The sequence below is a fragment of the Hippocampus zosterae genome, chromosome 7 (assembly GCF_025434085.1).
Source record: "Hippocampus zosterae strain Florida chromosome 7, ASM2543408v3, whole genome shotgun sequence".
Classification (NCBI taxonomy): Eukaryota; Metazoa; Chordata; class Actinopteri; order Syngnathiformes; family Syngnathidae; genus Hippocampus; species Hippocampus zosterae.
In genome coordinates, this window is record NC_067457.1 from 15,912,167 (window position 1) to 16,146,042 (window position 233,876).

General features: G+C 43.5%; 4 protein-coding genes and 2 long non-coding RNA genes across 8 annotated transcripts; 3 read left to right on the forward strand and 3 right to left on the reverse strand.

Annotated features, from left to right (window-relative positions):
* Positions 1–30,534: 30,534 nt before the first annotated feature.
* Positions 30,535–148,351, reverse strand: LOC127604300 (thrombospondin type-1 domain-containing protein 7A-like). The gene is made up of 28 exons (XM_052071347.1): positions 147,798–148,351; positions 112,233–113,346; positions 108,137–108,385; positions 98,200–98,381; positions 83,774–83,929; positions 81,916–82,119; positions 67,231–67,425; positions 62,329–62,569; positions 61,113–61,228; positions 60,508–60,640; positions 60,245–60,348; positions 58,442–58,636; positions 57,392–57,658; positions 52,085–52,263; positions 51,917–51,922; positions 51,658–51,791; positions 50,854–51,007; positions 48,814–48,955; positions 48,552–48,667; positions 48,362–48,479; positions 39,794–39,939; positions 39,516–39,687; positions 39,203–39,376; positions 38,945–39,040; positions 38,596–38,678; positions 37,815–38,028; positions 35,689–35,776; positions 30,535–32,165 (listed from the first exon to the last, which is right to left on the reverse strand). The coding sequence occupies exons 1-28, from the start codon at positions 147,943–147,945 to the stop codon at positions 32,078–32,080; spliced, it is 5,214 nt and encodes a 1,737-aa protein (XP_051927307.1). The 5' UTR covers positions 147,946–148,351; the 3' UTR covers positions 30,535–32,077.
* Positions 68,531–71,006, forward strand: LOC127604317 (uncharacterized). The gene is made up of 2 exons (XR_007963246.1): positions 68,531–69,905; positions 70,020–71,006. It is a non-coding gene; the product is annotated as an uncharacterized LOC127604317 (long non-coding RNA).
* A 4,532-nt stretch (positions 148,352–152,883) lies between the features above and the next one.
* LOC127604228 (uncharacterized) lies at positions 152,884–211,432 on the reverse strand. Its single transcript, XM_052071255.1, has 2 exons — positions 211,306–211,432; positions 152,884–154,061 (listed from the first exon to the last, which is right to left on the reverse strand). The coding sequence occupies exon 2, from the start codon at positions 153,913–153,915 to the stop codon at positions 152,932–152,934; it is 984 nt and encodes a 327-aa protein (XP_051927215.1). The 5' UTR covers positions 153,916–154,061; positions 211,306–211,432; the 3' UTR covers positions 152,884–152,931.
* Positions 183,638–192,825, forward strand: LOC127604250 (transmembrane protein 106B-like). Of its 3 annotated transcripts, XM_052071285.1 has the most exons (10): positions 183,638–183,722; positions 183,982–184,036; positions 184,143–184,208; positions 185,006–185,209; positions 186,313–186,376; positions 186,731–186,890; positions 188,302–188,442; positions 188,523–188,572; positions 189,684–189,737; positions 189,831–192,825. In XM_052071285.1, exons 4-10 carry the CDS (start codon positions 185,014–185,016, stop codon positions 189,964–189,966), a joined length of 801 nt encoding a protein of 266 aa, XP_051927245.1. In that variant the 5' UTR covers positions 183,638–183,722; positions 183,982–184,036; positions 184,143–184,208; positions 185,006–185,013; the 3' UTR covers positions 189,967–192,825. The 3 variants fall into 3 exon arrangements, with proteins under 3 accessions (XP_051927245.1, XP_051927244.1, XP_051927246.1); XM_052071284.1 differs by lacking the exon at positions 184,143–184,208; XM_052071286.1 differs by lacking the exons at positions 183,982–184,036; positions 184,143–184,208 and having other exon boundaries at positions 183,643–183,722.
* On the forward strand, positions 198,821–201,927 carry arl4ab (ADP-ribosylation factor-like 4ab). Its single transcript, XM_052071305.1, has 2 exons — positions 198,821–199,025; positions 199,834–201,927. The coding sequence occupies exon 2, from the start codon at positions 200,053–200,055 to the stop codon at positions 200,653–200,655; it is 603 nt and encodes a 200-aa protein (XP_051927265.1). The 5' UTR covers positions 198,821–199,025; positions 199,834–200,052; the 3' UTR covers positions 200,656–201,927.
* A 2,698-nt stretch (positions 211,433–214,130) lies between the features above and the next one.
* On the reverse strand, positions 214,131–221,390 carry LOC127604346 (uncharacterized). Its single transcript, XR_007963280.1, has 2 exons — positions 221,220–221,390; positions 214,131–216,064 (listed from the first exon to the last, which is right to left on the reverse strand). It is a non-coding gene; the product is annotated as an uncharacterized LOC127604346 (long non-coding RNA).
* Positions 221,391–233,876: the final 12,486 nt, after the last annotated feature.

Below are 233,876 nucleotides of genomic sequence, written 5' to 3' on the forward strand. Positions count from 1 at the left end.
CTGGTAAGATCATTTTGAGGCTTACCAGTGAACATGTAAGGCCATAAATGTGCCCACTAGTTCACTAGTAAGATCATTTTGAGGCTTACTAGTTGACATGTAAGCCGCAAAACGCCCACTAGTTCACTGGTAAGATCATTTTGAGGCTTACTAGTTGACATGCAAGCTGCAAAACGCCCACTAGTTCACTAGTAAGATCATTTTGACGCTTACTAGTGAACATGTAAGGCCATAAATGTGCCCACTAGTTTACTAGTAAGATCATTTTGAGGCTTACTAGTTGACATGTAAGCCACAAAACGCTCACTAATTCACTAGTAAGGTCATTTTGACGCTTACTAGTGAACATGTCAGCCACAAAACGCCCACTAGTTCATTAATAAGATCATTTTGAGGCTTACGTGTTGACATGTAAGCCGCAAAACGCCCACTAGTTCACTAGTAAGATCATTTTGACGCTTACTCGTGAACATGTAAGCCACAAAACGCCCACTAGTTCACTGGTAAGATCATTTTGAGGCTTACTAGTGAACATATAAGGCCATAAATGTGCCCACTAGTTCACTAGTAAGATCATTTTGAGGCTTACTAGTTGACATGTAAGCCACAAAATCCCCACTAGTTCACTAGTAAGATCATTTTGAGGCTTACTAGTTGACATGTAAGCCGCAAAACGCCCACTAGTTCACTGGCAAGATCATTTTGAGGCTTACTAGTGAACATGTAAGGCCATAAATGTGCCCACTAGTTCACTAGTAAGATCATTTTGACGCTTACTAGTGAACATGTAAGGCCATAAATGTGCCCACTAAATCACTAGTAAGATCATTTTTAGGCTTAGTAGTTGACATGTAAGCCACAAAACGCCCACTAGTTCACTAGTAAGATCATTTTGAGGCTTACGAGTGAAGATGTAAGCCACAAAACGCCCACTAGTTTACTAGTAAGATCATTTTGACACTTACTAGTGAACATGTAAGGCCATAAATGTGCCCACTAGTTTACTAGTAAGATCATTTTGACGCTTACTAGTGAACATGTAAGGCCATAAATGTGCCCACTAATTCACTAGTAAGATCATTTTGAGGCTTAGTAGTTGACATGTAAGCCGCAAAACGCCCACTAGTTCACTGGTAAGATCATTTTGAGGCTTACTAGTTGACATGTAAGCCACAAAACGCCCACTAGTTCACTAGTAAGATCATTTTGAGGCTTACGAGTGAAGATGTAAGCCACAAAACGCCCACTAGTTTACTAGTAAGATCATTTTGACACTTACTAGTGAACATGTAAGCCACAAAACGCTCACTAGTTCACTAGTAAGATCATTTTGAGGCTTACTAGTGAACATGTAAGTCCATAAATGTGCCCACTAGTTCACTAGTAAGATCATTTTGACGCTTACTAGTGAACATGTAAGCCACAAAATGCCCACTAATTCACTAGTAAGATCATTTTGAGGCTTACTGGTTGACATGTAAGCCCCAAAATCCCCATTAGTTCACTAGTAAGACCATTTTGAGGCTTACTAGTTGACATGTAAGCCCCAAAATGCTCACTAGTTCTCTAGTAAGATCATTTTGAGGCTTACTAGTGAAGATGTAAGCCACAAAACGCCCACTTGTTCACTAGTAAGATCATTTTGACGCTTACTAGTGAACATGTAAGGCCATAAATGTGCCCACTAGTTCACTCGTAAGATCATTTTGACTCTTAATAGTGAACATGTAAGGCCATAAATGTGCCCACTAGTTCACTAGTAAGATCATTTTGAGGCTTACTTGTTGACATGTAAGCAGCAAAACGTCCCTTAGCTCACTCGTAAGATCATTTTGAGGCTTGCTAGTTGACATGTAAGCCGCAAAACGCTCACTAGTTCACTAGTAAGGTCATTTTGACGCTTACTAGTTAACATGTAAGCCACAAAACACCCACTAGTTCACTAGTAAGATCATTTTGAGGCTTACTTGTTGACATGTAAGCCGCAAAACACCCACTAGTTCACTCGCAAGATCATTTTGAGGCTTACTAGTTGACATGCAAGCCGCAAAACCCCCACTAGTTCACTAGTAAGTTCATTTTGAGGCTTACTAGTGAAGATGTAAGCCACAAAACGCCCACTAGTTCACTAGTAAGATCATTTTGAGGCTTACTAGTTGACATGTAAGCCACAAAACGCCCCTTAGCTCACTCGTAAGATCATTTTGAGGCTTACTAGTGAACATGTAAGCCACAAAACGCTCACTAGTTCACTAGTAAGGTCATTTTGACGCCTACTCGTGAACATATAAGCCACAAATTGTCACTAGTTCACTAGTAAGGTCATTTTGACGCTTACTAGTTAACATGTAAGCCGCAAAACGCCCACTAGTTCACTAGTAAGATCATTTTGAGGCTTACTAGTTGACATGCAAGCCGCAAAACGCCCACTAGTTCACTAGTAAGTTCATTTTGAGGCTTACTAGTGAAGATGTAAGCCACAAAACGCCCACTAGTTCACTAGTAAGATCATTTTGAGGCTTACTAGTTGACATGTAAGCCACAAAACGCCCCTTAGCTCACTCGTAAGATCATTTTGAGGCTTACTAGTGAACATGTAAGCCACAAAACGCTCACTAGTTCACTAGTAAGGTCATTTTGACGCTTACTCGTGAACATATAAGCCACAAATTGTCACTAGTTCACTAGTAAGGTCATTTTGACGCTTACTAGTTAACATGTAAGCCACAAAACGCCCACTAGTTCACTAGTAAGATCATTTTGATGCTTAATTGTTGACATGTAAGCCGCAAAACGCCCACTAGTTCACTAGTAAGATCATTTTGACGCTTACTAGTGAACATGTAAGGCCATAAATGTGCCCACTAGTTTACTAGTAAGATCATTTTGAGGCTTACTAGTTGACATGTAAGCCACAAAACGCTCACTAATTCACTAGTAAGGTCATTTTGACGCTTACTAGTGAACATGTAAGCCACAAAACGCCCACTAGTTCATTAGTAAGATCATTTTGAGGCTTACTTGTTGACATGTAAGCCGCAAAACGCCCACTATTTCACTAGTAAGATCATTTTGACGCTTACTCGTGAACATGTAAGCCACAAAACGCCCACTAGTTCACTGGTAAGATCATTTTGAGGCTTACTAGTGAACATGTAAGGCCATAAATGTGCCCACTAGTTCACTAGTAAGATCATTTTGAGGCTTACCAGTTGACATGTAAGCCACAAAATCCCCACTAGTTCACTAGTAAGATCATTTTGAGGCTTACTAGTTGACATGTAAGCCACAAAACGCCCACTAGTTCACTAGTAAGATCATTTTGAGGCTTACTAGTTGACATGTAAGCCGCAAAACGCCCACTAGTTCACTCGTAAGATCATTTTGACGCTTACTAGTGAACACGTAAGGCCATAAATGTGCCCACTAGTTCACTAGTAAGATCATTTTGAGGCTTACTATTTGACATGTAAGTCAAGTCAAGTCAAGTCAACAGTATTTATAGAGCACTTTCAAACAGCCATCGCTGCATACAAAGTGCTGTACATGGAGCGATTTAACATATACAATAAACAGTAAGACGAATCAGTAATAAGTAATAAGTAATAAGGCGGTAGAAAGCACCAAGCAGTAAAACCAATAGCAAATCTAAGTCATGCTGAGTCAAACGCCAAAGAATACAAGTGAGTTTTGAGGAGGGCTTTAAAGATGGGCAGCGAGGAGGCTTGCCGAATGTTCAGTGGGAGGTCATTCCAGAGAGATGGACCAGCAACAGAAAAGGCTCGATCCCCTCTGAGCCTCAGTTTAGTTCTTGGTACGTCTAGCAAAGACTGGTCCACAGACTTGAGGCGCCGGGCAGGGGTGTAGGGGCGTATGAGCTCAGAGAGGTAAGGTGGCGCGAGATTATTCAGAGATTTGAAAACAAAGAGGAGGATCTTAAAAATAATTCTAAAATGAATGGGGAGCCAGTGAAGGGATGCCAAAGTAGGAGTTATATGCTCCCTCTTACGAGTACCAGTCAAGAGGCGAGCAGCGGCATTCTGTACCAGCTGAAGGCGCTTGATGGAGGACTGGCTGACTCCAAAGTACAGGGCGTTGCAGTAATCGAGCCGGGATGTGACAAAGGCATGAATTACTGTCTCAAAGTGTTCATGTGAGAGGAAAGGTTTTATTTTGGCCAGCTGTCTAAGGTGAAAGAAGCTGGATTTAACAACGGCACCAATTTGCCGATCGAGTTTGAAATCACTGTCCAGTTTAAGTCCCAAGTTTGAGACCGTTGATTTCAGATAAGGAGATAGGGGGCCCAAATCTACAGGATGGAATGTACAAGGTCCACTGGGGCCAAACAATATCACTTCTGTCTTCTTTTCGTTGAACTTCAAGAAATTTTGTGCCATCCAGGTTTTGATTTCTTCCAGACAGGATAGGAGTGGCCTTAATGAGAAGGTGTCTTTCTTGCTCAGTGGGACATAGATCTGGCAGTCATCTGCATAGCAGTGGAAAGGAATACCATGTTTCCTTAAGATGGAACCCAATGGGAGCAGATACAGCGAGAACAGCAGAGGCCCCAGAATTGAGCCCAGTGGAACACCACATGACAGGGGAGCAGTGCGTGATTCAGAGCAGCCAAGGCTGACACAAAAGGTCCTGTCAGCTAGATAGGACCTAAACCAATCAAGAGCACTCCCGCCAATGCCCACCAAGTGCTGCAAACGAGTCAGCAGAATACTGTGATCCACTGTATCAAATGCTGCAGTTAAGTCCAATAAAACCAGACACACGTGGTCTCCAGAGTCATTTGCCAGGAGGATGTCATTAGAAACGCGTAACAGGGCTGACTCCGTGCTATGCATCGTCTTGAAACCTGACTGGAAGACCTCCAAGATGTTATGTTCATCCAAGAAAAGTTTCAACTGCATGTGCACCACTTTTTCCAGAATTTTGGAAATGAAAGGCAGTTTGGAAATGGGTCTGTAACTTGACAGCTCATCTGGATCAAGACCAGGTTTCTTGATCAAGGGTTGGACCACAGCATGTTTAAACTGTTGGCGAACTACACCAGAGGAAAGGCTGCTGTTGATGATATCCAAGACCGATGCACCAAACACTCGGGAGAACCTCCTGAAAGAAGCGTGGGGGAAGAGAGTCGCAAGGGGAGCCAGATGGCTTCGTCTGGCGAACTACATCCTCCAAAAGCGCCAAGGACACAGTATCAAAAGAATTTAGGACAGCTGAACATGGAACATGGACAGAGGGGTCAGATGCGGTATTTGGGACCGGAATCCTAGCCACAAAACGCCCACTAGTTCACTAGTAAGATCATTTTGAGGCTTAATAGTGAACATGTAAGCCACAAAACGCCCACTAGTTCACAAGTAAGGTCATTGTGACGCTTACTAGTGAACATGTAAGCCACAAAAGAACCCACTAGTTCACTATTAAGATCATTTTGAGGCTTACTAGTTGACATGTAAGCCGCAAAACGCCCACTGGCTCACTCGTAAGATCATTTTGAGGCTTACTAGTTGACATGTAAGCCGCAAAACGCCCATTAGTTCACTAGTAAGATCATTTTGAGGCTTACTAGTTGACATGTAAGCCACAAAACGCCCACTAGTTCACTAGTAAGATCATTTTGAGGCTTACTAGTTGACATGTAAGCCACAAAACGCTCACTAATTCACTAGTAAGGTCATTTTGACGCTTACTAGTGAACATGTAAGCCACAAAACCCCCACTAGTTCATTAGTAAGATCATTTTGAGGCTTACTAGTTGACATGTAAGCCACAAAACGCTCACTAATTCACTAGTAAGGTCATTTTGACGCTTACTAGTGAACATGTAAGCCACAAAACGCCCACTAGTTCATTAGTAAGATCATTTTGAGGCTTACTTGTTGACATGTAAGCCGCAAAACGCCCACTAGTTCACTAGTAAGATCATTTTGACGCTTACTCGTGAACATGTAAGCCACAAAACGCCCACTAGTTCACTTGTAAGATCATTTTGAGGCTTACTAGTGAACATGTAAGCCACAAAACGCTCACTAGTTCACAAGTAAGGTCATTGTGACGCTTACTAGTGAACATGTAAGCCACAAAAGAACCCACTAGTTCACTATTAAGATCATTTTGAGGCTTACTAGTTGACATGTAAGCCGCAAAACGCCCACTGGCTCACTCGTAAGATCATTTTGAGGCTTACTAGTTGACATGTAAGCCGCAAAACGCCCACAAGTTCACGAGTAAGATCATTTTCATGCTTACTAGTGAACATGTGGGGCCATAAACGTGCCCACTAGTTCACAAGTAAGATCATTTTGACGCTTACTAGTGAACATGTAAGGCCATAAATGTGCCCATTAGTTCACTAGTAAGATCATTTTGAGGCTTACTAGTTGACATGTAAGCCGCAAAACGCCCACTAGTTCACTAGTAAGTTCATTTTGAGGCTTACTAGTGAAGATGTAAGCCACAAAACGCCCACTAGTTCACTAGTAAGATCATTTTGAGGCTTACTAGTTCACATGTAAGCCACAAAACGCCCCTTAGCTCACTCATAAGATCATTTTGAGGCTTACTAGTGAACATGTAAGCCATAAAACGCTCACTAGTTCAAGAGTAAGGTCATTTTGACGCTTACTCGTGAACATGTAAGCCACAAATTGTCACTAGTTCACTAGTAAGGTAATTTTGACGCTTACTAGTTAACATGTAAGCCACAAAACGCCCACTAGTTCACTAGTAAGATCATTTTGACGCTTAATTGTTGACATGTAAGCCGCAAAACGCCCACTAGTTCACTCGTAAGATCATTTTGAGGCTTACTAGTTGACATGCAAGCCGCAAAACGCCCACTAGTTCACTAGTAAGATCATTTTGACGCTTACTAGTGAACATGTAAGGCCATAAATGTGCCCACTAGTTTACTAGTAAGATCATTTTGAGGCTTACTAGTTGACATGTAAGCCACAAAACGCTCACTAATTCACTAGTAAGGTCATTTTGACGCTTACTAGTGAACATGTAAGCCACAAAACGCCCACTAGTTCATTAGTAAGATCATTTTGAGGCTTACTTGTTGACATGTAAGCCGCAAAACGCCCACTAGTTCACTAGTAAGATCATTTTGACGCTTACTCGTGAACATGTAAGCCACAAAACGCCCACTAGTTCACTGGTAAGATCATTTTGAGGCTTACTAGTGAACATGTAAGGCCATAGATGTGCCCACTAGTTCACTAGTAAGATCATTTTGAGGCTTACTAGTTGACATGTAAGCCACAAAATCCCCACTAGTTCACTAGTAAGATCATTTTGAGGCTTACTAGTTGACATGTAAGCCGCAAAACGCCCACTAGTTCACTGGTAAGATCATTTTGAGGCTTACTAGTGAACATGTAAGGCCATAAATGTGCCCACTAGTTCACTAGTAAGATCATTTTGAGGCTTACGAGTTGACATGTAAGCCACAAAACGCCCACTAGTTCACTAGTAAGATTATTTTGAGGCTTACTAGTGAACATGTAAGCCACAAAACCCCCACTAGTTCATTAGTAAGATCATTTTGAGGCTTACTAGTTGACATGTAAGCCACAAAACGCTCACTAATTCACTAGTAAGGTCATTTTGACGCTTACTAGTGAACATGTAAGCCACAAAACGCCCACTAGTTCATTAGTAAGATCATTTTGACGCTTACTCGTGAACATGTAAGCCACAAAACGCCCACTAGTTCACTAGTAAGATCATTTTGAGGCTTACTAGTGAACATGTAAGCCACAAAACGCTCACTAGTTCACAAGTAAGGTCATTGTGACGCTTACTAGTGAACATGTAAGCCACAAAAGAACCCACTAGTTCACTATTAAGATCATTTTGAGGCTTACTAGTTGACATGTAAGCCGCAAAACGCCCACTGGCTCACTCGTAAGATCATTTTGAGGCTTACTAGTTGACATGTAAGCCGCAAAACGCCCACAAGTTCACGAGTAAGATCATTTTCATGCTTACTAGTGAACATGTGGGGCCATAAACGTGCCCACTAGTTCACAAGTAAGATCATTTTGACGCTTACTAGTGAACATGTAAGGCCATAAATGTGCCCATTAGTTCACTAGTAAGATCATTTGGAGGCTTGCTAGTTGACATGTAAGCCGCAAAACGCCCACTAGTTCACTAGTAAGTTCATTTTGAGGCTTACTAGTGAAGATGTAAGCCACAAAACGCCCACTAGTTCACTAGTAAGATCATTTTGAGGCTTACTAGTTCACATGTAAGCCACAAAACGCCCCTTAGCTCACTCATAAGATCATTTTGAGGCTTACTAGTGAACATGTAAGCCATAAAACGCTCACTAGTTCACTAGTAAGGTCATTTTGACGCTTACTCGTGAACATGTAAGCCACAAATTGTCACTAGTTCACTAGTAAGGTAATTTTGACGCTTACTAGTTAACATGTAAGCCACAAAACGCCCACTAGTTCACTAGTAAGATCATTTTGACGCTTAATTGTTGACATGTAAGCCGCAAAACGCCCACTAGTTCACTCGTAAGATCATTTTGAGGCTTACTAGTTGACATGCAAGCCGCAAAACGCCCACTAGTTCACTAGTAAGATCATTTTGACGCTTACTAGTGAACATGTAAGGCCATAAATGTGCCCACTAGTTTACTAGTAAGATCATTTTGAGGCTTACTAGTTGACATGTAAGCCACAAAACGCTCACTAATTCACTAGTCAGGTCATTTTGACGCTTACTAGTGAACATGTAAGCCACAAAACGCCCACTAGTTCATTAGTAAGATCATTTTGAGGCTTACTTGTTGACATGTAAGCCGCAAAACGCCCACTAGTTCACTAGTAAGATCATTTTGACGCTTACTCGTGAACATGTAAGCCACAAAACGCCCACTAGTTCACTGGTAAGATCATTTTGAGGCTTACTAGTGAACATGTAAGGCCATAGATGTGCCCACTAGTTCACTAGTAAGATCATTTTGAGGCTTACTAGTTGACATGTAAGCCACAAAATCCCCACTAGTTCACTAGTAAGATCATTTTGAGGCTTACTAGTTGACATGTAAGCCGCAAAACGCCCACTAGTTCACTGGTAAGATCATTTTGAGGCTTACTAGTGAACATGTAAGGCCATAAATGTGCCCACTAGTTCACTAGTAAGATCATTTTGAGGCTTACGAGTTGACATGTAAGCCACAAAACGCCCACTAGTTCACTAGTAAGATTATTTTGAGGCTTACGAGTGAAGATGTAAGCCACAAAACGCCCACTAGTTTACTAGTAAGATCATTTTGACGCTTACTAGTGAACACGTAAGGCCATAAATGTGCCCACTACTTCACTAGTAAGATCATTTTGAGGCTTACTATTTGACATGTAAGCCACAAAACGCCCACTAGTTCACTAGTAAGATCATTTTGACGCTTACTAGTGCACATGTAAGGCCATAAATGTGCCCACTAGTTGACTAGTAATATCATTTTCAGGCTTACTAGTTGACATGTAAGCCACAAAACGCTCACTAATTCACTAGTAAGGTCATTTTGACGCTTACTAGTTGACATGTAAGCCACAAAACGCCCACTAGTTCACTAGTAAGATCATTTTGAGGCTTACGAGTGAAGATGTAAGCCACAAAACGCCCACAACTTTACTAGTAAGATCATTTTGACGCTTACTAGTGAACACGTAAGGCCATAAATGTGCCCACTAGTTCACTAGTAAGATCATTTTGAGGCTTACTAGTGAACATGTAAGCCACAAAACGCCCACTAGTTCACTAGTAAGGTCATTGTGACGCTTACTAGTGAACATGTAAGCCACAAAAGAACCCACTAGTTCACTATTAAGATCATTTTGAGGCTTACTAGTTGACATGTAAGCCGCGAAACGCCCACTACCTCACTCGTAAGATCATTTTGAGGCTTACTAGTGAAGATGTAAGCCACAAAACGCCCACTTGTTCACTAGTAAGATCATTTTGAGGCTTACTAGTTCACATGTAAGCCACAAAACGCCCACTAGTTCACTCGTAAGATCATTTTGAGGCTTACTAGTGAACATGTAAGGCGAAAAATGTGCCCACTAGTTTACTAGTAAGATCATTTTGACGCTTACTAGTGAACACGTAAGGCCATAAATGTGCCCATTAGTTCACTAGTAAGATCATTTTGAAGCTTGCTATTTGACATGTAAGCCACAAAACGCCCACTGGTTCACTAGTAAGATCATTTTGAGGCTTACTAGTGAACATGTAAGCCACAAAACGCCCACTAGTTCACTAGTAAGATCATTTTGACGCTTACTAGTGAACATGTAAGCCACAAAACGCTCACTAGTTCACAAGTAAGGTCATTGTGACGCTTACTAGTGAACATGTAAGCCACAAAAGAAGCCAGTAGTTCACTAGTAAGATCGTTTTGAGGCTTACTAGTTGACATGTAAGCCGCAAAACGCCCACTAGCTCACTCGTAAGATCATTTTCACGCTTACTAGTGAACATGTAAGGCCATAAATGTGCCCACTAGTTCACTAGTAAGATCATTTCGAGGCTTACTAGTTGACATGTAAGGCACAAAATGCCCACTAGGTCTCTAGTAAGATCATTTTGAGGCTTACTAGTGAAGATGTCAGCCACAAAACGCCCACTAGTTCACTAGTAAGATCATTTTGACGCTTACTAGTGAACATGTAAGGCCATAAATGTGCCCACTAGTTCACTAGTAAGGTCATTTTGACGCTTACTCGTGAACATGTAAGCCACAAATTGTCACTAGTTCACTAGTAAGGTCATTTTGACGCTTACTAGTTAACATGTAAGCCACAAAACGCCCACTAGTTCACTAGTAAGATCATTTTGAGGCTTACTAGTGAACATGTAAGCTACAAAACGCCGACTAGTTCACTAGTAAGGTCATTTTGACACTTACTAGTGAACATCTAAGCCACAAAACGCTCACTAGTTCACTAGTAAGATCATTTTGAGGCTTACTAGTGAACATGTAAGGCCAGAAATGTGCCCACTAGTTCACTAGTAAGATCATTTTGAGGCTTACTAGTTGACATGTAATCCACAAAACGCCCACTAGTTCACTAGTAAGATCATTTTGAGGCTTACGAGTGAAGATGTAAGCCACAAAACGCCCACTAGTTTACTAGTAAGATCATTTTGACGCTTACTAGTGAACATGTAAGGCCATAAATGTGCCCACTAATTCACTAGTAAGATCATTTTGAGGCTTGCTATTTGACATGTAAGCCACAAAACGCCCACTAGTTCACAAGTAAGGTCATTGTGACGCTTACTAGTGAACATGTAAGCCACAAAAGAACCCACTAGTTCACTAGTAAGATCATTTTGAGGCTTACTAGTTGACATGTAAGCCGCAAAACGCCCACTAGCTCACTCGTAAGATCATTTTGAGGCTTACTAGTTGACATGTAAGCCACAAAACGCTCACTAGTTCACTAGTAAGATCATTTTGACGCCTACTAGTGAACATGTAAGCCACAAAACACTCACTAGTTAACTAGTAAGGTCATTTTGACACTTACTAGTGAACATGTAAGCCACAAAACGCCCACTAGTTCACTAATAAGATCATTTTGAGGCTTACTTGTTGACATGTAAGCCGCAAAACGCCCACTAGTTCACTCGTAAGATCATTTTGAGGCTTACTAGTTGACACGCAAGCCGCAAAACGCCCACTAGTTCACTAGTAAGATCATTTTGAGGCTTACTAGTGAACATGTAAGCTACAAAACGCCGACTAGTTCACTAGTAAGGTCATTTTGACACTTACTAGTGAACATCTAAGCCACAAAACGCTCACTAGTTCACTAGTAAGATTATTTTGAGGCTTACGAGTGAAGATGTAAGCCACAAAACGCCCACTAGTTTACTAGTAAGATCATTTTGACGCTTACTAGTGAACACGTAAGGCCATAAATGTGCCCACTACTTCACTAGTAAGATCATTTTGAGGCTTACTATTTGACATGTAAGCCACAAAACGCCCACTAGTTCACTAGTAAGATCATTTTGACGCTTACTAGTGCACATGTAAGGCCATAAATGTGCCCACTAGTTGACTAGTAATATCATTTTCAGGCTTACTAGTTGACATGTAAGCCACAAAACGCTCACTAATTCACTAGTAAGGTCATTTTGACGCTTACTAGTTGACATGTAAGCCACAAAACGCCCACTAGTTCACTAGTAAGATCATTTTGAGGCTTACGAGTGAAGATGTAAGCCACAAAACGCCCACAACTTTACTAGTAAGATCATTTTGACGCTTACTAGTGAACACGTAAGGCCATAAATGTGCCCACTAGTTCACTAGTAAGATCATTTTGAGGCTTACTAGTGAACATGTAAGCCACAAAACGCCCACTAGTTCACTAGTAAGGTCATTGTGACGCTTACTAGTGAACATGTAAGCCACAAAAGAACCCACTAGTTCACTATTAAGATCATTTTGAGGCTTACTAGTTGACATGTAAGCCGCGAAACGCCCACTACCTCACTCGTAAGATCATTTTGAGGCTTACTAGTGAAGATGTAAGCCACAAAACGCCCACTTGTTCACTAGTAAGATCATTTTGAGGCTTACTAGTTCACATGTAAGCCACAAAACGCCCACTAGTTCACTCGTAAGATCATTTTGAGGCTTACTAGTGAACATGTAAGGCGAAAAATGTGCCCACTAGTTTACTAGTAAGATCATTTTGACGCTTACTAGTGAACACGTAAGGCCATAAATGTGCCCATTAGTTCACTAGTAAGATCATTTTGAAGCTTGCTATTTGACATGTAAGCCACAAAACGCCCACTGGTTCACTAGTAAGATCATTTTGAGGCTTACTAGTGAACATGTAAGCCACAAAACGCCCACTAGTTCACTAGTAAGATCATTTTGACGCTTACTAGTGAACATGTAAGCCACAAAACGCTCACTAGTTCACAAGTAAGGTCATTGTGACGCTTACTAGTGAACATGTAAGCCACAAAAGAAGCCAGTAGTTCACTAGTAAGATCGTTTTGAGGCTTACTAGTTGACATGTAAGCCGCAAAACGCCCACTAGCTCACTCGTAAGATCATTTTCACGCTTACTAGTGAACATGTAAGGCCATAAATGTGCCCACTAGTTCACTAGTAAGATCATTTCGAGGCTTACTAGTTGACATGTAAGGCACAAAATGCCCACTAGGTCTCTAGTAAGATCATTTTGAGGCTTACTAGTGAAGATGTCAGCCACAAAACGCCCACTAGTTCACTAGTAAGATCATTTTGACGCTTACTAGTGAACATGTAAGGCCATAAATGTGCCCACTAGTTCACTAGTAAGGTCATTTTGACGCTTACTCGTGAACATGTAAGCCACAAATTGTCACTAGTTCACTAGTAAGGTCATTTTGACGCTTACTCGTGAACATGTAAGCCACAAAACGCCCACTAGTTCACTAGTAAGATCATTTTGAGGCTTACTAGTGAACATGTAAGCTACAAAACGCCGACTAGTTCACTAGTAAGGTCATTTTGACACTTACTAGTGAACATCTAAGCCACAAAACGCTCACTAGTTCACTAGTAAGATCATTTTGAGGCTTACTAGTGAACATGTAAGGCCAGAAATGTGCCCACTAGTTCACTAGTAAGATCATTTTGAGGCTTACTAGTTGACATGTAATCCACAAAACGCCCACTAGTTCACTAGTAAGATCATTTTGAGGCTTACGAGTGAAGATGTAAGCCACAAAACGCCCACTAGTTTACTAGTAAGATCATTTTGACGCTTACTAGTGAACATGTAAGGCCATAAATGTGCCCACTAATTCACTAGTAAGATCATTTTGAGGCTTGCTATTTGACATGTAAGCCACAAAACGCCCACTAGTTCACAAGTAAGGTCATTGTGACGCTTACTAGTGAACATGTAAGCCACAAAAGAACCCACTAGTTCACTAGTAAGATCATTTTGAGGCTTACTAGTTGACATGTAAGCCGCAAAACGCCCACTAGCTCACTCGTAAGATCATTTTGAGGCTTACTAGTTGACATGTAAGCCACAAAACGCTCACTAGTTCACTAGTAAGATCATTTTGACGCCTACTAGTGAACATGTAAGCCACAAAACACTCACTAGTTAACTAGTAAGGTCATTTTGACACTTACTAGTGAACATGTAAGCCACAAAACGCCCACTAGTTCACTAATAAGATCATTTTGAGGCTTACTTGTTGACATGTAAGCCGCAAAACGCCCACTAGTTCACTCGTAAGATCATTTTGAGGCTTACTAGTTGACACGCAAGCCGCAAAACGCCCACTAGTTCACTAGTAAGATCATTTTGAGGCTTACTAGTGAACATGTAAGCTACAAAACGCCGACTAGTTCACTAGTAAGGTCATTTTGACACTTACTAGTGAACATCTAAGCCACAAAACGCTCACTAGTTCACTAGTAAGATCATTTTGAGGCTTACTAGTGAACATGTAAGGCCAGAAATGTGCCCACTAGTTCACTAGTAAGATCATTTTGAGGCTTACTAGTTGACATGTAATCCACAAAACGCCCACTAGTTCACTAGTAAGATCATTTTGAGGCTTACGAGTGAAGATGTAAGCCACAAAACGCCCACTAGTTTACTAGTAAGATCATTTTGACGCTTACTAGTGAACATGTAAGGCCATAAATGTGCCCACTAATTCACTAGTAAGATCATTTTGAGGCTTGCTATTTGACATGTAAGCCACAAAACGCCCACTAGTTCACAAGTAAGGTCATTGTGACGCTTACTAGTGAACATGTAAGCCACAAAAGAACCCACTAGTTCACTAGTAAGATCATTTTGAGGCTTACTAGTTGACATGTAAGCCGCAAAACGCCCACTAGCTCACTCGTAAGATCATTTTGAGGCTTACTAGTTGACATGTAAGCCACAAAACGCTCACTAGTTCACTAGTAAGATCATTTTGACGCCTACTAGTGAACATGTAAGCCACAAAACACTCACTAGTTAACTAGTAAGGTCATTTTGACACTTACTAGTGAACATGTAAGCCACAAAACGCCCACTAGTTCACTAATAAGATCATTTTGAGGCTTACTTGTTGACATGTAAGCCGCAAAACGCCCACTAGTTCACTCGTAAGATCATTTTGAGGCTTACTAGTTGACACGCAAGCCGCAAAACGCCCACTAGTTCACTCGTAAGATCATTTTGACGCGTACTAGTGAACATGTAAGGCCATAAATGTGCCCACTAGTTCACTAGTAAGATCATTTTGAGGCTTACTAGTGAACATGTAAGCCACAAAACGCCCACTAGTTCACTAGTAAGATCATTTTGAGGCTTACTAGTTGACATGTAAGCCACAAAACGCTCACTAATTCACTAGTAAGGTCATTTTGACGCTTACTAGTGAACATGTAAGCCACAAAACGCCCACTAGTTCATTAGTAAGATCATTTTGAGGCTTACTTGTTGACATGTAAGCCGCAAAACGCCCACTAGTTCACTAGTAAGATCATTTTGAGGCTTACTAGATGACATGTAAGCCACAAAATGCCCACTAGTTCACTAGTAAGATCATTTTGAGGCTTACTAGTTGACATGTAAGCCGCAAAACGCCCACTAGTTCACTGGTAAGATCATTTTGAGGCTTACTAGTGAACATGTAAGGCCATAAATGTGCCCACTAGTTCACTAGTAAGATCATTTTGAGGCTTAGTAGTTGACATGCAAGCCGCAAAACGCCCACTAGTTCACTAGTAAGATAATTTTGAGGCTTACTAGTGAACATGTAAGGCCATAAATGTGCCCACTAGTTTACTAGTAAGATCATTTTGACGCTTACTAGTGAACACGTAAGGCCATAAATGTGCCCATTAGTTCACTATTAAGATCATTTTGAGGCTTGCTATTTGACATGTAAGCCACAAAACGCCCACTAGTTCACTAATAAGATCATTTTGAGGCTTACAAGTGAACATGTAAGCCACAAAACGCCCACTAGTTCACTAGTAAGATCATTTTGAGGCTTACTTGTTGACATGTAAGCCGCAAAACGCCCACTAGTTCACTCGTAAGATCATTTTGAGGCTTACTAGTTGACATGCAAGCCGCAAAACGCCCACTAGTTCACTAGTAACATCATTTTGACGCGTACTAGTGAACATGTAAGGCCATAAATGTGCCCACTAGTTCACTAGTAAGATCATTTTGAGGCTTACTAGTGAACATGTAAGCCACAAAACGCCCACTAGTTCACTAGTAAGATCATTTTGAGGCTTACTAGTTAACATGTAAGCCACAAAATGCCCACTAGTTCACTGTTAAGATAATTTTGAGGCTTACTATTGAACATGTAAGGCCATAAATGTGCCCACTAGTTCACTAGTAAGATCATTTTGAGGCTTACTAGTTGACATGTAAGCCACAAAACGCCCACTAGTTCACTAGTAAGATCATTTTGAGGCTTACGAGTGAAGATGTAAGCCACAAAACGCCCACTAGTTTACTAGTAAGTTCATTTTGACGCTTACTAGTGAACACGTAAGGCCATAAATGTGCCCACTAGTTCACTAGTAAGATCATTTTGAGGCTTACTAGTTGACATGTAAGCCACAAAACGCCCACTAGTTCACTAGTAAGATCATTTTGACGCTTACTAGTGAACATGTAAGCCACAAAACGCTCACTAGTTCACAAGTAAGGTCATTGTGACGCTTACTAGTGAACATGTAAGCCACAAAAGAAGCCACTATTTCACTAGTAAGATCATTTTGAGGCTTACTAGTTGACATGTAAGCCGCAAAACGCCCACTAGTTCACTGGTAAGATCATTTTGAGGCTTACTAGTGAACATGTAAGGCCATAAATGTGCCCACTAGTTCACTAGTAAGATCATTTTGAGGCTTAGTAGTTGACATGCAAGCCGCAAAACGCCCACTAGTTCACTAGTAAGATAATTTTGAGGCTTACTAGTGAACATGTAAGGCCATAAATGTGCCCACTAGTTTACTAGTAAGATCATTTTGACGCTTACTAGTGAACACGTAAGGCCATAAATGTGCCCATTAGTTCACTATTAAGATCATTTTGAGGCTTGCTATTTGACATGTAAGCCACAAAACGCCCACTAGTTCACTAATAAGATCATTTTGAGGCTTACAAGTGAACATGTAAGCCACAAAACGCCCACTAGTTCACTAGTAAGATCATTTTGAGGCTTACTTGTTGACATGTAAGCCGCAAAACGCCCACTAGTTCACTCGTAAGATCATTTTGAGGCTTACTAGTTGACATGCAAGCCGCAAAACGCCCACTAGTTCACTAGTAACATCATTTTGACGCGTACTAGTGAACATGTAAGGCCATAAATGTGCCCACTAGTTCACTAGTAAGATCATTTTGAGGCTTACTAGTGAACATGTAAGCCACAAAACGCCCACTAGTTCACTAGTAAGATCATTTTGAGGCTTACTAGTTAACATGTAAGCCACAAAATGCCCACTAGTTCACTGTTAAGATAATTTTGAGGCTTACTATTGAACATGTAAGGCCATAAATGTGCCCACTAGTTCACTAGTAAGATCATTTTGAGGCTTACTAGTTGACATGTAAGCCACAAAACGCCCACTAGTTCACTAGTAAGATCATTTTGAGGCTTACGAGTGAAGATGTAAGCCACAAAACGCCCACTAGTTTACTAGTAAGTTCATTTTGACGCTTACTAGTGAACACGTAAGGCCATAAATGTGCCCACTAGTTCACTAGTAAGATCATTTTGAGGCTTACTAGTTGACATGTAAGCCACAAAACGCCCACTAGTTCACTAGTAAGATCATTTTGACGCTTACTAGTGAACATGTAAGCCACAAAACGCTCACTAGTTCACAAGTAAGGTCATTGTGACGCTTACTAGTGAACATGTAAGCCACAAAAGAAGCCACTATTTCACTAGTAAGATCATTTTGAGGCTTACTAGTTGACATGTAAGCCGCAAAACGCCCACTAGCTCACTCGTAAGATCATTTTGAGGCTTACTAGTTGACATGTAAGCCGCAAAACGCCCACTAGTTCACTAGTAAGATAATTGTCACGCTTACTAGTGAACATGTGAGGCCATAAACGTGCCCACTAGTTCACTAGTAAGATCATTTTGACGCTTACTAGTGAACATGTAAGGCCATAAATGTGCCCACTAGTTCACTCGGAAGATAATTTTGAGGCTTATTAGTTGACATGTAAGCCACAAAATGCCCACTAGTTCTCTAGTAAGATCATTTTGAGGCTTACTCGTGAAGATGTAAGCCACAAAACGCCCACTAGTTCACTAGTAAGATCATTTTGACGCTTACTAGTGAACATGTAAGGCCATAAATGTGCCCACTAGTTCACTAGTAAGATCATTTTGACTCTTAATAGTGAACATGTAAGGCCATAAATGTGCCCACTAGTTCACTAGTAAGGTCATTTTGACGCTTACTCGTGAACATGTAAGCCACAAATTGTCACTAGTTCACTAGTAAGGTCATTTTGATGCTTACGAGTTAACATGTAAGCCACAAAACGCCCACTAGTTCACTAGTAAGATCATTTTGAGGCTTACTAGTGAACATGTAAGCCACAAAACGCCCACTAGTTCACTCGTAAGATCATTTTGAGGGTTACTAGTTAACATGCAAGCCGCAAAACGCCCACTAGTTCACTAGTAAGATCATTTTGACTCTTAATAGTGAACATGTAAGGCCATAAATGTGCCCACTAGTTCACTAGTAAGGTCATTTTGACGCTTACTCGTGAACATGTAAGCCACAAATTGTCACTAGTTCACTAGTAAGGTCATTTTGACGCTTACCCGTGAAAATGTAAGCCACAAAACGCCCACTAGTTCACTAGTAAGATCATTTTGAGGCTTACTAGTGAACATGTAAGGCCATAAATGTGCCCACTAGTTCACTAGTAAGATCATTTTGAGGCTTACTAGTTGACATGTAAGCCACAAAACGCCCACTAGTTCACTAGTAAGATCATTTTGAGGCTTACGAGTGAAGATGTAAGCCACAAAACGCCCACTAGTTTACTAGTAAGTTCATTTTGACGCTTACTAGTGAACACGTAAGGCCATAAATGTGCCCATTAGTTCACTAGTAAGATCATTTTGAGGCTTGCTATTTGACATGTAAGCCACAAAACGCCCACTAGTTCACTAGTAAGATCACTTTGAGGCTTACTAGTGAACATGTAAGCCACAAAACGCCCACTAGTTCACTAGTAAGATCATTTTGACGCTTACTAGTGAACATGTAAGCCACAAAACGCTCACTAGTTCACAAGTAAGGTCATTGTGACGCTTACTAGTGAACGTGTAAGCCACAAAAGAAGCCACTAGTTCACTAGTAAGATCATTTTGCGGCTTACTAGTTGACATGTAAGCCGCAAAACGCCCACTAGCTCACTCGTAAGATCATTTTGAGGCTTACTAGTTGACATGTAAGCCGCAAAACTTCCACTAGTTCACTAGTAAGATAATTGTCACGCTTACTAGTGAACATGTAAGGCCATAAACGTGCCCACTAGTTCACTAGTAAGATCACTTTGACGCTTACTAGTGAACATGGTAGGCCATAAATGTGCCCACTAGTTCACTAGTAAGATAATTTTGAGGCTTATTAGTTGACATGTAAGCCACAAAATGCCCACTAGTTCTCTAGTAAGATCATTTTGAGGCTTACTAGTGAAGATGTAAGCCACAAAACGCCCACTAGTTCACTAGTAAGATCATTTTGACGCTTACTAGTGAACATGTAAGGCCATAAATGTGCCCACTAGTTCACTAGTAAGATCATTTTGACTCTTAATAGTGAACATGTAAGGCCATAAATGTGCCCACTAGTTCACTCGTAAGATCATTTTGAGGCTTAGTAGTTGACATGCAAGCCGCAAAACGCCCACTAGTTCACTAGTAAGATCATTTTGAGGCTTACTAGTGAACATGTAAGGCCATAAATGTGCCCACTAGTTTACTAGTAAGATCATTTTGACGCTTACTAGTGAACACGTAAGGCCATAAATGTGCCCATTTGTTCACTAGTAAGATCATTTTGAGGCTTGCTATTTGACATGTAAGCCACAAAACGCCCACTAGTTCACTAGTAAGATCATTTTGACGCTTACTAGTGAACATATAAGCCACAAAACGCTCACTAGTTCACAAGTAAGGTCATTGTGACGCTTACTAGTGAACATGTAAGCCACAAAAGAAGCCACTAGTTCACTAGTAAGATCGTTTTGAGGCTTACTAGTTGACATGTAAGCCGCAAAACGCCCACTAGCTCACTCGTAAGATCATTTTGAGGCTTACTAGTTGACATGTAAGCCGCAAAACGCCCACTAGTTCACTAGTAAGATCATTTTCACGCTTACTAGTGAACATGTAAGGCCATAAATGTGCCCATTAGTTCACTAGTAAGATCATTTTGAGGCTTACTAGTTGACATGTAAGCCACAAAATGCCCACTAGTTCTCTAGTAAGATCATTTTGAGGCTTACTAGTGAAGATGTAAGCCACAAAACGCCCACTAGTTCACTAGTAAGGTCATTTTGACACTTACTAGTGAACATGTAAGCCACAAAACGCTCACTAGTTCACTAGTAAGATCATTTTGAGGCTTACTAGTGAACATGTAAGGCCATAAATGTGCCCACTAGTTCACTAGTAAGATCATTTTGAGGCTTACTAGTTGACATGTAAGCCACAAAACGCCCACTAGTTCACTAGTAAGATCATTTTGAGGCTTACGAGTGAAGATGTAAGCCACAAAACGCCCACTAGTTTACTAGTAAGTTCATTTTGACGCTTACTAGTGAACACGTAAGGCCATAAATGTGCCCATTAGTTCACTAGTAAGATCATTTTGAGGCTTGCTATTTGACATGTAAGCCACAAAACGCCCACTAGTTCACTAGTAAGATCACTTTGAGGCTTACTAGTGAACATGTAAGCCACAAAACGCCCACTAGTTCACTAGTAAGATCATTTTGACGCTTACTAGTGAACATGTAAGCCACAAAACGCTCACTAGTTCACAAGTAAGGTCATTGTGACGCTTACTAGTGAACGTGTAAGCCACAAAAGAAGCCACTAGTTCACTAGTAAGATCATTTTGCGGCTTACTAGTTGACATGTAAGCCGCAAAACGCCCACTAGCTCACTCGTAAGATCATTTTGAGGCTTACTAGTTGACATGTAAGCCGCAAAACTTCCACTAGTTCACTAGTAAGATAATTGTCACGCTTACTAGTGAACATGTAAGGCCATAAACGTGCCCACTAGTTCACTAGTAAGATCATTTTGACGCTTACTAGTGAACATGGTAGGCCATAAATGTGCCCACTAGTTCACTAGTAAGATAATTTTGAGGCTTATTAGTTGACATGTAAGCCACAAAATGCCCACTAGTTCTCTAGTAAGATCATTTTGAGGCTTACTAGTGAAGATGTAAGCCACAAAACGCCCACTAGTTCACTAGTAAGATCATTTTGACGCTTACTAGTGAACATGTAAGGCCATAAATGTGCCCACTAGTTCACTAGTAAGATCATTTTGACTCTTAATAGTGAACATGTAAGGCCATAAATGTGCCCACTAGTTCACTCGTAAGATCATTTTGAGGCTTAGTAGTTGACATGCAAGCCGCAAAACGCCCACTAGTTCACTAGTAAGATCATTTTGAGGCTTACTAGTGAACATGTAAGGCCATAAATGTGCCCACTAGTTTACTAGTAAGATCATTTTGACGCTTACTAGTGAACACGTAAGGCCATAAATGTGCCCATTAGTTCACTAGTAAGATCATTTTGAGGCTTGCTATTTGACATGTAAGCCACAAAACGCCCACTAGTTCACTAGTAAGATCATTTTGACGCTTACTAGTGAACATATAAGCCACAAAACGCTCACTAGTTCACAAGTAAGGTCATTGTGACGCTTACTAGTGAACATGTAAGCCACAAAAGAAGCCACTAGTTCACTAGTAAGATCGTTTTGAGGCTTACTAGTTGACATGTAAGCCGCAAAACGCCCACTAGCTCACTCGTAAGATCATTTTGAGGCTTACTAGTTGACATGTAAGCCGCAAAACGCCCACTAGTTCACTAGTAAGATCATTTTCACGCTTACTAGTGAACATGTAAGGCCATAAATGTGCCCATTAGTTCACTAGTAAGATCATTTTGAGGCTTACTAGTTGACATGTAAGCCACAAAATGCCCACTAGTTCTCTAGTAAGATCATTTTGAGGCTTACGAGTGAAGATGTAAGCCACAAAACGCCCACTAGTTCACTAGTAAGGTCATTTTGACACTTACTAGTGAACATGTAAGCCACAAAACGCTCACTAGTTCACTAGTAAGATCATTTTGAGGCTTACTAGTGAACATGTAAGGCCAGAAATGTGCCCACTAGTTCACTAGTAAGATCATTTTGACACTTACATGTACTTACATTACATGTACATGACATGTACAGCACTTTGTATGCAGCGATGGCTGTTTGAAAGTGCTCTATAAATACTGTTGACTTGACTTGACTTGACTTGACTTGACTTACTAGTGAACATGTAAGGCCATAAATGTGCCCACTAATTCACTAGTAAGATCATTTTGAGGCTTAGTAGTTGACATGTAAGCCACAAAATGCCCACTAGTTCACTAGTAAGATCATTGTGAGGCTTACTAGTTGACATGTAAGCCGCAAAACGCCCACTAGTTCACTTGTAAGATCATTTTGAGGCTTACTAGTGAACATGTAAGCCACAAAAGGCTCACTAGTTCACTCGTAAAATCATTTTGAGGCTTACGAGTTGACATGTAAGCCACAAAACGCCCACTAGTTCACTAGTAAGATCATTTTGACGCTTACTCGTGAACATGAAAGGCCATAAATGTGCCCACTAGTTCACTAGTAAGATCATTTTGACGCTTACTAGTGAACATGTAAGGCCATAAATGTGCCCACTAATTCACTAGTAAGATCATTTTGAGGCTTACTGGTTGACATGTAAGCCACAAAATGCCCACTAGTTCACTAGTAAGATCATTTTGAGGCTTACTAGTTGATATGTAAGCCGCAAAACGCCCACTAGTTCACTGGTAAGATCATTTTGACGCTTACTAGTGAACATGTAAGCCACAAAACACTCACTAGTTCACTAGTAAGGTCATTTTGACGCTTACTAGTGAACATGTAGTCCACAAAACGCTCACTAGTTCACTAGTAAGATCATTTTGACGCCTACTAGTGAACATGTAAGCCACAAAACACTCACTAGTTAACTAGTAAGGTCATTTTGACACTTACTAGTGAACATGTAAGCCACAAAACGCCCACTGGTTCACTAGTAATATCATTTTGAGGCTTACTTGTTGACATGCAAGCCGCAAAACGCCCACTAGTTCACTAGAAAGATCATTTTGACGCTTACTAGTGAACATGTAAGGCCATAAATGTGCCCACTAGTTCACTAGTAACATCATTTTGAGGCTTACTAGTGAACATGTAAGCCACAAAACGCCCACTAGTTCACTAGTAAGATCATTTTGAGGCTTACTAGTTGACATGTAAGCCACAGAACGCTCACAAATTCACTAGTAAGGTCATTTTGACGCTTACTAGTGAACATGTAAGCCACAAAACACCCACTAGTTCATTAGTAAGATCATTTTGACGCTTACTAGTGAACATGTAATCCACAAAACGCTCACTAGTTCACTAGTAAGATCATTTTGACGCTTACTAGTGAACATGTGAGGCCATAAATGTGCCCACTAGTTCACTAGTAAGATCATTTTGAGGCTTACTAGTGAACATGTAAGCCACAAATTGCTCACTAGTTCACTAGTAGGATCATTTTGACGCCTACTATTGAACATGTAAGCCACAAAACACTCACTAGTTAACTAGTAAGGTCATTTTGACACTTTCTAGTGAATATGTAAGCCACAAAACGCCCCTTAGCTCACTCGTAAGATCATTTTGAGGCTTACGAGTGAACATGTAAGGCCATAAATGTGCCCACTAGTTCACTCGTAAGATCATTTTGAGGCTTAGTAGTTGACATGTAAGCCACAAAATGCCCACTAGTTCACTAGTAAGATCATTGTGAGGCTTACTAGTTGACATGTAAGCCGCAAAACGCCCACTAGTTCACTTGTAAGATCATTTTGAGGCTTACTAGTGAACATGTAAGCCACAAAAGGCTCACTAGTTCACTCGTAAAATCATTTTGAGGCTTACGAGTTGACATGTAAGCCACAAAACGCCCACTAGTTCACTAGTAAGATCATTTTGACGCTTACTCGTGAACATGAAAGGCCATAAATGTGCCCACTAGTTCACTAGTAAGATCATTTTGACGCTTACTAGTGAACATGTAAGGCCATAAATGTGCCCACTAATTCACTAGTAAGATCATTTTGAGGCTTACTGGTTGACATGTAAGCCACAAAATGCCCACTAGTTCACTAGTAAGATCATTTTGAGGCTTACTAGTTGATATGTAAGCCGCAAAACGCCCACTAGTTCACTGGTAAGATCATTTTGACGCTTACTAGTGAACATGTAAGCCACAAAACACTCACTAGTTCACTAGTAAGGTCATTTTGACGCTTACTAGTGAACATGTAGTCCACAAAACGCTCACTAGTTCACTAGTAAGATCATTTTGACGCCTACTAGTGAACATGTAAGCCACAAAACACTCACTAGTTAACTAGTAAGGTCATTTTGACACTTACTAGTGAACATGTAAGCCACAAAACGCCCACTGGTTCACTAGTAATATCATTTTGAGGCTTACTTGTTGACATGCAAGCCGCAAAACGCCCACTAGTTCACTAGAAAGATCATTTTGACGCTTACTAGTGAACATGTAAGGCCATAAATGTGCCCACTAGTTCACTAGTAACATCATTTTGAGGCTTACTAGTGAACATGTAAGCCACAAAACGCCCACTAGTTCACTAGTAAGATCATTTTGAGGCTTACTAGTTGACATGTAAGCCACAAAACGCTCACAAATTCACTAGTAAGGTCATTTTGACGCTTACTAGTGAACATGTAAGCCACAAAACACCCACTAGTTCATTAGTAAGATCATTTTGACGCTTACTAGTGAACATGTAATCCACAAAACGCTCACTAGTTCACTAGTAAGATCATTTTGACGCCTACTAGTGAACATGTGAGGCCATAAATGTGCCCACTAGTTCACTAGTAAGATCATTTTGAGGCTTACTAGTTGACATGTAAGCCGCAAAACGCCCACTAGTTCACTGGTAAGATCATTTTGAGGCTTACTAGTGAACATGTAAGGCCATAAATGTGCCCACTAGTTCACTAGTAAGATCATTTTGAGGCTTACTAGTGAACATGTAAGCCACAAATTGCTCACTAGTTCACTAGTAGGATCATTTTGACGCCTACTATTGAACATGTAAGCCACAAAACACTCACTAGTTAACTAGTAAGGTCATTTTGACACTTTCTAGTGAATATGTAAGCCACAAAACGCCCCTTAGCTCACTCGTAAGATCATTTTGAGGCTTACGAGTGAACATGTAAGGCCATAAATGTGCCCACTAGTTCACTAGTAAGATCATTTTGACGCTTACTAGTGAACATGTAAGGCCATAAATGTGCCCACTAAATCACTAGTAAGATCATTTTGAGGCTTAGTAGTTGACATGTAAGCCACAAAACGCCCACTAGTTCACTAGTAAGATCATTTTGACGCCTACTAGTGAACATGTAAGCCACAAAACACTCACTAGTTAACTAGTAAGGTCATTTTGACACTTACTAGTGAACATGTAAGCCACAAAACGCCCACTAGTTCACTAGTAAGATCATTTTGAGGCTTACTAGGTGACATGTAAGCCACAAAACGCCCACTAGCTCACTCGTAAGATCATTTTGAGGCTTACTAGTGAACATGTAAGCCACAAAACGCTCACTAGTTCACGAGTAAGGTCATTGTGACGCTTACTAGTGAACATGTAAGCCACAAAAGAACCCACTAGTTCACTAGTAAGATCATTTTGAGGCTTACTAGGTGACATGTAAGCCGCAAAACGCCCACTAGCTCACTCGTAAGATCATTTTGAGGCTTACTAGTTGACATGCAAGCCGCAAAACGCCCACTAGTTCACTAGTAAGATCATTTTGACGCGTACTAGTGAACATGTAAGCCTCAAAACGCCCACTAGTTCACTAGTAAGATCATTTTGAGGCTTACTACTTGACATGTAAGCCACAAAACGCTCACTAATTCACTAGTAAGTTCATTTTGACGCTTACTAGTGAACATGTAAGCCACAAAACGCCCACTAGTTCATTAGTAAGATCATTTTGAGGCTTACTTGTTGACATGTAAGCCGCAAAACGCCCACTAGTTCACTCGTAAGATCATTTTGAGGCTTACTAGTTGACATGCAAGCCGCAAAACGCCCACGAGTTCACGAGTAAGATCATTTTGACGCTTACTCGTGAACATGTAAGGCCATAAATGTGCCCACTAGTTCACTAGTAAGATCATTTTGAGGCTTACTAGTTGACATGTAAGCCACAAAATGCCCACTAGTTTACTAGTAAGATCATTTTGAGGCTTACTAGTTGACATGTAAGCCACAAAACGCCCACTAGTTCACTAGTAAGATCATTTTGAGGCTTACGAGTGAAGATGTAAGCCACAAAACGCCCACTAGTTTACTAGTAAGATCATTTTGACGCTTACTCGTGAACATGTAAGGCCATAAATGTGCCCACTAGTTCACTAGTAAGATCATTTTGACGCGTACTAGTGAACATGTAAGGCCATAAATGTGCCCACTAGTTCACTAGTAAGATCATTTTGAGGCTTACTAGTGAACATGTAAGCCTCAAAACGCCCACTAGTTCACTAGTAAGATCATTTTGAGGCTTACTACTTGACATGTAAGCCACAAAACGCTCACTAATTCACTAGTAAGGTCATTTTGACGCTTACTAGTGAACATGTAAGCCACAAAACGCCCACTAGTTCATTAGTAAGATCATTTTGAGGCTTACTTGTTGACATGTAAGCCGCAAAACGCCCACTAGTTCACTCGTAAGATCATTTTGAGGCTTACTAGTTGACATGCAAGCCGCAAAACGCCCACGAGTTCACTAGTAAGATCATTTTGACGCTTACTCGTGAACATGTAAGCCACAAAACGCCCACTAGTTCACTCGTAAGATCATTTTGACGCTTACAAGTGAACATGTAAGGCCATAAATGTGCCCACTAGTTCACTAGTAAGATCATTTTGAGGCTTACTAGTTGACATGTAATCCGCAAAATGCCCACTAGTTCACTGGTAAGATCATTTTGAGGCTTACTAGTGAACATGTAAGGCCATAAATGTGCCCACTAGTTCACTAGTAAGATCATTTTGAGGCTTACTAGTTGACATGTAAGCCACAAAACGCCCACTAGTTCACTAGTAAGATCATTTTGAGGCTTACGAGTGAAGATGTAAGCCACAAAACGCCCACTAGTTTACTAGTAAGATCAGTTTGACGCTTACTAGTGAACATGTAAGGCCATAAATGTGCCCACTAGTTCACTAGTAAGATCATTTTGAGGCTTGCTATTTGACATGTAAGCCACAAAACGCCCACTAGTTCACTTGTAAGATCATTTTGACGCTTACTAGTGAACATGTAAGCCACAAAACGCTCACTAGTTCACAGGTAAGGTCATTGTGACGCTTACTAGTGAACATGTAAGCCACAAAAGAACCCACTAGTTCACTAGTAAGATCATTTTGAGGCTTACTAGTTGACATGTAAGCCGCAAAACTCCCACTTGCTCACTCGTAAGATCATTTTGAGGCTTACTAGTTGACATGTAAGCCACAAAACGCTCACTAGTTCACTAGTAAGATCATTTTGACGCCTACTAGTGAACATGTAAGCCACAAAATGCCCACTAGTTCACTAGTAAGATCATTTTGAGGCTTACTAGTTGACATGTAAGCCGCAAAATGCCCACTAGTTCACTGGTAAGATCATTTTGAGGCTTACTAGATGACATGTAAGCCACAAAATGCCCACTAGTTCACTAGTAAGATCATTTTGAGGCTTACTAGTTGACATGTAAGCCGCAAAACGCCCACTACTTCACTGGTAAGATCATTTTGAGGCTTACTAGTGAACATGTAAGGCCATAAATGTGCCCACTAGTTCACTAGTAAGATCATTTTGAGGCTTACTAGTGAACATGTAAGCCACAAATTGCTCACTAGTTCACTAGTAGGATCATTTTGACGCCTACTAGTGAACATGTAAGCCACAAAACACTCACTAGTTAACTAGTAAGGTCATTTTGACACTTTCTAGTGAATATGTAAGCCACAAAACGCCCCTTAGCTCACTCGTAAGATCATTTTGAGGCTTACGAGTGAACATGTAAGGCCATAAATGTGCCCACTAGTTCACTAGTAAGATCATTTTGAGGCTTACTAGTGAACATGTAAGCCACAAAACGCTCACTAGTTCACTAGTAAGATCATTTTGACGCCTACTAGTGAACATGTAAGCCACAAAACACTCACTAGTTAACTAGTAAGGTCATTTTGACACTTACTAGTGAACATGTAAGCCACAAAAGAACCCACTAGTTCACTAGTAAGATCATTTTGAGGCTTACTAGGTGACATGTAAGCCGCAAAACGCCCACTAGCTCACTCGTAAGATCATTTTGTGAAAAGTGAGTTTTTGTCCGGTTGTTTAGTCCGTACCAGAATTCATTTATGTGTATTCACACCTGATTAAAATGTCCATACCGGCGTGGGGAAATGAACCTTGGTCCGTTTAAAGCAAAACAGACAACGTAGGTGTGAATACAACATAAGTTGCGGACCCGTTTTACACTGAAGGGGCACACGCATTTGACGCTTTGACACAAATGACTTGGGAGTGTGTGTGTGTGTGTGTGTGTGTGTGTGTTTGGGGGTTGAGGGGATTGAAAAAACATCTAATAAAAATAATATACTGAAACAGGGTTACTGTAACAATTGTAAATGTAACTGTTTACAATTTCTATATACTTAGCCTATAATTTCTTTCAAATATTGGAAATACAAGAAAATCCTGTCAAAAAATGTTACACATTTGGATTCTGGGGTGTTGTTGGTGTACACGTGGGTGGGCGTGGATGTGCTCCAATAGGAATGGGAGGGGTGGATTTCTGTTGATTGTTTTTGGTCTCCGTACAGCACTCCATGTTGCATTTATAATGTATAAAAAGTGCAATATAAATAAAATATGATTTGATTTGAGTATTGGCTAGACTCAATGCCGCTTTGCAAGCCAACTAACTGCTAATGGAGCAGCTCGTCGCAATATCGAGCCATCCAGACGCCCATCACATCAAACCAGAATTCATCATATTTCTCTTTATTATCAGCAATTAGTCAAATAAATACAAACAGTAGGAAAGGACAAAGTTCATCTGCAGCGTAGTTTTTCCAACTTATCAGTTGTATACGCACATTCACTCAGCTTTTTTTTTAACTTTTCAGTACAAAAGTGAAAGATAAATATGGTACATGGATAATTAAAAAGTATTTTTCAATTTATTTACAACTCATATTAAACGAAATATAAATTAAAACATTCCATTAACTTACTGGCAAATAACTTCACGTAATATTGGACAGTCAGGCAATGATAAAATGTCTCGCCATAATGCCGACGCTCTCTGTATGTGCATTAATTTCATATCCTTTCATAAATGAATGTCACTTGCTCTGAGCCGTGACTTGTGGGATTTCCTATGTACTGCAGCACGTCTGCAACTCCATCTTGAAGCTTATCTTCAAGAAAGCGGTTTGAAATGAGGCTATGTGGACACATTTACTGATGAATGAATCTTCCCAGATGTGTATTGTATCATGACTTTGCGAGAAGTGGAACCTCCAGAGCGAATTTATCTGTCCCCCTCGCATTTAGTGAAGGTCCTCATCTTTTTAAGATTTCGGTCCCCCTTTCAACTTCCCATTTCATAAGCAGTACTGTTCAAGATGTGTCTCTATCCAGCGGCTTGAATCAGAGACTGATATTGGATCAATACCACAAAGTTAAACTCAGCACTATAAGCCAGCAGTCCCCAAAATTTTTGCCCCACGAACCGGTTTAATGTCAGACAATATTTTCAAGGACCGGCCTTTAATGTGTCACGGATAAAAACAACAAAATAATGTGATATGACCCGCATGAAAACTGTAGTATTTTCAAAACATAATGCGAAACACGAATCATGACATGAGGAAAGTCCTATCTGGCCGCAACACTCTCTGGGCGCTATGGTAACAATTTAATGTAATAAGGATGTACAGTCAAACCTCGGTTTTCGTCCATAATCCATTCTAGAAGGCTGTTCGAAAACCGAAACCACGCTCTTTTTCATAAAAAAAATCTTTATTGAACACGCCTGCTCATAATGGAACGCGACACGAGGAAGCGTCACTTCCTCGTCTACCCGAGGAAGCGTCACTTCCTCGTGTAAGGAAGGCAAGAGGAGTCACGTGACGCATTCAAGTGCACTCACTTTGTTCAAGAACCGAAATTTGTTCGTCATCCGAGGCATAAAAAAAACTTAAAATTTTTGGTTGAAAAACCGAATTGGTTGAGAACTGAGACGTTCGAAAACCGAGGTTTGACTGTACCGCAAATACTAAGTGCATGAAAAATATGACTCACCATCGCTGCATATTATGCAGCTCCTGGCTTTCATTTTAGGGGTAACCTATCATGTGACCGAGAAGCGTGCCTTGACCTGCGTCAAGAGTGACATACTGTAGACCAGGGGTCACCAACGTGGTGCCCGCGAGCACCAGGTAGCCCGTGAGGACCACACCAGTAGCCCGCCAGTGCTAGGATTGTGATTTGCTCGTAGAAATTATGATTTAAAAATGCAAACATGGGCAGTATTATAGATTCTATAGCTACCTATTTAGCTATCTAACTAGCTAGCTACAGTATACGTCTAGCTAGCTAATGTTCTAATATTATTAAATTTAATTTGTACAAATGTTATTTCAGACGCGTATCAATTTGGTAGCCCTTCACACAATCAGGACACATGAAGTAGCTCTCACTCTCAAAAAGTTTGGTGACCCCTGCTGTAGACGGATGTCACAAAGAATCCGGTAATTTTTCAAAATAAACCATATTTCGGATCACGAAATGACGAAAACGGATTCCGAATTGAACGAAATGGAAGTAATGTAAGTTATTTATCCTTTCTGTGCGGCCCGGTACCAAATGACCCACGGACCGAAACCGGTCCGCGACCCGGGGGTTGGAGACCACTGCTATAAGCCACAAGTCCAAACCATTTGTAATTCATTTCGCAGACAGAGCATGGGAAGAATACCTGTACATGTGAGAAAGGTATGTTCAGAGAGAAAAAAAAAACAATTATTTACAGAATCCCATCATTTGCAGTCAAAACAAAAAACTATTTTTAGCCCTCCCCCCCAAAAAAATAAAATAAAATAAAAACCACACACACCAGCTTGTATTGAAATAGATGAGTATAACTTGCTGCACTAATATAGTGCAAAAATGATGCCCGGAAATATTTTTTTTTTAAAAACATCCAGAGTCCCGTCAGCTGTTACAAAATGAACCAAAGTTTAACCAAAAATTTGTGCTCACCAGAAAAAAAAAGTTGTCTGCGGTCAACTTGAAATGAAAATACAGCAGAGAAAGGCAAACATCCCGACGTAGGAAGTGAAATCAAGTCATAAAAGGCTTTTGTGAAATATAAAAACAAGAACACCATGGAGGAAGAGAAAAAGCTGCTCGCTTGGATTTTCAAGATTTGCGATATTTTGGGAGTTTTTTTTTTCAAAGCTTTCCCTGCGGGAAGGGGAGGTGGTCGTAGGTTTGGGGGGGGGGGGGGGGGGGGCAAATGTCCTGTATCTCAGCACGGTCAACGTAAAGACTCCTTCCCCTACATGTCAGCGTCTCCGTCATAGGCCAGCGTCAGCGGCTTCAGTCTGTTGTTCATCTGTCGTCGCTGTGGTTTCTTTGGCTTCTTGCTGCAAGAAAACAAAAAATAATAATGTGACTCGACGAGCGCTAACCAGCTCGAAAATCATTTTGATGGGGACACCAGCTTTAAGAGTGAATCTTTGGATTTAGGGATGTAAAATATTCAATGGAGTGATTCGCTGACTGTTTTGTTTTTTTTGGGGGGGGGGGTTACCACATCTTTCCTGATTTTCAACACTTTTCAGGAAAAAAAATCCTCCAGGATTATAATTTCGCGAAATATTTCTAATCACTTTCGGTGTTTTAAATTATGGTTGCTATGTTTTTTAAAATAAAGCCATCAAATGAATACGAAAAATGCAACCACCAGCATCAGGCCCAATCATTATGGCATTTTGTGTACTTTTACGAAACGGAAACAAAATTAGATTTTTTTTGTTGTTGTTTGTTTTTAAGAAGCCAAGCATTCAATCCCAGTTGCACCTTCATGTATTTTTTTCTTTTTTTACAATTTCATTTTCACATGGTTTCCTCCTCCCAAAGTTCTCGCTCGACTTGGGACCGGTCCGCTGGCTACGGGTCGATCGCGATTGACATATTGGACACCACTGCCTTAAAATCGGAGGTACTGTAATTACTGTAATTCGCTGACTAGTTTAGCTTAGCTTAGCGTTTAGCGCTGAGCACCGTTGTTTGCGCATGAGCGGTGATTCGGTTGTCATCTGATTGGTTGCCCTGTATGTCAGTCAAGTAACGGGATTGAAGATAGGCTGACGTATTAAGTTCTGTGTATTTAACGCCGTTGTTTGAATGGCAGCGCCACTGCCGAGGCATTTTCGATGCTTGTCATTTGAAAGCCCAGGAGCCGCGTTGAGCCGGCCAAAGAGCCGCAGGTTGGCCACCGCTGGGCTGGACTGAATGCCGCTTTGCGAGCCAACTAACTGCTAATAGAGCAGCTTGTCGCATCATTGACCCATTCAGATGCCTACATTTTGTGTTACATTACATTTTGTGTACTGTAGTGTAATTTGGAATTCCCTCTCTATTCCTGTAGATGGCCTTAGAATGTCCACCTGGCGTCAGTGACACGATTCTATTCTATGTTTGCGGGTCAGGGAGAGTTCAGTTTCAGCAATGTGTGCAATCCTATAGTAAGGTATTGTGGCTGTTGCCGTCCATCACTGTTAAGGAATTATTCCGCTAGAAGTAGTAGTAGAACATTGTTGATGAATTTCATCTTGCTGTGAGAACCATTGACACTAGTCTCTGTCCTGAACATCTGCTTGTACTTGGAACAAAGAGTGTGTTGTGATGTCTGGGCCCTAATTCCCCTTGAGTGATTAACAGTCCCCTGGCTAACCTCTTTACCTCAAGATTTGTGAACCAGAGGATAGGGTCTGCACTTTGTCAAAATGCCAACATTGAACTTTGCTTGACTTTCTTTGTTTCAGGTTTTTACATACGGGGAAGGACTGCCCGCCCCTACTTAACATAATTAACATACTATGCCTATATGTACGTGTGACTGTAGCGACTCGGGGCGGCCTGATAATATCTGAGACTCACAGGAGCCAGAATCGATTCCACTCTGACATCGGTAGAATAAAATCTTTTCCCAATCAGCCGTGGTCCCTGAAGTGCTCATTCGTCGGGAAACAGCCACCGATCACCGAGTGTTTTTGAAGACCAGCGAAGCAGCAAACACCATATACCACAGTACTTTTATGAAACAGGAACAACATTTGATTTTTTTGTTGTTTGTTTTTAAAAATCCAAGCATTCAATCCCAGTTCCGCCTTTATGTATTTTTTTTTTCTTTTTTACAATTTTTTCTCATGGTTGAGTCAGAAAATGGCAGGCACTGAGTGAATTGGCTCAGAAGCTAACTTTTTATTCAAAATAAATCCAACATTCACTGCTCTTTCCATTCCAATCAGGAAAAGACTGAATGAGCGATTTCTTATGTTAAATCTGCAACTAACATGAGTCAAAATAAAGTCGATGCTAGTCGCTCACCTCCAGGACGTGATGAGTATGAAATGATGAAAGATGCGCCACGGGGAATGAGGGCACGAATGAAAGTCGGCCAGGTGAATAAACAAGAGATGGCCCCCTGATTTAAGTGATTAGAGTTTCAAAGTGAGGTGCGGAACGTTGGCGTGAACGCCGCTGTGGCGGTTGTGATGGTTGAGGAGGGTGGTGGACTGCATATTGCTGCTGTATCTGGAGTTGGCAGAGCTCTTGCTGTTCTAGGTTCTGGCAGGTAGGGCAGATGTAAGGCATTGTGTAGCCGTTTGGGTCCATCCAGTACGCCCCATCTGCAGGGGACTTGGAGTTTGGATCATGGCAAAGGCAAAACCCATAACGACTAAATGGAGAATGCGAAGGAGGAGGGGAAAAAAACAAAACAAAATGAAAGATGAAATGATCATGGAAACATGAAGAACATAAAATCAAAAGAACTGAGATCAATATGGACAGTGAGGTAATGGAGATCGATTCCGATGAAGTCCACTACGTGCCAAACATTTTCAAATGTCTGACATGTCTGGACTGCTGGCAGGCCGGTGTATTGCTCACACATTTTTACTATGAAGCCACGCTGTTGTTAAACATGCAGAATGTGGCTTGGCACTGACTTGCTGAAATAAGCAGGGACATCCGTTTTGTAAGGTACTTTCCTGCTTTGTACCTTTTCCACATTTCTGGAGCATTCCTTCAACTTAGTCTTTTATTGCTCCTGCCCCAGTTTCTTTTGGAACATATTGCAGGAATCAAATTCAAAATGAGAGAATATTAAAGAAAAAACAAAAACAAACAAACAAAGCAAAACCGTGCCATGAATCAGTTTGAACATTTCCTGCCTTGAATTGAACATAGTGATGAAACGGATTTACATTTTCCACAACGTCCCAACTTCAATCTAATTGTGGCTTGTAAATTGTTTTCATAAATGTTGCCAGTACACAGAGTTGTGTAACCACCAATAATTAGGAATGACAGTGAGAATGAAATAAATATTCTGGTGGGTAAAATAAAAAAAATAAAAAACTAGAACTCTATATTCTCTAGTTTGATAATGAAAGTGAAATGATGGCACTTTGAGTAGCACCTTTTTTTGTGTGCTGCTTATTTTCATCGTTAGAACGTCGGTTACATCCACCAACTGAAAGTGAGAGGATTCATTTTAATCCCCATTTTTTGGGTTGATTTCCTTAACAGGATCTTGCAAAAACGACACAGCCAATTTCCAGAACTTTGAATCAAATTTGGACAAAACATGTGGAAAGAAGAAACTTTCTCCTTTTGCTGAGAATATTATTCTCACCACCCTAAAAGCATCATGTTGAGTCGGACTACAAGTATTCCTAAAATCCATGAAGCAGTCGGTTGCCTCCTGGTATACTGTATATGTTCCAATTTTACAAAGCTCCAACATATGCTCAGTTGCAATGACACTGTTTTCTCTGCGGGGGCATTTTAATTCTGATCTCCATTAAATCACCGGTGATGATGTGAATGAAAATGTGACTGAAGGAACATTTAGCAGACAAGTGTTTGGTACCTTACCATGCTAAATAAGTCATTGAAATTATAAAGACGAGAAGAACAAACGCTCCGGCTCCTACTCCGTACACCCACGTCTTCATCTTTCCATCTGGAACGAAACATAGTGAGTGAGAATATGTTGTTTTACGGTAGGTAAGTTTATTGGGGGTTTACAAGACTTCCTTCTTTGATCACAAGGGGGCAGGAGAGCTCTCCACAATGGCTCGTCGGCCTGTCTGCTGCGTTCACGCTGTCGTGACAGTAGTATAGAGTTGTTTCCGACTGCTATGTAATATAAACAATTATATTCAGCCTGAAGTGGATCTGTATTTCCTCGTTTTGATCCCCTGTGAGTGCTTTTGGGCTGCTTTGTAATTAGGTGCCAGGAGCAGACTTCTGTAGCAGCCTCTGTCAGATTCAAGGTGGTGAAAGGCAGATTCAACTTGTGAAATATTGATTTTTCTTTTTCAAATTCGATGTTAGAAAAAAGGAATATTGCTCTTCTCTTACTATATAACAGACAACAAGGGGACGACCAATCGCCAGAAGTTAAACAATGACAAAAACATATTGCATTGCGCCACCGGATTAACAAGCAAAGGATTGTTTTTATATCCTTAAAAAGATTAACAAGCAAAAGCCACCTTTTGGGGACAATTACTGTATTTTCTGCATGATAAGGCGCTTCGGAGTATAATGTGCACCTTCGATGAATGGCCTATTTTCAAACAGTTTTCATATACAGTATTGGGCGCACAGAATAGAAGCTACTATAGTGGCTGCAGTTGTGCTATGCATCCACTAGAAGGAGCTACGCTAAAGGGAATACAATACAATGCAGCTTTATTTATATTGAGCTTTCTGTAACAAAGTGCTTTACAGAACATTTAAAATACTACGTCCAATAAATCAGAATATTGACTCATATATATACTGTATATATAAAGTTGCATTGTATTATCAGATGCGTCGCTGGCTTTTGAGAAAATTGAATGCTTGTAGGTGCGCTTATAGTGTGGAAAATACGGTACTCCATACAGGAAGGCCGGAGCCGGAATCGAACCCTGGTCTTCTGCACTGTGAGGTTGATGGGCTAACCCGTCGGCCGCCATGACCAAATTACGAAATAAAAATTTCCACCACGTCTTTTTCCGAATCAGTTCAACTGTTGAACTTAAAATTATGGGCGGCTTTATGTGCATCTTTCAAGCAATTTGCCTCACATATCTTTTGTCCAACTGATACTTAATATATTTGAATGACGGTAGAGAAGACCATGTTTTCGAAATCGCTCTGCCCTGATCAAATGACATGTATGGATTTGTAGTTGTCGTGCCATCGTAGAAAGCTGTACCTTTTGCCACTCCAAAATACATGGGACATCATTTTGAACAGGTCTCAACTTCTTTTGAATACAATAAAACAAAAGAATATTCCTCATTCAATCTATCATTAATACAATATTGGCCCGAATATAAGACGGCCCTGATTATAAGACGATCCCCTCTTTTTCAAGACTCAAATTTGAAAAAATACTTTTTGAACACCAAATAATTTTTTATACAGAAAATAATTACAGTACATCTGAAACAAATGATTGTAACAATATATTTGAGAGAAAAAAGCATGTTATTGTGCCTCATTCAAATCTTAATATCTGAACATTTAAATATGTCAACTAAAGTACAATCACATTTGTGTAAATAAATGGCTTTGGGTTTTTGAAATCTAAATTACATCATAACTTTTCCTCAGCTGCCGGTTAACCTGGCCGATCTTCGACCCACTTTTCTCCAGATTGTCGCTACGTTTCTCCATTTTCTGTTATTGCTTCTATGATTTTCTTCTCTTTTCCTTCTTACCGCTATTTTTTATTATTTCTTCTTCGTGCTACCGCTATTTTTATTTTTATTCTTCGTGGCAGGGGTTCATTTTGGCCTGGGGAGTTAAGTTCAGCATTTGCTTCAATGATATCCGGTGCCATCTAGCGTTGTGAATGGGTATAATGTCTAGACCCCAAATATAAGACGACGCCCACTTTTTCAGTCTTATTTCAATGCAAAAAACACCAACTTATATTCGGGCCAATACGGTAGTACATTTCATAAAGTTCACATTTCAAGAAAGATCTGCGCAAGGGTGTCTACCTGGACCAAATGGCTGCAGAAACCAAGTGCGTCCCACCCTGCCAGGGGGGCTGACTGCCGGCTGGGTGGGGTTGAAGGCTCGGATGGTCTTGACATCTGCCTTGTTGTCACCGGCAGTGGGGATCTCCAGCACCGGGATAACAGTACACTGGTCTAGTAGGCCGTCAGAGGTCATCACTTCTGTGTAGCCCTCCTCACATCCACAAACACCCGACTGACGAAAAGAGAAGGTGCAGTTGTCGCATTTTCCGGATTATAAATCGCTCCCGAGTATAAATTGCACCAGCCATAAAATGCACAATGAAGAAGAAGAAAAAAAAAAAAACATAAGTCACCCTGGAGTATAAGTCGCATTTTTGGGGGGGCATTTATTGCATAAAATCTAACGCCAAGAACAGACATGTCATCTTGAAAGGCTATTAAAAATAAAATGGAGAACAACGGGCTGAATAACTGTACAATATGACGTTACATGACAGCACAGCCCTAGAGCGCCGTCTTGCCGTTCAATGTGAAGATAACGTGAATCATTTCACAGATAAGTTGCTCCAGAGAATGTCGCGCCCCAGGCCAAACTGTGAAAAAAACTGACTGATCGTTGGGAAAATACAAAACACATGACAATATAAATATCCATAGCAGTTTTCTATCAAACTCAGAATAAACAGGTTGGGTGAACAAAAATAAATACAAAAATATAATTTAGCATTTGCTACATTTCAATGAATTCTACATCACTTCAGTATCATGTCACTTCTTTCTCATTTGTAGTTAAACTCACCTCTGTACAAAAGGATCGTGGCTTGGTGCACGGCGGGTCACAGGATCGGTCAGCCATTGGCTTCGCTGTTGTTGGGCAGCCGCCTGTAATTAACATGATTTTGTCAAAGGCTTCAGCGCAACTCCGTGCGCCGGAATGGGAGGTGTAACACGACCTCAAACCCCCTGCATTTAAAAGTCTTTTAATCATATGTTTCAAGAACGTAAGATGGGTAAACCTTTTTTAAAATTACATTGTCTCTCTACAGTATATCGCAGATTTTAACCTATGGCAGGTGGGTCCAGAATGTTTCTGCCGTCCCCATTGCGGTTCACTGTTTATTGTAGTGTGTGTAGTGTGGAGAAGTCACCTGTAACATTCAGTCCATCTGAACGCTGGCACCAGACATGCCGCGATGAGCTTCGCCATGGTCCAGTTCGCCAGGTGTATTCAAAACACTGCCCCTCTGAAGGTAGAATGTTCTGTTTATTTACTTTGAAAAAAATGAGTCGGTTGTTTCTCATGATATGACTGAAAACACATAAAGGATGGTCAGCAGCAGAATTATTTATTCAACACTAATCACTGAAATCAAATTTTAGCAGTCATAGTGTATGTCAATTTGGACCTGTACATGGACGGGCCTCCAACTCCTGTTCTGGACACTGAAGCAGATTCTCAGGGTCTTGGGCCACAACAGCTCGAGAGCGGACTTGCACTGAGCCGAAACCCAGATCATCTCCACTAACACAGCTTAACTGACACAGACTCCAAATTGTCCAGTCTGTCAGGTAGCATTCTCCTAAAAAACATTATAATTAAAAACATGCTCATTTTTTCCCCAAAATGTATTCATTTTATTTATTTTAGTATTGTTACATTTACAATTAAAATTGCAGCTATTGCTGTTCACGCACCTGTTGCTCATAATTCATTTTTACCTGGACATGGTACCGTACAAGACTCCTGTAGTAAGATCTCCGTATCTCCGTCCACCACAGGTTCTTGTTCACCACACAGTTCATCGTCTACCAGACTTCCCTGTAGATCAGATCCATCTGACACGAAGCAGGAAATGTTCCGTAACCGCAAGCCTTCACCACATCTTGCGCCCTGGAATCCAAGAAAATGTGTTAAAACGTGCGTGTTTTGCTGAAAGGAAGTCAAAACAAAGGGCCCTATTTTCATTTCAGGTGCAAGTGTAAAGTATTAAGCTGACCTCAGACTTGCATTCAGACCACAAACTGTATCTCCAGCTGTAGCAGGGCTTCACAAGGCATGGCTTCCACTGCTGCATCTGTGTTGGGCATGGCCTCCCATCACCCTGGGGAGCCTGGATGACTGCCCGTGTTCTCCACAGCTTTCCTGAGCACAGGAGAAAAGAAGCATAAAAGACAATTGTTGTCACCTTAGGATGTTGATGGTGAAATTTAACACACTGTGGTACCTCTACTTACAAAATAAATTGCTTCTGGAAGAATTTTCGGAACTAGAAAATGTTGTAAGTAGAGACGCGTTTTTGCGTTAAGTAGAGACGCGTTTTCAATGTAAATTCAGACATAAATGTTTTCTAAAGCATAAATTCATCAAGGAGGAGACTGTGTGCTTGGCGGTTGCGCCTTTTCGGCAGCATGGGTATACCAGCACTGTTTTTGACTGGGAGGAATGTCTGCGCCATTTGATGGTCGTTGCTGGACAGTCCCGGGGCGCTTGTGTCTTGCACCTGTAATGGGCAGTATTTTTCACAGCCCCGCTTTGTTCAGCGGAGAGATCGGTGCTGTTGGACGGTCTGTGGCTAGAAGTCTTGAGGAGCCGACGATGAGAAGAAAGGAGCGTTAGCGCGGATTTGGAACTGGGAGTCGCGGCTTGGAGTTTGAAGCGGATTACGTGGGACAGGAGAAGTGAACTCATCTCTTTTCGTCAATGGACGCTACAGCTTCGTGTTTGCTTTGAAAACTTAGCTTGTAGCAGACGTGTGCACATTTTCAGCATGACGTCCCTGATCCACTGGTGAAAGGACACTTTGATCCTCTCCTCTTTCATCTATAACCGCTTCAGGCAACAAAGTGTATGTAGAAAATTGGTGAAGATTGCACGACTGTCTGTGTCCTATGTGTTGTGTTGTGTTGTGTTATTTTGACTTCAAAATGGCAGCGCGAGAGTGGCTGCCTTTCCAGCAGCTCCTATATTTTGTTGTTCTACTTCTTCCTTTCATAACTTTGCTGCTGTGAATTGGGAATTTCTCGATTGCGAGACTAATAAAGGTTTTCTTATCTTAAAAATGCAACAAAATATATAAAAAATACATGTTACAATTAGATTATTGCACAATAAACGAGAGTAACCTAAAAAAAACAAAGAATAGAGTAAAGAATAAAAATGATGGTCCTTTAACTGTGAACTGCATCCTCACCGTTTTTTGCCCTCTTTAGTCCTCTCTTAGAAGTGTTCTTTGCCTGGCATTTTCAAAAGAACTGATCCAATGACCAATCAGATGGAAAAGGCACCAGGTGGATGATAATTTTCCAGGATTTCTAGAATTATTTTTTATCATTATTATTTAACAGATCACTGCATGATGGGAATGTGAAGTCCATCCATCCATTATCTGAACCAATACACCCTGACAAGGGTCTCGGGTGCACTGGACCCTATCCCAGCCATCTTTGAGCAGTAGGCAGGGTACAACCATTCACTCTCACAATCACACTTCGGAACAATTTAGAGTGCCCAATCTCTCATATACATAACCATGTTATCCAGACCTGGTGTTCTTCCTTCCACACAAAGAAAATAAACCAATTTGCCTGGGGTCAGATTAGGTTAGCACAGCAGCTAAAGGCGGCTGCAGTATCATATCGTCTATCTTCTGTATTTGTTTCAGGGTGCTGGCTCTTCTCGCAATCTGCTGGAGTGCAAAGTGCTCCCTGAGCCCCACAGCACTCGCAATTGACCGTCGTTCAGTGATCCGATCCTATATCTTAAGTATCTGCGAGTATGCTTATCCCCCCCCCCCCCTCTCAGTTGGTTGAGAGATGTGAGAATTGTTTCTCATACCATGAAACACTTCTGATCATAACCATTATCATGAGAAAACCGATCCAATGGCAGGGGCAGCTCATCACAGTCAACAAAGTATACCGCTGTATGAAAAAGCACTGTTAAAATTCCATTCAGCGCGGATGTCATCAATTACAATGTAATTACACACCCAAATGAATGTTTTCAAAATTACCAAGGTGTAAGGAGCGCCCGGCGAAGTGAAGTACTCGAAGAGCGGTGGTACACTGCTTTATTTTAGCAAACATATGATCATTTATATACCAGCAAAGCGGACGTTAGTGTAAACAAACGTCCAGCCCACCCGGGGGCTGTGATTGGTTGGTAGCAAGCGGCAGCGGGGGCCGCCGATTGGCTGATCAGTCTCATGGCGCGAAATTCAAATGTCGGAGTTCTCAGAGGGCATTTGTGGTTGCTACAAATACTCCCCTGTTAGAAAGTCCTTGGCAGGCTGAGTCCGAGAGTCCGTATTAGGATGGTAATGAAAGTTCATGGTTGGGCGTGCAGGCGGTCGGGCGGGCGGACGGCGCGTCCGGCTCGAGTGATGGTCAGCGGCGCGGGTTCGTCGTCGTCGTGGTAGGCCGGTTTCAGGCGGACGATTGAGACCCAATCCTGTCGACCATGGATGTTGAGGCGGTAGGCCTTGTCGTTACGTTGCTCCACGGCGTACGGGCCGCGGTATGGTCGAGTTAGAGGCGGGCGGTGGGCGTCGTTCCTTACGAAAACGTGAGTACAGGTTAACAGCGACTTCGGTACTCGTCTGCTGCGCCGGTCTTGGTAGGTCTGGAGTACGGGTCGGTACTTTCCGACGGTGCGTCGGAGATCGGCGAGATAGGCCGTGGAGTCTGCGGCGTCTTGGCTGGACTGGAAGAACTCCCCGGGAACGGCGATGGTTTCACCGAATACCATCTCGGCTGAGGAGACACCGAGACCTTCTTTCGGAGTCGTCCGCATTCCGAGAAGTACCCAGGGCAATTGGGCACTCCAGTCTGGTCCGGTGCAGCGGGCCATGAGCGCTGCCTTCAACGTGCGGTGAGTGCGCTCGGCCATTCCGTTGGCGGCGGGGTTGAAAGCAGTCGTATGATGCACAGTCGTTCCCATGAGCTGACCAAGGGCGGTCCAGAGCTGTGACGTGAATGAAGAACCTCGGTCGGAGGTGATATCGTCAGGAACTCCGAATCTGCTGACCCAGCCTTGGAGAAGGGCGGCGGCGCAGTTTTGTGCAGTGGCTCCTTTCATTGGGATCGCCTCAGGCCATCGAGTCGACCGCTCGGTGGACGTGAAGAGATACTGGTAGCCGTCTGAAGGTGGCAGCGGTCCAACTATGTCGACGTGAAGATGCCCGAAGCGACGTCGGGGTTGTGGAAACTGGCCGATACCGGATTCTGTATGTTGGCCGATCTTACTGGCTTGGCATTGGAGGCAGTTGCGAGCCCAGGCTCGTACGTCTTTGTTGATTCCATGCCATACAAACTTCTCGGTCATCAGTTTGGCGGTTGATCTTCCAGACGGGTGTGATAAACCATGGATGATATCGAACATTTGACGTTGGAGCGTTTTCGGGATGAGTGGCAGAGGGCGTTGCCTGCTCACATCGCAGACTAAGGTGCGTCCGTCGTCGCCAAACGGTACGTCTTCCCATCTCAGGCCTGTGACGGACTGACGATAGTCAGCGGTGCCTTTCTGATCAGCCACTTGGGCGTCGGCGATGGCTCCGTAGTCGACGCCAAGATGGACGGCGTCGATTTCCACTCGTGACAGGGCGTCGGCTACTGGATTCTTTTCACCAGGGACGTACTCTATCTCACATCCGAATTCTGCGATGGCGGAGAGATGACGCTGCTGACGGGCGGACCACGGGTCCCCAGCTTTGGTGAAGGCGTGTACGAGGGGGCGGTGGTCGGTATGGATCTTGAACGGCGTTCCTTCCAGCAGGTGGCGGAAATGTCGCACAGCCAGGTATACGGCGAGAAGTTCGCGGTCGAACGTATTCTATCGGGTTTCAGGTTGGCGTAACTTCTGACTGAAGAATCCCAGAGGCTGCGGGATACCGTTGATGACCTGCTCCACCACACCTCCTACAGCAACGTTACTTGCGTCGGTCGTCAGTTGAAGCGGAGCCGCCGGCTTCGGGAATGTCAATGTCGCGGCCTTGGCGAGGGCGGCTTTTGTAGCTTCGAACGATTTGCTCTGGGCGGGGATCCATTTCAGGTGTTTCGGGTTGCCGCTGAGCGCATCGTATAGCGGGGCCATGACGTGGGCGAGGCGAGGCAGGAAACGATGGTAATAGTTCACCATCCCAGTGAACTCTTGGAGAGTCTTGATCGTTTTCGGCGTAGGGAACTTGTGGATGGCGTCGACTTTAGCGGCCAGGGGGCGGACTCCGGAAACGTCGATTTTGTAACCGAGGAATTCTACTTTTGACGCGCCGAAAACGCACTTGTCTCATCGTACTACCAAGCCGTTGTCGCGGAGCAGTTGGAGGACGTTTCGGACGTGGTCGTGATGTTCTGCCTTCGTCTTCGAATGGATGAGTATGTCGTCGACGTAACATACACAGTACGACAGTTCGCCGAGGATGCTGTCCATGAGGCGTTGAAAGGTGGCGCCGGAGTTGCGAAGACCGAACGTTGAGTAGTAGAAGACGTAGGAGCCGAACGGCGTGATGATCGCCGTTTTGGGGACGTCGGGCTCGTGGACGGGAACTTGAAAATAACATTTCAAGAGGTCCAGTTTCGTGAAGTATCTGGCGCCGTCCAACTCGTTGGTGATGTCCACGATGTTTGGTAGGGGATAGTGATCCGGTTCCGTCTTCACATTCAGCAGGCGGTAGTCTCCACACGGCCGCCATGAACCGTCAGTCTTTTTTACCATGAGCAGCGGTGATGCCCATGGACTGGATGCTTTCTTGCAGAGTCCCATCCTTTCCATTTCAGCGAAAGTCTGTTTGGCGGCCTTGAGTTTGTCGGGCGAGAGGCGTCGGAACTTGGAATAGACGGGTGGTCCTTTTGTCTCGATATGGTGGAAGATTCCGTGTTTCGCTGCTTTCCCCGGCGTCTGGTGAAGTTCGGGTTTGAAGACGTCGGCGTACTCGGTTAGTAGGTGCTCGTATGGGTCGTTGGTTGTGATTGCACAGGCGTTGAGGTTTTCTTGGACCCGGGCGACGAGGTCGGTGGACTGGAACGATTGGAGATTCAGCATTCTTCGGTTGCCGACATCGACCAGTAGGTTATGGTGCCCGAGGAAATCGGCTCTGAGCAGTGGTGTCCTCATGTCAGCGATAATGAAGTCCCAGGCGTATCGGCGGTTGGCGATCTTGATGTGGATGCGGCGGCATCCATACGTGGCGATGGGCGTACCATTGGTGGCCACGAGTTTGACTTGGCATGGCTGGTTGTGACGTCGGTTTTTGTCTGTGGCGGGGTAGATGGAGCGGCATGCTCCGGTGTCGACCAGGAATTCGCGATTGGAGATGGCATCGGTGACGCAGAACCCCTGGTTCGGGTTGGCGATCGTGCAAACGTAACTGTGATAAGGGCGCCACGCCGCCGGCGTTACTGTCGGCGGGTGGCCGTCGCGTTTTTTGAGAACTTGCAGTTCGGGAGGCAGTTTCTCGCGTCTCTGCCGAACTTGTTATGGTAGCTGCAAATACCAGACGGTAGCATGTAGCCGCGGAACCACTGGTTCTGGGGCGGAGCTTGACGGCGATCATGCGGTGGGCCTGAACGGTGGCGTACGGCATTGATGTCTGCGTCCACATTGGGCGGGGCTAGTGCGCTGCAGGCGGCAGCGACCGGCGTCGATTTCTCGGCGGCTGTGGTCGCGGTAATCAGGTCATCGGCTTTGGCGACTAGTGCGGACATTGACAGTGTATTGGCGTCGTGGAGGGCGGCGCGAACTGAGGACGGGATGGACTGTAGCCATAGTGCGCGCATGAGGTCGACTTTGCGAGGCTGGCCAGTAGACGGATCGGCGCCGGGTAGTCGGGCGAGTGACTGCATCTCGTTCCACAAACAAACTGAGAGCTGTGCGGTCGCCTAGCTCCTGACTGGGCATGGCGAGCAGTCGTTTGGCGCGGGCGCTGACGGTAAGAGTATACTCTTTCAGCAGGTGATCTTTCAACGAGTCGTACGTGATTTCGTCGTCTTGCTGGTCCAACCATGCCGAAACGTGCTGGAAAACGCCGTCGGGGATGGCTTCTAAGACTTAGTCCGCTTTTGTTCTCGGATCTGTGGCGGAATTGTACTTCGGCCCGGCGAAACCAGGAAACGGGTTCCTGAGTGCTGAAAGGCGGCAGTTTCACCGAGACGGCGTGGATTGTGAGGTTGTTGTCGGACTGCGTCTGCGGTTCCGACCGGGTCGGGAGCAGGCCGTTGGAAAGCGGTGGAGTTGTCGACATCTTGAGTCTCGAAGGTTGCGTGTTGAGAACGGCGAAGGGTCACCAGTTGTAAGGAGCGACGGCCCGGCGAAGTGAAGTACTCGAAGAGCGGTGGTACACTGCTTTATTTTAGCAAACATACGATCATTTATATACCAGCAAAGCGGACGTTAGTTTAAACAAACGTCCAGCCCACCCGGGGGCTGTGATTGGTTGGTAGCGAGTGGCAGCGGGGGCCGCCGATTGGCTGATCAGTCTCACGGCGCGAAATTCAAATGTCGGAGTTCTCAGAGGGCATTTGTGGTTGCTACAAAGGTTTCTGTTTGCTGCTTAAATAACTCTCTTGCCCTCACTCTCACTCTGTGTGTGCGTATGTGTGTGTGTACACGCACACACAGAATAGTCATGAGTTGTGTTTTTTCAGCCGGTGGTATTGGAAGGATCCTCTTCCAGCGTGCACACCTGCTGCCAATTTGATCATCATGATGAATCCATGTATTTAAAGACTGTCAAGATCCCATGTCATTTGTCGGATTATTGACCTTGTAACTGCTCCTGCTCAAGGGTTGTTTTCTCGAACTCTTGTTCTCCTCATTGTCACTTTTGCCTCAAGTTCCCAGCTCGTTAAGTATTTTTATTATTTTGTTTTTGATTTTGCTCTTTTTGTTTCATCCATTTAGACTTGAGTCATTTTGTTTGTTTTCTCGGATGAACTATTTCCTTGCATTTTGCAAGCGCGTGGTGACAATGCATTGTTTTTCGTGGTTCTTGTTGACCAGCCATTTCTGTTTGTCAGTGCTCTTTTCTTATTCAATAAATATTTTCTTGTACGGATTTTGTTTATGTCGACATTTGTGTGATCCGATAGCCATTCAGTTCGTCCCCGAATTGTGACAGGTACAGATGTACCGGTATCTATATTTATATATATACTGTATATTCTGTTTTTATTTATGCTTAACACATTTTTCCATTGGAATTGGGTTTGTATGCATTTTGTTTCAAATACCTTCATAAAAAAGTAAATCGTGAAACACATATGCTGGATCAAGATTAATGAATTAATTTGACATTCAGTAAACACCCCTGCAGATACAATTTAAATGTTTGCGGGAATTTAGTCACATTATTATAGTGGAGACTATAATAATAGATTGAATGATAACCTTATTTTTTGTCACCATATGCAAAACAGCAAATTAAATTAAATTAAATTAAAGTCCAAGATGGCCCCCGAGTAGGCAGACATCGGCAAGTGGTCTCAAGAGCCTTGCTTTTTTTTTGGTTATTTTTGTGTTTTGTTTTGTCACATTGTGTTTTTTGTTACGTCATGTGGACCTGATGTGGATTGTTTTTCATTATTTTTTTGGCCATGACATTCATTAAAGGAGAAGAATCTGTGCTTGGAGGTTGCACCTTCTCGGCAGCACGCGTATACCCAGCACTGATTTTGAGTGGGAGGAATGTCGGTGCCATTTGACTGTCATTGCTGGACAGCGCTTGTGTTTTTTCGCGCCTGAAATTGGCAGACTTTTTCACAGCCCCGCTTTTTTCAGCGGAAAGGTCGGTGCTGATGGACACATCTGCGGCTGGGTGGATGGATGGCTTGGGGAGCCGACGATGAGAAGAAAGGAGCATCAATGCAGAGCGCAGATGCGTATTGGAATTGAAGCGGATTTATATGAGACAGGAGATGTGAGCGAATCTCTTTTTTCGTCAATGGATGCTACAGCTTCTTGTTTGCTTTCAAAACTTAGCTTGTTGCAGACATGTGTACATTTATAGCATGATGTCCCTGATCCACTGGTGAAAGGGCACTTTGATTCTCTCCTCTTTCATCTATAACTGCTTCAAACAACAAAACGTTTGCAGAAAAATGGTTCAGATCGAATGACTGAATGTTGCGTTGTATTATTTTGTTATGTTATTTTGACTTCAAGATGGCGCTGCGAGAGTAGCTGCCTTTACAGCAGCTCCTATGCTTTTTCTTCTTCTACTTTCTTCCTTTAATAACTTTGCTGCTGTAAATTAGGAATTTCTCCATTGTGAGACGAATAAACATTTTCCTATTCTTCTTAAATTTAGAAATGTAAGGAAAAAGTTTGCTTTCTGATAATGTCAAAGAAAGCATTTTAATACTCAAATGTACAGAAGGAAGCATTATTTGTATTAAAGAGAGCTGAGTGGCATGTGTCCAGTTGGGGGTGAAGTGCCTTCCTCAAGCACTTCTGAGCAATGCTAAGGACATGCAGTCCCAATGTGGAGATTTTCAAGTTTGACCAGCAACCTTTTGGTTCAAATACAAGTCCGCAACATTAAAAACGATGCCAAGAGCTCAATTGCACCTACCTTGGAGTCCGCATTTATGTGAACAATCGGACCATGCCGACCACTCTGACAGCTGGCAGTTGACGGGGCATTCCACAACGCAGGAAGCATTCGTCTGCCACTTCCTCTCAAGGCCAAGCTGAAAGACAATTATTTGAATGAACTCTGACTTTATTGAAGAGTTCAAACAAAAAAAACAACTCAAACCCACCTCTTTACAGAATCTCAGGTCAACAGATTTGCCGTCGCTCCGCACACAGTCCAGCATGCGGGTTTTGATACCATTTCCACAGACCGCTCGATCACTCAGTTGACAAGTACTCCAATCTGCACCAACCAGACATCAAGAAAGAAACAAGGTTTCCTGATGTTCAGGCACACCCACTGAGATTCTTCTTTTTGTAAAGATGTCAATCTTAATCCGGAGTTTCCATAGAAAGACTACATGATTGACCAAGCTGTTCGCGTCTCACCGGTGATGTTGTAGGAATGGTGAAAGCAATTGTCGTTGAGTTTGCAAAGCTGCGCTTCAGTGGTTGGAGGACACTCCTTCCCCTCTCCAGGCTGCCTGATGGGTGAAGCCTTTCTCTCTCGTGTACTGTTCCCATTACATGGCTAAGTAACAAAGAAATAGCAGATACTGTATCGATAGATATATTGGTTGATAGGTTGATACAGTTCAAACTCAGTATTTTCATCACAGTGCGCGCTTTCGGGATTTTTTTTAAAAGAAAAGTATTTTTTTTGGAAAGCAGATCGACATTATCCGATACAGAGGTAAAAATGAACATCGTTGACCCAGTTTTGAAAAATGCCTCTTATGTAAGCGCATTTTTTAAAACTCGCCACGAGAGTCACAGTGGCCGCAGCAGTGATAAGCCCCACCCAACCCGTGACAGCCGATTCTGATCCCTTCAAATTTTTCTTCTCTTCATCGCCCTTTCATTATTCTCGCCATGTCGTGAGCCCAATCATGGCCGAGAACGAGACCCTGTAAGTGGGTGAGCCCTAGTCAAAACAAACAAATGATTTCTATGAAGGCGGGCCCAGTGGGCGAGTGGTTAGCGCATCGACTTCACAGTGCAGAGGTATTGGGTTCGATTCCAACTCCAGCCTTCCTGTGTGGAGTTTGCATGTTCTTCTTGTGCCTGTGTGGGTTTTCTCCGGGTACTCCAGTTTCCTCCCACATTCCAACAACATGCGTGGCAGGCTGATTTAACACTCAGTGTGGCTAAAGCGGTTCAGAAAAAGGATGAATGGAAGGATTTCTAGGAATTGCATTACTTCTCAAAATTAAGCTTATACATTAAATATCATCATAGGATGTGATGAATTTTCATTGCAACATAATATACCCTTTTGATTTTGGATGATTTATTTATTTTTTTTAATCCATCGGCACTGAAAACACCCCCTCCACCTCCAACCTCAGCGTCCATTGATGGATTTCAAAGTATCATCTAGACATTTTTTTCCCCAATCAATCAAAGCAAAAAAGCAAATATTCAATTGAAGCTCAAATGAAGTGTTCCATGAAGAGGCTGAACTTCTCTCTTGCCCTTTCTGTCACACACACACACACATGTGCGCGCACACACACACACACACACACACGCACATTCAACTGTAAGCGTTGGAAACAAAAACAAATTAAACACGTGGCTTGCTTTGAAATAGTTGGAGTGTGAGATGCATATACAGTGATCCCTCGCTATTTCGCGGTTCGTTTATCGCGGCTTCAGTTCATCGCGGATTTTTTCAAACATCATCTTTTTTTTTTTTAAGTCCACAAAAGGTCCACGAGAAGCAGCGAAAGTCAGCAAAACAACAGCAAGTCACGTAGGCAACATATACAGGACTACATGTAAATGTTTACTGTATTTACCTCAACTCAACTGTATTTATACAGCACGTTCAAACAGCCATCGCTGCATACAAAGTGCTGAACACGGAGCAAATAACATAAACAACAGTAAAGCAACCTAACTTATACATGTTTAAATCAATTAGTATACAGCATTAAGTCATTAACTACTTCAAAATTTACTTCTACATGCATGTATACCATTAAATTTGGCCTTATAAATATAATGTACATGTACCTATATGGGGGGGGGGGGTAGTTGCTTCAAAAGTCGATCTCTGGTCAAATATGTAGCAAGCTGATCCAAGTAGTAACTACTGCAACTCGTGTGTGTGTGTGTGTGTGTGTGTGTACAGACACAGTGTGCGTGATGTGGCTCTTTGCAGTTACACAGTAAAAAAAAAAAGCTCTTAGTCTCTGACTGGTTGACCACCCCTGATATAAATGCTTCAATACAGAACACCTCCAAATTATGATACTCTCTATTACATTTTGTCAAGAATACTCGCCTTGTTTTACTACGGCCAGACTAGGTTTTTCATCCTCACCGTGACTGCCATGGTGTAAACATCTCACCGGGCATCCACGGCAATCGCAGTCTGGCATATTGGCCCATCCCGTAATGAGTGTCGTTTAATATCTTTCTCACCAGTGGACATGGACTCCAGGCTCCCCAGTCTGATAACACACAGTCTTCTGGACAGGGCAGCCGGCTGTTGCGAGCCCCCAGAGGCATCTCCTCCGGGTCACACAGGTAGTCATCCACCTGCTCCGAGGGGCCGTCTATCGTGTTCAGCATACACCTGGTATGCAAAATACTATCGTTATTTTAAGCGACAAAAAAAAAAACTATTTACCTTCATCACTATAAAGAATCTAACGTGCTTGATTATCAGGACAAAATACAGATGTCAATGAAAGTGCTGAAAGCAGCTGCTGCCAGAAATTTTCAGTCATGGGGATTTTTAAAAAATGTATTTTTACATGAAAATAAAGGATAGAACAATGTAATTTATATGAATTGGAAATGATATTAAAAATGCAAGCCATCTTGAAATTGTTTTGAATATTCCATTTAGTATTGGGCTGGACAGTTACTTTTTTTTGTAGCGCAGCATCTATGTCATCACCCCCCGCTTTCAGCTCGTGGGTTCTACCCGGGCCTCCGTGGGTTTTCTCCGGGTACTCCGATTTCCTCCCACATTCCAAAACATACATGGCAGGCTGATTGAAGACTCTAAAATTGTCCCTCGGTGTGAGTGTGAGTGTGGATAGTTGTTCGTCTCTGTGTGCCCTGCGATTGGCTGGCAACCCGTTTAGGGTATCCCCCTGCCTGCTGCCTGAAGACAGCTGAGATAGGCTCCAGCACCCCCCGCGACCCTTGTGAGGATAAAGCGGTTCGGAAAATGGATGGATGGACAGATAATCTGATGTTGTTTCGCAAAATCTTTACCTGACTTTTCTGGTTTGAACGCCTTCGCCACAGTTATTCTTTGGGTCCACACTGCTAACTTTCCAGACACTCCATGGTTCTACCACCCAAATATATTGCCCACAGTCACTGAGACAAGGCACCACTTCATATACCTGTTTCAAGTAAATGTCAAAATTACCTGATTGGACTTGTTAGGAACATTTATACAGTACAGTATACAAGGGGGCGGGGCTGGGGGGCAGCAAACTCAAATTAAGACAAACATTAAAGTACTTACTTGTGCCTGAGATTGAATTGCATTCAATAAAGAAAAGAGAAGAAAAACAGTAGTCATTGATATTAGTCTAGCATATTTAAAACGTGTACAGTAAACTGTATACAGTAGTTGTAAAAGCGAACTTTACATAACTGAACATTCTGAAAGTACAATCTAACAATAAATCACCTGGTTGACGTGGTCAAGTTTGGGGCAAGGCCTTCCCCCGTTGTATGGTTTTTCTCTGAGCCATTTCGAGCGAACTTTGACACCACTGCCGCACGACTTGCTACATCGGGACCAATTGGACCATTCGCTGAGTTTACAGTCAGACGGACAAGGAATGATGCAAGCCTCCTCAATGTACCCTGTCAACAATATGACAATAAATGTTTAAATGCGGTACATACTGTATATAAAAGCTGCAGGACTTGAATCACATGACATGACTTGGGTCAGCATTTGTAGGGTTTGGGACAAAAAAATTTGAAAGACTCAACTTGGCTTTGACATGGTATTATAGATTTGACTGACATGAACTAAATGATGTGAAAAGTGAATTTGTTCATAAGTGAAAAGCTGTACTTAAAGATTTTTTTTTTTTTAAAGAAAATGATCTTTTGTGGCAGGACGCAGTATGCGAGAGGGAACCGGTCCACTCTTCCCTCCACATAAAAAACTACACCCAGCCATCAACGTCATCATCGACAGTGATTAGTCTGCATACCGACCGCGAGTGGAGTGAGTTAGTTCAACTCAAACGGTTTGATCGAACGAACTTAAAACAATTATTTGGGTTTAAAACAGTCAACTTGGGGTTCAGTATGTTGCTTAAGGACACTTGAATATGGGTACAGGGGGCGAGGGTTGAAGCCACAAGAAAAGACGACCACTCTACCACCTGAGGGATGACGAACTGCCGGATTGATTAGTCGTGAGATGACACGTGTGCATTGGTGGTTTCTGCTTGGCTCTTGACGAAGGCACAGCTCCTGCCCTCACCCCTACCCTCTCCTTGCTCACCACTTAGTCTTTGTGCTGTCTTTGTCTAACTTTTCCTAGCCTCCTACCGTATTTTCATCCGAAGAAATAACCATGGAATTAGTTGGCTGGTCTCTCGATGCAATCGACAAAATTTTTTCGATGAAAAGAGCAGGCAGTGGGGAGCGTGCTTGCCCTCCGGGGACATTTGCTGCCGGATACGCCCTGGATCCATGGAGAAAGTGGAGACCGGTGTGCCTGGCAATACTGTCCGTGGAGGATGTGGAAGACATCTACATTATTGGCCTTTTCATAACAGGTATGCTGCTGTTTGGTGTTGGCAGCTTTCTGTTCTATCGCAAAATTCAGCCGACAGGAGCGGCTTTATTGGAAGTGAAGAAGGTGCCGGTCATTCTGGATGGTTTGGCGCCAATGTCAAAATGCAATATTGATGCGGTTTTGGAGCGACTTCGCGCGATCGACAACATCATGGAGAAGTTGGAATCCGCGCTGCGGAAAGAGTTTTCGGATTCGGCTGATCGGCGCCAGTGAAGAGATGCAGGCCACGGACTCAAGGCTGTCTGAAATTGTTTTCGGCCGTCCTTCCAAATCAAACAACGCTATCTGGCCCTTTCGCCTGGATGGTAGTAGGCATGGAATCTAGGGCCCCCACCAGCACCCCCCTCCTTCTCGGCCATGGACTGTCTTCATGATGAGCAGACCTCGACGAAGCAGCTACGACGTGTACACGCATACACATACACAACTTGAAAATCACACGCGTATACATATCCTTGTTATCACCGTCTTCATCGCTCCGATTCTTTTCCCCTGTGACGTAGTATTATCTGCAGAGCGCATCGGGGACCGTGCAGCTGGTCAGTTAAGCTGCGTCATGGTCGCCCCCCCCCCCCCTCCCTCCCACTTCACATCCATCCGCCTTCTCATTACATGTTATGTCTTGTGACTTGTTGTAACTGTCATATGTTTATTTATGTGCTTGGGGCTTTTTTTATCCTGGATGAATGAGGTGAGGAAGGGAGCGGAGGAATCTGGGAAATGAGCTGCACACAGTAGGTGTGCTCAAGTCTCTCCAGTTGTGTGTGGGAGGGAGCGGAGTGAATAGGAATCCAGCGAAGACTGACATTTCGTCTGCAGCTGCAAGGCCAAGACCTTATCATTCACTGAGGGTTATGGAGAGGAGGAGATAGGAATACTCGCATGCGTGTTTTTCCATCCAGGGGAAAGTCCAGATAACAATTGTTTTGGGAACAGGCCGTCTACAATTTCAGACAGCCTTGAATGTCTTTTAGCATGTGATTTTTTTAGCAAGGATCTAACGTGTACCCAGCAGCAAATGTCCCAGAGGGGCAAGAAGGCTCCCAACCGCCTGTTCTTTTCATAAAAAAGAAATGATCCATAGTGCTGAGAGTCCAGCTGCGTAATTCCATGATTTGTCTTTTCAGAAAAAAAAACACGTAGGCTATATCAAGACAGAAGACAGCACATTAGACAAAATCAGCACAGCAGAGGAGTAAAGGGGGCATGGGGGTGGGGGAGAAGCGAAACAAAATGTGTCTGCCTTCACAGAGAGCCAGTGCAGAAAATGTCTGTATTTATTTTTAACTATATTATCCATTCGGCCTGTTGGCTGTTACTGAAAAAACTCCAAAAGACTTGTAACAACTACCTGTATGTTACTACAAAAAGTAATTTTGGGGTCAGGTTAATTTTTGGGCAGAGTAAGTGATTCTTTTAACCTAATGAAGATATCATTTTGATTCATATTCTTGAGCAAGGCATCGATACCCCCGTTATCTCGAACACCACTTTTGTAACACAGTATTGGCCGTGATTATAAGATGACCCCCCTCTTTTTCAAGACTCAAGTTTCAAAAAAGACTTTGAACACCAAATTAATTTTAATACAGAAAATAATTACAGTACATCTGAAACAAATGATTCGAACATTATATTTGAGAGAAAAAGCATGTTATTTTGTCTCATTCAAATCTTAATATCTGAACATTTAAATATGCAAACTAAAGTGTAATCACATTGAGAAATGAATGTCTTCTGGTTTTTGAAATGTAAATTACATGATAACTTCTCCTCAGCTGCCGGTTAACCTGGCCGATCTTCGACCAACTTTTCTCCAGATTGTCGCTACTTTTCTCCATTTTCTGTTATCTCTTCTATTATTTCTTCTCTTTTCTTTCTTACTGCTATTTTTAATTTGTCTTCTTCGTGCTACCACTATTTTTATTTTTATTCTTTGTGACAGGGGTTCACTTTGGCCTGGGGAGTCAAGTTCAGCATTTGGGTCAATGATATCTGGCGCCATCTCGCGTCGTGAATGGGTATAATGTCTAGACCCCGAATATAAGACGACCCCCACTTTTTCAGTCTTATTTCAATCCAAAAACCACCGTCTTATATTCGGGCCAATACGGTACATTCTAGTATACTACATATTCTTTCAACCATTATCCCCAAGTTGTTCCTCGAATATTGTGATCTTGACCTATTATTCTATGCACTGCATTGGTTTACAGCTGCAGCCTGAGGGAATAATATGGCTGGAAAGACCAGACGGGATGATGATTCATCCACACATTTGTGGCGAAAAAGCAACAATCAAAGGATGCTGAAATCAGACTGAAAGCTGACAGCAGTCATCATTTGAGTTGCAATCAGTCACTGTAAAAAAAAAAAAAAAAAAAAAAAAAAGAGGAAAGCTCTCAGACTGACAACTAAATAGCTTTTTCATTGAACAAGCACAGATGTGCCCATTCCCCAGAGTGCTTTTGATGTCTTCGATATTTTCCCGCAAGGGTATGACTTCTCTGTAATTCGTAATGCCCTTTTGTCCTCTTGATGGCAAATGCCAAGCTGTGTTCATACAGATCCAGGCGGCCGGACAGATTTGGGGTTTTGACTCATACAACCCTAAAACGCCACCCCGCGACTGTTTTTAACATTCAGACTAACTCAAAAGATTGCCTCTGAGCTAGGCCAACTAATATGATTTTGACATGTATTAATAGTTTCGGTGTATTGTAGAGTAGTTTACTTATTAAGGTCAGTTTAACGATTGAATGCTGCAAGCATGTACCCGCAAGACTCAAAGTGACTTATCAAGACATAATGAGGGATCTCCAGCTGTGTCCCACTTCAGTCTTTGAAATCAGCTCCGTTAAATATGCACTCCAAAGTGAGAAAGAGGTCATTTGTCATATCAGTCATCAGTTCCAACACTCTGAACGGACTACTTCACTTCATGAGTCTTTTAAAAAAAATTGAATGCAAAAAATGTAGCTTCACAACAGGACGCTTGAAAATAATTGTACACTGCGAGTCAGTGTTCAACTTTTTTTTTTTTCAGATCACCAGAATTGTTATTTAAAAATAGTCTTGAAAAAGAAACAAAAATAATAATCAAGATAATAATAATAAAACTCATAAGGGCTGCCCAATAGTTGACTGGTTAGCACGTCGGCCTCACAGTGTAGAGGTTCATGGTTCGATTCTGGCTCCAGCCTGCCTGTGTGGAGTTTGCGTGTTCTCCCCCGTGGGTTTTCTCCGGGTATTAAATTGTACCGAGGTGTTAGTGTACGCGCGGATGATTTTTCGTCTGTATGTTACACATACAGTACATTTGACAATAAAGTTTATCCAATCCAATCCAATATGTGTGCCCTGCGATTGGCTGGCAACCAGTTCAGAGTGTGCCCCGCCTACTGCCTGAAGACAGTTTGGATAGGCTCCAGCATGCCCCCTGACTCTTGTGAGGATAAGATGATCAGAAAATGGATCGGTTATTTTCTCCACCTTGCCAATATTTTTGGAAGTTCAACCTTCTCATTCAAAAATGCAAGGGCACTTAATGCGGCCTTTGTTTACATTTCAAGTTTCTGCACTCCGTACCGTGGCTTGCAGAGAAGCCTTAGCTAATTGTGAACTTTTTATTGAAATTGCCAATAATATTTTTGTTATTTTCTGTCTTGATTGTGTTCCAGCTCCAGCTGGAGTTTATGGGTGTTTCCCTCCAGCAGGTGCACCTGTGCCTCGTTACTGCATCTCGCTTGGTTATGTATTTAAGGCCCCCCGACTTCTGCTACGCCTTGTTGGATTATTGACCTTTCTCACTGTTGCACTTCAAGTGTTATTTTGTAGACCCCTCGATACAGTTCATAGTTGCTCTTGTTAATTAATAAATTGTTTGTAAGTATTTTGCTATTGCTATTGATTGTTTTCGTGTTATTGGATTTTTGATACATATATCGTTTTACATCTACTATGTGGACTACTTTACCTTGCCTTAGCAAGCACGTTTGGTTTCAAACATTGTTTATTCCTGGCTGCTTGCAACCAGCAATTTCAGTTTATACTTTGTCGGTGTGATTTTCTTTAATTAACATTTTTGTGATCACAATTTGTCAGCATATTTGGAATCCTAAAACATTATTCGGTTTGGTGTGAACCAAACAATTTACTTTTACATCTTCAACTCACCATGACTGTTGCAGCGTGAAGTCTCTACGATGCGGTTATCCTGGTCATAGCAAACCATAGATTGGTATCGATACCCCTGACCACATTCCTTGATGTCGCCCTGGACCTTCATCCCCAGTTGACCTTCCATGCGGCTGGTCTCGAAAAGTATACAGTCGGACCAGTTGCCCACAGGCTGGGCGTTGTATTTGTTGCACGGGCAGTACTGAGTCTCACTCAGTGGATACAACTGGTGGTTCTTACACTGGTCTCGCTTCTTGCTCTTACCTGAAGAAAAAAAGACCTGTAGATCATCGCCTGCTACAGAATGTCCATACAGTATTTGGAAAAAAAAATCTTCCTGGACATGAATTCGTAAGAAAATAACGGTGGTCATCACATTTTCTCAAATAAGGTACCATATTTTCCGCAATATAAGGCGCACCAAAAAGCATTCAATTTTCTCAAAAGCCGACAGTGGACTTTATAATACGATGCACCTCATATATGGATCAATATTCAGATTTCTTGGACGTAGTATTTTAAGTGTTCCATAAAGAGTTATGTTGTGAAAGCTCTCCATAAATACAGCTGTATTGTATTGTATTGTATTCCCTTTAGCGTACCTCCATCTATTGGCTGCCTAACGTGGCCGCAGCCACTATTGTCATTTCTATTCTATGCGCCTTATAATGCGGTGCGTCCTATATATGAGATCCATTTTTAAATTGACCATTAATTGCAGGTACACCTTATACGCCGAAGCACCTTATAGTACAGAAAAGGCGGTATTTGTGAAGGGGAAACATTACCATTCATCGTTTTCCCCACATAACATGTCTCGAATATGCCCAGAACTCACTCTGTTTTTGCTCATCACCACTAGAAAACAAACACATTTCTATGCTTGTGTTCAGGTCTTGAAGGACTTTGTTTTGAGCAAGGGGTCCCAAGTCCAACTTGTCGAAGCTGTTTTTCAAGACATCAGTATGGACTGTACAGCTACATTGACCGATAGTGCCTACTGTAAATGCATTCTATTCTCATTTTCATCACCTCCTTGCGACTTACCCACAAGCATCCGTTTGCGAACCCTCACACCCACGCAATCAGCTGTACAAGGCGAAAATTTGGACCAGCTGCTCAGTTGGCAGTCCTCTTGGCAGGGCAGCTGGCAGAGCTGGGTGAGAGACGGCATGGAGCTGGAGAACTTCAGACAAGCTTCAACATCAGCCTGTCCCCCATCCTGCCTCCGACACGAGACAGCTATGGGAATGAAAGAGATTATGCCACTTTTCAATTAAGCTTCACTCCTCATTATAAATGTTAAACTATTGGGACAATGAAGTCATAGAGATCAGTAAGTTGCACAAACTCTGAATGGAAAAAAAAAAAGATTCATAACATTGTCGCACCATACAATAACATCTGGTGCACTATTTCTTTTTTAAAAGTGGCAGACCCTGGAAGACTGGAGTTCATTGCATTCTGTTTCATCAATGAATATTAAGACCAGACCTTGCCATGCTTTAGTGGTTTTATACACTGTGCTGAATGTAGTTGTAGTTTGGTCTATGATATCAGATATGCCAAGGAATATCAGACAAAATGGCTAAAAAAAATAAAAAAAAGATTCATCAGTATTGAGTAAAACGGTGAATAGGAAGAGGCTTATATTGAATTGCCTGTTTCGACTCTGGGTGTAATATGACAGGTGATTGTCAATCATGATATCAGGCGTCAAAGTGGTGGAGCAGGAAGCTTATCATTGAATTAAATAATGGATTTGATATGTCTGAGTCAATGAGACGAATATGAGAACCTAACGTTTTGCATGTGAACTGTCTTCCAGGATTCTCACGGCCATTCATGTTATCCTCAGCAAGTCATCCCAAAGGAGCAGTTGGTTGATGTATACTCATAAAACTACAGTATAATCATTGCCCTTATTGTGTGGTGGGCGTGCGGGAATGTGCGTACCAAGGTTGTTCTAATTCACAGGTGTCAAAGTCGAGGCCCGGGGGCCAGACCAGGACAGCCACACCATTTTATGTGGCCCCCGAAATCAAATGAAACACAACAAATTCCATAATGCTTGCTAAAATATGGACCAACATGTCATATATATATAATAATAGAGATATTGTAAACATTTTCTTGTTGCCAAACACCCCATGACAGTAAATTAAACAGGAGTTGAATAAACCGTTATTCTTGACTTCTTTATATGATTTCAGTCATAACGGCCCTCCAAGGGCAACGGTAACTAAAATGTGGCCTGTGACAAAAATGTGTTTGAAACGCTGTTCTAGTTAATGAAAATTAGAAACTTAAATTGAAAAGAAGAATCTTTGTTAACCTAATAAAATCAGACCAGAAATATTTTTTAAAAAATATTAACAAATTACATCCGATACAACTAACTACAATTATAGTGAAAACATCCTTTGTTTTTATCTCTTTTCTAACTTTTGGGGGTCATTGTATTTTGGTGTTGCTGTACGTCCATACAGAAAAACATTTGAGAATTGTAGTTTACTTAATTACGCAATGCTAAGTGACTCTGTTTCTTTCAACCCAACACTTGACAAATACTCTAAATCGTATATACCAAAACAAAACACATGAATAAATATAATATATTTTATTTAATAATGTATTTAGAATTTAAAAAATAAATAATAAAAACTAAACTAAAATTAAGCATTTTCCCAAACAATAAAACCAACAACCTTGATCTAAAAGCTAATCAGAACGAACCAAATCAACAAAACACAAGTCAAAACAAAACAGAACGTAACCCTAATGAAAAATACCAAGCTATGATCACCCTGGTGCGTACGCACGTGAGCGTGTCCAATCAGGCGTCCTCACCTCGAACCTGTAGGCCTGCTCCACAGGTTTCCTGAGCTCCGGGGCTGTCCTGACGAACTGACCATGGAACCATTTGGCATCTTCGCCATTTATGTGTTTTCCATCTAAAGAAAGAGGTGGATACAAGCACTGTCTGGCTAGTACAGCATCAGAGACAGACTACACCTTGACATCATTTTTATACTACATGTTTCATTTTGGGTGTGCAAAAATTTCCACAAAACAGTCTGATTGCTGATGTAGCTGCGAAAACTGACATTTACCTGTATCCTGGACACACAGAAGGAGCATCACTTTCTCTCTCTTGGGTCAGCACTGCTGGACACTCTTGCCCTCCATTGGCTGGTAACTGGATGATGATGCGTTTTCGGTATTGCTTCTTCTTGGTTTTACCACCTGTGGGCAACCAAATGACAAGATTTCGATTTTCTTTTATGAGTTATGATATTTTTATGTTAAATTTCTCCTCATATTGTTTTGTACAGGTAAGTCACAGTCTGACGTCTTATTGTTACACAGTGGCATGAATTGAGTCCGAGTTTCTCTTCGGCATGAGCAACATCTCATTTGCATTTGCGTAATTGGTTAAGTACTCTGCACGATTGCAAAATTGAAATTATTTTGTGGCCCATGAGCCGGCACTCGCTAGTGAAGAATCATTGTCTTTGACGACTCCGCTTAGTGAACGACCTCTGGGCATCACGACCAGTATGCCTTGACCAAAAGAATGTATCTATTTATTTCTCATAGAGAGTTTTCACTTCGCACGATAGCATGCTACTCCACAAAAAAAAACAAAAAAAACAAATCAAACGTGTGTTTCACATACGCCAGGCACATTGCATAATGTCAAAAGAGAGAAGCTAACCTTTCTGACATGTTGATGGGTACGAGCTCCAGTCACTGTATGGGGTGACCAAACAGTCTCTTTTGCAAGGTAATAAGCAGGGCCTGACCGTATCTGGACGCAAGCTCTCTGGACACCTGAAAGAACGGCAACAACAACATTGACGTGTCACTCACCAAATCGACTGTCGTGTCCTCAGTAGTCTATTTGATGGAACGCAACCATTGTTGGTTAAAACTAAATTCCATAGTCTGCTAAAAAGTCTCCAGGGGCATATTTCAATGAAAAAAAACCCAACCATAACTGGGCCTCTGTCTCAGCTAAGGGGTTTTAGAATCCCTCTCTTTTAAGAGATGTGGCCCACATATCAGATTTGAACCAATGACATGCTTATTATAATATATATAATTCCATGTTCTTTGGTGAAAGTCTTCCGATTGCGGTCACAGCTGGTTAACCCCCGGCACCCTTGTCGACACTGACATCCTATGATACAAATTCACCGTGCAGCATGTCACTGTAATCTGGAAAATTGTGCCAGAGTAACAAGATCGAGTCCTTTCCATACACCGCACGGGGACTGGTGGGATTGCTCGAGCGGAACTGCTCTCCTGCCAAAATAGTACTTTCTGATGAATAAATAAATACATCATCCATGGTCCCAAGAGGGAGTTTCATGGAAGAACTAGCAGCGGATGTTTAAACACAGTTGGCAAGGAGCTAATTATCTCTGCCACAACAATGTGACAGTGACTAACCAGAGAGGGAAAATGATTGTGTGACATAAAAATAAGAATGAGCATTAAGAGCGACTGTGTTTCACTGACACAAACAACTCAATAATCCATGTGCATTGTACCGTATTTTCCATGCTATAAGGCGCACCTAAGGCGCACCTAAAAGCATTCAATTTTCTCAAAAGCCGGCACTGTGCCTTATAATCCGATGCACCTTCAATAATGCACGTAGTATTTTAAATGTTCTATAATGCGGTGCACCCTGTATATGAAAACAGTTTTAAAATCGGTCATTCATTGAAGGTGCGCCTTATATCCCCGAAGCTGCCTTATAGTGCGGAAAATATGGTACCTACATTTGTATGAGCATCACAAATCAAGTCCCTTCAACACGCTATGACATCACGTGAATAACCATTGTGCAGAACACAAAACAACATCCATACACAAAATGGAAAAACAAACACAAAAAATGTACTGCATATTTGGTGGTATCTTACTTTTTCGGAGGAACCTGACCCACATTGACCCGGACACAGATGACTTTACGAGTCTGCATTCCGACTGAGCATGAGGAATCATCACCGCGTGCGTGGCCCATAGACGTGTTGGTGACCAGGATGGAGGAGTCCTCTATGCACTGTCCCCATGGGCCTATCTGCCAATGGTACACCGTGCAAGGGTGGTCGTTGCAGCCCCTCACCTCCTGCAGGGCGCTGATATTGGGACATGGGATTCCACCTATGGAAGGACATGTATTGGTTCAAGCATCAGGTTTATGTTTGTACTTGTAAGCCCGATTTGAATCAAAAATTATTTATTTGAGCTCTAAACCGTTGTGATGATGTAGCTATTCTTTTTACAAAAAGTATTATTACAGTTTTACATAACCAGTAAAACTTGCCAAATCATGGACTTCGCAGCAGCTGTGAGCAATCATGGAAGCATGCTACAATAATGGTTGGAAAGCTTTAAAGCACAAGTGATGTGATGTGTGTGTCTAAAGAGAGCTATAGATGAACTCATCGGTGATTTTGACCTCTTAGGCATGAGAAACTGACAATGGGTTTTTTATTTTTTTGCCCTAGGGAAAAATTGATAGAGCTAAGATGCCCCCCGCCCCCGACCCGTCCACCTCCCCGGGAGCAGAATGTCAACACAAACCTGGAAGCCTAATATGGTCCCAGGTGGGGAGTGCATTTGATGTGACCTTCTCCACTACAAAAGGCATGTCATTAGTGGCCACTGTTACCTTTGGACCAGATAAATCCTGGGGGAGATGGTCAGCCATTACTCCCCCCACACCCCCGAAGTAACTGAATGACATCTTCCAGTCAATCACTGACAGACAGGAGAAAGCCTGACCAAAATGATGGCTGACCTCTATGTAATGTCCTTTACAGGGAAAATAAATAAATAAATAGATTAAATAAATAAATAAAAAGGAGAGATAATTACATTCACCAGAGCCGAAATACTGTATATCAGCTGGGGAGCTCATTAATACGTGGCCCACTCACAGCGCTGTGGTAATACATGTTAATTAAAAAAGACAAATATAAAATTCCCTCTCATAGGCACCACGTGAGATAAAGCCAAGATCCAATCGACTCTACACTTCCAGCAAGATGGATTGATGGAGGAAGGGTCAATAAACTGCACATTGACTTGTCAGTCCTCTTATGAATAAGATTTGTTTCAGCTCTGCTCTTTCAGAATGAACATTTATTTATTTAAATAATGCTGGTTTAATATAAAAAAAGAACAATAAGAAGAATTGATCCAATTTACATAAACAAATAAGCCAAAAGGATGAGCTAGAAGCAGATATGGGGGATGGTGAGTTTCAATCCATTAAAACTATTGAGCCAGGTTAGCGATGAACCAAAAGTAAAAACAATTAAAAATAAAATAAAATAAAATATATTTAACCCTTTCAGGGATAGCAGTTACTACAGTGGACAGTTTATAATGTTATCAGGTTACAGGTTATCATTATTGGTGCATGAAAGGATTAAAAATAGTTCTCAGTAACTGATGAAAAATGTTCAACAGAATATTTCGAAGACAGATCTTTCGTGGAATTTTCCCAGGATGTGTCTATAATTTACCATAAACGCTCTAGCTGTTTCCAAATGTGCCAAAATTGTTCAGGAAGTGATGAAGCCAAATGTGTATCAGACTATCTGTCAAGTCTCATGCATGAAATGCTTCCTTAGTACAACATCGGCTTTGTTGGTGTGAACATGCCAAAAACAGCATGTTGCACAACTTGTTCCAGAAGTGAGAAAATAGCTGTTACCATCATTGTGGGGCCAAAAAAAGAAAAAAAAAATCAATTTGGGAGCACTGCCCAGCCAGGCGCAAACCATCTGTTCGGTTTCCCCACCACCACCACTACCACACCCGCTTTGCCTTCAAACCACGAAGGTGAGAACATGTTCTATCCTGTTATTAGCATTAGCGGGTTGTAAAGTGTAAAACACACTGCTATGTGCATAATTTCAGCATGATTTACATCAGTGATCCCCAACTGATGGGTCGAGACTGAAACTTTTTTGTAGCTCCCCGTGACCCACAAAAAAGTTACATGGATATGTATTACAATTTTTTTCAGAAGAGTACTTAAGCGTACCAAGTTTCCACCCAGAACATCGAATTTTAGGTGAGGGTAATACTGTAGTTGCTAGCCCCAGTGTGAACAAGATCGGACTTTGACTAGCAGAAGTCATAGCTAGTGATATGCTATGCTAATCCATCCATCCATCCATCATCTACCGCTTATCCCGGGGCCGGGTCGCGGGGGCAACAGCTTTAGCAGGGAAGCCCAGACTTCCCTCTCCCTAGCTACTTCTTCCAGCTCTCCCCGGGGGATCCCGAGTCGTTCCCAGGCAAGCTGGGTGACATAGTCTCTCCAGCGTGTCCTGGGTCTTCCTCGGGGTCTCCTCCCGGTGGGACATGACCGGAACACCTCACCGGGGAGGCGCTCAGGAGGCATCCGAATCAGATGCCCAAGCCACCTCATCTGGCTCCTCTCGATGTGGAGGAGAAGCGGCTCGACTCTGAGCCCCTCCCGGATGACTGAGCTTCTCACCTTATCTCTAAGGGAGAGCCCGGACACCCTGCGGAGAAAACTCATTTCAGCCGCTTGTATCCGGGATCTCGTTCTTTCGGTCATGACCCATAGCTCGTGACCATAGGTGAGGGTTGGGACGTAGATCGACTGGTAAATTGAGAGCTTCGCCCTTTGGCTCAGCTCCTTCTTCACCACGACAGACCGATACAACGTCCGCATCACAGCAGACGCTGCACCGATCCGCCTGTCGATCTCCCGCTCCCTCCTACCCCCACTCGTGAACAAGACCCCAAGATACTTGAACTCCTCCACTTGGGGTAAGATCTCCTCCCCGACCCGGAGGGGGCACTCCACCCTTTTCCGACTGAGGACCATGGTTTCAGATTTGGAGGTGCTGATTTTCATCCCAACCGCTTCACACTCGGCTGCGAAACGCTCCAGTGAGAGTTGGAGAGCCCCGCTTGAAGGAGCCAACAGCACCACATCATCTGCAAAAAGCAGGGATGTAATACTGAGGCCCCCAAAACTGACCCCCGCAACGCTTCGGCTGCGCCTAGAAATTCTGTCCATAAAGGTTATGAACAGAATCGGCGACAAAGGGCAGCCTTGGCGGAGTCCTACCCCCACTGGAAACGATTCCGACTTACTGCCGGCAATGCGAACCAAACTCTGACATCGGTGGTATAGTGACCGAACAGCCCGTATCAGGGGGTTCGGTACCCCATACCCACGAAGCACCCCCCACAGAACTCCCCGAGGGACACGGTCAAACGCCTTCTCCAAGTCCACAAAACACATGTAGACTGGTTGGGCGAATTCCCACATACCCTCAAGGACCCTGCTAAGGGTATAGAGCTGGTCCACTGTTCCACGGCCGGGACGAAAACCACACTGCTCCTCCTCAATCTGAGGCTCAACTTCCTGACGGACCCTCCTCTCCAGCACCCCTAAATAGACCTTACCAGGGAGGCTGAGGAGTGTGATCCCTCTGTAGTTGGAACACACCCTCCGGTCCCCATTTTTAAAAAGAGGGACTACCACCCCGGTCTGCCAATCCAGAGGCACTTTCCCTGTTGACCACGCGATGTTGCAGAGGCGTGTCGACCAGGACAGCCCCACAACATCCAGAGCCTTGAGGAACTCCGGGCGGATCTCATCTACCCCTGGGGCCTTGCCACCGAGGAGCTTTTTAACCACATCGGTGACTTCAACCACAGAGATAGGAGAGCCCACCTCAGAGTCCCCAGGCTCTGCTTCCTCCAAGGAAGGCGTGTTGGTGGAGTTGAGGAGGTCTTCGAAGTACTCTGCCCACCGGTTCACAACGTCCTGAGTCGAAGTCAGCAGCGCCCCATCCCCACTGTACACAGTGTTAGTGGTGCACTGCTTCCCCCTCCTGAGACGTCGGATGGTGGACCAGAATTTCCTCGAAGCCGTCCGGAAGTCGGCTTCCATGGCCTCACCGAACTCTTCCCACGCTCGGGTTTTTGCCTCGGCGACCACCGAAGCCGCGGTCCGCTTGGCCAGTCGATACCCATCAGCTGCCTCTGGGGTCCCACAGGCCATAAAGGCTCGATAGGACTCCTTCTTCAGCTTGACGGCATCCCTTACTCCTGGTGTCCACCAGCGAGTACGGGGATTGCCGCCACGACAGGCACCAACCACCTTACGGCCACAACTCAGATTGGCCGCCTCAACAATAGAGGCACGGAACATGGTCCACTCGGGCTCAATGTCCCCCGTCTTCCCCGGAACATGGGAAAAGCTCTGTCGGAGGTGGGAGTTGAAACTCCTTCTGACAGGGGATTCCGCCAGACGCTCCCAACAAACCCTCACTATACGTTTGGGTCTGCCAGGACGGACCGGCATCTTCCCCCACCATCGGAGCCTACTCACCACCAGGTGGTGATCAGTTGACAGCTCCGCCCCTCTCTTCACCCGAGTGTCCAGAACATGCGGCCGCAAATCCGATGATACAACTACAAAGTCGATCATCGAACTGCGGCCTAGGGTGTCCTGGTGCCAAGTGCACATATGGACACCCTTATGTTTGAACAAGGTGTTCGTTATGGACAATCCGTGACGAGCACAGAAGTCCAATAACAAAACACCACTCAGGTTTTGATCGGGGGGGCCGTTCCTCCCAATCACGCCCCATGCTATGCTAATGCTAATTCAAATTCATTTTGAAATTGAAACATATTTTTCATGTATTTTCATAAACTACGAAAAAAGGCTTGCTTTAAAAAGTAACTGTTATTTTACTGATTACTTGATTTTAAAAAGTTACATTACTTCAATAGTTACATTCCAAGCATTATCCTCTTACCCTCTCCTGCATTGTAGGCCAAAATGGACCGAGCTCTGGTCTGCTTCCCTTCTGTATTTTTTCCAGAGCAGGTGTGGGAGCAGAGGGACCACTGGGTCCATGTACTGAGGGCACAGTCCTTTGGGCAAGGCACTTCACAGATTATTGGCATAGGCAGGATGGCATCACGGCAGAGTTGCCTCTCCACATATTCACCTGGTGACAAAAAGGCTCATGTTAAGGACAGTATCATGTTAGTGTTTGTAAAGAAATCAAGAGGCTTTTTTATTGATACTTGAGACTCTGAGTGTATTCTTGAAAACATCCAGTGGTATTTTTTTTTCATTTTTATTTTGTTTTACGTTTTGGGTTTGTGCTATAAGTGACATGAATATATTATTGTAGAACATTTCAGCCTGATTATCTAAGAGCTCGAAAAGTGTATCATACATTGTGTGTTCACACTAAAACTGCGTGCTGTTGTCAGACATGTGGCAACTGATTTACTTTGTACAGGTACAAAGTAAATCAGTTTTGATGTTTTACCAAGATCCAAATACCAGGTGCTATAACTGCGTTTTCACTCAAGAAGATTGTGCATGCTGTTGGCAACAGGTGTAAAAGTGGCAGGGATCATTGTTAAAAGAGAGTTTTGGTGATGATGTTTCTACCATGGAACATTTGTGAGAGCTCTGCAAGCACAACATGAAATTTGAAGTAATAGAACAAGTGTTCGTAGTGATGGGAAAATGAAGCTTCAAATTTGCTTCATGAAGCATTTATATTTTTGGACTCCAGAAATACCCAAACTTAGTCTAGCTCACCCCTGAGCAGTTTTAGACCATGCCTTACGCCGGACTGGGCATGAAAAAAAAATAGCCCTAAAAGTGGTGCTGTTGATTAACACATCCAACCGTTATTGAGTGAGATGTGCAAGCTTTCATTTCATCCCATCACTGAATCACCATGAACTTTCACTTTCACTTTCTGCTTGGCTCTCGACGAAGGCGGACGCTTTTTGCACAGCTCCCCTGCCCTCCCACCTTTTTTTCCCTGCTCGCCACTTAGTCTTTTGTGCTGTCTTTGTGCAACTTTTTTTTCCCCTAGCCTCCTGGCGTGTTTTCATCCGAAGAACTAACCATGGAATCAGTTGGCTGGTCTCTCGATGTAATCGACAACATTTTTTCGACGAAAAGAGCGGGCAGTGGGGAGCCTGCTTTCCCTCCGGGGACACTTGCTGCCGGACACACCATGGATCCATGGAGAAAGTGGAGACCGGTGTGCCTGACAGTACTGTCCGTGGAGGATGTGGAAGACACCTACATCATTGGCCTTTTGATAACAGGTATGCTGCTGTTTGGTGTTGGCAGCTTGCTGTTCTATCGCAAAATTCAACTGACGGGAGCCGCTCTATTGGAAGTGAAGAAGCTGCCGGTCACTCTGGATGGCTTGGCGCGAATGTCCAACACTCAGACTCAAGCGGTGACTGAGCTCAACCGCAATATTCTTGCGACTTTGCTGTTTTGGAGACACTCCGTGCGATTGAAAATACCATGGAGACGTTGGAATCCACGCTGCGAAAGAATTTTCGGCTCTGAATGATTGGCGCCAGTGAGGAGATACAGACCAAGGACTCAAGGCTGTCTGGAATTGTTGGAGGCCGTCTCTCAAAAAAAAAACAACGCTATCTGGCCTTTCGCCTGGATGGAAATATGCATGGAGTCTAGGGCCACCACCACCCCCCCCCTTTCTCGGCCATGGACTAATAAGCCGGGACTGTCTTCATGATGAGCAGACCTCGACGAAGCAGCTATGACGTGTACACGCATACACATACACGACTGGACAAGCACACGCGCATACACATCCTTGTTATCACCGTCTTGATCGCTCCGATTCTTTTTCCCCCCGTGACGTGGTTCGATAATGCGGAGCGCAACGGGGACTGTGCAGCTGGTCATTGTTCGACCGTGTCACGGTTACCCCCCACCCCCTTCCCATTCATCCTCCCCCTTCATTGTCTTCGTCGTAAGGCCCTCGTTATCGAGGAATGCGGCCCCCAGGACAAGGCTCCTGGTGCTTGTGTCTTCGATGACTGTGGAGGCCCAGTCTTCCCCGAAAACCCCGCCCAGAGGATTGACAGAAGTGGGTTGGGGGGCCGGGCGGTTGCCAGGCCCTCTACTTCCTCCGCGCTCGCCGGTCCTCCTCCGCAGCGACACGTCGAGTCTCGAGGACCCGGACCCCGTCCCGCACAGCCCCACGCCAAGCCGCCCGATCCGCGGCCAGGTCAGCCCACTGTGCCGGGGGAATCTTTAGCTGGTCTTTGAATCGTCTTTTCGGGCCACCGCGGGGACAGGTGCCCTCCAGCAACTCCGCATAGAGGAGCTGCTTCGGGAGACGGTCGTCGCTCATCCGCTGCACGTGGCCGGCCCACAAGACCTTTCGGGCCTGCGCAGAGACGGAGAGACTCCATCTCTGCGCAGAGACAAAGGAGTAGTTCTCCATTTTCATTGCAGTTGCCAACGCCTTCCGTCCCCAGAATCACTCCCCACAGATAACCAAGAGCTTATCCCGGGGGTTGACGCGGAGGAGCAGGCCACGCAGCGCAGCATAGAAGGACTCCTTCGCCTCCTCCGAGGCGTCCAGGGTAGGTGCGTAGGCGCTGATGATGGCAAGGGATTGGGATTGACACAGAGGTAGGGTGCTGGACATGAGTCTCTCAGAAGTTCTTACGGGGATGATGTTGTGATCCCTAACCAGACGTGACTTAACGCAGAACCCTACACCGTGAATTCTTCTCTCCTCCACAGCTCGTCCGCTCCAGAAGAAGGTGTACCCGTGCCGAGGCTCCTCGATCTGCCCGGCACCAGGGAGACGGGTCTCGGAGAGGGCCACAATGTCCAGGCCGAGCTTCTGAATCTCAAGGGCGATGAGGGCAGTCCTGCACTCCGGTCTCTTTGCTCTTGCATTGTCCATCAGGGTTCGTACATTCCAAGCGCCGATTTCCAGGAAAGCAATCCGGTTATTGTATTTGTATTTGTTATATAATACAATTATTATACAGTTATATATCCTCCCCTTTATACATGCTATGTCTTGTGACATGTTGTAACTGTCATTCTTATTCATGTGCTAGGGTCTTTTTTTATCCTGGACTTAAATGATCCTCGGAAGAGGATAGTTCGAGCGTGGTTTTTTTTTTCCCTCTCCCTACCCAGCGTTTTTCCTTTCTGAATTCTGATTGTAATTTCCCCATTGCGGGACAAATAAAGGATATCTTAACATCTCATTGTAAAGGCTAGCAAGAATGTCATGTTGTGTTGTGAATAACACACACCCACACACAGACCTCAGGGGGAAATAACGGATCCATTTTCATCAGGAGGGGACAACAAGAGATCAATAAGGTGGCTGTGAGGGCAAACTGAGGGGTGTCCTTGGTGATGATGCTCGATGAGAGAAGAGCGCAAATCAGTTATTGAAGCTTTCCCTGTGAATGATAATGGCTGGTCATTCCAATGGCTGCCTGATGTTTATGTATTTCAAGATGTATTTTCTATATTGAGGAACTGCTTCAGTCGACCGACATTTTATCTTCAATTCTGAGGTCATCTTAATTCTGTCCCTTTCAGGGACCGCGGTTACTAGAGTTGACAGCTATTCAAATGTTTTTTTCTTGTATATTAATTCATCTTTATGTCACAGTTGTGCATCAACCACTACAATTGACCCTTATGTGGGTTGCCATTCACTGCCATTATATATTTTTTCATGCCTAAAGACGAATAAAAACACTTTCACAATCCTGATATAGGTTATCGTTATTTGTAGATAGAAGGGTCAATGGCCATTCCGGCATCGCTTATTAGATTTCAGATGACTTTGAAATCTGCATGAGATGTTGCGATTTCATTTCTATTTCCTTTATCTTCACCATGAAATTGCCCGAAAGACAAAGATTTACAATACTGACGATGGCCTCGACTGCGAAATATGAAAAGGGCAACCGCACGACAACTTCAGGTGACGGGGCTTGGCAATGCTTGATGGTTTAAGTGTGACTGCTGAACTTTTCATAAAATAATCAGTGGTCAAGAAAATGAAGGGATGCTGTTTCCAATAACACAGATCGTGGGAAACTGGAGTGGATCCCCGCTGACTTTGATCAACAGGCGGACGAAACCCTGAACTGGTCACCAGCCAATCACAGAGCACATATCGAGAAAAACTTGAACAAGTTTGACCTCACATTCACACCAATACGGACCTCAACTACACCACTCTTAATGCAAAAATGCAAAAAGAGATTTACACGATCAATTTTAAAAATAGAACACTTTGCCAGCAGCCACCCTTTTGACCCTTTTAAAGCCGCCATAAACCGCCAAGGCTCGTGAAGTGAGCCAGGTGATTTATTTTATTTGGAGTACATCTGTCCATTCACGTGCAGCATATTTTAAGTCTAACTTAAAGTTTCAAGGGCCGCTGAAGCATCAACCTGCTGATTGGATGTCAAGAGCAACTGAAAAGTGCTGCTGCAAGCATTCTGAATACAGCACATGTGAACTGACTGGAATACGATTGTGCCACAGTTTCGAGGAAATTAGAACCTCCAAATACACTTATTACGTACGTGGCAGTTGTCCGATCAAAACAGATATAATGCATGCCACTGCCCATCGTGGGTATACGCAATGATTATTCAAAGCAGCATTTTTGTGGCATGATCAAGGCAAAAAAAAATTGTGGCTAATTAATGGTGGAGAACAAGTCTACAGGGGATGTAGAAAATGGTAATCCCACAATTGTGCTTGTGAATAAGATCCTCGTTACGTGCGTGTTCCCTCTCTCTCACTCCTGAGAGCCTTCCATAGCCTGTGGTGTTATGACTCGAGAATCTATTCATACTTTTCACATATGCTCTGTCCCTCTTGTCTCAATTATCAGTTCTTTTCTCTCTTAGAGCTTTCGAATGCTTGTTGCAGACTTAACGCACACACTGAAAGATTCCAGGTTTGGTGAGTTGCGAAGCGCCACACTTAAAGTTGTCTACAGGGTGAAAAGTTGTTTGTAAAATTTCCAAAGGCTTGGATTTAGATGGCACTTTGAATGTGTTGGATTTATTATTTTTTAGTACGGTAATCATACATTCGCGTATTATTCGATTGATTCTCGCGTCGTCAATTTATGCTCGCAAAGAAGAATGCTTCTGCCTGTCATGATAGTTTGATTTTGCTTGCAAAGAAGAACGCTTACGCTTGCAATCATTAGTTGGCTTTGCCTGCAATGAAGAACGCTTATGCTTTCAATAAAGATATATGCTTTATTATTTACTCACATCTATAATCATTATATATTCTTCATTATATGCTCACTTTTGCTTGCTGTACTGTGTGAAAGGTTAGGGTCGCAACTACCTTTCCGAGGACGTGGTTGGGAAGAGATAACTGTTAAGACTAAACAGTAAGCAAGGGTGAACAGTGAATGGAGACATCAACACCAGCTGCAACGTGATGTTTATGTGACATTTGCACACATGTACGTAAATTGCACTCACATACACACACATAGTCAAACAAGTTCAGTGTGTGTTCAACAGCCCCCACCCTTTAGGTTGGATACACCTATGTAGTAGCTTTCCCAATAAATGAGGAGGTGAAGGGGGAGATCTTTAGGGTTACGTGCCGAGAACTGAAACCAAACGCTTCTCCTCGTTCCCTCCTGGTACCAGAATCGAGTCTCCTCCTTTTGGTTATTCCTGAGTGTCAAATTGGACCAACCTGACATTTTTGGGGGCTCGTCCGGGATCGCAACATACCTGACGCCTCCAGACGCTGAGTCGACGGCCAGGAAGACCGTGGCCACGGCAAAGACACCCTTTCTGGGACTGGGTTTCGGCTCCTCGTCTGGGGGCTGAGGGTTGAAGCGAATTCCAGAGGAGAGAGGACTACTCTTGGTGGTAAGTAGGGCGGCGGTGTCCTGTACGTACTTAAACTCCACATCAACACTCTAGGTGAGTGTTTGCGCACCGGGTTTGTAAAGACGGAGGTCGGGGTGGTCTTTAAACCTGTTTTTAATTGAAACCCTCTGAGGACAGGTGTTGGAGTTTGCGACATCCAAATACCTAGACTACACCTGGTTCGAGAACCTATTTGAGCCTGAGAGGGGTTTGTTGAGAAGGGACTCTTTCAACGTTGATTGAGTGTTTGTGCGCCGACAAAAAAGGACATGGTCTTTTTAAGCCGCAAAGCCCTGAGCCATACTAGTCCCTATCAGGCATACAGACCGGCAAGTCTCATAAACTGGTGAGGGCGACGGTGTCCTGCACGTGCTTAAACTCTGTGTGTAAATAATGTGTATTAAACTCCGGGTATAAATAATGTGTATATAGTGTGTTACCTCTGGTTAAGGTAGTCGGATAAAAGCAAATTAAATGCGCATAAATGAATGACTGTGTAACTGTGTGAGTGGAGGTTCGCTACCTCATCTGAACAGGACATTTGTTGTGGCAACTGTCTGAGGAAGCAGATGCAAGAATTTCCCGCCACCTTGGTGGTAGAAGGTTGGAAATTACCTCAGTCAGAGAAATTGCCCCCCTGTTCAAGGGAAACGTCAGCCTAGTTACCTTAGGTAAATCGCTGACTCTCAAAAATTCTCAAATTCTCAAAGTTCCACCCCCAAGTTCACAATGGGGGTGCAAAATAGTAAGACCGTGGAGAGAGGTGATCCCAAAAAGTTAAAAGTTAACATGTAAGGACTGGAGATTCGTAGAGAGCCAATGTCCTTCGAAGATAAAACATTTAGATACGTGGATAGAAAAATACTAATTCGCTGGACAGCTGAATACACAAACGTTGATGCGCCTGCAGGATGATATTAAATCAATGTGCAAGAACGACAAAACGAAAATGGATAAGGATGGGTTTGGAGACATTGATTTCTGGGTGTCATTGGCTGAAAAGAGGCGGAAAGTGAAAGTAAAGAGGGGTTTAGAGAAAGTGGAAAGAGGGGATTGTGTAAGTGAGTTTGAAAAGAATGAGGGAGACGTTATGTTTCACAGGAAAGAAGAAGATGAATCGGGTCCAGTAGGTATATTGACGGGGGAAAACAGAAAGTAGAAAGAGAGAATGCATTGGAGCAGAAAGAAGAAAGAGAAAATGTGTTGGAGATGGCATCCACTAATACTGTTGTTACACCATCATTATATCCGACTCTTCCGACATCTCCTCCTTTTCCACCATCCCCTCCACCCTCTTACAGAGGGGGCCATCCGATGGCCACCAGGGGAAAAGGAGATTTGGGAGTGGAATTTTCAAAAAATTGGGGTAGTGTTTTTTCCCCTGTTGCGACGAAGGTTGACTCATCCGGGAGCGAGGTACGAGATGCTTTTCCCATGATTGAAGTTGCAAATCCAGACATAAGAGATGTGTCGCCTGTCATTCTTGTTTATAGAACATGGACACAAGAAGATGCAAAAAAAGCCATAGATGGCATTACATCACATAAAATTGATGTGGTACAATTCGTCCAGGAAATGGAGGATCTGCGAAAATCATATCATCTAAATGGAGCTGAGGTGCAACAAGTTTGGATGGCGGCTTGTTTGACTACTGTATCGATATTTGGATGGGGTGAAGTCTTCTAGCGGCTGACAAAATTAAAAGTTTGGATATGCTTAACTTGGTTGAGAGCTGTAGCAAGGTGAATATTTTGGTTTGTCTGTAGGGTTGTGTCTGCGAATATGTGTTGGATTAGTCTTTGCGTGTGGGTGTGTAGATAAGCGTGACTCTTGGCGCGACTCATGGAGTCTTGTTTGTTTTGTTTTCTGGCTTTTGCAGTGTAGACGGTTTGTATGGCATCTATTATAATTACTTGTAATTGTAACTGTTTTTATTATAATTCCTAACGCCACTTCAGCTTCATTATTTCAACTGCCGCGACATGAAGTATGTGTAAATCAGGTAAAGAAATAAAATGGTTGAGTATGGGTGTGGTGACACAGAGAGTTTTGGATACTTATAGTGGGTGAAAGGCAAGTGAAAATATTGATGGTGAGACGTAAGGTGATGATGGAAGTTGAGTATGTTGAGAATAAAGAAAGGCACAGGCAGGTGAGGTTTGACACAGTGATGCTACGAATGAGGAGGTCACAGTGTGTTTAGGTTGAAAAGGGCCGTAAGGTCACGAGATGCTTATTAGATGGTTGGTTGTAAGTCGTAAACACAATTTTTTGTTTGTGTTGAGTGGTCGTCAGTGGACGTGTGTGGGACGTTGTTAACTTTCTGGGAGGAGTTAGAATGTGTAAGTATACAGTGAAGGCCTTGATCTGGATGATTTGTGAATGTTAATGTCTGTGGGTTTCAATTATCTTATTTGTTTTATAAATGCCTCTGTTATGCTGCTAATTGTCAGAATGTTCCGATTATGTTCCAATGTTTTTTAGATTACGTTCATAAGATGCACATTTCTCTTGAAACATGAGAAGAGCCATCGCGGCTCCTGATGTGGGAGAAATGATGGTCTTGTGTCATGAAATTTTGTAAATTCAGTTACAACTTTGCTATCCGTGGATTGTGTTGTGCCTTCCGTCATTATGAAATTTAATGACTAGAGTTGAAGCTATCGTCGAACATACAAATTCTTGTTGGTTTGAGTCATAAAAAACCCCGTCAGATTTTAAGACATGTCTCATTTGTGCATACACGGGCTGGAGTTCTAATTTCGTTCGTCAGAAGAGCAAAATCTTCCAGCTTTAATCAGCATGTTTCAGGGTCACGTGTGAATAATTTACAATTGGCTTCGTTAACTTAGTATGACTGCATGTTTTAAGGTCAACAGTGGCATTTTTGAGAATCATGCACCCTAGGTGGTGTTTACCAAAGACAGTTGTGACATAGATAAGCCTTTTGGCATCCTTGAGCAGTGTATGGTGCAAACTCTGCATGCTGGAAGAGTGCTAGGAAAAAAAAAAGAAAAAGAAAAAGGGATGAGCTGTTGCACACTAGCATGACGTTTTTTTGTCGCCTGGTTGGCATTTATTTTGTGTGTCTATGTTGTTATGTCGATCCCCTTTAACGCTGGAAAAATGCACAGTGCTTAACCGTGCTACTTTGTTATTTTTTCCTGATGGGTGTTTGTTTGTTTGTTTGTTTGTTTGTTTGTTTGTTTGTTGGAATGTGAACAGGTAATAGTGATTTGAGAGGTTGTAGGAGGAAGTACAACAAACTCATCTTATCTCCCGTTTTTGTGTGTGTTGATTTGTTTCATATTAATATTGCGATAACATGCATGACGGGCTGATTGGAAACTCTAAATTGTCCCTATGTGTGAGCATGGGCTTGGGTGGTTGTGCTTGTGTCTGTGTGCCCTGTAATTGGTTGGCGACCGGTTCAGGTTGTCCCCCTCCTACTGCCCGGAGATGGCTGGAATAAGCTCCACCCACCCCCGCGAACCTCGTGAGGGTACGGGAAATGGATGATTGAGTGAATTGCTTAATATAGTACTGGGTCGTTTTTTGTGTACCGGTACATCTCGGTTTAACGGGCGACAGGAGGAATCTAGATATAAACAAGCGCGTTTTGCGGGCTATATTTAGGTAGGTTTGTGCGACTTTCGGTTTGTGCACAAACTGTTTGAGCATATACGGGAGCATATTTATGCGTCGCTTTTCAAAATTGGTGCCCCGTTACATTACGGCATCTCATCAGTTTATTGGCTTAAAACTGATTTGTATAGTTATTTTGCGGTTTGCTTTTGAACCTCTTTTTGGACACAGCGGGTGGGTCGCACATTTTTTGGTCAGCATGGTGGCCAACGGCCATCTTGATGTCCAAGTCGTCAGGGTCCATACTGTCGAGCGACTCGAGATTTGACGTGCGATGCCTGCAGCAGGAGCTCATTTGGCTTTTCTTTCTAATGCTTGAAGGTCTTTTTGACGAGGATATAGAAAATGTCTTTTTATTTTCTTTGTTAAGGTCGCGGTTGTTGTGAATGCGCCTTGTGAATTGGAGTATGTTGTATAACACGTGAAGTATTGTTAATTCAGTGTGACAAATGTTGTTCGTTGTTGTGTCAAATTGTGATATTTACGCGGGTCACATGGCAGAGATTTATTTTTTTGTGAGGGGGCACTTGCTAACTAACAGCAACATGATAACGTTTTGGGTTCAGTTCACTTCTGTTTTATATGCGGCAACAAATTGGGCAGTGAACCCAAACTTCTTTTTTGTGTCATGGATTATCTCACGCATTGGCAGGGGGAGTGGTGTCTCTGGTTCGGAAACATGATACAACCTATGGTTTTAACCAATGTTGGAATACGGTACATTTTGAACTACATCTCCATTTCAGATAATGTACATGGTTTTCGTTGAATTAATGAGGGGATGCCATATTGCCGGGGTTTGGTTGAGGCTTTTCCAAAATGGGTCGAAAATTGATCAAATGGAATGCATGTTTCACATTTTATTTGAGACACTATTGCTCCTGCCATCCACAATCTGCAGGATTGGTAGCAAGGCGGGAAGTATATGGTTAAAATTGAATTAAAGAAATTGAATTGACTTATATGTTAATATCATGAGAATGGCGTTTTCTTCTTTGTTTGAACTATTGTTTGGGAGACTATATAAATTACTGATAATTTGTATAAAATTGTGAACTAGGAAATGAAGCTGATTCGGTTGACAATATGTGAGAACGTTTAGAAAAAAAAAAGAATTGAGATTGCCGTAGGACGATTGTGCTTTTTCACAGCAGGTTCCAGCAGACATGGCTCTGATTCGAAAGATGAAGAAGAAACGGTGTGCTTCTTTGAAGTGTTGATGACCACACCGATTGATGGACATTGTAAAAAGGTCATCTCGATAGAAACATCCACTGAGGAAGGTGAGCGAAGTCCGGTGACGCGATGGGCACAGTATTTTAGTTACTGGGAACATCAAACGACCGGCGGAAGAAGTTTCAAGACACCTTTGCACTCATTTAGGGTGTGTTTCTGTCGACATGCTAGAATATCAGTGGTGGCATGTCATTTCCTGTTATATGATCACACACTAACACATGGTCGACTGTTCTCCTTTTTTATATGGTACTAGCTGGTTCGCCGCCCTCCGAGCGGCTCATCAGCTAGTTCCTGCGGAAGGCTGGTAAGGTGGTGGTTCGCCGCCCTCCGGGCGGCTCATCAGCTAGTTCCTGCGGAAGGCTGGTAAGGTGGGCCTTCGGCCCACAAAAGTGTTGTTGCTTGGTTCAACTTTTTGTTCATCTTCATTGCTTATCGCGAAAATAAAGAGCTGTTTAGCTCTACTAAATAACTAACAATTTCATTGCAATGCTTGTGGGTAGACAACATTTTTTCGCTAAGATGCCCGCGCGATCGTAGTGAGCCACTGCCTGAGCGGCGCAGTGGCGGCGCGCAGTGGCGCGGTGAAGTAGTTACGTTTTGAAAAGGGACAGACGGAAGGACAGACCGCCTGCGGGACGACGCGCAATATATATATAGATTTGTGCTCTCCTTTAGCACATGTGAATGGGGATGTATTTTTTTAATAATAACCTACATTTTGCGAATAGATCTAGACCAGGGGTGTCAAACTCATCTTTGAGGCCACTTTGGGGTTACACCTTCCTTCGGTGGGCCGGTACGACGGTGAAATTTGATTAAATGCTTATATTTTATTAATTGTACAACTCAACTCAACTGTGTTTATAGAGCAACTTGAATCAACCATCGCTGTATACAACGATATGTACATGGAGTGGATATATCAGAAATACAATGATGAAATTATTTACTAACAACTACGGTACATATGAATGAATTCTGCTGATTTTGAAGACAGTCATATTTTGTTCAATTATTGTTTGGTTGAGTGTTTTAACAGGTAACAAAATTATCACAAAATCTCGACATTATTCATATAGAATTTTGGCATTTCAGTACAGATTTTAGCAGGGTTTATGGAGGTTGATGCGCGTCAATTGCTTTCACGGGCCACATAAGTACATGGGGTTTCGACTTTGACACCTGTGATCTAGATGATCTATGGAAGGGAAAAGAAGAAACACATTTCGGCACAAATTATTGTACACTTTTTGTTTTGGCGGCAAAAGTGTTTTATTTATAATCGATCTAGTCGATCTCATTATGAAAATAAAAAATAAAAATTGAGAAGTGAACACACCATGAGTGGTAGAAAAGAGCACAACTTGTTTTTGTTTTGGAGGTTGAAGTGATTTGTGTACTGTGCTCCTCTGGTGATGTTGCTCGGCTGAAATTGAATTTATTACCGTTTATTGATTTATTTCTATTTCAAATGGTGCATTAATTTGGTAGTAATGGTTCAGATATGTTTTAAATACATTTCTTAGGTGATTTTATGCGTTTAGGATCTTTTCTTTGGTGGTAAAAGGAAAAAGAAAACAACCCGACAGTAATATAGTTATTCTCTGCTGAAAGTTGAGCTATATTTCATTCTTTTGTTATTTTATTTTTATTTTATGTTACTGCGGATACAGTGTGATGCAGTAGTGTACTTCTACTGATTTTGAAGGCAAATGATGGTTATCGCGGACGAGAGTTTTTCATTTTCTGGTGTCTGCGCATTGGTATCACTGCTTTTGCCAGTAAGTGTGTTTCCATCAACAGCGGAGGATATACAGGGGGCTGCGTTATCGTCGATGACGGAGAGTAGCCTTCTCCGGTTCCGGCGTGACGCCTCCTGGAGGGACGGCGATCCCACTTATATAGACGCAATTGGGGTTCCTCGTGGCGTGCCAGATGAGTATAAGTTGGTTAACCAGATTGCTGCCGGTTGGGAATCAATTTTCATTTGGGTTACCCCTAATAAGAATGTTGACAGGATCAACTACCTCCACTACAATGTCCAGAAGCTCGGAAAGTTTATTGAGGAAGCCGTTTTGGCTATAAAAGAGCAATTGGCGGCCACCTCCCTGTTGGCGTTTCAGAACCGCATCGCGGTTGATATGCTCTTGGCAGAGACCAATGGAGTATGTGCGATGTTTGGTGACCAGTGTTGTACGTTCATACCTAACAACACCGCGCCTGATGGCGCCCTCACCAAGGCCATTGAAGGCCTCCGCACCCTGAATCGCAAAATAAGGGCCTATTCCGGCGTGAATACGTCCTTCTGGGCGCAGTGGTGGCATAAGGCCTTCGGAGAGTACAAGGATTTGGTACACAAGGTAGTACCAAAGCCAAGTAAGCCAAGTACAATAAATTGGCTTACATTTAATCAAATTCGAGTGTTTACGCCAACATAGCCATGATTGTTACTGCAAAGAATAGTCGACAACAGTTCACCTCTACAGTTAACAAGCACACACCCTTTGACGGACAGCCACTTCGTCACAGGAATAAGCAAGAACATTTCCCCATGATCTCTGTGATCTTTTATTGCTCTGAAATGGTCATGCATCCCCGCAGTGAATTAGATTCAAATGTCATCCTTGTCGACATGCTTACAATAATGTTCTAAAGTTTGACCTCTTTTCATGCTAAAAACACAGAGTACCGTATTTTACGCACCATAAGATGCACCAAAAAGCATTCAATTTTATCAAAAGCCGACGTTACGCCTTCTAATCCGATGCGTCTTCAATATGAATCAATATTCCGATTTCTTGAACGTGGTATTTTAAATGTTATGTAAAGCGCTTTGTTACAGCTGCAGCGGTTGTGAAATCTCTTTCTATAAAGCTGCATTGTATTGTATTGCGTGGTATTCCCTTTAGCGTAGCTCCATCTAGTGCAGGGGTGTCAAACTCATTTCACATTGTGGGCCACATACGGCCTCGGTAGATGTAAAGTGGGCCGGACCATTAAAATGATACCATACTCTGCTATAAATTACCAAAATAATGTATTTCTGTTGTTAGAACATTAGTAAAATGTTGAAATTTAATAAACAGATCTTTTACAAAACATTTTATGAAGCTCCTTAGATTTCATTAGACAAATGGGCAATTTACTTTTATCATTCACATATATGCATTGTAACTGACCCCACTGATTGTACAAAGGCACAAAACTTGAACAAGTAATTGGTATTGAAAAATATATTAATGCACTTTAAGATTAAATGACATTTATAAAGAATTTTAAACCATTTACACATGCATATAAAATCTAAATGTAATCCCTACCTACACTTTACAAACTCAGGAGAGTGCTATTAAATGTGTAAAGAATGACGTATTCACATGTCCTTGATAGCGTCTGCTGTGTTGGGTCTGTCTCAGTGACACACTGAGGCTGCTGTTGTCTTTTTCTCTGATCAAAACAATGTTGTCTTTTACTCCGATCAAAACAGTGTTTCCCCCTAGTGGATACTCCATAAATTGCACCTTATTAAAATATTCATTGTCTTTTATGCATTTTTCTTTCACTTTTAAATTATCCTGCAGGCCAGATTGAACCTCTTTGCGGGCCGGATCCGGCCCACGGGCCGTATATTAGACACCCCTAATCTAGTGGATGCATAACGCAAACGCTGTCACTATTGTATCTTCTATTCTGTGCGCCTTGTAACGTGGCGAGCCCTATATATGAAAACAGTTTTAAAATAGGGCATTCAGTGAAGGTGCGCCTTATACTCCGAAGTGCCTTAGAGTGCAGAAAATACGATTTATGTTTATGAGACCACTTCTGCATATGTGTGTAGAGAATCCTGATAAATTTCAACAAACCATCACTGTTGACACATTGAACTTGAGGATTTCTTGTTCCTGGTCCACATTCCCTCTCGTTATCAGGGATGCACTCTTCCAGCTTAACCACGAGCCAGTCATAGCATCTGGGGTCTTCGCATGGTATTGCTTCCACCAAGTGTGGGCAATTTCCTGTCCCACCCGTTGGATCGTTGATGATCTTCCGTTTCCTCATTTTGAACCCTGTTAAGAAACAGCAGTGACACGAGAGTGCAAATAACGCACCTTCAGATCAGAAGCACCTTCTTTCCAAAATATTTATTGGACATACTAAAGCTTGGCCTTGGGTCTAGTTTTTCCTGATAGTTTTAGTTTTTACCACCCATGTATTGGCCATTTCGCTTGCTCAAGGGCATGAGATTCCTTGATCCAGGTCCTGGGATGAGGGAGGCGTTAAGTAGCCAAGGTCACTCACCCCCCTAATCCACACTACTGCTCAAACCCGATAACACAGCGGAGCTCAGGACTACCTGCGGAGCTCAGGTAGAGGCGGCAGAGTGTGACTTTTGATGTATATAATTAGTCTGTCTGTTCCCCTTTAAAAACCTTTATTGAACCAGTTCCTGCAGCTTTACATATACAGTATTGCCATGTGTCCAGAAACCCACTGATGGAGGATTTATCTCTAAACCAGGGAGAAGAAAGGAATGCATCACGAAAAGATGAGGCTTGTATAAGGCATTGCTTCCATACCATCAACTATGTGTATTCAGACTTGCGGGGTTGTGAGTTGGCTGAGCACAAGGTTTGATTTTAATGAAAGACACAAACATCATGGAAAGAATATTGGATTGGGATGTGATGACCTATCTTGTCCATTCCATCATCTTAGAAATTGTTTTATTTATTTATTTATTTATTTAGGACAGTGCATGTTAATCAACACAAGAAGAAACAATGTAAATGCGCCGGACTTAGCATAAATGCTATTAGCTGCAGTCCCAAGCTAGCTTTGAAGTAGGGGAGAAACAAGGATGCTGAAGAAAAAAAAGGAAGACCGCTGTTTGCAGCTGGCATCATGATCTGAAAAAAAATATGGTTTCAAATCTCCACGCTGTCACAAGCTGTGTTGTATCTATTGCCACCATGTGGCTAATACATTTTAAATTGCTGCGGATTCAAATGAAGGATTCCAACTGAGCTCTGAGGTAATCACTGAGGGATAAAAGTGGAATGTGGCATACCTGGAGTGGCAGGTGCGACTGTTGAGCCTTCTGGAGGTGTCATGGGCTTATCAAAAATACACTGAGGAAGGAAAGGGCCGACCAAAAGCCCCTTACGGAACAATGAGTCTACACCAGACTAGAAGACATGCTGATCATGAAAGGCGTTTTATCAGTAAGTCTATTCATCTCAACTTGACTCCACCATCCATTGTCTTGCTGTTGATGTTGTCAGTCATTCGCTTGATTTGTTGTGTAAAACAATAAAAGTGACGATAATGCAACGATGGCTTGTACCATCTCTCAATTGAGAGTTTTGCATGCAACTGAGATTTCTTTTGTTCCTTTCAATATTAGACTTGTAGGTCTATATTCCGCCCGACAATGAAATACTACAGCACCTCTTGAATAGTCTAATTTTGCTTTTTCAAGGCTGCATTCTATGAAATTCATTAATTTACCTTTTACGATTTTTATCTGGTTGCACAGAGGAATTTCTGACATTTTTTTTAAATTTGTTTATTTTTATAGTTGGCATTGCTACATCTGCATAAACAGACTCAAGTAGCTTGACCATTCTAATTGTGACCCAGGAAATGAAACTCTAAAGAGCAGATGTTTGCCAATATGAATGGCATGATCACCTATCACAGCTGCAGTACAACTCCCGTTACCTTTCTTTGCCGTTTGATCCTGGCAGTTCTCATAGGTGCAGGGTCCCCAGGCACTCCAGGATGATACTTCACACTCGACCGGACAGTTTGTATGGCAGAGCTGGGTGGTGTTGGGAGGAATCCCAACACACAGATCACTGTTCACTGGCCGTAGTGCTAAATGGAATGCAAAAAATATATATATTTTTAAACGTCGACACATCATGGCAGGGAAAATACACCTCATTGGTTAGTGAGTCAAACATTTTGAGAATAATATGAGAGAGAGAGAGAGAGAGAGAGAGAGAGAGAGAGAGAGAGAGAGAGAGAGAGAGAGAGAGAGAGAGAGAGAGAGAGAGATAGAGAGAAAAAGTTGGCGAGTTAGATAACAAGCTGGCTAGCTAGATCACTAGCAAGATAGAGAGATAGGTAGCTGGACATCACCTTTTGTAACCTGTAGTAAAAACATCCTGGATTCAAGATGGTATTTTCATGGTTTCCTCTGAATCAAGACTTAAACAAACTTTCTTTAAGATTGGCACAATCGGCTGGAAATCTGAAACTGATATTACTGCTGTACTTCAATTTCCAGTTACTTAAAATTCTCATTGTTCATCAGGACAAACCACATGCCCCACTATTCTTTAGATGTAACATTTATGCAATACAATTACAATTAACTTACACCGTACACCACATTTCAATTTCCCAAACCCACAATAGCCAGGTTTCCACTGACAATTCATGAAGATGTATTATTTTCTTAAATTATCATCAATTTCATGTTGGGTTTCTCGGGGGCTAAGAACAACTGTAGGTGACTCTTTGCAAGGTCATCAGGCTGATGAATCATTATTGCTGTGCCACAACAGGACTCTGACTCATTCAGATGTAATTTACCTTCTTCTTGGCTCAAAGCGCATCTTTTAATGGAATCACTTAAATGTGTGCACGTCTGACATGCCCTTTATTACCTATTTAATGGGAACAAGAAAATTTAAGTCAGAAAAAAATAAATACATATCTAAATACAATTATTGGGAAAAAATGTCAATAAATTTACACATATGTGACTCTGCAGGCTGCAAACCATGAGTCTGTGACAGTCCACTGTATTGCCAACAACAAAAAAGAAAATTTTCTACACAACTGCACTTTGCTGTGTTAATACGATACTAAGTTTATCCAAATTAAACATATTTATTGTACGCTGAATAAGCAAATAACTTTTGTTTGGAACTGCTTCTCGTGACACTTTTTGGTGTCTATCCTTAAAAGAGGTTTGCAATTTAACCCCCCAAAAATTATTTTTCCTAAATGTTTAGATTGACTGATACAGTGAAACTCCTCTACAACGAAACCTCCATGGGCAAAAATACCCCAGAGTGTGAAAAAAAATTCATGCATGAATGCCATTTCCACTTTTCTCCTCCCACTACAACAAAAAGCCCCCCTGTTCCGTGATACGAAATCTTTTTCCCTGCTCTTGCGCCGACTGCTTTGTTCGGAAGCGGCAACAGTAACCACCACACTGGTTTACACATGCGCAGTAGTACAGGAAGTATTTGTTTCAGACGCAGCAAGAACGTTGCATTGCTGAAATGGCGACAAAGCGGACCTTTGCATACCAAGGAGTTAAGAAAAGAAAAGCTTTCACGCTTGAAGACAGGATAAAGGTAATAAAAATGAAAGATGGAGGAAGCAAAATAAAAGACATTATGCAAGAAATTGATGTAAGTGAAAGTAATGCTGATCGTAAATTTTGCAATTTCTTTCCTTTTTACTTTCTACGCTGCCTATATGAAGTGTCAAATGAGTGTAGACTCGTACTGATGCACTATTGGAATAAAATAAAAAGTACACATATATGTTTTTTGTGTGTGTTCGTGTTTATGTCTGAGATCAAATTTGCTAGAGTGAAAAGTCCCCTGTTGTGAAAAAATTCTTGCTGCAAACATGATTTCGTTGTAGAGGAGTTTCACTGTAGTAATTACATCACAAATTCTTGACACCTTGTGTGTCACATTTTCTTTCTCTGAGTGGTTGATTTTCCTCAGATGCGGTGGCATGGCTCATAACTAGTGCTTGGAAGACAATAGTTCCTTTGTTCTCCTCCTTGTTCAGTAAAACAGCTGCACACAACCACAACAAAGCTTGATGAATGGAAAACTCAGCACGTGCTAACCTTGACCAGGTAACACTGTGCCAGTCTACCAGATGGTCTTGGTTTCATTGTGCTCTACTTCCAGCTGCCAAATTAGGATCCTATGAGACTGGTGGCCGAACAAACATTAATTTTCTTTCCACGTTAGGATGTTAGGCTCTGTGGCATCAGAGTAGCACAACTGTTCCAACCCCCATTTCAGGGTTTGCTCTCCCAGTGGTGAGGTTGTTTCTTTGAAGGAAAAGAGATTGGTGAACTGTTGAAATAACACCTACATTCACCCATGAATAGTATGCTTTATTAATGATTAAAAGAAATATGGTTTGCCATGAAAAATTGAAAGGTATATCCATTATGACAATTATTAATTAGGGACATTTGCAAAGACCTTGAACTGACTCTGACTGATTCTCAAGATAAGATAAGATAAGATATCCTTTATTTGTCCCACAATGGGGAAATTTACAGCCTCCAGCAGCAAGAATACAGTATATGTAGAAAGAAGAAGAGAAAAAAAACAACAACAAACATCTTTCAATTAAATACAATATGAACACAAATGGATAAATCGCAGTACTATTTACAATTTACCTTCACATCATTTAATTATTATTATTATTATGATTGTTATTTTTTATTCATCAGCCTGACAGCAGTCGGTAGGAACGAGCGTCGGTATCTCTCCTTCTTGCAGCGCGGGTGTAACAGTCTCTGGCTGAAGGAGCTACCAAGTGCTGTCAGGGCGGGCTGGAGGGGGTGGGAGGGACTGGCCATCATAGCTTTTAGCTTAGTTAGCATCCTTCTGTTGCCCACCTCCTCCAGAGTGTCAAGGGAGCAACCCAGGACAGAACTGGCCTTCCTGACCAGTCGCTCCAGTCTCTTTCTGTCCCTGGCCGAGATGCTGCCTGACCAGCAGACAATGCCATAATAGATGGCCGAGGCCACCACCGAGTTATAGAACGTGTTAAGGAGTGACCCCTGAACCCCAAAAGACCTCAGTTTCCTGAGTAGGAAGAGTCGGCTCTGTCCTTTCCTAATCAGTGTGTCCGTGTTTGTGGACCAGTCCAGTTTGTCGTTGAGAAGAACACCAAGGTACTTGTAGGAGGTCACCCTCTCTATGTCCATACCCTGGATGTTCATCTGTGCTGGTGAGGACTTTTTCCTGCAGAAATCCACAACCAACTCCTTAGTTTTCCTCGGGTTGATCTGGAGGAGATTCTGCTGGCACCAGTCCACAAAGTCCTTTGTCAGTCCCCTGTACTCCCGATCATCCCCTTCTGTAATGAGGCCAACAATCGCAGAGTCATCAGAGAACTTCTGAAGGCGGCAGTTTGGAGTGTCATGTCTGAAGTCCGAGGTGTAGAGGATGAACAGGAATGGAGCCAGAACAGTCCCCTGCGGCGCTCCAGTGCTGCAGAGAAGCCTGTCCGACTCACAGCTCTGCAATCTCACGTACTGCGGCCGATTTGTGAGGTAATCTATGATCCATGCTGTGAGATGGTGGTCCACTCCGGCGTTCTGCAGTTTGCCTCCCAGCAAATTGGGCTGGATGGTGTTGAAGGCACTGGAGAAATCAAAGAACATGATTCTCACAGTGCTCCCAGCCTTCTCCAAGTGTGACAGCACTGAGTGGAGGAGGTAGATAATGGCGTCTTAAACGCCGATGCCAGGCTGATAGGCAAACTGCAGCGGGTCCAGTGACGGGCTCACCAGCGGTCGAAGGTGGGCGAGGATGAGTCTCTCCAGCGTCTTCATCAGGTGAGACGTCAGCGCCACCGGTCTGTAGCTGTTCAGCTCCTTAGGGTGGGGGGTCTTGGGCACTGGGACCAGGCACGAAGTTTTCCACAGCTGTGGAGCTCTGCCCAGCTTCAGGCTCAGGTTGAAGATGTGCTGGACAATGTTACACAGCTGGTCAGAGCAGGTCCTGAGGAGCCGGGAACTGATCTTGTCCGGACCTGCTGCCTTCCTCACATTCATCTTCCTCAGTTGGTTCCTTACCTGCTCTGTTGTGACGGACAGGCAGGAACCAGGTGACATACTGGGTTGATGAGAGCTGGTCGAAAGAGGAGGGGGAGGAGAAGAAGTCCTCAGTGAGAGAGGTTGCAGTTTGTGGTTGGGGGAAGGGACAGACGACTGGTCGAAACGGTTGAAAAAATGGTTCAGTCCATCTGCCCAGTCCTTGTCCTTCTCGACCACTGTCTTTGGGTTGTCATGGCCTGAGATGGTTTTCAGGCCCCTCCAGACACCAGTGACATTGCTGGCCTGTAACTGGTCCTCCAATTTCATCCTGTATAACTTCTTCCCCTCCCTGATCTTTCTTCTCGGCCGAATCTGCACGGCCTTCAGCTCCTCTCTGTTTCTCGACCGAAAAGCTCTCTTCTTCTCCTTCAGCAGGGTCTTTATGTCCGGATTAATCCATGGTTTGTTATTGGAAAAACACCGCAGAGTTCTGGTGGGTACAGTGTTCTCCTCACAGAAGTTTATATAATCCGTGATGGTGTCAGTGAGTGCATCAATGTCCTCCCCATGAACCTCGCTGAAGAGTTCCCACCTGGTTGTCGCGAAGCAGTCTCGCAGAGCCTCTTCAGCTTCCGATGACCATTTCTTGACCATTCTGGTCACAGTTGGTTGCCTGTGCACCAGGGGTTTGTACACAGGCTCGAGAAATACCAAGTTGTGGTCTGCTCTTCCAAGAGGGGGGAGGGAGAGGGGTTTATATGCCTCCTTGGTATTGGCATAAGACAAGTCCAAAATATTATTGTCTCTAGTGGCACAGGTTACATACTGCTTGAAAGTTGAAAGGGAGGACGACAGAGAGACATGGTTGAAGTCCCCAGAGATGATCAGCAGGGCATTGGGGGACTGTGTTTGCAGCCTGCTCACGACAGTCATCAGGGCATCACACGCTGCATCACTATTAGCCGACGGGGGGATGTACACTGTCACGGCTATGACGTGTGAGAATTCCCTCGGGAGATAATGGGGCCTGTGGCTAATGGCTAGCAGCTCAATGTTGCTAAAAAGTTGCGTGTGCTATCTGGATCTCCGTTCACAGGATACGTAAAAAGATTAAAGCAAATAAAGGAGATGAGCATAAATTAAGCTGCCCCTCTCCCCCCCCCCCCCCATGGGTTTGGGGTACAAAACCACCCAAAACAAAATGGGAAGAAGTAATAAATAAAGTAAAAGGACGAAAAGAAACTCAAACAGGGATATGAGCTGCTGGAGAGGCAGCCACCTCTCCAACAACTTGTTGTGCTCAACAAGCACAGGGTGACTTTGAACCCACAAATCCTGTATCCATTTAGGGACTTCTATTTTGTCAACATTTATCATATTTTGTATTTGTTCTCTGCTTTGTAGCTTGTGTTTCTATTGAAGTCCTCCCTTCCAACATGGCACACAGCAGCAAGGATTCTGCTCCACATTGTATTTTGTTTACGGAAGCACAGAGTCCAAAATGAATAAAAATTACTTATTTTCATTCATTCATTCATCTTCCAAGCCGCTTGATCCTCACTAGGGTCGCGGGGGGGTGCTGGAGCCTATCCCAGCTGTCTTCGGGCAGTAGGCGGGGGACACCCTGAATCGGTTGCCAGCCAATCACAGGGCACACATAGACGAACAACCATCCACGCTCACACTCACACCCAGGGACAATTTAGAGTGTTCAATCAGCCTGCCACGCATGTTTTTGGAATGTGGGAGGAAACCGGAGCACCCGGAGAAAACCCACGCAGGCCCGGGGAGAACATGCAAACTCCACACAGGGAGGCTGGAGCTGGAATTGAACCCGGTACCTCTGAACTGTGAAGCCGACGTGCTAACCACTGGACTACCGGGCCGCCCTTACTTATTTTTATTAAACTCCAATTTGAGGGAAGTTGGGACGTTGTTTAAAATGTATTTCAAAATGAAATGCAATGGTTTGCAAATCATTTTGGATTCAATTGAATGCACCAATAATCTGAGATATTTGCTATTAAAACAAATAAAGTTAATTGTTTTTTCAAATATTTGCTCATTTTGAATGTATGGCCTGCAACACGTTCCAAAAAAGCTGGCATGGGTTGTCATGTTTACCACTGTATTACATCCCTTTCATTTTATAACACTCAATAAACATTAGGGAACTGAACACACTAGTTGTTGAAACTTTGTGGGTGGAATTCTTTCCTGTTCTTGTTTGAGGTACAGCTTCAGTTGCTCAACAGTCTGCAGTCTCCATTGGCATACTTTGCATTTTATAATGTCGTACACACATTTTTAATGGGAAACGGGTCTGGACTACTGGCAGCCACTCACACTCTTTTACCCCAAAGCCAAACTGTTACAACAAATACTGAAGGTAGTTTGGCACTGTCATCGTGAAATGAGCTGGGACATCCTTGAAAATGACACTGCTTGGATTGGCAGAATATGTTGCTCCAAAACCTATGTGTACCTTTAAACTTCAATGGCACGTTCACAGATGAGCAAGTTACCCATACTTACAAACCCCCAAACCATCACAGACACTAACTTTTGATCTTTGCACTAATAACGGCCTAAAGGACCCATGAGTTCTAAAAGCAATGTACCATATTTTCCGCACTATAAGGCGCACCTAAAAGCATTGAATTTTCTTAAAAGCCAACAGTGCGCCTTATAATCCGATATGCCTAATATAGGGATCAATATTCTGATTACTTAGATGTATTATATTAAATTTTCTGTAAAGTGCTTTGTTACAGCTGCAGCAGTTGTGAAAGTCCTATTTAAATACAGCTGTTTTGTATTGTATTGTATTCCCTTTAGTGTAGTTCCATCTAGTGCAGGGGTGCCCAACCAGTCAACTGATCCAAAGGCAACCGTGGTGTGTTTTGTTTTGTTTTTTTTGACATGAAAGGAAGACAGTGTTGCCAAACTTAGCAACTTTTTTATTTAGTGAGTATTCAGATCCTCTCGAGTAACTCTTTTTTCAATAAAGTGACTTGTAACAACCTAGCAAATCTGATGTTATTGGAGACTTTTGAAGACTGTGTAGTCAAAGCACTTTGTACTCAATGAGCAGCGCCAGGAGCTGTTGTGGCCCATCCCCCAAATGAAGCCGCTGCTGGCTGATCACGCCAGGTTTACAATCTGGGCTGGATGGATGTAAATGTAAAACTTTTCTTTGTCTAAAATTGTTGATTCTTCTTGCACGGAAGCCTCTCTCTGGTTTTGTGTCGACATCATTTTGGATAACTACACTAAATTCGAGGCACAACACTGGGGACGTTTTCTTATTTTCACTGTGATCACCACCACTGCACCGCTGAACTCTGATGCATAGCACGGAGTCAGCCCTGTTACGCGTTTCTAATGACATCCTCCTGGCAAATGACTCTGGAGACCACGTGTGTCTGGTTTTATTGGACTTAACTGCAGCATTTGATACAGTGTATAAAGTATTCTGCTGACTCGTTTGCAGCACTTGGTGGGCGTGGGCATTGGCGGCAGTGCTCTGAGTGGTGACTCAGAGCAGCCAAGGCTGACACAAAAGGTCCTGTCAGCTAGATAGGACCTAAACCACTCAAGAGCACTGCCGCCAATGCCCACCAAGTGCTGCAAACGAGTCAGCAGAACACTGTGATCCACTGTTTATTGTGTTAAATCGCTCCATGTACAGCACTTTGTATGCAGCGATGGCTGTTTGAAAGTGCTCTATAAATACTGTTGACTTGACTTGACTTGACTCTGGACGTGCTTCAGCGCACTGTCACTGTCAGACGAACTACAGGGAAGTTCCACCCCCTTTATTTATAACAAGTAACAATAGTGTCACTTGCATATATCGTAAACATCAACAAATAAAAATTACAAAAGAAAAAAGATGAGAAAAAAACATCCCCCCCAAGTAAATCACACACACTGATGACATGATTGGGCGATATTTGGGACAGCCATTAGCTGCTTTCCTTACCGATGAATGAAACGCTGCTGGAAGTTGACCGCTGTTAGCAGTAGTGAGCAGCTAATTATCACCAGCTAGTTATCACCGTGAAATGTAAACATGGCTGAGAGGAAACGATCCAAAAACTACCATTTTCCCCTTGAGTGGGAGCAAGATTGTTAATTTTTTGTTTATTTTAATTCAAAACATATGTAGGAAAGCTGAATGGCTTGGCCCTGGAACCTTTAGTGTTTTAATGTGTGTGTGTGGGGGGGGGGGGGGGGGGGGGGGCTGGTAGATCTCCAGAGGTTGGCTCCTTGAAAAGTAGCCCTTGGGACAAAAAAGGTTGGGCACCCCTGATCTCGTGGATGCATAACGCACTCGCAACCACTATTGTAGCTTCGATTCTATGCGCCTAATAATGTGGTGCACCCTATACATGAAAACAGTTTAAACTAGGCTGTTCATTGAAGGTGCACCTGATTGATTGATCCAAAACGCCTTATTGTGCGCAAAATACGGTACCAATCATGATACGCACCTATTTGCAGTTAACCTGCTCCATCTGGTGTGTGTGACACCCAAAGTGGGGTTTTTTTTGTTTGTTTTTGCTTATTGGCTTTTAGTATTCCTAATTCCCTTTCACGGTCTTTTATTATTATTTTTGAAAGTACCTGTATTTAATTTCTATTCATCTTGCAGGAAATGCCTCAGTCCTAGAGATAACCAGTTGATGTATACGAATGTAAAGTGTTAAACTAAATGCAATCACATAAAAGCTATGAAATCACTCAACAATATCCACTTGTTGATCACCCAGCTCTCACAACATGACAGTTCTAATGAAACTGAAATCCGCATTCACCGCAGCGTCCGATTTCCCACAAACTTTAGCGTTTCAATATTTTGTGTTTTTATTCCTCATCTTTTGCACCCTGATAATATCGCCAGTGAATTCTTCGAACGCTACTCAAGACCACTCAGAAACACGTTCCACATACTTGAGCAGGTTGGCTTTGCAGGTGGAGCTGACAGTGTCCCATTTCATCCCGGCAGTATTTATAGCGGCAAATGATCGAAAGTGTGAAACTCAATGCTGTTATCCGAGCATTGAGTTTGGCAGCGTGAAATGTAGCACTAGAGGATAAAAGTGGGTGGCTGGTAGGAAGCAGATGATCTGAAGAATTTTCCAGTCGAAGACGCCAGTTCGGCTTCCTTGGCCAGATGGACTGAGACTTATCGTGTCAATGAATAAGCACAGGCATCCGAGCAAGCCACTTCCAGCCTCCGTACAAGCAGCGATGCCACCAATTTATGTGAAAGCTCATTTTTCAGCTGCTGTCGACTCCGCATGGCTTTTGCATGCATATTTGCATATATTAAAGTGGTGACGTCTCGGAATTAATATGAGGGGAAAACCAATTCAATTCTCATCTCTGGTCCACACATGAATGGGAAAGCGACTAACCAGATGTTATGGCTCTGATACGCGCATGTGTGTGTGCGTGCGTGTTTGTGAGTGTGACCCGCAACACTGAACAGATGATGTAAAAGCTCACAAACAACTATTTTGACCATCTGACAGCTTTCACAGATGTTCTCCCATCATCTTGTTTGAAAACACGTGTGCTGATGAAAGCGCTTTTCTCTCCGACCTCTTGAATGCCGTCGCCAAACAAATGCTCATCTTCCCCCGTGTTTATGTTGGCTGCCACTGGCCGTGGCAGATGTAGAGTTTTGATGTAGTTTCATTTATATATTAAAAAAATATATATACAGGTATATATATATTATATATATAAGAACGAATGAAATATATATATATATATATATATATATATATATATATATATATATATATATATATATATATATATATATATATAGATACCAATCAAAATGTCTTCTATTGGAGAGATGCACACCCCTTATATATATATATACATGATTGGGCGATATTCCAATCTTCTATTGGAGAGATGCACACCCCTTATATCCTTTATATATATATATATATATATATATATATATATATATATATATATATATATATATATATATATATATATAAAGGGGTGTGCATCTCTCCATCCATCCATCCATCCATCCATCATCTACCGCTTATCCGGGGCCGGGTCGCGGGGGCAACAGCTTTAGCAGGGAAGCCCAGACTTCCCTCTCCCTAGCTACTTCTTCCAGCTCTCCCCGGGGGATCCCGAGGCGTTCCCAGGCCAGCTGGGTGACATAGTCTCTCCAGCGTGTCCTGGGTCTTCCTCTGGGTCTCCTCCCGGTGGGACATGACCGGAACACCTCACCGGGGAGGCGCTCAGGAGGCATCCGAATCAGATGCCCAAGCCACCTCATCTGGCTCCTCTCGATGTGGAGGAGAAGCGGCTCGACTCTGAGCCCCTCCCGGATGACCGAGCTTCTAACCTTATCTCTAAGGGAGAGCCCGGACACCCTGCGAAGAAAACTCATTTCAGCCGCTTGTATCCGGGATCTCGTTCTTTCGGTCACGACCCATAGCTCGTGACCATAGGTGAGGGTTGGGACGTAGATCGACCGGTAAATTGAGAGCTTCGCCTTTTGGCTCAGCTCCTTCTTCACCACGACAGACCGATACAACGTCCGCATCACAGCAGACGCTGCACCGATCCGCCTGTCGATCTCCCGCTCCCTCCTACCCCCACTCGTGAACAAGACCCCAAGATACTTGAACTCCTCCACTTGGGGTAAGATCTCCTCCCCGACCCGGAGGGGGCACTCCACCCTTTTCCGACTGAGGACCATGGTTTCAGATTTGGAGGTGCTGATTTTCATCCCAACCGCTTCACACTCGGCTGCGAAACGCTCCAGTGAGAGTTGGAGAGCCCTGTTTGAAGGAGCCAACAGCACCACATCATCTGCAAAAAGCAGGGATGAAATACTGAGGCCCCCAAAACGGACCCCCTCAACGCTTCGGCTGCGCCTAGAAATTCTGTCCATAAAGGTTATGAACAGAATCGGCGACAAAGGGCAGCCTTGGCGGAGTCCTACCTCCACTGGAAACGATTCCGACTTACTGCCGGCAATGCGAACCAAACTCTGACATCGGTGGTATAGTGACCGAACAGCCCGTATCAGGGGATTCGGTACCCCATACCCACGAAGCACCCCCCACAGAACTCCCCGAGGGACACGGTCAAACGCCTTCTCCATGTCCACAAAACACATGTAGACTGGTTGGGCGAATTCCCACATACCCTCAAGGACCCTGCTAAGGGTGTAGAGCTGGTCCACTGTTCCACGGCCGGGACGAAAACCACACTGCTCCTCCTCAATCTGAGGCTCGACTTCCTGACGGACCCTCCTCTCCAGCACCACTGAATAGACCTTACCAGGGAGGCTGAGGAGTGTGATCCCTCTGTAGTTGGAACACACCCTCCGGTCCCCCTTTTTAAAAAGAGGGACTACCACCCCGGTCTGCCAATCCAGAGGCACTCTCCCCGTTGACCACGCGATGTTGCAGAGGCGTGTCAACGAGGACAGCCCCACAACATCCAGAACCTTGAGGAACTCCGGGCGGATCTCATCCACCCCTGGGGCCTTGCCACCGAGGAGCTTTTTAACCACATCGGTGACTTCAACCACAGAGATAGGAGAGCCCACCTCAGAGTCCCCAGGCTCTGCTTCCTCCAAGGAAGGCATGTTGGTGGAGTTGAGGAGGTCTTCGAAGTACTCTGCCCACCGGTTCACAACGTCCCGAGTCGAAGTCGGCAGCGCCCCATCCCCACTGTACACAGTGTTAGTGGTGCACTGCTTCCCCCTCCTGAGACGTCGGATGGTGGACGAGAATTTCCTCGAAGCCGTCCGGAAGTCGGCTTCCATGGCCTCACCGAACTCTTCCCATGCTCGGGTTTTTGCCTCTGCGACCACCAAAGCCGCGTTCCGCTTGGCCAGTCGATACCCGTCAGCTGCCTCTGGGGTCCTACAGGCCATAAAGGCTCGATAGGACTCCTTCTTCAGCTTGACGGCATCCCTTACTGCTGGTGTCCACCAGCGAGTACGAGGGTTGCCGCCACGACAGGCACCAACCACCTTACGGCCACAACTCAGATTGGCCGCCTCAGCAATAGAGGCACGGAACATGGTCCACTCGGACTCAATGTCCCCCGTCTCCTCCGGAACATGGGAAAAGCTCTGTCGGAGGTGGGAGTTGAAACTCCTTCTGACAGGGGATTCAGCCAGACGCTCCCAACTAACCCTCACAATACGTTTGGGTCTGCCAGGACGGACCGGCATCTTCCCCCACCATCGGAGCCTACTCACCACCAGGTGGTGAGCAGTTGACAGCTCCGCCCCTCTCTTCACCCGAGTGTCCAGAACATGCGGCCGCAAATCCGATGATACAACTACAAAGTCGATCATCGAATTGCGGCCTGGGGTGTCCTGGTGCCAAGTGCACATATGGACACCCTTATGCTTGAACAAGGTGTTCGTTATGGACAATCCGTGACGAGCACAGAAGTCCAATAACAAAACACCACTCGGGTTCTGATCGGGGGGGCCGTTCCTCTCAATCACGCCCCTCCAGGTCTCACTGTCATTGCCCACGTGAGCATTGAAGTCCCCCAGCAGAACAAGGGAGTCCCCAGCAGGAGTACTCTCCAGCACACCCTCCAAGGACTCCAAAAAGGGTGGGTATGCTGAGCTGCTGTTTGGTGCATATGCACAAACAACACTCAGGACCCGTCCCCCCACCCGCAGGCGGAGGGAGGCAACCCTCTCGTCCACCGGTGTGAACCCCAATGTACAGGCACTGAGCCGGGGGGCAATGAGTATGCCCACACCTGCTCTGCGCCTCTCACCGTGAGCAACTCCAGAGTGGAAGAGAGTCCAACCCCTCTCGAGAGAACTGGTACCAGAACCCAGGCTGTGTGTGGAGGCAAGTCCGACTATATCCAGTCGGAAATTCTCTGCCTCACACACCAGCTCGGGCTCCTTCCCTGCCAGAGAGGTGACATTCCATGTCCCAAGAGCTAGCTTCTGCAGCCGAGGATCGGACCGCCAGGGTCCCCGCCTTTGGCTGCCGCCCAGCTCACATTGCACCCGACCCCTTTGGCCCCTCTCATGGGTGGTGAGCCCATGGGAAGGGGGACCCACGTTGCCTCTTCGGGCTGTGCCCGGCCGGGCCCCATGGGTGTAGGCCCGGCCACCAGGCGCTTGCCAACGAGCCCCACCTCCAGGCCTGGCTCCAGAGGGGGGCCCCGGTGACCCGCGTCCGGGCAAGGGAAACCTTGGTCCATATATTTTGTTCATCATAAGGGGTCTTTGAGCCGTGCTTTGTCTGGCCCCTCACCTAGAACCTGTTTGCCATGGGTGACCCTGCCAGGGGCATAAAGCCCCAGACAACTTAGCTTCTAGGATCATTGGGACACACAAACCCCTCCACCACGGTAAGGTGACGACTCACGGAGGGGTGCATCTCTCCAATAGAAGACATTTTGATTGGTATCTAAATATTTTAAAGTGAAACAATTCGATTCTGTTCGATAAAATAGAAACCGATTTTCAAATCCGTTTTCTTGACAGCATTTTAACTCCACAATCATGCATCGTTTTTTCTTTGACTGTGTATTCTAAGCTTTTTTTTTTGTGATGCCATCTGAGAAGGGTACAGTTGGTCGCAAAGAGGAAAAGTGTGATGACAACCATAGAGCTTGATGATCTTATTCCAACATAGGCCAACCCAGCATGTTTCTCTTTCCAAACTGATTTTCATAATATGGCGGCGGTGACAAAAAAAAAGTCAACAGGAATAATAAAAGAAGAAAATGGAATACAAATGGGAATATGAACATATGCAGTAATCTCTTTTCTGCACGTCCTTGACCTTTTTAAGCTCTTCTGGATACATTCCCATGAACACATTCCCAAATATTTGTACAAAGTCTTCTCTGAAGAGATAAAGCTAATACAGAGGCAAAGAGGAGGATTATTTTTCAGTTTTTCTTGTTAGAATGGGCAATTCAGATTTTTTTTTGTATTTTTTGTAATGCAGAGTGTTACGGTTGCATTTATTCTCACGGAGTACAGTATTTACATCCCGATATGGTACCTAATGAAGAATACCAAACAACCACACCCTGATGACCACTTGACTGAAAAACTGATCGAAGCTGAACCTTATAATCTTTTTCAAGGCAAAATAGTTTTAATACGTCACAAATTGTCACAGTGGAATTACTGGAGAGCATATGAATTGAAACACCGTAAACTCAAGGACAATTTAAAATTCACTGCACCCTTTCTGGATGTACGAAGCACCATCGAAAAATAGAAAATACACTGGTGGATTGGAATTGATATTTAATGTTGCTTGTCAATTACCTTCTTTGCTCTTAAGAGAACTGAGACCGGATGGCGTATCTTCACCGGCCAGGACACAGTAAACCTCTCGGGACTGAATGCCACCTCCACACAAGCCAGTCTGGTTTCCTCTGCGACGGTCCTGTTGGCTCAGCAGCATGTCAACCCTGCATTCCGTCCACTCGGTGGTCTTCCAGTTGTAACTGTGGAAAGACGTTGATCGGAAATGGTTTACCACGATCGCTAAATCTTTACGCATATTTACAGTAAGGGTGTGGAAAATAATCAATATTAATCGATACATCGATGCGCACGTGCGCGATCCGATTGCATCGGCTCATTCACTGGGTACGACGCGATTGACGGATGAAATCGCGATTCATCACGATGCATTGATGGGTATCGGTAAAATCCGATTCAAGCGCCGTTTTATTCATGGTAAACGTCACATATCTGCCCTTTCCTAGGCGCAATGAATGCACCATCATTGCTTTGCGTTTTGTGTTGAATACGGACGGTAGCCGTGCGTCACATACAGTCCAGTACACAACTAGCGAAACATTATGGAAGTTAGCGCAAGCAGCAGCAAGGAAACTACTATATTTAATGCAGCCGCAACATTCAAATCTTATGTTTGGAAATACTACGGCTTCGAAAAGAAAGACGGAAAGCTTGATAAAACCTCCGTAATTTGCAAGGAATGTCGCACTAAGAAGCCATACAACGGCAGCACCACAAATATGCAGACCCACTTAAAACGATGGCACCAGATCACCGACAAGTTTCCCTCCCGCTCCCCCGCTTCCCCGCCCAGTTCCTCGTCGGACACCGGAGAAACTCTTGGTAAACCAGGTCAGGATCAGAAAAAAATTGCCTCTTATTTTGGGAGTCCCCTTGCAACTCACTGTGACCGCGCAATGGCTATAACTAAGGCCACTGCTTATTTCATATGCAAAGACCTCCAGCCTTAGCGTGGTGGACAACGAGGGTTTCATACAGCTCGTGCACGTTTTGGAACCCAGGTATAAAATACCAGACAGGTCTGTGTTCTCTCCTGAGAGTACTCCTGCTGGGGACTCCCTTGTTCTGCTGGGGGACTTCAATGCTCACGTGGGCAATGACAGTGAGACCTGGAGGGGCGTGATTGAGAGGAACGGCCCCCCCGATCAGAACCCGAGTGGTGTTTTGTTATTGGACTTCTGTGCTCGTCACGGATTGTCCATAACGAACACCTTGTTCAAGCATAAGGGTGTCCATATGTGCACTTGGCACCAGGACACCCCAGGCCGCAATTCGATGATCGACTTTGTAGTTGTATCATCGGATTTGCGGCCGCATGTTCTGGACACTCGGGTGAAGAGAGGGGCGGAGCTGTCAACTGCTCACCACCTGGTGGTGAGTAGGCTCCGATGGTGGGGGAAGATGCCGGTCCGTCCTGGCAGACCCAAACGTATTGTGAGGGTTAGTTGGGAGCGTCTGGCTGAATCCCCTGTCAGAAGGAGTTTCAACTCCCACCTCCGACAGAGCTTTTCCCATGTTCCGGAGGAGACGGGGGACATTGAGTCCGAGTGGACCATGTTCCGTGCCTCTATTGCTGAGGCGGCCAATCTGAGTTGTGGCCGTAAGGTGGTTGGTGCCTGTCGTGGCGGCAACCCTCGTACTCGCTGGTGGACACCAGCAGTAAGGGATGCCGTCAAGCTGAAGAAGGAGTCCTATCGAGCCTTTATGGCCTGTAGGACCCCAGAGGCAGCTGACGGGTATCGACTGGCCAAGCGGAACGCGGCTTTGGTGGTCGCAGAGGCAAAAACCCGAGCATGGGAAGAGTTCGGTGAGGCCATGGAAGCCGACTTCCGGACGGCTTCGAGGAAATTCTCGTCCACCATCCGACGTCTCAGGAGGGGGAAGCAGTGCACCACTAACACTGTGTACAGTGGGGATGGGGCGCTGCCGACTTCGACTCGGGACGTTGTGAACCGGTGGGCAGAGTACTTCGAAGACCTCCTCAACTCCACCAACACGCCTTCCTTGGAGGAAGCAGAGCCTGGGGACTCTGAGGTGGGCTCTCCTATCTCTGTGGTTGAAGTCACCGATGTGGTTAAAAAGCTCCTCGGTGGCAAGGCCCCAGGGGTGGATGAGATCCGCCCGGAGTTCCTCAAGGTTCTGGATGTTGTGGGGCTGTCCTCGTTGACACGCCTCTGCAACATCGCGTGGTCAACGGGGAGAGTGCCTCTGGATTGGCAGACCGGGGTGGTAGTCCCTCTTTTTAAAAAGGGGGACCGGAGGGTGTGTTCCAACTACAGAGGGAGCACACTCCTCAGCCTCCCTGGTAAGGTCTATTCAGTGGTGCTGGAGAGGAGGGTCCGTCAGGAAGTCGAGCCTCAGATTGAGGAGGAGCAGTGTGGTTTTCGTCCCGGCCGTGGAACAGTGGACCAGCTCTACACCCTTAGCAGGGTTCTCGAGGGTATGTGGGAATTCGCCCAACCAGTCTACATGTGTTTTGTGGACTTGGAGAAGGCGTTTGACCGTGTCCCTCGGGGAGTTCTGTGGGGGGTGCTTCGTGGGTATGGAGTACCGAACCCCCTGATACGGGCTGTTCGGTCACTATACCACCGTCAGAGTTTGGTTCGCATTGCCGGCAGTAAGTCGAGAATCGTTTCCAGTGAGGGTAGGACTCCGCCAAGGCTGCCCTTTGTCACCGATTCTGTTCATAACCTTTATGGACAGAATCTCTAGGCGCAGCCGAAGCGTTGAGGTGGTCCGTTTTGGTGGCCTCAGTATTGCATCCCTGCTTTTTGCAGATGATGTGGTGCTGTTGGCTCCTTCAAACAGGGCTCTCCAACTCTCACTGGAGCGTTTCGCAGCCGAGTGTGAAGCGGTTGGGATGAAAATTAGCACCTCCAATCTGAAACCATGGTCCTCAGTCGGAAAAGGGTGGAGTGCCCCCTCCGGGTCGGGGGAGAGATCTTGCCCCAAGTGGAGGAGTTCAAGTGTCTTGGGGTCTTGTTCACGAGTGAGGGCAGGAGGGAGCGAGAGATCGACAGGCGGATCGGTGCAGCGTCTGCTGTGATGCGGACGTTGTATCGGTCTGTCGTGGTGAAGCCAAAGGGCGAAAGGGCGAAGCTCTCAATTTACCGGTCGATCTACGTTCCAACCCTCATCTATGGTCACGAGCTATGGGTCGTGACCGAAAGAACGAGATCCCGGATACAAGCGGCCGAAATGAGTTTTCTCCGCAGGGTGTCCGGGCTCTCCCTTAGAGATAAGGTGAGAAGCTCTGTCATCCGGGAGGGGCTCCGAGTCGAGCCGCTTCTACTCCACCTCGAGAGGAGCCAGATGAGGTGGCTTGGGCATCTGATTCGGATGCCTCCTGAACGCCTCCCTGGTGAGGTGTTCCGTGAATGTCCCACCGGGAGGAGACCCCGAGGAAGACCCAGGACACGCTGGAGAGACTATGTCACCCAGCTGGCCTGGGAACGCCTCGGGATCCCCAGGGGAGAGCTGGAAGAAGTAGCTAGGGAGAGGGAAGTCTGGGCTTCCCTGCTAAAGCTGTTGCCCCCGCGACCCGGCCCCGGATAAGCGGTAGAAGATTGATGGATGGATGGATGGATGGAGGTCTGTGTTCACTTACAAACATATTCCCGATGTGTACAACAAAGTGAGAAGTTAGATTACTGTGTCGCTGAACAGTGCGCAAAGAGTTGCACTTACAGTGGATGGGTGGACATCTTGCGCTATAGATTCATTATATATATATATATATATATATATATATATATATATATATATATATATATATATATATATATATATATATTTCATATAAGGGCGGCCCAGTAGTCCAGTGGTTAGCACGTCGGCTTCACAGTGCAGAGGTACCGGGTTCGATTCCAGCTCCGGCCTCCCTGTGTGGAGTTTGCATGTTCTCCCCGGGCCTGCGTGGGTTTTCTCCGGGTGCTCCGGTTTCCTCCCACATTCCAAAAATATGCATGGCAGGTTGATTGAACACTCTAAATTGTCCCTAGGTGTGAGTGTGAGTGCGAATGGTTGTTCGTCTCTGTGTGCCCTGCGATTGGCTGGCAACCGATTCAGGGTGTCCCCCGCCTACTGCCCGGAGACAGCTGGGATAGGCTCCAGCACCCCCCGCGACCCTAGTAAGGATCAAGCGGTTAGGAAAATGAATGAATGAAGGATTTCATATAAGACACTCAGTGAGAATAGTCTGTTTGTGTTTACACTATAGCAACAGCTGTGAGTCTCAGGTGCCAAATTGTTTACATTTTCTTTGCACAAAACCCAATTGTGAAAGGGCTTAAATAAGTTGTTTTACAAGTTCTACTGTTTATAAGGAATAAAGTGGTATCCTTTTTGTAATACCATACTGAATTCCATCTTTTTAAAAGCTTTTTTTCTTTGCTTATTTGCATCATGTTTAATTGCACAATATCGCAACAAATTGCATTGTATCGTATCGGATCGCATTGATTTGAATTTAATGTGTATCGAATCGTATCACATCTTGACGACGGTGAAACGTATCGCATCGTATCGCCAGAAAATTCCATGTATCGTTTAAGTATCGCATCGCTGGCAGTGGATCGAGATGTGTATCGAATCGTCCTCAGTGCTGAGATTCACATCCCTAATTTACAGTGTGTCTCTGTCTCATACATATAAATTTCGGTGATCAAGTCAGATCAAGTAAAAGATCAAAAGCAAATATCTCTATTTTTCCGTCCTTCGAAATGTCACACATCAATGATGTATTGTAATGCCCTTCAGTCACGGAGAGAAGGATGCACACAGTCGCTGATACAATTCGTCGTTTTTAATAAATAAAATAAGCAATAAACACACGCTTTCAAATTAGTTGCTGTTAGCCACAACTCACGCCCATGCGCTCCACACTCAGACTAACAACCGGAGCCAATATTTGCCCAACCTGGCTCCTCCCCTCTCTATGATGTCACACAAATACAAGAAACAGATATTACACTGTCTTGAATCACTTATTTCACACTGATTCAACTTAACTTTTTAAAATATAATTTGGGAGATGTAGAGGATGTGACTGATTGTAGCTCCATTTCTGAGGCGGTATCCATAGCCTGTCTTGGTGATTACTTGGCTTAGGGGGTTCAGTCCTATGCAGAACAGCAGTGGGGAGAGTGCATCACCTTGGTGATGCACTCCCACATTTGATGGACACTTGGGTAAGTGGCTTGCCATTGGCTTCAAGTGTGGTTTTCCACATCCTCATCAAGTTCGCAACGAAAGCTCTTAGGGTCCTGTTCACCTTATACAACTCCAAGCATTCAGTGATCCATGTATGTGGCATCGAGTCATAGGCTTTCTTGTAATCAATCCAAACTGTGCACAGGTTGGTACGTCGGGACCTGCAGTCTTGTGCGACTGTTCTGTCAACCAGGAGCTGATGTTTGGCTCCTCTGGTATCTCTACCAATGCCCTTCTGTGCTTCGCTCATGTATTGATCCATGTGTCCACTTATCTTAGCCGCAATGATGCCTGACATGAGCTTCCATGTTGTGGAGAGACAGGTTATTGGCCGATAGTTGGATGGAACGGCACCCTTCGAGGGATCCTTCATGATCAGGATCGTTCGCCCTTCGGTTAGCTATTCTGGGTGAGTCCCATCCCTCAGCAGCTGGTTCATTTGTACTGCTAGGCGCTCATGGAGTGCTGTGAGTTTCTTTAGCCAGTAGGTGTGGACCATGTCCGGGCCTGGTGCTGTCCAGTTCTTCATATCTGAGACTCTTTCCTGTATGTCTGCCACTGTTATGGTAACTGGGTTCTGTTCAGGGAGGTTGCTGTGCTCCTCTCTCAGGGTCACCAGCCATTGTGCACTGCTGTTATGTGCAACCTCCTTCTCCCATATGCCTTTCCAGTACCTTTCAGTTTCCAGTCTTGGTGGGTCAGCTCTGTTGTTAGGACCCTGCCACTGAGCGTACACTTTCGCAGGTTGTGTTGCGAACAGCCTGTTTATTCGTCTGGCCTCATTCTCTTTCGTGTACCGCTTTAGGCGACTGGCAGTTTCGAGTGCTTCAGGTATGGTCATCTGGATGTACCTCTCGGGTATCGGCCTTTTCATCACATTGACTGGGCCTCCGTCAATTGACTCACATCTTTCCGGGCCACCTTGATCTTAGCCTCCAACCGTCTTTTCCATGGTGGGTAACGTATCTCATGGCTTCCATGGTTACTCTTATAGCCCAGAGTCTCCAGGATCACTGATGCTGAAGCGTATATCAGCTCATTGGTTTCTGTGATCGTTACGGTAGGGATCGCCCTCAGTGCTGCATTCATACTTTCTATGAGACTTTCAGATGGTACTTCACATAGCTGTTGTATTCGGTTTCTAGGTTGCCCAGCTTTCATTCTCGCCATGATCTTAGCTTTCAGGTCAGTTGCTGCCTCGCTCAGCATTTCATTCATTGGGGCTGGCCACCCAATCTCATCATCTGCATTCGTTGGGGCTTGCCTCCCAATCTCTTGTATGACCTCCTCCTCTGATCTGGCAGCCTGGGGCCCTTCACCATGGAACTTGCGTTGTACCTCATCAATCTCAAGTTGTGACGGATGTTGGAACACTGAGCTACTAGTTGTTTCGTGGTCAACCGTGACTGTGGGTTTCGAAGTAACCATTTAGCCCACATTCTCTGCATGTAACCCCTCTGACTAGGGTTGCTTGAGTAGTAGCATTTCAACAGAGCCATGTTATCGCATCTCGCCCATCTCCGCTTTGTTCCAGTAGCCCATTTTTCATCAAGGTGCTCTGGTTCCCCAGCACCTGACGCAGACCTTGTTTGGCCGGGCGACGTCTGAGCCGGCATGTCATTCGTTTTATTGTCTCTCATCATTGTATGAGGTAGGTAGGTAGGCATTAGCGTGAAGGATCTTGCCCAAGGACCCACACTGGATGGTGTTATGTGCTCATTTTTGCCCCAAGCGGGATTCGAACCACCGTCTCCCGTATGCCAAACCGATGCCTTACCAACTGAGCTATCCAGCCGCTATATATATTGCCTCTTGTTACAAAAGGTAAAAATACAGTATTATTGATTATTGGGTTAAGTCAAGTCAAGTCAAGTCAAGTCAACAGTATTTATAGTATTATGGGCTGCTACTCGCAGCCCTGAGTTTCCTGAACGCAACATACTTAAAACTGCTCTGCCATTGGCTATCACCCATCAACATCCCTGCATCCCATTGGCTAAGATGGAATTCTGCCGAATGATTCTCTCCTCTTTCATCTCAAACTGCTCAAACAACAAAGCGTGTGATGGAAAAGTGGTTAGAACTGCATGAGTGTCCGTGTTTTATGTTATGTGTTGTGTTTATTATTTTACTTTGTTAACTGTTTTGTAAAGCGCTTTGTTACAGCTGCCGCTGTTGTGAAAGCGCTGTATAAATCAGCATGTATTGTATTGTATTGTATTGTATTGAATGTGTCGATGTGTGTAGATCAGGGGTGTCCAAACTCTTTTCCTGCTCTCCCAGGAGCAACACACCTGATTCAAATAATCAGGATTGTTCTATTGCTGCTTCAGAGCTGCATGATGAGATGATCATCTGATTCAGGTGTGTTAAAGCCGGGGGAGTTGGAAAACAGGCAGGACGGTGACCCTCCAGGCCCGCAGCTGGGCATGCCTGGTGTAGATTGATAGAAATGTGTCGATGCAGCGTTCTCGTCATCCGCCTTTCAGATGACGTAAATGTGAATCACCCAGAAAAAATGTTCACCAGTCGGGTGATCGCTCACGACACTGATCTTTGTCTTGAACATTTTCAATGGATTGTTAAAAGCCGACAACAGCAAATTGGATCAGTTCTTTACAAAACGCCAGGCAAAAAAACACTTCTGAGAGAGAACTAAAGAGGGCAAAAAACGATGAGGATGCAGTTAAAAGTTAAAAGACCATCAATTTTATTATTTATTCTTTGTTTTTTTACATTATGTACAACTCTCATTTATTTTGCAATCGAATTGTAACATGTATTTGTTACATATTTTGATGCATGTTTATGCTTTAGAAAACATTTATGTTTTAACATTTTTTTTGGTGGGGGTGGGCTTGGAACGGATTAGGGCATGTACATGGAAAATGCGTCTCGACTTACAATATAAGAAATTTCTTCCAGAACCAATTAATTTCATAAGTAGAGTTACGATTGTACTTGTTGTTTTCGGAAAGCTACACTGTCTAGTGCAGGGGTGCCCAAACTTTTTGAACCGAAGATCTACTTTTTGATCAACTAACCTCCCGGGATCTACCCTTACCGGCCCGCGCGCGTGCGCACACACACACGCACACATGCACGCCATGATGAGAAACAGCCTGAAACTGAGGCATGCGATCCACTTTTGCAGCCTGTTAACTATCGTAGTTCACACGTACAGTTTTAAAGTGCTTCCCTGGGCCCTCCTTGATTCCTATTCTTTGCCCGTGCCCTCTGTGAATTGTACACGAAGCAAACTCTGAATGAGAATAATGACGATAATTGCAGACTGCTGAGCACAAACAACTTCCGGTGACGTAATCACGCGCCACCGTAAATTCAAGATTACCTGCTTTACTTTATTTTTTAATTATTTTTTTGTGTGAAAATGAGACTGATAGGATGATTAGGGTGCAGCGTACATTAACACAAAACATATATATTACTAACATGTACAAGGACACACAAATGGTTGGGTTTTTTTTTTCTCCTCGACACTCCTCGGATCGACTTGGGACCTGTCTTAGATCTACCGGTAGATCAGGATCTACCTAATGGGCACCTAATGGGCACCCCTGGTCTAGTGGCTCTTGAGGCCGTTCAATGCGTCACCGAACTGTGTCACCATATTTATTTAAACAGACGCAGTCAGGGCGGCCCGGTAGTCCAGTGGTTAGCACGTGGGCTTCACAGTGCAGAGGTACCGGGTTCGAAACCAGCTCCGGCCTCCCTGTGTGGAGTTTGCATGTTCTCCCCGGGCCTGCGTGGGTTTTCTTCGGGTGCTCCGGTTTCCTCCCACATTCCAAAAACATGCGTGGCAGGCTGATTGAACACTCTAAATTGCCCCTAGGTGTGAGTGTGAGTGCGAATGGTTGTTCGTTTCTGTGTGCCCTGCGATTGGCTGGCAACCGATTCAGGGTGTCCCCCGCCTACTGCCCGAAGACAGCTGGGATAGGCTCCAGCACCCCCCGCGACCCTAGTGAGGATCAAGCGGCTTGGAAGATGATGACAGACGCAGTCAAGTCAGTCTTTTTTAACCATATCTTTAATTGCATCAATGTGTTTAGTGACTTTCTAGCGAGTTTCTAGCGGGCTAAAGTTGGTATAGTAATGCTTCATCTACATACATTTCACCCAAAAAGTATTAATATGCACAGGTTAAATAGATTTCTTTTTAGATACATCGATAGATACAAGGATACTTTATTCAGGACATGAAAATAATTTTCAATTTTAACATTGTATTTTTATGTTGAATTATGTATTGACAGCACAAAGTAGGAAAAGATCAGTTTGAGATAATAGTAATTTTTATTTAATTTTTTTTCATTTTTGAGGATGTATGACTGCTGAAATGTCTTTGGAATTCCATGATGGGTTTTTGTTATAATCTCGGCAAACAGATTTGGAGAATAAATAAATGACTACCGGTACATTGGCACTCAAAGCAGAGACTTTGGTCAAAGCTGAACATCAATGTCTAGCAAATGGTGTATTTTACATTAGAAATAAAAAAAAAAGAAATACATTTCAAATTAAAAACATTGCAGTAAAAAGGCTGGTAGAGGTAGATGATATGCTGTTGCTTAAGAAAAAAACCCTCAAATGTCACTCAGTAGAGCAAAGGTGCCCAACAAGACAGAACTGCCAACAGCTATGGGGTTGGGGTGAGGGAATTCTAAAGTGAGATATTTGTGCGCTTAAAAAAAATCTGGCAACTTACACAATACAGGGTTCCACCGTTTCTCCTTCAGGACTGCATGCCTGGTTCTCCTCCAGTTCCGGACACTCAGCCCCTCCTCCAACGGGGAACTGACTCACTTTTCGCGTGCGGGTCTGCTCACCTTTGGGCCCGTTGGGGTCATAGCACTCTTTAGAGCAAGCCGACCATTCAGACCAGTCGGTCACATCGCAGTCTTTCGTTACAACACACACTTGGTAGGTCACTGGCAGCGACTCATGAGAGCACAGGCTGGAAATGACAGAGGCAAAGACATTTAAGTTTGAATGAAATTCAAATACATTCATTTTTGACAGGAACCTGAACATATCTAACTTGGAAAGGTAGGGTAACAATGCTGATAAAATATACTCTGTCCTAGGTCAATTGCGCAGTCTAGTATTTTTTTAAATGTGAACATTTTTCAGAACATCCTAAGGAGGTTGGAGTTCTCCAGTGAGTTTTCATACGTGCTTCCTGTTAAATTGTCTCATCAGAGGCGTGGAAAAAGTATCGAAAGTTTGTCATATCTTTCAAATGGATTTGAAAGACATTCACAAGTCTCAGGTAAAATATATGCTACATGATTTATAGCCAGCCTTCAGGGAGTCACATCTCTACAGGTCGCGCACAGATTCCCAGGTTATACATGGTGGGTGTGTACAACACGTGTCGGTGAAAGGCCAAGCCAGACTCACGGGAGAATCATCACGTCAACAACATAGATGCCTAAATAATATTCTGCCAAAGTCTGATTTTGGCACGGAATGACTCTCCATAGTCCAATTGCAGATGTTGCAAAGCCAACAGTCTCAAAATTGGGTGTAAAACTGGAAACTGATTTTTAATTGGACCGGTAAATTGGTGCCTTTGTTAAATCCAGCTTCTTACATTTTAGGCAGCTGGCTGAAGCCAAACCTCTCCGTTCCCAACAGCACTTTGAAAGAGTAATTACTTTTGGCACATCTCTGCTGGATTCCTGTAATGCACTTTACTTTGGAGTCAGCCAATTCTCCATGAAGCGTTTCCAGTTGATCTAGAATGCTGCTGATGGCCTCTTGACAGGCACTCGTAAGAGGTAGCACATAACTCCAACATTGGCATCTTTTCACTGGCTCCCAATACATTTTAGAGTTCTTTTTAAGATCCTATTATTTGTTTTCGAATCTGAGTCGAGTTAATTTAATCAGAGTCTCTGCTATGATCCATACATTCAAATTGGATACATGAGCTTGAGGACTTTTGTCAACTCAAGCGTTTTCTTTATGTGTTAAATATTTCTGCTTTACCCTCGGAGGACTCCGACTGCCAGAGGCAGACCTAGAATGGAACCCCTGGTAGCACTCAAACTTTCGTAAATCTGATTGGACCCCTCAGGTGCCTGGATGATTGACATGTCACAGCACGTCGTTTGAATAAGGTGACGCCTATTGACTGCCAAGTAAGTCCTGTTTCGTAGTTAGTGCTCCTGTATATCCTATAAAAGGTCGCCATCCATTTTAATTTGAGAAAAAGAGGAGACGGATTAACAACTTCTCTAGCCAACTTGAATGCAGTCACCATTAAAACTCAATCAGTATCAGCCAATTCTGAACCAAGTCTGAAAAGAAGGTTAAAAACGTCTTTGGGAGTGAATGAGTTAAGCAAGGCTCTTCCGAGCTTTGAATCGTGCTACATGTCTGATTTTTGGGACGAATATAACACAATCTGCGTCTGTAACTTGAAAGCATCATCATTTTGACACTGGATTATGACAAGCGTTCGTAGCTTGAAGTTTGACCTTGTCTTTGACGTGAATAAGGAAACGCATTGTCTAAGTCTTGATTTTTCTAAGGGAGTAATTGTCATTGCTCAGTGGCCTCCATTAAAGCTGAGCAAGTCTTGTCAGACAGAACGAGGCCATTTCACCTCTGAGCAAAGACCGCGTGAATATTGAACTCACTGGAGAGAGAGAGAAAAAAATAATACTACTGTATGTTTGTCTTTGAATGGACATTGAAGAATGTCCAGTGTATCCAGAAATATAAGATCAAAACTGCAGTTTCAATTCAGGAGACCTGTCAGACGGTGTCATGAAATGTAATGCAATCACAGAAGGAAATGAAACCGTCACATAAGAAATGCGAGCGTTATATTTGACAAGAATTAAAATACGATAGCCTTCGTGGCGTGCCATTAATTTTTAATATGATCCATAAAACGTCATTAGTATTTGTGACAAGCTCCTTGAGCAATGGCTGCAGATTACAGAAAAGGTTTAAGATGGAAAGAAAACCTTTATACCTTTTGGTTCTATGGCCGCTGACTTGATGAATATATCGGACATTTTATAGCCGATGAACCGTATAGCTATGTCATTTTGATGATCTTTTCGAATGTCAACCAATCTGCACATTTTGCATTGGAATCAACCAAGGCGAGTTGCACCTTGTCTTGTCAGACTGACAAGTTAAAACCTTTTATCATTTCAGGCTCAGGACAGCAAAATAGATGAGTTGAACACTGTTCTGTGTTCCTGAATTTTTTTTTGATTCATTATATTTATTTGGTTTTTCATTTATTTCATTTCATTGTTTCGTTAAATCAAATATCAATGCCATCATTTCCCAAGGGGGGAAAAAAGTCAAGAGAGGGTATTATACAAGGATCCAACATTTTTTTTTTTTTCACATTGTACAGACTTTGTACTTAGGGTTGTAAAAAAAAAAAAGGCAAACTTTCATTTTAACATTAAATTTAATGTTCTATCCATCCATCCATTATCCGAACCGCTTAGCCTCACAAGGGGCGCGCTTATATTTAATATACAGTATATATTTAATATCCATATTTAATTTTTAATGTTGTAAATTTATATAGTTTAATGACGGAATTTTTGCTACTCATGAGACAGAAAGGTAACCAGCAATCAGTATAGGGCAGTGACCGTCAAGAGGGGCGCGTTTGACCTCGGGGAACATGCTATTTTTTTACTGTCGTAAAATAACATGCAGTTGCAACTCCACGATGTTAGGAGGCAGTGGCGCTTTCATTGGCAGAGTTAGCGCAGGGAGCATACTCAGGGAGGAAATACGACGAGGCGTGTGTAGCGCTTGGCTTCACCATGACTACGGTGGGAGACGAGGAAAGTCAGGTGCGCTTACTGTGTCTAAAACTGTTGGCAGCAAATAGCATGAAGCCAAATAAATTAAGGCGTCACTTAAAGGCATTACATCCAATCACACTGATAAGCCACTTGGGTTTTTTCAGCGAAAACGTGCCAAATATTGCAAACAATCATCCCACTTTGCGACTGCTACTTCAGTAAACTAAAATACAGGTCACATTGAGCAGGAGCCCAGAGTTGCAGTGTCCTGCTTCAAACCTCGCTTCGAAAAGCTGTGCATTGCAAAACGTGCTCATTGTAGCCATTAATCCAGACATCATCTTTGATTTAAAAAAAAAAAGCACAAATTATTTTATAGATTTTTGTTTTGCTGGTTCAAGTTTTTTTTAATATTATGCTCCTGAGATAATGGTGGTGATTAGTTTGAATGCATTCTTAGTTATTGATTTTATTTTTCAATATCGTATGGTTTGACATGGTCAGTCAAAAAATATTTATTGTTAAATGAAAGGTTTAATGTTATTTTTGAATTTCAGATGCACTTTCAATATTTTCTGTTCCAGTTACTAAAGCTATTCTTTGTTGTAAGTTGGTCCATAAAGTTGATCCATATTTCTTTTTTTTATTCTCTCATATGTTAATGATAGGATACAGGATACAGTGTTCTGCAAAGCTGTACTTATAACAATTTTAAAGACAAATTATACTATTTATAGTGGTGGGGAGGCGCAATATGTTTTCGTCTTCCTTTTGGGGGCATGACAGAAAATAATTGAGAAAGACTGGTAAAGGGTGACCATCAGTCTCTATTGGACTAGGGTAAGATGGCAACAGCAGAGATGGATGGCAGGTAAAGATGAAGGCGACAAAGGATTATGATACAAACGAGGGGAAAAAAATGCATATTGCGATATCAGAAGTCCTGAAAGAGTCAGCATTACATTATGCCATTGGAGAAGAAAGTGATATGGCAGAATATAATTTTCTTCTTACCTTAGAGCTTCAACACTGCCGCTCTTGTGCACACAGGTGACTTCTCTTGTCTGGTAGCCAATTTGCAAATCCCAGAATTTTCCTCCAGGGCGGTTCTTCCGGTTCCTGTTGCGTTTCTTTTTGATGAGCTCTCGGGTCTCGGGATCATTGACCCTTGTCCTTTCTCTCAACCTCTCTCGAGCTTTCTCTCTGATTTTCTCTCGTTTGTCTTTGTTTTTAGCCTTTCTCTGCCGTTTGGGCCGGTCTGCCTGATGGGATGGTCTGTCGTGTTTTCTGTTTGCCTTGCCTAATTTCCTGACGGACTTGTGTGGTTTGTCTGCCTCTTTGGAAAGTTCGTCACCCTGGATGGACCTCGTGTCCTCCTCGTTGGCTTGTTTGCCGCCCTCTTGGTTCTGTTTGTTCACTCTTCTGGACTGCTTTTTCCCCTCCTTTTTGGGCAGTTTCTCATTTCCTTTAGATGTTGTGTCTCCCTCATTGGCTTGTCTGGCCTGTCTTGAGATTGGCACAGAGCAGGGACCCCAAGATCCGACCCGAAGACTATACAGGCTCTCCTCTCCCTCGCACGGTCCTGGTTGGCATGTCTGAAACTCTGTCAAGTTTAAACAGGCTGCCCCGTCAAATAACGGTGGAGCAAGGACAATGCGAATTCTGTTCTGCAAGCCCATCCCACAAGTCTTCGAACACTGTGTCCATGGACTGAACTCCGACAGCACACAATCCCGAGGACAGGGGATGAGACAGGCCTGCTCGAGGCGGGGTTTGGGTTCGAAGTATTCACAGATTGCATCCTCTGCTGGTTCACCATTCACTTTCTGGACACAGCCCACCTCACGGGTCTGTATCCCCTCCTCGCCCCGGGTGCACACAGTGGGCCGTTGCACCCCCGCACTGCGCATTGACACAGGGACGCATTGGTTCCATGCTCCTAGTTGCCAGTCATATTGGTCTTTGTGCCAGTCACACACTCGAAAGCAGTTTTGTTGGTTGTTGGGCCGTTCTGCCTGGTCGCAGTTCGTTTGTAGAGTGGTCCAACCTTCGGAGTGGGCGCACCATACCGCTCTGCTCTGGCTACCTCCTGGGCCGCACTCACTGCCCATGCATCGACCCCACGGACCTGAAGGAGGACAGAAAATGTCAGAAATGAGGCGGTGGGCTTTCATTGAATATTATGGACAGTCAAATGGCAGCAGTTTGAGCATGGAATGTATCGTTTCATTGAACAGTACAGTCATACCTCGTTTTTCGACCATAATCCGTTCCAGAAGGCTCTTAGAAAACCGATATGTTCGAAAACCGAAACCATGCTCTTTTTAAAAAAATCTTTATTAAACACATCTGCTCACGATGGAACTCTACACGAGGAAGCATCACTTCCTCGTCCACCCGAGGAAGCATCAATTCGCGCATTCAAGTGTGCTCAGATTGGTCGAGAACCGATTTTCGCTCGTAATCCGAGGCATGAAAAACTAGAAATTTTTGGTCGAAAACTGATTTGGTCAAGAACAGATACGTTCGAAAACCGGGGTTTGACTGTATTTGTTCTGCCCACAGTAAAAGTTTTAAAGCCGTTTCATAAAGGTTAAAAGGGAAAAAAAGATGTTGTTTGGTTTCTGTTTGGTTTTATTCCGTCATGTGCCCTTTTTGTCGCCGCATGTTTTCATTATCAGGGACACTTGTGAGGAACCAATCAGCTCCCTCAACCTTTTGTGTCTTGTCCAGGTGTTTCTCGTTGTCTCGTCACTTTGCTTGGATTTGGTTCCCTGAGTTCTGTCAGTCTTGGTTGGGTCATTGTGAGTGTGTGCTCCGCTCCTGTCACGTTTTGTTCAGAAACAAACAAATAAATTAATAGACTGAAGATGCATTGCTGTGCTTAAAATTTTTTGGGGGGGATGAAGTTCTTCAACTGACAACCTGACAACGGTCTTTTTACAACAAATATCATGCGTCGGAGAATAAGAATGATGCTCTTGCACCATGACTCCCAAATCAGTCCCTTTCAACATTATATTGCCTTTTCCCAGTTTTATAAGAATACTCTTAATGCTCATGACAAACATCAGCCTAACATTTCAGCGTCAAGCCTTTGTTAGGAAGCGTAGCAACCGCACAGAGATGAATCAATCAATCAGTGCAATCGCAGCAAGGAAGCTAATGATGTGTGGCATTGCATACATACAGAATAATTAGCTGTTGCAATGCTGGGACCCTTTGTAGCAAGGCGCACTGATGAAATGTTCAGATTTCATTTCTTGTCATTTGGTTTTTGAGGAAATAATACAAAATATAAATATCCTGCAATTACATTTTTTGTAATGAAGGTAGCATTGTCTTCTGTTTCTCATTTAATTTGATGCCTTCCTCTCGGCTGTGGAAAAAAGCCACAGATTTTTTTTTTTTATTGAAGCATTCTCCCAGGCATCTCCACATAGATTCATGACCCGAATACAGTAGCTGCATCGCTGAGACAAATCACTTGTGTGAAAGACATTTACAAGAATAGTCATGGTCATGCAAACAGATGAGCAATTCATTGTGTTCAGGGTAAGAAGTCGGGAGGAGGGTGGGAGTTGGTTATATTGGAGTTCAATTGTTTCACTCAATAAAGCTGAGTTACAGTGAAAATGTCAACCGGACTAGCGGGCTGAATCAACCCTTGGCTTCAAGCTGAAGGTCATAATGAATCCAGATCAATAGAAGGAGCCAGAAACTGCGCTGGACAGGAGAAACGGCTGCCATCTCAAATGAAGCGGTTCGCAGAGACTGTCAGCATCGCGTAGGACTAAAAATACGGTCACTGTTTCGAAAAGATTACAGTCTGTAAGTAGAATGTGTGTGTGTGTGTGTGTGTATATCTATTTGTCTATCTATCAATATGTGTAATATATATATATATATATATATATATATATATATATAGTTCTCCCCGGGCCTCCATGGGTTTTGTCTGGGTTCTCCGGTTTCCTCCCACATTCCAAAGACATGCATGGCAGGCTGATTAAACACTCTGAATTGTCCCTAGGTGTGAATGTGAGCATGGATGGTTGTTTGTCTCTGTGTGCCCTGCGATTGGCTGGCAACCGGCTCAGGGTGTCCTCCGGCTCCTGCCCGAAGATGTCTGGGTAAGGCACCAGCTTGACCCATGTGAGGATAAGCGAATCAGAAAATGGATGGATGGATGGATGCAGAAGTGTAAACCACTTCTATTTCTGACATCTAAAATTTTATCCTAGGCAGGCTCCCACTTGGGAATTGAAACTGGGCAACTACAGCTTCAGTGATAATTTTACAGTTTGAGCCCTGCGAGTCCCAGGGACTCGCTGATCAGAAAAGTATGAGTCCCATGATGCATTTAGAGAGTCCCAAATTTTGCATTCTGAAATGGTCCACTTATTCAATTGCATATGATAATAACACAAATAACAACAATATACATTAATAATAGGTTCATTTAAGATTAAGAAAACCTTTATTAGTCTCGCAATGGAGAAATTCCAGAAATTTCTTATTAACAAATGCTGCAAAAATGTTAATAATTCAGGCATACAAGATTTGCTGAGAAATAGGTTCTTATTTCATCTCGCGGTTTAGTCTCCTCTCCTCTCTTTACTCTGCTTCCAATGATGCAAGGCTTTCTCAAAGTCAACTTATCGCAAAAAATCCAACTTAAGCTGCATCCTCTGTGATATATGTGCAATAAAGTTTCGCAACACTTGTTCGCAACCTGTGTTTTAACGTTACACAACTTGGCAATCGTCTGCCGATCTCGCCAATCTCATCTCGCAAGAACAGAAATCTGGTCACACGAGATTACTTAACGCGAGATCCAAACAACAATGGCGGCGATTGTCAAACTGCGATCGTTGCTGGAATAAAAGGTGTACCGTTTTTTTATGTTTGTTTTGACTGAAAAATTTCCTTGTGTCCCAAAAATGCACATTATTTGGAACTGTGCGCCGTGCGGTAAAATTATTATGCGTCTAGGACACGGGGCGCAGAGGTAGCGAGATGGCTGCAGCTTCACAGCTGGGCTAATTTAGAATGGTTTGCTTCCAGACACTGATATAAGCAGTTCAGACTGAAGGAACTTTCATTCACAGTATAGGCTTTCTCTATACAATATTTCTCTATTGCGGTTTTTCATACAGTCACAAAATGTGTTGTGCCTGTGCTGCTTTTCATGGTTATAGATAATTCGGGTGAAGGTTTGGAATGCGTGACTGAAAATAAGGATGTTTTGCTGAGTGTAAATGAGAGACTGTTTGCATTAGGGTGTGATTGAGGAAGAGGGGTGTGCCACGAGCAACGGGGAACCCTGGTCGGACCCCTGGACTGGAGATAACAATCAGCACTTAAAGGGGCCCTACTACAGGACGACCATTTCTAACAACAAAAGACGTACAAAAGTGGAAGACCATATCCACATCAAAGAAAGATTCACAATAGACCTAATCTGACAGATGCAGTTGATAACACCCAAACTGTCCTTGCAGACCATTTACCCATGCCTGAACACACACACACACGCACACACACACACACACACACAAAGAGAGGCACACCGTTTTTGGGGAATTGTGTCAAGGGAAAGACATCTTTGTCACTCTTCCTTCGTGGTGAGAAGTTGATGACCCCGAACTTAGAATAATTGGCTTAATCTATGCAGTATTAGACGATTTGTTGGGGATGAAATACTTTTCTGTGAAACTGGCTCAATAGACGTGTCCATGTGGTCATTCCTGAGCCCATCAATGTCACGTCGCGCGTCCGCCAGCAGGTGGCGGGTTTTCTCCTCCGCCATCGGCACACCTGCCCGTAATTTCGGGCTGATTACCCCCCTTTATTTTGAGACTCCGGCAGTCATCTCACTGCCGGAGAATTCCACGCCGCGCCATTGTTCCTTCGCGAAAGTAAAACCTAAATTAATATTACTCATTGCTTCCTAGCCTTTTGGCAATTGTATCGTCGTACCAATTATTGATTGTATTTAAATTATTCCTATAGTCTATTCAGATATTCCTCGCTTTTGTTTTCCGCGAGCGTTTTCTGTTGTCACCTTATTTGTACCCTGGTCCTTATTTGACCAGCGCTTTTTGTTATTCTTCTTGTCGGGTATTTTGTGTTCCGTATTAAAGACTCTTTTTGTTCTTTGACAAGATCTCGTTTTCTGTCTGCTATCTCGGGGATCCACTTCCTTATTTTTTGTTGTGCACGAAGCGATCTGTCAATCGCTTCGGGCACAACGTGACAATCAATGAGCACCCCGGAAACTCACCACAGTTTGATTATTGGTCAAACTGTGGAATTTCCACCTTCAAGACAGAACAACAACAGTTGACTTTGAATTTTGTCATCAGCAAAGTAAGGTAAACCCGTGCTGCTGTTTTGTCAATCACAATTTTTGTCTTTTTCTGTTTTCAAGACTAGAATGTGTTCTTGAGATCGTCGTGATTTTGTTTCTATATATAGCACCAGAGAAAGGCGGGGTTTGTCGGCTTTTGAAAAGACTCTCATCAAATAAATCGGAGATGAAAAAAAAAACCTTGTTTGGTTTCCAGGCTTAAACGGGGCTTAAAGAGTTCGCTCCCAGCTAGAATTTGTGATTTTTTTTAATGAGAGCTGCTCTGGCAGTTGAAGACTGTGGGAACGAGCCTGGAATTTTTCATATTGATTTTTGGAGGTGAGTCCACAATGGGGACGGTGGGATGGTTAATTCAAGGATTTTTGAAAGCTGGAAGCAAACAGGTGAATACATCTGCTTAATTCATATTCCACAAAGACAATATTGATTAGAACACCCTGTTTAGACTGGTGGAAAGAAAAAAAATATTTTCAACTTCCTCCTTACAATTTGGGCAAACGTGAAATTATTTGGCTCTGCACCAGTGTTCTACAGAATTGCAATAATAGTTGCTATTTTGGAAGCTAGATGAACATTAACAGCAGCGCTAAGGGATTAGTGTGTGATCACAGTGTCCAGACTTTAAAGGGAAGGAAAGCTTTCACCAGAATAGTAGGCAGGCGTGTGATTGACAGGTGGGATGCATTTGATTGACTGATGTGTCCATGGCCGGATGAAACTAGAAAACGAGTGGGTGCGGCGGACTTGGGGATGTTACTGGTGCGCTTTGCGATATTGTCAAGCAGAGAATACCTTCGACTTTCCTTTATTTGAACAAATTCAAGGGGACGAATGATACACTGTATGCGTGTTTTGCTGTTGTTATATTCTTTGATATACTTTTGCTCATCACACCGAACCAGATCGCATACATGCAAAATGTGCAAAGGAGAGTTTCAGTGCAGCATCTCTTGAGCTGAGTCCATAGAGGGAACGCTCTTACCGAAGTATACACTTGGATTTCATGTAATTATGGAAGCGGGAATCCCGAGGAACAAAGAGTGACATGGAGGGGGTTGGTATGAGGGTGGTCCGGACCAAATGTCACTGGAAGTGATGTGTTGGGAGACAAAGGACAGGAAAGGGATGAAATGGGTAGTTGAGGGAGTCCTGTGCTCACCAAAAGAAAACAAGGATATATATTTCTGTATGTGTATTTCTATATATCATCTGTGAGGACTGTGGTGTTTGTAGGTTTGCAGGTTTTCTTTGGGTATGTCATGATTCTATTCGTGTGTGTCTCCAGCAGGTGGCAGAGGAGGGCCTTCCCTCCAGCATGCACACCTGCTATCAATGTTTCATCGATTTGCCATGTATTTAAGGACTGCCCCAAAAAAAAAGGACCCCAAAAAATACTTCTCATGGTTAACTGGAGACTCCAAATCAAATTTTCAATGGGGATGGATGTGAGTGTGAGTGGGTGTTGTAATGGGGTCTTTGACACCAAAGAACCTTTACCGTAGGACAGGAAATTAAGCTCATTGTGATGCAGGAAAGGGATGTATAAAATTAATAGAAGGGAGAAAAATGCTGAGAATGTTACAGATAAATCACAAAAAATGATCTGCAATTAATAAGGTTGTAAGATCAGAATCAACTTTAATGACCACGTCGGTGAAAACAAGCAAGGACTTTATCTCTGATGCTGCACTATTGGAATACAAAAAAAAAAAGACACTCGTTCGTGTCTGACCAAATACACCTTTTCGGATGTTATGAATGCAAAATGTACTATTAGCCTGGAATGAACATGTTTAATTTTTGTATTCATTTATATATTTTTTCAATATTTTGAAATGTCAAAACATCCATTCATCCATTTTCTAGTCTGCTTATCCTCATAAGGGCTGCCGGCCTGCTGGAGCCTATCCCAGTTGTTTTCGGGCAATAGGCAGTGTTAAACCTGAACCGGTTGCCACCCAATCGCAGGGCACACATAGACAAACAACCATCCACGCTCACACTCACACCAATGGACAATTTAGAGTGGTTAATAAGCCTGCCTTGCCTGTTTTTGGAATGTGGGAGGAAACCAGAGTACCAGGAGAAAACCCACGCAGGACCAGGGAGAACATGCCAATTCTACACAGGAAGGCCGCAGGCGGAATCAAACACTGCACCTCTGCACTGTGAGGCCGACGCGCGAACCAGTCACCGTGCCGTCTTGTGTGAAAACAGAAACTTAAAATTCAGTGGAGATGATAAATGTGACCTTCATCCCATGAACCAAAATCAGACTGTTGCTGTGGTTTAACCCTTTCATGCACCCTGTAATCTGATAGCATGCTAAGCTATCCATGGTAGTTACCACTGTCCTTGAAAGGGCTAAGGAGACACATGCTGAAGAGGAGTGTGATCGGCATTATACAGAAAGTTTGTCGTCGTCCTTAGTCGTGACTGTTTTCTCACAGCAAGAAGTATTGTGCAGATCTCATTAAAGCTTTCTACAAGATAAGAACGGGATCAGCCATTACCTGGTATTGAACAGATCATTGGAATGCCGCCTCGAATGCTGATCTTGGAAATAAATATTAATCACCTGATCTCTTCTCGATACAATTTTCTTTATTTCTTCTTGTCACATTTTAATACAACCTAATATTTGCACCCTCAGGTCATCACTGCTATTAGCTAAAACAAGGAACAAGGAATTACAATGACCTAACACCTCTAACAATGTTTTGTCTTCCCATAATTATTTAATTAATCTTTTTCAAGGTTTGTCTATCTGGATGGTTTTTTTTGTTTTATTTTTATTTGTATTTGATAAGGATTTGCCCTTGATAAACCCATGACTTCCGGGTTGAGTGAATGCTGGCGCGTTTGGCTGCCGCTGCTCAAAATTTGTTTTGTGTTTTTTGTTATTGTAAAGTGTCCTTGGGTGTGTCACGTTGTGCCCGAAGCGATAGAATGATCGCTCCGTGCACAACAAAATAAGGAAGAGGATCCCCGAAACAGCAGACACAGAAAGATGTTTGTCAAAGAACAAAAGGAGTCTTTAATATGAACACAAAGTAACCCGACAGGGAGAATAACAAAAAGTGCTGGTCAAAATAGGGACCAGGGATCAAATAAAAGGACAACAGAAAACGCTTGCGGAAAAAGATAGCAAGGAGGGTCAGATTAGACAATGAATATAAATTTCATTCGCAAGAGGAACAACGACGCGTAATAACAGCCACAAGGCTAAGAGGTAATGAATCAAATGCAAGTAGAAATAGGGCGAGAGAAATTTTGGCACGGCGTAGAATTCTCCGGCAATGAGTAGACTGCCAGAGCGTCCAAATAAAGGCTGAGCAATTACTCCGCAATGGGTGACAGGTGTGTAAACGGCGGGCAGAAAGCCGCCCCCTGCTGACAACCCCGGGACGTGACAGGGTGTCTTGAAAGGCGCTTATAAATAAAATGTATTATTATTATTATAAAGGAAAAACCGCATCAGGCCCTGTTTTCATACTGTGTAATTGTGTGCATGTGGGTGGTTTTCTTTCTTTTCCCATTTTCGTAGATGGCCGCATTTGGAAAATGGGTGTTTGCGCCGTTGTGGGAGCGAACTCGGCCAACTTGATTCCCAGCCAATTAAAATTGCTCCCCTCATTCCCTTTAAATGCAGCGCAGGTGAGGCGTGCTGGAGTCCGTGCAGGAGATCAGTGCGCATAAAAAACGTTTATATGCGTCTACACAGTCTGCAAAATTCCCAAACTAGATTTGCCCCGGCATGATAATCACGATGCAACATTTTTTTTTACGTCGGTTGCACATGCGCCTGGCCACGGAAATACGGCACGTTAAGTCCGCTAAAATAATTTGGGCTGATGCTTGATGAGAAATGATTACTCAAAGTCCAAAATTATTCCATCGCGAGCAACAATCTTTGCTGGAAATATTTTACATCGCGCTAAAGTCTCATGTTAAATATTTATTTTACATTTACAACAGAAGGATAGTGCCGGCTTGGGTATATGCATGACTGTCAAAGTATACTTCAAATCTGCCTGTCGGGCCGAATTGAGGCTTAAGTGAACCCAATGAAGTGGAAAGAGTGACAGCAATGCACAGTTTTAAGGCACCAGTGGAATGAATCGTTTCTTGTCCTTGATGTCCAAATCCCTGACTTTCCAGGTTGACAGGCCCTTGAAGGAATTAATTTTGCCGTTGTTGTTGTTACAGCATTTCTATTCTTTGCCTTGACGTCATTTATTTGAAGCCCATTTACACCTGGCACGTAGCCAGGATTTTATGTGGGGCGGGGGGTGGGGGGGTGCTGAAAAAATCGACTTTCATCACTTCACTCTAATTAGAAATTGAAAGGATGATAAACGGCACATGCCGACTCGGTATGAAAGTACTTTGAGCTGCATTTGTCCAAAGAAAATTCTAACGCAGCCACATCTGATGTACGCGCAGACGTTTTTGAGTTCCACCTGGTCACGAGTACTTCTGTAGATTTTGTCTCTTAAATCTGGAATCAGTGAAATCGAGGTTTCCCGTAATTTGCATATACTCCACCAAGAATGCACACGATGAACTGAGCGGCAATTTTCAACGTTTGGTACACACCATCCTGGGTGCACCTGATTAGTGGATAAGATTCCACCGCTTTTTGAGAGTGCAAACCTCTAGTTAGTAAATTAGACCCTATGTCAGCAAAAAAATTTATATGGGCATGTAAGAGTTACAATAATTACTAATAATAATTGTAATCGGTCCGACTTCGTCTCACTAGCCCTGCCCCATTCAATTTCGGTGTTTTATAAGCTGTGACTTATCTGTCTGTATTGTTCCAAGATAAGTTCACTCTCATCACATCCATGCAGAGTGACGTCCAATGCTTGCGTGTTGAAGTAGCTTTCGTAAAGTTCACAAACCGAGAGTTCATTACGCATTCACATCATAACAAGCGGTTGACATGAAGCTAAATGCACGAGCGCTAACATGAAAATGGCAACAGTAGTAGGACTAGAAGTGCATTAGAGTCAACGGAAATCTTCGCCAAGATGGCGCCGTAGTCAAGAGCTTTGCTTTTAGTTGTTTTGTCTTTTGTTTTGTCATATGAAGCCACTTGACAGCCCCACGGCGCTTGTGTTTTTTGCGCCTGTATTGGGCAGCATTTTTCACAGCCCCGTTTTGTTCAGCGGAGATGTCGGGGCTGTTGGACAGTCTACATTGGTGCGGCTGGATGGATGACTAGTGGAAGCGAGGAGGAGAATAAGAGGAGCCTCGGCGCGGGGTGTGGGTGCGTATTTGGACCTGAGAGTCGGCGCTTGGAATTGAAGCGGATTTACTTGGGACGGGAGGAGTGAACTGATCTCTTTTTTCGTTGTTGGCCGCTACGGCTTCGTGATTACTTTCAAACTTCTCTGATCCACTGATGAAAGGACACTTTGATTCTCCCCCTCTTTCATCTAGAACTGCTTCAAACAACAATTATTTTGCTATTTTATGTTAACTGTTCTGTAAAGCGCTTTTGGTGCTTTTGATTTATACGCTATATAAATCAAAATGTATTGTGTTATTATCTTGAGCAGGTTTAGGGTCAGTTTTAGTTTAGTTTAGTTGAAGGAAGTTTTAGTTACACACGCATACATGCAAGCACACTCACTCGAATTCATGCCTCAAAGCTTTAGCTCGGCGGATCAGGGCCCCGGAATGCAGTTGTCGTATCTAATAGTTTCTGGTGAAGATAATAGCTTAATGCATATTCTTGTGCAAAAATGTCCTTTTCATCATATCATCCATACATTTCCAATCACAACATTACATCTAAACCCTTGACGCAAGATGATCGCTTCCTGTCCAAAACTCTATTATAAAAATGTGAGCGGCAATGAAAAGCGATGAGGAGGGTGTTTTCGCTGTGAATCAATGTCGCTGATGATATCGCTCACGGTGGAGAGCACCACTCACAGTTGAATGTGACAGAAATGAAAACATTATTGCCTGAGAATTTCTAGCAGTTCCTGAACAGGCCTGCTCTAAATTGTCTCATCCTCGAATCAATGTCTGGCGGCACACTGTATCTGATGAATTATTCAATGCCCGGATCAGACTTATGTTGTTTCTGGATGGAGCATGCAGATGCACTAATGAAATGCGATATGTAACGTGGCGTTGCTATCACCCAAGATATGGCTGTGAATCATTTAACTAAAGACAGCCTTGCGTGGAAGAGAGTTTGTGTGCTTATAGATTATTGTATTATGCACTAATTAAAGCTAAATAGATCAGTAGAGAGCAAAAGAAACATTTCAAGAGACAATGTGTCACTGTCTTTGTAACGGGCTGTCATCTCCTTTCTGTTTTCTTCAATAGAAGCCAATGTGAAATGTGGGGGATGGGTGATGACGCGCACGCTTGTGGACACGGAGACATAAGTGTTCTTTGTTATTATTATTATTATTATGAGAGAAATCTAATGAAAGGTGAGAAGGTTTCAGAAGGTTTCAGTGACACTTTGGGTGTTGGGGCATTTAATAAACTCATCTTTGTATTTCCCACAGGCGGCCCGGTGATCCTGTGGTTAGAGCGTCAACCTCACAGTGTAGAGGTACCGGGTTCAATTCAAGCTCTGGCCTCCCTGTGTGGAGTTAGCATTTTCAACCTGGGCCTGCATGGGTTTTCTCCGGGTACTCTTGTTTCCTCCCACATTCCAAAAACATGCATAGCAGGCTGATTGAACACTCAAAATTATCCCTTGGTGTGAGTGTGAGCGCGGATGGTTGATTGGCTCCAGCACCCCCGCAACCCTTGTGAGGGGATTGGAAAATGAATGAATGAATGTATTTCCCACTTGTTTCCAAACTCTTGCAATCGTGCCCTGCACATGCTTTGAGTAGTAACACAAGTCGCTAAAATGAATTTCTGCCACAGGGCGAACGAGCTTCTTCCTGAGACACAGGAGCAAGTTAGGCCCCTTGTTGGTAAAAGCAATTAAAAAAACTTTTTTTTAAAATATCATGACTAAAATTTTAGGGGTAACATTCCATTTTGTAGAACCTGTTAAGAACCACATGGCAGAAATCAATTTTTTGTCCACCAGTAGTTTTTCCCCCCACTCAAAACAGTAAATTTACTCCGCAGTAAGATTGATGCACCAATACCAAAGTGTTCCTTCCTGTCGTGATCCTGAAAAAGAAACATGGCTCAACCTACTCCGCATCCATGTTCAACCAAAACAAAGCTTAAAACAGACTGAGTGAAAATGAATGCCTCTTCCCTCACGATGACACAGTAGAACTCTTTAATTTCTCCACGGCAGGGAGAAAAGACAAAGGCATACAAAATTAAACAATCCACGCTTAAAGTTACGCTTGGAATTCCGATTCATATACTTAAATGCTTCTGATGTCAAAGGCCATCTAAAAACACATTGAAATGGAATATGGGAGGTGCTTTTGCACAATGAGCGAGTGACTCTCTGTTTCTGCACCAAATCATCCTCCCTTGCGGGCTAATTGCAGAACACTGAGCAGATGGGGTACATTGACACCTCGGGGATGTCTTTGTGGAGGTGAATGTCGTAGATGGATGGATGGATGGAAGTTGAACATGACTAAAGACTCATCTGATGTATTATATAGCCACTTGCATCCAGATACATCTCTTACACATTATTTCGGCCCTGAATTAAAGTGAAACGAGTACTTGCGATCGTATCTATGATTTAAACAGGTCTTAAGAAATGCACCAATTCATTGAGGAAAAGCAGTTGCTTTGAAAAGAGGGTCATAGGATTGATTTCTTATTTCTTCTAAAGGTTGGTCAATTGAGAAATTAACCGTGGTTAGCTAGGACTGGCGGATTCAGGCAGTGGGTTTGTCCTTTTCTGTTACCGGGTTAAGAAACCTACATCCTCAAACAAGTTCACATTGCTGTGGCGTTGGGAAACGGAATAAGGAAGATTTGAAAAATGTCTCTACGGATGATTTCGAATTTTCTGATGCTCAACTATCAGACACAGTTCGGGGACGAACTGAATGGCGATCGGATTCCACAAACGTAACGCAAACAAAATCCGCACGAAAAATAATTATACTTTATCGGTGCGCTTTTGTTTTTAAACACAAATCGCTGGTCAAAAGGAACCAGGAAAAACAATACATAAACAAAAAGCGCTTCCAAAAGCAAGCTAATAGTTCATCCGAGAATACAAAATGACTAGAGTCCAATTTCATGAAACAAAAACAGGAGGATGATCAAATGACAAAATAATATAAAAACAAGCGAGAGACTAGATAGAAAAAAATGACAATGACACGATCAAGAGGACTAGAAAATAACACTTGAGCAAGAGCAGCAACAAGGTCAATAATTCGACAGAGCCTCAACTTGATGACCGCGTTGGCAATCTCTAATTGATTACAATCAAATATCTACTTCTCCATTCTGTACATAGCATGGGACTTCAAACAAGCTATGCTGGCTACTGCATATTAATATATTCTAATGAGCATGTGGTTTCTATGAAATATTTATGCGAATGCTTGTATGTGAACTAATGAAAGAGGATGGTGAAGGGATTGAATGGAATTGTGTTTCGGGAAACAGATGATTTCTTGTTGTGTTGTGGTAGTGCTTGTGCATGGACTGAGCTTGAAAATGTAGGTTTAGGAAGTGGGCTTTCGATAAGAATGACATCTGATTTGTAGAATAGTGCCTATGAATGTTCCAAAAATTCCAACAACTCTTTGTACAAATGCATTTGTTGTCCTTTGTATTGGTTACTGTAACAAGGGTGCTTGGTTCCCATAAATGCTGTCCTACACCATTTGAAAAAAAAAAAGAAGACAAATGTGGTTTTCAAAAGTACCTCAGTCATGGGAAACACTGTCACAACAGCCCGGATAAGTGCTTAATGTTCCAGTTTATTTCATGTGCGGGCTGGGAAATGATTGCCTTGGCCTCAAGTGATGTTCACCTGGCAGAATAATGGAGAGTAGCTGACTTCCAAATGAGGTGTGTAAAAGCACATTTTAAACCTGACTGAGCATTCACCTCAAACGCATTCCCAGAAGGAAACATCAGTTTTCTGTATCACTTCCTCAGGAGAGTCAAAGGTGTGCTGTAGCCTGGCGACAGGAGGTGCATACCGAGGAGTGGTCGGCAGTCAATTGCAGGTCACATGGAGGAAACGTGGATGGCTAACCAACAGACAAATAACATTTTGCTTTCATGGAATTAATGCTGAGGGCCGTATGGACCGGTGACGGTGCGCTCAGCGTAAATCCGGGCATTTTCGTGCCAGCACAAGTCTAGTCTATGAGACCGTGTTGCCCCCATTTGGGCGTTTCGGTGCAGGGAGTTTCCTCACCTCGAGTCCTTCGACAATTTAGTAGTTGAAAGTAGGCCGGGCTCAACATAAAAACGGGCACTGAGTCATTTCCCTGCCAGGGCAAAGGTCTAGGTCTGTGTATGAATTTTGGTAGAGGCGCTACGTGCAAATTTCTGCCTCGGTCCCCAGCGCATCTGCAAATTTGGTCACAAAAAAGTATCGACTACATTTTAGACTTCTACAAATCAGGTTTATTTTGGATTTTGGAGGAATGTTCAGTGGTATGAGGGTCAAATCATGTCACTTCATGAAAATGTTGCGAACTACAGTAGGCTGCTCTGAGCCCTGAAATACCAGTCATCCTAAAATGTTCCTGACAATAGTAAAAACCGGATTTCTATTACGGTATTTTCCACACTATAAGGTGCACCTTCCATGAATGGACTATTTTAAAATTGCTTTCAAAAATAGGGCGCACCGCATGAAAATTCGAATAGACGCTACATTAGTGGCTGCGGTTGCATTATGCATCCACTAGATGGAGCTTAGCTCGAGGAAATACAATACAATACAGCTGTTTTTGCTTGGCTCTCGATGAAGGCGGACGCTTTTGCTTTCTGCTCCTGTACCCCACCCCACCCAACCCCCACCCTTCCCTGCTCGCCACTCAGTCCATGTGCTGTCTTTGTCTGACTTTTCCTAGCCTCCTGTCTTATTTTCATTCTAAAAACAAACATGGAATTGGTTGGCTGGTCTCTCGATGCCATCGACAACATTTTCTCGATGAGAAGAGCAGGAGCCTCCTTGCCCCTCGGGGACTTTTGCTGCTGGATACACCCTAGATCCTTGGAGGAAGCGGAGAATGGTGTGCCTGTCAACACTGTCCGTTGAGGATGTGGACGACATCTACATTTCCGGCCTTCCGATAACAGGTATGCTGCTGTTTGGTGTGAGCGGCTCTATTGGAAGAGGCTGCCGGTTTAAGGATGGCATAACGCGGATGTCCAACACTCAGACTCAGACTGTGCTCAACCACAAACTGTCAACACTGTCCGTTGAGGATGTGGACGACATCTACATTTCCGGCCTTCCGATAACAGGTATGCTGCTGTTTGGTGTGAGCGGCTCTATTGGAAGAGGCTGCCGGTTTAAGGATGGCATAACGCGGATGTCCAACACTCAGACTCAGACTGTGCTCAACCACAAACTGTTGCGGTTTTGGAGCGTCGCTGCAGGATGGACAACAACTTGGAGAAACTGGAATCCATGCTCAAATATTGACTGAAATCAAGGATTTGGCTGATCGACTCCACTAAAGAGACATAAGACAGGGACTCAAGGATGTCTTAAATTCTTGGGCAGCCTGCTACCAAAACAACATCTGCTATCTCGACCTTCCCCTGATGAAAATATGCACCGAAGCTAGTCCCCCACCATCACCCCCTCCCTCATACATTCCCTTATTTCACCGTCTTCATTGTTTATGTCTTGTGACCTGTTGTAACTGTGCAGGAGTTTTCTGCCTCACTCAAATTATTCTCAAAATGAGGGTAGTTCGGGCGTGGTTTTTTTTCTCCCCCCCCCCTCGCTCCGTTGTGGTTTCTTTCTGACTTTCGGGTTGAGTGAACGCTGGCGCGTTTTGGCTGCCGCTGCTCAACCCGTATTGTTTTGTGTTTTTTGTTATTGTAAAGTGTCCTTGGGTGTCTTGAAAAGCACTTATAAATAAAATGTATTATTATTATTATTACAGCTTTATTTATATAGGGCTTTCACAACCGCTCCAGCTGTAACAAAGCGCTTTCCAGAACATTTAAAATATTACATCAAAGAAATCAGAATATTGATCTACATGTAAGGTACATCGGATTATAAGGCACACTGTCGGCTTTTGAGAAGATTGAATGTTTCTAGGTGCGCCTTATAGTGCGGAAAATACGGTAGTTGGAAGCATTGCTCTTGGCTTTTGTAATATTCATCTTTTTCACTTTTTTGTAAGCACTTGTGAAAGACTTTTATCATGAGGAACATTTGAGGTATTGAAGTTAAAAACAAAAATGCATGAAAATTTTGCAGTGAAAAAAATGCATCGAACAAATGTAAAATCGTGACACTAAATCAAAACAAATTTTGTGCATTGTTGCACTCTTAATATTCACCGTTTTTTCTCTGGACGTTGGGGCGGGGGGCAATGTAGGGGAATTGTTTAAAGTGTATTTAAATGCAAACATCTTAAAAAATACTGTGGAAAAGGTTAAAAAGGGTTACTTTTATTAGCTGTAGTAGCTATTTTAGTAAACTGTCTCTCATCAATAGACTCACCTAGAAAATAGTTTGGGATAATCAGTTTTTGACAGGGGGGCAAAAGGAAGACTGCAAATTATTGAAGTAGGGCCAACCTACACTTTTTAAAATCCTTTATAACTCAAATGTTGCCATCATATTGATTTCTGTGGCTTGTTGGTGTTAAAATCCTTTGTGTCCGTTTCCAGAGCCAACTCTCGGCAGTTCTGTATTGAACATCTGCAGTTATCTGCGTTTTAAGGCTCAATAGTATCCACAATAATAATCCAAATGTTCAACATTGATTCCTTCATCTCAACTGATTTCCAAAAGTGGAATTTTCCATATGACCCTTGCACCATGACCACTAAGTGACCAAACATAGCATGGTTATTGTGCTGTAAATACAAATTCGAATCAAAAGAGATCAATGTGTGACCAAACTAGAAAGCCTCTCTAAAGCACAATGCAAACATTCCCATAGGAAAGAATGGAATGAGGGTTGAGGAAGAGTGGGGCATCGAATAGAGGTGACACCAATTGCAATAAGTCATCCTGACATCTCATCGCTCACCCTTTGACTGACAGTCTGATTCTAGTTCACAAGTGCAATCACACATACACACACACACACACACACACACACACACACACACACACACACTGATTACAGATCATCGCCCCCCCCCACCCCTCCTAGTACATCTCTTCCGTCTTTCTGCACTCTTCTTGTCTAGAACATCCGCGAGTCCTTTGCCATAGCGATACCTGACCGGCTCCAAAATGTATTCTCGGTAATATGCGCCCGTGGCGCTTGCACGTGTCGGCAAACGGTGTGTGATCCGGGTGCAGTACATTACCCGAAGGTAAAATCCAAAAATCCATCCGATGTACATCCAAACAAAAACGTCTTTATCTGGAGAGTGAATGTGGTCATGCTATCCCTCATTTTAAGGGAAATACGATTAGGATTAACTCCAATCTAAGTATGTGGCAGGCCTACCACTCAAACACTGAGTAATGGTTTCCTGGATATAATTTCACAAGACAGAAATAAATTCCCATGAGCTGTAAGAATGCCAAATGTGTAGTTGAATGTTTATATATACATATATAACGTCATTTAACAATTCCAGTGTGCTGTAATGCTTCTATAAGCAAGAACTTTAGCAATGCTATTGCTAACAGCCACATTATGAGCCATATTCTCCCATCCGCGCCTTTCAGGCGGTTGCTATTTGAAATGTCTCTATATTATTCCTTTCAGTATTTTATCCGTGCTCACTATCTTTAATTTAATCGATGATTGATTTTGCGTGAATGATTTAATTTACCTCTTGTAATCAAATGTTGTTGTGAAGCAGCTTGAACTGCACAGTGTACGAATTGTACTTGCCAAACTCAACAATTGACCTGGCTGGTTGTCCATAGACCAATAAAGTAGCTCGCCCAACAATATTTTGATGGAGTGGAAAGAAACACATTTTCAGAGGCAGAGAGGTTTTGAGGGCCAGGCTGAATCGAGCCGACAAAATGATTTGCGTGCATATAAAAATGAATAGTGTTTGTGTGTGTGTGTTACTGTGCGGTGTGATAAACAACAGTACCAAGTACGTGCCAATAATTCAGCACAACATGCAGGCCGTTTTGTGTTTTCCTGACCAGTGGTGTAAATTAAATGTCATTCCAGAGCCACAATCATCACTAACTTAGTGTTGGCCAAGCAAGTCGGCTCTCAAAATAAGAGTCCAAAATTCATAGTCAAACAAAAAATACGAAGATGAACACAGGAAGTTTTAAGTGTTGTTCTGGTGCGCCATTCTGCCTTATATATTCACTAGAGCAGGGTCACCAACCTTTTTGAGAGTGAGAGCTACTTCATGTGTACTGATTGTGTGGAGGGCTACCAAATTGATACACGTCTGAAATAACATGTGCACAAATTTTTCATACTGATGTTAATTTTCAGTCTCTGATCATCTTAAAGATGTCTCACAATACTGCCAGTGTTTGTATTTTTAAATCAGAATCGTAGCACTGGTGGACTATTGGTGTGGTCCTCATGGGCTACCTGTTGCCTGGAGGTCAGTGCAGTGGGGAGGGAGGAGGCACATTCTGCAGCTCAATAAATGTTTGATCTTTCTTTACAATCAACATCTAATATGCTAATTGTTGCAAAAAAATCTCTCTCTCTCACTCACACATACACACACACACGCACACGCACACGCACACGCACACGCACACACACATATATATAATTCCTCATCTCACCCCTCGTGGTGTCCGTCCCTCATTCAGCTCGGGTCCTCTACCAGAGGCCAGGAAGCTTGAGGGTTCTGCGCAGTATCCTTGCTGTTCCCAGCACTGCACATTTTTGGACTGAGATGTCCGATGTTGTTCCCGGGATCTGTTGCAACCACTCATCTAGTTTGGGGGTCACTGCCCCGAGTGTATGTGCGGAGTATGGACTGGAAACCCCAAGGTCAAAATGGGAAACACCTTCGAAGGTGGTGGAGAATGACAGAGCGAAGATCCTGTGTGACTTCCAGATCCAGACTGACAAGATGGTAATGGCGAACCAACCAGATATCCTGATCATATATAAAGGGCAGAGGAAAGCCGTTGTAGTGGATGTAGCGGTCCCAAGAAATGGAAACATCAGGAAGAAGGAACATGAGAAACTCGAGAAATACCAAGGGCTCAGAGAGGAGCTGGAGAGAGCCTGGAAGGTAAAGGTGACAGTCGTGCCTGTGGTGGTCGGAGCACAGGATTTTATATATATATTCATTCATTCATTCATTCATCTTCCGAGCCGCTTGATCCTCACTAGGGTCGCGGGGGGTGCTGGAGCCTATCCCAGCCGTCTTCGGGCAGTAGGCGGGGGACACCCTGAATCGGTTGCCAGCCATATATATATATATATATATATATATATATTAGAGGTGTCAAATTATCAGGTTAATTGTGAATAATTAATTACAGTCATATTTAGCGTGTTATGTTTTTTAATGGCGTTAATCTAAATTTTAATCTCTAACTTTATTGTTTCTCTATCTGGGTTGCCTTTTTATAATATCGCTTTTTATGTGTCGGCTTCCTGTGTTCAAGTTGTTGATGGTGGGGAAACAACAGTCAGTTACAGCCTGAAGCAGACATTGATTGGCTGTCATTATGTTTGGGCTTGTTTAGCATAAGCTGATTGGGGCCATTGGAGTTGGGAGGGCCAGCTAAGCAGCGGTGAGGAGAGGAGAGGTGAACATGGACATGAACATGTGAGAGCTCTCGTCCCAATCAATGGAAAATTTCCATTCCAAAAACGCCCTGACGGCACTCTTGATAAAGGTAGAATGGTGTGCCTAATTTGTAAGGAGTTTGCATACCACGAAAGCAGCTCAAGTTTAGCCTATGCACCCAAACGTTTCGATGTGTCAAAATTAAATGAAACTTTAAACATGATACAATTTTGCTCATAGATTCCTCTAACACGACCACATCAATGCAAAGCACCCAGTCGTGAGTGCAGCCACAGCTAACGTTAGCACCGAAAGCGTGAGTAATAGGGCGAGCCATAACAAAGCTCTTCATCAAACTAAACTCGAGGAGAGCACCCCGCATATATCAGCGTAGCTCCTCTGTCCTCTGTAGCCTACGAGAAGTGATTGATGTTTATTTCAGCACTTTATTTTGTAATGATGAACAGTGTTATTTCTAAAGTGCAAACTTACAGCACTGTGATTTAAGGGTCGGTTTTATTTATTTTTTATGATCTGAAGCAAGTTCGGTACTTGAATTTCTCAGAAAAGTGTTCTTACTGTTTTTGATATGTTAACCTCATCACTTTTCATGGACCTGATGTTCTAGTCTTTATTTATATCTGTCTATTAATTATTTGGAGATTTACAACAACAAAAAGAAACCAAAAAAAAAACATTGAGATTCCCCCTGGTGTTCGAAACTAAAGGTTGCAGGTGTGATTTGGGACTCGTCTCAAATACAGTACAGCAGAAAGTAAATGGCTTGGACTGAATCTGTTCAAGTCTGTTTAAAAATAATACTTTATATATAATACTTTATAATGCCATTTTTTTGTGATGTCAATCTTTTGATCTGTCTCAATAATGTAATGAATTTAAAATGAAAATAGGGGGTTTCTCAGCAATTTTTAAATAAGATTAAAATATAGATTAATTACATCAATTAAATACAGATCATAATTAATTAATCTCACAATTTTTCTCCTGGCAGCACTAACGTATTTACCAAACACGCACAACAACTCCGTTACATTTGAAAGAAAAACTCCATCCAAGACCCGCAGAACTTGGCCGCCTTCATCACTGAGAATGACCTCATCACCGATGGGCTTTTTGTCCCCCTCGCCTTTTCCCTTTCGGTACTCCCCTTTGCATCGGCCATTGTCATTCAAACTGTACAATTTATTTACCTGAATGTACCTAAAATGGACTCACTGGTCTGATATGTATAGAGTTAGTTGCATCACATACTGTATGTACTTGACTGAATTGTTGTTTCAATATATATATATATATATATATATATATATATATATATATATATATATATATATATATATATATATATAAACTGGATAGCTCAGTTGGTAAGGCATCGGTTTGGCATACGGGAGACGGTGGTTCGAATCCCGCTTGGGGCAAAAATGAGCATATAACACCATCCAGTGTGGGTCCTTGGGCAAGATCCTTCACGCTAATGCCTACCTCATACAATGATGAGAGACAATAAAACGAATGACATGCCGGCTCAGACGTCGCCCGGCCAAACAAGGTCTGCGTCAGGTGCTGGGGAACCAGAGCACCTTGATGAAAAATGGGCTACTGGAACAAAGCGGAGATGGGCGAGATGCGATAACATGGCTCTGTTGGAATGCTACTACTCAAGCAACCCTAGTCAGAGGGGTTACATGCAGAGAATGTGGGCTAAATGGTTACTTCGAAACCCACAGTCACGGTTGACCGCGAAACAACTAGTAGCTCAGTGTTCCAACATCCACAAACGGCAATTGCTGTCACAACTTGAGATTGATGAGGTACAACGCAGGTTCCATGGTGAAGGGCCCCAGGCTGCCAGATCAGAGGAGGAGGTCATACAAGAGATTGGGAGGCAACCCCCAATGAATGCAGATGATGAGATTGGGTGGCCAGCCCCAATGAATGAAATGCTGAGCGAGGCAGCAACTGACCTGAAAGCTAAGATCATGGCAAGAATGAAAGCGGGGCAACCTAGAAACCGATTACAACGGCTATGTGAAGTACCATCTGAAAATCTCATAGAAAGTGTGAATGCAGCACTGAGGGCGATCCCTACCGTAACGATCACAGAAACCAATGAGCTGATATACGCTTCAGCATCAGTGATCCTGGAGACTCTGGGCTATAAGAGCAACCATGGAAGCCATGAGATACGTTACCCACCATGGAAAAGACGGTTGGAGGCTAAGATCAAGGCGGCCCGGAAAGATGTGAGTCAATTAACGGAGGCCCAGAGAGGTGTGATGAAAAGGCCGATACCCGAGAGGTACATCCAGATGACCATACCTGAAGCACTCGAAACTGCCAAACAAAGGCTCCAAGCCTTGTCCAGTCGCCTAAAGCGGTACACGAAAGAGAATGAGGCCAGACGAATAAACAGGCTGTTCGCAACACAACCTGCGAAAGTGTACGCTCAGTGGCAGGGTCCTAACAACAGAGCTGACCCACCAAGACTGGAAACTGAAAGGTACTGGAAAGGCATATGGGAGAAGGAGGTTGCACATAACAGCAGTGCACAATGGCTGGTGACCCTGAGAGAGGAGCACAGCAACCTCCCTGAACAGAACCCGGTTACCATAACAGTGGCAGACATACAGGAAAGAGTCTCAGATATGAAGAACTGGACAGCACCAGGCCCGGACATGGTCCACACCTACTGGCTAAAGAAACTCACAGCACTCCATGAGCGCCTAGCAGTACAAATGAACCAGCTGCTGAGGGATGGGACTCACCCAGAATGGATAACCGAAGGGCGAACCATCCTGATCATGAAGGATCCCTCAAAGGGTGCAGCCCCATCCAACTATCGGCCAATAACCTGTCTCTCCACAACATGGAAGCTCATGTCAGGCATCATTGCGGCTAAGATAAGTGGACACATGGATCAATACATGAACGAAGCACAGAAGGGCATTGGTAGAGATACCAGAGGAGCCAAACATCAGCTCCTGGTTGACAGAACAGTCGCCCAAGACTGCAGGTCCCGACGTACCAACCTGTGCACAGCTTGGATTGATTACAGGAAAGCCTATGACTCGATGCCACATACATGGATCACTGAATGCTTGGAGTTGTATAAGGTGAACAGGACCCTAAGAGCCTTCGTTGCGAACTCGATGAGGATGTGGAAAACCACACTTGAAGCCAATGGCAAGCCACTTACCCAAGTGTCCATCAAATGTGGCATATACCAAGGTGATGCACTATCCCCACTGCTGTTCTGCATAGGACTGAACCCCCTAAGCCAAGTAATCACCAAGACAGGCTATGGATACCGCCTCAGAAATGGAGCTACAATCAGTCACCTCCTCTACATGGATGACATAAAGCTGTATGCTAAGAGCGAAAGGGACATAGATTCCCTGATCCACACAACCAGGATCTACAGCAGCGACATCGGGATTTCATTCGGGCTTGAGAAATGTAGTCGGATGGTGACTAAGAGAGGAAAGGTAGTCCGCACTGAAGGGGTCTCACTCCCTGAAGGGACAATAGCAGACATTGAGGACAGCTACAAGTACCTTGGTATACCACAAGCCAATGGCAACCTCGAACTGGCAACAAGGAAATTGGCTACGGCCAAATACCTCCAGCGAGTGAGGCAAGTCCTAAGAAGCCAGCTCAATGGCAAGAATAAGACCCGGGCAATAAACAGCTATGCCCTGCCAGTGATCAGATACCCTGCAGGAATAATAAGGTGGCCAAAGGAAGAGATTCAGACCACAGATGTTAAGACTCGAAAGCTCCTAACCATGCATGGAGGGTTCCATCCCAAATCCAGCACCCTGAGACTGTACGCAAGCCGAAAGGATGGAGGCCGGGGACTAGTGAGTGTGAGAGCCACTGTCCAGGATGAAACATCCAAGCTCCATGAATACATCAAGGAGAAGGCTCCAACGGATGACGTACTCAGAGAATGTCTCAGACAATGGGGAACAGAAGATGAGGTGCTGGAAGAGGGACCATCATGGGAGGACAAGCCCCTACACGGGATGTACCACCGGACCATAACTGAAGTGGCTGATCTCAAGAAGTCCTATCAGTGGCTAGAGAGGGCTGGCCTGAAGGACAGCACAGAGGCACTCATCCTGGCTGCTCAGGAGCAGGCCTTGAGCACCAGAGCCATCGAGGCCCAGATATACCACACCAGACAAGACCCAAGGTGTAGGTTGTGCAAAGAGGCACCTGAGACGATCCAACACATAACTGCAGGGTGTAAGATGCTGGCAGGGAAAGCCTACATGGAACGCCATAACCAGGTGGCTGGCATAGTCTACCGAAACATCTGTGCAGAGTATGGACTGGAAACCCCAAGGTCAAAATGGGAAACACCTCCGAAGGTGGTGGAGAATGACAGAGCGAAGATCCTGTGGGACTTCCAGATCCAGACTGACAAGATGGTAATGGCGAACCAACCAGATATCGTGATCATAGATAAAGGGCAGAGGAAAGCCGTTGTAGTGGATGTAGCGGTCCCAAGTGATGGAAACATCAGGAAGAAGGAACATGAGAAACTCGAGAAATACCAAGGGCTCAGAGAGGAGCTGGAGAGAGCCTGGAAGGTAAAGGTGACAGTCGTGCCTGTGGTGGTCGGAGCACTCGGGGCAGTGACCCCCAAACTAGATGAGTGGTTGCAACAGATCCCTGGAACAACATCGGACATCTCAGTCCAGAAATGTGCAGTGCTGGGAACAGCAAGGATACTGCGCAGAACCCTCAAGCTTCCTGGCCTCTGGTAGAGGACCCGAGCTGAATGAGGGACGGACACCACCCGAGGGGTGAGATGAGGATTTTTATTTTTTATATATATATACACACACATATACAAACAAAAGTGTTACCGGAATTGCCACAGCAGACATTGCAAGTTAAATAAAGCCTTCCCTCAGTAGCACATTTTCGGGTTAAGTGTCGCTCAAATGCCAGATGGACCAGTTGGGCCTTTTATTTTATTTAAAAATAAATAAATAAATCGTACACATTGCCAAGGAAGTGGCAAATAAATGACAGTTTAAAAGGAGTCCACTCACTTCGCATATATCACTTTAACAGCGACAAAGACAAACGTCAACAACGCTTATTTTATTACTTTTATATTTTAATTCTACTTTGTCTTTATTTGAGGGTGAGTGACTTAAATGCATTCACAAAAGATTTGGCACAAAAAGGCTGCACTTTCAAACTAATTTGGGAGGTGGGGGAGGGGGGGGGGCATTTGTAGGCAATTCCCACCGCCCACTGCGCTGACACCAGTGAAAGCACAGAGACAAATCAGTACTTGCCTTCACTCTGTTCTGTATACAAAGGCATAGGTGAATAAAATGTCACATCTGATGTTTACAGCTCTGACGAATCAGTTTTTATAAGAGGATTTTTGTGTGTTCTCGAGACACACTACTGTCATCTACTGCCAGTTCATTTTAAGATATAAATGAAGCCATGAATTGAACCACCTCATTTTCACTTCACTGTTGTTGAATGACTTTGTAATCACATCTCTTTTAACTGTCAAAATACAACACTCACCTGCTGAGCTAAGTGGGATGGATTTGAGTGGGGTTTTATTAGCTTCTCCAGGGCCTTCATTTGGTCAAGCATGAGTTGTGTGAATGTCTTTGTCTCTCCCAGGGAGCCGTGAGAACCCAATAAATTATACAATAGAACAGCAGTTAAAGATGAAAATGAAGACATTTCCTGTGGTGTTGATTTTCGTAGAGTAGCATATGTATGATTAAAAGAATAATACAAAAAATACTAATAACGATAATAATAATAACGAGAATAATTTTTATTTGCATAGTTCAAGTGATATAATTATACTTTATTTTGCTATCTATCTAACCAGCTAGCTCGCTTGCTAACCCGATAGCTAACTCTACATATCGGGTTAGCAAGCTCGCTATCCACTGTGATTTTAGGTCTCATCATTTACGTGGCATAAATTAAGAGAGACTGAAGACATCGACCACCAAGACAATTTGGATGTCATATCAACACCTACCTCATTTAACCTTCAAACAGTGTTACCACTGCTGTGATGTTCACACAAAATGAGAACAAGACGTGGTCTAGGATTAACACGTTGCGGCCTGCAGGCTGTCACTCTTGTGGAAGTTTTGATGCATAAATTTGAAACGTTTATTTTTTTTTTCACACAAGTTGTTTTCTTGCCTGTTTTAACAAAACAAGTGCTACCATGCAAGTAATAGGCTGTCTCACCTGTTGCTCAAAGACAATTTTGTGGCTCTATAAGATTGTTTTTAATTCGGTTTTTTTTCGGGTATTCGTCCACATTGGTCAATTGGTCAATTGGTGAATTACTACAGTGAGATCATACTTACACAGTACTTCTAAATTACTTACATGAGATGCTCAGCTCATACATTAGGTGAGGGTTCGCCGAAGGCAAATGCTAATAGAGGAGGACAGGAAGAGGAAGAAACACCTTGATGAAAAGCTCTTAATGCTGCTTAGGGCAATCCTGCAGCACGTTCACTGGATCTCATTAAGCTTCCCAGGAACATGAGCTAACCAGAGGAAAACAAGGGTTTGTACTAGAGAAGTACTGCTAATCACTAAACCACATAATACTAACCAGAGAATTTGGTATTCTACCACCATTGTCCCTAACAATCCATTCACTTCTCTGAATCGAATAATCCGAAGCAAACTATGGACAGGTCATTTTTTCTTCTTTTTTTAGTACTGTTTCATTACATTGTATCAAAAATATGAAATGTACGGGTCGACCAATGCTTCAAAATATTTATTTTTTACGTCCATCCAAGGAAAAATTGGCAGCGGTGACTCCCAATCGGTGTACTTACCACATCACACGCAAGAACAGAACAAGCAGACACACAGCCAAATAAAGTTCAAAAGAAAAAAGAGACACACACATTGAGCATGGTGAAATAAAAAACAATGGGACAGCATCATTGCCGTCTGTGTGAGCGAGAGGTATAAACAACACAACCAGCTTCCTCTACTGGCTTGGACCAAGACAGAAAAATATGTCGGCTTGGCGAATTGGGAGCAAGGATTGGAATATATTGTAAGTAGATTGAATTGTCTACAACTGTTGATCTGTTAAGGAAGAAAGCATTTAGCAGCCAAAACAACCATCAGTCACCAGATTGACTAGCGACTTTCTTTTTTGTGTGCGTCACAGGAGGAGAGCCCCCCCTGTCCGCTCGAATCAACCCCGGTGAACAGTGAAACTCCTCTACAACGAAATCATGTTTGCAGCAAGAAATTTTTCACAACGGGGTTTTTCATTGTAGCAAATTTAATCTCAGATGTAAACACACACACGCACGCACTCACGCGCACACACACACACACACACACACAAATGTATGTGTACTCATCATTTCTATTCCACTAGTGCATAAGTAGGGGCATACACTTATTTGACACTTCATATAGTCAGTGTAGAAAGAAAAAAAGGGAAAGAAACTGTGAAATTTACGATCAGCATTCACTTACATCAATTTCTTGGATAATGTCTTTCATTTTGACCACTTTTACTATCTCTTCCAGCGTCAGAGCTCTTCTTGTCTTAGCTGCTTGACATCCAAGGGTCCATTTTGTAGCCATTTTAGCAATGCAACATAACATTCATGCTGCGTCTGAAACTATCAATAACAAATACTTCCTGGACTACTGCGCGTGTGTAAACCAGTGTGGTGGTTGCTGTTGCCGTTTCTGAACAAAGCAGTAGAGGTTACTGTTGGATTAGACTTTGTTGCAGTGAATCTCGTCGCAAGGCAAGAGCAGAGAAAAGGATTTCGTGTAACGCAACAGGGTTTGTTTTTTTCATTGAATGAGGGGCAGGAGTTTGAGAATGGTGCTAATGCATGAAGATTTTTTGACAGTGGGGGTACACATGTACAGTAGGTTTCGTAGGAGAGGACTTTTACTGTATTCACCGCAGAGAAAAAAAAACATGGGAGACATCATGATATTTCACGTTCAATCTGATTCTGTTACTCTACTGCAGTGCTGTTTTAGGATTTGAGCCAATAGACAGAGGTAGCAGGATTGCATGGAAAAAAAACTACAGACAGCACCGAAATTTTTGGCCAACATTTGAAACGTCCATTTTGCAACAATTTGAATCTTTGGGTGTGATTGTCCACCACCAGGGATATTTAGCAGGAAAGGTTCCATTGAATATATTTTAGTTATCGCAATGCTAAAACCACAAATCTGACGGTGTCCAAAGTATGACACAATGCAGGACTTTATGAGCAAACATATGGATAAACTCGTCATTTTTGTTGCGTGTGTGTGCGCATTTTTGTTTTTGTTTTTTTTTACCTTTTTTAGGACAGGTATAAGGGCCCGATATGACTTTCCTTCTTCTCCACAATATCAATTTGTATCAAAATGCTACTATCAAACACTGCTTTTTAGTTCTATAATGCAAAGTGAGTCGAAGAACTCAGATTTTCTCTATGTGACAGAGTAAAACTGTCTACACAGCAATACCAGGTGACGTAACATTCTACGGACGTTACCGGCACAACATGTTTATTTCAGTGTTCTGGGCCGCTGCACATTGAGAGTTTGTCTGAACAGTCTTTGCAATTCAATATTGTCAGAGGCGTACATGTTCAAAAGTCATAGCTCAGCCATGTTGAACGGACCATGCATGCTCTTCTTTGATTTAATTCTTTCAATCTGCTGAGCAAACGGTCCTGCAAACCCAACACACTCATTTACTGGAGAAAAGTTTCACCGGTGGTCTTAATGTTTGTGATTGTCTGTTTATAAAATAATTATGAAATGTGCACGCAGGTAAAAGGAATAACAATGCTGCTTGTGTTTAAAAAAAAATAATGATCAGGCAGCAGAGAGCTCAAGTATCTGACTCACAAACCAAATGCATAAGTATGCATACGTTTCAAGTTTTTTTTTTACCAAGCAAATTTCACCGAGGGCAGTGCAATGCGAAGAAGAGCAGCTGGACGAAGCACTGTCATACCCACGGAGAATAAGAGCTGCAATTTGGCACTTGAAAACCAGAAAACAATCAAATTCACCCATCCCCGATATGCTTCAATGCAACTCATTACAACTTGTCTTGGATTGCTTCATGTTGAAAACAAAATGGCTTTAACCGTTTCAGTGGACAGCTTATCATGCTATCAGGCTACAGAGTGGAGGAAAGGGTTAAAGCACTTGTGATTGATGTGGTAAAAGTGAAATGTGTGCTTTACATCAGTTCCGCATACGCTGTAGAAATCAACAGTCCTCGACACCTCCTGAAGCCGCCATTCAAAATTGCAGTGTGGAATGATTGTCTTTGGAATTTTCTCTGTGAGTCGTGAGCAGGGTTGTTTTTCACGACCGTTCATTTTTATTTCATTTTTTCAACTCTGAGTAAAAATTCCAAAATTTAAAATAAACCCTAAAAGCCAGTGCATGAAATTAATTAACAAAGGAGATTTGGGCTGTAATTATTGTTCATTTTAGTTTGTTTTATAAACACAAAATGTATTTTCAGTAAGTAATAGTTTTTGGATAGCACTCGCATTTTTATTTTATTTCATTCATGAGAACATTTTTTTTCCAATTTTCGATACACAGTCATTATTTTGTTTCTGTCAAGGACAAGAACCTTTGGTCATGAGATGGGTTTGGATCAGAGTGGCACGAAAAAACAAACAAACAAAAGCAGACCGAAAATGTAAACCACTTAATAGACTGAATAGTAATTGAAATGCAATATGATTTTACATGACAACATCAAAAACAACATCACTCAGAAGAATGTTCCAAATGGCTGCCTTGCTTGCTGACTCTTGGAAAGAAAACTGACTCCACACACACACACACATGCACATCTGTTTATATATATATATATATATATATATATATATATATATGTATTATTTATATATATATATGTATATATGTATATATATATATATATTTTTTTTTTAATATATTTAATGTATGCACCCACACACACACTGTCACAATTGTCACACAGAAGCACGGTCAGGGGTAGAATCTGGCCACTCCACAGCGACCCACTATACGTCAGCCGCACGTGAAGATCTTGCAGTTCCTTTTAAATATAATTTGTAGTCCAGCTAGAATCCGCGATTCTGCAATTGCGAAATTCGCCGCGCATTTCAAAGCTCTATTGTTACAACTAAGTTTGGAATCAGAAGTCCAAGAAAACGGTTCGTCCAATTACCTACTTTTTTTAAAGGGTTTTAGGAACAAATGAATGCTTGCAAAACTAAGTGGAGACAATTTACAATGTTTGAGCAATATTTAGCAAGATGCGGAAAGTAGATGCACATGATTTACTTTAGTGGGCCACATAAAATGATGTAGCGGGCAGGATCTGGCCCCCTTGCCTTGAAATTGACACTTTCGAGCATATGCATATATTCTCGGAGCAAGAAATATTCCAACCACCCATTTTTTCATGAGCAACCAAAGAATTGATTATTCTGCACATCCATAGTCCATAGGACCCATTGCCTCACTCTGTCACTGTCGTTCCAAAATTACATCTATCAGAATGACTTGGGCAAACGGTTATATGGCAAAAGCACAGGGTTGACTGAACTAAAATAGTAATGTCCCATAAAACAAGTGTGTTGGTCTAAAATTGGATAAAATGCTGCATAAATCTTTCCTCATATCAAATAGCAGATTTTGATCCAATTGAGCTTTAAATAGCTCTGCGTCCCTATTTCTGGCTTCTTTAAGGTCAAACTCAAGTACAGCATGATGTCACAGTTGCTGTTAAAATCTACAACCTTCGGTTTCCTCATGGCTTTTTACATAATACAGTTATCAATATTTTTAATTCATCCCTTGACACACAAAATGCCTTATTCCACTCTCCAAGCCACCCCCCCCCCCTTCATTTCCACCCCCGAGACCTTCCTCCATTCAAAGCCGAGGGATCATTTAACACAGGGTGGTGGTTGAGTGGGCGTGGCATAGCGTGCACGTGTGTGTTTTTAATGCTAATGTGGGAGGAGGCAATGAGGACAATGAAGGAAGAACAAAGAGGAGGCCATCTTCTTATTGGGGATGTGCGCCACATGGACAAGGGGGACAACGACAGAGTGACTGAACATTGCCACAAATGAGAACAATACAGTGACCCGTTGTTTGCGCGTGTACGTATATGTGTGTGTGCCTGAAGAGGCTTCATTCTTTCTCTCTGAAGTGGGCACTAATATAATCAGGCATTGCTCTGGTTTTCAGGATCGGCAAGGATTTGTGCCAGTACCAGTGTTCAAATGATCAATGGCAGCTTTTAAGTATGCAAATTCTTCTACTTTATGTTCTACTCACGCAAAAAAATTGGAGTGTCTGTTATCAGCTGTGAATGAAGCTCGTGTTAGGTTATAATGCACTGTAACATTGTCCTTGTGATCCGATAAAAGTGCATTAGAGTGCAGTGCATTAGCTTTGTGGGGTCACAGAAAGTGCGAGCCGGACTCTCACCGAAGTAGAAACGCACTCGGTAAGAGTGCAGACCTGGCCAAGGTGGAAATGTTTCAGACCGCAGAAATTGCAGAAATTGTTGCAACGAACAGCTGAAAACAGTTTGACTCACAAGGTAACGTTACATACATGCACACATTTATCAAAATGAACGTCTATTCACTGAAACGAAGGTGATCCGTCAAGTCTCATGGTTGACTTTACTCTGTACTCAATGCAGAATTTATATATGTCGTTGTAACAAATTGATCTCTGGTAAATCGACTGTAGCAGCATCACATTTGCATTGCAATATGTGAACCAACTGTCATGGTTCTTGTGTGTCTCCAGCAGGTGGCAGTGGAGGGTTTTCCTGCCGGCTTGCACACCTGCTGCCAATTTGGTCATCATGCTGAAGCCCTGTATTTAAGGACTGCCAAGATCCAATGTCTCTTGTCGGATTATTGACCTTGTTGCTGCTCTTTGCTCTTGCTCAAGTGTTTTTTTTTTCTATACATCTCGATCTTGTCGTTGTCGCTTTTAGCGTCAAAAGTTCATACCAACAATGGTAAGACAGGCAGAGCAAATCCATTCATTCATTTTCGATCCCCTGATCCACACAAGGGTCGCGGGGGGCGCTGGACCTATCCCAGCTGTCTTCGGGCAGTAGGCGGGGGACACCCTGAACTGGAGGCCAGCCCATTGCAAGACACAAATAGACAAACAACCATCCTAGATGAGAAAACATGTGTCTCCTCCTTGAACTACGAAAAAATTAAAAAATTAAAAACAATGAATTTGGAGTACAGCACTTGCTTATATTTGTGCAGATAGTAAACTTTGACAAATTGGTGTTGACTCAAACTAGCTATATTTTGTTGGGTAAAATGGAAAGAACCAGCCAAGTAAAAGGAAATTCAAATCTAAGCAACAAAATGGAGGAAAAAAAACGGAAGTTATATTTTGCGTGTTAGCATGTGGTCAAAGATAAATACAGTCTAATTATGCCACCATAATATTTGTACGCAGAATAAAATAAATAATGGATGGTGATATATAATGATATAATGATGTATTGTAATACATAGTAGTACAAACAATATTGCACACTGAAAGTCAAAAGTCAACTTCGAATTGACGATGGGTGTCCTCTACAGTCCTGGCGCTGATCAGGGATCAGCTATAATTGACCTGGATTTCTATCTCAAGGGTTCTAACCTGCCGGCCTGTTCAGCTAAGAGGCTCGAAGCAACAGCCATGACGACCAACATTGGTGGGAATTTTTGTCTTTGGATATCATGCCGATACGTTCATTCAGAATTTGGTAGTCGACTCGAGAAGATGAGAGAAACTTATAACGGAACAAGGCCATACTTTACTCCCAAATGGTTTTTTTTTTGGGTGTGTGTGTTTCAGATCGAGACAATGCATACTAATCCTGTCCACAACACATGATACGCAGAGATTACACATGGCAAACCCACGACATCGATCAGCTACCCGTGGAGTGTCGTGAACAACGTGATACTCCACTTACGCTGCTTTCAAACCAGCTCGGGGATCAGCCAGTCAGCAAATAATCCATTGATTAAATGCTAATATTACCTCTGTGCATTTGATACAGTCCTCATTTCCTTGGCACTTCTGCCTACTGCTGAGAACCGCAGTCTCTAGAGGAACCATAACGCCACAACCCCCCAGCGCGACAGATGTAGCCTATCTGTGAGAAACACACACACACACATAATATCCCACTCAAAAACCTCCTTTCTAATTTCAGAATTAGTGGAACCGAAGGGAAAGCTGAATCCCCCAAATATGTTCCACTTATTTAGTACCAGCCATTTTAAGACACTTCTTTTAAATACCTCAAGTCATGAAAAAAAAAATTATGGAATTGAATCTATGCAATCCGAAAAGTCATATAAATACGTCTTTGGGAGTGAATGGGTTTTAAAGATGGGTATAAGGGGAAAAAAATTGACATCAGTACTGTAACGTGATCCTGTCAATGGGCCAAAGCATAATGACTAAAACAAGTGCCAATGCACTTAATCCAAGAGTAGACACACACACAAGCGTGTCTATACCATATCTAGGTTAACTTTGTCAGGCCAATCTGCTCTGTTTTCTGTATCCTTAATCTCTTCCCCTGCATTGACTCAGAGGGTGGTGCAGCCCTTAATATGTATGATAGGATTCTCATTTCTTTGTGATCGGTGTTTCTGTCCGGTTATATAAAAATAAAAGAATAAACCGTAGCAATTCAGGACCACAGAATTAACCGAAAGGTTGCCAAATATGGTGATCACACACTGCCACAGATGTATTGGATACAAAGTTCAAATCTTGACGTTCGATGTATTTTTGAGCGACTTATAACGCTAATACACAGGTTTCAAATTCAAGGCCTGGGGGCCCAGATGTGGTCCACCACATCATTCTAAGTAGCCCCCGAAAGCAGATAAAAGATGACTACTTACATGATGCTTGCTAAAATGTGTACCAATGTTTCACATTTTCATATGTAATGAATCAGCGACATATTGTAAGTGTTTTCCCCTCCTAACAATTACTTGAACAATCGTTGAATAAAACGTTATTGTTGACATTTTTTGTATAGTTTCATTCATAACGGCCCACCAGGGGAAACCGTAATTATAATGTGGCCCGCAACAAAAACGAGTTTGACACCCCTGATATAATACCCGAAGGTGTTATGAATGTAAAGCGGTAATATTTATTTTATTTTTCTTATTGCGGAGTGAATGATTATCAAAATAATTTCAGATTGTCACGACAGCAGAAATACATTGCAAAACGGTCAAACTGACATGTTAGAATATTCACACGTATGGATTTGGTTCAAGACTCCGCTCAAAACCTATATCGATCCAATTCAGGCTGAACTACATTACTTGAACGATAGGTCTTGATCAGCTGGTACTATTGGTGGTGGTGAAACCAGCATATTGATCCAGCATAAGACAGAGAGAGATTAGACCGGTGTGAAAAAGAATGCTGAGATCCAGCTGCACCTCAAAGGGCATTCCCAGCTTGATGGGCCGCTATCCCTCCTCCCCCCATGCTTTCTTCCCTTCCATTCTGCTCACTGGTGCATGTATTAGTATTGTGTCCCTCTGACCATGTGCTCCTCTCTCAGAGTGAACGAGCCTCGAGTGGTGCAAGGCACCACCCAAAACAACGGTCTAATTGTACCTAACAGCTTCCGACTCAAAACACCAAGATCCATTGAAGGATTGGCAACCATGCCCCTCTTACCGTCAACACCGACCAAATAATTCACCACGGCGGCTTGTTTGTTCTACTTGGACGCCCAAAGGCATACATACGGTATATTTCATCAATTGCGTACGTGTCAAACTGTGATGAATGAGTCCGACAGAAGCGCAAGGCTGAGAAGTCTCAGCTGCCTTCGGAGAGGTACAGCCAAAAGACATCAAACGCTGTCCACTGCGACCTCCCCCCCCAAGCCTCCCACCCCTTGTGGGGCAGAGAGACATTGACCTGAGGGATTGCAGTACAGCGTATCCAACGTGCATACATGCCTGCAGAATAAATTTTAAAAAAACACTAAAACTGATCTAAATTCAACTTTGTCTGTGCCGGTCCTCATAAAGGATGTTAACATTCCCTTAAAGTGTAAAGTAAATAGATTCAAAGCTGGCATCACTACTAAGTTTAGGGAGCTTTCTTGAATATTGTGAACTTGTGAACTGATGGCAAAAAAAAATGTGTCATATCAATATTGGACCGAAAAAAGAAATAAAAGATAGAGTAGCAGTGAACGGATCATCTATTCACCAGCCCATCATTTCCAAACCCGACGGAAAACATACCTGTTTGCCAAACGTACGTGGGTTTCATTCCCACTGCTGCTTGTGCATCCACTTCCCAGATGGAGAGAAAGAGCAGCGCTAACCTCCACAGCAAGGGTACCCTTCTCAGCACCCCGAGCTTTCCAACGGCTCCGCTGGCCAGCCCCATGGCCGCTGCCGCTGCGCGGGAGACACTGTAGTTCCCAATGCCGTCAAGAGAATTAAAAATAAGAAAGCCGAGACACGAGGTGAAGATGAACTCAAGTGCGTGTGCCTTCTTGCGCTTTGCTTTTGTTCACCCCAGTTTATCCACGGAGAGGTAATCCTGATCGATTCCCAGACAGAGGACTCCACTTGCTCTTCTCTGGGTCTTTTTGGCTCCTGGCTCCTCAAGTAGGGGGAATCATGTTTGGCACCCAATAACACAAGGAACAATAGATCTCAAAAGCCAGCCTGCTGCTGTATGCTGCGTTGATGCACCAACACCCTACCTCCCTCTCCCTCTCTCTCTCTCTCTCTCTCTCTCTCTCTCTCTCTCTCTCTCTCTCTCTCTCTCTCTCTCTCTCTCTCTCTCTCTCTCTCTCTCTCTCTCTCTCTCTCTCTCTCTCTCTCTCTCTCTCTCTCTCTCTCTCTCTCTCTCTTTCTCGCTCACTCCTCCAAATATATACACACACACGCCCACCCACGCTACTCTCCCTCCTCCTCCCGCATCCTCCTTTTCCGATCCACTTCAGGCCAAACAGACACAAGCATCTTCTATTTTTGACAGTGATGGAAACATAAACACATTTTCTGTCATTTCAGACAATTATTATTATTATTATTATTATTATTATTATTTATTAATTGTCTTAAAAATTGGCAGTGCAATCAAGAATATGCACCCGCTGACGAAAACATCAGATCCATTTGTGCAATTAAATGAGATCAATGTACAAGATTAAAGATTACACTATACAGTCAACAATGCCTGCTTTTGATTTTTTTTTCAGCATTTTTCATTTTATATCAAGTCAGTGCCAGCCCACCACGATGCCTGGGCAGGACTATTTCATTCATGAAGTTTGTTTTTTTTTCATCATGGCTATATTTTGTTGTTGTGAAATTCTAATATTGAGTTGCTTATCACTACGGCATTGAAAATATAAAGAAACAGTGATGGGATTTTTCTTTGTCGGCTGGATCGTCTTATCTGCAACAGCCACTCACGGTCTTACTGGAAATAATGTTCGGTATGCAGGCGCATATACAAGACTAATACGGCAATATTTGCATGCACATATTTTTCCCCCCAAAATGCCACGGGGTATTGACTTAGGCATGCATATAGCCTGTAGCATTATATAGAAATATGCCAAACAGAAATCATGCACTGCAGATAGAATACAATACAAGACAATACATACTGGAATGAAACCATAAAAGTTACTAATAAACACGGTTTGCTTACGGACCGGTAATTTTTGAACCTTTTTGAACATTTTCTCCAAATTGGCAGTTCCACGTTTCTGTAGTGAGTTACGTGTAGAATCGCCTTTAACCCTTTCATGCCCCCTATAAACTGATAACATGATGGGCTGTCCACTGTAGTAACCATTGTCCCTGAAAGGGTTAATAGAGATGCACACCTTAATCTTTAAACATTTCTTCATATGACCTACGTTGTTTGCTGCATGTCAATGCCAAAAGGTGAGACTCACGATATCATATCATTTGTACCTTTTTTTATCACATAAACTATGTGATCAGGTTCAATAAAGGTACATAATATCTCCAAGGAAATTCAGAAGAAATTCACAACAGGTCTCCCGCTCCTTTGAAGTCAAACAAATGCTCCAGAACAGCCATATGAAACACGAACGACAACATTTGTATTGAAATTCAATTCTCTTGTGGGGGTACGTTACATGAAGTGTTGATTGAGCTTCTAGGTGTTTATTTTGTAGCCTTCCCTACCAGGAACAAAGAGACTATAATCCAAGATTGATGTCAAAGCAAATCATCCCTGAAAGTGGGTTTGGCAAGGTACAGTTCACAATTGCTACCATGCTTTTGGGTCATCCTGATCCCTCCATTGCCCCCCCCCCACCCCCTTTGGCCTAAGACGAGTAACCTGATTGAGGGGCCAACGCAGTGGGGCATGCTTTTAGAGCCCCCCCACCCACCCAACCAAAGACCCACTTCAGGCTGTCTATTTGTATACTCCAAAAGAGGATTTAACTGAATTATTACACAAAATGTCAACACAATCTCAACATAAATAGGGTCATGGTATCAGAGCTACGTCTAAATATTTGTGAACCTGCTTACCTGCCAATACCCATCACGCTGTTTTGGACTAAGTGATTGAATTTGCACCTTGTGTCGGTTTGTCGATGGTTTCCGGGATATAAAAGACAAAATCATCTGACAAGAATCAGTAATGTGTGAACTCACAAATGCCGTGCATGACATCACATGAGATATCATTCTCATCTGCCGTCTGTCTAAATAAGCATCAAAGAAAAAATCCAACCGATTTTTTTTCTTTGGTGGCCTTTTTGCGACACAAAATGAGCACCGTATTCAACAAGAGCTATTCTTTGCAATTCAGTGCTTTACATTAAATGTTGAAAGTTCTACATCTACAATGTAAAGTTAATGGTAATGTCCGGTTCGAAATGAAGCAAATAATGTTTCGGATGCCACCAATAGAGACACCAAACAAACTCTAACAAAAATAGTTATTTGCAAAAACAAAAGTGCCCTGACAAAGTATGAACAAAAATCACTGGTCAAATAGAACCAGGAAAGAAAAACAAATATAATAACAAAAAGTCCTTGCAAATGGCAAGGAATTAATTAAACCCAGAAAACCAACGAAATGTCAGGAATCCAACTTACACGAAAAACAAAAGTCAAATGACAACACACGGACTGTACTTACAAAAAAATGGGGAACAAAGGGAACAAGAACAACTATGATGAGATCAAGAGGTCTAGAAAACCGTTTACTTGAGCAAAAGCAGCAACAAGGTCAAAATAAGCCAACAAACTGCAGGCGGTTTATCAGTCCTTAAATACATGGCTAATGAAACGTGGCAGCAGGTGTGCACACTGAAGGGAAAGCCCCTGTCTGCCACATGCTGGAGACACACAAGAACAGGATAATGAGAGTTAAACGATATTATTTTATTGCTCGTTTAATAACACTGGTTAACCCCTTTTTACACATATTTTATACCAATTAAATATGACCAATTCATTAGAGTAGAAAGTGAAATGCTTAGGGTGCTTGAGTTTGTGACTTTCTTTCTTTCTAGATGTTATGACCATTAAGAATGTTAAGATGTCGAATTATATTTTACATCATCGGGGGCATTTCTAGACCACCGAGGCATCCGGGCAAGAAGGACCATACAAGCCCATCTAAAAATGAAATCAAATAACAAGCTGCAAACACTGAGAGCAAATAAAAGAAACTATAATGATATCAACTATGCTTTAATATGTCCATCCAAAGAAATAATTTCATTCTATGTGGAAAAATTAACCCTATCAGGGAAAGCGTTTACTAGAGTGGACAGCTATTCAAATGTTATTTTCTCTTATATTAATTAATCTTCATGCCACAGTTGTGCATCAACCACTACAATGGACCCTTACATGTGTTGCCATCCACTGCCTTTTTTTCATGCCTAAAGACTAATAAAAACACTTGAGAAAAAAAATCCTAATGTAGGTTTATTATTATTTGTGCATGAAAGGGTTCAAGAACTTTGCCATCATAATTTCAAGAAGTCATGCTAACGTTTTGTTTAAGGTAGCGTTTACAGATACCAGGAAGTGAACAGTGATGCAGCACTGTTGTCCAACAAGCGTGCTATTCTTGGAAATTTCCAAATTGTGATGTGTCATTGCGGTGTTGGGTTCCAGTTGTGTCATTGATATGGATCAATTCCTGCAATGTTACAACGCTCCCTACGAGCCACGAGAAACAGCAAGTCAGAGGCTTTGTGATTGTCTGTGGGCTTTTTAAAAAGATCTAAAACCAAAATTTGTCGATCATTTTTAGAGAGGTCAAAATAATAGCCAACTGTCATGTCGGTCATTTAGTGACAGTGACAGAAGTGTGCGGTCTGTAGCTTTAAGTCCAAAGGAAACATGCCTGACACAACAAGCGATGCCGCTCAAGGGTGGAAACGGTTGCGCATCCCTCTCACTTTGACAACTCTCCCGAGACCTCAAACAAACAAAGCCTGCGGGTCAGATCTGGCCCTTCAATTTCATTTCATGTGACACATGATAGCTTGCCGCAGTTTCATCTTTCTTTTCAAAATTAGCCTCAAACATGATAACCGAATGACGGGGCCGTTATGTTATTTGACAGGGTGCATATAAAGGTTACTACACAGAACATAAGGAACAAGAGAGTGAACTGGCTGCAGCTTTGGCCGCTACTCTGGAAATAAACGCAGCTCGACTCTTAGCTAGCAGGTATCATGGATGCTATATGTTGAAAGAGAGAAAAATGGTGGCATCTCGGTGGAGGCCAAGCAATTTTAACATGTTTTTTACGATATATGAATTCAGTTTGTCATGAATGTTGGACCACTAATGTTGCACTTAATGTGTGCAAAATACATGCTCGAAATATATTTCATTTTTGATATTATTTTTCAGATTGCATGTATTAATAAATCCACTATTCTTACCCAAGAACAAAGGGTGTTAAGCAAACAACTAAATGGCCACATACGGTATTTTGCAAAGGGCCCTTTTGCATAATAATTACCATTCAAGGACGGCACAAAACTGTGAGCAGGGAAAAAAAACTTTAACTGCAAGAATTTTAACATTTGTTTGGTCCCCAAAATCAATTCACTCAAAATCACTCACAATGTTTGTCCTGCATATCATTCCAAATCCGCCCCAAAAAATGTTTGACCTACCCATGCAGTATTGGGCAGTATAAGACCCTCTGTAAATGGAAAGTATGTCTGCCACCTTGTGGTGACTGGTGATATTACAACTTAAAATCGAAGTCCATCCCTGCATATTCACAATTGGCATGCACAATTTTTTTCCAGTATATATATATATATATATATATATATATATATCCTCATCTCACCCCTCGGGTGGTGTCCGTCCCTCATTCAGCTCGGGTCCTCTATCAGAGGCCAGGAAGCTTGAGGGTTCTGCGCAGTATCCTTGCTGTTCCCAGCACTGCACATTTCTGGACTGAGATGTCCGATGTTGTTCCAGGGATCTGTTGCAACCACTCATCTAGTTTGGGGGTCACTGCCCCGAGTGTTCCGACCACCACAGGCACGACTGTCACCTTTACCTTCCAGGCTCTCTCCAGCTCCTCTCTGAGCCCTTGGTATTTCTCGAGTTTCTCATGTTCCTTCTTCCTGATGTTTCCATCACTTGGGACCGCTACATCCACTACAACGGCTTTCCTCTGCCCTTTATCTATGATCACGATATCTGGTTGGTTCGCCATTACCATCTTGTCAGTCTGGATCTGGAAGTCCCACAGGATCTTCGCTCTGTCATTCTCCACCACCTTCGGAGGTGTTTCCCATTTTGACCTTGGGGTTTCCAGTCCATACTCCGCACAGATGTTTCGGTAGACTATGCCAGCCACCTGGTTATGGCGTTCCATGTAGGCTTTCCCTGCCAGCATCTTACACCCTGCAGTTATGTGTTGGATCGTCTCAGGTGCCTCTTTGCACAACCTACACCTTGGGTCTTGTCTGGTGTGGTATATCTGGGCCTCGATGGCTCTGGTGCTCAAGGCCTGCTCCTGAGCAGCCAGGATGAGTGCCTCTGTGCTGTCCTTCAGGCCAGCCCTCTCTAGCCACTGATAGGACTTCTTGAGATCAGCCACTTCAGTTATGGTCCGGTGGTACATCCCGTGTAGGGGCTTGTCCTCCCATGATGGTCCCTCTTCCAGTGCTTCATCTTCTGTTCCCCATTGTCTGAGACATTCTCTGAGTACGTCATCCGTTGGAGCCTTCTCCTTGATGTATTCATGGAGCTTGGATGTTTCATCCTGGACAGTGGCTCTCACACTCACTAGTCCCCGGCCTCCTTCCTTTCGGCTTGCGTACAGTCTCAGGGTGCTGGATTTGGGATGGAACCCTCCATGCATGGTTAGGAGCTTTCGGGTCTTAACGTCCGTGGTCTGAATCTCTTCCTTTGGCCACCTTATTATTCCTGCAGGGTATCTGATCACTGGCAGGGCATAGCTGTTTATTGCCCGGGTCTTATTCTTGCCATTGAGCTGGCTTCTTAGGACTTTCCTCACTCGCTGGAGGTATTTGGCCGTAGCCGCTTTCCTTGTTGCCAGTTCGAGGTTTCCATTGGCTTGTGGTATACCAAGGTACTTGTAGCTGTCCTCAATGTCTGCTATTGTTCCTTCTGGGAGTGAGACCCCTTCAGTGCGGACTACCTTTCCTCTCTGAGTCACCACCCGACTACATTTCTCAAGCCCGAATGACATCCCGATGTCGCTGCTGTAGATCCTGGTTGTGTGGATCAGGGAATCTATGTCTCTTTCGCTCTTAGCATACAGCTTTATGTCATCCATGTAGAGGAGGTGACTGATTGTAGCTCCGTTTCTGAGGCGGTAAATAGCCTGTCTTGGTGATTACTTGGCTTAGGGGGTTCAGTCCTATGCAGAACAGCAGTGGGGAGAGTGCATCACCTTGGTATATGCCACATTTGATGGACACTTGGGTAAGTGGCTTGCCATTGGCTTCAAGTGTGGTTTTCCACATCCTCATCGAGTTCGCAACGAAGGCTCTTAGGGTCCTGTTCACCTTATACAACTCCAAGCATTCAGTGATCCATGTATATGGCATCGAGTCATAGGCTTTCTTGTAATCAATCCAAGCTGTGCACAGGTTGGTACGTCGGGACCAGCAGTCGTGTGCGACTGTTCTGTCAACCAAGAGTTCATGTTTGGCTCCTCTAGTATCTCTACCAATGCCCTTCTGTGCTTCGCTCATGTATTGATCCATGTGTCCACTTATCTTAGCCGCAATGATGCCTGACATGAGCTTCCATGTTGTGGAGAGACAGGTTATTGGCCGATAGTTGGATGGAACTGCACCCTTCGAGGGATCCTTCATGATCAGGATCGTTCGCCCTTCGGTTAGCTATTCTGGGTGAGTCCCATCCCTCAGCAGCTGGTTCATTTGTACTGCTCGGCGCTCATGGAGTGCTGTGAGTTTCTTTAGCCAGTAGGTGTGGACCATGTCCAGGCCTGGTGCTGTCCAGTTCTTCATATCTGAGACTCTTTCCTGTATGTCTGCCACTGTTATGGTAACTGGGTTCTGTTCAGGGAGGTTGCTGTGCTCCTCTCTCAGGGTCACCAGCCATTGTGCACTGCTGTTATGTGCAACCTCCTCCTCCCATATGCCTTTCCAGTACCTTTCAGTTTCCAGTCTTGGTGGGTCAGCTCTGTGTTTAGGACCCTGCCACTGAGCGTACACTTTCGCAGGTTGTGTTGCGAACAGCCTGTTTATTCGTCTGGCCTCATTCTCTTTCGTGTACCGCTTTAGGCGACTGGACAAGGCTTGGAGCCTTTGTTTGGCAGTTTCGAGTGCTTCAGGTATGGTCATCTGGATGTACCTCTCGGGTATCGGCCTTTTCATCACACCTCTCTGGGCCTCCGTCAATTGACTCACATCTTTCCGGGCCGCCTTGATCTTAGCCTCCAACCGTCTTTTCCATGGTGGGTAACGTATCTCATGGCTTCCATGGTTGCTCTTATAGCCCAGAGTCTCCAGGATCACTGATGCTGCAGCGTATATCAGCTCATTGGTTTCTGTGATCGTTACGGTAGGGATCGCCCTCAGTGCTGCATTCACACTTTCTATGAGACTTTCAGATGGTACTTCACATAGCCGTTGTAATCGGTTTCTAGGTTGTCCAGCTTTCATTCTCGCCATGATCTTAGCTTTCAGGTCAGTTGCTGCCTCGCTCAGCATTTCATTCATTGGGGCTTGCCACCCAATCTCATCATCTGCATTCATTGGGGCTTGCCTCCCAATCTCTTGTATGACCTCCTCCTCTGATCTGGCAGCCTGGGGCCCTTCGCCATGGAACCTGCGTTGTACCTCATCAATCTCAAGTTGTGACGTTTGTGGATGTTGGAACACTGAGCTACTAGTTGTTTCGTGGTCAACCGTGACTGTGGGTTCCGAAGTAACCATTCAGCCCACATTCTCTGCATGTAACCCCTCTGACTAGGGTTGCTTGAGTAGTAGCATTCCAACAGAGCCATGTTATCGCCTCTCGCCCATCTCCGCTTTGTTCCAGTAGCCCATTTTTCATCAAGGTGCTCTGGTTCCCCAGCACCTGACGCAGACCTTGTTTGGCCGGGCGACGTCTGAGCCGGCATGTCATTCGTTTTATTGTCTCTCTTCATTGTATGAGGTAGGTAGGTAGGCAATAGCGTGAAGGATCTTGCCCAAGGACCCACACTGGATGGTGTTATGTGCTCATTTTTGCCCCAAGCGGGATTCGAACCACCGTCTCCCGTATGCCAAACCGATGCCTTACCAACTGAGCTATCCAGCTGCTTATATATATATATATATATATATATATATATATATATATATATATATATATATATATATATATTTAAAAAATCCTCATCTCACCCCTCGGGTGGTGTCCGTCCCTCATTCAGCTCGGGTTCTCTACCAGAGGCCAGGAAGCTTGAGGGTTCTGCGCAGTATCCTTGCTGTTCCCAGCACTGCACATTTCTTCAGACCACGGACGTTAAGACCCGAAAGCTCCTAACCATGCATGGAGGGTTCCATCCCAAATCCAGCACCCTGAGACTGTACGCAAGCCGAAAGGATGGAGGCCGGGGACTAGTGAGTGTGAGAGCCACTGTCCAGGATGAAACATCCAAGCTCCATGAATACATCAAGGAGAAGGCTCCAACGGATGACGTACTCAGAGAATGTCTCAGACAATGGGGAACAGAAGATGAGGTGCTGGAAGAGGGACCATCATGCCCCTACACGGGATGTACCACCGGACCATAACTGAAGTGGCTGATCTCAAGAAGTCCTATCAGTGGCTAGAGAGGGCTGGCCTGAAGGACAGCACAGAGGCACTCATCCTGGCTGCTCAGGAGCAGGCCTTGAGCACCAGAGCCATCGAGGCCCAGATATACCACACCAGACAAGACCCAAGGTGTAGGTTGTGCAAAGAGGCACCTGAGACGATCCAACACTGAACTGCAGGGTGTAAGATGCTGGCAGGGAAAGCCTACATGGAACGCCATAACCAGGTGGCTGGCATAGTCTACCGAAACATCCCAAGTGATGGAAACATCAGGCCTCTGGTAGAGGACCCAAGCTGAATGAGGGACGGACACAACCCGAGGGGTGAGATGAGGATTTTCTTCTATATATATATATATATATATATATATATATATATATATGTGGTTAGCACGTCGGCTTCACAGTGCAGAGGTACCGGGTTCGATTCCAGCTCCGGCCTCCCTGTGTGGAGTTTGCATGTTCTCCCCGGGCCTGCGTGGGTTTTCTCCGGGTGCTCCGGTTTCCTCCCACATTCCAAAAACATGCGTGGCAGGCTGATTGAACGCTCTAAATTGTCCCTAGGTGTGAGTGTGAGTGCGAATGGTTGTTCGTTTCTGTGTGCCCTGCGATTGGCTGGCAACCGATTCAGGGTGTCCCCCGCCTACTGCCCGAAGACAGCTGGGATAGGCTCCAGCGCCCCCCGCGACCCTGGTGAGGATCAAGCGGCTCGGAAGATGAATGAATGAATATATATATATATTGCCCATGGAAAACGTAAATTCAATGTTTATCAAGGGTTTGGGGGTTAAATAAAAAATCATTAAAAAAACATTTTTCCAGGGCGACCCGGTGGTCCAGCGCGTCGACCTCACAGTGCGGAGGTCGTGGGTTCAATCCTGACTCCGGCCTTCCTGTGTGGAGTTTGCATGTTCTCCCCGGGCCTGCAGTTCAGAAAATGGATGGATGGAAGAATATTTTTCCAGTTAAAAAAAAGATAATTATTCCTCAGGGGGCCACTCACCATAAATACCACACACACAACATATTTTCATCCCAAAACACTGTAAAAGCATTCCAAATATCTTCAAATACCTCTTTAAACACAGTACAGGTACACAATATACAGTACCTGTCGACAACTCTGGAGATAAACAATTGCTGTTGTGGCGCAATCCGGCGTAATACAGTACAATGAACATTTGACTGCACAGCAAAAGCGCAAGGTTATTGAACATCAAATAGGCCCTGGCCTCTTCCGCTCCGCTCCGCTGAAAACCTCTGCTGCTTTGCAGAACGTTGGCTCACACTGATTTAGCAGTTAGCTCTAGAATGGTGAGCGCCCTGGTGGTTACTGACCCGGAACTTATGGATCCATACAATGACAATGTGAACTGGCATAGATTGGTTAAATGATGTTCTGCTGCGCTGTTGTGTGTTGTTGTCTGTGCTGTTGTAACAAAAAAAAATGTCATAGCAGCATAGAAACAAAGTACACATAAAATACTGTGAGAATTTGGCCAATTTATTTTATGGGTGAGGGTGGAGGGCAACAACGTTTTGACCGTCCTTGGATTGATTAGCACCTATTTCGCAGAATTTTGAATTTTTGCATCATTGGCATGGATGATGTAAGAGGAATAAAAATGTGGATGAATAATTGTGTAACGATTCCAATTTTCCTTGACCGTGGTCAAACAGCAAAAGTCAAGTCAAGTCAAGTCAACAGTATTTATAGAGCACTTTCAATCAGCCATCGCTGCACACAAAGTGCTGTACATGGTGCGATTTAACATACACAATAAACAGTAAGACGAATCGGTAATAAAGGCGGTAGAAAGCACCAAGCTGTAAAATCAAGAACAAATCTAAGTCATGCTGAGTCGAACGCCAAAGAATAAAAGTATCTCAAAACAATCCAAATTATGAAGTTGGTTTTTAAAAATCGTTCTGGAGTTGTTTTTGTTTAGGCACAGAGGGCTGAATATTTCCATCTCTCATCCGCAGCTGGGATGAACCGATGAAAGGGTGAACGATGGAGGCACCCATGGCAACAGCCACTTACTGCTTACCTGCTTTCACATCTCCAAATATCTCTATTTGATTTATGGTCTGTAAAATAGTACGTTATGTCAGATGCTGAGGCAGAAACTCTTGCGCGTCTCAACTTGATGGCGGCGCGGGCACCCGCAGCGGCTCCTCTTGTTGTCTTGTTGTCTGATTAAGAGGGAAGAAATTTCTGTATGTTACACATCGAGCACATTTGACAATAAACTTGGAATTGAATAGAATCTAATAGAATTTAGCTATCAAAAAAGAGGAACCACACTACCAGCATGTCATTATGGGTTTCTTATTCTTCTCTCATGTAGTTAACTTCAGGGTCATGTTCAGAGAGATTGGTCCAGTTTGTGGTGATCACATATTTAATTGGTCGCGTATTCATGACCCGAAAGTTGGGTAATGAGAATGAATAAAGGTATGTTAGCTTGTTAGCTGCCATAACCAGACATGGCTAAAGCGCAATTGTAATTGGCTTATGTGCTATGTTTGTCATAGAAGTGATAAGTTATTGGTTTAACCCTGGAGAACCCACGGGGTCAAATTTGGCCTCTATAAATTCTGATACTCAAATGCTGACCTTAAATCCCAAAGGGTCAGATTTGGTCCGAATCCTAAATTAGGATTAAAGCATTGAATATTTGAAAAAACATACATTTTGGTGTTCAGTGAACATATAGCAGTCATTTAATCTATAATTCATCATTTTACAAAGAAGAAAAAGGTTCTTGGGTTCTCCAGGGTTAAGTTTCTTATTTTTGATATGAACCCAAAGTTCAATTCCCGTATTTTCTCCATTATAAGGCACTTCTCCGGAGTATAAGGTGCACCTTCAATGAATGGCCTATCTTTAAACGGTTTTCATATACAGGGCGCACCGCATTATAAGGCGCATAGAAGAAGCCCCAATAGCGGCTGCAGTTGTGTTATGCATCCACTAGGTGGGGCTATGCTAAAAGGAATACAATTGAATTGAATGATTGAATTGAATTGAATACTGCTGCAGCTGAAACAAAGCGCCTGACAGAACATTTACATTACTACGTCCAAGAAATCAGAAAATTGATCATATATAAGTAAGGTGCATCGGATTATAAGGCGTACTGTTGGCTTTTGAGAAAATGGAATGCTTTCGATGCACCTTATAGTGCGGAAAATATGGTATTATGAAGCTTACTTTCAGTTTTTACGTTGGGATTCAATTTGAACTTCAATGGAAAAGAACAAATAATACAGATTAACTGCCCTTCAGGTGCAACTTGAATGCTTGTACACCATTAAAAAAAATCGGCAAAGAGAATGAGTCTCACTTCTTATGCTGGAGCCTTTCATTTCTCAACAATACAGACTCAGTCAAATAATAATGAAAAATATAGATTTTTAAAAATTGCATTCAGTGGAACTTCACTTTAGTTTTTTTGGAGTTAAAAAATTGCTTCAACACATTTCATTCAACTAACAAATTTGAAAAGGCTGTTTCCATGTTCAATGCACAACAGCAATAAAAAAGTAGGTCATTGTATTTTTTTGAATAAACGATATGAGAAGTAGCGGGGAAAAAAAGCCAATAAATAAAATGTAATCACAGCCCGCCAAGCTGACATAGTGTGAAACTGATATTGATATTATGCTTTGCGGATTTGATTTAATCCTTAGCGAGTTGTGCCACATAGCCACCAAAGCCTCATTCTCAAGCAGCAGGCTGCTCCCGGTGGTAAAGTCTGGAAATTGGAGACAAGTCAGTTTTGATCACAGGCATCCTTGGTTTGACTTTTACTGGAATATCTCAAGATGCAAGAAATCACATTGGAGCTTTGGAGGATCAAACATGGTAAATGTTTTTGGGGTTTTTTGTTTTTTTAACTGCACGGGTTCACCAAGCAGTCAGTTGCCATGCCCAAGCGTGGCATGAAAAAAAACCTCCATATTGTGCACTGTACCAATTTGGTAACCGCGATGCGGAATCATTCAGCGGCAAGCGTGTGATTGGTGTTAAATAGCATGAAAAGCAGGGGGAAGGACTGCACCAGACCTGGAGGTTCCTGTCTCCGGGAAGGAATAGAGCTGTGCAGCTCTCATTGGTAGCGCCTCAAAAGATCCTGGGGGGTCGCGGGGAGTGCAGAGTGGGGGTTTGGTTGGTGGGGGATGGGGGGAAATAAATGGGGTTAGAATATAGCATGGGAAAAGGGTGGGGATGATAAGCATGGGTTTTTGAGCCTCCTTATTGCTAATACATTGTAAACTTTTTGTTTTCAATCAATCATTTCAATCTTTTACGACTTCACAAATGCAAATTAGGTTAAACGGCCTTTCTCTCGATTCGATCTGAAAAATTATCCTCAAAAAACAAGATTCCAGAAAATATTGAAAAATCATGTCCGCTACACCACCGGTGTCAAACTCAAGGCCTGCGGGCCAGATTCGGCCCGTCATATCATTTTATGTGGCCCGCTAAAGCAAATCGTGGGTTTGAAGTTCCATGATGCTTGCTAAAATCTGTACTGAAATGTGAAATTGTCATGTGTAATAAATAATGTTGAGAATTGGCAATCATTTTACGACCCTGTTTACACACACTTGAAATATAATTGAACAAACAACAAATAGTTGACTGATTTCAAAACTAGTAAATCTTTTTTTTGTTTTGTTTTGTTTTTTTTTTTGGTAGAAGTAATAATACCATGTGAAGACCAAATGTTAATTTGGTTTCTGTTGTCACGGCCCTCCGAGCGGAAGATGTAACTCCAAATGGCCCGCGACAAAAATGAGTTTGACACCCCTTCACATGACCGTACATTGACCATACTTTTACTCAGAATCAGAATCAGAATCATCTTTATTGGCCAAGTATGTAGAACACACAAGGAATTTGTCTCCGGTATAACACGCTGCACTAGTATCATCGTAAACAAGAAATTCATTCATTCAAAACTCGGCTTATATTTCATGCAGTCATTGAGTGCAAACCCTTATTTGCAATGATGTTGAGAGAAACAGAAAGCAAACAACAGAGTCGATCTGATCAAAACGTGTCACATTGAAAAGATCAATCAAAATATGGTCCGGGCGTTTCTACTCACACCTTTACATTTCTCAAATTGCAGCGTGAAATCACATCAGTGCACTAATTCGTGTTTTGCCTCCAGCACTGTAAATATTCTCATCATTCTGCATTCTCATGATGCGTTCTCCCATTTTTTTTTTTGGTACACAGCTTGTGAGAGGATGCCACATGCATGTATTCCTGGTGTGAACACAGTTAATACATCTGGCCTTAGGCCGTACGGTGAATGCCGGTTGTAGCCGCAGTGACTGTTTCCATCCTAGCAACACCCAGCGAGAATTCAATGACAGTATTGTTTTGTTGGTGCTGCCATAGCCAGACTTGCTGAATTAAGTGTCGTCTATAATTTTGCTTGAAACGCTCTTGAAATTGGCAGACAAAGGGTTATTCTTGAGTTCATTATACTGCTGCCGTCATGGGTTACATCAGTGACGATTAATGAGCCTGTCCCAGACAAAGGCATGCAAGTCCACGCCATGACATGAGCTGTGGTGAGACCTTCGCACTACTTGATTTTGTGCCTTCTTTCCAGTTCTGTGACTTACAGTCGTCATCTTTATTTTCCTTACCCATTTGACGCCTCATCACTAGTTGTCCCAAACTGAAGTGATTTTTTTTTATATTACGTATTTTCTTAAAATTTTCCCAAAAGCCAACAGTGCACCCTATCATCTGATGCGCCTGACGTATGGCGTTACAGTCTCTTGATATTCCCCATTGAGTTGTTTCCCTATTTGTGTTCCTATGCCATCTAGTGGTGATTATTGGCAGGAACCAATTGTAACCTCAAAGGGTTCTGCCCGACAGTAATTGACATGTGCTTTGATTTTTTTTTAATTTTTTTTTTTACTTTTTATTTGGTCTCCCAAACTACACAACATACATTGGACAATACATACAGTACAGGACAATATATACTCTACACACGTTGGACAATATATTGGAGTCATAGGCACCCCCCACACTGCCTTCATGTCCTCCTGCTTGTCTGTCTGCCTTCCTCTAATTCAGTGGTTCTTAACCTTTTTAGAGGTACCAAACCCAACCAGATAACTCATTCAGTGCCAGACAATTCTGGACCAAGTCTGAAAAGACGTTTAAAAACGTCGTTGGGAGTGAATGAGTTAATAGCACATTCACAGAGTGAAAAATAGATACACATGTATATTTTTTTAAAATCAAGATGTAAAAAAAAAACCGCATTTATTTTAAACAGAAAAGGTCAGTACAATTTCAAGAATAAGTATACTTTTTTTTAAATTTAATTGTACGACATACTAATACGACAGTCACATGTTGACGACTAAGCGAACTAAATTTGCCACAGCATTTATTGGAGAAGCAATGTCATGTGATCATCTACAGCCAATGATGGCCAAGCGGGCGTGTAATAACTAATTGACATGTTGATTAGCGTGTGTCTTATCCTCCAGAGGCTCCGTAGAACCCCTGAGACTGAGTCACCGAACCCCTGAAATTCGATTGAACCCAGGTTAAGGAACAGTGCTCTAATTGAAAAGCAAGCTGATAGCCTGGCGGTATGAATGATTTTTTATATGGGTTTACTTTGCAGAGAAGAGTCCTGTACCTCCTTCCGAACTAATTTTAGGAGTTTGGATTGGGAGTGTAGCAAATGTGGATTGTCTAAAATGTTGTTGGCCTGTTGAATTACGGATTGCACATATATGTCCTCGGGGGCAAGGGATGGGGGCTGCCTGATTACCTTCCCTGTATATAATAACCAACTGGTTATTCCAAAGCGCAGGTCTGACTCATTGGTTGCTCTAGAAAAGATCAACAGAATGCTTCTGACAACTCCAAATATTCCCAGACTGATGGATCTTCAGACAGACATTTGATACTTGTGTCTGCCAGTTAAGCTTGCTATCCATTTAAATCCCCAAGTAAGAGGAGACCTGCCTGATGTTCGTACCAACACACATTCAAACGGACAGCTACTTTGTGAGCTCTGCACAGCCATTATGAAACAAAAGTAATACCAAAAGCATAGTTACTACTGACTCAACGAAGGAAGAAGGAGACAAGCAAGATTTCTCAGGATATTTCGGCCCTTGTTGATGTGAGTCCACAAGGTTTTTGTGCCTTTTTCTTGATTAAATTATCTTCATAACTTTTGTCTTTCATTTTTTTTTTGTTTCGTATAACATTTTTAATAATGTCTCATGTCCGTGTTTGGGATCAGTTCTGCATGGCTTTGCTCCATACCAGGGGTCAGCAACCCAAAATATTGAAAGAGCCATATAGGACAAAAATAAATCAAACAATCAATATGTCTTGAGCCGCAAAAAAATAAAAGCCTTCTATAAAACTTACAATGAAGGAAACACATGCTGTATCTATGTAAGACACTGGACTGTCTCACAATTGTTTGTTATTCATTCCTTTGTTGTGTGTACACAAATGCCCCCATAGAGTTTATTTGGTATTTCCTCGCTTGATTTTTTGTTTTGGTGCATTATTTTCGCTTTTCTTAGTGTCAGTGAAGTAATCATGAATTTCCGTTTTTCAGAGGCTGTCTTTGAACGCCTCTCGAGTTGAACGAGAAGAGAGAAGGAACGGAGTCGGACGCAGACGCATTTGTGTTTGTCGAAATTGTTGAAAGCATAAATAAAGTGTATGTTTTAAAAAACCAACACCGCCGCTCTCCTTTTTTCGGATCTGCAACATGTATCGATATCTACTTGAGCTGTATTAGCCTAATATCAAAATCATTTTCCATCTTCAAACATTTTTATAAAGCCACTAGATGTCGCTAAAGAGCCGCATGCGGATCTGGAGCCGCTGTTGCTGACCCCCGCTCTATACAAATAAAACTGTATTGTATTGTATTGTATTGTATTGTATTGTATTGTATTGTATTCTATTGTATTCTATTGTATTGTATTGTATTTCCTTTAGCGTAGCTCCGTCGAGTGCAGTGGTGGCCAACCCGCGGCTCGTGTGCCGCACGCGGCTCTTTGGCTGGTTCAATGCGGCTGGTCCCAAGTCGACCGCGAGCGTTGGGAGGAGGAAATGGATGAAACGGTTTTAAAATAGGCCATTTGTTGAAGGTGTGCCTTATTTCTTAATATGTCATGGGAGTTCCTTTAATTGCTGCTTTTCCAAATTGTCCGTTTTTGTAACTGTTCAGAGCCTCGTTATGTTGTTGCAAGACATCAGGCGGATCTGTGAACTGCATTGCTCCGATTGGGCAGCCATTTTCCATTCAAACAAAAGCAGACAGCAAAACACTCAAAGCGCTGTTATTTCTGAGACAGGCATGAATTTGTGTGTCAGAACTATTGCATGTCTTTACCGTTACTACAATTGCATTAAGACAAGAGGACAAGAATGTAACGGATATCACGAAGAGCGAGGATCGTTTATGCACGTGTATCTTGAGGGTGTCCGGTTTCGTGACCGCAGTATGAACAAGTTATGAACAAAATTGGTGCAAAAGGGCGGCGTTAGCGCAGTCCAACCCTGGAAACTATCTCGAGGACCACCGACCAAATTCCAGAACACAAAAGACTCCCCAGTGAATTTTTGTGTTGATCTTTATTTTTTGTTCCTTTTTATGTTCCTGCTGACAATTTTAGCACACAAAGTTTAGTTCAGAGTCGAACATGACGTACTCTTTTGTTTTTGTTACCTTATTTGCATAATGCATGCAGTTAACTCACCAGACAATTTACGACACGTCAATCATAACATCTGGCGCACGCAATCTTCAATGTGGTGAAGGAAAAGGGAAAACTGTCGAGGTGAGGAAGTCTTTGCCACCGCAGCGCTTTTTTGACTCTGTGTGCGCAGTGGAGACAGCACTCAGACGAGGTTCTGAGAACTGCTGATTAACCCTGACGCTCAGTCTGACACAATCACTGCCCTACTCCGCTACTCAATGGAAATGACAGTAATTTTGAGCATGAGAACCAATCGCAAATTAATCATAATGGTTGCTGATTTGGTCTGAACACAGCTCATCGCAGCTTCTTGGAATGAAATTATGCGACCAATCAAGGGGGAGAAGGTCAAACTGAACAGAGGGTTCTTGTCGATGTGCGCTAGAAAAAGGCTAACAAGTTCTGAAATGAAAATCTTATTTTGTCCAATTTAATCAAATCTTTGCAACACACACTTTCAAAAAAAACAACAACACAGCCAAAGTGCTGTACATAAATTAAACAAAAAAAAAAAAGATTTTTAACATCATTCTGAAATGTATTGGGAGACAATAGACTCTATTGAATAGAGGGACGCTAGTAGGCTAAATATGAAATATTCTCTTGCCGAGCCTACCACTGGTTCAAAATTCCCTTCAACTCCATTGCCCAGCGGTGAAAAACTCTCACAGCACATCCAAGTGCCTGTAACGGGATCCTTAACCTTCATCAAATCACGCCGGCGGTCACGAACTTTCATGAGGGCTCCTTGTTGGCAGCTGAAGAGCAGCTATTGCCTGTAAGAGTCGTCATCACTTCCGGGAGAACATTTTTTTTAGTTGACCATCCATATTGTCACTAATCAAGTGTAATCACTCATGCGGCCAATTTCTCACTCAAAATCTTGATTGTGCTTGATAAAGATTGCACTGCTGTTTTGCGTCGTACTGAGGACAAAACACACACACACATAAGAGAGGATGGAATGCACGTTCTTATAAAGGTACGGGTGCGAGTTGTTGAAATAACCATTTTTGGGGGGAAATCAGCGATGAAAGACAAAGATCATTATTACATCATCAATTCCATGGTTTTACATCCACATCAAAACAACAGCAAACATGTCAAACCAATAATTGTACTAGATTATTCCCATGAATGTTGTCCTTCTGTATATTTGGGGACGGTTATAGTCTGTGTCTCATTACCATTTTTTTTCCCAAGGCTTGAGAAAAAAAAAACCCCTTTGAGGGGCAATTCTGCTAATTACGTACTTAATTTTTGCGTGGTTGGAACTTTTTGTGTTTAAGATAAGATAAGATATCCTTTATTGGTCAAATATATACATATACATATAAGTCAAGTCGAATCCGTTTTTTGGTCAAACATGCTCTCTGTGCAACATACAGCACAGATGAAATTACTTTCTTCTCTCAACCACAGTGCAAACATGTTGTGCATTGAAACTAGAGGTAAGATCTTATGCCCAAACCCAAGCCTGACCCGAAATTCGGGTCGGGTCTAAAATGTCAATCATTGCTTCGAGTCTGGTAAGGCCAGGCTTCTCTCTCGCTTCTCTCTCTCTCTCTTGTTCTTCTTTGTCTCTCTGCTTCTTTCTCTTAAAGTGCCGCGCTAGATTCTTAAGGATGTGCTGCTGCTGTGGTTTATGGCCCAATTTTCAACCCGTCAAAATGACGGACGGCCTTAAATTTCAACTCTTAAAAAAATCAGTCAATGATGGAAAATTCGGTTAATGTACCCTCTGCAGAAACAGAAACAATAAAGATGTAAATGTTTATACTTGTTTAACTTAGATTTCGTTACAAAAGACAGGCTTTGTTATCAGAAATCACCCTCCTCCTTCCGAGTCCTCGCAAATAAAATATGAAATTTGGGGTTTGGTTCAGGCTCGGGCCTGCAAATCAAGTTAATTGGTCGGGCTCGGGTCGGCAACAATGGACAGGGGAGCTGGGAAAAAAAGACAGGATTAGGTCAGGAAAGTTTTGAAAAGAGGGCGATAACCTCAAAATATGGGCTGGGTGCTCTCTCAAGTGAGTGCCAATCTGTGACTTCATCTGAGAACCTGAAATTTTCAACAAATTTAGAAACAGCCGTCAAAAATAGACCCTCCTTAGTTTTGGCAGTTGTCTGTGTGGCTCAATGTATTACATGCCTGACTTTAGCTTCTGATATCTAGTCCTGCACTGGAACAATATTATGCATGAAGTTTTCGATGCAATTTTTCTACCCACTATCGAAAATGGAAACATTTGATGGAACCCAAAGTCACCTTTTACACCCTACTTAGAAAGTCTGACTGTTTTAAAAGCATAGGTCACACGTTCTTATCTTTGAATATTTCCTCAATTTTATAAGCACTGTTAAATATCAGATGCGGTTTGGAATCCAAACTGTCCTTTTTTTGGTTCATTTTTTGAATAAATAAATCAATGTTGAATTGTAACTGGTGTCTTCAGTTTTTGGAATCCCTCTTAAAATTTTTACAGTAGCATAACGTTGAGGTACTCTCACCATTTTACGTGTAATAGTTTTTTTTTTTCGTTAATCGTCCGATTAATCCATAACCAGGATTTTTTTTTCTGTCAAAAATCGGCATCGGCCTCAAAGTCCATCTAACAAGTGAGCCTTACTTTTAAGTTTATGTCAGGTTAGTCCAAATTGACACTCAAGAATAACCAAAAGGAGGAGACAGGAGACTCGATTCTGGTACCAGGAGGGAACGAGGAGAGCGTTCGGTTTCAGTTCTCCACACGGAACCCTAACGATCTCCCCCTTCACCCCCTCATTTATTGGGAAAAGCTACTACATAGGTGTGTCCAACCTAAAGGGTGGGGGCTGTTGAACACACTCTGAACTTGTTTGACTATGTGTGTGTATGTGAGTGCAAGTTACGTACATGTGTGCAAATAGACATAAACATCCCGTTGCAGCTGGTGTTGATGGCTCCATTCACGGTTCAGCCTTGCTCGCTGTTTAGTCTTAACAGTTATCTCTTCCCAGCCACGTCCTCGGAAAGGTGGTTGCGACCCTAACTTCTCACACAGTACAGCAAGCAAAAGTGAGCACATAATGAAGAGCATATAATGATTATAGATGTGAGTAAATAATAAAGGATAAATCTTTATTGAAAGCATAAGCGTTCTTCATTGCAGGCAGAGCAAACTAATGATTGGAAGCATAAGCGTTCTTCTTTGCAAGCAAAATCAAACTATACTGACAGGCGGAAGCATTCTTCATTGCGAGCATAAAATGACGACACGAGAATCAACCAAATAATACGTGAATGTATGATTACTAAAAATAATAAATCCAACATTCCCCCCTGTTCATCCTACATTTGCTCGTATCATCACACAGAACCTTCCCGAAGGACTTTATTCAGTGGAGTCATGCCGCACACGCAAACATAGTTACACCTAGGGGCAGGGAGCAAAACGACTAAAAACCATCTATGACCCCCTGATGCCGAAGCGAAATCACGTCATCATCCGAAGAGGCATAATCAACCTCAGAATCACTGCCATCAAACAACAACAGAGGATACATCTCGTTCACTTTAGACGTCGTGGGCGCCACAGCCGCAGTAATAAGCCGGACAAGCAGCACTCTGATACAGGGAATGCAACAGCATCCACACAACGTCAAGACAGCTGCAAAAAGAGCAAAAGAGATTAGTACATAACACACCAAATCCTTGTACTCTCCAAAGGCTTTATGCCACCACTCCGCCCAGAAGGACGTATTCACGCCGGAATGGGCCCTTATCTTGCGATTCAGGGTGCGGAGGCCTTCAATGGCCCTGGTGAGGGCGCCATCGGGCGCGGTGTTGTTAGGTATGAACGTACAACACTGGTCACCAAACATCGCACATACTCCATTGGTCTCTGCCAAGAGCATATCAACCGCGATGCGGTTCTGAAACGCCATCAGGGAGGTGGCCGCCAATTGCTCTTTTATAGCCAAGACGGCTTCTTCAGTAAAATTTCCGAGCCTCTGGACGTTGTAGTGGAGGTAGTTGATCCTGTCAACATTCTTATTAGGGGTAACCCAAATGAAAATGGATTCCCAACCGGCAGCAATCTGGTTAACCAACTTATACTCATCTGGCACGCCACGAGGAACTCCAATTGCGTCTATGTAGGTGGGATCGCCATCCCTCCAGGAGGCGGCACGCCGGAACCGGAGAAGGTTGCTTCCCGTCATCGACGATAACGCCGCCCCCTGTATATCCTCCGCTGTTGATGGAAACACAGTTACTGGCAAAAGCAGTGATACCAACGCACAGACACCGCTAGCACCCTTCAAAGTATCGTAAAGCTTAATTTCCCCACACCACCACCACACATCGCCTCTAGGAACAAGGGGTACCGCAACATCAAAGACGGCCCGACACCACTCGGAGCTCAGAAACCCCACCGACCGCCTACCCCCAGCCACCCTGACGCAAGTAAAATTCGCGCGCGCCACCTTCGCCGAAAAAATTGGTGTAACCGATACAGCCTTAGTCAGAGGGTACGTAATGTGCCTTTGACGACAAGAATAGATTGGAGTTCTTTTTGTCATTATTTCTAGAAAACAATGATCGGGCAGCAATGTAGGAATTATCCGTAACAGCGGCCTCGGCCCCATACAGGTAACACAGCTATAATTCACCAGGGAGGAAGCATGCTCCATTAACAATAACCAGTTATTCCCGGTTTGAGAAACTCCGGTCATCGACAAAATTTTATCATCCGTTGTCACGTCGCTTTCCAATTTTACCGTAACGCCATGCGACCGAGAGAAACCGTCCAGAGCCTGAATGGGCTTCGCCAGGCTACGGGAAATACACAACTGAATCACGAAGTAGGGGCATCTCCCCCCATAGGGGCTCAGATAAAACACCAGACACGGTTCCGAGTCGCAAGAAAAATCTTGGAAAGTACGTATGGTCACTTGCATGCCCACTTTAACGTGGGCCATATGAATTAACGGCCTCAATTTCCTAGCACAGCCGTCTGTGGTCCACTTACGCCAATTTGTCCCCGTTTCAGCAACTAAATTCGACCAAGCCCTAGATTTGTACGTCAAATACCATGTGTAACCTCGAGCATAACTACGGGCACTATACGAATGTGCTTTGGGCCCGGAACTAAATATCGTCCCATCTTGTGTCAACTTAATCTGCTCCCAAGGAATAGTCATCACAACAGTTGTGTTATGTGGGAGGCAAAGCTTTACTCCTCGTTCAATCTTGTTAGGTGTATTGTCCGACGCACATAGTTTAAAATCATGACCTGGGTGTATTGCTGTCTCTGTGTCTATCTTTATCATCCTGACAGAATATGAACGCTTAGCCCGATCAATAACACAATCCCCCCCCTGCACAGAGACAGCAAGCACCAAAACAAAAAGAAAGCCGACCGCATAACAGGAACGGGGGAAACGCAATAACCAAAACACGGACATGTCGACAGGAACAGTCCCTAATCGAGGGAGAGGTGTCTTATAAAATCTTCCGCCGGCCGTTTGATGTTTTCAGTAACTAAAATACTGCTCCCACCGCGTCACCGGTCTTGCTCACCTCCCCCGATGGATGTTCCTATCGAGATGACCTTCTTACAATGCGAAAGATGTATCCAAGTTCCCCTTTCCGCGATCCGCACGGCAGTCGGAGTAGACAGCAACACCTGGTGAGGGCCCAACCACTTCGGAGAGTCCCAATGCTTCCGTTTGATGCTCCGAACCAGCACCCAGTCACCAGGAACAACATCACTCAAATCAATTCTACATTTCGTAGTTTGTTCCGCCAGTTCCTGACAATCATGTCGTTCACCATCATCAGGAAGTGGCAACAGTGTGGCTGGATTCAAAGTTGTGCACTTCTCCAAGGTGAGATGCGGCTGAGACAGCAATATCGCTAGACAAGACAAATGTCTCGCAGGGGACAAAAAGGTCATGTTTGTCTGCAGAAGCAGAGCGGCAACTGCATGGGGTACTCTCAGTATTAAGGTGTGAAATAGCACAATTTGGGAACTGCATTTTACTGCCATAGACGCCGCAACTACAGCCCTGACACAGTGGGGAAGTGCACAAGCCACACTGTCTAGCCTACTTGAGAAGTAAGCGATTGGTCTTAGCTTATCTCCATGTTGTTGTGACAAAACAGACGTCATGTATTCATCTCGACAGTCAACCATCTGAACGAAAGGCTTTGAGTAGTCGGGCAATGCCAAAGCAAGATTCGACGTCAGCATTTGTTTAATTTCACAGAAAGCTTCTTCTGCCTCTGTTGTCCAATGTAGCAATGATGTCATCTTCAGGTCCTTTTCATACATCAATTTAGACAGAGGGGCGACTATCTCCGCATAGTTTGGAATCCATCCCCTGCAATAATTAGTCAATCCCAAAAAGGACATCATTTGTCTTTTCGTCCGTGGTTTCGGTGCTTGCAAAACAGTTTTCTTCCTACTCTCCAAAATAGTTAGACCCGATTTACTGAGGCTATGTCCCAAGTATTTTACTTGTTCCCTGCACAACTGTAGCTTGTTTTTACTGACCTTGTGACCCTCCTGAGCTAAATGATTGAACAACGCTAGAGTGTCTGTTTTACAAGCATCTAGATTAGGTGATGCTATTAGGACATCATCCACATAGACTAAAATTTGGCTCCCTCCTGGAGGAACGAATTTCGACATGCTGGCGGTCATCATCTGGGAATAAATTGTCGGGCTTTCACAATACCCCTGAGGTAATCGCGTAAAAGTATATTTTTTACCTTCAAATGTGAATGCAAACCAAAATTGACTATCTGTATCAACTGGTACGGAAAAGAATGCATTACTAATATCTACCACAGTAAACACCATCGCATCAGGATCTAAACTATTCAAAAGTGTGTGTGGGTCTGGCACACAAGGTGCTCTTTGAACTACAGCTGAATTCACCGCCTGCAAATCAAGAATCAATCGCCACCCCACGGAGGGAGGAGCTTTCTTAACAGGAAAAATGGGTGTATTACACGGTGAATCATTACACTCCGTTATAACTCCTGCCTTAATCAAATCACTAATCACTGGTCTGATTCCGTCACGTGCATCCGATTTTAAAGGGTATTGCCTCACACAAGGCCTATATTCGCTTTTTGGTCTTATCTGAACAGGGAGCGCTCCTTTTATCAAACCAACATCCGAAGGGCTTGTAGACCATAAACTATCTGGTACGTTTTGCAAAAAGTCTCCTTCATCTGTGGTTAAGAGCAAATGAGGATGATCATTCTTAAATCAATAAAGGTGTGTACCTTCTCTGACCTGGACAGTCCAAAATAGTGGTTTCCTGTACACTTCAGCTCTTGCACTATACTCCAAACCTCTCCCGTCTGGCACCCAATCAGACATCAGTTGTCCTTCCTGGACAAAGGGTCCCAAGGTGGACCACTCCACCTCATGCGCTTTGTACAAAGAAATATGGGGGACAAACTTTTCTTTATAGAGTGATTGTAATTTTTCTGAGAGCCGTACTCCTGCAGCCACAGTAGAAACACCATCAAAATACAAATAGTCAATTGTTATCTTAGCAGGAGTAGCTCGATTTAGCGCTCTTTCGTAGTCTGAGTTGTGACCCTCTGTGCTCTTACGCCACAACACAACATGCAAGCAGTCACTCTCCATTTTCTCCTCCAGCTTGTTAACGTGTAGTAGCCCCTCAGACAGGAGCGCATCGCAGGTTAGCGAAGGTAACTTATCCGGCAAGTCCAATGTGTAATACAAAAGGACGGAGGGTCTGCCTTTTATCACATTGATGTTAGCCATTTTTATTTCATGTCGCCTCTTTATTTCTATGACACCTGTCGGTGATGGGACTAACGACAACCCTAGCAAAAGTAAACCATCTCTCCCCAGTAAATTGATGGGACACTGGGGCATCAATAACACCGACATTCTACAAGTCTCCCCCTGCGGATCTCTGATCCACACTGGGTCAGTCTCTAAAGCCACGGTGAGCATGCCGCTAGCTGCTCTAACAAACCTCTGCTTAAAGATGGTGGCACCAGGAAAAGGGTCCCTACAAGCTGTCTGACTGGCTCCGGAATCACACAAAAATGTTAGCGCTTTACCATTTACCATCAATGTTACTTCAGGTCTAACAGAAGTCTGAGCCAAAATCTCCTGCAGATTGAGCGCCACCTCTAACTCCTCATCTGCGTCATGAGTTATCTTTTGCTGAGACCCAGTCATGTCTAGTCATGCACTCGCAAATTTATTTTTGGGACAGTCACGGCAAAAGTGTCCTGTCTCTCCACAACACCAACAAACTTTCTCCCTCCTCATCTTTGGCATGCCTCTGCTACGATGGCGGCTCTTGTTGTCATTGTCAGCCTCACGGCCACGCCCATTAAACATCAGTTCTTTTCTCACAAGGAAGCTGTCGGGTCTCTTAGATTTTTCTTGCAAAATTCTTTCAGCGTGCAATGCCTGGTTTATATACTGCTCAAGACTACCAGTTGGTTTGTCGACCCAGTGTTTGTCAATCCATTGTCGAATGGAACTATTAGAGTGGGCATGGAGAACGTTTTTCAACTGTTCTTGAAAAACACTGCCCGGAGTGTGGTCTTCAAGAATACCACTGTTGGCCTTAAAGCACTCAGTCATTCTGGTGCGGTACTCTTCAAAAGATTCACCTTCTTTTTGTTTCGCCCTACTGATGGCAGTATAATTTGCTCTCTGTTTATATTTATCCTTCGTACGTTCTGCCAGATCTCGCACCCTATTTATCAATTCACTGCTATCATGAGGAAGTATCATGCCCCCCTGCTTGGGGTCCCAACCTCCCCGTACACTATGCCAATCACCCCGCATCGCCGCCATCCAAACTTGTTGCACCTCAACTCCATTTAGATGATATGATTTTCGCAGATCCTCCATTTCCTGGACAAATTGTACCACGTCAACCTTATGCGATGTAATGCCGTCTACGGCTTTTTTTACATCTTCTTGTGTCCATGTTCTATAAACAAGAATGACAGGCGACTCATCTTTTATGTCTGGATTTGCAACTTCAATCATGGGAAAAGCGTCTCGTACATCGCTCCCGGATGAGTCAACCTTAGTCGCAGCAGGGGAAAAAACACTACCCCAATTTTTTGAAAATTCCACTCCCAAATCTCCTTTTCCCCTGGTGGCCATCGGTTGGCCCCCTCTGTAAGAGGGTGGAGGGGATGGTGGAAAAGGAGGAGATGTCGGAAGAGTCGGATATAACGGTGGTGTAACAACAGTATTTGTGGATGCCATCTCCAACGCATTTTCTCTTTCTACTTTCAACTCCAATGCATTCTCTCTTTCTACTTTCCGTTTTCCCCCTGTCAGTATACCTACCGGACCCGATTCGTCATCTTCTTTCCTGTGAAACATAACGTCTCCCACACTTCTTTCACTTGCACAATCCCCTCTTTTCACTTTCTCTAAACCCCTCTTTACTTTCACTTTCCGCCTCTTTTCAGCCAAAGACACCCAGAAATCAATGTCTCCAAACCCATCCTTATCCATTTTCGTTTTGTCATTCTTGCACATCGATCTAATATCATCCTGCAGGCGCATCAACGTTTGTGTATTCAGCTGCCCAGCGAAATTGTATTTCTCTATCCACGTATCTAAATGTTTTATCTTCGAAGGACATTGGCTCTCTACGAATCTCCAGTCCTTACATGTTAACCGCGTTTTGGGATTACCTCTCTCCACTGTCTTACTATAATGAACCCCCATTGCGAATTAGGAGGTGGAACTTTGAGAATTTGGATAATTTGGAATTTATTTTTCAGAGTCAGCGATTTACCTAGGGTAACTAGGCTGACTGTTCCCTTGAACAGGGTGGCAATTTCTCCGACTGAGGTAATTTCCAACCTTCTACCACCAAGGTGGCGGGAAATTCTTGCCTCTGCTTCCTCAGACAGTTGCCACAACAAATGTCCTGTTCAGATGAGGTAGCGAACCTCCACTCACACAGTTACACAGTCACACATTTATGCGCATTTAATTTGGTTTTATACTATTACCTTGACCAGAGGTAACGCACTATATAGAAATTATTATTATAAATGTCCCCACTGTGGGACGAATAAAGAATATCTTATCTTATTTATACCCGGGGTTTGACACACATTATTTACACACGGAGTTTAAGCACGTGCAGGACACCGTCGCCCTCACCAGTTTAGAGACGTGCACGGTCTGTATGCCTGATAGGGACTAGTATGGCTCAGGGCTTTGCGGCGCGCAAACACTCAATCACCGTTGAAAGAGTTCCTTCTCAACAAACCCCTCTCAGGCTCACACAGGGTCTCGAACCAAGCGTTCGAACCAAACTACAACACCTGCCCTGAGAGTGTTTCAATTGAAAACAGGTTTAAAGACCCCGACCTCCGTCTTTACAAACCCGGCGCGCAAACACTCCTCGAGTGTCGATGCGGAGTTTAAGTACGTACAGGACACCGCCGCCCTACTTACCAAGAGTAGTCCTCTCTCCTCTGGGATTCGCTTCAACCCTCAGCCCCCAGACGAGGAGTCGAAATCCAGTCCCAGAAAAGGGTGTCTTTGCCGTGGCCACGGTCTTCCTGGTCCTCGACTCAGCCTCTGGAGGCGTCAGGTCTGTTGCGATCCCGGACGAGCCCCCAAAAATGTCAGGTTAGTCCAAATTGACACTCAAGAATAACCAAAAGGAGGAGACAGGAGACTCGATTCTGGTACCAGGAGGGAACGAGGAGAGCGTTCGGTTTCAGTTCTCCACACGGAACCCTAACGATCTCCCCCTTCACCCCCTCATTTATTGGGAAAAGCTACTACATAGGTGTGTCCAACCTAAAGGGTGGGGGCTGTTGAACACACTCTGAACTTGTTTGACTATGTGTGTGTATGTGAGTGCAAGTTACGTACATGTGTGCAAATAGACATAAACATCCCGTTGCAGCTGGTGTTGATGGCTCCATTCACGGTTCAGCCTTGCTCGCTGTTTAGTCTTAACAGTTATCTCTTCCCAGCCACGTCCTCGGAAAGGTGGTTGCGACCCTAACTTCTCACACAGTACAGCAAGCAAAAGTGAGCACATAATGAAGAGCATATAATGATTATAGATGTGAGTAAATAATAAAGGATAAATCTTTATTGAAAGCATAAGCGTTCTTCATTGCAGGCAGAGCAAACTAATGATTGGAAGCATAAGCGTTCTTCTTTGCAAGCAAAATCAAACTATACTGACAGGCGGAAGCATTCTTCATTGCGAGCATAAAATGACGACACGAGAATCAACCAAATAATACGTGAATGTATGATTACTAAAAATAATAAATCCAACATTTTACAGGCCACTCCTCCCGGCAGAAGTACAGTGATCCCTCGCTATTTCGCGGTTTGTTTATCGCGGCTTCAGTGCATCGCGGATTTTTTCAAACATATTCATAAAAATAATTGTTTTTTTGTTTTTTTTTAATCTGTAGACGTTAATTGGTCGTTACTATTGAACGTGGTTTTCGTCCCCATTAACCACCATAAACTGTCACGTCGCGTGTCCGCCAGCAGGTGGCGGGTTTTCTCCTCCGCCATCGACACACCTGCCCGTAATTTCGGGCTGATTACCCCCCTTTATTTAGAGACTCCGGCAGTCATCTCACTGCCGGAGAATTCCTCGCCGAGCCATTATTCGCTCTCGTTCTCTATTTGCGCTATTGCTATTTGCCTCGTTGCATACTTGCCTTACGACCTATACTTGTTGCCCACTTATTTCGACTTTCGATATTTCGTATTTTTCTACTATTACCACCAGCGCGATTATCTCCTCGCGTTTGCTTTAGCCGCGAGCGTTTTCTGTTTGTTTCCTGATCCTTATTTGATCAGCGTTTTCTGTTAATTTCCTGATCCTTATTTGATCAGCGTTTTCTGTTACCGTTTTTCCCTGTCGGGCTCTTTCTGTTGTTTTTTCGTTCTGTCATTAAAGACACCTTATTTTGTGACAATACTCTCTCTTGTCTGCTTTACCTGGGATCCAACTTATTTAATTCATTGTTCTGCTCGGAGCGATTTTTTCCCCTCGAGCAGAACGTGACAGAATTCTCCGGCCCCCATGGATCCCGCGGATGTAGAGAGAATATTGTCCGCTCTTACCCGAAAAGAGCAGCAAATGAGTCAGCAGGGCCAAGCCATTTCGGAACTCCGAGGCACGGTCTCCATGCTGGCTCATCGGTTCGATGAACTCGAACCTCGTTTGGTGCGGGTGGAGGAACGGAGACTCCCCCCCTCAGGGAGCTATCCAACCACTCCGGAGGCACCCCTCTCTCAGACCACTATGTCGAGGGAACCCTCGCTCCCACACCCCCCTCGTTACGGGGGTGAGCATGGGCAGTGTGGTCACTTCCTCCACCAATGCTCGCTCATTTTTTGCCAGCAGCCGTCTGCCTACGCTAATGATGCCGCCAAGGTGGCCTACGTTATGAGTTTGTTGACAGGTCCGGCGGCGTCATGGGCGATTGCGACCAGCGAGGCCAAGCCAAATCTCCGATCATCGTACCCGGAGTTTGTGACAGCATTCCGCCGGGTGTTTCACCATCCCGTGCGGGGTCGAGAGGCAGAGGGTCGGCTACTCGCCCTCCACCAGGGGAGACGATCGGTCGCCGATTACTCCATCGAGTTCCGGATCCTGGCGGCGCAAAGCGGCTACGAGGATCGAGCGTTGTGTGGGCTGTTTCGCCGAGGATTAAACTCCCAACTCAAGGACGAGCTGGCGACCCGTGATCACAGCACCGACCTGGAAGAACTGATCGATCTCGCCCTACTCATGGACAATCGCCTGAGGGAGCGAAGCCGGGAACGTGGGGGAGTAGTCCGGGAGACAGCACCAGCAGAGGAGCCTATGCAGCTGGGAAGCGAGAACATTGGTGGCGAGGAGAGAGATTCCCTTTCAACCATCACCAATCACCCGGGATCATCTGTTTCCTTCGAACATGAGTACTGTGAGTCACCGTCACGCGCGTTAAACCCCAAGTCTGATCGAGTCGACACGCAACCGAACAGACTAGTACTTGAGGGAACGATATCTGGGGAATCCCGGTCTAAGCGGGTTCGGGCCCTGGTGGACTCAGGAGCGGACGTATGCCTGATTGACACCGAGCTCGCTTCCGAGCTAGGTTATGCGTTAGAGAGACTGATCGATAGGAAGCGGATTCGTGATCTCGATGGGCGTCTCCTGGCGGTCGTAACCCACAGAACGGAGCCACTGAAGCTCCAACTTTCGGGTAATCACATCGAGCTGCGGCGCTTTCTGGTCATGCGGTCTCGCAACGCTCCCCTCGTCCTCGGGTTACCATGGTTACGAATACACAACCCCGCAATCTCCTGGGCGCGCCCAGCAATCAACAGCTGGAGCCCTTACTGCTATAGACACTGTCTACAGTCGGCCGTCGGGGGGTACGAACATGTCACCCCCTCCGTGGAAGTCCGCCTTGACGGAGTGCCGGACTGCTATCGGGACCTCGGGGAGGTATTTAGTGAGGATCGAGCGCGTTCTTTACCTCCACACCGCCCCTACGATTGCGCTATTGACCTGCAGGCGGGCGCTCCGTTACCGTCCTCGCGGCTGTACCAGGTGTCTCAACCTGAGCGCGAGGCGTTGACGGAATACATAAACAGCTCGCTCGCCGCAGGTCTCATCAGACCGTCGCGTTCACCGTTAGGGGCGGGTTTTTTCTTTGTGAGCAAAAAAGATAAGACTCTGCGCCCCTGCGTCGACTACCGTGGATTAAACGACATCACCATAAAGAATCGCTACCCACTACCATTGCTAGACTCCGCCTTTTCCCCATTGCAATCCGCCACTATATTCTCTAAATTGGATTTACGCAGCGCTTACCACCTGGTCCGTATCAGAGAGGGGGATGAGTGGAAGACCGCTTTTAAGACCCCTCTGGGCCATTTTGAGTATCTGGTCATGCCCTTCGGACTCACTAACGCCCCCGCTGTCTTTCAAAACCTCATTAATGACGTTTTAAGGGATATGATCAACATTTTTTGTTTCGTTTACTTGGATGATATTTTGATTTTCTCCCGGTCAGAAGAGGAACACCAGCAACATGTCAGGCGGGTGTTGCAGCGCTTATTAGAAAACCGGCTCTTTGTCAAGGCGGAGAAGTGTGAGTTTCATGTTCCCGTCATTTCCTTTCTGGGGTTTATAATCGAGCGGGGTAGAATACGAGCGGACCCCATCAAGACGCTGGCAGTCAGGGACTGGCCAGTCCCGTCTAACCGCAAGGAACTGCAGCGCTTTTTGGGGTTCGCAAACTTCTATAGACGATTCATCCGCGGCTATAGTCAGAAGGCGCTCCCCCTGACCCGCCTTACGTCAACTAAGACTCCCTTTAAGTGGGACTCTACCGCGGAGGCCGCATTCGTTAGCCTAAAGGCGGCGTTTACCAGTCCCCCCGTCCTTCAACATCCTGACCCTGATCTTCCCTTCGTTGTAGAAGTGGACGCCTCGGATTCAGGGGTGGGGGCGGTATTGTCCCAACGCTCTCCAGTCGACCAGAAGCTGCACCCCTGTGCCTTCTTCTCCCGTCGACTCTCTGCTGCCGAAGCCAATTATGACGTTGGCAACCGTGAACTGTTGGCGGTTGTCTCGGCTCTGCAGGAATGGAGACACTGGCTCGAAGGGGCAAAAGAACAATTCACGGTTTACACGGACCACAAGAACCTCGCTTACCTCCGTACCGCCAAGAGGCTCAACTCCCGTCAAGCCCGGTGGGCCTTGTTCCTGACCCGATTCAACTTCTTACTCACATACTCCCCAGCCTCCAAGAACACCAAGCCCGACGCTCTTTCCCGTCTCCACGACCCCCCGGAAGTGGACCGACCCCCAGAGACCATCCTCCCGGCTCAGTGCATCGTGGGGGCCGTTCAATGGGAGGTGGAGCAGCGGATCCAGACCGCCCTGGAGGGGGTGCAGGTACCGGCGGGGTGTCCGGCGGGGAGACTGTTCGTGCCTCCGTCCCTGCGGTCGGAGGTTCTTCAGTGGGGACACGGGTCCAAGGTGGCATGCCATCCAGGGGTGAACCGGACGGTACAACTTGTCGCCCAGCGATTCTGGTGGCCGGAACTCCGGAACGACGTGACGGAGTTCGTCAGGGCCTGCACCTCCTGCGCATGCGGCAAGTCCTCCCATCGACCCCCGGCCGGATTGCTCCAGCCGTTGCCCATTCCACCTCGCCCCTGGTCACACATCGCGCTGGACTTCGTGACGGGTCTTCCCTCCTCCCGAGGTCACACAGTCGTGCTCACTATCGTGGACCGCTTCTCCAAAGCGGCCCACTTCGTGCCATTGTCCGGGTTGCCGTCGGCATTGGAGACCGCCGACCTCCTGGTTAAACACGTTTTTCGTCTCCACGGCCTCCCTACAGATATTGTGTCGGACCGGGGCCCCCAGTTTGTGTCACGCGTCTGGAAGCGGTTCTGCCGGTCCCTCGGAGCCACGGCCAGCCTGACGTCCGGCTACCACCCCCAGTCCAACGGACAGGCCGAGCGCGCCAACCAAGATCTGGGGTCGGCCCTCCGCTGTGTGTGCCTCCACCAACCCGCGACATGGGTCGACCACTTGCCATGGGTGGAGTACGCACACAACACCCTCGTCTCCTCCGCAACCGGCCGATCCCCGTTCATGACGGCGTACGGTTACCAGCCGCCGCTGTTCCCGTCGCAGGAGGGGCAGGTGGAGGTCCCTTCCGTTCAACACCACCTCAAGCGGGCCCATCGCATGTGGAGGGAGGCCCGGGCGGCATTGTCCCGCACGGCGTCCCGAAATCGTCAAATCGCGGATCGTCGTCGGCGCCCGGCCCCCTCCTATGTGGTGGGGCAGAAGGTATGGCTGGCTACTCGAGACCTTCGCCTGGCCGGCTCCTCGGCGAAACTGGGTCCTCGATTCACTGGTCCCTTCGAGGTCGAGGCCGTCATCAACCCGGCTGCTGTCAGGCTCCGTCTACCTCCTACCATGAAGGTGCACCCCGTCTTCCACGTCTCCCTTCTCAAGCCTGTTTCTTCCAGTGACTTGGCTCCTCCTCCCACGCCGCCGCCCCCTCCGCGGGTCGTCGACGGTGACCCGGTGTACACGGTTCGTGCCATCCTGGACTCTCGGCGCAGGGGAAAGGGGTTCCAGTATCTGGTCGACTGGGAGGGCTACGGGCCTGAGGAGCGGCAGTGGGTGCCTCGCTCCTGGATCCTTGATCCGTCCCTTTTGCGCGACTTCCACGCTGCACACCCTTCCAAACCGGGTAGTCCGCCGGGAGGCGTCCGTTGAGGGGGGGGTACTGTCACGTCGCGTGTCCGCCAGCAGGTGGCGGGTTTTCTCCTCCGCCATCGACACACCTGCCCGTAATTTCGGGCTGATTACCCCCCTTTATTTAGAGACTCCGGCAGTCATCTCACTGCCGGAGAATTCCTCGCCGAGCCATTATTCGCTCTCGTTCTCTATTTGCGCTATTGCTATTTGCCTCGTTGCATACTTGCCTTACGACCTATACTTGTTGCCCACTTATTTCGACTTTCGATATTTCGTATTTTTCTACTATTACCACCAGCGCGATTATCTCCTCGCGTTTGCTTTAGCCGCGAGCGTTTTCTGTTTGTTTCCTGATCCTTATTTGATCAGCGTTTTCTGTTAATTTCCTGATCCTTATTTGATCAGCGTTTTCTGTTACCGTTTTTCCCTGTCGGGCTCTTTCTGTTGTTTTTTCGTTCTGTCATTAAAGACACCTTATTTTGTGACAATACTCTCTCTTGTCTGCTTTACCTGGGATCCAACTTATTTAATTCATTGTTCTGCTCGGAGCGATTTTTTCCCCTCGAGCAGAACGTGACATAAACGAGGGATTACTGCATGTCATAATGGTTTCTGGTTTCTGGTCCTCACATAATTGTGTACAATTTTCTCTCAAAAACTTAATTTGCCTGCTCTTTTGTTGTTCAAAGTTCTATATTTTCCGCCTCTATGTGTTTTCAACCAGAGTTGCATGAAAAGTGTCATCAATCACCCGAGCACTAAATTTTGGTGTTTCATAATTACTTTTCGTGATTGCTTAACAATTAGCGTCACTTCTCTTTCTTCTGTTAATTACAACTCATAATCCGTTCATAAGAATGATATTCATCGGAAGTGAAGCTTATTCGCCACCGTGGAGGCGATGATTACCGGTTTAGGAGGGAATCCACAATGCGTTTCCATGCACTAGCTACAAACTGAAGCTCATTGCAGGCAACCCGGTGTGGCTTCATTAGCACCAAGCTGGTCTTCATTGTAACCATACAATGGAAATCAGGGAGGATGGCAAGTGTAACCGAAGCGTGTTGCACCACGTAACCACATGTCCAGCCCAAGGGGAAAAAAAATCACAAACTAGTCATTATTGCATTTTTAGTTTCAATGAAAGGAGGGTAGAATTCTGCAATGATTGACAGGGACAGATCCTGGGGAAGAAACATTTCTCCTGAGGGCATCAAGCTGAAAAACGTGGTCGCTATTTGACGCATACTGTTTTATTTCGTAAAATTGCATCGGACTATGGGTCGAACATTTCTCTCCAAAGGATTGAAAAAGTACTTTTACATATCAATTATAAGTACACTTCTAAAATTGGAAAGGCAAAATACACGAAGTAACAATAAAAATTGAATAATAGGATTAAATTGCCAAATTTATGCTCCGGAAAGATAACATATGACTTTTGTTTTCAAAAACTGCAATTTTATGGAACATAAATATTAATGTTGTCAAATGTATAGTGTCTATAAAGACAACAGCTCTGGTCGCATAAAATGAGGTCATTTAGTTATTGAATTTACGAATAATATACTGTACATGTGTTTTAAGTGTTCGTTTGCGTGATTTGTCTATTTGTGTTTTCAATACTGTGTACAGTACTGGTAGGTGAACGGTACGCGAGCCGTATTCCGAACCACTAGATGGCGCTTATAGTTTAACTGCCATTAAACGTGAAGAGAAGAAGATGAGTCAGCCCACTCGCGTCTCGGGTAGTAAACAAAACACGGACCCACTCAATAACCTGCTGACGCATTTACAGGTAAAATTTTCGATCTTTTTTTTAAAGAATTTTGATCATTGCGTTATATGTAATAAATCAATAGTCTCGGATGTTATTAACACAAAACTGAACGCGCATTTTGTTTATTATGTTAGCTTACATCGTAAAGCAAATTTATGATGGCTATGTTTCATACAGCTGACATCTCTCTAATCTAAATCTCTGGTCAAACGGACGCGTTGGATGTACTGTACTGACTGTACTGTATTTTTAATTTTGTGTGTTTTGGTGTTTTCAGTGTCAAAGCGGGTGGTTGAAGATTTCGTTTTTCCACTTATCATCGAGCTAACAAGGTGCGCTAGCATCACATCTTGAGTGTTAAAAACATTGCAGAATGCACATTTGACTTGTTCGTCCACAGTGTCTGACAACAGATTTTGCATTTTGTTTTGTCTGCAGCGCGAGTTAACGGATTTTTTTTCCCGTTCCAACTGGCACCCGACCCAGTCAAAGACTACCATCTTGGTAAAGGGAATCTCGTTCTGTCGTTTATTTTACTTCATCTCAGACTGGCGCTTCATTTCTTTCTGGACCATTTCAAATGATAATATTTGCCCTCGACTAGCATTGATACGGAGGTATTTTAGAGCTAAACCAATGCAAAGGTTTTCCTGGGTCAAATTAAGGCAGAGGTGATGTCATCCTGACCATGCGCCATGACTGTGAATGTATTCTATAAATTTTAACGGACTCACTTTCTTTTTACTGAAAACACACTTTCAATTCAACTCAACTGTTTTTGTAGAGCACTTCCAAACAGCACTTTCAGTTAAGAGTTTGGAAAAGAATATTACTACTATCATGTTAAAGCATTCATTTATCTTGTGTGGCCATTTTTGTTTGAGACGCTCAGATTATTTTGAAGAAGCCTTCAAGCGCTGTGTTTTCCTTGTCCACCTGTGCCTCAACAGCTGGCTGCGGTGTCCTCCATTATTTTTTTTTTTTAATGAATGAATAAAAATCGCAAACCATCGATCTAAACTATACCATACCATCTTTAATATACTTCTCCTTCTCTTCTGCTGCTTTAGATTAGAAAATTGTGAATGGCGGAGCGGCACAAAATTCGCTGGAGGTGGCCGCTGTGCAATTTTGAACCTTAAAAAAACGTCAATTTAAACGTTAAACATCATGAACAAAACACTATTGAATAAAATTTAGATGCATCGTGTCTAAAACAATGCTGTGATGCAATAAATCACACCATTTTCACAGGCACATTGAACAACCCATTCTCAGACTGACCACTTTTACATTTCTAGGTGTGACAATGGGGAAGTCATTTTCCCATTTCCTGAAACAGATGACGTATCATGAAGGTCAGGATGTCCTCACCTCTCACCTAGAAGACAGTCCAACAGAAGATGAGAAGGGTAGTGATGTTTCCCAATTTCCATACGTGGAGTTCACGGGACGAGATAGTGTGACGTGTCCTACGTGTCAGGGTACTGGAAGGATCCCGAGAGGTAACCCTTGCTTGTGGTGTGTTGAAATAATTGAGCTAACCCAAAAAGCTTTGTCTTAATTTTGTGCCAGTGTGAAATTTCAGCACAAGGAAATGAAATACCGTATTTTCCGCTCTATAAGGCGCACCTAAAAGCATTCAGTTTTCTCAAAAGCCAACATTGCGTCTTGTAATCTGGTGTGCTTTATGTGTAGTATTACCGTCTCTTTTTATTCCCCATAGGGTTGTTTCCCTTTTACTGTTCCTATGCCATCTCTGGCGATTATTAGCAGGAACCAATTGTAACCTAAAAGGGTTCTGCCCGACACTAATTGACAATACACACACTCAAATGGAGAACTACTTTGTGAGCTCTGGGCAGCCTTTATGAAACGAAGACACGACCAAAAGCATTGTTAAGTACTGACTAAACAAAGGAAGAAGGAGACGAGCAAGACTTCTTAGGATATTTATACACCTGTGGACGTGAGCCCACGAGGTTTGTGTGCCTTTTTGTTGAATTAATTGTCTTCATTTATTGTTTTGTATTGCCATTTTTATTTATGCCAAGGAATGAACCCTGTATTTTTATGGACTTCGTGTTGTGCTTCATGCTACATCCTGAGGGAGCTGTGTATGGATCAATGTTCTGATTTTTGGATGTAGTATTTTAAATGTTCTGTAAAGCGCTTTGTTTCAGCTCCAGCGGTTGTGAAAGCGTTCCATAAAGCTGCATTGTATTGTAATGTATTCCTTTTCATGTAACTCCATCTAGTTTCATCCCTAATGCAACCGCAGCCACTATTGTTGCTTCTATTCTATGCACCTTACACAGTGCTACATTACGAAATTAATTGATTCAGGAAGAAATTTCTTAGCTGGAAAATTTTGTAAGTAGAGACACATTTTCCATGTAAATGCCCTAATTCGTTCCAACCCCATATATGAAAACAGTTTTAAAATAGGCCAATCATTGAAGGTGCGCCTAATACTCTGGAGTGCCTTATAGTGCGGAAAGTACGGTACATTGACATGAATATCACATCAATGGCATCAGTTATCACTGTGTATGTTGTGTGTAGAATTTTGAGGACTTTTTGTGGGGGGTCATTTTTCTTTCCACAGGACAGGAAAATCAACTTGTGGCGTTAATTCCATACAGTGACCAAAGGCTTCGCCCTAGGAGAACGTATGTATATTTATCTTTGTGTGCATAGTGGCTGAAAATGGCTACGAGAGCATTGTCAGCATTGTGCTCATAGCTGTAGCAATATTTTTCTATGACTGGATTTGCAGAAAAGTTCTTATTGTTGGCGGTAACCTAAACTGTGAACCCATCTTAAGTTTTTTTTTTTTTACCAAGATAAATACAGATAGTTATGAGTCACATCTGAAGAAAATAATTGTGCACATGTTTTTATATTACATAAACATCACGTTTCTGCCCTGCAAACTGGTTTCGGGTTATTTGAATCAGAGAAAATAATCCATTTGTATGATGCCTTCATTGGAGACCTATGACATCGTCTTGTGTCTTTCGCAGGAAGTTGTATGTCACCGCATCGGTTGTTGTCTGCCTGCTGCTATCCAGTTTGGCGGTATTTTTCCTCTTCCCTCGATCCATCGACGTGACCTACGTCGGGGTGAAGTCGGTTTATGTCGGCTATGACAAAGAGAAGCAGAGTGTCTATTTGAACATCACGGTCAGTAAAGAAGTTTCTTTTCTACGGTCCGAATTCATTGATGGGTTTGCAAACCATTTTCGTGCCCCCACAAAACAACCAATTTTTCAATGTGTAAAGACAAATCACACTATCTATATATATATTGCGCGTCGTCCCTCACGCGGTCTGTCCTTCCGTCTGTCCCTTTAAGGGGACAGACGGAAGGCGGCGAACCAGCTAGTAATGTACCCCGGGCCTGCGTGGGTTTTCTCCGGGTGCTCCGGTTTCCTCCCACATTCCAAACACATGCGTGGCATGCTGATTGAACACTCTAAATTGTCCCTAGGTGTGAGTGTGAGTGCGAATGGTTGTTCGTTTCTGTGTGCCCTGCGATTGGCTGGCAACCGATTCAGGGTGTCCCCCGCCTACTGCCTGGAGACAGCTGGGATAGGCTCCAGCACCCCCCGCGACCCTAGTGAGGATCAAGCGGTTAGGAAGATGAATGAATGAATGAATGAATGAATGAATGAAATGGAATAAAAGACAATGTAAAAAATGGTTTTATAAAGTGCCAAAGATGTTGCGCATTTACTATCAAGTGTCAAGGACAACTTTATTGTCAAATGTGCTGTACAGTGAAACTCCTCTACCACGAAACCTACATGGGCGAAAATACCCCCTAATATGAAAAAAATCTTAATTCATTGACACCATTCCCACTCTCCTGGCCCCTATACAATGGAAAAAACCCCTGTTGCATTATACGAAATCTTTTTTTCTGCTCTTGGCTCGCGAAGAGATTCACTACATTGAAGTCTAATCCAACAGCGACCTCTACTGCTTCGTTCGGAAACGGCAACAGCAACCACCACACTGGTTTACACATGCGCAGTAGTCCAGGAAATATTTGTTATTGTTCGATTCAGACGGAGCATGAACGTTGCATTGCTAAAATGGCTACAAAACGGACCTTTGGATGTCAAGCAGCTCAGACAAGAAGAGCTCCGACGCTGGAAGAGAGGCTAAAAGTGATCAAAATGAAAGATGGAGGAAGCAAAATAAGACATTCTCCAAGAAATTGAGGTAAATGAAAGTGGATACTGATTGTAAATTTCGCAATTTCTTTCCCTTCTTTTCTTTCTACACTGACTATATGAAGTGTCAAATAAGTGTGTGCTCATACTTATGCGCTATTGGAATAAAAATAATGAGTACACATACGTTTGTCTGTGTGTGTCTGTGTTTACATCTTAGATCAAATTTGCTACAGTAAAAAAAAACCCTGATGTGAAAAATGTCTTGCTGCAAACATAATTTCGTTGTAGAGGAGTTTTGCTGTATACACTTGCACATTAAAAAAAAATCACATCAGTTCCAAACTTCAGAATTAAAACATTGACACCACTCATTCTTCTAAAGATGATGATGATACTTTTGTGTGGCTCTTCAGAACACTCTCAACATCACCAATAACAACTACTACTCAGTCGAGGTGGCTAACATCACAGCCCAAGTGGAGTTCGTCAACACCGTGATTGGCAAAACTCGTATGATGAACACGACTGCCATCGGCCCTCTCGACATGAAACAGGTACCCCACCGATGAAAGCTTATGAAACGTGCATCCCAAACGTCAATGTGTGAGAAATCCGACCCCCTCTTTCTTGTCAGATTGACTATATGGTCCCCACCGTCATAGCGGACGAGATGAGCAGCATATAGTAAGTGTTTGCATGCCTATTTCTATCATTCTTGTTCGTTTGAATTCAATTCACACTGTGCTGGAAGTTTTTAAGATGCCCCTCTGGCATTGGCAGTGAGAATTTAACTCTTTCATTCCACAAGACATACTTGTACGTCTTTTTAAAATTGGGCCCCGCCTACCAAAGACGTACTTGTACGTCTGTCATTTTTTGGCGTCATAGAGAGGAGGAGGGTCTAATGCAATCTGAACGAGAAAAAGCCATTTGCATTGTAAATCATGTAAAAAAGCGACCAGTAGGTGGCAGTGGTGCCTCACGTGCTTGAAATGCACGCTTTTACAAAAAAATATTTTTCTCAGTTTTTTGCCCAGGAATCGCTATTGTCATGAAACCTTTTGCCATTTTGTAATGCCGATTGCTGAAAAATGGAAACAGTTTTTTTTTCTGCTGAAAGAATAGAGTCCAAACTTCACTTTGTTTATATAGCATTAGAACCAAATATTCAGTGGGCCTTGCAAGATCAGTCAAAATCCAGTAAAACGCTGGGATTGAGGGGGTTGCTCCAGTGAAAATGGCTGCGATTGAATGAGTTAAATGGCAGCCTGTGCGTGACCGTAACAGATCACTGGGCTTCTCCTACCTTCCTTGGGGCTAACTAGTACCCAGTGGTACCATGTTTTTTCCCCTTAATTTATAAGGAATATGCATTTTAATCCATCCTTCCGTACAACATAGAGAAAAGATGTCCGCATATGTCCTCATACCTCCTCCCAGTTATGTGTAACTGCTCACCCCTCCCTTCTCTACTCAGGCGAAAAGAAGGACTGGGAAAGAAAAGAAAAAGCCTCTCCAATTATTGTCAGAGAGGGGGCTTGATTTGTAATTTCTTTAAACAACCAATCATTGCAGCGGGAGTTTGCCTGCTTTGGAGTCCCCTCAAAAAGAAATGTTCATTACCGATAACGGACAGTTTTAGCAGTCATTGAAACCTTTTTGTTTTTCAAAACCACTGTAAACCGTCATACCGGTAAATGACCCATGCCAGATGCCCAACACTTAATTCCTTAGCAAATGCCTTATGACATCAATGACGTAGTCCCTAACTTGACTGTTTTGTTGAAATTTACAGTGACTACTGTACCCTGCAATCCATCAAGGTTCACAACATAGTTTTCATGATGCAGTAAGTTGTCCTGGATATTAACTCTGTCAATTCCAACATTCGAAATGGTGTGGGAGTCTGTAAACCTGCCCTTATTCTCACCCCACTCTCCAGAGTGACTGCCACCACCACATACTTCAGCCATGCTGAGCAAGTGTCACAGGAGATGTACCAGTATGTCGACTGCGGTGGGAACACCACTTCCAACAGTGGAATGACAAAGCCGTTTAGCATCCCACATTCCGAGTAACAACCTGACACTACCACTCGAAGCATTTGAAGTTCTATTGTGTTACTCTGTTGTCCAATTTTCTTCCAACCCTTCAGATGAATATCACATTTGTTGTATGATTTCAAGAAACGAAAATCCAGACTGAATCAACCCAGGAAAGCTCTTCTCGGTAAATGTAATGTCTCTTGTGAACATTTGAAGAAAACGACCATCACAATACTTGGGAAAAAAAAGGTACTTAGAAGGTTTGGAGTGAGTAAAACAATTACCGCATTTTCCGCACTATAAGGCGCACCTTGAATGAATGGCCTATTTTAAAACTATTTTCATATAGAGGGCGAACCGCATTATCAGTCGCATGGAATAGAAACTACAATAGTGGCTGCAGTTGCGTTAAGCATCCACTAGGTGTATTCACGCTAAAGGGAATACAATACAATACAGTTTTGTTTATACAGAGCCTTCACAACTGCTGCAGCTGAAACAAAGCTCTTTCCAGAACATTAAAAATACTACTTCCAAGAAATTAGAACATTGATCCATTTAGAAGGCGCATTGGATTATCCGTCACACTGTGTCGGCTTTTGAGAATATTGAGCCTTCTCCTGCGGAAAATACGGGAATGTGGCCGCATGGTGATTGAGTGCTTAGCATGTCTGCTTCACAGTTGAGCGAGTTAGAATCTCAGTTTAGGCCCTCCTGTGTGGATTCTATGCATTCTTCCCCATGCTCGTGTGAACCGTCTCCAGGTACTACAGCTTCCCCTCGCATGCCAAACTTGTGGCATGTTAGGTTGATGGAAAATTGGTTCCAGTGGGAAGCGCAATTTGTTCAGGTGTGTGCGGCGATAGGCTGGCAAGTCATACAGAGTAAAAGTTGTCCAAAACAAAGTCTGGACAGTGATGTGACATTGCTCTACAAATGCAGTGCATCACAATTGACTATGTGTATATGACGGCTAGAGATGAGTTATTAACTACCGTATTTTTCGGACTATACATCGCTCTAGATTATAAATCGCACCAGCCCAAAAATGTATAATTAAGAAGGAAAAAACATTCTATAAGTCGCACTGGATTATAAGTCGCATTTTTGGGGGAAATTTATTTGATAAAATCCAACACATACACAAAAACATACATGTCATCTTGAAAGGCAATTTAACAGACTGAATAAGTGTACGGTATACTAATGTTACATGACTGACATGCCTGGTACGTCAGTAACGACGTAACATATTAAGAGTTATTCAGATAACTCTAGCATAAAGAACATGCTAACAAGTTTAGCAAACTAACAGTTGCACTCCAAATCACTATATCCAATGAAATCTTCATTCTCTGTGTCACTTTTAAACAACTCCTCCAACCAAGGAGGTCGACGATGCACCGCTTCCTCTTCTATGTCGCTTATGTCAGACTCATCGTCGATTTATTGACGCAGGCCGAGAGCGTCCTCTTGTGGTTTAATGTGAAAATAACGTGAAATGACATAATCATGTGTTCATAATTTCACACATAAGTCGCTCCTGAGTATAAGTCGCACCCCCGACCAAACTATGAAAAATAAACTGTGACTTATAGTCCGGAAAATACTGTATTATCCTGGCAATTTAGTACGACCCGGAACCCTTCTTATGAGTTGATTAACTACTGACGTTTTTATTATTGTTTTCTTGGAATTCCGTGCTGCAGATTTGTTGTTTCCCACTTCACAAGGCATTTATTTTACACATGAATTTTATCAACAGTTAAAAAATAATAATAATAATTAAGATGACATGCAGACACATTTTAAGCAGCAGTATCATGCCTTGATGAATTTTTCCGTTAGCCATTACTGTATTAGGTGATGCATTTGAATCCACACTGAGGCGTTCCCGTGTGGATTTGCATGTGCTCTGTTTGCTAATTTGGGTTGTTGCAGGTCGCCGGCAGGGTGAGCCGTACACAAAATAGACAGATTCACTTGTTGATGCATAAAGGAGAGCTCCAGATGAAAATGAGAACCCGATGAAGCTTAGCATGAATGCACTATAAGTCTTTCTGAATTGCACTCTCAGCATCATGTTCCCGCAAGCTAATTTCCCCCAGCACACTTTTTTTGGAGCAAACTTTTGTTGGATAATTTGCAGAATGCAGAGGCCGTTATGTTATGAAAATAATAAGGATAAAGATAGGCTTTATTTGACTGAACTTTTATCACTGGACATTGCGCTTTGTGGACACTAACAATCAATAACTAATGCTGTGTTGTTATTTTGGTACTTAATTTAGTGAGGTTAATTTTTGTGGTCTTTTTGGAGTGGGTGTATGTTTCAGTGTATGATTGCAGTAGAGACGTTGACATTTTGGGGATAAATGTACACCCCCCCCCCCCTGATCGATCCATAATGATTTCTTTGTACAAGTATTTCAGACCGTTTTAAATCATCCTCTGATTTTTTTTCCCCCATCATTGTAAAAGATTGCTTTTTGTTGGTGAAGCAATATAACCTATAACCACAGATGCATCACCAGCTAATCTCGTTTAAAAAAGAATGCCACCTTGGGGGGTTTTTTTGTCTTCATTTGTCAATTGTTTAGTTTCTACAATAAAAGCAGCAGTCAAGATGATTTTCCCTTCAGCATTGTCGTTGAATAACATTTGCTATAAACCAGAGTTATGATTGTACAGAGCTTGATTTAAAGAGCATTTTTTTTAAATCCTAACATACACTGTAAGTTGTCAAATGCAATACAGGAGGCAAAGTTGTTTTCGATTATTATTTTGAAATTGTTTCATCGTTTTGTGATTGTGTTGTATGGGATTTTGACTGTGTTCCCGAATTATCAGTACATATTGAATTTAAGTTGAATAAACAGATTTAAACATCAATTGTTACTGCTCTCTGGTATCGGGCGGAAGCATCGTATCTCTACAACACCTTTGATTGGTCGATTTTAACAAAAAAAAACAATATATGAAGTTGACCAAATCTGTTGAACAACCTAACACTTATATTTTCTTGACCTGGACAAATGAATTTGGCAAAATTACATCGTAATTATTACAGACTCTAATTGGGTGTATCGTAAAGTTAATTTAACCGTTTCATGCACACTGTTACCGGATAACATGACAAAGCAATCCACTGTAGTAACCGCTATCCCTGAAGGGGTTTATATTAAAATTGCCCAAAATAAAGCCACAAAAAATAGGTCCATTAAAACAAAAATAATCAATGAATGACAAAAACAAATCTCGACTCAACTGTATTTATCGAGCACTTTAAAACAACCTCCGCTGTTTACAAAGTGCTGTGCATGGAGCAAATATCATATATACAACAATAAAACAATAAATCACAGGCGTCAAAGTCAAGGCCCTTAGGGGTCAGATCCGGACCGCCACATCATTTTATGTGGCTCGTGAAAGAAAATCATGCGTGTCAACTGGTATGGTCCTTGCTAAAATCTGGATTGAAATGTCAAATTGTCATGTGTAATAAATGACGTTGAGATTTTCCAATAATTTTGTCACCCTGTTTACACTCACTTCAACAATAATGGAACAAACAACAAACCAATAGCTGTTTTGAAGACACTTCACAAGGAAGCAGTGACAGCTCCGATGAAGGCTGAAGTGACAGCCGAAACTGTCAGCCTGGTAAGAGTTGAAGAGAATCTTCACCAAAAAAAAAAAAACATTGTCCGGAAAACAAGAACCTTTAACCCAAATTTAACAAAAAGTGATTGATTCGTTTTATTTTATTTAATAGTGCTTTTGTCCGATTCGATTTATTTCTGTGACCACATTTTTTCTTTCATGAACAGTAGTCTACCTATAATTGTGTACGCGACTATGAATATAGTCGCGAATTTCAGCAGAGGAGGTCATGTTTGTTTTTGGCATAACTCCGTTTCTTAAATGTTTTTGTTTTGTTTGTTTGGAAAAGTTGTTTCATTACAAATACTTCTAAACTGTTTTTAGCTGCCAATGTTTTGTTATTAACTGACAGTGGGTAAGAAGTGTGCGACACCCTCGAGAAAGTGGGTACAGAAAACGGATCAAGATGAGTTTGTTATTAATTCTAATTTTATCTCACTTCCCCGGCCTAGCGTCTTTCTGTTTAGTGCCTGTGGTGCGGTGTGACAATCACACAGGTCGAGGTGATGCGCAAGACTATAGCCTCTCCCCGACAAGACCCTAGCGTAACCTCCCAGAGGTGCACCACGGTAATGGCAACATACCAGCTGATCAGCTAGGGATCTCGGAGCAGGAGGGAGCCCCAGAGGTGTTGAGTGCTGGGCCCACGGATGTGGATACGTCCCGATTATTCACCAATCCCTCCCCCAGCTATGGGTCAAATTGGTCCCGCTGCCTTGTGGGTACACTAAATGTGAAAGGCTAAGGGAGAAAACCCTAACAGAAAATCAACGGGCCAGGTGGGCTGGCCTCCTGAAGCGGACTGTGACAGACTGCAGACCCGGCAGCTCACTGCAACCACACAGCCCTCAGCCGTCTTGGACTCTTCCTTGCCACTGACTCAAGGGTAGTGAGGTCAAGTCGTGGACTGGGCATTGTTCAGGCCCCTTCCACGTAAAACATCATCGAACACCATTTCCACCCCTCCCCTTCACCCCGCTTCATCACATCATTGACAAAGTCCTGCGGCGACGGGGGCAGGTTATGACAGACTGGAAGCCTTCAGCACACCCCCTGCACGTGGGCGGCTCGGGTCGGCGTCGTTGAGTTGCTGGAAAAATGGGGCAGCGGCGCTCTCCGGTGAGCATCCGAGTGACGAGGCAGCCCTTTTCAGGGTCCGCACTGCCTCCCTCACTCCGAGGAAGGGTCTAGAAAAAGTGACCTAGAAAAATGTCTGCCCCAAGACTAAACCCGGGACGGGTAGCCGCACCCGTCGGGAGTCCCCTTTTTAGCGGCCGCAACAACAGGGAAAGTTCACATACCTCTCTCAAGGTAGCAACCTGGAACGTACGTACGCTCCTGGACAACGAAGATCGACCCTCCAGAAAAACCGCACTGGTAGCAGAAGAACTGCGCCGGTATAACATTGACATCGCGGCTCTGAGTGAGACCCGCTTCCATGAGGAAGGCTCTCTGTCGGAGCCTGGAGGTGGCTACACCTTCTTCTGGAAGGGTCTCCCCAATGACAACAGAAGACTATTTGGGGTCGGCTTTGCTGTGAAGCAGAGCCTACTAAGATCAATCCCAACGTCTCCAATCGGCGTCTCCGCCTTATGAGATGGCGAATTCCACTGGCCCACGGACGCTTTGTCACCCTCCTTAGTGTATACGCCCCGACCCTCACATCCGGCGAGGCTTCCAAGGACGCTTTTTATCTACTGCTGAGCCAACAGCTGAGTAACATCGACCCGAGGGACTCCATCCTCCTACTCGGGGATTTCAACGGCAGAGTTGGCAGAGACTGGATGACCTGGAACAGAGTCATCGGCAAACACGGTATCGGCTCATGCAGCCCAAACGGAGAACGCCTACTAACTTTATGCACGGAGCATGAGCTAGCAATAACAAACACCATGTTCCAGCTCCGTGACATGCACAAGACCACCTGGATGCATCTTCGCTCCCGTCACTGGCATCTGCTTGACTATGTCATCGTCCGTCAAGTGGACCGGAAATTTGTCTCCCTCACGCGTGTCATGCGTGGAGCGGAAGCATCCACTGACCATCGGCTGGTTGTGAGCTCACTACGCATCCGCGTCCGTCCACCGACAAGAAGAACTCCAGCTGTACCAAAAATAAACATCAACAAGATCTTCGACCCAGGGTACAGAAACGAGTATCAGGGAGCTATTGCTCAATGGCTCCAACAACGAGACGACAGCAGTGACCCAGCATCAAACGAAGACCAGAGCCTCTCCGAAAGATGGGAGAACACCAGCAAAGGGATCCTCACAACAGCACGAGAGGTTCTTGGCGTAACTAGTCGCAAACATCGCGACTGGTTCTGCGAGAACAACACTTTCATCAAGAATCTCTTAAAGAAGAAAAACGAAGCACACGACCATGCATTGCGTTCGGGTTCCCCGCAGGCATGGAATAATTTCCGCACGCAACGCGCAGAGGCCCAGCGGCAATTAAGAACGCTGGAGAACACCTGGTGGACCTCCTACGCAAATCAGCTACAACAGCACGCCGACCAAAATCAGCTTCACCAATTCTATGACGGCCTGAAAGCTGTCTGCGGCCCAATAAAGGGTTCTGTAAGCCCCGTGCGATCAGCCGACGGCGATCACCTACTCATTGACCGCCCTTCTATACTCGCAAGGTGGGCTGAGTACTCTCGGGAACTCTTAAACAGGATCAACCCATCCGATCCCACAATTCTCGACGATATCCCTCCCCTCCCGCAGAGAGAAGAACTAAGCACACCACCAACGCTGGAAAAAACAAAATCTGCTCTCCATGGCCTGAAGAACAACAAAGCCTCTGGTCCAGATGGGATTCCTGCCGAGTTATAGTCGATGACGTGCTCCCCGAATCACAGTGCGGCTTTCGCAGAGACCGCTGCACTGCAGACATGATCTTCGTCTTGCGCCAGCTACAAGAAAAATGTAGAGAACAACATCGGAACCTCTACATCGCCTTCATAGATCTAGCTAAGGCTTTCGATACAATCTGCAGGGAGCTCCTATGGGGTGTGCTGGGACGCATTGGTTGCCCCCCAAAATTTGTTGCGGTGTTAAAGGCCCTTCACCATGGTATGCAAGGCCGGGTGGTGTGTGGAAGTGAAAAGTCCGACCCTTTCCCAGTGGCTGTGGGGGTCAAACAGGGATGTGTGCTTGCACCCATCCTGTTCAACATCTACCTTGCTGTCATGATGAAACATGTTTTCCAACAATACCGATCCAATACGAGACGGTATCTCGATCAATTACCATCTCGATGGCAGCCTTTTTAACCTAAGAAGATTGAAAGCCAGAACGAAGATCAGTAACACGTCTGTGCTGGACTTGCAGTATGCCGATGACGCTGCAATGCTGAGTCACACGCCACCAGGACTGCAGCTGTCCCTTGACGTCCTCACGGACACGTATACCCGCACTGGCCTCGTCCTAAATGCAACAAAGACAGAGATTTTGCAGCAGACCACCGACGGTGACCCCTTTATCTTCCACTCCGGGGAAAATGCTCTGAAGAACACTGGCGACTTCGTCTACCTTGGCTCATCTGTCAACATGAAGCTCGATCTCACACCCGAGATCCAAAGGCGGATCGGGTCGTCAGCTGCAGCATTTGGACGGCTGTCTAAGCGATGCTTCCTCAACAAGAACTTAACTCTTACCACAAAAACTAAGGTCTTTAACGCTGTGTGTGTGTCTGTCCTACTCTATGGTTCAGAAGCATGGGTGCCCTATGCTAAACATCTTAAGCAACTGGAGCGCTTCTACATGAACTGCCTAATGAAAGTCCTGGGCATTCACTGGTGGGACAGAATTCCGCACACGGACGTCAGAAGCAGACTGCAAGTCCCACCGCTAACGACTCTCCTCCTCCAGCGTCAATTGAGATGGCTCGGCCACATTGTTCGCATGCCACCGGACAGACTCCCGAAGAAGGTGCTGTACGGTGAATTAAGTACGGGGGAGAGGAGCAGCGGCGGGCAGCTGAAGCGTTTTAAAGACAGCATAAAGGTCACTCTCAAGAAGTTCGCCATCGATCCGACCAACATGGAGGAAGCGGCATCGGATCGGGTGGAGTGGCGACGACGCACCCTGGAGGGCGCAGCCCATCACGACGCCTCATACAACCTGGCGGCCCTGTAGCGCAGGGAGAAGCGACATGCCGGACCGGTTATGGACGGCCACTATCGCTGCGACCTTTGCGGGCGCGGCTGCGCTACTCTGGCGGGTCTGAGGGCGCACCAACATGCGCATCAGCGGCGTCAACAGCGCGGGGATCGAAGGATGGGGGAGCGCAACGTCGTCTTCGGCTACGAAGGACTGGAATAAGCAAGCAAGCAAGAGTGCCTATCACATTTTTTGCTTTTGTTTATTCGGTGTTTGGTGCTGCTTAACGTGTGTTTTGTTCCAGCAGCTGCCTCTTCAAATGATAGTTTTAAAACTGTTGGGATAGACGAGCAGACATTCTGATGCTTCCCTTTAACGTCCACACGAGGCCAGCACCAATACGTGAAAACCCAAACATATTTTTTCTCGTCATAACGGAAGCTTACTCGTGTCATAGGCCTAAACATCTAAATATTTTTAAATGAACGATTTTCCAATGGTCTTTTTATAGTAATTGTTTTGAGTGGAATCAAAACTTAGCTTAAATCAACAACTTCAACTTGTACCACCCACATTTTTACATTATTACAAAAGTATTAATACAAATTAGTGTCTTTTTAAGACATTTATCACAAAAGAATAACTACTTCTTGGATTCGTTTCACGACAGTGTTTATGTGTAGTTCTCCCACAATAGGGATGGCGTTTAAAATTAGCGACCAAGTTAAGAGTGTGAATTATGAAGTTCAGTTCACAGTTCAGAGAGTAAAATCTAGCGGCGAAATAAATTACATTTGTCTTTTACGGGAACATGGTTCAAAACACTGATTTCGGTCGCGTATCACTGAAAAACCTTGTCTTTATTTTATATTCGCAAAGTGCTAATCATATACAGTATATCGTACCGTTTTTTTCAGGTTTCTGCGCCGTCTATTGCATAGGCAACGGAACTGTCTTTACCATAATAAAAGCTATGGTGTATATTACCGCACAGTCGTCACTCAATATTAAAATTTTAAATTTGTGTATTATACAAACGACCTAAATCTAATACGCGACTTGGTTAGGTAAATCTAATTAAATGTCATTAATGGCGGTTTAAGAATAGACTCAAAACCTGTAATGGCGTATCAAACAATTTACTTTGAAATTTCTTACCGGAAATTGAAATGCTGATCCAATATACTTGACGATTCCGGAGAAGGTATGGAAGTTCTCGTTTCCTCGGGAGATATCAGAGCGTTGATGCGCGGAGAGGGAATTACGTGCATGTCTCCTGAAAACCAGCGACCAATTAATAATGGCCTAATAATCCACGCCAGTGTAAGTTTCTCTCCAATTATACAATTTTAAAATCATTTTATTGTACCTTCCGTCAAAAGAACGTGATTTATTTTTGCCACATTTATCATTGTTCTCGATCTCTCGCAGGTAGACATAAGCTTGTTTATTAATGAATTGTGGTGCAGCGTAGCTTTTGACAGGGCTTTATAGAAACAACTTTGACTCCCAACGTCTGGGAAACTGACGAAAAAAACACACCGTTCTCCAACTCAAGCTTTTCTAAGCCAAATTGATGTAGATGTTTTTCCCTTTTTGGGGGGAGTAAATTAACCATAACCTATCGTGTGTGCATTTTGTGATTATGTTATCAGCCTTCAAACCCGAGTTTTCAGTCAATGTTTTTAGTTTGTGTGAGAAGAGAGAAAAAAATCAACGCCGTCAATGAACTGGATGTGGAAATAAAGCTTTGTGTTTATGTACAAAAATCAAGTAAAATGTATTGAGAAAATAAAGCAGATTTTAAACCGTTCGGATGACATTTTATAGTCTTGAAGGATATGACTCGACTGCTCCGTGCGGCTCCTGACAAGTTGTGCATTCTAATACACGTCTTCTGTTGCTGAGCAACACGTTAGGCGAAACTTTGTGCTTTTATTTTACACTGCGTTGTCACATCGTACTGACCTTGGATTTCAGGACAAAGCGAAAGCTTTTGTTTTTTTTTTTAACTTTCACTCTCGATGTAGAAATTAGCGTATGAAATCCTCCTTTGACGCTGTGGGACTGCATGTGCAAATGGGCTGCTATCCACCCTGCTGTTTTATCTCCCACTCATCTCTCTTGTTAGGATCATGTGTGGATGTGTAGTCCAAAACAAAAAAGGCGTCTACACCTGCTGAGCGTTCCGTCGTTTTGTAAGTCACTAGCGTGTTTAGTCTTTGCAAATTTGATTCATTATGCATACCATCTTGACCCCACCCCCCCAACCCTCCCCCGCCTAGGCTTGCTACTGCAGAAGAAAAGCAGCCCGCTGAATTTTAAGTGACCTCCTGCTCCAGATACCAAGATGGGGAATGGATTATCAGAACTCACCTGCCCCCTGTCTTTCCAGCCTCTGCACATTGTCATACTTGGATTGGATTGCGCTGGCAAAACCACAGTGCTGTATCGGCTGCGATTCAATGAGTTTGTGAACACCGTCCCGACAAAGGGTTTCAACGCGGAGAAGATCAAAGTGTCACTCGGGGATCACCGGCGGACGACGTCCTTCCACTTTTGGGATGTAGGCGGTCAAGAGAAACTGCGACCTCTGTGGCGTTCGTATACCCGCTGCGCCGACGGCATCGTGTTCGTGGTGGACTCTGTGGACGCCGAGCGCATCGAGGAGGCGAAAACGGAACTGCACAAGATCACCCGGCTGGCGGAGAACCAAGGGGTTCCCGTGCTGGTGGTGGCCAATAAGCAGGACTTGAGGAACTCGCTTAGCATGACTGAGATGGAGAACATGTTGGCCCTCGGGGAGCTTAGCGCGGCCACGCCTTGGCACCTGCAGCCGGCTTGCGCCATCATCGGCGAGGGCCTGCCGGAAGGGCTTTGCAAACTGCACGCGATGATCACAAAGAGGCGGAAGACGCTGCGACAACAGAAGAAAAAGAAGAAGAGGAGATAATTAAGATATCCTTTATTTGTCCCGCAATGGGGAAATTTACAGTCAGAGTTCAGAAACAATGCGCACATTGTTGGAATTATAAAATGTGACATGCATGAGAATGATTGTTTTTCCCCCCCACATCCTGTGGTCGGATCGCTGAGTGGAACGCTTGTTCGGGTCAGTTAGCATTGGGCTCCGATCAAGTACAAACTGATCAATTTTGCCCTGTGGATGAATCTGTGAAAAAATACGGATGGAAGTACAGTATTACCAAACTATTTTTAAGACCGTATTGGCCCGAATATAAGACGGCGCTGATTATAAGACGACCCCCTCTTTTTCAAGACTCCAGTTTGAAAAAAGACTTTTGACCACCAAATTAATTTTTACAGAGAAAATAATGACAGTACATCTGAAACGAATAATTCTAACAATATATTTGAGAGAAAAAGCATGTTATTTTGCCTCATTCAAATTTTAATTTCTGAACATTTAAATATGTAAACTAAAGTGCAATTACATTCGTAAATGAATGGCTTCTGGTTTTTGAAATGTAAATGACATCAGAACTTCTCCTCAGCTGCCGGTTTACCTGGCCGATCTTCGACCCACTTTTCTCCAGATTGTCGCTAAGTTATCTCTTTTATTATTTTCTTCTCTTTGCTTTCTCACCGTTATGTTTTGTTTTTCTTCTTCACGCTACCGCTATTTTTATTATTATTCTTCGTGACAGGCGTTCGCTTTGGCCTGGGGAGTCAAGTTCAGCATTCGCTTCAATGGTATCTGCCGCCATCTAGCGTCGTAAATGGTTATAATGTCTAGACCCCGAATATAAGACGACCCCCTACTTTTCTTATTTCAATGCAAAAAACACCGTCTTATATTCGGGCCAATACAGTCGGTTTGAATTAAAATGTTACAGATGGCGAGTGCACTGCCAATCTCATGCTGTCAAAACAATCAATTTCTGTATTTTGACGATATACCAAAGCTTGTTATTGGAGAATACAGATCGGGACACACTGTATCGTTTCGAAATGCAATCAAATGTATATTTTGTGACTCTGCAGGAAATGTTGTTGTCATTGTTGCACAAAGATTTGTGTCTTTTGGACGTTTACATGATGAAGACAGGAATGCACAATGTGACACAATAAGACTCCAAATATTTTGACCAGCGTTGTACAGAGAGCCAGATCTTGAACATTGTGTCCTTTCGCACAAAAACACACAACTTATGTTGTCCTTCTGATGAGGCTGATAGCTATTACTGGTGTATTAAAACTACTACTACTACTACCAAAAAAAATGTTTTTAAAGAATACCATATTTTCCGGACTATAAGTCGCACCAGCCATAAAATGCATAATAAAGAAGAAAAAACACACAAATCACATTTCACTACTTGCATTTTGTAATCTGCAGAATATGATTTTCCTTTCGGTGTCATTTTTGTTCAGCCCTTCTCAGTTGTTTTTATTCAATACCGGTAGTATTATTTTAAGTTACCGACAGTGTTAAAATCATCAACGCGGGCCTCAAGCGCGCTCTTGCGGTTTAATGTGAAAACAACATGTGAAATTATAAAATAATGTGTTAATAATTTCATACAAAAATCGCTCCAGAGTATATATCGCACCCTTGGGCAAACTATGAAAAAAAAAACCCTGCGATTTATCGTCCGGGAAAATGTGGGAGCCGATGCTATTCTTTGCTAAACTGTTATGGTATGATTCTGATTGACCATTCAAGTCTTGTACAGTTAACTCATTCAGTACCAGCTAATTCTAGACCAAGTCTGAAAAGACGTTTAAAAACGTCTTTGGGAGTGAATGAGTTAAAATCAACTACCGTATATTACCTTGCTTGCTCGACTGCGTGGTGAATTGTTAGCATTCAAGCTAATATTCTTTGCCGCCGAAACCTGTTAACTTGTTTGTTTGTTTTTGTTTTCTTAAGAGCCTTTTCCAACGCTTTTCTTGTTATGAATGCGAATTTTAAAAATTTACATCTCGCCCAGTTAATGTGAATTGAGTGGGCCAACATTATTTTGTTGATCTATGAGCATTCCTCAACTATTTTGACTAAAACACCACGTGCTATTTACTGTTAATTGATACTGCACAAATGTGTTCGTCCATTCCGTTGGTCGGTAATTTTACAAAATTCTGACTGGTGATGATCGCAATATCTCTGGGGAAAAAGTTGGCCAAAACTCAAGCAATAGTGGCTGCTGCCCTTTGTGAGCAAGACTTCCATTTCCACCTTTGTTCAACATGTCACGGATATTCCGGAATCGTGCGCCGATTTTCAAACGTTAATTTTCTAACTGTGGCAATCGGACTTGCCATCTAAAATGTGCCGCGTCCCGGCGGCGGGAAAATTTTTGACCGCAGACGCTGTGTCTTTATCGCTAACACAGACCCGCCCATGCGTGTGTTTTGTGTCATGCTTTTTAACTGACGAGCTTTTTTTGGCTCTGTAGGAACATCCCCCAGGTCAGCCCATTAAAAAAAAAGGCAGTTGCGTGTTCATCACAGCTGGCGTGTCTCTATGCACTTTAAATGGTCCTATTGATGATTTTTCCAAAAGGACTATCACGAAATTGTCATGAAATGAATCCTATTGCCTCGAAAGAAGCATTTGATCATATTTATGTGTTTATTTCCTCTCGTTCCTTTGGAATAAAGCAAAGAAAACTGAACGACAGCCGCTGTTGTCTATTTAATTTGTCAATTGGGAGGAGAGTCTGAATAGAGACACTTTTGGATGTAATTCACAAACGTGTTGGGAAATTCGTAATAGTTGGATGAACTGACTGTATGGATCGCGCAACTTAAGACTGGGCCATGTTGTCTCCTTGTTGTTGTTGTTTTTATAGGTTTAACAAGGACATGTCCATGTTATGTCTCTAAGCTTTATCTCCTCCATCTTTAAATGTGCACAGCATCAAAGCAAACTCTAGAATTTTGAAAGATAATCGATTTGTTTTGCACACGGTACCTGGGGACAAAGAAAATAAATAAATCACGTGGTCAACTCTAGTGTTTATTGGCACAAGGGCCAATTCGGAATAAAAGTTACCTAAAATTTGCCTGGTCATTAAAAAAAAAAAAGATCAGTGCAGAAATGCTTGAATCCTTGTTCAAATCATTTCAAAGATTTATGTTTGTCAATTCAGGGCATCGCTCATATCGTGTGCCAAATGCAAATGTGGCTAACACTCAATCTGCTGATGCCTCTTTTGGCCAGAGCTTGTTTATTGAAAATATAAACGGATAACAGTAATTTAGCAGGAAGTAAAGGGAAGTAAGAAAAAAAAATCATCGAGCACAATTTACACGTTTTAAGGGAGTAGGAAGAAGTTTTTTAAAAAAACGTATGTAGTCCTCCCCCTTGTTGTTTGTGAGTTTTTATCTGATTAATATTAATATATTAAGAGATCATTAATTTAGTGTGTCTCAATCCGAAAAGAAAAGTAAAAAAGTCAATTTATAGACCAGGGGTCGGGAGCCATAAAAGCAACACAGAAACGACACCAAAATCGCTAGCGCTGGCCGTGGATGAGAGAATACAACACACAAACTTCCAATACGGTTAATAGTACTCGACATTGCGGTATTTGTCGTACTTGGAAGCTTTCTTTTCCGTGTAAATTTTTTTTTGGAATCTTCTGCTTTCTTGTCAACCAAAGTACCTAAACATGACATTAAACTAAATTCTGACTACAGTAACTGAAAATGGACACCGTTTAGAATTGCCTCCTTTTTTTTACAACTTTTAAAGCTTTTACTTTTCTTTATTTGAAGCGCACACAATATGTCAGCCAAAACACAGATTGAAACAGGGAAATGTGTCAAAACTACGTGTCTGACACATTGTCAGACACGTAGTTATCGGAAAAGTGTTTTGTTTTGTCCTATACCAGTCAGATAAAGATCGGACTCGTGCATTATCTGTGCCTCTTCTGTTGATGCCAGTCAGCACAAGAGTGAAAACATCCTTTCCGAGAGGAAAAGCTTTCAAGTGCTGTCCTTTGTCTAGTTGTGATGAAACTGCTCCTTAAACACTCATTTTTCTTTTGGAATCGCCACAAACATTTAGCAACATTAATTTGGGATATCTGCGATGACCAAATGTAACCTCAACTTTTTGCTCAACCCGTGTAGTTAAATTTACTTCAGAATCACCGTAAATATCATATTTAGCTTACTCATGTTTGTGTTTGGTCAGCAGAGTGAAATCTCAAAGGTCACAATCCAGAACGCTTGTTGACCTGCGGTTCACATGGTGGGCAAAACTGTTTTTTTCCGATAAGGGAAACAAAAGAAAAAAAAACATTGCAGTATCAAATGACTTTCACCTATCATAAAAGTCTTATTCACTCTCTAAATATTTCCAAAGTACAATTTTAACCATGGCGGCCCGGTAGTCCAGTGGTTAGTGCGTCGGCTTCACAGTGCAGAGGTACCGGGTTCGATTCCAGCTACGGCCTCCCTGTGTGGAGTTTGCATGTTCTCCCCGGGCCTGCGTGGGTTTTCTCCGGGTGCTCCGGTTTCCTCCCACATTCCAAAAATATGCATGGCAGGCTGATTGAACACTCTGAATTGTCCCTAGGTGTGAGTGTGAGCGTGGATGGTTGTTCGTCTCTGTGTGCCCTGCGATTGGCTGGCAACCGATTCAGGGAGTCCCCCGCCTACTGCCCGGAGACAACTGGGATAGGCTCCAGCACCCCCCGCGACCCTAGTGAGGATCAAGCGGTACGGAAGATGAATGAATGAATGAATTTTAACCATTTTGTATTTATATTGCACTTAATTGAACTATGTTTGTTTATTTTTTCTTCTTTCTTCTTTCTCCCTACATTCTTGCTGCTGGAGGCTGTAAATTTCCCCAGTGTTGGACAAATAAAGGATATCTTAATCTTAATCTTAACATTCTTAACAGTCAGACAAGCACAAGAATATTATTATTTTAAGATGTAAATCCATTTTTTTTAAAAATGAAGTTCATAACTTGGAGGCAGAATCAAAGGAGATTCGGAGATGTGCCTCACGCGTTTCACAAGTTCGACACATGGAGCAAAAACGTATTTCGTGGCCAAATCAAAATTATTTAGATGTTGTGAATTCATTCCACAACCCTCAATCTGCTACAAGTTTTCGGCTACATGCTGAGGAAAAAAACCCCAGTCCCGTGTTGACAAAAACGAAATGAAATAGCTTTATAAATTAGGAAACATAGCCGGCTAATCTTTCTGTTAGCATTTAGCTGCTAGCAAGTGTTTTACATTGTGTATTTGTGTTGTAACATTTGGGGACTCTTGAGTGGAGTGAAAAAAGACGACAGAAAACCACATCCGTACAAGTTTGTGGATTTCGCAAATGTATTCCCCCCCAAAAAAAACAAAAAAAACAAAACCTAAGGTAATGTTTTCGTGGCATGTCAGGTTGAACCTATCCTGCCTCTGTGGTCCTTGGCAGCTGAACAACCAATACAGAGAAGTACACTGGGAAAGGTTTCAGGGGTCACATGTTCCCAAACAGTCCTTGCGACTTCCAGGAAACACGGAGACTCTACTTTTTGAGCCAAAAAGTCTACAGCACATGTATTTGATACTCATCAAATGTCAGGTTTTTGTGCAACCAAAATAATAGCAAGTTTTTTTCCACCATTAATTATTGTAAAACCTTAAGAAGAAATAAAAATCAGGGTCAGGGTTCCATTTAAAAATAAAAATAAAAAATTACATTTCCCAAACTATTACATAGGTTTCACATTTTTGGTCACAATTTCCTTTGCGGTTGCTGTTAGATGACGTTTATCAGCTCAGTGTTTGTGTACGTGAAGAATGATGAGATTGTTCTATGTGTTTCACAAGTGTTGCGCTTCTTTGCGATAACTCAAATGAAGGCACCAGAATGAATATGCAAATTATCATCGGCCATTTTGCGTATTGGTTGTTAACTAGTGAATCGGCAGGCTAGCAAAGAAACAGGCGAGAGAAACCGCAACATTTTATGAACTCAGCGCTATATAAATCAGGATATATTGTATTGTACTTAGTAACTTTCAAAGTAGCAGCAGCAACAAATACGAGAATCTTGATTGACATATCGTGTTTCTATTTGTATAATCCAACCTGAAACCTCGTTTTTCGCCAACGACACAGACCGTAGCAGATACCAAAGTGTTTGTTTATTGCATCCGTTCCATTCAGTGAGCAGTCTCCGTTGACTGTCTTAAAGCTGAAACCAAGGAATCACTCTCATCCGTTTTGAGGAGTGTGGATTCAGTACAAGGGCTAAAAATTGTGAAGTTTGCTCAAGTTGATTGATGACAGTGTGTTTCCCCCGCTCCCGCCCCCCGGCCCCCGTCAGCATTAGATTGTGAAGGGTGTGAACAGTGTGGTCGTCACAGCAGAGGACAGGATGTGCTGATAAGGGAGGAGGAACCGCTCCCTGCCTGACTCGGTTTCCTGAGAAGAGCCTGGCAGTCTGCCATTGTGACCCCTCCCCACTAACGGCACCAATGAAGTCGCCCAAAGCTGAGATGGTGGGACTATTTCTTTTTTTTTAAATTTAAATCAAATGTTTCCTTGTTATAAAGCACATGTGTCAAACTCACGGCCCGGGGGCCAGATCTGGGCCGCCACATCATTTTTCGTGGCCCGCGAAAGCAAATCAAACTTGTCAACTTCCATGATGCTTGCTAAAATCTCTACCAAAATTTAAAATTCTCTTATGTAATGAATAAAAGACACATTGTCAGTGTTTTCTTGTTACCAAACCCCTCATTACAGTCACTTAAACAATAGTTGAATAAAGCGTTATTATTTACTTTTTTTTTTCATATGGTTTCAGTCATAATAGTCCTCCAAGGGAAACTGTAACTAAAATGTGGCCGGCGACAAAAATGAGTTTGACGCCCCTGATATAAAGGATGTTTGAAGTGATGGAAATAGTAAAGTTTGTCAAAAAAGAATGATTTCAAACATCCAGGCGCATCTTATAAAGAAGCAGTGGAGATAATTTTATGCATGGCTGGAGTTTGCATGGATTTTTCCAGCGGGGTGGAGAGCCGGGGCCGGGGGGGACCCAATAATCTTCATTGATGTTGAAACACATGATCACAGCTGTAAAATAATCCAAAACAGAGGAGTAAAGGGAGTAAACCCACACAACAAAACAACAGAAAGAGTCCAGAATAGCATTTACAAAAATGAATTCAGAGGTTTTCCATGACAAATATGGTACTCGAAATGTATGTTACATGTCAGATCCAGATGAAACAAAAGCAGAAATGTTGTTGTATTGTCTCATATAGCATCATTTTCAGGCTACAACAAAAAATATGTTTGAAGGAAGGTATGTTTGTATGTCTGGAGCAACTGCTTTCTTGTAAACAACCGTTTTTACCCAATTTGACTCATCTGCTTGTTGAGTCAACCTTATATATACACAAAAAAACCCCCAAAACAAAACACTGAGGTTAAGTCTAACTGGAAGCAGGCCAACCAAATTGAAACTGTCAGTGTAAACTCTTTTGCTGTCAAGCTGTTACGTAACTTGGCACATATTCGGCACAGATGCCGGCAGCCCTCTTATGTCCAGCCTGGCCCTGCTTGCCTTTGATAATCTTTCTGCATGGGTGCTTGAATTCACAGCCGAAATATTTGAACAACAAATAAAGCGAAGATGAGGTTTTTGGTCCTCTCTCTGGCTGACACATGTACCAAAATCCTTTACTAATTAGACAGAGTATTTTGATTATTACCCTTTCACTCAAAGACCGACACGGAGAGAAGTACCGCTTCTAACAAGTAACCACAACTTCCAAGGTCATTATCACCTTCGATTGATTAGCGGGGAAGCTCTTGAAGTTAAAATCCCATGGGGGTTATCTCAGCTGTTTGAACAGATTGAGACGTTACGCTCTGGCGCTTCTGAAGAATGTGGCAAGTCAAACACCTGGAAGAACTTACCCTCTTGTGTTTGGGTAGGAATCCTAACTCGGGTCGGTGGTCTCTTAAAACGATTTGATAAGCTGCATTTTAAAAAGTGATAGAACATGTCGGCTCTTCAGAAAAAGATCAGGGGGACAACTGGTTAGCAGTTGGCTAGATTGGCAAAAAATATTTTGGTGAGTAAATTGGCTGAAAGAAGAACTGACGCCACCTGGTGGCAAAAGCTTGAATGATTGTTTTACGTGTCTGTTACGGTTAGTGGGGTGGTTGGTAATTTAAACTGCAGTGGATCATACAGAGTCATATGAATGCAGTTCTACACCGCTGCTGACAAAGATAAACAACATATTTTCTGATGGCCCATGTTATGCATTATTCCCGAAAGTTTTAAAAAAAAGTTTGTAGGTGTCATTTAAAAAAATACCCTTACATCCATTTTTAAAATCTCTCAATTCTCTCAGCAATTTTTTCCCCTTTCTTAAGCCTCTCCTGCTGGCCTGCAAATTGTGACTTTGATATGGTGCCTCTGTTTGGGTATTTGGATTGTGATGGATATTTTGTGGAAATGCCGTCAGACCGGGACAAGTTTTGAGAAGCGATAGAAAGATAAGACACAAAAGGAATCAAACAACAACATGGAACAATAACATAAAATGGTAGTGACACAGTTCGGAACGAAGTTAATGGTGATCGGATCCCGCAAAAAAACCCAAAACAAAATCCAGACCAAAAAAAATATATATTTTATAAGAAAAGCACACCAACAAATTGCTGGTCACAAGGAGCCAGGAAAAACAATGCAACAAAAAGCGCTTGCAAATGCAAGAAAATGGAAAATCCGAGACATAAACGAAATGACTACAGTCCGTTTTCACAATACAATACAATACAATACATGCTGATTTATATAGCGCTTTCACAACAGCGGCAGCTGTAACAAAGCGCTTTACAAAACAGTTAACATAAAGTAAAATAATAAACAAACAAAAAGATCAAGAACAAACTAAGGCGGGAGGCGTGAGAGCAAAACGACAACGACGTGAGGTCTAGAAAACAACAGTTGAGTAAGAGCAGTAGCAAAGTCAATAATCCGAGAAGAGACATGGGATCTTGGCAGTCCTTACTTAGCTAACCTGATGCCCAAATTGGCAGCAGGTATGCACGCTGGAGGGCAAGCCCTCCTCTGCCACCTCCTGGAGACACACAAGAACAGGATTATGACAAATATCTGATAACAATGGGCCAGGCAGCTGCACTATTGTGAAGTGGTAGTGACTATTCGGTGCCTCTAAAGTATTTGAGTGGAAATGATATCGTTAAGAGTGCTTAGACATGCTTGAGCCACACATCCAGAGCCTTCAGAAACTCTGGTTTGACATCATCGCTGGGGTCCTGGCGCCATTTCGTTCCATTTTTACAATGCCCCTCAAAATATATTTTCACTCCCAACACCTTGAACACAGTTTGAGTTTCTGCCCTGCCATCTTGTTCTATTGTTCTTCTTATTCTTTTTTTTCCCCGTTGAAATGTTACATGAAAGTGCATATATATATTTTAAAAAAAAAAAACCTCATCTCACCCCTCGGGTGGTGTCCGTCCCTCATTCAGCTCGGGTCCTCTACCAGAGGCCAGGAAGCTTGAGGGTTCTGCGCAGTATCCTTGCTTGTTCCCGGGATCTGTTGCAACCACTCATCTAGTTTGGGGGTCACTGCCCCGAGTGCTCCGACCACCACAGGCACGACTGTCACCTTTACCTTCCAGGCTCTCTCCAGCTTCTCTCTGAGCCCTTGCTATTTCTCGAGTTTCTCATGTTCCTTCTTCCTGATGTTTCCATCACTTGGGACAGCTCCATCCACTACAACGGCTTTCCTCTGCCCTTTATCTATGATCACGATATCTGGTTGGTTCGTCATTACCATCTTGTCAGTCTGGATCTGGAAGTCCCACAGGATCTTCGCTCTGTCATTCTTCGGAGGTTTTTCCCATTTTGACCTTGGGGTTTCCAGTCCATACTCCGCACAGATGTTTCGGTAGACTATGCCAGCCACCTGGTTATGGCGTTCCATGTAGGCTTTCCCTGCCAGCATCTTACACCCTGCAGTTATGTGTTGGATCGTCTCAGGTGCCTCTTTGCACAACCTACACCTTGGGTCTTGTCTGATGTGGTATATCTGGGCCTCGATGGCTCTGGTGCTCAAGGCCTGCTCCTGAGCAGCCAGGATTAGTGCCTCCGTGCTGTCCTTCAGGCCAGCCCTCTCTAGCCACTGATAGGACTTCTTGAGATCAGCTACTTCAGTTATGGTCCGGTGGTACATCCCGTGTAGGGGCTTGTCCTCCCATGATGGTCCCTCTTCCAGCGCCTCATCTTCTGTTCCCCATTGTCTGAGACATTCTCTGAGTACGTCATCCGTTGGAGCCTTCTCCTTGATGTATTCATGGAGCTTGGATGTTTCATCCTGGACAGTGGCTCTCACACTCACTAGTCCCCGGCCTCCTTCCTTTCGGCTTGCGTACAGTCTCAGGGTGCTGGATTTGGGATGGAACCCTCCATGCATGGTTAGGAGCTTTCGGGTCTTAACGTCCGTGGTCTGAATCTCTTCCTTTGGCCACCTTATTATTCCTGCAGGGTATCTGATCACTGGCAGGGCATAGCTGTTTATTGCCCGGGTCTTATTCTTGCCATTGAGCTGGCTTCTTAGGACTTTCCTCACTCGCTGGAGGTATTTGGCCGTAGCCGCTTTCCTTGTTGCCAGTTTGAGGTTGCCATTGGCTTGTGGTATACCGAGGTACTTGTAGCTGTCCTCAATGTCTGCTATTGTTCCTTCAGGGAGTGAGACCCCTTCAGTGCGGACTACCTTTCCTCTCTTAGTCACCATCCGACTACATTTCTCAAGCCCGAATGACATCCCGATGTCACTGCTGAAGATCCTGGTTGTGTGGATCAGGGAATCTATGTCCCTTTCGCTCTTAACATACAGCTTTATGTCATCCATGTAGAGGAGGTGACTGATTGTAGCTCCATTTCTGAGGCGGTATCCGTAGCCTGTCTTGGTGATTACTTGGCTTAGGGGGTTCAGTCCTATGCAGAACAGCAGTGGGGAGAGTGCATCACCTTGGTATATGCCACATTTGATGGACACTTGGGTAAGTGGCTTGCCATTGGCTTCAAGTGTGGTTTTCCACCTCCTCATCGAGTTCGCAACGAAGGCTCTTAGGGTCCTGTTCACCTTATACAACTCCCATCTATCTTCATGCATCACAATGTAAATGTATATAATTGACATGAATTAATTTAATATGATAAAATAACCTTGATTTGTCCCACATTGGGGAAATTTGCAGTCTACAGCAGCAAAATTGGGTGGGAAGAAAAAAACAAAGTGTTTCATTGCACAAAATACATTTAAAGGTTAAATTTACAAAGGTTACAGGTTTTCACGTATACCTTCATCTTAATAATTTTAATGAATACATACACACAATACAAAATGCATTTTATCAACCATGATTTTACATTATGTATTATTATTGTCATCATTATTCATAGTCTAAACGTAAGAAACCAAACAACAGAAACATACCAAGTGGAACCGAACAAAAGGACTACAAGTCCCAGCGGTCAAACCCGAAAGCGGAACGCCGGAATTATTAACTCGAGCCGTAGCGCAAATTACTCATTTAAACATTCCAGTGCAGCCGGACAAACATAACATGGCAAGTATGCAAAAAAAATAAATCAATAAAAAGAACTAATTAAAGATATCACTGCAATTGCAAGACTTACGTTGTTTAAACAGCCGATCGCGAACGCCAACTAACTGTGATTGCGACGCAGCAAACACAAAGCGAACCCCAAAACAAAGCAAACAAAGCAAGTGAGCATGGTTGAAACTAAAAGATAACGCGATAGATCTGACCAAAAAAAAGAGGACACAAACGTAGCATTGGGGCTATGACAAGACAAAAAAAGACATGCTGACTTTGACAAAGTGAGTGATTTTCAAACTAAACTGTGATGCTGCTTTTTCTACGTCGAGCGAACATTCACCTGTCAGTGGCAGATTCCCCTCTTAAAGCCCAGGTAAATCCAACAATGGTAGTGAACTTATTTTTCCACTATGTCAGGTAAAAATTATGTGTATAGTCAATACAGGTTTTATTTACGATGGACTTTGTCAATGGTTGACCCAAAAAAGATACCGCTGGTACCTCTACTTACGAACGTCTCTTCATATGAAATTTTCAAGTTACAAAACGCCTCAAGAGGAAAATATTGCCTCTTGTTACATCAGAAATGTCCAGATACAAAAGGTAAAAATACAGTATGGGCTATGAGCCACCTCTCTGAGTTTCCTGAACGCAACGCAACTTCTACCTTCTCTGCCATTGGCTATTACCTAGCATCTTCCTGGTTAAGAAGTTTCACGTAAATGGGAATCACCCAGAGAAAAAGGGGTTTCACCGGTCCGGCGATTGCTCACGATGTTGACGTTTGCCTTGGACGTTTTCGAAGGATTGTTAAAAGCCAACAAAAGCAAACGTCCTTGGATCAGTTCTTGACAAAACGCCAGGCAAAAACCACTTCTGAGAGAGAACATGAACTGAAGACGGCAAAAAATGATGAGGATGCAGTTAAAGGTTAAATGACGATAATTTTTATTCTTTATTCTTTGTTTATTATGCAGAACTCTCATTTATTGTGCAATAATCTAATTGTAACATGTATTTGTCACATATCTTCATGCATTTTTATGCTTCATAGAATATTTATGTCTGATTTTTTGAGTGGGGGGTGGCTTGGAACGGATTAGGGCATTTACATGGAAAACGCGTCTCTACTTACAAAATGTTCTAGTTAAGAAATTTCTTCCAGAACCAATTAATTTCGTAAGTACAGGTACCACTGTACAGTAATTTCTGTTTCTATTTGTGTTTCTGGAAGCATCTTTTCAGTTGTTCAACTCCAAAGGCCCAATCTTCAGGTTTTACTGGGCTCAGGATGTTGAAGCCTGGACTGTACAACAGGAAACAGATTTTTAAAAAGCGCAGTAGGAAAGTTGATAAGAAGAGGGCAGCCTTTCTCCTGAAGGGTGTTATTTTCTCAGCTATTTCCGACACGATATTCATCTGTAAGAAAATTTTTATTTTCACACGTTCTTTCAGCTTCCATTTTATGAGAAGCATCTCTGAGTTGATCGAAAATTGCTTCTGAACTCACTCTCCAAACGGACTACATAATTATATGCATATAAAATTAAAATTAAGCGTCAAAACCCAGGAAGACGTTGAGGATCATTCATTTCATGCAGGCATAGGTATGAAACTTGAAATCATCCAAGGATGCCAAATCTAGTCATATTCTCTCTAAGTAGCAAATCGCAGCACTTGCATTGGACTTTGTGCTTGCTTTGCGATATAAGAAATCCTTTATTCATTTCCCAATGGAGAAATTCCCAATTCACAGCAGCAAAAATCATGAAAGGGAGAAGTAGAACAAAAAGTATTATTTTGTCCCATTTTGGTGGGGTTTTCCCACGCTAACTGCATGTATGTTATGATTGTTCTGTTTGTGACCAACAGGTGGCAATGTAGAGCTTCTCTTCCAAAGTCGCACCTGTTGGTCATCATGTCATTAGTTATTTTCTTTCAAAAGGAATGGCACGTCGACAGCTCAGGTTGGATTGTTGTGCTCCCGTCATGTTGTTTTGTTTCTGTCGATTTTCGATGACATCGGATTTTCCGTGAAATGCATGATATCAGCAGATCTCCATCCATTTAATCAGATTTATATAAAGTCTAATGGCAGTACCGTATTTAGATGTTTCATTTTTGGCAAACCGAGAATATGCCACAGGAACTGCACTTGCCAAAAGAAAACAAGTTCAATAGGGTCCAAAAAAAAAAGACAAGCCAAATCAGTGCCGGAACAGATTAACACGGTGATCGAGTGGTTAGTTGCAGGGTTAGAATCCGACTCCGGTCTTCCTGTGTGGAGTTTGCATGCTCTCCCCGTGCCTGTATGGGGTTTCTCCGGGTACTCCGGTTTCCTCTCACATTCCAAAAATATGCATGGCAGGCTGATTGAATTGACTTAAATGATTTAAATGACTTTAAATTGTCCTTAGGTGTGACTGTAAGCATGGATGGTTGTTCATTTCAGTGTGCCCTCCGATTGACTGCCAACCAGTTCAAGGTCTCCCCTGTCTTCTGTCCAAAGACAGCTGGGAAAGGCTCCAGCATGCCCCGCGACCCATGTGAGGATAAAGCGGTTCAGAAAATGGATGGATGGATGGATGGAGTGCAGGAACATTACACCACACATGATTGATGTCCATGTCATGCTAATACAGGTTCGGTGTCAATTTTTCTACAATGCCCAAATGTATTTTCTCTGTCAAAATTTATGGGGTGCTGTTCTGGCTTCATATCTCAAATACATATCCATAGATGCGAAAGCTAAGCTATTTTTATCTTGGCCCCTGGCACTTCTGTGTGTGTGTGTCTAATACGATATGTTAAGGAGAGACATTCGGGTAGCCAGACCAGGCTCAGGTCTGTGACTGATAATCACTCCTCCCAAAAATATTGAAATAGTGAGTCTGATTCTTTTTATTTTCACTGACTTGAGAAATTTTTGGTTTGATGAGACGGTGGATCAAAATGCTTTGTGTCCAAATGACTGTTTTCCAACAGATGGTATCACCTGGTCCTGCTGGCGGGAACTATTTTTAGTTCCATCTTGGCCAAGGTTCTTAACAAGCAGTAGTGTGAAATAACCAACCAAATAGAGGCAGCATGGAGACATTCATAGAAAGGGGTGGGGGCTGGGGGCCGAGGGGAAATCTAGTTTTCTGTCTCAGTTCCACTGCAGTCAAGAGGGAATAAACTCTGCTTAGTTTCCCCTGATTCTTTAGGCTACCAAGACATTTTGGACAGTTTTATGCCTCACTTAGGGTAAGGCATTCATGACTGTAACCCAGTGTGCAAAGTAAAGTGAGTACATGCATGGGTAGAAAAAAAAGTGTTGTTGTTGTCACGTTCCACAACCTTTTTCGTTTGCCTTCAAGCCAATGCAAAGCAAGACGACTTGATAAAGAAATCAAATTTCGTACACAAGATATCTCAATATGCTTCCCACAAAAGAACATTTCAATGTCATTTTAACCCTTTTGTGCAACCTTTAACCTGATAGCATGATAAGCCATCCACTGTAGTAACCGCTGCCCCTGAAAGGGTTAATGTACTTAATATCAACATCAAACTCCAGCTGTTTTACTCACAGTTGGATATACAGTGACACTCCTCTACAACGAAACCTACATGGCGAAAATACCCCTTAGTGTGAAAACAATGTTCATGCATGAAAGCCATTCCCACTTTTCTGCTCCCCCGAGGACGAAAAGTCCTCATGTTCCGTTATACAAAATCTTTTTCTCTGCCCTTGCCTCGCAACGAGATTCACTACAAGGAAAACTAGCCTTCTGCAAAAGCCTAATCCAAGGGTCGGCAACTCAAAATGTTGAAAGAGCCATATAGAACCAAAAAAAGCAAAAAAACAAATATGTCTGGAGCCACAAAAAAATAAAAGCCTTCTATAAAACTTACAATGAATGAAACACATGCTATATGTATGTAGGAGACTGTTATTCATTCCTTTGTTGTGTGTTCACAATTTATTTTGTAATTTCCTCGCTTGATTTTTTTGTTTTGGTGCATTATTTTCGCTTTTCTTATGTCAGTGAAGTGATCATTAATTTCCGTTTTTCTGAGGCTGTCTTTGAACGCCTCTTGAGTCAGAAGAGAGAAGGCACGGAATCGGACGCAGACGTGTCTGTGTTTGTTGATACTGTTATAAGTATAAATAAAGTGAATGTTTTAAAAAAACAACACCATAGCTCTCCTTTTTCGGAGCTGCAAAATGTATCTATATCTATTTGAGCTATATTAGCCTACTAGTGGTGCGGTGTGACAATCACACAGGTCGAGGTGATGCGCAAGACTATAGCCTCTCCCCCGACAAGACCCTAGCGTAACCTCCTAGAGGTGCACCACGGTAATGGCAACATGCCAGCTGATCAGCTAGGGATCTCGGAGCAGGAGGGAGCCCCAGAGGTGTTGAGTGCTGGGCCCACGGATGTGGATACATCCCGATTATTCACCAATCCCTTCCCCAGCTATGGGTCAAACTGGTCCCGCTGCCTTGTGGGTACACTAAATGTGAAAGGCTAAGGGAGAAAACCCTAACAGAAAATCAACGGGCCAGGTGAGCTGGCCTCCTGAAGCGGACTGCGACAGACTGCAGACCCGGCAGCTCACTGCAACCACACAGCCCTCAGCCGTCTTGGACTCTTCCTTGCCGCTGACTCAAGGGTAGTGAGGTCAAGTCGTGGACTGGGCATTGTTCAGGCCCCTTCCACGTAAAACATCATCGAACACCATTTGCACCCCTCCCCTTCACCCCGCTTCATCACAACATTGACAAAGTCCTGCGGCGACGGGGAAGGTGGGCGACGGGGGCAGGTTATGACTAGACTGGAAGCCTTCAGCACACCCCCTGCACGTGGGCGGCTCGGGTCGGCGTCGTTGAGTTGCTGGAAAAAATGGGGCAGCGGCGCTCTCCGGTGAGCATCCGAGTGACGAGGCAGCCCTTTTCAGGGTCCGCACTGCCTCCCTCACTCCGAGGAAGGGTCTAGAAAATGTGACCTAGAAAAATGTCTGCCCCAAGACTAAACCCGGGACGGGTAGCCGCACCCGTCGGGAGTCCCCTTTTTAGCGGCCGCAACAACAGGAAAAGTTCACATACCTCTCTCAAGGTAGCAACCTGGAACGTACGTACGCTCCTGGACAACGAAGATCGACCCTCCAGAAAAACCGCACTGGTAGCAGAAGAACTGCGCCGGTATAACATTGACATCGCGGCTCTGAGTGAGACCCGCTTCCATGAGGAGGGCTCTCTGTCGGAGCCTGGAGGTGGCTACACCTTCTTCTGGAAGGGTCTCCCCAATGACAACAGAAGACTATATGGGGTCGGCTTTGCTGTGAAGCAGAGCCTACTAAGATCAATCCCAACGTCTCCAATCGGTGTCTCCGAACGCCTTATGAGATGGCGAATTCCACTGGCCCACGGACGCTTTGTCACCCTCCTTAGTGTATACGCCCCGACCCTCACATCCGACGAGGCTTCCAAGGACGCTTTTTATCTACAGCTGAGCCAACAGCTGAGTAACATCGACTCGAGGGACTCCATCCTCCTACTCGGGGATTTCAACGCCAGAGTTGGCAGAGACTGGATGACCTGGAACAGAGTCATCGGCAAACACGGTATCGGTTCATGCAACCCAAACGGAGAACGCCTACTAACTTTATGCACGGAGCATGAGCTAGCAATAACAAACACCATGTTCCAGCTCCGTGACATGCACAAGACCACCTGGATGCATCCTCGTTCCCGTCACTGGCATCTGCTTGACTATGTCATCGTCCGTCAAGTGGACCGGAAATTTGTCTCCCTCACGCGTGTCATGCGTGGAGCGGAAGCATCCACTGACCATCGGCTGGTTGTGAGCTCACTACGCATCCGCGTCCGTCCACCAGCAAGAAGAACTCCAGCTGTACCAACAATAAACATCAACAAGATCTTCGACCCAGGGTACAGAAACAAGTATCAGGGAGCTATTGCTCAATGGCTCCAACAACGAGACGACAGCAGTGACCCAGCATCAAACGAAGACCAGAGCCTCTCCGAAAGATGGGAGAACACCAGCAAAGGGATCCTCACAACAGCACGAGAGGTTCTTGGCGTAACTAGTCGCAAACATCGCGACTGGTTCTGCGAGAACAACACTTCCATCAAGAATCTCTTAAAGAAGAAAAACGAAGCACACGACCATGCATTGCGTTCGGGTTCCCTGCAGGCATGGAATAATTTCCGCACGCAACGCGCAGAGGCCCAGCGGCAATTAAGAACGCTGGAGAACACCTGGTGGACCTCCTACGCAAATCAGCTACAACAGCACGCCGACCAAAATCAGCTTCACCTATTCTATGACGGTCTGAAAGCTGTCTGCGGCCCAATAAAGGGTTCTGTAAGCCCCGTGCGATCAGCCAACGGTGATCAACTACTCACTGACCGCCCTTCTATACTCGCAAGGTGGGCTGAGTACTCTCGGGAACTCTTAAACAGGATCAACCCATCTGATCCCACGATTCTCGACGATATCCCTCCCCTCCCGCAGAGAGAAGAACTAAGCACACCACCAACGCTGGAAGAAACAAAATCTGCTCTCCATGGCCTGAAGAACAACAAAGCCTCTGGTCCAGACGGGATTCCTGCCGAGCTATTGAAGTTTGGCGGGCAAGCCCTCCTGGATGATATCCACGGTTTCCTGCGGGAATGTTGGGAGGGGGAAGACGTGCCACAAGCTTGGAAAGATTCTAACATCATCTATATATACAAGCGGAAAGGCGACAAAGCAGCATGCGGAAATAGCAGGGGCATCTCTCTACTGGCAACGGCAGGGAAAGTCCTTGCCCGCATTATGCTCTTCAGACTTCTTTCCACCATAGTGGATGACGTGCTCCCCGAATCACAGTGCGGCTTTCGCAGAGACCGCTGCACTGCAGACATGATCTTCGTCTTGCGCCAGCTACAAGAAAAATGTAGAGAACAACATCGGAACCTCTACATCGCCTTCATAGATCTAGCTAAGGCTTTCGATACAATCTGCAGGGAGCTCCTATGGGGTGTGCTGGGACGCATTGGTTGCCCCCCAAAATTTGTTGCGGTGTTAAAGGCCCTTCACCATGGTATGCAAGGCCGGGTGGTGTGTGGAAGTGAAAAGTCCGACCCTTTCCCAGTGGCTGTGGGGGTCAAACAGGGATGTGTCCTTGCACCCATCCTGTTCAACATCTACCTTGCTGTCATGATGAAACATGTTTACAACAATACCGACCCAATACGAGACGGTATCTCGATCAATTACCGTCTCGATGGCAGCCTTTTTAACCTAAGAAGATTGAAAGCCAGAACGAAGATCAGTAACACGTCTGTGCTGGACTTGCAGTATGCCGATGACGCTGCAATGCTGAGTCACACGCCACCAGGACTGCAGCTGTCCCTTGACGTCCTCACGGACACGTATACCCGCGCTGGCCTCGTCCTAAATGCAACAAAGACAGAGATTTTGCAGCAGACCACCGACGCTGACCCCTTTATCTTCCACTCTGGGGAAAATGCTCTGAAGAACACTGGCGACTTCGTCTACCTTGGCTCATCTGTCAACATGAAGCTCGACCTCACACCCGAGATCCAAAGGCGGATCGGGTCGTCAGCTGCAGCATTTGGACGGCTGTCCAAGCGATGCTTCCTCAACAAGAACTTAACTCTTACCACAAAAACTAAGGTCTTTAACGCTGTGTGTGTGTCTATCCTACTCTATGGTTCAGAAGCATGGGTGCCCTATGCTAAACATCTTAAGCAACTGGAGCGCTTCTACATGAACTGCCTAATGAAGATCCTGGGCATTCACTGGTGGGACAGAATCCCGCACACGGACGTCAGAAGCAGACTGCAAGTCCCACCGCTAACGACTCTCCTCCTCCAGCGTCAATTGAGATGGCTCGGCCACATTGTTCGCATGCCACCGGACAGACTCCCGAAGAAGGTGCTGTACGGTGAATTAAGTACTGGGGAGAGGAGCAGCGGCGGGCAGCTGAAGCGTTTTAAAGACAGCATAAAGGTCACTCTCAAGAAGTTCGCCATCGATCCGACCAACATGGAGGAAGCGGCATCGGATCGGGTGGAGTGGCGACGACGCACCCTGGAGGGCGCAGCGCATCACGACGCCTCATACAACCTGGCGGCCCTGCAGCGCAGGGAGAAGTGACATGCCGGACCGGTTATGGACGGCCACTATCGCTGCGACCTTTGCGGGCGCGGCTGCGCTACTCTGGCGGGTCTGAGGGCGCACCAACGTGCGCATCAGCGGCGTCAACAGCACGGGGATCGAAGGATGGGGGAACGCAACGTCGTCTTCGGCTACGAAGGACTGGAATAAGCAAAGCAAGCAAGCATTAGCCTACTATCAAAATCATTTTCCATTTTCAAATGGAGCTTTTTATAAAGCTCCAGGGAGACACTAGATGTTGCTAAAGAGCCGCATGCGGCTCTGGAGCCGCGTGTTGCCGACCCCCGGCCTAATCCAACCTCGGCATGCACAGTGACCTCTGCTGCTTTGTTCAGAAACGGCAACGGCAACCACCACACTGGTTTACACATGCGCAGTAGTCTAGGAAGTATTTGTTATTGTTAGTTTCAGACGCAGCACGAACATAATGTAACGTTCGTGCTGCTAAAATGGCTACAAAACGGAACTTTGCAGACCAGGGAGTTAAGAAAAGAAAAGCATTCACGCTTGAGGACAAGATAAAAGTAATAAAAATGAAATATGGAGGAAGCAAAGGAGAAGACATTGCGCAAGAAATTGGTGAAAGTGAATGCTGATCGTAAATTTCACAATTTCTTTCCCCTTTTCCTCTTTCTACACTGGCTATATGAAGTGTCAAATAAGTGTATGGTCATATTTATGCACTACGTATTGGAATAAAAATAGAGTACACACATACGTGTGTGTGTGTGTGTTTACATCTGAAATCAAATTTACTACAGAGAAAAGCCCCCTGTTGTGAAAAATTTCTTGCTGCAAACATGATTTCATTGTAGAGAAGTTTCATTGTACTTTTTTTTTTTTTTTACTGAACCCGATTTGAGGTCAGGCCTGTAACATATCTTCATATACATCATATGTATCCATATCTTTTATCATACTTCTAAATCACTGGTTGGCTTCGTATTTATACATTCACAGTGGTAACCAATGGGGGCCCATAATTCGGTCATTTGGTTCAAAGATTTAAGGTGGCCTACATTGTCTGTTGAAGACTCCATTTGCTGTTCGTAGGCAACCTCGTTGAGATCATGAGTCAATGGCAGAAAACGTCGCTCAAATGTCTTGTACGGAATCAAGATCATTCCAAATAAAAATGTGCCCTGCAGTCGGTCACATCGATTTTTCATGTTAACAACTCGAACTTTTTGAAAACATTTTTGTGCCCTAATTGCTGCTCCTTTACATCTATCTAACCTCTTGACCTCCTATTCCCCCCTCGGATTGGGTCCAGGCACAATATAACTAACTCCACGAAGCCTCCAGGGAACCTTTTGTTATCCAACTGAACTGTTCTAAGCATGCCAGTACAAATGCTTTTCAGCACCAGGCAAGAAGGGGGGAGAAAATCCCCCGCTGTCAAAATAAATTGTTCTTTCGGGTCGGGACTGATGACATCCACACCTCCACAGTTCCTTCCCCATGCGCATCAGATGGTGGGTGGGATTTGGGGAGGGAGGTGGGCACTAGTGGGTGAAGGGGAAGGTGTTGGGTAGCTCAACCCACCCTGCTTTAGTTGGTTGCCTGTGAAGGTCATGGAGGAAAACACTGACAGAGTATAAATCAGGTCAGAGGTTCTCCCGGGAGAGCAACACAGCTGATAGCAGGAGACGAGCTTCGCTTTGCTCTGATGCCGGAAAACAAATTCAAATCTTTTAGCAACTACCAGCCGCTGTTTAAATATAGGCTGCCCATATTTGCCATCTCTACTCATCCTGTCGTCTTCTGTTGCGAACGACATGAGGTACTGGAATATTGATCAATGAAAAATCAAATTAGTGAGCGCTGGATTGGGAATAAGAAACTTTATCACGCCCACACTGGCTCATACACAGCATATGGTCTGACACTTAGTCAGAGGACCTCATCGTGATATCTAATCAGATCTTTGGCTCCCATGGCATTCAAAAGCCCCTCAGTGGATACTGTACACCTCCGGAGACCAATCGCTGACCCGCTACTAAATGGGTCATGCCGGCGGATGTAACCGGCAGCAGAATGCAGGAGACCAGCCATCGGACTGGAGTTGGTGACCCGTTATTCTGAACCAATGATGCAACGCCTGCTTCAACTGTTTCCATCTGGACTGCCAGCCGCCCCCAGTTGAAGCATGAAGAGCATGCGCCGGCCCTCAATTATTGGTGCACTGTGAATAACCGACTGGCACATTTCAAGGACGCGCTGAGTTTCTGAACAGTCGGACAGAACCAGTGCCCGCTTGGTGGTGTACTTCTGAACGCGTCCACATGTTACAACTACTGTGAAGTATTTTTTTTTTAATTTTGTCACGTTGTGCCCGAAGCGATAGAATGATCGCTCCGTGCACAACAAAATAAGGAAGAGGATCCCCGAAATAGCAGACACAGAAAGATGTTTGTCAAAGAACAAAAGGAGTCTTTAATATGCACACAAAATAACCCGACAGGGAGAATAACAAAAAGCGCTGGTCAAAATAGGGACCAGGGATTAAATAAAAGGGCAACAGAAAACGCTTGCGGAAAAAGATAGCAAGGAGGGTCAGATTAGACAATGAAGATAAATTTCATTCACAAGAGGAACAACGACGCGTAATAACAGCCACAAGGCTAAGAGGCAACAAATCAAATGCAAGTAGAAATAGGGCGAGAGAAATCTTGGCACGGCGTGGAATTCTCCGGCAGTAAGTCAACTGCCAGAGCGCACAAATAAAGCCAGTGTAATTAGTCCTTCATGGGTGACAGGTGTGTAGGATGGCAACAGGGCCTGCCCCCTGCTAGCAAACACGGGACGTGACAAATTTCAGTACTCCACTGCAAAAAAATATCAACAGGGTGATCAGCTACTATTTGACTTCGATTAGATTTTCATCTCATTTAGTGTTGACTGAAAAAAAAAATATGAGAAGTCATCCACTTATTCTCTACATTACCTGTTAAATCTCTCTAACTGTATTTACTGCACAGATGAATGGGCTAAACATTGCCATTTACATGGTCTTTATGTGAAAATTATGGAAGAGAATTAGGGCCAATGAAGAAAAAAAAACAACGTTCGCAAGATTCTCTCTTTAATGTGAGAATTCTGACTTTAATCTGAGAATTAATTCTGACTTTAATCTCAGAATTCTCAGATCAAAGTCAGAATTCAGAAAATAAAGTCAGAATTCTCACTTTAAAGTCAGAACTCTGAGATTAAAGTCAGAATTAATTCTCAGATTAAAGTCAGAATTCTCAGATTAAAATGAGAATCTTGCCAACCTTGTTTTTTTTTCTTCTTCGTTGGCCCTAATCTTCCATAGAAAATGATGTCAGCACTAAAATTCAGTGCCTCAAAAAAAAATCTGTTGTGATTAAATTTTTTTTTTTGTGTGTGAAGACTTTTACCCAAGCCTGTCCACACAAAAGAGGGGAGGTGGGCACTGTAATTTTGTAATGTCTTAGTTTCTCATGTTCTGTTGTCACCTATCAAGTCTGAAACGGTGTTTAATCTTCACCAAAATCCACATGAATGAAAAAGCGATCTGTAGAATAGTATGAATTTCTTGACATCATATTGAGCTTCTATGAGTAAAAGGTACACACAACTTCACAAAATCAAACATATTGCCCTGGTATTTTTTTTAATATTATACGAACAGGTAGTAAACAGTAGGAATGAGCATCTAAAATTTGGAAATGTGGTTTTCGGGCATTTAGCGAAACCTTCGTTGTGTTATCTGTCCGACATACAGGCAGGCGGGCCACCAGGTTAGCTCCCGCTAGCTCCCACGGCTAATACCAATGCTAACACCACTGCAGCTGTCGAGGCAAAATTAGCTTACAGTGGCTAAACAAACGAAGGTAGCCAAACGAAATCGGTCATAACTTGTCCGGAGTGAAAGAAAATCTGATGTAGCCCTTGATGAAAATCAATTTGAAAATTAATCTGTTTAAAACTACCCACAGCCGCCTATATATATTTTTGAGATTTGGTGACAACAGTGGTGAAGAGTTGCCTTGATGGGAATCAAAAGGGCTATGAAGTAGGGTCCATGCTTGAAGTGGTTTTTTTTTCGCCTGCTGCTTCCACCTGCTCTGGTGATAGGTGAGCAACAGAAATTCCACTCTTTTTTAGCTTTTGCTCACCAGGTGTAAGAGTGCTTCTGTTTCACACACTCTTGCTCCTTAGCAACAGTCCCCCACCTCTCCTCGAGAGGCACAATGTAGGTCAGATTTGTGTACATGCTTCACGCGTCCTCTCCGAGTCTCCGACAGTTAGATTTTTCTCTCAGAGAAGGTGCTTTTCGGCATTTTAATTTGTTATCATCCTTGAATAATTGATGTGAATGCGGAAATCACACCCCGCAGGAGTCAACCGCTTGTATGATACTAAAAATATATATTTTTTAAAACTGTTTCCCAGAGCTCCAATGTGTTCATTTTCCAGTTCTCATGCCACCACAATGTGCCTAGAAGGTGGAGGTAACATTCACCCAATGGGAAATCGCAGTAAAACATGCTTTTTTTAATGTCACGACGCGCTTGATCCATTTGACTCACCTAACTACCTTATCCAGCTCTGGCTCGCCGTCACGCTGAGCCTGAGCTGCACTCAAGAATGTGTGTCGTTACTTGGTGATACAACATTGCTTTCCTCCAACCTTCTGGACTTGGTTTATTACGGTCGTGGGATTGTATTTAGCTGTGAACGGGTTTTCTGAGTCTTATTTTTTCACAGTTTAACCTGATAACATGCTAAACTGTCCACTGGAGTAACCGCTGTACCCAAAAGGGTTAATTTCACAATTGGCATTTTTTTGTGTGTGTGTACTCTGGGCGATGATTTAATTTCCAAAACATTCTTCTGTTGCGACCTGGGTGATGTTTGTGGTAAACAAGGTGCCTAAGACCAAGTGGTCAAGCATGTTTAATTTTATGCGCAATGCTTGAAGTCACAGGTGTCAAACTCGAGGCCTGGGGGCCAGATCAGGCCCACCACATCATTTTATGTGGCCCATGAAAGCAAATCATGTGAGTCAACTTCCATGATCTTTGCTACAATCTGTACCGAAATGTCAAATTGTAATGTGTTAGAATTAATGTTGAGACTTTGCAATCATTTTGTTACCCAGTTAACACTCACTCAAACAATAATTGAACAAGCTATTACAGTGTAGTTGATTTGACTGATTTCAAAACTGGTAATTCATCAATTTGTTGTGCTGAAGTAATAATATTTACATTAATTCATTCTTCCGAGCCGCTTGATCCTCACGAGGGTCGCGGGGGGGTGCTGGAGCCTATTCCAGCTGTCTTCGGGCAGTGGGCGGGGGACACCCTGAATCGGTTGCCAGCCAATCGCAGGGCACACAGAAACAAACAAACATTCGCACTCACACTCACACCTAGGGACAATTTAGAGTGTTCAATCAGCCTGCCACGCACGTTTTTTGGAATGTGGGAGGAAACCGGGGCACCCGGAGAGAACCCACGCAGGCCCGGGGAGAACATGCAAACTCCACACAGGGAGGCCGGAGCTGGAATCGAACTCGGTACCTCTGCACTGTGAAGCCGACGTGCTAACCACTGGGCCGCCCATAATATATAAAGTAAACATTTATTTAGTTTCACTGACATGACGGCCCTCCAAGGGAAGACGTAACCCCAACCAGGGTTCGATCGAACCCCAGGGCTTGAGTGAATTGGTGTCAGGGGTTCCGCAGAGCCTCTGCCATGGAGGTTAAGACACACCCGACTCAACATGTCAATTAGTTGTGACACGCCCGCTGCAGATGATCACATTACATGGCTTGTCCAATCAGTGCCGCGGGAAATTTAGTTCACTCAGTCGTCAACGTGTGACTGCCGTGATAGTATGTCGTGTGATTTTGAGGGGGAAATTTATATACACGCTAACTATGTTGAGCAAAAAAAGAAAGCGGTTGGACAAATATGTACAACATGGATTTACATGCATCACGGAAAGTCATGGGACTCAGCGTTCTATCTGCATGATTTGTCATGCCAAGTTGAGCAACTGAACATATCTTTCACAATACATTTCATGATACACCTTAGACCAGGGGTGTCCAAACTTTTTGCCAAGGGGGCCAGATTTTATGTGGTAAAATGTCGGGGGGCCAACCTTGGCTGACATTCTTTACATTGAACAACAATATTGTTCAACAAATTTTAGTAAGCCAGTCTGTTTCATATTTCCATTTTTATTTTAATTTCAACAATCTTAAGAATTTCTTTTGGTTCATTTGAAACGGGTATATCACATGCAACTGCTTATTCACTTGACTTTTTCTTAAACAGAAGTCTCCTGAGTGCAAATTGATTGATTTGAAACATAAAATGTATCACCATGACTTTTCAATAGTCACAAAACCTTTGACTCGAACAACAGGGAAATGAACAAGCAATACACATATCCACAACTGCAAGGATCATTTGAAATATGACATATCAGTCAATATAAACACGGAGTGATGTCTGGTTAACTCGTGAGTGATGCCCTCTAGTGTCTAAATGCTATTACTCATTTAGTGAATGCTATTACTCATTTAGCCACTAGAGGGAAGCAGTACTCTATGAAACATCACTCACCAGTCTACGAGACCTCAGTCAATGCAACACGTGTTCCATTGCGCCCAACCTGCGGGCCAGACGGCACTGATTTTATGACAGGGGCCGAGGGCCGGATGAAATTCGACCGCGGGCCGGATTTGGCCCGCGGGCCGGACTTTGGACATGGCTGCCTTAGACAAATGTGCAATTTACTTTTATCATTCACATATATGCATTACAACTGATCCCACTGATTGTACGAAGGCACAAAAATTTAACAAGTCATTGGTATTGAAAAATATAGTGATGCATTTTAAGATTAAATGAGATTGATAGAGAAAGGGATTTTTAAACCATTTACACATGTGCATATCAAATCTAAATTTAATCCCTGCCTCCACCTTACAAACTAAGGGGAGTGCTATTAAATTTGTAAAGAATAAAGTATTCACATGTCCTTGATTGCGTCTTCTGTGTTGGGTCTGTCTCAGCTCTCTTTCTTCTTCTCTGCTGTTGTCTTCTTCACTGATCAAAACAGTGTGTCCCCTAGTGGATACTCCATGAATTGCACATTATTAAAATATTCATTGTGTGTCTTTTATGCATTTTTTTCTCACTTTTAAATTATCCTGCGGGCCTGATCGAACCTCCTTGTGGGTGGGTTGCAGCCCGCGGGCCGTATGTTTGACACCACGACCATAACCTAACAACATGGCAACCCATCCACTGTAGTAACCACTGTCCCCGAAAGGGTTAAAAGCTGTATTGGACTTGCATGTGTTTGAAACCACTCTTACAAAATGCGAACTTGCCAAGACACAGACGTTTTTTTGTTTTCGCATTTTCAGACAGGTAATAAATTCATTGAAATAGATCAAAGGCAAAAGTGCCCGTTTTTCCCCAAACAAGGCTTTCTTGTTTCCTGCACTATTTTTTTCCATCTAAGTTAAACACATTTTTCTTCCGCACTCACTTCTTTCTTGGCTCGAGCATGTCGCCTCTGTGATGAGAGAGCATCCGCACCAAAGGAAGCCTCACCACACAGAATTGGCTATTCCGCACATCAACGAGGGTGGGGGTATCGAGGTGCCCAGATGAAACTATAATGGCAAACCTTTGGAAATCCCTGATGCTTATTTCAATGCACGACCCACTCGTCATGCCCATCACGTCATCTTTACTTTGAACCTCCCTGGAAAACTGCCCTTCACCTCATCTAACTCTTAGAATGATAAATCTTCCGCTCTTGCGTATCACACACGCACACACATATACAGAATACACACAAATTGTGGTGTTAAATTACATCATAAGGTTGTTATACACATAATCTAGTCGCATGGTCAGATGTGGACACAATAGCATCTCGATGCATTGATATGACATGCTTACACAAAGGCTGTCCTGTTGCATTGGCTACGATGATCTTGGCTCTCTGTCTGGAACCTCCCCCACAAGACCAACCCGCCAAAGATGACTTTACCGGGAAAAAGCTCCAAGACGATAACACCCTCCGGATCATTGGAGCTTGCACTTGCAATCGCTCCGTCAAATTCTAAGGCAGAGATCATAATTCATGTATTTGTTGTGCGTCTCCAACATGATTGTAACATATTGCTTTCTTGTCTTCCCAAGCCGTGCGTTAACCCTTCCATGCAGCCTGTAAGCTGACACCTCGGCAAGCCGTCCACTGTAGTAACCGCTGACCCTGAAAGGGTTAAAAGTGTGCAGTACAAAATGCCACAGAGGTTTCCTGTCCTGGGTCTGGTTTCCAGAGATCTCGACATTTTGTACACGGTCACCTTATCATGAAAGCTGCATCAAAGATGATGAAAAATTATCCTTCAAGATGTTCTGGCAGCAGTTTGGCCTGAAGGTGCATCGAAGAAAGCTTCTTTGTATGGCTGGATAGTGTAAAAGCTTGTCTTTGCAGTCAGTGGCAAAGACAGGAATTACACTTACAGCAGGATGGTTGGACAAACAGAATTTGCTTTTATTACAAATTGAATGGGAAAACTGGAGCGGATGAGGATTTTTTTTTTCGGGAGGCATGCAGACCAACCAAAGCTCCATATGTTCATTTCAGAACAATTTGCTATGATGTTACTGTACCGTTTTTAACCAGTGATTCCTGAAGTGTGTGAGAGCGCAATTCGGGACATTCATGGGAAATTATCTATTCTCACTGGCATGATTTCCAAAACAGGTCTCTGAATGTTAAAACGCTCCGGACAAACATACGCCCCTTCCTCTTCCATCATCGTGCCAAGAACAACTTTTCGATTGCGTTTAAAAGCGGAGAATACGATGGAAGGTGGTTCTACATCAGATTTTGATTTTTCACTGTGACGAGGTTGTGCAAAAGTGTGAGAATGTGATCGGCATTGCAAGACTCCACAACTCTTTTGAAAGATAAGATTGCGTATAGTTTAGTCGAGGTCAAGTATACCGTTACATTTCTTCCGCTTCCTCTGCCTCTATACATCCTGCTGGTCCTCCGCGGATTTCCCTTCTCGTCCTAACTCTTCTTCCTCTGACGTCTTCCATTTTGGTTGAATACAGGTCAACTTGCATGGAGAACTCAAAACTGATTTTTGTGTCGGCACTAAAGCAATCGTGTTTGGATACCTGACGTATGTGTTGAAACATTTTTGCTTGTAGGTGTTGGGGGTTTGTCAGTCGGTGCTTTGGAATTAAAAAGAAGTGAATCAGCAGTATTAAAACAATAAAAGACCTCAAATATTTCAGTTGGTGTGCAATAAATCTAAAATATATGAAAGCTGATTTTTTATCTTTACATTATGGAAAATAATTAACTTTATCACAATATGTGAATTTTTTTTAGAAGGACCTGTATAGCAGCGGTCCCCGACCTTTTTTCCCCATTGACTGGTTTAATGTCAGATAATATTTTCAAGGACCGGCCTTTAAGGTGTGACGGATAAATACAACAAAATAATATGATAGGACTTGCATGAAAACGGTGGTATTTTCGAAACAGAATAATAAACACGAATCATGAGATGATAAACGTCCTATCTGGCCGCAACACTCTCTGGTCGCTATGGTGTTTGTTTATGTGTATGTTTAAACGTCCCTTCAAAATAAAATACGCCGCAAATACAAAGTGCATGAAAAATACGACTCACCATCGCCGCATATTATGTAGAGTGGGCTTATGGTGTGCGGGAATCTCCCGTTAAGATAAATCCGTATTTTAAGTAGGAAATCTTGATACTGTCTATTAAATGTAGCCTCCTTTTTCTTGAAAGTCGCAGGCTCCTCTTCTGTCGTATTTTCCCCTACCCAAAGACACTTTCCAAAGACGTTTGTTACTCATGTTGCTAGCTCCTGGGTTTCATTTTAGCGGTAACCTATCACGTGGCCAAGAAGCATGTCAAGAGTGACGTACTTTCGATTGATGTAACAGAGAATCCGGTTATTTTTCAAAATAAAACAGATTCCAACATAAATAAAACGGAAGTAATGTAAGTTCTTTATTCTTTCTGTGTGGCCTGGTACCAAATGCCCCATGGACCGGTACTGGTCCGCGGCCCGTCTGTTAGGGACAACTGATCTTTCGTGACAGGCAGAACAATGAAATTGTCTTCCATTAGATAGCAGGAAGTAAAAATCAACATGTTGTCATTCGTCAAGAATACCGTAATATCTTTGTTCAACTAAAAAGGGACACATTTTACATGGAAAAAGTCCATTTGTGACCAGTTTTCAGAAGTAAAATGAGTGCCTTGGCTAAATAAAGATTGGGAAATACTGTTTAAAACAAGTAAAGTTCCCAACTACAATAAACAGACATTGGTACAATACTGTAGAACCGGCCATCAAAAGATATATATTCATGTTTTAAATCCATTCTAAGAATAGAAAAAAAAACAATTGCGTCATGACGCGACAGATTCGTCATGAAAAGTATCAAATTCACTGCACATTCAGAACAAATGAGCTCTTGATAGCTAATATTACCAAATAATTACTAGTAGATCCGTGCATTTTGCAGATATAAATCATGACGTTTTATATTGTCAGGACAGTTGTAGCACTTGGGAATTCATGTCATCTATACATTCTTTATGAATTGCCACGCTGCATGTCTATTTAATGGACTTTTCTGACATTTAGTGGTATAAAATAGTACTGCATCGTCAAGGTGGCTCGAATGGCACTATGGCCTCTAAGGGGCGCCACAAACCCAGGAAAAAAACTCACTTTCAAATATAAGTATATTACATATAAACGAGTTAGTACAATTAACCTCTTTCGATGATATTCAAATGTGAAACATGCCCAATTAATAATAATACAAATGACAATACCAAACAATAGCTAACATTAGCATTAGGATCAGTTTTACTCTGTCAGTCATTTACTACAGTGGTTGACATTTCCATGCTTATCAGCAAACTACTAGTTTAAATTTCTTATAGCTGAGCAGCATGTAGTGGTCTGAATAATTATGGTGGTTTGTAGCCTGGAAAATGTGTGTAACAAATTTACGCTAGTTGTTGTTACCTGTTGTTCGCTCAAATTTTTTTGCTTTTAAAAATAAATTGCAACACGCCATGCTCTGGACGGGAGAAACGGTTAGCTTAGCGCAAGCTAACTGGAAGAACAGAACACCGATGGGTTTAAAACGTTACCAGAAGTGAAAAAACATACCCTGCGTTCCGCCCGTGTACAGCAAATGATCCTGGAGGTTAAAGTAAATTATTTTAAGTTACATGAAAGGAAAACCTTTCTGTAGGCCGACACTGGTGTGCAACGGTCGCAGAAGTCCACTTGTTTCCCAAACGTTGAAAGGCTTGGTAAAGTGCTCTGGACAAAATATTATGTACATAAAGCGCCATATAAGTGCAATCTATTTACAGTTTACCTTTTAAGATCAATTTGGACTTTTCTGGGGGGGGGGACTATGATGTTGTGGTTGAACTATGTCGACTGCCAGATTTTGAGAGCGACGGTTTTCATCCTTTGATGATGCTTAAACCCCATGTCTGTACATCTTCCTGATGTGGAAGAGATCGCAAAAAGAAATCCAGAGGCTTATATACTTGTCTTGACGTAATTAAAAAGTCAATTTTCCATCATATGTTTAAAGAGTCACATCACATGTTGTATTTCATTCTCATAACTGAAACACCAAATTATTAAACCATCTGTTAAATCAGATGCCCTCATGCTTTATTTGAGTTTTTGTGAATTTCTGTGATTAATGTTTCAGTCAAATTCAGCCAACGAGGTTCACTGAATAGAAGCCCGTGTGCAACCCTCTGCTGTCACCCTGCATGCAATTACTCTTAACCCTTTCATGCACTCTGTAACCTGATAACATGATAAGCTGTCCACTGTAGTAACTGCTCTCCCCGAAAGGGTTAAAAAGGTGTATGATTTTATTTTTATTTTACACCCAATCAGATGTGAAAGAACATTTACTTACATTACTTTAGTTTATCCTGTTACTGTAAATGTGTGTCTGTTTCATTTTACTTCCACACTAAAAATTATCCTGCATTTGTAATGTCACTGAAATTGAAAGTGCCTGTTTAAAGTTCAACAGAGTGGACAGTGTGAAACCAGACCGTTGTTGTTTTAATTCATAAATGGCGCCGGTCTGACAAATAGTGCTGTTGTCATCCGGGCTTTCAAGAGCCCCATTTGTCAGCTTAGTTCTCACTTCTGGCTCAAGGAGCGTTGAGAGAAGAAGAATTTAAGCAAAAAAAAAAATGACCCCATTGTTATTTAAAGTAACAGGGGTAGATTGGAGAGATTTCGTGTCCCGAAATCAGTCATTGACAGACCGGCCCAATTCATACACGCCACATGTATGTATGTGTGTGTCATTTTTTGCCCACAAATTTAGCTCACGTTCTCTATCAGAAGTTGTTTTTACGTGGCATTTTGTATGTAAGAACTGTCCAAGGATGTTTGCTTTTGTCGGCTTTTCACAATCCTTTGAAAATGTCCAAGTCAAAGTGAGCGATCGCCCAACAGGTGAACACTTTTTTCTGGGTGATTCGCATTTACGTCAAACTATCGGAACACCTCATGGCCCATTGGCCTGAAAATTTCGTATCAAGAGACGTTCGTAAGTAGAGGTAACACTATACAAAGTGATGTGCTCCCAGCGCTCGCAAGCCTTGCAAAAAGTTCAGAGCACTCTTCATCCGTCATGATAATCATTTGTATCAACATTAAACAAGCCCCGACACTTTTGCTGATCGTCATCATTTGGACATACACCATGACCAGCTGTAGGAATGTTTCAAAGTGTTTGTAAATGTGAGAAATTTATCTGAGGCAAATTCATGCGTTGTATTTTTTGGAAACACACATTTCTACATGTTTTTCTTGTCTGCAGTCCCGAGGTTGAATTTCCTTGTAACCCTGCAACTTGTACTTTTCCGAATGCGAGATTGAATGCATCTTTATGATGCATCACCAATCAGCACCGGCGCGCAATTGTAAATCATTTCAAATTATTTAGTTAGGAAAGCCAAACAAGACCTTGCAGGCAAATGTGGAAAAGTCTTGAGCTGGCTGAGTTGATCTTGGCATGGTGCGCTGCAATGAGAGCATGCCCCTTCCTGGTCAAGAGAAAGTGCTCCAATTTGGGTCAAAGTAAAAAGTTCATCCAAGAACAGAAAAGATTGTGAAAAGACACATTCCAAAAACCCCACGCTTCTCAGTTTCACCTCGTAACATAACATTTTTATTGAAGTCTGACCACCTTTTCGCTGCTTCATGCAATTTTTACTTCCAAGTGTTAAGGACAGATGAGAT

Coding starts and splice junctions, on each gene's coding strand:
- LOC127604228 (XM_052071255.1), bottom strand. CDS start 153,915: ATGCATGGAGGGTTCCATCCCAAATCCAGCACCCTGAGACTGTACGCA.
- LOC127604250 (XM_052071285.1), top strand. CDS start 185,014: ATGGGGAAGTCATTTTCCCATTTCCTGAAACAGATGACGTATCATGAA. Junction 186,891..188,301: donor GTGTCTATTTGAACATCACG/GTCAGTAAAGAA, acceptor GTGGCTCTTCAG/AACACTCTCAACATCACCAA. Junction 188,573..189,683: donor GACGAGATGAGCAGCATATA/GTAAGTGTTTGC, acceptor TGAAATTTACAG/TGACTACTGTACCCTGCAAT.
- LOC127604300 (XM_052071347.1), bottom strand. CDS start 147,945: ATGGGGCTGGCCAGCGGAGCCGTTGGAAAGCTCGGGGTGCTGAGAAGG. Junction 35,777..37,814: donor TCTGCAGCCATTTGGTCCAG/GTAGACACCCTT, acceptor GTTTCGTTCCAG/ATGGAAAGATGAAGACGTGG. Junction 32,166..35,688: donor TCAATGACTTATTTAGCATG/GTAAGGTACCAA, acceptor GTTTTCTTGCAG/CAAGAAGCCAAAGAAACCAC.
- arl4ab (XM_052071305.1), top strand. CDS start 200,053: ATGGGGAATGGATTATCAGAACTCACCTGCCCCCTGTCTTTCCAGCCT.